At 40.9% G+C, this 246,683-nt stretch overlaps 1 protein-coding gene, 2 long non-coding RNA genes and 1 other non-coding gene across 12 annotated transcripts; 3 read left to right on the plus strand and 1 right to left on the minus strand.

Moving 5' to 3' along the window:
• The first annotated feature begins 67,813 nt into the window (after positions 1-67,813).
• On the plus strand, positions 67,814-67,920 carry LOC131229972 (small nucleolar RNA R71). Its single transcript, XR_009163705.1, has one exon. It is a non-coding gene; the product is annotated as a small nucleolar RNA R71 (small nucleolar RNA).
• Positions 67,921-96,347: 28,427 nt separating this feature from the next.
• LOC131229906 (CSC1-like protein HYP1) lies at positions 96,348-220,217 on the minus strand. 9 transcript variants are annotated; one of them, XM_058225988.1, is made up of 12 exons: positions 220,026-220,212; positions 219,852-219,934; positions 218,075-218,486; positions 200,067-200,222; positions 183,969-184,032; positions 183,257-183,466; positions 175,831-176,019; positions 164,154-164,452; positions 159,930-160,206; positions 149,129-149,404; positions 111,610-111,843; positions 96,348-96,778 (listed from the first exon to the last, which is right to left on the minus strand). In XM_058225988.1, exons 3-12 carry the CDS (start codon positions 218,353-218,355, stop codon positions 96,617-96,619), a joined length of 2,148 nt encoding a protein of 715 aa, XP_058081971.1. In that variant the 5' UTR covers positions 218,356-218,486; positions 219,852-219,934; positions 220,026-220,212; the 3' UTR covers positions 96,348-96,616. The 9 variants fall into 9 exon arrangements, 8 of the variants coding, with proteins under 8 accessions (XP_058081971.1, XP_058081970.1, XP_058081975.1 ...); XM_058225987.1 differs by having other exon boundaries at positions 219,852-220,212; XR_009163647.1 differs by lacking the exon at positions 96,348-96,778 and adding an exon at positions 148,406-148,508 and having other exon boundaries at positions 111,719-111,843; positions 219,852-220,217.
• On the plus strand, positions 187,479-215,002 carry LOC131229909 (uncharacterized). The gene is made up of 3 exons (XR_009163649.1): positions 187,479-187,818; positions 214,434-214,564; positions 214,672-215,002. It is a non-coding gene; the product is annotated as an uncharacterized LOC131229909 (long non-coding RNA).
• On the plus strand, positions 206,760-210,579 carry LOC131229908 (uncharacterized). The gene is made up of 2 exons (XR_009163648.1): positions 206,760-206,937; positions 209,855-210,579. It is a non-coding gene; the product is annotated as an uncharacterized LOC131229908 (long non-coding RNA).
• Positions 220,218-246,683: the final 26,466 nt, after the last annotated feature.

Here is a 246,683-nt window from a genome sequence, read left to right on the forward strand (position 1 = left end):
AAATTGCATCATTTCAGCCACTATCTAGATCTAGATGCATGATCTAGACTTGTCTTTCCATGCTTAATATTTCAGGGCATATGAATAGAGTGAGTTATCAGGCAATTTTTCTTTTCTTTCACTATCCATTTTGTGATAGGATTTTTTACTGTGGTAGATTTAGTTTTCTTGTTTAACTCCGCCACTTGATTCAATAACTCCTTCATTTTGTCATTCATTCTAGGTGGTGATGGATGTGTATTTCTTTTATCCATATTCCTAGGTGAACTCCTGACATCTTGTATTTTTCTAGTTGGTTTGAATTTACCAAAATAATTTTGACCAGAATTCTGTTGTGTCCTCCTAGGTGTCAAGCATTCAAACTTATAATGACCCGAATCACCACATAAATGACAGACTGAAGTAGTTCTTATGTTACTTCCTGAAGCAGCAGATTTTTCAGCCATTGGTGCTGCATTTCAATTTTTGTTTTAAATTTATCATATCCTAAGCCACCCTTGTCATTTCCTTGTCTGAATCCCCCGATCCTCCCCCATCAAATTCCGTCAACCCTTGACCTGTAATCGACATTTGCACATGACCCTAAGTCGCATATTGTGATTCAGTGTCGACTCAACCTGAGACTTATACCATTGTGATCGCACCATTGCCGTGGTTTCAATGCCGTGTCTTGTGCACCATTGCGATACCCGGGCCAGGAGATGTGGGCCTACGTTTATCTCGAAGAAATGCTACACAATTGCAATCCCGAGAAGAGAATATCTACAACCTATCCCATCAATCAAAATACACAGCCCATCAAGTTAAGTAGTTATCCCATCCCCAAAGTCAACTCTCTCTCTCTCCACCCATCCCTTCCTTACACCCATCACCCATCACTTCTCTTTCTCATTTTCTCACTCTTTCCAAGCAACTCCTAAGAGAGAGCCAACGTCAAAGCCTTCCATGAGAGGAACCAAGTGTGCCCCACTCCCTACCCTTAAATCCCTCATCCTAGCCCTTCAATCCTCATCATCTTCCATCAAAGAGAGAGCCAAGGAGTTTGGCATTCCATCAGACCAAGAAGATCGAATGGTGGGTGTTCTTATAGGCCTAGATTTTATTTTTGATGATGGACCAAGTGGGGTCTATCGATTGATGGTACGGATCTCACTTTGGACCTTAGGTGTGGCTGATGGCCCACCATGATTTGTACATTCATCCCATGATGGGGCCATTCTCAACGGACCCCGTCATGATGTTGATTTTCCTAGTTTGATATAGATCATCTAAACCTTACATTTTGGTGGAGAAGGGATCTCCACCGTTGATTTTGAGTGGTGGGCCCACATGTATTAGGACCCACTTGATGTATGTTGTAAAGCATGGTAAGGGAGCTTATAGTGGCAGAGCTCCCTCCACCACACAATTCTCTCTCTCTCTCTCTCTCTCTCTCTCTCTCTCTCTCTCTCTCTCTTCCATATTTTTCGACCCACCTGATGGTGTGTGATGAATCCAGACCGTCTAGTAGCCACTCGGGTCTGTTTGGATGGGAAAAACAAATATCAGTTTGATCCCGAGCTCGGGTGGGCCACATTGACGTGGACCCCACCTGATCTACGCATTTTATTCACACCATCCACATGTATAAGGACCCCACCTGCAGCATATGTCCATCATGCATCCAGGTAGGGACGGTGGAACCCACCTTAAGTATGTATTTCATACACACACCATCCACCGTCCAGTCTCTGGACGGTGAAATCATTACGTAAATCATGTTGCATTCACACTGTCCATCCTTTTTGCTTGAAGTGAGCCCCCACCTAGATATATGTTGCATCTCCACCATTCATCCCGTTTCCTAGCTCATTTTAGATGTTGAGCCAAAAAAAATGGAGCCAATCCAAATCTCTGGTAGTTCGCACCATCAAAAATATTATTTTAATAAATGATAAATTGTTAGGGCCCGCTGTGATGTTTCTGTGTGTCAAAACATACCCAATATTGGGCTTAGTGGACTTGTCCCGAGCCCAAGAACCCAATAGGCAGACTGGATCACCCTGATGTGGGCCCCACCTATAAAAATTCACAGAATAATCAAAATAAAAAAAAATTAAAAATAAATAATAATAATAATAATAATAATAATAATATACAGCTCTAGACCCTATTGCTGCCAGCAACCTACTGCTTAAGATGGGCAGGATTAGTGGGCCCCACCTTAGGCCCCATCATGATGCATGTGGAGCATCCACACCATGCATTTGATGGGTCCCCTTTAGTCATGGGGATACCCAAAAAACCAGCCGTACATGGGACTCAGGTGGTCCACACCATGAAGCAGCAGAGATTGAACGGCTACCATTGGAATCAATTGAGCCCACCGTAGTTGTAGCATGCGAGGTCCCGACATGATGCCTATTTACCTCCAACCTGTTGATAGGGTCACACCGACCTGAGTTAGGGACCACACAATATCAGTTTGATCCAAAATATAGTGGGACCCAATGTGATGTGTGCTGGATCCACAACGTCCAACTACTAGATCGTCCCGTAGGGCTAGGGGCACTACCGGGCTGACCGCCCAGCAGGTGGCCCACCTAGCTGTATGGGTTGTTTATCCCTGTTGTCCATTCATTGTGGGGCCCATGAGTGGTGTGTGAGGCCCTGCACATATGATATAGGTGTAATATCTAGGCCATTCATTCACTGGACGTCCAGCAGCCTAACATGTTGGGTGGGCTGGACGTCTAGCAAGAGGCCCATTGGTGCGGCCTGTGGATGCCGCCCACTCGATGTATATGAGGACCATTGGTATGGCCCATGTGATGTGGCCCACTTGATGTATATGAGGCCCATTGGAGCTTCCCTGGATGCGGCCCACTCGATGTGTATAAGGCCCATTAGTGCAGCCCATGTGATGTGGCCTACTTAATGCACACAAGGCCCATGCAATACGGCCCATTGTGACGTATATTAGGCCTGTGTGAGTAGACCATTGTGAGGTATATTAGGCCCGTGTGAGTGGCCCATTATGAGGTATATTAGGCCCGTGTGAGCGGCCCATTATGATGTGTATTAAGCCCATGAGATGCGGCCCATTGTGATGTCTAAGGCCCATGTGATGTGGGCCATTGTGATGTATTTGAGGCCTAGATATTATGCCCAATGTAGTGTATAAGGCCCATATGGTGAGGCCCGATGTAATGTATATATGGCCCTTGAGTGAGGCCCATTGTGATATATGTTAAGCCCTTCAGTGTGGACATGGGCCCACTATATGTTTAGCCCTATGAGGGCCACTCCTTTAGAGCAATGTTAGTTGAATGTCTACATTAATGGGCAATGATGGATAAATGTCCATATTGTGACCTTCCCTTTAACCTCGTTAGGCCGATTATCGATGTTGATTATGAGTATGTGATAGATACATGCCCATACGCATCATCTGCATGCTTGATATGAGATATGGTAGATCATTGCATATACCATTGGGCAGGTTGTTATGGAACTCCCTGATAAACGGAGTTGCCCCACGTGAGCGCGCTGTATGCGCAGGTTTGATGCATGATTGGATGGTATGACTCATACATCTTGCATTTTGTAATATAACTACTGTATGCCCTAGGGATATTAGGGCTGTAGCCTTCACAAGCATATCGTGGATGGCCAGATGGGATACCGAAAATCTTTTTCTACATGGAGTGCCATTGATATCCCTAGGTGAAAGTCCCTAAACCTCTGTGGCCAAGAGATGCTCTAACGTCTAGACCAAGTGAATACATGAGCGCCAGAGTGCTGAATACTAGTAGGCCTCATCTCCCATTATGTCGTGATCGGTTAGAAGGGGATGTGACTTTACCCGCCTGAGGGTAGGGGGCATACTTAGGCTGAGTTTGACCAGCTCGTAAATGGATCCACTATCGATGTTCCGGGTAGATATTAGCTGACTACTAGCCAGGTAGATAGTGAGGTCTCTTCGACTTGCATGGTTGTGCATCTAGTGGGCGACGATCGCGTGTAGAGTGTACTAAACCCCGGTAATGATTCCAAAGATGTATAATACTAATACGTGGACTTATTGAGCAGGAGTTGCATACTCAACATTTTACTCATTCATTCATTCATTCACTATTCACTCGGGCTGGTGGTGCGCAACTAATTATTATGTGTACCTTCGCAATGGCAAGTATTTCGGTTGGGGCACATGACCAACCTGAGATCAGGAGTTTACCACATTAAGTCTGACTATCCAAATTTAGGTATGGGACTGGTTTGGATAGAAGTCCCTTGTGATGGACCCCATAGCCTGCGATACTACTTACTATCATCCCGACTTCACACTCCAGCTTGGTCATTCCATTCGCACCCATATTGCATTACATCCGGAGCATATGGCATTTTGGGTTGTTATGTTTCTGCATTTATATGGCCTATATGAGGTTGACGGTATTCGTGGACTCGTTAGGATTTACATGTTACCTTGTATCCTCAGTATATGATATTGGTTTATTATGTTTTTACATCACATAGCCTGGATAAGGTTGATGGTATTTATGGATTTACCGGCATGTTACCGCATTGCTCTGATATTGCACATTTGACACTTACCTTGCGCACACACTTTCACCACCCTTTAAGCTTTCTATAAGCTTATGCGTAATAAATGCATGCAGGTGGCGTTAAGTCGCAGCAGCGTTGAGCTTAGAGCATGCAGTCGTCTTCTGGAGCTTTGATTTACGATATATGTATTTCCCGTTTAGCACTGTATTCAAATATTTATATTAGTGGATATGTGATAATGGTGTTGCCTTTGTGATTTGGGTAAAGTTGTGGTTATGCTTATTACGAATTAAATGTATATTGGAAAACCCTCCTTGTAAGATCCCATGATCAGAATTTGGCGTATGGGCATTAGGAGTCAAGAATGGGGTACTACAAAGGTTGTCGACACCGGATTCGGTGATTAAAAATTTTGTGAGCCCGGTTTTCGAGTTTAGAGCGTGACAGTATGTGTTTTATCCCCACCGCCCATCTAATCAGATGGTGGGCCACGCACGTGTGGACCCACCTGATATATTTTATCCACCTTATCCAATGGATAGGGCCCACTTACTACGCGTATATGAGGCCCATGCAATACAGCCCACTTGATGTAATGCGGCCCATGAGATGTGGCCCAATGCAATGTATTTTAGGCCCATTGTAATGCATATGCAGGCTGACTATGAGGCTCGTTGTGATGCACATACGGCACGTATATGAGGCCCGATGTGATGTATTTGCGGCCCATGAGATGCGGCTTATTGTGATGTATTTGTGGCCCATGAGATGTGGCCCATTGTGATGCATATGCGGCCCAAGTATGGGGCCCATTGTGATGCACATATGGCATGTATAAGGGGCCCATTGTGAGGTATTTGAGACCCATGGACTGTGGCCCATTGTGATATATTTCAGGCCCATGTGATGAGGCCTAACGTAATGTATGTGGGGCCCAATTGTGTTGTGTAAAGCCCAATCATGATGTATGTGTTATCATCACACCATTCATCCATTTCTCTAAGGCCATAGGTCCCATTGCCTTGAGAGGCCCACCCTGATTTATGGATTATATGCCCACTATAGGCTGCCTTATGAAGCCTATCATGATGTATGTGTTACATACATGATGTCCATCCATTTCCCCAATTCATATAAGGGTCGTGGGCCCAATAAAGAGTTAGATTCTAATCCCAAGTGGACCACACACTAGGAGATAATAGTGGTTAAAAGTCCACCATTGAAATCCTCCCTAGGGCCCGTTGTTAAGCCCATTACCTTGGGAACTGTTTCGAACAAGAAACAAATGCGTTCAATTTGGGGGAATTATCTTATTCGAGCATAATAAAGAGAATAGATATAAAACAATCATCATATTATTAATGCTGAGTTCTTTTACATCTCTTAATATCCCTTGATTCCAAGATAGATCATTTAAAATACATAAATTGAAATTAACAAAATCTAAATGTCAAATCTCGAATTCAGCAACATTTCGACAGTCGTTCAGTCATCTCCTTAGGAGGAATGTTGTGTTAATTAACTTTCTCCTTTTTGAGCTTGTCCTTTATATAAAGGAAAGCATGGAGCAGTGAAGATCAGACATGATGATTTTAGCAGCATCTTGACCCCTTTTATAACTGGCCACATAGTGACCTGGTTGTCCACGCAACCGTCCCCTTCTTTACTCCTCACCTTCGGTCTTCTCTCAGAGCTCTACAACTCTTCCAGAATTCTTCTCCTGTGTCAAATGAGAGGGGGAGTGGGGTATTTATAGACCTTCACACATGTCAATCCTCGATCTTTATGCCATGAGGCCCACTTTGCATCAGATCTGACGGTTCATCAAAATTGTCATCTACCCTGGATTGCACAACCCGCGCAACAGTGAAATTGGTTACACGATCCACCCAATGATGTAAACATTTACGCAATCTACGCAATGATGTAAATAGTTGCGAGATCCACGCAATGGATGAAGTCCTTCGCGCAGTCCAAATAACACATTAGGTTAACTGTGCGACCCACGCAATGACTACTAGTTGCGCGACCCACGCAACTGCCAATCAAAGTACTTTGATCTTCTTCTTTCTCATTTCTTCATTCCATGTCTACTTTCTGATCTTCAATATTTCTTCATGATTTTTATGCTCAATAGATGCCCCCTTGATCCGTTCTTTGTTCCCTTGAATCAAAGAATTAGGATCAACCTTCTCAAATATCTGTATTCCTTAAGGTCATTGTGCGACCGGCGCAACGGGCGCTCGAGTTTAGTACTTAACCCCATCTTCTATAAATAGTCAGTCAGGTTTTATTTCTTCACTTTCTAACTTTGTAGCCAAACTCCATTTCTTTGGTTCTTCCCCGCGCAATCAACACTTGTCGCACAACCCACACAACAATTTCTCGTTCACGAAAAGTTTCGAATCGTTACGCTGCCCGCGCAACATAGAACCCATTGCACGACCCGCACAACTGCTACTTAGGCAAATTTCCAGACTTAGCCAACTTTCCAAATTTCTTCATTTCAACATGGCCCGCACAAAAAGAACCTATGTCCTTGTCAATCCTCCCTCCGATCAACCTTCCCATCAGGAATTACCAAATTCTGAACCCTTTCAAACCACAACATCTCAAGCCGTAGAATCCCCATCATCTCTAGCTCAACCCTCATGCAAACGACTCAAAACAATCACTACATGCCCTGCCTATATAAACAGTAATCCCCACCTTCGACTTCACTCAACGCATTGAGACACTACCATCTCCCATCCATAGAGCCATCGCGATGGGCGATCTTGAAAGACCCCCAAAACATGGTCATGAATACGACTAGGAAGAATGGCTAAAGATGACGGCACATCATCAGACGATCAGCCAAAAGTCGCCCGCTAGAGAAGATACTCCTCCCCCCTCTAGACCAAAGAAGAACTGCCGAAACAAGGCTCAGGAGTTTCAAGAGAAAATCAAAGAACACAATAGGAAGAAACTCCATAATTCTTGGGTATCGATCCGTGCAATTCAGGGTGTCATAAAGTTTGACAACCCCTATAAGCAGGGCATCGTAGTGATTTTAGTCAGTATCCATCTCCACCACTCCATGTTGATTTGTGAACCTAAGGATCATCTGACGGCAGAAAGATTAGCTTACACAGAGTCTTTGTCGTTCAGGGAACCAAGATTATTGGAAGGTATCTTGCAGCTGCCGAAACCAAGACAGCAGATTGGTAACATCCATTCTGTGATTTTCCTTGTTCCTTCCTACAACCTTCATAGTCTATATCCAACCTGCTTTTATGAAACTCTTCAACAACATTTCAGCTATCGTCGCCTCATCTGGAGCCTAAAGGAATTCAAAACAAGAGGTCTTCTGACTCCTTGCAATTATTATTCTTAATGGGCCACTGCAATTCTAGCAAAACATGCAGGGACTTTGTCGAAGATCAACATTTTCACCGCAATTGAAGCAACATCGTATCCCTTTTACAAAGAATCTTCCATTTTGAAGGCTTTCCTCAACTATTGGTGCCCTTCTACCAATTCTTTCCATCTCCCAGAAGGCGAAATGAGCATTACGCTCTGGGACATTCACAGGATCACCGATTTGCCGATAACTAAAAGATTCTTTAATGAATTCATCCTCACCAATGAGGATCTTGCCTTCCTCTCTTCGCCTGACCGTATCCCCTCTATCTCAGAATCAACTGCCGAACTTTTTAGGGAAATGTCTAAATTTCTAAACATTCACAAGATTCAGCCTGTGCAATGGCTGGCTCACTTCAGCAGAGCTCTTCGGTAATTTTCCTTCTTCTTCAATTAATGCCTCTATTACACCTTTATATATAGTCTCAATTTCATTTGCTTATCTCTTTTTCTTTCAGGTTTAATGGCAACCATTTACGAGAGCTTGAACATCTTCGGAAGGGTATACAAGATCGTGCTGAGTATTCCGTTTACGGGGAGCTTGCGGCGTTCATCGCTTACTGGATAAGCATAGTGGTCTTCCTAAGTTCTAAGTCAGCAGATGCCATCCGCCAAGGTCTTCCCAAGTTCGTTGTTTGTAGTAGTGGATGTCATGGCCAAGGGAGTCAAATTTTCTCTTGCTCCTCCCACTCTATTCTCAATCTACAGAGGTTTTGGAGAGATTACTTCTCATGTAAAAAGCCTTTCTGTCAGTTCTGCCTCAACTTATATGCCATGGCATTACTTTCTTGGCTGGCTTGGTGTCTATTTCCTGTAATCTTTCGAAGTACCGGAAAAGGCTTATGTCCATCCTTCTCAAGTCCCTCTATTTTTTTCAAAAGGGATCTTACGACTGGGCAAAAGACATCATCTCTTCTGATGCTAAGATAAATTACTTCCATTTCAGTCTGGTTCGTTACATTGTAGACACAGAGAAATCAGACGCAGAATCGCTCACTACAGGAGAAAGGGCATTTTTCCTATCAATTAGATCATATAGTCTCCCATCGAGGGAAGGAACAGAGTTCTGGCGAGAACCATACTATCTTAGCCGATTTGCCCATTAATTCGGCTTCGATCAGGCAGTTCCAGAAGATTGTGGGCTTATTACTCAAAGAATGCGGAGCTACGGCACTGGCCATTTAATTGGGCAATGTTTTGGAAGCAGCTATTAGGCCGAGCCAATTCTCCTTTCATTATTCTGGGCTGTGATCACACTCCTAGGGCTTCATATAACCATATGATATGGTGGGTGCACCAATCATACTTAGTAAGAAAAGGTCTGCCAATGACTAAGCCCATATGGCTTCCACCTCCCAGGCTCAAGGGTCGCACCATTGAAGAGGGAGTTGGTTTCATAGCGGAGACCAGTCATGCCCCTTTTGCTGGTCACCACTATGTTAAGATATCTGTGGATGAACCTATTCGTGAGAGGAGCCCTGAAAGTGACCTGGTTTATCAATTAGCGTGTGCGTTAAGTTAGTTAGACAGAAGAGCCCCATAGGAAGATTGATCAAGCAACTGCCTCAACTAGATGTGTGCCCAAACTCGTCACAGGTAAATCTTGAGCCTCACATCCCATGTCCCAAAATTGGTTAGAACACCCTAATGGATTATGGTTAGAAAACTCTTTCCAAACTCAGAAAAATCTCTAATTTTTCTGCCTTTGTCGATTTATTGACAAGTGGTTTGATGAAATCGAACCTTATTGTTGATGTCCTTGAAGCTCACTCGATATTATCAAAATGAGGACATAAGATGTCCAGCAACCACAAAGATATCTAAACGGAGTTATTGATGTATCGAAGAGGGTTCAATATCATCGAAATTTGAATCTCAAGTCCATCAAGTAGACTCGATAAAATTGATATCAGGTCTGTTGTGTCCAAAGTTCTGCTAAGGCAAATCATGTAATCTTTAATATATCGAAGAGCCTCATTCAAATCTCGATGGTATCGGAAGCCCTTCGATGATATCGGATTGGGACACATTTACATCCAATAAGTTTTTCAGGATATTTTTCTAGGATCGAGGGTCACTTAATAAAATCGATATTCAAATATCGATCATATAGAGGCATGGTCGATGTCATCGTAAGTGGACAGAAACTGTCGAGCAAGATTATAGGAAAATTTCTTGGAATTATCGATGAGTAGACAGTGCCCTCGATATCATCGATATTCAAATTCTGATGATATCGAGTAATGCTCGATCATATCTGTTTCTTGAAAAATCTTCAAAGACAAGTCTCTCACATTTTCAAATGTCAAGGAATCGAACCTCGTGTCGATGAAATTGAAGTTGAAATCCGATAACATCGACGCATGTTTGATTTCCTCGACCAGCTGGCAAAAGGTTTCAAAAGCATTTGACATTTGAGTTCTTGTCATCGAGCGGTCAGTCGATGCTATCGAGAGTATACGCTCAATGATATCGAGCCCACTCGATGATATTGAACTCAGTAAAGAATATGACCGTTTGATATCCATTGAAACCTTTTGCCTATTTAATGAGAGCTTACCCTTGGTTGTTGGACAAAGAAAATAGAGAGTGTAAGACCCGTATCTTAGTCCATACTGTTCCGTCGACTCCCACGATCCTTCTCCTCGAATCTGGCAATCCGTGACCTATAATCGACGTTTGCGCACGACCCTAAGTCATATCCCGTAGATTTGAGTCGGCTTAATTTGAGACTTGTACCATTGTGACCGCACTGTCGCTGCGGTTCCGATGCCACGTCTCGCGCACTGATCCGATACCCTGGCTAAGAGATGTGAGCCGGCGTTTATTTCGAAGAAAACGCCGCACGTTTGCAATCCCAAGAGAATCTCTACAACATGTCCCATCAATCAATCAATCAATCCATCAATCAATCATCTCATGTCAAGTACAAAGCACCCATGCTTTCTTTCTCCACAAGTCAAGCAACCACCAAGTCAACTCTCTCTCACCCTCTCTTACACACCCATACATGTCACCTCACCTATCACTCCATCAACCATCGCCTCTCCTTACAACCCTCTCTCTCTCTCTCTCTCTCTCTCTCTCTCTCTCTCTCTCTCTCTCTCTCTCTCTCTCTCTCTCTTTCTCTTCACATTTTCCAAGCAACACTAAGAGAGAAAAATGTGGACGTCCAAGCTTTTCTAAGGTGAGAAAGTGAGTGTGTGTGGCCCACTTCCCATTCCAAAACCCATCATCCTAGCCATTCAAATCTCATCTTCCACCATCAAAGTGAGACACAAGGAGGTTGGCTTTCCAACGGACCGAGAAGATCAAACGGTGGGTGCTCCTATAGGCTAGTTTTCATATTTTTATGATGGGCCAAGCGAGGCCTACCGATCAATGGTGTGGATCTCACTTTGGACCCTAGGTGTGGCCGATGGCCCACCTTGATTCTCATGATCATTCCATGATGGGGCCATTCTCCATGGACCCCATCATGATGTTTATTTTCCTTGCATGGATAGGGTCATCTAGACCTTTCATTTTGGTGGAGAAAGGATCTCCATCGTTGATTTTGATCGGTGGGCCCATATGTAATGGGACCCACTTGATGTACGTTGTAAATCACGGAAGGGAGGGCCCATAGTGCCGGGGTCCCTCCATCACTTGATCTCTCTCTTTCTCTCCCTCTTTCCCCTTGTTGTTGGCCCCTTGATGTATGCATTTTATCGAAGACATCCACCTTCGTGGGACCCACTTAATGGACATGTAGGATCTACACCGTTCAAACCATGCGTGTCCTACCTTAGGGAGATGGGAAAACACAAATATCCGATTTATCTAGTGGGCCACGTCCCTATGGGACCCACCTTAATTGCGTGCAAACTGTCCAGCGTCCAGGGACGCTGGACGTTTACAAATGAAGTGTGAACGGGCAGTGTTGTGTACTCACAGCAAACAGTTTATGTTTTTTTTAGTTTTTTTTTAAAAGACTTTTGGGTGGGCCACTCATACAGGTTCCACATTGATATATGAGTTCAATCCACACCGTCCATCCTATTTAACAACTCATTTTAGGCGTTGACCAAAAAGATGATGCTGATCCGAGGTCCTAGCGGGCCATAGCATAGCAAATGGTGGTTTTCACCGTTAAAACTCACCCCGATGCTTCGGTACACTAAAACATACTGGATATTGGGCTCCTTTGGACGGTACCGGGCCATGCAATCTAGTGGGTGAGCTGGATCCTCACGATGTGTGCAAAAGGGTTTTCAAAAAAAAAATAATAAGAAGCAAGGCAGCAGCGCTTGCTGCTGCCGCTGACACCACCAGAGGACGCGCAGGCATCCTGCGCCGTGGGCGAAGGGGTAGGGACCCACTACCTTAGCCATGGGCCCCACCATGATGTTTGTTCATCATCCACCCCGTTCATTTGGCGGGACCCTCCCTGACATGAGCCTCCTCCAAAGATCAGGCCGATCTGACGCTCAGGTGGCCTACACTGTAGGAAACAGTGGGAGTTTGAACGTCTGCCATTGAAACCCTTGTTAGGTTACAGAGGTTTTGAATCAATATGAAATTTGTTTTTACTCTTCATCCGGGTCTGTGTGACCACGTCAACGGGTTGGACGGTGAATAAGCATTATGGTGGGCCCCACGTGGTACCCACAGTGATGTATGCATTTTATTCACACCGTCCACTGCTGTGGATGGTGGAACCCACCTAGATGTATGTGTTTTATCAATGCCGTCCAGCTGCTGGATGGCAGGGGGACCCCACCATGTGGTATATGTTTCATCCATGCCGTCCATCTATAAGGGATCCACCCCACGTGTGGGCTGCACTTGTAATATATATATGTGTGTGTGTGTGTGTATATATGTATATATATATATATATTATATTGTATATATTATATATATCATTTATATATTATATTATATAATGTATACATGATGGTGGGCCTTTATGGCACCCACCATGATGCTTGTGTTGCATCCAAGTTGTCCAACCATTTTGAAAGCTCATTTTGCAGGCTTGAGACTAAAAATAAGACAGATCTATAGTTCAAGTGGACCCCACCTTAGTATATGTATGGGACCCATCTTGATTTATTTGTGGCCGCCCATTGAGGCCCACCTTGGTATATGTATGGGGCCCATTTTGATTTATTTATGGCCGTCCATTGAGGCCCACCTTGGTATATGTATGGGGCCCATTTTGATTTATTTATGGCCGTCCATTGAGGCCCACCTTGGTATGTGTATGAGGCCCATCTTGATTTATTTGTGGCCGTCCATTGAGGCCCATATGATATGCATATGGCCTATGTGATTAGGCCCATTTTGACGTATTCTAAGGCCCATCTTGATGTAGTTATGGCCCATCCATTGGGGCCCACCTTTGATATGTATGAGACCCATCTGTGAGGCCCACCTTTGATATGTTTATGGCCCGTTGTTGAGGCCCACTTGATGTATATGAGGCCCATATGATGTGGCCCATTTGATGTATTTGGAGCCCATGGGTTGAGGCCCATTGTGATGTATTAGGGTCCATGGGTTAAGGCCCATTGTAATGTATTAAGGCCCATGGGTTGAGGCCCATTTGATGTATTTAAGGCCCATGGGTTGAGGCCCAATGGGATGTATACAAGCTCTATTGCATTGTGTGATTCCACCATGGGTTATGTAATGACATTTATGGCGGGCCATGCCTTGAGAGCAATGTTGTTTTGACGTCCACATTGTAAGAATAATGTTAGTTAAATGTCTGCATTATAACTCTCCCTAGGGCCCATTTATAGGCTCATACTTGTTGTGTGTAGGCCATCAAGGCCCATCTTCGTTGTGAGGATAGTTCATCACCATATAAAATGCTTAGTATAACTCCATGATTCATGCCCATACGCATCATATGTATGCCTGATATGAGGAATGTTTGATCATAGCATACGCCATTGGGCAGACTATTTACGGGACTCCTTATGAGACGGAGTGCCCACATTATCGCGCCATATACGCAAGATTACTGCATGACTGGATAGTGTGACTCATGCATCTCACATATATGTGACTTGATCATTGTAGGCCCTAGCGACATCAAGGCTGTGGCCTCCACAGACATATCATGGATGGTCAGATGGGACATCGGAAATGCTTGGTTATAGCACTATGGGCACGTAGGATGTCCTTGTGTGAAAATCTCAGAACCTCCTTGGTACCAGGAGATGCTCCAACGTCTAGACTGAGCTGAATTTGAGTGTCGGTATCTATACCATGAGGTCGTGTCTCCCAATGTTTCGTGGTCAGTTGGAAGGGGGTGTGGCCTTATCTGCCCAAGTGAGGGGGCTATAAGTTAGGCTGAGTATGACTAGCTTATAAATGGGTCTGCTATCAACAAGTTGGGCCCGATATTGGCAGGCAGATAGTGAGGTCTCTTCCACTCACTGGGTTGTGCAACTAGGGAGGAGGCAGTCGGAGTGGAGTGTAATAGACCCCGGTGATTTTCCCAGAGAGCAACCGTACTGATATGTGGACTTATTGAGCCAGAATTACATATCCATCCATTCATTCACTCACTATCCACTCGGGCTGGTGGTGTGTAAGTATTTGTCACGTGTACCTTCGCATGGCCAGGATTTCTGTTGGGCGTGCGACTAACCTGAGATCAGGAGTTTACCAAATTAAGTCGGACTATCCAAATTTAGGTATGGGACTGGTTTGGATAGAAGTCCCTTGTAGTGAACCCTGTAGCCTGTGATACTACGTACTATCATCCCGACTTCACATTCTAACATGGCCATTTCATTCGCACCGCATATTACATTACATCCGCAGTACTTAACACTTTGGGTTACTATGTTTTTGCATAAGGTTGATGGTGTTCGTGGCTCGTCCAAATTTACATATTGCATTGCATCCTCAGCATTTGTTATTGTCTTATTATGTTTTGTATCGCATAGCCTTGGTATGACTGATAGCATTCATGGACTTACCAGTATATTTTCGCTTACTTTGATATCGTATGATTCATGTCTTGTTAGTATTTCCGCTTCTTCCGATGATGTATGATTTATGGACTTTATGGTATACTTGGCACTTATCTTTTGCACACACTTTCACCACCCTCTAAGCTTTTGTAAGCTTATGCACGATAGATACGTGTAGGTGGCGTTAGGTTGTAGCAGCGTTGAGCTTGGAGCGTGCAGCTGTCCTCTGGAGCTTTGATTTCGATATATATGTATTTCCCTTTCTGCATTGTATTCAAATGATTATATTAGTGGATATGTGATGATGATGTTGCCTTTATGATTTGGGTATACTTGTGGTTATGCTTCTTATGAGACAAATGTACATTGGAAAATCCTCCTTGTAGGATGCCAGGATCGGAACCTGGCGTATGTACACTGGGGGCCAAGAATGGGGTACTACGGAGGCTGTCGGCACCGGGTTTGGCGATCGGGATTCCTATGAATCCGATTTCTGGGTTAGGGGTGTGACAGAGAGTGCTTTTGTGTTTAACCCTAGATCATATACCCTAAGCCTTTTTCTCTCATGGGAGTTCATCCTTCAATCTACCGTCATCATTATCATTCAATAGAGTAGATTGGAGAATGAACTTCCACATTCAAGGATCCTGCAGCTACTACCTTAATGGCAAATTATTAAGCTTGGATGCCTTGAATATATAGATGATTGGAATTGCTCTATCTCCCTTATAGGAAAACATTTAATATTGTAGAATTCCATTATAACCTTGAACCAACCCGTCGCCATGTATTGGTACATCTTCTGAGTTGCGGTTCAAGGAAGCAGAAGATTCTTCATCATCAAAGGAGGAGATCTTCAACAACGTGCTAAAAGGGGCTCATCTACTTATCTGTAAGTCATTAGAGTCCAGAGGACCCTTGTGATCATTCCTTTTGTAGGATTGGGTCTAAGGTGTTTCTCACCCCTTGCAAGTCCTCGTAGGAGGCCTCTGGCAGGAGTGTACGTGGGGGTGCTTTGTGTTGACCCTTGCTCTATGGAGAGCATAAACACTTAGGTCCTTGTGAAGGTCCTTGGCCAGTGTTGCCTAAAAGTTGGGTGCTATGTGTTGACCCTTGCTCATGGGAGCATAAACAGTGTCGTGTAGACACGTTGTGTCAGCCTAAGTGTAGGTTGTACTGGTTAGAGGTGAACCTGATTTAAAACCTCCAGTTTGAGGTGAACCTGTTGTGAAACTTCCATTAATGAGATCCGGTACACTCAAGGGTTGAGTGTGTCTACCCAAAGTGGAACAGACAAGTAGTCGAACCACTATAAAAATGACTGTGTTTGAGATTGCTATTGTCTATGTTTGCTTGTGTTGAATGCCATAAATACTTTCATACTTGATTATCTGATATCACACCTCACACATACACAATCACATCTATCATAAACTGATTTACATATTGTTTATCTGTCAAACAGTTTTATGATTGGAACCTCTACTAGGCTTGAAAGCAAGTAGAGTAACTTTGTAATAATCCTGTTGCATGCTTGTTTTTAGGATTAGAGTGATAGGTTTTTAAATAATCATAAAATATTTTTTAAAAAAAAATTCTATTCACCCCCACTCCCCCTCCCCCTTTAGGACATATTAGCATATTCCTACTTCAACTAAAGCAGTCATTACCACAATTTCAAGCCCGACAACACTCTCGAAGGATAGATAGCCTATGGTGACATTCGTGAATTTGAACAAATTCCTCTCCATCATCCACGAAGAAAAGAAGCTATAGAAGATACTTCCCCTCTGCCAGGGAATATCGCCAATCCTCAAGATCAGCCAACTTCTTCTACCCATCTTCAACAACAGCCAACTTCTTCTCCTGCCCCAGGACCGTCTCTACTCAACAATAGCCGACTTCTTCTCCAATGCGCACGCTCAAGCTTCTCCCCAAGAAGGGACCACTGCTACTACTTCTCCGGTTTTAGCTACCACAGATCCTAAACCAGAGAGCCATCAGTCTCTTCCTTCTAAAGGGAAACAAGTTGTTGTTGAAGAGTCCAGTGAAGGAGATTCGGATCGTGAAAACTCGACTTCTTTGTCTGGACATACTATTTCTCCTGTTGTACCAATGGCTTCACCGAAATTCTCGATTCCTCTACAAGCAGTGGCACGCGAAATTGCTTTTCTGGTGGTGTCAACTGATTTACCAACTCCCACCACTATCGATTCTAGAACTGAAGCTAGGGTTCCATCTTTTGCTGAGATGGTTGAACCTGACCTTTCTCTCACTAGGGAGACACAACTGCTTTCTGTTTCAGTACCAGTAGAAGGTATATCCTTTTCCTTGTTTACACTTTCTATATTGCCTGCTCATATAGTTTTACTATAACTTTATATTCCTTATTTCTTAATAGGGAACTTACCTCAAAGTGGTGCAGCAAGTTCTAGCTCTATTGGGACTTCATCAAATGTGTTGTCCTTTGAGAAGGTTTCTACATACAAATTGGCATTGATCAGGAATTCCATATTAGCTATCGTTGAGATGTTTAAAGATCCTGATCAATGATCAGATCTGGCTGTCGCTTTAGACATCCTGGACAGTGCTGCATGGATGGCTAAAGTCGATGTTTCTTCTATACGTGATGCTTTTCTAAGATTCCACAATTTGATAACTGTTCTATCATCAGCTGAAACTGCAATTATCCCTCCTAAAATTTTGGAGTACAGGAACTAGCTTACGTACTTTAAGGAGAAAGTTTCTCAGATTGCTCCCATTGTCTCTCACCATGATCAAGAACAATTATCTTTAGAGAGAAACTGAAAACGTTTGCTGATAACAGGACAGCTATTCAAGATCGTATTACTCTTTTGAAGCAAGAAATCGCCCAGTTGGAGAAGCAAAAAGCCTGGAGGAAGATCTGAACATTGAAAGAGTAGAAGAAAAGATACAGTGTAGCCTTCATTCTGTGGACTCTGAAAGATCTAAATTGGCTAAGAATGAGGAACTAATTGCCTCTTTGGAAGAGAAGCTAGCTAGTATCCTAGATCCTACTAGAATTATTTCGAATGTCAGACTGGAACATGCAGTTGCTCAAGTTAATCTTCAAGGAAATTTGCAACACTACTTAGCAGCATTTGGTGTTATAGGAGAACTATGATATGTATAACTTTGATATTTTCTCTTTGTGCTACTATAAATGCTTTCAGAATTGCAAGTTATATAAATATCTCATGATATTCTTGATAATGATGCTCTTGTCTTATTTACATGATGTTTTGATTGATGCGTTATGATTGATGCATTATGATTCTCTTTTTTTCACCCTCTTATGACTTGTTAGTAAGGGATTTCCTATATGATTCCTATCTTAATTGGTGATGCTACATTTTAGTTTAGTCAGATAATCACACACAGTTTAAGATCTTAAGTAGTGGAGCCCGTGCAGTTTTTTAGATTCTTGAGTAGTGGAGTCGGGTCTCATGTGATGGTCTCTATAACTCTTAGGAGTTCACTGGACTTCTCACAGCCTGGTGAGTTCACAAATCACGATCCATCAGAGGGGCCCAGTGAAGCTACCGGGGCCGTGAACTTGGTTGGATTTACGCACAGGGTTGGCCGCAGTAACTCTCTAGAGTTCACAGGGCTCACAAGGCGACCTTTGGGGTACCAAATCTAGGGCCGCCAGTCCATCAATGAGTAGGTTTAAGCCCTTCCTCATGAGTTAATACTAAAATCAAGCCAGAGATCTAGGGGGTCTTACACATGGTTGGCCTATCTATAGACATGGCCAAAGAGCTCACACTGTAACCTGCATTTTCTTCGTCTGCAAGATCGGACCCATTCATGGGAGGGCATTTTCCTCTGTTCCCCATGACGCTGTTGGAAAGCTATATAAACGGCATTGCTCTCATGCTGACTGGCCGTTGAGGACTTTTTGGCCTTTTAGGCTTTTAGTGACTGGCTCTATCCACTGCCCACATGGGTATGCATATGATGGCCTTCACGGGCTTTTTACAGCACTGGCTTCTCATTGCTGCACGAATGGCAATAATGATGGGTCTTATGCATAGTTAGCCATATAAGCTTGGCTAGGTTGCCTTAAAAGGTAATAGGCGGCCATCGTTGTCGCGAGGATGATAGACATCTCTGACTAAGATTGATATGTCACCACTTTTGCTAATATCTTCAATGGTATTCATATGTGTTGTTCATAATATATCAGTTTGGTGACAATACCAATTTTAACAGAATTTTATAAAGCTCGCTTGATGATGACGATGGTCACTTTCTTTTCGCAAGACTTATTAGTACATAGTCTTGATGTGCTTATAAATTTCTTCCTTATTCATTCATCTGATAGTACATCTTGCTTATCCTTGGCCCCCTTTTGATACAGAATCATTATTCTAATAATATTCTAAATCAAGATCGGTAGTATCTTTAGGGACGATATCTTTTGATGAAGCAAGCATTGATCGGTATACTAATACCTCGTCCATCTTAGTCTATGACTCTATATGCTCCATTGGAGTATACTTCTTTTATTATATACAGCCCGTCCCATTTAGGCTTGAATTTGCCCCCTGTTTGATGGCTAACCACTATAGGTTTTTTCAACATCAATACCATATCTCATTTTTTGAAAGAGCGATACTTGACTCATTTATCAAAGGCAGCCGATATCCTTACTTAATATGATTACAATCGTTGTTGGGCTGCCAGACGTTTCTCATCAAGCAAATCTAGTTCTTTTAGACTTATTTTTACATTTTCATCATCTGTAACAGACTGATGTACTGCCACTCTGAGTGACGCTACTTGTATTTCAATCGGGATCACTGCTTCTACACCATAGACTAGCGAATATGGTGTTACTCATGTCGTTGTCCAATGAGTAGTTTTGTATGCCCACAATCCTTCTTGCAACCTTTCATCCCAATCATGCTTGTTTTGTTGTCACTATTTTCTTCAATATCTTGACTATTGTTTTATTACCTCTGCTAATCCATTGGCTGGTGGATAGTAAGGTATTGAAAATGAATGATGAATGTTGAATTTCTTACATAGCTTCTCCATGCCTCTGTTTTTAAATGGAGTGCCATTATCTATAACAATTTTCTTTGGAATATCATGGTGGTATATTATTGCATGCCGGATGAAATTAACCACATCTTTCTCTTTAACACTTCGCAGTACAATTGCTTCTACCCACTTGGAGAAATAATCTGTCGCTGTTAAGATATACTGCTTTCCTTTGGACGAAAGAGAATTTATAGGACCAATGACATCAAGTCCCCAGGCAAAGATGGGCCAAGAGGCGACTGACTAATGCAAGTCCTCTGGAGGAATATGTGTAACATCTCCATAAATTTGACATTCATGACATTGCTTCGATAATCTATTGCGTCTTTGAACATAGTAGGCCAATAATACCCCATTCGATGTATTCGATAGAACAAATTTTGGCTAGCTTGATGTGCTCCGCATTCTCCAGAGTGTGCCTCTCGTAACATTCGGTCTGCTTCTTCTTTATCTAAGCAATGTAGCAACATTTCATTGTAAGATTTTCTATACAGCACTTCGCTGCATATGATGAATCTGCTTGACCTTTGCATGATTTGCTATCTCTGCGCTGGATCTTCTAGCAAGATATTATATTTGAGATAATCTATGAAAGGCTGACGCCAGTCTTCTGTCGTTACCTCTAAACATGAAATAGGAAGTGTTTCAACAACTTTATCAATGACCTCTGAAGATGGTAAAAATCTTCTTTCTTCTATAGTTACTTGGGGAGGGCTTCGATTTGGACAGGACAGAGCCGCCACCAAGCTGGCCAAAGCATTTGCTCTCATGTTTTCAGATCGTGATATGTGCTTGATTTCGACATGACAGAACTGCTCTAACAACTGCTGTGCTTTTCGGCAGTATGGAAAAAGTTCTTGCTTTCTTATTTCAAATTCAGTCGTCAATTGATTTATAATCAATTTAGAATCTCTAAAGATATGCAGCATTGTTATCTTCATTTCTTGAGTCATTTCCATTCCAATGATGAGGGCTTTGTATTTGACCTCATTGTTTGTGCATGTAGTTCCCAATGTGAAGGAGTAAGGCAACAAATCACCTTGAGGAGTAATGAATATCACTCCTGCCCCTGCTCCTGATGCTCGAGATGCACCGTCAAAATACATCTGCTATGGGCTTTGTGACTCAGCTAACATAATTTGTTCATCTGGAAAATCATCACTGATGGTTTCATATTCTGCTATAGGGTGCGCTGCAAGGAAGTCTCCACTACTTGTCCTTTTACTGCTTTTGCCGACTCATACGTAATAGTATATTCTGAAAGTAACAACATCCATTTGGCCAATCTCCCAGACAACATCGGTGTGATCATCAAAAAATTTATCGGATCTGCTCTTGAAATCAAAGTTATGTCATAGGAGAGACAATAATGTCACAATTTTTGTACCACAAATATTAGTACAAGACATTCTCTCTTGATTAGAGAGTAGTTGTATTCTGCACCCATTAGAGTTCTACTTAAATAATAAAGAGCGGCCTCTTTCCCGAATTCATTCACCTGTGCTAACAAAGCTCCTAAAGAATTCTCGGTTGCAGATATATACAGGATCAGCGGCTTGCCTTATATTAAGGTTGTCAATACTGGCAGCTATCTTAGCAATTCTTTTATTGAGTCAAACGCATTCTGACAAGCTTGGTCCCATACAAACTCTATACCCTTCTTCATCAGATGGGAAAATTGTTGATATCTCCCTGCCAGATTTGAAATGAATTGACGAATGTACGCTAGCTTTCCTTACAAACTTTTCAATTCTTTTAATGTCTTCAGTGGTGGCATATTTTGAATGGCTTTAAATTTTCCTGGATCAATCTCAATGCCTCTATGTCAGACAATAAAACTGAGAAATTTACTTAAAGACACCCCAAATGCACATTTAGCTAGATTCATCTTTAGCTGTTTCTTTCTGAGTCGAAGAAAAACCGATGCTAAGTGTTCACGATGCTCCTGATGATCTCCTGACCTTACTACCAAGTCATCGACATAACACTCAACATGCTTGTGTATCATGTCTTGAAAAATATTCTGCATCGCCCTCTGATATGTCACCCCGGCATTTTTGAGACCAAATGGCATAACTTTATAACAAAAAATCCCCAGTGAAGTTCTAAATGTTGTTGCTTCTTCATCTTCAGGTGTCATTCTAATCTGATTATACCCTACATAGTCGTCCATAAAGGACATGATAGCATACTGAGTCATACTATCAATCAACAGTTCGGTTATTGGTAAAGGAAAATCATCTTTCGGACAGGCTTTATTCAGATCCCTGAAGTCAACGCATAATCTAACTTGTCCATTTTTCATCTTCACGGGGACAATGTTCGATATCCACTTTAGATATTTGACCTCCCTGATAAACCCAACTTTTATCAACTTATTTACTTCTTCTTCTATCACGGGAACCAAGTCCGGATGAAATCGCCTTTGCGCTTGCTTAACCGGTCTTTTCTCTTTAGAAATATTTAATCGGCGCCTTGCTATGAAAGGCTCCAAACCTGGCATCTCTGCATATGTCTAAGAGAAAATGTCTTTATTTTCTTTGAGAAGTTGGACATATTTCTTAGACTCATGTTCAGAAAGACCGGCGCTAACGAATGTGGCTCTTCCTCTGTACCCAGGTTTATCTCTCACAAACTGTCTATCGTTGGCTACCCCCTGTCTTCCATTTTCTTTGGAGCCCTTTCAGGATGTTCGAATATTTTAGGATCCTCTTCCAATAACTACTCGGTTGTAGCCATATTCACCGATGACTCTACCCCCAATCCTTGAATTTTCCTTCACTTTTCCTGATCGACCCCAATAAGAATTTGAATTCTTTTCCCATGATTCAAGCCAGTGGGTTCTTCATAATCAAAATTCGTGTTTCTCATGATTTTCTTACTTGTCGGGCTATATTTTTTGAGATCATGCGGTGTCAACCTACCGCAGTACACATTATTCTTAGTCTCTTCTTCTGCCTTCGCTTCCACTGAGGCGTAAAAGTCTATTGGTTCTGGGTATTTTGCACTAGCCCTGACCTAAAATATTCTGAGAGCGGCCAAAAATGGCTTATTTCTTTTAACATACGGCAATGGCACTGTATAATTAGACTACAAAATTTTCTGTTATTCAAGTGACAACAAGGTAAGTGGTGGTTGCCCCGGTTGTCTCAGATGCTTCGGCACAAAATAGAATTTCTTTGCAGTCCCGGATGAGTCTCCCTTTTATGTTTCTCCTTTCATCACTTTTACTTGAATGTCCTTTAGGACTTTGCTTTCATCATTCTTTCTTTCTTCTTTAACAAACCCTTTATAATAACTAGCATCTACAAAGAAGGACTTGGCCTCTGTATAGGGCTTCACATCGGCCATTACTTTATATTGTATCCCACCTTTACAGTATTTGAAGCATTGATGTAGAGTAGAAGGTACAATGTTGTATTGATATATCCATGGCCTTCCTAAAAGAAGATTGTATGACGTCACTGGATTTATAACATGGCATGCGACATCGGTAGTCAACTCTCCCATCTCCAACGTCACTGTAATTTTACCAAGTGCACGCTGCCCATCTTGATTGAAGCCATGTATCATCATTCCACTAGGGCATAGATCAGAACGACAATAACCCAGTTTACTCAACATCGAGAGTGGTAAGAGGTTCACCATAGAGCCATTATCTATCATAATCCATTTAACCTTCTTTCCACGGATATGGCTTTTCATCATTAGCATCCTATTATGCTCTGCATCGTAGATCAAATCATCATCAGAGAAGGAAATGATTGGCAGGCAGTTCTCTTGCTCATTGTACTCTTCGTGTTCCATCTCTGGCAATAAGGTTTCTCAGACATCATGATTAGACGACACTTGAACCAAGCTCTCCCGAAATTCTTCTGACAATTTAAGCGTATCGTAGATGCTTAATCGAGCCGATATACCCTTCAAATGACTCACTACATCATAAGTCACTCTTGTCATTTCATTCTTTTTTTATTCTCAACATCGTTGCTTTGCCTTTCGACGACTTCCTTTCTTGTAACTCCTGCTTTCTGCTTCATGGGGCTTGTTATCTTCTTCCCCGATATTGAAATCTCCCTAAGTCCCATTGTTAGGCCCATTCTCATCTCCTCTTATTGGGCTTACCCCAAACTGTTGGGCCCCCATTTGATAATAATGCTTTCCACGATACCCTGTAGGACCACCCAAGCCTTGGAGCCCATCCTTTGTTCGTACCAAGCCTTCCATAGGGAATGTGGCCCACCTAGATACATATGTTTGTCCAAGCTTAGTAAACCAAACTCGAGGCCCACTTAGATGATGAGCATGACCATTTATAGGGTTACATTGTCCTGGATGTGTGGATCCTACCAAGGCCCGCCTTGTATTTGTATCGAGCCCTCATAGGAAAGCTCGGTTGTTCATGATAAAGAGAGTGAGGAAGCCCACTTGTTGTACATAGATTCACCCTATTAACTCACCTTGTGGTACACCCACTTGACTCACCTCATGAGACATATTTTTCCTATATCCAGTTGCTAGGACCTCAGTGTCACGTATATATCATCCACACAGTCCATTTACTTCTTTGGGATAAGTGTGAGGTTTATCCTTGACGTTGGTACACCATCACCTCTTGCGTAAATGGAATAATATGTGGTACCAAATTTAGTATATCCACCATATAAAGCCTATCTCGATGTATAGGTAAGATCCGTCGTCCTTCTATTGGACCCCGTCTTAGAATATATGATATATTAGTACCTTGGTAGGCTAATGTTAGTATAATGTGGGACAGGCTGCATGGACTCCTATAGTTGTAGAAAGAGCATGTTGTTTAGTTTATACTTTTGGTATGTGACATGCCGGTGAAGGTCGATTGTGAATTATTGTTGTCTGCCTTATCAGATAATCATGCCCATGTACTTTATTACATTATGATACGTGTCCATACGCATCATATGTATGCTTATGTGTCATTGGGCTAGTTCATTATGAGACTCCTTGTGAGATGGAGTGGTCCCACATGAGCGTGTTGTACGTGCAGGTTTGATGCATGACTGGATAATATGATTCATGCATCTCGCATTTTTTTATGATATGATCACTGTACGCCCTAGCAACATCAGGGTCATGGCCTCCATAGGTATAACGTGGATGGCCAGTTAGGACACCGAAAATATTTGGTTCTAGCATATGAGCATCTAATATGTCCATGGGTGAAAGTCCCTAAACCCCTAGGTACCAGGGACACTCCAACGTCTAGATTGAGTGGATGTAGGAGCGCCGAGTGCTGAATACCAGGAGGTTGCGCTTCCCACTGTCTCATGGTCAGTTGGAAGGGGGTGTGGCCTTACCCACTTGAAGGGTAGGCAATGTTAGGATGGGTCTGACCAGCTCATAAATGAGTCCGCTATCGACGAGCCGAGTTGATATTGGTAGGCGGATAGTGAGGTCTCTTTCACTTACCTAGTTATGCGCTTGATGGGGCGGCAGGTGGCATAGAGTGTACTAAACTCTGATGATGATCCTAGAGAAGTGCGGTACTAATATATGGACTTACTGAGCAGAAGTTGCATACTTAGTATTTTACTCATTCATTCATTCATTTACTATTCACTCGGGCTGGTGGTGCACAACTAATTTGTTATGTGTAGCCTCGCAATGGCCATGATTTTGGTTGGGTACGCGACTAACCTGAGATCAGGAGTTTACCACATTGTATTTACCTATCCAAATCAGGTATGAGCTAGTTTGGATAGAAGTCCCTTGTGATAGATGCCACAGCTTGCGATACTATGTACTACAATCCTGACTTCACACCTTAGCTTGGTCATTTCATTCGCACAGCATATTACATTGCATCCTCAGCATATAGCATTTAGTTTACTATGCTTCTGTATTGTATATCCTCAATAAGGTTAATGGTATTATGGACTCGCCAGGATCTGCATATTACATTACATCTGCGACATATGGCATTTGGGTTGTTATGTTTCTACATTTATATGGCCTAGATGAGGCTGATGGTAATTGTGGTCCATCAGGAATTGTATATTACATTGCATCCTCGGCATCTGATATTTGGTTCTCCATGACTCCGCATTTACATAACCGATCTGCATTGCATACTTTGATATTGTATAACTTATGGATTTGCCAGTATTTTCGCTTACTCTGATATTTGTGTGCTTGGCACTTATCTTACGCACACACTTACACCACCCTCTAAGCTTTCTATAAGCTTATGCATGATCGTTGCGTGCAGGTGATGTTAGTTTGTAGTAGCTTTTGAGGCATAAGCATGTGGCCAAGCTTTGTGGAGATTTTATTATATACATGTATTTCCTTTCAGCATTGTAATCAACTATTTATATTAATGGATATGTGATGATGATGTTGCTCTTGTGATTTGGGTACACTTGTGGTTATGCACCTTTACAAAAAAATCTATGCTAAAAAAATCCTCCTTGTAGGATCCCAAGATCGAAATCTGGTGTATGGGCACTGGGAGTGGAGAATGGGATACTATGAAGGCTATCGGCGCCGGATTCAGCGATCGGGAATTCTGTGAGCCCAGTTTTTTAGTTTAGGGTGTGACACGTTGAAGAACATCTTCATGTGTACTTGTGATCCATTCGGGACTACGAAATTTGCCAATCTTTATTATGCTTTAAGTATAAGCACTAAAAATCTTCCACTTTGTTAATTTTGTGACAAAACACAATCATACATGACTCATAATATAACATTACAACTTCTCACAAACTCATCATACAAAATATGATGTGGTTCAAAGATCATTTGTACACCACCTGTAGTATCATATCTTGAAGTTCTTACTTGATTCTCCCCCTTACAATATGCATCAGTAGCTCCCCCAGAGTACTTAATTAAGAAGAAATATATATATATATATATATATATATATATATATATATATATATATATATATATATATATATATATTAATGCAAACAAATATAATCTCAAATCATATCATAATCTCTCATAATTCTCTCTCCCTTTTTGTTAGAAGTTGACAAAGGAAGAAAGAAATCAAAAGATGCATAATAGGAGACATAAATAACAAAGATAATGTCATAAATAATAAGATCATCCAAATGTATCAAGACAATTTCCAAGTAATCTAAAGATAAATCCAAGTAAGAGTGCAACAAATACACAAAGTTATTACAGACTATAATGGATAAATCATTTTGATTTAGAGGAGGATGGTGCAGGCATCTCAGGATCATTAATCCTCAAACTCCTATTGAACCGATGAAAGTACTTTTTAATGTACTTCATGTGTTGTTTTGGAGTTTGATGGAGAAAGTCCTGGGATACTTGTAAAGCATCCACCTTCTTCTCTAAACTTATCAGAGAATTGAGAAGGTTGAAAATCAGAATCATTCGTGTCTCCTGACTCATCCAAATCAACAAAGATGTTGTCCATGCTGACATCACCTATAGGATCTTCTGCATGATCGCCTTGCTGCTTAGGCCTCAAATCTAACTTCATTATGTTCAAGTTTGCATTACCAAAGGGAAGTTCGGATTCCAATGCTTCGATTGCTGGAATTTGAACATTAAAGTGAAAAGTAAGGGAAGTCATGAGGAATGCACAAGGAATATAACCATGACGAGGATGGAGGTAATATTGAATAATTAGGAAGGAAATCAAAGATGGAAGACAAATACGAATACTGGATGCAACAGCATGTATAACACGCATCATGAAGGGAGTGAGATCTATCTTATTCCCTACCCTGGGATAAACATTAGATGTGAAGATGCGATGAAGAACGTGGTATTTTAGAAGTAAATTATAAGTGCGAAGAGAGTTACCGAACCACCATTGGGCGTCAAAACCATATAACACCCAGGTAAGAGATTTTCTTTCCGTATTATTCATATCTTCAAAAAGAGTAGGAATTGGTACCCCATCATCCTCTATCTCAATATCCATAACGAATGATGTGATGGAGGGTGTTATAGTGATAGTTTCTTTGATAAATTGAATAGAAAATGTTAAGTTATTGGAAGAAACCTCATTAATGGATGTGTACATCCCTTGTGCAATAGACCGGTAAGTCGCCCCACCCCATTTCAAAATTTTCTCCCATCTTACCTCGAAGAGAAGTTTACCTAGACTGTATTAAGTGATGTGATCAACATTAACTGATAGCTCAATAATGATACTCAGAGCAGAAATCCCATATATTCTTTGGATCATCCTCTGGCATGCGAATGGTCTGCACAACCTAAGGAGGAAAGTGGGAAGAGGTACCGGATTGAGGTCTACGAACGGTGTGCTTACTCCAATATTCCATGGAAGAAAATGACCAAAAATAGAAAAATTGGGTGATGAGTTTGAATAGATCAGATTTTTGGAGCAAACCCACCAAAATGAAGGTTCTAGATTCAAAGAAATTAAAAGATTCACAAATAAAGCACAAATAAGAACTTAAATCTAGAAGGAAATAGTAAATAAACCACTTACAAGGAAACTAGGGTGATGGGTTGGCTGAAGAAAGCATCGGCTAGCCGAGGAAGAAGAAGTGGAAATAATGGGTTTTGGAAATTTTCTCCCCTTTAACCCATTCCATGCACAATTCGGCTAGCCTGAGCATGTGCCCGGCTAGCCGAATTTGTCGATCAGCAATGGGTTGGCCGAACAACCCAATTTTTTTTTACAATTTTTCAATGTTTCTTATATCCAAATAAAAATGAGAATAATAAAAAATAATTGTAATAAAGAAATACTAATTAAAGACAACATAATTAATTAATGCAACATAATCCAATGTCATGTTTTAAATTAGAGAATCTGACACTGTCTAGGGGTTTTGTCAGAATATCTACAAGTTGTTTCTTAGTGTGAATGTATTCAAGCATAACAGTCTTGTCTTCAACTAATTCTCGAATATAGTGGTATCATATGTCAATGTGTTTTGTGCGAGAATGTTGAATAGGATTTTTAGAAATGTTTATTGCATTGGTATTATCATAATATAGATTCGTAGTGTCTTAATCAATACCATAATCTGGTAACATGCGTTTCATCCACAGAAGTTGTGTGCAAGCATTCCCTACCACAATGTATTCAGCTTTTGTGGTGGATAACGATACTAAATTTTGCTTCTTGCTCATCTAATAAATAAGGTAGTTTTCAATATAAAAACTTTCACCACTTATAGATTTTCTATCATCAATATTACCTGCCCAATCAGCATCAGTGTATCCAGCAATTTGTAAAGATGTATCATGTAGATCCCATAATCTTAAGTTAGCAGTACTTGCAACATATCTAATAATACTTTTAATAGCAGATAAATGAGATTATTTATGGTTAGATTGACATCTAGCACATATCCCAACACTAAAGGAAATATCAGGTCTACTGGTTGTTAAGTACAACAAACTACCAACCATGCTATGGTAAAGATGAGAATCAATACTTTTACCTAATTCATCTTTAGACAATTTAGTGTTGTAGCCATGGGTGATTAAATTTTTTTACCATTCTCAAAGCCAAATTTCTTCACTAGATTCATAGCATATTTGGTTTGAGAGATAAATATCCCGTCTTTAACCTGTTTCATTTGGAGGCTAAGGAAATAATTTAGCTTACCAACCATACTTATTTCAAATTCTAATTTCATTAAATCTACAAACTTAGAAGAGAGGTCAGTATAAGTTGATCTATAAATAATATCATCTACATATATTTGTACAATCAACATATATTCATTACATTTTTTAATAAATAAGGTTTTATCAACACTCCCCATTTTAAAATTTTGACTAAGTAGAAATTTAGTTAAATTTTCACACCATGCTCTTGGGGCTTGTTTTAAACCATACAAAACCTTTTTTTAAAATGGTATACATTATTAGGAAGTTTGGCATCTTTAAAGCCCTTAGGTTATTCAATATATACTTCCTCGTTTAAGTCACCATTTAAGAAGACACTCTTGACATCCTTTTGGTATATTTTGAAATTTTTATAAATTGCAATGAAAATAAATAATCTGATAGATTTAAGATGAGCGACTGGTGGAAAGGTCTCATTATATTCAATCCCTTCAATTTGAGTGTAACCTTGTGCAACCAATCGTGCCTTATTTCTTATAATATTACCTAATTCATCCGATTTATTTTTAAAAATTCATTATGTTCCAATCACATGTTTATCAGAAGGTCTAGGCACCAGATACCAAACATCATTTCTAATAAACTAATTTAATTCATCTTGCATAGCCAAAATCCAACTTTCATCTGCTAGGACTTCTTTCACATTAGTTGGTTCTATTTGGGTAGTGAAGCAAACATGATTATATAAGGTTTCCAATTGTCTTCTAGTTTGAACACTAGTGTGATGGTTACCAAGTATTTGATTAGTCGGATGATCCTTGACTAATCTAATCTCAGTTAAATATGATTTTGATGATGGTTCAAATTGACTGATAACAGTAATTTCATCATCTTGATCAAGTTTAGGTGTGATAGTTTGATCATCGATAACAACATTTATGGATTCTTGTATCACCCCAGTTCTTTTATTTATGACACGATATGATCTGCTGTTTAGAGGGTATCCTAAAAATATATCCTCATTACTTTTAGCTTTAAATTTTCCTAATTGTTCCTGATCTCATAAAATGAAGTACTTACTTCCGAAAGTATGAAAATATTTCATAGAAGATTTTCTATCAAACTATACTTCATAAGCTATTTTATTATTACCTGCTCTTATATAAACATGGTTAATATTATAGCAAGTGGTATTAACAGCTTAAGCCCATAGATTTTTAGCTAATTTTAAATTATTTAGCATAACACTAGCCATTTCTTGAATAACTCTATTTTTCCTCTCAGCAACTTTATTTTGTTGTTGGGTTTTAGGAGCAGAAAATTCATGTAATATCCATGGGCATTATGGTACTTCTCAAAATTGTTATTCTCAAATTCAGTGCAATGGTCACTTCTTATTTTAATTATAGAAAGTTCTTTTTTAATCTGGATGTGTTTAATTAACTTTTTGACTTCGTCAAAAGCACCCGACTTTTATCTTAAGAAGGCTACCCATGAATATCTAGTGTAGTCATCTACTACAACTAGAAAGTATTTCTTTCCACCTCTACTTTTGTTTGAGTTGGTCCAACTAAGTCCATATGGAGTAGTTAAAGAGGTCTTGTGGGCCAAGGAGTTCACCTTTTTATGACTACTCCTAATTTGTTTACTTACCTGACAGGCACCACATACTTTATTTTCTACCTTTTTCAATTTGGGTAGACCACCTAGATGATCTCTCTTGCTCAATTTACATAAGTCTTAATAATTTACATGTTCAAGAAGTTGATGCCAAAGTTCAGTATTGTTTGTTTGGACCATGTAACAAGAGTGTTTTGTAGAACAGGAGTCATCAATGATATAACAATTTTCAGAGGTACTTTGACCATTTAATATTATATGACCTTGATTGTTAATTATCTCACATTTGTGATTAGAAAATTTTACATTATGATTGTTATCATAAATTTGAGATATGCACAGCAAATTATGTTTTAATCCTTCAACATATAGCACATCTTTAAAGATAGGTAGGTTGGGAAGTTTTATGTTACCTCTTTTGATGATTTTGCAGTTGCTACCATCTCCAAATGTAACTGAACCTCCATCGATTTGGTTGATGTCTAATAAAATCACCTTATCACCTGTCATGTATCTGGAATATCCACTATCCAGGTACCATCTCGAATGACTATTTGCTTTGAAAGCTATGTGGATGATAAGACATTTATCTTTTGAAACCCATTTCATTATAGTTTTGGGTTTAAGAGGATCTCTTACTATTCGCTCTGTTTGGGAGTAAGAGTTTTTTCTGTTTCTATTTACTTTGTTATTTCTAGAGTTGGATTTCAAAAGCTCTTTAAGCAAGTCCACTACCTTATCTACTAGAGGAGGATTATTATTTCTCCTTTAATATTTATGGTAGTTGGCATTAGTTTTTGGATTATAAGTTTTTTGAAACAATTTTTCATTCTTCTTTAGTACTTCCTTTATAATTTCTTCTTTAGACTTTGAAGATTCTCCTCTTACAAATATGGGAGCAAAATTTTTAGATTTTTCTATGCAACTTTTGATATATCCCAAGCCAGATTTGTCACCACTTAGCCGAGATGCAGTTAATAAATTTTCAAGTCTCTGGTCACCTTGGGTGTATATCCAAGTATCTTTTGAAGTCTTAAGTGAAGCAACTTCTAATTTTAAATTCTCATTTTCAGTTTCAAGATTTTAAATTTTGAAAATTTACAAGCTTAAATCTACTTTTGTTTTCTCAAAACAATCAGAAGAATGAGAATTTTCCAAAACTAATTTTTCAAGATCTAGTTGAAGTTTAGCAAAGTTTTCTTTTTAAATTTTCAGTTTAGCCGCAATCTTACAACTTTTTTTCTATAGGGCATTATAAGCAATTTGAAGATCTTCTTCATTTTCTGTAACACCCCACATCTTCAGTACACGAGTGTTACTATTAAACCTTGCTAAAATACCAAGAAGTCAGAATTTTCAAGTAAATCTAACTTAAACCTAAACAAGAAACAGAACATTAATACCAGAGTCTCTTAGGAAAAGAGCATACACGTTAGGGGTGTTCAACAAACTAAGAAAATGGGGCCTGGACACACCTATGACCCTAGGATTTCTTTTAAACTGTTGACACTCAAACCTGGGGCAATCTAACCCTCAGATCAGTGGGAATCCACAAGGAGACAATACAATCACATCAGACGGGCCACCCGAATAAGGATAGTCCTGATTTTGGGGCCGGCCCCTCAGATGGGACCACCAAGGAGGATGAACGGTGTGGATTGCAAGATCCCATCACAATGGGGTCCACGTCAGCGTGAACATGCACCACAGGCTAGTGTACCCGATGTACACCAGACTGTCAAGGCAGTCAAAAGCTTGTTGACCCGATTGAATTTTTTTAAAAAAAAAGAGTAGAATTTTCTGTTATGGCGCGTGGTACGAACGACGTCCGTTTGGATGAGTAGTGGACCACCCTATGGCCACTATCGGGGAAATCTGGACCATCCAATGGGTGAGAAAACCTAAAACAATGGGACCTACATCATCCAAATTATCCCATGTATATGTGTAAGGCTCATATCTTAGTCCATATTTTAAGGCCCGTATCCTAGTCTGTACCGTTCCTTAGACTTCCGCGATCCTCTCTGTAGAATTCTGGCAACTTGAACCTGCAATCGGCATTTACGCGCGACCCTAAGTCGGATCCTGTAAATCTAAGTTGACTCGAACCGAAACTTATACTATTACGACTGCGCCATCACCGCGGTTCTAACATCGTGACTTGCACACCGATGCGATACCTAGGCTAGGAGTTGTGGGCCCACGTTTATTTCGAAGAAACGTCTCTCATTGGGAATCCTGAGAGAATCTCTACCCAAACATCACATCAATCAATCAAGTACTAGTCAAGTACATAACCCATCACTCCACCGATCACAACCCATACCTAACCCATCTCTCTCTTACCAACAAGGCATGGCACCTATCCCTTTCTCATCCAAAAGTCAACTCTCACCTATCCCTCTCTTATACACACCCATCCCTCTCTCCTTACATCTCCTCTCTCTCTCATTTTCTACACCATTTTTCCAAGCAACAAGAGAGCAACATCCAAGCTCTAACTAAGAGTGTGGCCCACTTCCTACCCCCCAAATCTCTCATCCTAGCATTTCAATCTCCATCATCTTCTATCAAAGTTGAAGCCAAGGAGCTTAGCATTCTAAGGAGACAAGAAGGAGATTCAACGGTGGGTGATCTTGGGAATTCCACCCTTGATTTCTATTTGAGGGCCCACTTGTCGTGGGACCCATTTGATGTATGAGTTGTAAATCGAGAGGAGCTCATAGTGGCGGACCTCCTCCCTCACACACACGCCTCTCTCTTTCTTTCTCTCTTTATTGCTCTCTCTCTCCTTTTTTTCCTGTTGCAGCCCACCTTGATGAATGGATTAGATCCACACCGTCCGATCACGAGGCCCACCTTGCTGCTACCCATTTCTAGGCAACCCTAGATGAAGGAAATCTCAAATATCATACTGATCAAAGCCTTGGAGGGCCACCACGTGGGACCCACCTGATGAATATCCAGGTCGTCTGTCCAACCCCCTTAGACATGAGGCCACCTTGATGTAGTGGTTCATCTAGGTCGTCCATTCGCTAGAAGTCCAGCAGGCCTGGACAACCAGGAAAATACAAATATCTGCTTGATTCAATACAAATGGTGGGCCACACGTGTGGAACCACCTAATATATGTTTTTCATCCATACCGTCCACCGTCCAACCAAGGACGGTGGAGTCCACATGATGTATGGGTCTCATCCTCATGGTCCAGATGGCAGGATGGTGGGACCCCATCTTTGATGTATGTGTGGTGTGTCTGCACCGTCCAGATGACTAGACGGTGGGACTCCACCTTAATGTATGTATTATGCGGCCAAGCCATCCATCTGATGGGGCCTACTGTGGTGTATGTGCCTGTACACCCTATCCACACGTGGATAGTGGGACCCACCATAATGTGTATTATTCAAATCGTCCGTCCATGTGTGGACCCCACCACAATGTATGGGTTTTATCAACCACACTATCCACTGTCTAGACGGTGGGACCCACCTGGCATGTGTGGAGTCCTCACTGTCCAGTAGATGGGACGATGGGACCCAACTCATATATGTATTATATATCCAACCGTCCATCTATGTGGGACACCACCTGATGTATGTGTTTACATCCACACCGTCTATTTATTGGATGAGTGGGGCCCACCTTGAGGTATATGATGTATATCCACACCATCCATTTGCTGGATGGGTGGGGCCCACCTTGTGATGTGTTGTATATTCACACCGCCCATCCACGTGGCCTACCATGATGTATGTATTATATCCACACCGTCCAGCTTGTTGGATGGTGGGCCCTGACATGATGTACGTGTTTTAATCAGCACCGTCTAGCCCGTGGGCCCCGCAATGATGTACATGTTTTAATCAACGTCGTCCAGCCCGTGGGCCCCGCAATGATGTATGCATTGTATATCCACCAAATGGTGGGGCCCATTTGGAATGTATAGGGCCCACCCCAATGTGATGTATATAAGGCCCATATGATGAGGCCCAATGTGGTGTATATGTGGCCCATGATGAGGCCCGATGTGATGTATATATGGCCCATGTGTGAGGCCCAAAGTGATCTATATGTGGCCTATGATGAGGCCAATGTGATGTATATGTTGCCCATATGTGAGGCACAATGAGATGTATATGTGGCCCATGATGAGACCCGATGTGATCATGTATATGTGGCCCATGTGTGAGGCCCATTTTGATGTATATGTGAACCATGATGAGGCCCGATGTGATGTATATGTGGCTCATGTGATGAGGCCCGATGCAATGTATATGTGGCCCATATGATGAGGCCCATTATGATGTATATTAGGCCCTTGAGTGAAGCCATGGGCCCCACTATACATTTGGCTCTATGTGGGCCATTCCTTAGGAGCAATATTGGTTAAATGTTTACATTGATGGGCAATGATGGTTAAATGTCTACATTATGACATTCCCTTAGGCCTTTATTAGGCCCATTCTCATCCTTCTCTTAGTGGGTTGACCCTAATCATTGGGCCCCATTGATATTTACATGATCCATCTATTCTCATTGGGCTAACCCAAGATGTTGGGCCCCCATTAGTTGCTAGTAGAATTATTTTAATCTTGGAGTCCACCTAGGACTTATTGGGCCCCCTAGGGCATCTAGTGGGCTATGTGATAGTATGGTGAAGGAAGCCCATTCCGGATCCATAGGATATAGGTAGGCCACCTAGGCCCAACCTTGATATGAGGAGAGTTCATCATAGACGGAGGGATCTGTGCTACCAGATTTGGTATATCCATAATTGAGGACTGATCTTCATGTTATGGATCTACTATCTATCCATGGACCCCACATCGTATATAGGCCAATTATCGACACCGATTATAAGTATGCTTGCATAGCATCATGATACATGCCCATACACATCATTTGCATGCTTGTTATGAGATGTGGTTGACCATAGCATATGTCGTTGGGCAAGTTACTTATGAGACTCCCTGATAGGTGGAATTGTCCTACATGAGTGCACGGTACGCGCAGGATTGATGCATGACTGGATTGTGTGACTCATGCATCTTACATGGTGTGTTATGATTGTTGTATGCCCTAGCGACATCAAAGTTGTAGCCTTTGCAGGTATAGCACGGATGGCGGGATTGGATACCGAAAATACTTGTTAAAGCATGAGGGCGCGATAGATGTCCCAAGATGAAAGTCTCCAAACCCTTATGGTACCATGGAGGATGCTCCAATGCCTAGATCGAGTGGATGTATGAGTACATGAAGGTCAAATACCAGAAGGCGGCGTCTCTCACTATGTCGTGGTCAGTTGAAAGGGGGTGTGACCTTGCCCACCCAGAGAGAAGGGGGTTATTACTAAGTTGAGTATGAATAGCTCGTAAATGGGTCCGCTACCGACGTGTCGGGTAGATATTGGCAGACTGCTAGTCAGGCGGGTAGTGAGGTTTCTTTCGGTTGTATGGTTGTACTTCCAATGTGGGGCAGTAATCTGGTGTATAGTGTACTAGACCCAAGTGATTATCCAGAGAGAACTGTATTGATATATAATGCTCCAGAGATGAGCTGGATTGATATGTGGATTTGTATGCTTGAGACACATCTTACACATGACATTGGCTATGAAGGCCTTACATCATATGGCCTTGGTGTGGCCGATAGCATTCATGCGTTACATCAAATGGCCTTGGTGTGGCCGATAGCATTCATGCCTTCATCACATAGCCTTGGTACAGCTAATAGCATTCATGGACTTACTAGCATGTTTCCTCATTACTCTGATATTGCATACTAGCATTGATATCTTACACACATACTTTCACCACCCTCTAAGCTTTTTATAAGCTTATGCATAGTCGTTGCATGTAGGTGATGCTAGGATGTAGCTGAGCAGCAGCAAGATTGTGCAGCTGAGTTTCTAGAGCCTTTCATTATCCATTGTATTTCCCTTTATGCATTGTACTTAAAAGATTTTGATCATAATGGATTTTGTGATATTGTTCTTGTTATTGTTCGTGGGCTATGCTTATGGTTATGCTTATTATGAAACAAATTCATGCTGAAAATCCTCCTTGTAGGATCTTAAGATCAGAACTTGGTATACGGGTGCTAAGAGCCAAGAATGGGGTACTACAGATACTGTCGACAACGGATCCTACCCGTTGAATTCCAGCAACCCGTAACCTGTAGACATCGTTTACGTGCGACCTTAAGTCGCATCCCTTAGATCTGACTCGACTTGACCCGAGACTTGTACCATTGTGTCTGCGTCATTGCCGTTCTGATGCGATACATAGGCGAGAAGTTGTGGGCCCGCATTTATTTTGAGGAAAACACCACGCATTTATAAATCCTGAGAGAATCTTTACCCAATCCATCACATCAATCAATCAATCACAAGTCAAGTACATCCCATCACAACCCATACTGTCATGCCTCAGACTCGGTAATTAGACTTACAAGGAACCCGATAGCCAATTTTGGCCGCAACAGCCTCCGTAGTACCCCATTCTCGACTCCTGAGGCAGGTTCCGATCCTGGGATCCTATAAGGAGGATTTTCATAATAGTATAACTATTTCCAATACAAGCATACCCAAGATCACAGCAAGTATATCTGAGAATAACAAGGTACACATCACAAAATCCACTAAGAATTTGAACTTTTACAAGCTTTCATAAGGTCCAAAGGGACATACATAAGATAATAGAAAAATGAGAGAAAGGTCAACAACACTGGAGTCCTTAAGCTCAACTCTACTCCAAGCTCTACTACTACGACACCTACTTAGGATCACCTGCAGGCATCAATCGTGCATAAGCTTATGGAAGCTTAGAGGGTGGTGAAAGTGTGTATGTGTGTGTGTGTGACAATGGTGCATAGAAGAATAGAAGGAGGTACAAGAAGGGAAACATGCTCAATCACAATATCACTAGCCTTACCAAGGCTTATCATGAATACGATGTATTGAGTACTGGGCACCATACCAAGGCAATGAATGAAAGGGGCTTATGTAGCCAATGCGAATGCGATACAAAGTAATGCCAGTGTTCCTAACCAATCCACATATCAAGTATATTTCCAATCATAAGGAAATCACCTGGGTCCATTACACTGCGGAATGACTGCCGCTCTACAGACCTGCACAGTCAAATGATCATAAGAGACCTCACTACCTGCTTGTGGACAGCCAATCACCAACAAGACTCGACGGCAGCGGACCCATTTCACGAGCTGGTCAGATTCGGCCTAATAATGCCCTCCCTCATAGGTGGATAAGGCCACATCCCTACCCAACCGACTACACGACAATGGGAGTCGCAACCTAACAGTATAAGGCCCTCATGCGCTCATAGTTTTCACTCGGTCACGGCATTGGGGCAGTCCCTTGGTACCATGGAAGTTTTGAGAATTTCACCCATGAGCATCCTATGCACCCAGTATGCTTAAGTATCATTTCCGGTGTCCACACATCCATCCATCCTTGAATATCCCTATGGAGACGAAGCCCTGATAAAGCAAGGGCAGTATCATCATGAAATGCAATGCCAATGCATGAGTCACACATATAGATCATGTACAAGCTTCAAGCACTAAATGTGCATAAGGGGAGAAACTCCATCCTTCTAAGACTACCATACAATGCAATCAATTCATACAAATGATGCATATGGGTCATAATGATGGAAGTGCGCTACCTGTAAAATACATTCCTCCTTCCTAAGGAGAGACAGGGTCTGTATATATAGATAGATACTCTAAGGAGAAGTGAAATCCTCTAGTGGGGGCCGAACACTTTGGGGTGACCCACAAGCTAAGGGAGTCATAAAGTCTTAATGGAGGAATAGTCCTAATCTAGTCCAAGGTGAGCCTTCAACCACCTATAAGGGCCCTATGGGCCTACCTTAGGGCCACCAATGAGGACATCTAACCTCAATTGGGTCTCAAAAGGTAGCCCGCTACGCATATAAAGTAAGGTCTAAGGCTCAAGCAATGCATGGCCTAATGGGCTATACATAAAGCCCAACTCATAGGCAATATGGTGGGCCCTCAAGTAAGGTTTGAGCCCAACCATAAAGGTCATGAACCCACATATTGTGGTGGGCCTCATGGGTAGCCCAATAATTCAACCATGTGGGTTGGGCCTCACTTCTTAGCCCAAGTACATGGTTAGTTTGGTAGGCAGCCAAGGGCCCATCTACTTGCATATTATAGCCCATAAACCCATCACAATGGGTAGGAGTGTATAGGCCCAAAGGTCAATGGGCCTACTTGGAAGGTTCTAGTCCAAAAGCCTAAGGAACTAGTCAATTAACCACATACCATGATCCAATAAAAGCCCAACTTGGGTGGGCCTCAGATGAGCACTAATTACACCCAAAAATACTGAAGGAAAGAGGGAAGATAACTAATTAAATCACCCTCAAATCTGGTGGCCATGCTGCCCCAAAAACAACATTTATGGGCAGCAACATTGGGCCCATTACTGAATTTCCAGCCCACCCGCCTTCTGGGTTTGTTGGATTTCAGCAAATAATTTAATTTATAGTATATTTAATTTCTGATGGCCCACACACATCACTGTGGGTCCCACCAGATGAGAAGGGGAAATGTACAACACATATATCCAGCGGGCCATGCCGTCGGAAAGCAGGCCCATCAGCCCAAGCAAAGACGTCACAAGGGTGGGATGTCCAAGGCTATGGATGGCCTGGACCATACACTAAAGTGGGCTCCTCACATCCCAAGTGGGCCCCACACATGGGACGTCCACATAGGGTGGACCAAACACATATGGGCCCCACAAAATGGGAGGACGGCATGGAGGAACAACATACATCATGGTGGGCTTGACCATGGGCGGTCAGCCCATGATGGGCGTCCACCAGCTGGACGTCCATCATGGCCCGCTGGTCCAGCTACATAGGCCCACAATCTAGGCCCCATGGCCCTTTGGAACATCATGAGATGGGCCCCACAAACATGCATAAAGGCTCCAATGGGCTGGGCCCAATAAATTCCACATTTGCAAAGAAGGCAGCAAGGTTAGAAAAATTTCTGCAACATACATGTTGCTGTCTTGAATTTGGGCCATCCAAATGGGTGGGTTCTGGACCTCCAAAATTCTTGAAATTTGGACCCAAGGTCCCTCATCAAGCCTACAATAAGGTGGAACCTAGAAAGATGGCCCACCATCAGTAAAAGTATTTTTAAAATTTAGTTTTTAAGGGACTATGCTGTTGGACTGCACAGCAGAAATTTCTGGCAGTCCACTATGTTGGCCCACCCTTTTGGATGCCCAAATGGGGTCCATTGGGGCTGAAATTTGGTATGGTTGTAGGTGGGTCATACAGCTACAATAATCACATATTAATTCATATCAATATTCCCACAAATTACCAGAAATCAGGCCCCAAGGTGGCCCAAAAATCTGTCCAGACAGTTTCTGGACAGCAACAATACATTGAAAAAAAATAATTTTAAACAGTAATTAAAATGGGATTTAATCCCAAGAAATTAGAGGATGGACCACATTAGTGGGCCCCACAAATATTCAACCCATCTCACCATCCAAAATACTTTTGCATGTGCCCAATTAGTTGGATTTTGGGGCACATGTCATAGGGTGGGATGCCATGGGCGTCCTCCCTTGTTTGGGTGGTTGGATTTTTGTTAGCCCACAAGGTAGGCTACACACCATGATTAGGGATGAAAATAAGGGAAAAGAAGAGAAAGAAGGGCAATCCGGTCATAGGAAAGGGTCTGCCACTATTTAGCACTCTCAAGAGTAATTCAACCACACATCATACATCAATATACATCTACAATATGAATCTCACACATGCATGGCAGAAAAAATGGATGGTGGGGATGCCATTCCCACCATGATCCTAAGGTCCAGATGGCCTCATCATGCAATGAAATCAAAGGATCCACCATGATGGAGTCTATATAGGAAAGCCCCATGGATGGGACATGCATGCATAGGGTGGGCCATTTGGCCACACCTATGGGGACGTGTGGGATCTCTACCATTGATTGGTGAGTCCTACACTCCCCTCATGAAGAAAAGAAGGGATCTACACTATAAAAATCAGATTTACACCATAAAGAAGCACCCACCTCTTAGATCTTCAAGCTTCTTCCATCACTAAGAACCTCAAGCTCTAAGGGTTATGATTTTATGGCTAAGATGGGTTTATGATGGTGAGATGGAGGGGAAATGGGGAAGAAAATGGGCTGGAAAAGAGGGGAGAAGGGGCTAGATGTCCCAAGCTAGGAAGGAGGAAAGAAGAGAAAATGAGAAAGAAGAGAGAGAGGAGGAGTTGTAGGGAGGTAATGATGGGTTTGTAAGGTGTTGGGAAGAAAAATCATAATGAGTTTTCTTGTTTAGAGGATGGAATGATGACTTTATGGAAGAAATCTCATCATGGGTAGCTAGGCCTAGGTAGGCTAGTAGCTAGGTAGGGTAGCTTTATGGGAGAGAGTGCACATAAGGTGGGCCCCATGGGAAAATGTGCACACCCTACAAGTGGGGTCCACAATCATGATCAAAGCTCAAGAATGCTCAGGTCAATATCACGAGATGCACATGTCAGAATCATGAATGAGACCCGGCATTGGAACCGCGGTGACGATGCGGATGCAATGACATAGATCTAACGTGTGGCCCACCTCCTACCCCCTCATCTCTCATCCTAGCCCTTCAATCTTCATCATCCTCCATCAAAGTTGAAGCCAAGGAGCTTAACATTCCAAGGAGCCAAGGAGCTTAGCATTCGATTGGTGTTTTTGTAGGATTAGATTTGTATTTTGATGATGAGCCAAGTGAGGCCTACCGATTGATGGTATGGATCTCACATTGGACCTTAGGTGTGGCTGATGGCCCACCATGATTTATATGATCATCCTATGAAGGGGCCATTCTCCATGGACCCCATTATGATGTTTATTTTTCCCATTTATGGAAACGTTATCTAGACCTCGCATCTTTTGGTGGGAAGGGATCTCCACTGTTAATTTTTATGATTTAGGGCCCATATGATTTGGGACCCATTTTGATGTATGTATTGTATTTACATGACCCACCTAGGGAGGGCTCATAGTGGCGGAGCCCCTCCCCTCCATCGCCATCTCTCTCTATCTCTCTCTTTCTTTCCCATCTAGTGGCCCACCTTGATGCATGATATTATCCACGTCGTCCATCATCTGGACGGTGGAAATCCCACCCTGATGTATGATCCATATTGTCCAGTGATCAGGCCTGGACGGAGGTAAATACAAATAGCAGCTTGATCCAAACCTCGATAGCCCACACTGACGTGGCACCACCACGATGAACGTGTTTCATATCCAAGTCATTCGTCTAAGGCCTAGACGTTAGCAGCAAACAATAAATATATATATATATATAATATTATATGTGATGGGCCGCACGTGGGACCCACCTGCTGTGAAGTGGATTAGCTAGAGTACCTTACAGCAGATATATAGTTGTTGTATTGATGTCAGCAAGTTCTATGGGTCTGATCATGAGGTATGTGTTATATCCAAACCGTCCGCGCACCGTCCAGATGCATGGACGATGGGGCCTACCCTAATACATGGGACTAACCTGGTGCACCGTCTGTGGGATACCACTGTGATTTATGTATTCGCACCATCCAGCATGCTGGACGGTGGGAACCCACTTGATGTATGTGTTTTGCGAGCCACGCCGTCCATTTTTCAGACATGGGACCCACCCACACGTTTTGCATGTATGGGGGTGGGGCCCACCTTAAGGTATACATTGTATATACAGGCCATCAATCTGTTGGGTTCACCTGCAGCGTGTAGGGCCCACCTGATGTGTATGAGGCCCATTTTGATGTATTTCAGGCCCATTGTGATGTATTTAAGGCCCAGATATGAGGCTCATTGTGATGTATTTGAGGCCCAGATATGAGGCCCATTATGATGTACTTGTGGCCCAGATATGAGGCCCATTGTGACGTATTTGGGGCCCAGATATGAGGCCCAAATGTGTTGTATATGTGGCCCATGAGTGAGGCCCATTACGATGTATATGTGGCCCATGAGTGAGGCCCAATGTGATGTATATGTGGCCCATGAGTGAAGCCCAATGTGATGTATATATGGCCCATGAGTGAGGCCCAATGTGATATATATGTGGCCCATGAGTGAGGCCCATTGTGATGTATATATGGCCCATTTGGTGAGGCCCATTATGATGTATGAGAGGCCCATATGATGAGGCCCAATATAATGTACGAGTGGCCTATGTGATGAGGCTCGATGCGATCTATATTGGCCCACATGATAAGGCCCAATATGATATATATTAGGCCCTTGAGTGAGGCCAAGGGCTGCACTATACGTTTGGCTCTATGTGGGTCACTCCTTGGGAGCAATGTTGGTTAAATGTCTACATTATGACCTTCCCTTAGGCCTTTGTTAGGCCTATTCTCATCCTTCTCTAAGTGGGTTGACCCTAATCATTGGGCCCCATTGATATTTGCATGATCCATCTATTCTCATTGGGCTAACCCAAGATGTTAGGCCCTCATTAGTTGTTAGAAGAATTATTTTAATCTTGGAGTCCATCTGGGAATTATTTGGGCCCCCTAGGGCATCTAACGGGCTATTTGATAGTATGGTGAATGAAGCCCATTCTGAATCCTTAGAATATAGGTAGGCCACCTAGGTCCAACCTTGATATGAGGAGAGTTCATCATCACCATTGATGGTGGGGTCTGTGTTGTCAGGTTTGGTATATCCACTGTTGAGGACTGACCCTATGTTCTGGATCCGCTGACCATTTATGGACCCCGTCTTTTATATAGCCCGATCATCCATACCGTTTACAAGTATGCTTAGCATAACATCATGATACATGCCCATACACATCATCTACATGCTTGTTATGAGAGGTGGTTGACCATTGCATATGTCATTGGGCAGATTCTTTATAGGACTCCCTGATAGGCGGAGTTGTCCCATATGATCGCACGGTACGCGCAAATTGATGCATGACTGAATTGTGTGACTCATGCATCTTGCATTATGTATTATGATTGTTATACACCCTAGCAACATCAGGGTTGTAGCCTCCGCAGGTATAGTGCGGATGGCAGGATTGGATACCGAAAATACTTGCTAAAGCACAGGGGCGCTATAGATGTCCTAAGGTGAAAGTCCCCAAACTCTTATGGTACCATAGAGGATGCTCCAATGCCTAGACCAAGTGGATATATGAGTGTATGAGGGCCGAATACCTAGAGGATGCGTCTCTCACTGTGTCATGGTCGGTTGAAAGAGGGTGTGACCTTACCCGCCCAGGTAGAAGAGGGTTATTACTAGGTTGAGTATGACCAGCTCGTAAATGGGTCCGCTACCGATGTTCCGGGTAGATATTGGCAGACTACTAGTCAGGTGGGCAGTAAGGATTCTTTCGCTTGCATGGTTGTGCGTCTAGTGTGGGGCGACAATCTGGTGTATAGTGTACTAGACCCCGGTGATTATCCAAAGAGAACTGTACTGATATATGATGCTCCAGAGATGAGCTAGATTGATATGTGGATTGGTATGCTTGAGCTGCATCTTGCACATGACATTAGCTATGTAGGCCTTGCATCGTATAGCCTTGGTGTGACTAATAGCATTCATGCCTTGCATCACAAAGCCTTGGTACGGCTGATAGCATCCATGGACTTATTAACATATTTTCGCATTACTCTGATAATGCATACTTACATTGTTACCTTGCGCACACACTTTCACCACCCTCTAAGCTTTCTACAAGCTTATGCACGATTGATGCGTACGGGTGATGGTAGGACATATCTAAGTAGGAGCAGGAGCGTGCCGCAGAGCTTCTGGAGTTTCTATCATTATTATCTTTGTATTTCCCTTCACACGCATTGTTCTTAAAATTTTTTATCATAGTGGATTTGTGATGATGTTGTTGGTTGTTGTTTTTGGGTTATGCTTATGGTTATGCTTCTTACGAGATAAATGTACTTTGAAAATCCTCCTTGTAGGATCCCAAGAATGAAACCTGGTATATAGGTGCCAGGAGCCAAGAATGGGGTCCTATGGAGGCTGTCGGCGCCAGATTAGGTGATTGAGAATTTTGTGAGGCCGGTTCTCAAGTCTAGGGAGTGACAGACTAAGAGAGTCAACCAAATTCTTGAGGATATGCTTTGTGCTTGCGTGATCAACTTCTCGGGTAGCTGGGATGAGCATTTGCGCCTGACTCAGTTCGCATATAATAACAGCTATCGGGCGATTATTGGTATAGCTCCCTTAGAGGCCTTATATGGCTGGCCATGTAGATCTCCTGGCTATTGGGCCAAGGTTGGAGAGCATTGTTCCTAGGCCCCAAGCTTGTGCAGTAGACATCAGAGGTTATCGACATCATCAGGTAGAGGATGCGCATAGCTCAGAGCCGGCAGAAGAGTTTTGCTGATCGCCGGCGTCATCCCTTGAAGTTCACTGTTGGGGACAGAGTGTATCTCAAGGTCTTGCCCATAAAGGGCGTGGTTCAATTTGGAGTGAAGGGCAAGCTTGCCCTGAGTTTATTAGACCTATCGAGATCACTGGGCGCATTGGTGTTGTGGCCTATAGGCTCACCTTACCTTTTTAGCTGTCTGACATCCACGACGTTTTTCATGTTTCGTTGCTGCGGAAGTGTAGATTAAACACCATTCCCATGATAGATTGGCAGTCACTTGAGGTCCGTGAGGATGCTTCCTACATTGAGTAGCAAGTTCGCATCCTTGATCAGAAGGAGCTGGTCCTCCAGACCAAGGTCATTCCCTTGGTGAAGGTGTACTGGGGTCATCATAGTGCTGATGAGGTGTCTTGGGAGCGCGAAGTTAAGATTAGAGAGCGTTATCCCCATCTTTTTGTAGATTGATTATACTTTGTATTGTATTGATTGATATATCTATATATGCGATGTCATGTTTTCTCTTCCTTCTTATTTTGTTCTTCGTGATAGTAAATTTCAAGGATGAAATTTTTATTAGGAGGGAAAATCTGAAAGGCTCGTATCCTAATCCATACCATTCCTTAAACCCCCGCGATCCTCCCCATCGAATTCCAGCAACTTACAACCTATAAACAGCATTTGTGTGCGACCCTAAGTCACATCCTGTATATCTGAATTGACTCGACCCGAGACTTATACCACTGCGACCTCATTGTCGCCATGGTTCCAACGCCGCGTCTTGCACTCTAATGCGATACCTAAGCCAGGAGTTGTGGACCCATGTTTATTTCAGAAAAACGCCGCGCATTTGTGAATCCCAAGAGAATCTCTACCCAAATCATCACATTAATCAATCAATCACAAGTCAAGTACATCCCATCACAACCTATACCTAGCCCATCCCTCTCTTATCTAAAAGTCAACCCTCATGTCACTCACACCCTCACTCACCCATCCCTTTTCATCCCATCACATTCTCTCTCTCCCTCTCATTCTCTCTACCATTTTCCAAGCAACCTAAGGAGTGGACGTCCAAGCTTCCCAAGGAGACCCAAAGTGTGGCCCACCTCCTACCCCCTCATCCCTCATCCTAGCTATTCAATCTTCATCATCCTTCATCAAAGTTGAAGCCAAGAAGCTTATCATTCCAAGGAGCCAAGAAGATTAGCAATCGGTAAGTGTTTTTGTAGGATTAGATTTGTATTTTGATAATGGGCTAAGTGGGGCCTACCAATTGATGGTATGGATCTCACTTTGGACCCTAAGTGTGGCTAATGGCCCACCATGATTCATATGATCATTCCAAAATGGGGCCATTCTCCATGGACCCCATCATGATGTTTATTTTTCCCATTTATGGAAATGTCATCTAGACCTTGCATCTTTTAGTGGGAAGGGATCTCCATCGTTGATTTTTATGATTTAGAGCCCATATGATTTGGGACCCATTTTGATGTATGAATTGTATTTACATGACCCACCTAGGGAGGGCTCATGTGGCGGAGCCCCTCCCCTCCATCCCCGTCTCTCTCTATCTCTCTCTCTCTTTCCTTCCCATCTAGTGGCCCACCTTAATGCATTATATTATCCATGTTGTCCATCTGGATGGTGGAAATCCCACCCTGATGTATGATCCATGTTGTCCAGTGATTAGGCCTGGACGGAGGTAAATACAAATAGCAGCTTAATCCAAACTTTGATGGCCCATGCTGACGCGGCACCACCACGATGAACGTGTTTCATATCCAAGCCATCCGTCTAAGGCCTGGATGTTAGCGGCAAACAATATATATATATATATAATATTATATGTGGTGGGCCGCACGTGGGACCCACCTGCGGTGATGTGGATTGGCTGGAGTACCTTATAGTAGTTGTATAGTTGTTGTATTGAAATCAGCAAGTTCTGTGGGTCTGATCATGAGGTATGTGTTATATCCAAACCGTCCACGCACCATCTAGATGCGTGGACGGTGGTGCCTACCCTAATACGTGGGACCAACCTGGTGCACCGTCTGTGGGACACCACCGTGATTTATGTATTCACACTGTCCAGCACACTGGACAGTGGGAACCCACTTAATGCATGTGTTTTAACCAGCAACGTCATCCATTTTTTGGACATGGGACCCACCCACACGTGCTGTACGTGTGAGGGTGGGACCCACCTTGAGGTATGCGTTGTATATACAGGCCGTCCATCTGTTGGGTTCATCTGCAGCGTGCAGGGCTCACCTGATGAATATGAGGCCCTTATGATAAGGCCCATTGTGATGTATTTGAAGCCCATTGTATCAGGCCCATTGTGATGTATTTGAGGCCCAGATATGAGGCCTAATGTGATGTATATGTGGCCCATGAGTGAGGCCCAATGTGATGTATATGTGGCCCTTGAGTGAGGCCCAATGTGATGTATATGTGGTCCATGAGTAAGGCCCAATGTAATGTATCTGTAGCCCATGAGTGAGGCCCATTGTGATGTATATGTGGCCCATTTGGTAAGGCCCATTATGATGTATGAGAGGCCCATATGATGAGGCCCAATGTAATGTACGAGAGGCCCATGTGATGAGGCCCAATGCGGTGTATATGTGGCCCATATGATGAGGCCTAATATGAAGTATATTAGGCCCTTGAGTGAGGCCATGGGCTCCACTATACATTTGGCTCTATGTGGGTCACTCCTTGGGAGCAATGTTGGTTAAATGTCCACATTAATGGGCAATGACGGTTAAATGTCCACATTGTGACCTTCCCTTAGGCCTTTATTAGGCTCATTCTCATCCTTCTCTAAGTGGGTTGACCCTAATCATTGGGCGTCATTGATATTTGCATGATCCATCTATTCTCATTGGGCTAAGCCAAGATGTTGAGCCCCTATTAGTTGCTAGAAGAATTATTTTAATCTTGGAGTCCATCTAGGACTTTTTTAGTCCCCCTAGGGCATCTAGCAGGCTATGTGATAGTATGGTGAAGGAAATCCGTTTCGGATCCTTAAGATATAGGTAGGCCACCTAGGCCCAACCTTGATATAGGGAGAGTTCATCATCACCATTGATGGAGGGATCCGTGTTGTCACGTTTAATATATCCACTGTTGAGGACTGACCCTCATGTTATGGATCCGCTATCCATCTATGGACCCCCTGTGTATATAGGCTGATTATCGATACCGATTACGAGTATGCTTAGCATTACATCATGATACATGCCCATATGCATCATCTGCATGCTTGTTATGAGAAGTGTTGACCATTGCATATGCCATTGGGCAGATTGTTTATGGGACTCCCTGATAGGTGGAGTTGTCCCTCACGAGTGCATGGTATGCGAAGGAATGATGCATGACTAGATTGTGTGACTCATGCATCTTGTAATGTGTGTTATGATTGTTATATGCCCTAGCAACATCAAGGTTGTACCCTTTGCAGGTATAGACCAGATGGTAAGATTGGATACTGAAAATACTTGTTAAAGCACGGGGACGCTATAGATGTCCTAGGGTGAAAGTCCCCGAACCCTTATGGTACCAGGAGGATGCTCCAATGCATAGATCGAGTGGATGTATGAACGCATAAGGGCCAAATATCAGGAGGTCGTGTCTCTTACTGTGTCGTGGTTGGTTGAAAGGGGGTGTAATCTTACCCGCCCAGATAGAAAGTGGTTATTACTAGGTTGAGTATGACCAGCTCGTAAATGGGTCTGTTACCGACGTGTTGGGTAAATATTGGTAGACTGCTAGTCAGGAAGGTAGAGAGGTCTCTTCTGCTTTCATGGTTATGCGTCCAGTGTGGGGCAGCAATCTGGTGTATAATGTACTAGACCCCGGTGATTGATGTTTTATTTAAACCAACCTGATTTAAATGATTTTAAACTCGTAAGTATACGAATCAGATGTAGATATGGTACGTATTACGAGATCGTTCCCACGAGGACTAGTTGTCACAATTCAAAATTAAAGACTCTTCTTAATTAATCCAACAAATATTTAAGATAGTAATTGAGTAAACTAAAGAAAAATCAATGGAAAAATAACCGAGAGTAATAAGGAAAATTCAATCAAGGAGAAGACTAGGACTTTCAAATCCACCTCTAATTATCATAAACCTTGTTCTACCTGTTGATTCACCCTAATTCAAATTGATATCAAAATAAATAAAGCGCACTCTATGTCCTTGGTCGGGCACACAGAATGTATAATTCCTTAAAGCATATGGATCATATCTTTCCATCCATGGTCAGGCATGGAGAGATATAGATTCCTGTTTCTTCCCCTATAAGAAACCTGTTCATGGTCAGACACAAGTACTTAGAATAATATTCCAAACAACATCCATAACTAGACTTTGGTTGAGCTCTTAGAATGGAGAAGTACGGAAATTCCAGTCAAGTACACTAGAGAAAGAAACAAATCAATCAAGTTAAGATTAAATCAACAAACAAGGATCATTCAAGTTGGAGGCTTCATCTCAGCCCTAGCTAAGGAATTTAGCTATCCATGTGATCAATTAGAAAATAAGAAAAATAACATTGATGAAATGAAAACATTCTTCTCTCCTCTTTCTTCTCTTTTCTTCTCTTTTTCTTCTCTTTTCTTCTCTTTCTCTTCTCTGGATCTGTTCCCTGGCTCTCCTCTCCCCCTTGTCTACGTTTTGCATCTCTTTTTATAGCTGCTGGAGTGGCTGGAATGGAGAAAATCGAGTTTGGAAAGCTGTCGTATGCGCAGCGAAAGCCCTTTTCGCAGCAAACTTCTGTACCTGCATAAAATCAACGTCTCCTGGGACATTTTTGGCTGGTCTATACGATGGACGGATCAAATCTTCCATCTGATCAAAGATGGTGGGCCACAACCACCCGGAAGTCCGCTTTTCGCGGACGTGCGTAAGCCTTCGCACGTCCAGTGCTGTGATGCTCGATGGGCCCCACATAAGCATTTTCAGGGAAACCCAAGTCGTCCACTGGATGCATGACGAATCTTTGGTCAGATATGGATGGTTTTAAACATCCATTGACGCGACCCATTGAAGGAATTACAATAAAATCAATTTTGAACGTCACAGGACAGTCCACTTGTGGCCTCTGTATCTCACACGTGTGCACGTATGGGCACAAAATGTAAACATGATTTTGTAGTTATCAAATCCCTCCACACGATGAACGGCTTGGATCAGACATACGTGCTATCGATGGGGCCCACAGCGGTCCGTAAAAACGGACTTTCCGTCCGTTACACGGTGCCAGAAACGGAAACTTCCGTTTTTGAAAAGAAGTCGGGTTAGCGCTGCTGACCGACGTGGGTTCGTTCGGTGCACGGACAATGCACATGTGCATTATGCACATGTCACACAAGGTGGGGTCTACTATAATATTTCTTTCAAAATCTAATCCGACCATCTGTTTTGTCTCCTCATATAATGGGTTGAGACTAAATTTGATGCATATCCAGAGACCAGGTGGGCCTAAAATTAGAGATTAATGGGCTGATGTGTCCGCCCACTTCTCGAGATATCCAATAGTTGAAATTTAATATGTACGGTTTATTTATGGCCTTCAGGCCATGTATGGAGTTTCGAGCCAATTAGATGGCGGGAACCATGTGATCTTGCATTCTGCACCAATTTCGGGCCTCTTTAACTTGAACGGCTTGATCTCATCAGTGATTATCTAGAGAGAACTGTACTGATATATGATGCTCCAGAGATGAGCTAGATTGATGTGTGATTGGTATGCTTAAGCTGCATCTTGCACATGACATTGGCTATGTAAGCCTTGCATTGATGGCCTTGGTATGATCGATAGCATTCATGCCTTGCATCATATGGCCTTGGTGTGGCTGATAGCATTCATGCCTTGAATTGCATAGCCTTGGTACAGCTGATAGCATCCATGGACTTACTAGCATGTTTTCGCATTACTCTGATATTGCATACTTGCATTGCTACCATGCGCACACACTTTCACCACTCTCTAAGCTTTCTATAAGCTTATACTCGATTGATGCATGCAAGTGACGCCATGACATAGGTGAGTAGGAGCAGGAGCGTGCCGCAGTGCTTCTGGAGTTTCTATCATTATTATCTTTATATTTCCCTTTATGCACATTGTACTTAAAGTTTTTGATCATAATGGATTTGTGATGATGTTGTTGGTTCTTGTTTGTGGGTTATGGTTATGCTTCTTACGAGATAAATGTACGTTGGAAATCTTCCTTATAGGATCCCAAGATCGGAACTTGGCATATGGGTGCCAGGAGCCGAGAATGGGGTACTACGTAGGCTGTCGGCACTGGATTCGACGATTGGAAATTTTGTGAGCCCAGTTCCCAAGTCTGGGGCATGACAATATGTGCATGAGCACATGCTTTGGGCAGTCTCAGATGGGCAGCAGTGTTGTCCAAAAAAGTCAAGCATTTGCCGAGCTTCCCACATACGCAATTCGCGTGGGATTAAAGACCTAAGATCCTAGCTGTTCTTCCCAACACAAATCCCAGCCCTGCGTCCAGCACAAGAAATAGGCGGGCAACCTTCTGTCGGGAAGAAAGGTTGTCAAGAGGCTTCCTATTAAGGAAAGCTTGCTGGCTTGATCCAAACCCTCTGCCAAGCCACGAGGAGAAATCTCCACCACTCCCTTTAGAGCGGCAATGGCTCGAAAGCAAGGAATGTATCTTCTCGCGAGAAATTCATTGGAGGCGGAAGAACTCGCAAGATGAGTGAAACGCCGATGATTGCCAAGAAAAGTGGGCCCCGTAGTGATCAAAGGCTCCATCTAGTCTGATCAAACAGACCAAATCACGCTAATACACCATAGGCATAAATCCACTATTTCAGGCCACATCATCTTCTCTGTCCAACCCAATGACCCAGCATCATGGCGTGGGCCCCACTGGATGTAAAAAGATACTTTTTTCGTGGCCCAGGGCAGCAAGAACCTATCCCCGGTGATGGATGGGTCCCATGCATACGAAATCAAAGAGAAGCACGTGCAAACCGCAGTTTGATCTTGACAGTTGGATGGGCAGTCCCAACACGCCTCTTAGCCTATAAATCTGGGGCTTCTGCCTCGGGATCCTCACCCAAGTCATTGAGAAAGAGAGAAAGGGAGAGAAAGAAAGAGAGGAAGAGAGAAAGAGATAAGGGGAGATCGAGCGAGTGTAGGCTCGAGTGGTAGACTTGGCACCGCACTGCACCAACTCAACCCGACCAGTTAGGATCCAGTTGGGTCAGTACAGGCTAGGGAACTCCCACCATAAGAGAGCCAGAGAGAGGAAGATAGGGAGAGTGAGTAACGAGGGATGTATGCAAGCTCGGTGCCGCACTGTGTCGACCGAGTATGTTCGGACTAAGTCGAACCAGTGCATACCAGTAGCATCTCGGTAGTGGGTGAGAGAAAATAAGGAAGAAGAGAGAGGGAGGAAGGGAGACTGTCACTCCAGGTTGAGCGGGTTGTAGCTATCACCACTGTTGCCAGCGTCATCAACTGACCCGAGCCATTGCAAACGGTGCGTGTCGCTATATCGACCCAGATGGCACTGAGATTAGTCCAGGTAACACCCAACTAACCCACTAAGGCAAACGTCCTTCTGTCTCCACCCAATAGCGCACCTCGAGGGGGCCAGCCACGTCTATTGGAGCCAGATCTGGCCAACTCCGTGGGTTGTGAGAGAAGCTACACCCGAGATCTCGATCGAAAATTCGACTATCGCGGGTTAAGCTCCATACGACATGATGGGGTCAGCACAGCTAGTGCAACCCAAATCTGGGAGCTCATCTTGAGTTAAGCGAAGCCAAACTCGGTTGCCTGAGATCTAGGCAGACTCAGCAGACCACGAGAACTGATCTATATCGACGAACACCCCTCTAAGGCAGCCCACTCCATGCTATAGTTCGGAAGAACATTTTAGACGAGTTCGCTCGTCCCCAGCACATTGGCCCTTCACCAGTTCACTGAGTTTTTCAGGATGGAGTGGACAACAATGGGCCCAAATTCAAGATGGACGCCAATGCATGGATGAGCCAGACCTCCAGCAATAAGTTCTGGGCCGAGCCAGACTTCCAACTATGGGTCAGATCCCAATTAGAGCCCAACCACAAAGACGAGCTGGGTATTGGGCCAAGTATAGCCCTAAAACTGGGTCGTGGTTTGGACCAGGCCCAGCCACATTTTGGGGGTGAACAAGCTGGGCCAGGCCAGTCTGCCAGCTGCATCCTTAGGACGCAGGCCGCTGGGCCAAATTATGAAGGGCTTAGGCCCAATTTTCATTAGTTGGGTGAGTCCCGATGGTCCTCAGCTATTTGTGGTGGCCAAGAAGCATGGTGGGCCATTCAATGATGATGATGAAGGTGACGTCCACATGGGACGTATGGAAACAGGCCTCACCATCATTTTTTGAAAGGGAACCCGAGATTAAATCAAGCCTGGGTAGCTAGGAGTTTCAAAATCATCCATCAAATTCGATTAAAAATCTCTTGTTGGGAACGGCCTGAGGTGTTCAATCAGGGGACATTGAATCATGTGTTGATCGCTAAAAGGAAGGACTACGTAAGGGAATCCAACTCGAAAGGTGATGACTTTTCCCCTTGGGCTTTCCATCTTCAAGATAGCCCAAGTATAGCTCCATTCAAATCACGATTGCTAGTGTAGAAACTTGGTCATTTGTATCAAACTTTAAATTCACATTAGTCATTTTTACATTGCTCTATGATTGGGAAATCTACAACTTATGTTCACATGAAGTAAATACTAAACTCTATATGATAGACTCCTAGTTTTAATTATCGACCTCATATATCATGTTCACATGTGATCTACACTTTAAGTTCCACTTTAACTGTAGATTATGCCTCGATTTCATAGTCCTTTATGGTAATTTATATTTATCTACATAATTTTACTTGTTATGTTATACCCACACACCTCTACATGTCATTGGTTTGCTTGTAAGGCGCTCATAGAACCCAAGTATCTACACATAAGAGGGGAGATCCCCACCTGTATGTGAGAGTCCACAATTAGGGTGTAACAAGACTAGTTATGTTAAAAATAGACCCTCAACTTAGAGGCTATTTTAGTGGTGGAATATTTAATGGGATTTACCATCCATAGAATGCTCTCATCTATATGGTCTTGGGATTAATTATTAATCAACCTGATTTCTCATGGCCTACCATCCCGATTTAGCATTTAAGAGTACATCCTTTTACCGCATCGTATTATCATTAGTCCAAGATTTGGTATTTTCCCTTGCAGCTCGAAAATTCATACTCGTCCAACCATGCGGTGGTAAACTCTCCTTATATCAAAAATTTACTAGCTACTTACTGATGGGTTCTATTAAACATTCTAAGGTGGAAGACCTCATGAGCAGGGGATGGTGGTCATGGGACACTATGCCCAAGCTGTCGGCCTATGCTGGGTGACGAGCCCCCCGTAGTGACCATTGAGTTACTTAAATTGGCTAGTTGTAATCGGGATAATAATGGTTTGGCTAATCATGCATTCATAGCATACTGGCGATGACGGATGGCTAATTATGGATGCTTTAGATAGCATGTTCCCTTAGGCTTTGTGGGATATCGTTTCGCTAGCTCCTAGACCATCGACTATCGACCTACGTACGTGATATACGATGGCTTGGTCATTATGCTATTCATGACGTACACATGTGATGTGTTGCGCTGATGACCAGTCATATGCATGGGTGACGAGCCCAAGTCCGACTGGATGAGCATCCCTAGGTTGATGAACATTCATGCATCCTTGCACTTTAAATAAGATTGCATCTCGTTTATTTTGAATTTCTTAATGTTTTCCTTAAACTATGCTTGTTAAGGCGACGGTGTGTAATCTTGAGGGGAATTCACACTAAGTTGGCCACTCATCCATCAAATATTCGACCATATAGAGTATGCAGGTATAGATGGAGGAAAGTGCAGTGCAGGCCCTGGGGGCACAGCAGTTGGCTCTGAAGTTGGATACTACGAGGCAGAGCCGTGATAAGAAGCGGCTGAATATTTTGGGCTTAATCAGTAGATGCAATATTTTCTTTATGGTTTGTTTTGGTTACCTTGGAACTTATGAATTTTCTAATTAAGGTCTCCAACTGGGTGGACCAAAATCTTAACATTCAGGTTTTATGATATTATCCATGCTTGGTTATGCTATCGTACTCTGATTTTGGTATTTTGCTAGTTACCTTGTCTATTAACACCTAGGTTTTAGGAACGAGTCTTGTATTCGGGTTCTAAAACCAAGGCGTTACAAGTTGGTATCAGAGTGGAGTCTGAGATAGCCAGACTGTGGGATCAATATTCAAAATTCATAAAGAATTGACTTAGATGAAATTTAGAAATTTTTCCTAAAGAATAGTTAGGATGATCAAACATAGAGACAACATACTTAAGTTCCCTTAGAAGTTATGAGAACAACCATTCTAAGTCCCTTAGAAAATTTCTGGATAACATTAGGACTTAAGGATGAATGTAGGTTCCCTTAAAAGGCATTAGGATTAGCCGTTTGAACTTAGAAACAGAAAGTTTAGTTCCCTTGAAGATGCTCACCATGACATGTTTGAGTCAAGTGGGAAACATGATAATGGGGCTTTAATCTCTAAATCACTCCACCCGTCATTAGTCCATTATCGCACTTTCCCGTTACCTCGAGAACTAAACTGTAAAATTCTAGCCTCGCAAGGAATCATGTCACCTATACTATGGTCGCAGTGGGCTCACACCAACGACATACAAGCCCTCCCACCAATAGAACGCTAGCGGGAACGGAGTCCCATATACACGCCAGGTCTGCCACTTGGAGTAGCGAACCCAGACTTGGAGTCTAAGGCCAGAGGGGACTCTCCTCCTCCCGAGGTTATTCCATCAGGGATGCCTTCACGATATTTCAAGTAAAAGACGTCGTCTGCTGATGCATCTGCAGACACACAGACAAGGGCCACAGCTTTCGCAGCCTTTGGGCAAATGGCGGCAGCCATGTAACAGCAGCAAGTTGTATTCATGGGGCAGTAGCAAGATGTGCACGCGCTTATGATGGAGACCCTACGAGATAGGAATCGTAGGGCGACATCAGGAGATGGAGATGTCTGAGGCACGACATTTTCGAGCGATTCCAAAGGCTCCGGCCGCTAACGGTCGAAGGAGCACCCGACCCGGTGAAGACAAAACACTGGATAGCCAGGATCACCAAGATGATGAAGCCGCTGGAGTGTTCAAACACTCAGATGGTAAATCTAGCCACGTACCTATTGGAGGGGGAGGCGGAGAATTGGTGGCAGAGCTTATAGCGGGGCGTTCCGCCTACATTTGCATGGACATGGGTCGGGTTCAAGATGAAGTTCCTAGAGAAGTATTTCCCTCGATTGTGCAAAAATAAGAAAATAGCCAAGTTTTTAAAGCTGGAGCAGGGCAACATGATTGTTGCCCAGTATGAGGCACAATTTGATGAGCTCTCCCGATTTGTACGCAAGGACCTAGAGGATACGGAGTACAAGCTGCAAAAGTTCAAGGAAGGGCTTAAGTCGGGAATTCAGTCAAGACTGTGCATGTGGGATTTCGAGGACTTTACAGAAATGGTGGATAAGGCCATGCAAGTTAAGGAATTCGAACACACTATGAGAACACACCCCCTAGCTAGGGATGTCTCGGGTAGGCCAAGGGGAGGTTCAGGATACTACCTGTAGGAGCCCCATCCATGCCTCTTAACAAGGGCTGCGATTACTATCACAGAGAGGGACACATCACTCAGAACTGTTACAAGAGAATGTGGGACAAGGGCATCCCACAACCAGCGAATTGCCCCCAGCCGAACCAAGCAGCAGCTAGAGCGGCACCTAGGCTACAGCCGCCTAGACCAGGACCTCCAGCTCAGTGGAGGATTCCCCCCTCCCCCCCACTCGTTGGTATGCAGTTGCCGCTACAGAGGCTGAAGAGGACCCTCTCCAGATGATCCATGGTACAGCTCACATCAACAGTACCCCTGTACTCCTCTTATTTAATTCTGGCGCAACTTTATCTTTTATAGATTATACTATTACAACTAGGCTAGAATTGAACACGACCCGAATGCATGCCCCCTAGTCATAGTATCCCCTATGGGTAAATTTGTTGAAATAAACAAGGTATGCAAAGCATGTTCCCTAAGCCTCGCAAGCCACGAGGTCGTTGTAGACCTGATCATTATGCCTATAAAACGATTTGACGTCATCCTTGGTATGGATTGGCTTTCTCAAGTTTGAGCACTAATGGACAGCCATGGAAAAATAGTCACCGTATCCATTCCTGGGTAGGCCTCCTTTACAGTGGAGGGGAGAAATAGGCACAGTACGTTCGAGAGCTTGTAGGCCCTAGACGAACCAGAATCAGTCGAGACCACCATCGACCTGATCCCAGTAGTGCAGGATTTCTTTGAGGTATTTCAAGAAATACCATGGCTGCCCCCTAGATGAGTAGTAGATTTCTGCGTAGATCTCGAACCAGGGACTGCTCCTATATCATTGCCCCCGTTTCGAATGCCCCCTTGTGAAATGGAAGAACTAAGGAGCCAGATAGACTAATTAATGATTGAAGGCTTCATTCATCCCAGCGTCTCCTCGTGGGGAGCACCGGTCCTCTTCATAAAGAAGAATGATGGGTCGATGCGTCTTTGTATAGATTACAGGAGACTGAATGAAGTAACGACAAAGAATAGATACCCTCTGCGACGCATTGACGACTTGTTTGATCAGCTCAATGGTGTCAAATACTTCTCTAAGATTAATCTGCGATCGAGGTATCATCAGTTGAGAATCAGGGATGAGGATATCCTTAAAAGGGCATTCGGGACTCGCTATGGGCACTATGAATTCTTGGTAATGTCCTTCGGCCTCACCAATGCTCCGGCAGTATTTATGGACTTGATGAACTAGGTCTTCATGACGTACCTGGACCAGTTCGTAATCGTTTTCATTGACGACATCTTGGTTTATTCCAAAAGCCAAGAAGAGCACGAACAACACCTGCACATGGTCCTGAGTACTCTAAAGGAGAATCAGCCATATGCTACGTTAACCAAATGCGAGTTTTAGGAAGAGGAAGTGAAGTTTCGGGGGCACATAATGAAAGCAGAAGGCATAGCAGTCGATACCGCTAAGGTGGAGGCAATATCCAAGTGGGAACAGCCCACCATGGTCACTGAGGTTCGAAGCTTCTTGGGCATGGCAGGGTACTATAGACGCTTCATCAAGGAATTCTCAAAAATCACGCGACCACTCACCCAACTAACAAAGAAGAATGCTTGATTCACGTGGGATGAGAACACAGAAGTGGCCTTCCGAGGGTTGAAGATAAGATTAACGTCTACACTCATGCTCACTCTTCCACAGGAAGGAGAGAAGTTCATAGTGTATAGGATGCATCAAAGATGGGGCTAGGATGTGTGTTGATGCAGAATGACAGAGTGATCGCTTATGCTTCGAGATCGCTTATGCTTCGAGACAGCTGAAGAAGCATGAGGAGAATTACCTGACGCATGACCTAGAATTGGCAGCAGTGGTCTTCGCCTTTAAAATATGGAGGCATTCTCTATAAGGAGAAATTTCAGTTATTTTGTGACCACAAGAGTTTGAAATATATATTCACACAGAAGGACTTGAATATGCACCAGCGTCTGTGGATGAAGACACTAAAGGATTTCCACTTCGACATTTCTTACCATCCTGGTAAAGCAAACTCCGTGGTCGATGTTCTGAGGCGAAAGAAGAAGTATGAGCTGATAGCCACCCTGACGATCAAGGAATGGGAAATGATGGAGTTTGTCCAGGACTTCGATATCCAGCTCACGCTCAATGAACTAGAAGCTTATGTGGCCCTTTTTACTGTAAAGCCAACCTTAGTCCATCAGATAATCGCTGCACAAGGCCAGGACAAATGGCTTGGCAAGATGAAGGAAATGTGTAAAAATGAAGAAATGCCTGACTGGAGGGTTGGAAGCGACGGAAGTCTCCGATATCAGGGATGTGTGTGCGTACCTGACAATACAGACCTGAGGAGAGAGGTGATGATAGAAGCGCATCATTCCATATTGGCCAGACACCCAAGGAGTACGAAGATGTACAATAACGTGAAGAGGTAATATTGGTGGAGCAACATGAAGAGAGACATAGTAGGCTTTGTAGCAAGATGTATGGTATGCCAAAAGATAAAAGCTGAGCATCGTAAGCCTGCAGGCCTCCTTCAGCAATTACCGCTAGCAGAATGGAAGTGGGACAGTATCTCTATGGACTTTATATCCAGCTTCCTATAACTCAAAGAAAACATGACTCGATATGGGTCATCGTGGATAGGTTGACAAAATCCACATGATTCCTTCCTATTCGTGTGATGGATTCGACTGACAATCTAGTAAGGTTGTACATTCGGGAAGTCATGCGGTCCTACACGGTTCCTCAAGAAATCATATCAAACCGAGACTCCTGGTTTACTTCCACTTTTTGTAAGAGGTTACAGGAAGAGCTAGGCATAAAGGTCAAGTTCAGTACGACCTTTCATCCCAGACAGACGAACAGACAAAGAGGGTAAATCAGATCCTGGAAGATATGCTGAGAGCATGTGTTATTGACCTCAAGTGGAACTGGGACGATCATTTGGCTCTTGTCGTGTTTGCCTACAATAACAGTTTTCAGTCCAGCATAGGCATGGCTCCTTATGAAGACCTTTATGGTTGCCCCTGCCGAGCTCCATAGTGTTGGGTAGAAGTAGGAGAAAGGAGCTTACTAGGACCTGAGCTTGTCCAGGTTACCACTTAGGTGATCGATGTTATCCGGAAGCGACTGTGCACTGCCCAGAGCAGGCAGAAGAGCTATGTAGATAATCGTCGTTGTGACTTGGAGTTTGTGATAGGTGACCACGTATTCCTAAAGGTTTCACCTATGAAGGCTTGATAAGGTTTGGACAAAAGGGGAAGTTGGCACATCGTTTCATTGTGCCATTTGTTCACAACCCCAAGTGTAGCGTCACGATGTAGTAATAATCTCGGTGAGACCGAGGTCGAATCTATAGGTACTAATCTCGTACGTTTCTGAAAGTAACTAGAAATAAAACTAGAAGAAGATGTTTATCTAAATCCGAATTGGTTGAGAGAATAATTGTGAATTATTTAACTAAAACTTATAAATTTTAAGGTGGGAAACTAGGGTTTCCAAGGATCCACTTGTAGAGATCACAAAGATCATGCTTGATTCAAAGACACAACTGGAATCAGAGTCCCATCTTATCTAATTGGAAGATATCTCAGTAAAACCAAATCTGAACTTCCTTTGACCTAATCCTCAATGGATGAAAGGTATTAGAACTAGAAGTGATTCCATCACAAAACCATGCCCAGGAGACAAGGCAAACAACAGGATTTACCAATCCCACAACCAATCATAAGAGAATCATGAAGATTAGAAGGATTCCATCACCCAACCATGCCCCTGGGACGAAGGTGAACAATAAGATTTCCTAATTTTACAATCTCAATACATGAAAAGAACATACTCAAAGCTATCGCAGATCTATTGTAATTCGAGTCACAACAAACCATTAAAAACTGAAAGTATTCCTAATAATCAAAGTAGAATCAAAGATAATTCAAATTAAACATAAATTAAAGTAATAGAAAGCATCTCATCATGCTACAAGCTTCACCTCTTAGGCCAAGCTAAAAGGTTTAGCCAACCATAGACATGATTGAACTAGAATCTCTTAATAAAAGCATAAAAATAACTAAGGAAAGGGAAGAAAAAAATCTTGGCGACAGCTACTCCACGCATTTTCTCCACTCCACAAACCCTATATGATGTTTAGGGATGACCTAGGGACCCCTATTTATAGTTTTAGGCCTTATACTTTCGCACCGAGTGAAAATTTCTGAAAACCGTCTCAAATTTACGCAGTCCGCGCAAAAATTGCATAACACTGGACTAGTCGTGGGATGTCCTTGACCAATCGAGGGTCTCCTTCGACTGGTCAAGCAATATGGGGATTTTCAAATTTTACACACTGGAGTTCGAGTCGAGCCACCTTCGACCGGTCGAGCAGAGTCCAAGACTAGTAGAGCGTACGCAGGACTAGACGAGGATCTCCGAATTTCACTTTAAAACTCTGATTTTCTTCATTCTTGACTTAGTTTTCTTGGATCTTTAGTATGTGCCTTCTTCATTCTTGGTTTTATCATATCCATTCTTGACTTTGGTGATTCTTGAGCGTTAATTCCATGCTTTTAACATCCTTTTCAATCCAAGCTCTTGAATTCACCTTGCAACACAAACATGATTAAAATAGAACAATAAGCATTATCATGTTCATAAAACCAAGTAATAAATGGGGTCCAATATGCAATATTTGACCCTCAACACAATCCCCAACCAGCATTTTGCTAGTCCCAAGCAAAGTATGCAAAAAATGAACCTTAATGCGCAATGTTCAAACCCTTTTCAGAAAATGATCTTTTGTGTAATCCAGTATGAATGAGTAGACTCAAGATAAGAAATTGAGATTTTGAAAATCTAGAGTTGAATCACATAAGCAACCAATCAAATAAGTCATTTATCCATTAGGTCGGAGCATAGTTCGCATATCAAGTTTTTCAAGTGCTTAGTGAAAATACTATCTTTTCATAATGTTAGCCATGCTCACCACTTCAAAATTGGTTGAAAACCCTAGTAATGATTCTGAACTTATCCCCTTTTCCTCTTTTTTTTTCATTTTTTGATTTTATATCGACGGTCATTTGTATTCATTCAGTCTTCTTTAGACATTACATCCTTTTTAAAGACTTTTTTCATTCCCCTCAAAGATGTTGTCATTCTTCATTCTTTATGACCTCTTTGTCGATCTCCTATTTTTTAAACTGGTTCTTTTTCTTCTTTTAAGGTGGATAAAATTCTCTAGACTCAGTTCCGAATATCTTTCAATGATCATCATATTAACAATCAGGAAATCTAGTACCATTCATAGAAAATAATTTGAATAACTAGTATTTGAACTTACTCTTAATCAATTGAATGTAAGAACCATAAGTGATAGGTTACTTAGTTACTCCATCTCCAACAATTCAAAATTCGATTTCTATCCTATCATCATACTCAAAACAGTCTTAAATACACAACTTATCGCTTTCCAAATAGATAAACATTGAAAATTTTTCAAAAATTTTACAAATTTTGCTCAAAACTGAGAAAACACTGATTAGGTTACCTAATCTCCCATCCCCAACCTAAAATCTACATTGTCCTCAATGTAAAAGAAATAAGCATGATTTACAAAAGAGACAACATAATTGAAGTGATGGAAAGATAGTACCTGATTAAGGAATTTTGAAGGTTTTTCCAAAAGATCTCAGCGTGAAGGTTGGTTAGCACAAAAGTTAAACCAGCAAAAAGCAAACTATCCTAAACATCATAAAGCCGACTATCCTAGACATAACATGAAAGCAGTAAACCTAACTATACCTCCATCAGACTAGGAGATCAATCCTGGTATACAGGATCAGTCAGAGGTATGGACATGTCCTCTGAATCGAATTTCTCCACAAATGGCTTTAGATGATGTCCATTCACTTTGAATTCTTTTCCATTGTTCGAATCTTATATCTCGATGGCCCTATGAGGATAGACATTAGTAACAGTGAAAGGACCATCGAATTTTGCCCGGAAAGAGATGTAACCGAGAATTATACAAGAAGACTTTCTGACCTGGTGTGAATAATTTCTAAAGAATGTGTTGCTCATGAAACACCTCCATCCTGTCCTTGTAAATTCTCGAGTTCTCATACGTATCATTCTGAATTTCTTTAAGTTCATTCAATTGAAGTTCGTGTAGCAAGCCATTGTTGTCCAGATTAAAATTCAGATTTTTAATCGCCCAGTAGGCCCTATGTTCCAACTCCACAGGCAAGTGGCAAGTCTTCACTTAGACAAGTCTAAAGGGAGACAATCCAATAAGGGTCTTAAATGCGGTACGGTAAGCCCATAAAGCATCGGTCAATCGGATTAACCAATCCTTTCGTTCAGGGTAAACCGTTTTCTCCAAAATGTGTTTAATTTTTCTATTGAAAATCTCAGCTTGTCCACTTGTTTGTGGGTGGTATGGAGTGCTCACCTTGTGAGAGATGCTATATTTCTTCATTAAGTTCGCGAATGGCCTATTATAAAAATGTAAGCCTCCATCATTAATGATGGCCTGAGGCATTCTGAACCAGGAAGGATGTTCTCTTTTAAGAATTTAATGACCGTTTGATGGTCATTGTTCCGACATGGAATCGCTTTGACCCATTTAGTGACATAGTCTACAGCTAGCAAAATGTATAAATTCCTAAAGGATTGGAGAAATGGTCCCATGAAATCGATGCCCCAATAATCAAATGCTTCTATGATAAGAATGGGGTTCAAAGGCATCATATTCCGATGGGACAATGCTCCCAATTTCTGACAACACTCACAAGCTTTGCAAAAGTCATGAGTGTCCCTAAACATAGTGGGTTAGTAAAAGCCACACTACAGAATCTTGGTCGTGGTCTTTTTAGTAGAAAAATAATCACCACAGGCCTGAGAATGACAGAAGGAGATGACACTTTGGTGTTCATTATCTGGCACACATCTCCTTAAGATTTAGTCTGCCCAATATTTAAACAAATATGGATCATTCCAGAAGAACTTACGAACCTTGATGAAGAATTTTTTCTTATCTTGTGCGGTCCAATGTGTCAACGTGAAACCTATGGCAAGATAATTAGCAATATCAGCAAATCAAGGTGAATGGGAGACTTTGAACAATTGTTCGTCAGGGAACATGTTATTTATATGTGTCGTCTCAAGGGAATCAAAGAGATCAAGGTGAGAAAGATGGTCAACCACTACATTCTCTACTCCCTTTTTATCTTTTATTTTTAAATCAAATTCTTAAAGTAAGAGGATCCATTTAATCAGGTAGGGCTTAGCATCATTCTTAGAAAGAAGATACTTGAGTGCCGCATGATTTGTGTAAATTATAATCTTGAATCTGATTAAGTAGGACCTAAATTTGTCCAAAGTGAACATTACGACTAAGAGTTCCTTTTCCGAGGTCGAGTAGTTCACCTAGGCAGGATTTAGAGTTCTATTTATATAATGAATAATGTAGGGCTTTTTTCTTTTCTCTAGCCTAAAACCACCCCAAGAGCATAGTTAGACACATCGCACATAAGTTCAAAAGGAAGGCTCCAGTCGGGTGGCTACATGATAGGTGCAGTGGTTAACATGTCATTAAGCTTAGTAAAAGCTTCCTAGCATTGCTCAGTCCACTCATAAGGTGTATCCTTTTGAAGTAGATTACATAAAGGATGAGAGAGGTGAACCTTCTGTAAAAATCGGCATGTCATAGGAAAGATCGCACGTCTTGTATGTTCTTGGGTAGAGGTAGGTTAGAGATAAGATCAATTTTAGCCTTATCTACCTTGATTCCCTTGAACGAGATGATGTGTCCAAGGATAATTCCCTTACGAACCATGAAATGGTACTTCTCCCAATTCAGTACCAAGTTCTTTTCCTCACATTGCTGCAACACATTTTTCAAATTTTCCAAACATTCACTGAAGGATGGACCAAAGAACAAGAAGTCGTCCATGAAGACCTCTAAATATTACCCCACTATATCAGAAAAATACTGAACATACATTGCTAAAAAGTGGCAGGGGCATTACATAGCCTGAATGGCATCCTTTGGTATGCAAAGGTGCCATAAGGACATGTAAATGTAGTCTTTTCCTGGTCTTTAAAGGCTATCTCGATCTGATTGTAGCCCAAATAATCGTCAAGGAAGCAATAGTAAGAGTGTCCTACTAGCCTTTCCAAAATTTTATCGATAAAGGGCAAAGGAAAGTGGTCCTTCCTTGTGATGGTATTCAATTTCCTGTAGTCAATGCACATTCTTCCAACTAGTAGTGATCCTTGTTGGCACAAGTTCATTATTAGCATTGGCTACGATGGCAATTCCAAACTTCTTGGGAACCACCTAAGTTAGACTTACCCATTAGCTATCGGATATTGGGTATATGATACCCACATCCAATAGCTTAAGAACCTCGGCCTTAATTACTTCCTTTGTGTTTAGATTTAGTCTACATTGTGGTTGTCGTGAGGTCTTCGTATTATCCTCTAGATGAATATGGTGAGTACAAATCAAAGGGTCAATTCCCTCAAGATCTGCAATCGACCATCCAAGGGCTCCCTTATGCTCAATGAGAGTAGAAATGAGTATACTCTCTTGTTCTTGCTTAAGGTGGGAAGAAATCATCACCAGGTATGTCTCATCTTGACCTAAGTGAACATATTTCAAATCAGAGGGCAAAGGTTTTAGGTCAAGCTTCAATACCTTGAGGTTAGACGGTAGAGGCACTACATCAGTTTGGGACAATTCTTCAAATTGTGGCTTCCACTGGTTAACTTCAAGTACTGGCATGGTATCAAGCATGGCCCCCGTTTCCCTAATCATGTCATCATCAAAATCATGGGAGTGGGCCAAGCACGTCTCTAGCGGGTCAGAGGATAAGTTCAGAAGTGTTCTATCTTTCACGAAAAAGTCAATCATGTTAATATCATGGAAATCGTCATCATCCTCTAACTATCTGCCCGAATTGAAAAATATATTTAATTTCAATGTCATATTTTCAAAAGACATACTCATGATTCCATTCCTTCAATTAATGATTACATTTGATGTGGCAAGGAATGGGCGACCAAGAATGAAGGGAATTTGAGTGCTCATATCTATGATGGGTAGAGTATCTAGGATGATAAAATCTACCGGGTAATGAAATCTGTCAACCTAGACCAACACATCCTCAATCATCCCTCTCAGTACACGAACTGAACGATCTGCAAGTTGTAATGTGGTTCGGGTGGGTTTCAATTCACCCAAACTTAGTTGTTCATAAACTGAGTAAGGAATAAGATTTACGCTTGCTCCTAAGTCAAGAAGTGAGTGCTCAATCTGATTGTTCCCAATTACACAAGTGATGGTTGGGCTACCGGGATCTTTGTATTTTAATGGCACATCTTGCTTTAGGATGGCACTCACTAATTTAGCATATGAAGGTATTTATTTTATGACATCAAGTAGAGGAATATTGACCTTCACTTGTTTCAACACCTCTAGAATGTCCTGAGAGTTAGAGAGAGATTTTGGTGTAACCAACCGTTGGAGGAATGGAACAATCAGCTTGCCTTCAAGTTCCGGTTCTAATTCTTGTGGAGCAATGCTAGGTCTATCATTATTGTCCTCTTTCAGGTCCTTAGGCTTTTCAGCCCTTACCGGAATAGATTTGTCAATTATCTTCCCACTCCTAAGAGTGGTGATAGACTTAGCTTGCTCCATTTGATTTGAAGAGTTTGGATCACTTATTTCATATTGCGGTTTAAGATTGGGGAAAGGTTGGGCTGGAAGAATCCATTTTTCTCCAATTAAATTTTTTATCTCACACCCTTGTATGGCCTTTGAAAGGTCTTGAAGGGTTTGCAATATTCCCTGAGTGATAAGCTCTTGATTTTGAATATGTTTCCAGACCAGATCCTCCTGAGGATTCCCTTGATTTGAGAATTGGTTAGGGATTCCTTGAGAATTAGCAGTTTGTCCATTCCTCTAACTAAAGTTCGGATGATTTCTCCAACTAGGATTGTATGTGTTAGAGATGGGTCCACTGAATGGTCTTTGGTAACTATTTACGGCATTAGATTACTCATTTAGTACCTCTTGAAAAGCATATATTGTTGGGCAGTTTTCAGTTGTGTGAACGTTACAAGCACAAATACCGCAAACAGTTTCCTTACCCTTATCCTTCTTAAGTTCCATGGCCTCGACCTTCCTTGTGAGACTAGCCACTTTAACATTTATATCATCATCCTCTTTCAGCAAGTATATCCCACCTCTCCCTTACTTGAGTAGGCTTAGATGTGGTGCTAGGTTTTGGGTGATGTCCCATGATTGTGTGGTTTCAGGAAGTTTGTCAAAGTAATACCACGCCTCATCGACATTCTTATTCATGAATTCCCCATTGCACATTGTCTCGACAAATTGGCACATGGAAGATGTCAGTCCATCATGAAAAAAAAAGTTATTATGCGCCACGTTTCAAAACCATGTTGTGGGCATGAACTGACGAGATCCTTGAACCGCTCCCAACATTGGAAGAATGTTTCATCTTCCTTTTGGGCAAAGTTCATGATCGACTTCCTGATGGTGTTCGTCTTATGGTATGGAAAGAATTTTTTTATAAACTCCATCATGTCATTCCATGTGCCAATAGATTGCGGACGTAGTGAGTGCAGCCACGTCTTAGCTTTCTCTTTTAAGGAGAAAGGAAAGAGTTTCAGCCTGACCGTGTCCTCAGACACATTAGGAAAGTATAAAGTGGCTATAATCTCATCAAATTCTTGCAAGTGTAGATATGGACTTTCATATTCAAGTCCAAGGAACTTTGGAAGGAGTTGGATACTCCAAGCTCGATGTCCATGTTTCCCATGTTTCCTGAAAAAACCATGCATGAGGGCATACTCACCCCCACTAGTTGTAGATAATCTCGTAAAGTACGAGGCGGGGGTGCTTGATGCACCTCGTTGTCATCCTGAACTTCCTCAACCCTAGGTTGAGGTTGTCTTCCCAGTTAATTGACTAGTTGATTAGCAGCCATAACCTCAATTAACTCTGAGGATCTCGGGTGGTGTTTAATCCTGTGATGGATAGATAACCCTTCAGCCAATCCTCCTTCACTCAAAAGATGTTGAGTGTTGTCACGGACCCACTTGGGCATGAAACACTCTCAACCCTCAATTTCAGATTCTAACCTAAACCTAAAAGAAAGAAGGGAAATAGAAATCTATAAAATAGAAAGAGAGAGGGAGTTAGAAAGAAGTTACCAAAATAGAAGTTCATAAATTAAGAACCTGTAAAACAAAAAAAAACAAAAAAAAATCAAGTCAGTTTCTACAAATAAAAATTCTAAAATTAGAATGTTTCTAAAAATAATAATAAGAAAGCAACCTAATTTCTAAAAAGAAAAGTTTCTAAAAATAGAAAAAAGAAAGTTTCTAAAAAGGAAAAACTTCTAAAAACAGAAAATAGAATGTTTCTAAAAAGAGAAAAGGGAACTTTCTAAACCTAGAATTAAAAAGTAGATCTAAAAAAGTTGATAAAATAATTCGGAAAAGCCTAATCCTAAAAATAGAAACTAGAAAAACCCTAATCTTAACCTAATTCCAAAATTAGTTAATCTTAGAAAAATGCAACTGTTAGTCCCCGGCAACAATGCTAAAAACCTGTTCACAACCCCAAGTGTAGCATCACGATGTAGTAATAATCTCGGTGAGACCGAGGTCGAATCTACAAGTACTAATCTCGTACATTTCTGAAACTAACTAAAAATAAAACTAGAAGAAGATGTTTATCTAAATCCGAATTGATTGAGAGAATAATTGTGAATTATTTAACTAAAACTTGTAAATTTTAAGGTGGGAAACTAGGGTTTCCAAGGATCCACTTATAGAGATCACAGAGATCTGTACTTGATTTAAAGACACAACTGGAATCAAAGTCCCATCTTATCCAAATGGAAGATATCTCAGTAAAACCAAATCTGAACTTCCTTTGACCTAATCCTCAATGGATGAAAGGTATGAGAACTGGAAGTGATTCTATCACAAAACCATGCCCAGGAGACAAGGCAAATAACAGGATTTACCAATCCCACAACCAATCATAAGAGAATTATGAAGATTAGAAGGATTCCATCACCCAACCATGCCCATGGGATGATGGTGAACAACAGGATTTCCTAATTTCACAATCTCAATACATGAAAAGAACATACTCAAAGCTATCGCAGATCTATTGCAATTCGAGTCACAACAAACCATTAAAAACTGAAAGTATTCCTTATAATCAAACTAGAATTAAAGATAGTTTAACTTAAACATAAATCAAAGTAATAGAAAGCATCCCATCACACTACAAACTTCACCTCTTAGCCCTAGCTAAGAGGTTTAGCCAACCATAGACATAATTGAACTAGAATCTCTTAATAAAAGCATAAAAACAACTAAGAAAATGGAAGAAAAAAATCTTGGCGATGGCTTCTCCACATTTTTGGTCCACTCCACAAACCCTAGATGATGCTTAGGGATGCCCTAGGGACCCCTATTTATAGTTTTAAACCTTAGACTTTCGCACCGAGTGGGAATTTTCAGAAACCATCTCAAATTTACGCAGTCCACGCAAAAATTGCGTAACGTTCAATCGGCTGTGAGATGTCCTTGACCGGTCGAGGGTCTCCTTCGACTGGTCGAGCAAGACAGGGATTTTGAAATTTTACACGCTGGAGTTCGAGTCGAGCCACCTTCAACTGGTCGAGCCTCTGTAAGTGTTATGTTTTCTAACTCCTATGATTGGCAAATTTTGTAGTGCCAAAACCTCTTGGAATTTGTGTCTTGTGTAGTTCATCTGCATATTCAAGATCATGCATCTCATGTACAAGAACAAAGGTTTTTACCTCAAGAACTTCAAATTCAAGCATCACAAGTATAAAAGATATACAAGTTCAAGAACTACATCAACTGATAAATTAAGCTTTAAAGCTTCATCTATGTTAAGACAAAGTACTCTGCTTTGGAACTCAAAGCTCAAAGTGAAATACAAGTCATATACTTCAACTTCAAGATTCTAAGTACCTTAAGCTCAAGCTTCAAAGTGTTTCAAATTTGAGCTTCAAAGTGTTACAAGTTCAAGCTTCAACATACTTCAAGATGTCAAGCTTCATGTACTTAAAGATCATCTATCAACCGAAGCAAATGATGATTCAATGTTTAAACATCGCTTATAAGGTATGAATGACCCTAGATTAACCATAGGTTATGTCATTTTGATTGCATACTTTAATTGGGTCACTACATAAGTGTATAGACTGTTTTCTCGACTAGTCTTAACCTATGTTAGACTAGTCCTAGTACTGGCTCGATGAGTCTAAGAAATTCCTCAACTAGTCCAAGGTTTGTTACTAATTTTCAGGATTTTCAGTTATAGCCTCGACCAGTCCTGGAGACTGCTCAACCAGTCAAGTGAATAGTGCTTGACCAGTCGAGTAGGTTCGACTCAGAGTCCCACAACCAAATTAAGTCCCACACGACCAGTCGTGGGCATGGCTCGACCAGTCGTGGAGGCCACTCAACCGATCGTGCAGGCCATTCGAACAGTTGTGGAATGGCTTTATCTTATCGTGCCCGATTTTTCAAAAGTTTATTGGTCCTTCGACCAGTCACTTATAAATAGAGCACAATTTTTAGAGTTTTTCATTAAATTCAAGCAAAATCAAGATACCACTCTAAGAGATAAGTTAATGATATTCTTAAGTTATTTAGTGCTCATTTAATATTCTCTTTAAATAGCTTTTTTTTTGCATTTGATTTTGTATTCTACATTCCAATCTTATTTGAAGAAGGGATTGAAGTTTTCCCATTTCTTGGAATCAAAATCAGATCAAGCTAACCCAAAGTGATTTAATATAAAAATCATTTTGAACTTAGAACCTTTTCATAAGTGAGTGTGAACATTGAACATTTACATTGAACTTCTACTCTGAATTGGTTCTACCAGGCTGCATCAAAGGAGAATATCCATATAAGTATTTTATATTTCTGTAAATCTATTCTTTTGGTTTCTTTAAGATTGTGCCAGGAAAAATCTTTCTTTTTATTTATTTGTCTGAGGTGATCCGGAAAACTCAGAGTGTGGGGTTTTTGAATTGTGTAAGCCCACTTGAAAGACACGATTGTGAAGGTTTTAGGTGAACCTTGAAAAACTTATTTCATAGTGAATGCCAATATCCACTGTGTGAGGATATTGAGAGTGGCGTAGTTATGTGGCTGTTTTTCTAAACAGTTGGTGTACACACAAGCGAACCACTATAATTTCTGGCCTTGTGGTGAATGATTGATTGTGGCATTGTGTGGATGCTGTAATTTCATTTTTAAGCTTTTGTGGAGAATGTTGTAATCTTTTTATTCAAGTGTGGGAATGTTGTAATAGCTTAGTTATTTTCTTTGCTATTTTATTCCTTATTCCTCTATATCGGTTTGAGATTTTGATACACAGACCGTTCTAGGAATCAAGTTATCCTACCATAAACCATTGGTTTTTTGTGTAAGGTTGTCCTTAGAACAACATCTGTATCAACCTCTCAATACTTGTACGTTTGAGGTTATTATTCATTTCTGCATTATGAGATTATTTAAGTGTCATCTTTATTTATATCTGTTTAAATTCTGCATTTAATTTTTTAATTTGGCATCCCCCCCCCCCCCCTTCTAGGACTCGTAGCTCGTCCTTTTCAACCTCGACTGGTTGAGCAGAGTCCGGGACTGGTCGAGTGTATGTAGGGCTGGTTGAGTCGTAGCTAGGACTAATCGAGGATTTTCGAGTTTCACTTCAAAACTCTGATTTTCTTCATTCTTGACTTGGTTTTCTTGGATCTTTAGTATATGCATTCTTCATTCTTAGTTTTATCATATCCATTCTTGACTTTGGTGATTCTTGAGCATTAATTTCATGCTTTTAACATCCTTTTCAATCCAAGCTCTTGAATTCACCTTGCAACATAAACATAATTAAAATAGAACATTAAGCATTATCATGTTCATAAAACCAAGTAATAAATGGGGTTCAATATGCAATATTTGACCCTCAACACCATTCGAGATCTTGGATCGTGTGGGAGCTTAGCTTACCACTTGTCACTGCCTACTGTGCTGGCTAACATCCACAACGTCTTCCACATGTCTATGCTGAAGAAATACACGCCCGATGAGTCGCATATCGTCAGCTGGGAATAGCTTGAACTTACAAACAACGCTTCTTACACAGAGGAGCCTATCCACATCCTGGATCGCAAGGAGCAGGTCCTGCGAATAAAGACTATACTGCTAGTCAAGGTTCTCTGGTCGCATCACAGAGAAGAAGCTGTAACTTGGGAGCGAGAAGCAAAAGTTAAGGAGAAATACCCTCACCTATTCAACAACACGTTGCAGGTAATTTCGAGGACGATTTTTTTTAAAGGGGGGTAGTCTATAACACCCCACATCCTCAGTACATGAGTGCTACTATTAAACCTTGCTAAAATACCAAGAAGTCAGAATTTTCAAGTAAATCTAACTTAAGCCCAGACAAGAAATAGACCATCAACACCAGAATCTCTTAGGAAAAGAGCGTACATGTTAGGGGTGTTCAACAGACTAAGAAAATGAGGCCTGGACATGCCTGTGACCATAGGACTCCTTTTAAACTGTTGACACTCAAACCTGGGGCAATCCGACCCTCAGATTAGTGGGAATCCACAAGGGGACATTAAAATCAGATCTGATGGGCCACCCGAATAAGGATCATCCTAATTTTTAGCCTGGCCCCTCAGATGGGACCACCAAGGAGGATGAACGACGTGGATTACAAGATCCCATCACAATGGGGTCCACGTCAGCGTGAACGTGCACCACAGGCCAATGTACCCGACGTGCCAGGGCAGTCAAAAGCTTGCTGACCCGATAGAATTCAAAAAAAAAAGGAGTGGAATTTTCTGTTGTGGCACATGGTACGAATGTCGTCCTTTTGGACGAGTAGTGGGCCACCCTAGGGCCACCATCCAGGAAATCTAGACCGTCCAATGGGTGAGAAAACCCAAGACAATGGGACCTACATCATCTGAATTATCCCATGCATATGTGCATGAGCACATGATGTGGGCAGTCTCGGACGGGCAACAGTGTTGTCCAAAAAAATCAAGCGTTTGTAGAGCTTCCCACATAGGCGATCCGCATGGGATTAAAGACCTACGATCCTAGCTGTTCTTCCCAACGTAGATCCCAGCCCTGCGTCTAGAAAAGGGCGGGCAACCTTCTGTCGGGAAGAAAGGCTGTCGAGAGGCTTCCTATTAAGGAAAGCTTGCTGGCTTGATCCAAACCCTCTACCAAGCCACGAGAAGAAATCCCAACCACTCCCTTTAGGGCAGCAACGTCTCAAAAGCAAGGAATGTATCTTCTTGCGAGAAATTCATTGGAGGCGAAAGAACTCGTGAGATGAGTGAAACGCCGATGATTACTGGGAAAAGTGGGCCCCACCTCTTAGCCTATAAATCTAGGGCGTCCGCCTTGGGATCCTCACCAAGTTGTTGAGAAAGAAAGGGAGAGAAAGAAAGAGAGGAAGAGAGAAAGAGATAAGGGGAGATCGAGCAAGTGCAGGCTCGAGTAGTAGACTTGGCACTGCACTGCACCAACTCAATAGACATAGAAACGTGTTTGGTTGGAAATGGTAATACTTGTTGTATTTTGTTTTAAAATAACATTAAAATTTGAATTTTCAAATTTTCGGTAATTTCCCTCCAATTTTGAAAAGTTGTAGTATTTTTGTGTTGTGGGTTTTGTCCCACATCGGATTTGAAAAGGTAAACTATCTTGTTTATAAGATAGTCTTTTTGCCTAGGGCTTGAGCCCCTTTCAGGGGGCATGTGAATTTGGTCCTGTGGGGGGGCTATGCCAATAGCTCTAATCTATGCCATTGACCACACACGCGCGCGCGCGCCGAGCCGAGCCGAGCTGAGCCGAGCCGTGCCGTGCCGTGCCGTGCCGAGCCGAGTCCGAGTCCGAGTCCGAGTCCGAGTCCGAGTCCGTGTGCGCAGGCGTGCGCGCGCGCGCGTCGCGACGGGACGGACGGGCCGTGGCGCGGCGTGGCGCGGCGCGGGTGCAAAGTGCGGGCGTACGGGTGCGATGTGTGTGTACTCGCGTGGGTGTGTGTATGGATACTCGCAGGATGTATGTGCGGGAGTGTACTTGCACTTGCACCTTTTCGTTTTAAACCAAGAGAGATGCGTCCCGTCCGGCTGGTCGCCTCTGTTGGGTTTAAACCCAACGGACCTAACCTTTTGAAATGGGTGCTTATGCACCACTTGAGTCTATATAAAGACTACCGATTCCAATTTTAATATACGAAAAATTCTTCTCTTCTCTTATAAAACGCTCTCGATATTCGGTTTTAAGCAATTTTCTTCGAGTTCATCGAGTCAACTCGATATTTTGGATTAAACCGCAAGTGGTTCGAGCCCGTGTACAGTGAGTGCACCGGGACCGGTCATAGTCGTTGTATCCTGGAGGTCGATTGCTCTGGAAACCTGTTGCACTTGGGACGCTGTCCAAGGAGAGCAAATTCGATTTCAAGCCGAGTGACTCAGTCACGCCTCGACTCATTCAATAAGTTCTTCTTTCTCAAAAATTTTTTTTTTTTGGTTCTCGATTTTTAATAGTCTATTTAATTCAACTAAATATTCCAACAATCTTGAAATCGAATTTTGTTGAATTACATAGACTATGGCTACAGTAACAGTAAATGCTTCTACTGAGTTAGCCAAAATCGAACCGTTCGCTGGACAATCATTTAAACGGTGGAAACAGAAATTGATGTTCGCTCTGACCACCCTGAAAGTTTCATACATTTTATCTGAATCATTTACTATAGATCCAGCAAATCAAACTGAAGTAACAGATGAAAATAATTGTAAAAATTATATTCTAAACTCTTTATCCAACGAACTATATGACGTGTATGCTTCTTACGTGTCTGCTAAAGACATATGGACTGCTTTGGAAAAGAAATACATATTAGAAGATGCAGGCGCTAAGAAACATGCAATTGCTAATTTCCTTCATTATGAAATGACAGACGATATACCTGTCACAAATCAGATTCATGATTTTCAAAGTCTAGTTCATGAACTATCGACAGAAGGAATTAAGTTGGATGAAGTGTTTCTGTCAGGAGCACTAATAGAAAAGTTACCGCCCTCCTGGAAAGAATATAAGAATAGAATGAAACATAAAAAGAACGGTGTTTCTTTGGAAACCACTATCGTACACATACGAATAGAGGAGACCAATAGAATCAGGGACCAAAAAGAAAATAAAAATGAGATAGATTTAAAAGCAAATCTTGTAAAATCTAGTTGGGAAAATAATAAGAAAAATGGAAAATGTCATAACTGCGGCAAACCTAGACATTACGTAAATGAATACAGGCTTAAAAAGAAGAATACAAACAATTAATTCAAGAAAAAGAGAAATTGTTACAAATGTGGAAAGCCTGAGCATCATGTTAAAACCTGCAGGCTTAAGAAAAATAAAGATAAGCCGCAGGCTAATCTTACAGAAACAGGCAATGAGTCTGACATGATAGTAGCTGTGGTGTCAGAAGTCTTCCTTGTAAACAACTTGGAGTGGGTACTAGACACTGGTGCAACTAGGCACGTGTGCAAGGATCGTAGCATGTTTACCTCCTACCAAGTATCAGGAGATGATGAACAGGTGTTCATGGGTAATGCTAGAACGTCTCCAGTTGTAGGGAAAGGGAAAGTACTTCTGAAACTCACTTCTGGAAAGACTCTAATGTTGAATGATGTCCTACATGTGCCCGACATTAGAAGAAACTTGGTCTCTGGTTCACTCCTCAATAAGGCTGGTGTTAAGTTAGTATTTGATTCAGATAAGCTTGTAATGACTAAGAATGGAACTTTTGTTGGTAAGGGGTACTGTAGCGATGGTTTATTCATTATAAATGTATCCAATGATAATAATAAGAAGACATTCAGTTCTGTTTATATCGTTGAACCTTGTTATCTATGGCATAGTAGATTAGGTCATGTGAATATAACATCTTTAAAGAAAATGAAAAGATTAGGTTTATTACCTAATATATCTAATGAAGAATTTGACAAATGTGAAACATGTGTCGAATCAAAATTCATTAGAAAACCCTTTAAACAAATAGAAAGATCATCTGTTCTATTAGAGTTAATACACAGTGACTTAGGTGATTTTAGAAATCACATGTCTAGAGGTGGAAAAAGATATTACATAACTTTTGTAGATGATTACTCTAGGTTCACTAGAGTCTATCTATTAAGAAACAAAGATGAAGCTTTAGATGCTTTTTCTAAATACAAACTTGAAGTTGAAAATCAGTTAAATATAAAAATTAAAAGACTTAGAACAGATAGAGGAGGTGAATATGAATCTTCTCAATTTAGAGAATTATGTGAAAAGAATGGAATAGTTCACGAAACTACAGCTCCTTATACACCAGAACAAAATGGAATAGCAGAACGTAAGAATAGAACTCTAAAAGAGATGATGAATGCTATGTTAAATAGTTCAGGCTTACCCTCAAATATGTGGGGAGAAGCAATTCTATCTGCTTGTTATATTCTAAATAGGATTCCTTCTAAATCTTCTGAACAAACACCATATGAACTATGGAAGAATCATGTTCCTAGTTACAAATATATTAAAGTGTGGGGGTGTCTTGCTAAAGTAGGATTACCTGAAACTAAGAAAAGAAAGTTAGGTCCTAAAACGACTGACTGTGTATTTATAGGTTACACACAAAATAGTGCGGCCTATAGGTTTCTAGTTTTAAAAACTAAGGATAATATTTTAGATCCTAATACAATTATAGAAGCTAGGGATGCAGAGTTCTTTGAGAACATATTCCCTATGAAATCTAAATCTATAGGAATAGAGGAAGTCAATGAATCAGATATTGCATCTACTAGTAAAAATGCATACGAGAAAGTAGTAGAAGAGATACAACCAAGAAAAAGTACTAGGGTTAGAAGAGAAACTAACATAGGAGATGGTTTTTTTTTACTTTCTTAGTAGAAGATGATCCTACAACCTATATAGAAGCAATTAACTCTCCAGATGCAACCTTTTGGAAGGAAGCAATAAATGATGAGTTAGAATCTATTATATCTAATAACACTTGGAAAATTGTAGACCTACCACCTGGAAATAAACCAATAGGTTGTAAATGGGTGTTTAGAAAGAAACTAAAACCAGATGGGACTATTGATAAGTTTAAGGCTAGGTTGGTAGTGAAAGGCTTTAAACAAAAAGAAGGAATAGATTACTTTGATACATACTCTCCTATAACTAGAATTACAACTATTAGGGTCTTAATAGCGATAGCCTCCATATATAAACTGGTGGTACACCAGATGGACGTTAAGACAACTTTTCTAAATGGAGACTTAGAAGAAGAAATATATATGGAACAACTTAAGGGTTATAAGATATTAGGAAAAGAAAATAAAGTATGTAGACTAATTAAATCATTATATGGTTTAAAACAGGCTCCTAAACAATGGCATGAAAAATTTGATGGTGTTTTAAAATCAAATGGTTATTATATAAATGATGTAGATAGATGTGTATATAGTAAAATTTCTGAAAATGATTATGTTATTATATGCCTTTATGTTGATGACATGCTTATTTTTGGAACTAATATTAAATTAGTTAATACAACTAAGAAATTCTTGTCATCTAAGTTTGACATGAAAGACTTAGGAGAGGCTAGTGTAATCTTGGGTATTGAAGTAACCAGAAAAAATGGTGTTATTATATTATCTCAATCTCATTACATTGAGAAGATATTGAGAAAGTTTAACCATTTTGACTGTTTACCTGTCAGTACTCCTTATGATTATAGTGTGACTCTCATGAAGAATACAGAAAATAGTGTGTCTCAATTGGAGTATTCCAGAATAATTGGTAGCCTTATGTATCTAACAAACTGCACTAGACCAGACATAGCTTTTGCAGTAGGAAGGCTAAGTAGATATACACATAATCCTGGAAAAGAGCATTGGAATGCTTTGTCTAGGATTTTGAGATACCTAAAAGGCAGTATAGCCTATGGTTTACATTATAATGGTTTTCCTGCTGTATTAGAAGGATATAGTGATGCTAACTGGATCAGTGATTCAGATGAGACAAAATCCACGAGTGGATATGTCTTCACTTTAGGTGGAGGAGCAGTCTCTTGGAAGTCTACCAAGCAGACATGTATCGCTCGGTCTACTATGGAATCCGAGTTTATTGCCTTAGAAAAGGCTGGAACAGAAGCCGAGTGGCTTAGAAATCTCTTAGCTGATATACCATTGTGGCCAAAGCCTGTATCGGCCGTATCTATTCATTGTGACTGTCAAGCAGCTATAGCGAAAGCAAAGAGTAAAATATATAATGGAAAGAGCAGGCATATTAGACTCAGACACAACATAGTGAAACATATGTTGCGTGATGGAGTCATATCTATTGACTTTGTGAGGTCAGAAAAGAATCTAGCAGATCCTCTGACTAAAGGACTATCTAAAAGGTTAGTCAATGATACATCGAAGGGAATGGGGCTGAGCCTAATATATGAGCTGCCAGTGTCGGCAACCCAACCTATACAAGTGGAGATCCCATGAGATAGGTTCAATGGGTAAACAACAAGACACGAGGTAGACGATTGCACTGAGTTGTATGAGCCCCTTCTATGGTGTACAGTGCGAGCAGCAACGTAGAAGGATGAGTTGTTAGAACTCTTAATGAATCCATAGCCATATATTTGGTGGTGTATACAGTTGCTGCATACACTTGATGGAATTCACCTATATGGGTGTGGAGGTGGAGGCCACTTCCTATGAGAATTTAGGCAAATTCTCTAGAGCACTCATGAAATCCAGGTAATGGTGTATGGCCGAAACGCACCGAACCGCAGAATCACTTGCAGAGGAAGAGTTGTGTGAGTGACATGTACTTGCGATCTACATTAAAAGGATTCAGGTTCAAGACTATGGTGTCACCTGATTCCTGTAGACCTGTCTTGCTTACTCTAATGTCGGTTCAAGTCTATGGTGACACCGGCACCATTGCACAACTATTACGCTTTAATCCGAAAGATTTTATTTTAAAACATGTGGAGGATTGTTGTATTTTATTTTAAAATAGCATTAAAATTTGAATTTTCAAATTTTCGGTAATTTTCCTCTAATTTTGAAAAGTTGTAGTACTTTTGAGTTGTGGATTTTATCCCACATCGGATTTGAAAAGGTAAACTATCTTGTATATAAGATAGTCTTTTTGCCTAGGGCTTGAGCCCCTTTCAGGGTGCATGTGAATTTGGTCCTGTGGGGGGGCTATGCCAATAGCTCTAATCTATGCCATTAACCACACACGCGCGCGCGCGCCGAGCCGAGCCGAGCCTAATCTATGCCATTAACCACACACGCGCGCGCGCGCCGAGCCGAGCCGAGCCGTGCCGTGCCGAGCCGAGTCTGAGTCCGTGTGCGCGTGCGCGACGCGACGCGACGGGACGGGCTGGGCATGGGCGCGGGTGCAGGTGCGGGTGCGATGTGTGTGTACTCGCGTGGGTGTGTGTATGGATACTCGCAGGACTGTATGTGCGGGAGTGTACTCGCATTTGCGCCTTTTTGTTTTAAACCAGAGAGATGCGTCCCTTCCGGTTGGTTGCCTCTGTTGGGTTTAAACCCAACGGACCTAACCTTTTGAAAAAGGTGCTTATGCACCACTTCGGAGTCTATATAAAGACAACCGATTCCAGTTTCATATATACGAAAAATTCTTCTCTTATAAAACGCTCTCTGATATTCGGTTTTAAGCAATTTTCTACTGAGTTCATCGCTGAGTCAATTCAGCACTTTCGGATTAAACTGCAAGTGGTTCGAGCCCGTGTACAGTGAGTGCACCGCTGGGACCGGGTCATAGTCGTTGTATCCTGGAGGTCGATTGCTCTGGAAACCTGTTGCACTTGGGACGCTGTCCAAGGGGAGCAAATTCGATTTCAAGCCGAGTGACTCAGTCACGCCTCGACTCATTCAATAAGTTCTTCTTTCTCAAAAAAATTTTTTTTTTTTTGTTCTCGATTTTTAATAGTCTTTTTTATTCAACTAAATAGGCCAAGGAACTCCCACCGTAAGAGAGCTAGAGAGAGGAAGATAGGGAGAGTGAGTAACGAGGGATGGATGCGAGCTGGGTGCCGCACTGTGTCAATCGGGTCTGTTTGGACTAAGTCTAACTAGTGGAGACCAATAGCATCTCGGTAGGGGGTGAGAGAAAACGAGGAAGAAGAGAGAGGCAGGAAGGGTGACTCTCGCTCCAGGTTGACCGGGTTGGAGCTACCACCGTTGTTGCCAGCGTCATCGACTGACCCAAGCCATTGCAAATGGTGCGTGTCACCATGTCGACCCAGCTAGCACCAAGATCAGTCCAGGTAACACCCAGACTAACCCACTAAGGCAAACCTCCTTCCGTCTCCTCCCAACAACGCACCCTGAGGGGGCCAGCCACGTCTGTTGGAGCCGGTTCCGGCCAATTTCACGGGTTGTGACAAAAGCTACACCCGAGATCTTGGTCGAAAATCTGACCATTGTGGGCCTAGCTACACACGGCATGGTGGGGTCAGCACAGCTGGTGCAACCCAAATCTGGGAGCTCATCTCGAGCTGGATGAAGCCAGACTCGGTTGCCTAAGATCTGGGCTGACTCAGCAGACTACAAGAGCTGAACCAGATCGACGTACAACCCTCTGAAGTAGCCCACTCCATGCTACAGTTCGGACGAATAGTCTGAATAAGTTTGCTTGTCCACAGCACGCTGGCCCTTCACCAATTCACTGAGTTTTTCAGGGTGGGCTGGAAAACAATGGGCCCAAATTCAAGCTGGACGCCAATGCATGGACGAGCCAGACCTCCAGTAATGAGTTCTGGGCTGAGCCAGACTTCCAACTATGGGTTGGATCCCAACTGGAACCCAACCACAAAGACGAGCTGGGTATTAGGCCAAGTACAGCCCCAAAACTGGGCCGTGGTTTGGACCAGGCCCAGCCACATTTTGGGGGCAAACAAGCTAGGCCAGGCCAGTTAGGCAGTTGCAACCTTGGGCCATAGGCTGCTGAGCCGAATTATGACAGGCCTGGGCCCAGTTTTCATTAGTTGGGCGAGTCCCGATGGTCTTGTAACGCCCCGAATCTTCAGGACCCAAGTATATGACTCGTTTTCCAAAAATTCGAGTGTTAACCTTAAAGGATGGTCAAATTCGAGTATATATATATATATATATATATATATATATTTCCAATCTATCAGAGTAAGCAGATGAGTGTAGAATGGACAAGTAAGCATAAAAGAAAAAAATTTAATTACATTTAGAATATACAAGAGGTTGCCCATAATGACTCATACAAACTAATGTCTCAACATTAACAATTTCAAGATTTTCACACATAAGAAATAATAGAAAGCAAATAAATGTAAGCCGCATGACCACGCAGCTCCTCATAGCAATACGGTCGTGTATCCATGGCACCTGCACAGCTCTTCATCAAGTCTGAACATATACATCATCTGGGCTACTTGTTTTACCTGTACGGTTGTATATTTGATGGATGAGTGGCTAGCTCAGTGTGAATTCCTCTCAAGATTATACATCACTGCATTAGGTAAGCATAGTTATAAAACAACAAGACAATCAAAATAATACATGATGCAGTCTTTTTAAATGCATGGATGCGTGAATGCACATCACCTGGGGATGCACATCCAGTCGAACTTGGGCTCATCATCCATGCAAATCATCGACCTGGGAAAATCATCCAGTCAGACAGTGGTCGATAGTCGGTGATCTGGGAGCTAGCAAAATGATACCCCGAAGATCCTAAGGGCACGTGCTACAACATCCAGAATAGTCACATGTCATCGCCAACATGCTATGGATGCATGATTAGCCAAACCGTTATTAGTCCAGTTACAATCAGCCAATTTAGGTAAGCTCAAAGTCACTACGGGGAGCTCAGAGCCCAGCGTAGGCCGACAGCTCGGGCATAGTGTCCCATTACCACCATCCCCAGCTCATGAGACTACCACCTTAGGATGTTTAATGGAAAACCGTTGACTAGTGGTCAATCATATTACAACATATGGGGCTTACCATTGCATGGTTGTACAGTATAAAACATCGAGCCCATATAAGGCAAATACCAAAAGAAATCCACATAGGGTGATATCGAAACAAGCCACATAGATAGATATCAAAATAAGCCACAAAGGGCGAGTATCAAAACCACACGATAAAAGACCATCCTTGAAAACCGTTGGACACAACAACCCTGGATGGTAGGCCCACATCAATGATTACTTTAAATCATCATTCAATAACCACTAAGCCGAAGGTCCATTACTATCACAACCAGTTGAGTTACATCCCAAGTATGGGTGTACACATATAGGTGGGGGTTTTTTCACTGGTGTACCAGTTTAAGTTCCATAAGCAATCCATAAATAATCCAAAAGCATGAATAAATATGCAGGATAAACATTAAGCATATAATATAACAATTTAATTCCAACAATTAACACATGTGACCATGAAATGGATATATTAATTATAAGTTAAAATAAAAACTATAACTTAAGCTAATGGGAAAATGGAAAGCTCGAGGGGAAGAATTATCACCTTATACTTTGAATCGCCTACTAGTATCACAAAGTGCTTGCGCCTTTAGGATTGAATCCTAACACAATTCACGAACTTGTACCATTAGATCCAAGTTCTATGTACTACCTAGGTTTAAGATCATGGCTTAGGGTTTTGAATTTACTTACCTTAGGGTTTTTAATGTAGACTTATGGTTTTATCGTAGAGCTTAGTTGTAATCTTAACTTTACGGTTTGAATTGTAGTTGATGTGTAATAGCTTAAGAATGTTGATTTAATAATTATAAAATATTTACTAACATTAGTGTTATAAATATTAGTTAATAATTATTATGATGACAATTAATACTATGATATATTATTTATGATAAAAACAATACATTAGCATTTAATGATGATATCATTTTAATTTCTTGTATGTAATAACTTTCATTAGAATAGATAATTTACTAATGGTCATGCATCCTACTATTTAATAATCCTAATAATGATGGAAATGGTAACGATGTTAATTTAATAATTAAAAAATAATTGTTAACATTAGTGTTACAATTAATATTAGTTAATGTAGCAAAAAAATCATCATGGTGACACTAATGACTATCCAAAATGAATATTTAAGAATGATAGATAAGATACTACTATTTAATAATTGCGTTTTGTTTATAATAACTTGTTTAGCATAATGATCCACTAATAGCTAATCTTTGCTAATATTAATAGTCCTAATAATAACAACGGTAATACTTGATAATAGTGCATCGAAACAAAACTAGAATGGGAGAAAATGTTGACTCACCTTGTTGACTCGAATCGAGTCGAGTTGACTTGGCTCAACATAAGCACCTATCTTGCTCTCCCTCACACTCCTTCTCCCTTTCTTCCTGCCGGAAAGTCCAGCCATACCAGGACTGGACCTAGCCAATGGGTCAGCAGGCTAACCCAGCGAGTTGACTCGGTTTGAAACCGAGTTAACCCGGATCTCCCTTTCTCTTTCTAGTTTCACCTCTATTCTTTCTTCTCCTTTTCTTTCTTTTCGTCTCTCTTTCTCTTCCTCCATTTCTTTCCTTCCTCTCCACCCAACACCATGCACCAGCAGGCCCCTTTGGACCGAACCCATGCCCAACTCGGTCCAACGAGTTAGACTCACCAGTGGGGTCGGGCCGGCCTGATTTGAGTTGGTGCAGCCGTGCACCTCCCCTTTCTATCCATTCTTCCTCCGTTGGAGATTCAGCAGCAGTAGCTGGATGCCCAGCTTAGCTTGATCCAATCTCTGCTCGGTTCGAGTCAGCAAGGAGGCAGCCGCATGCTTCATCTGCCTCATCTTTCTTTCCTCTTCCTCCATTTCCCTTTTCTTTCTTCCTTCTTGCCTCTCTCTCTCTCTCTCTCTCTCTCTCTCTCTCTCTCTCTCTCTCTCCTTTGACCATGGCCAGCAGGTACCCCAAATCTGATCGAAAATCGCCTCAGCTTGCTGCATCTCGGCAAGTGCAGCTCCACTCCGATCGGGGAAGATGACACCCATTAATGGTGTATTTGAAAACGGAGCTTCTCCCTCACATCTGCTTCCTTCAGACGATACCCATGGGTCCTAGAAAGCTTCCAGATAAGGTTTATCAAAGCTTAGAGAGAATTTGGGCGGTGGCTTCTAATGGAGAAGGGAAAACGGCTGGCACTCTCTCACCTTCTCTTTATGAATAGGAAACCTAGCATGGAGGGCTAGGATTACTTTGAAATGGATGGTCGGGATGGAAGGATTTTCTCCCACACGGATCATGCCAGCTGGCCTGCCAAAACATTTCCGTTTTCAAAATGTTGTGCTTATAGGGTTAGTTTGCGCCGGGAATAATGTGCTTAAATACGTGATGAAACCCGTGAAGTTCGTGGTTTTAGTTGAGCCCACGGTGCTAACACGATGGACAGTTTGGATTTCCCATATGAACAGTGTAGGTGGGCTGTTGATCACAAACACGGACGTACGTCCGTCCCCTGTTTGCAAAACAGAAAGAGAGAGAGAGAAATCTCTATGTTTTAAGAATTGCGAGTTAAACCTGCTTGACCAACGTTCTCGGCTCGGTGGACAGCGAGAGCACTCTTCTAGTGCATGCTCGAGGTGGCTGTGGGGCCCACAGAGATGTTTAGATGAGGTTCACTCCGTTCACTAGGTTCATTTACTTACATAAGGTTATGATCTCAAGAATGGGGCTGACCTAACTCTTAAGTGGGCCATACACCTAAACTTCTACTCCCAACGATGGGTTTCTGTCATTCTAATGGTCAAATTGTTCCCAATTTGAATGTCAGCGGCTAAAATGGTCCTCGAAACTTATCAGATGACTGGGTTTACATGTTGTAGGGACATGGTGGTGGAAACCACTGTAATTTCGATTTCATCATCCACCGCATGTAGACAAGTTTCTTTTCTATCTTGTTGTTTAAAATAGATGGGGTCCACTTGTGATGATCTTCCGGAAGATCCACTCCATTCACCATCTTTGGCACGCCGTGCTAACCCATGGTCCGAAATTTGAAGTAGATCTAAACTTCAAGTGGGCCACACGATCTGCTAATGCATTAAATGGTATTTACCGTTAAAACTTCATTTGTAACTCTCGTCAATAGTGTCATGCATGTGGTGTTACCATATTTACAATTCTACCCCTTTTCTTTTTCAAAACTTCTGTCATTCGTAACTTATGAGTTTACTGTCCAAATATGATGAAATTTGACAAGTGATCTTTATTTTTTACGCTCTATCCGTTGCCCAAATTTGAGCTCTAATCTCTTAAGGATGACTAAGATTTTCCTTTAATAGCTAATATATTTCAAAATTCTAAAATAATATTTGTACTCCTCTGATTGACAAGTTACCGAGCAGTTTAGGCCTAAACCTTAAGATCTTCATGATGATCAGTTTATTCTCATATTCGGATGACCCATTTGGCAGATCCAATTAGGATGGGTGGTCAGATGACTTGTTAAAAATATGAAAACTTGATGGTATGCACTCCGGCCATGTATATGAGTTGATGTACGGCTAGTTTCGTAAACGGATGGACATAAAATAAGTTTCTTGAGTGATTAGGGGTAGGGCTTATATAACGTTAGATTCGAGTGACTTTCTTATACGTGAAAGTTTCTCTGATTCTGATTCCAATGATGAGTTAAGCATATTCATATGGTGTGAATAAGATGGATAGATCAAAATCTTGATCTGATAAGTGTACGAATGGATGTAGAGGTCAAGTAGCTGATTTACTATGATCTAAGGGCTGAAATTTGACATGTATAGTTAATTTATGATAATTAGGCCTGGTATAAAATTTTACATGAAACGGATCATGGGAACTATGTGATCTAGAATTCAGGGGTCTAGGTTAATGGCATTTTCGTAATTATTGTTGATCTAGGATTTTTGTGAAATCTAATGGTTCTATGTGGTTCTATGCCCATTTCTAAACAATCCTTACAAAAGAACTTACATTCAAATCATTATGGATAAAGATTTATTCACCGATTTAGTCAATGGAAGGTATGTATATCAGACCACATGATCAGCGGTCAGATGACTTGATTTATGGATGAAGATCATTCTTAATCAGTCAGATTCACGTTAGAGAATGGATGTAGATTTAGGTTAGCTAGTAGGTTAAATTTATAGTAACACTCGTGGACTTGCAATACTCGGTATTGAAAAGTTCGGGGTGTTACAGGTCCCCACCTATTTATTGTGGCCAAGAAGCATGGTGGGTCATTTAATGATGATGATGAAGGTGACGTGCATGTGGGAAGTATGGAAATGGACCTCACCATCATTATGTGAAAGGGAACCGTAGATTAAATCAAGCCTGGGTAGCTAGGAGTTTCAAAATCATCCATCAAATTTGATTAATAAGCTCTTGTTGGGAACGGCCCCAGGTGTTCAATCAGGGGACATTGAATTGTGGGTTGATCGCTAAAAGGAGGGACTATATAAGGGAATCCAACTCGAAAGGTGATGACCTTTCCCCTTAGGCTTTCTATCTCCAAGATAGCCTAAGTATAGGTCCATTCAAATCATGATTACTAGTGTAGAACCTTGGTCATTTGTATCAAACTTTTAATTCACATTAGTCGTTTTTACATTGCTCTATGATTGGTAAATCTACAACCTATGTTCACATGAAGTAAATACTAAGCTCTATATGATAGACTCCTAGTTTTAATTGTCAACCTCATATATCATGTTCACATGTGATCTACACTTTAAGTTCCGCTTTCACTGTAGATTATGCCTCGATTTCAGTCCTTCATGGTAATTTGTATTTATCTACACAATTTTACTTGTTATGTTATACCCACACACCTCTACATGTCATTGGTTTGCTTGTAAGGCGCTCATAGAACCCAAGTCTCTACACATAAGAGGGGAGATCCTCACCTATATGTGAGAGTCCATAATTAGGGTGTAACAAGACTGATATTATTAAAAATAGACCCTCAACTTGGAGGCTATTTTAGTGGTGGAATATTTAATGGGATTTACCATCCATGGGATGCTCTCATCTATATGGTCTTGGGATGAATTATTTATCGACCTGATTTCTCGTGGCCCCCATCCCAATTTAGCATTTAAGAGTACATCATTTTACCACATCGAATTATCGTCAGTCCAAGAGTTGGTATTTGCCCTTGCGGCTCGACAATTCATACCCGTCCAACCATGCGGTGGTAAACTCTCCTTGTATCAAAAATTTACTGGCCACTTGCTGATGGGTTCTATTAAACATCTTAAGGTGGAAGACCTCATGAGCCAGGGATGGTGGTCATAGGACACTAGCCTGAGCTGTTGACCTACGCTGGGTGACGAGCCCCCTGTTGTGATCATTGAGTTACTTAAATTGGTTGGTTGTAATCGGGATAATAATGGTTTGGCTAATCATGCATTCATAGCATACTGGCGATGACCGATGGCTAATTTTGGATGCTTTAGATAACACGTGCCCTTAGGCTTAGTAGGGTATATAGTTTCGCTAGCTCGCAGACCATCGACTATCGACCTATGTATGTGATGTATGATGGCTTGGTCATTATGTTGTTCGTGATGTATGCACGTGATGTGTTGCACTGATGACCAGTCATATGCATGGGTGACGAGCCCAAGTCGATGAACATTCATGCATCCATGCGCTTTAAATAAGATCGCATCCTGTTTGTTTTGAATGTCTTAATGTTTTCCTTAAACTATGCTTGCTAAGGCAGCGGTGTGTAATCTTGAGGAGAATTCACACTGAGTTGGCCACTCATCTATCGAATATTCAACTGTACAGAGTATGCAGGTATAGATTGAGGAGAGTGCAGTGCAGGCCCTGAGGGCGCAACAGTTGGCTCTGAAGATGGATACGACAAGGAGCCGCAACAAGAAGTGGCTAAATATTTTAGGCTTAATCAATAGATACAATATTTTCTTTATAGTTCATTTTGGTTACCTTAGAACTTATGAATTCTGTAATGAAGGTCTCCAATTGGGTGGACCAAAATCTTGACATTCAGGTTTTATGATATTATCCACACTTGGTTATGCTATCGTACTTTGATTTTGGTATTTTGCTAGTTACCTTATCTATTAACATGCAAGTTTTAGGAATGAGTCTTTCATTCGAGTTCTGAAAACTGGGGCGTTACATTTTCAGAATCACTTCTAGGGGTTTCATAGTCAGAAGTTTCACATTCATTTGAGGAAGTGACTCTAGCTATGGTCATGAAAGCCTTTTGATCTTTCTCAATTTCTTGGTCAGATTCGTCAGTTTCTGAATTAGATTTAGATTTTGATGATTCATCCCAAGTGGCAATCATGCCTTTACTTCTAGATTTTTTTCTTCTTAAGACATTTTGAAGCTAGATGCCCATATTTAGAACAGTTGAAGCATTGGGTGTCTTTAGATTTTGATTTCCAAAAAATTGGATTTCATTTTCTTTTGTCAATCGGTTTTTGAAAATCTAATCTATTTTTATTTTTTAAAATTCTATAAAACTTTTTTGCCAACATTGCCTTATCATTCTCATTCTCTTCATTATCAAAATTTACATTTGTATCTTTGGATTTAGATTTAGAGAATTTAAAAGTTATGGACGTATGTTTAGGAGCTTTGAAATTCAACTTGTAGGTTTGTAAAGATCCAACTAATTCCTCAACTTTTATAACATCGGTATCTCTCAATTTCAATATAGTAGTGACTTTGGAATTGAACCTGTCAAGAAGTGATTGTAGTATTTTAACACAAACCTTGCTTTCAGAGACTTTTCTCCAAGACCCCACATCAAATTAACAATGTCATTTAGTTTCGTATAGAAGTTCATGAATAAGTCACTTTCTTCAATACGAATTTCCTCAAACTTAGTTGTGAGGATTTGAATCTTAGACTTTTTGACAATGTTAGTCCCTTCATGTGTCATTTCGAGAATATCCCATGCTTGTTTTGTTGTACCACGAGAAATGATTCTTTTGAATTATCTAGTTATAGAGCACAAGTAATTGCATTCAAGGCTTTTGCATTAGCGCTGCTTTCACTTTTCTGAACCGTAGTCCAAAGAGTACAAGTAGTTTATTTTATGAACGTGGTTCCATCCTCAACCAATACTTCCATTGCTGGAGGGGTCCATTTAGTTAAAGTGGCTTTCCACACACTTTCATCAATAGATTTTAGAAAAATAATCATTTTGAGTTATCAAAGGGAGGTGGCATGATAATGGATAGACTATTGAAATTTGACATTCTAATAGATTTGGATATTGCTTTAGGAGGTTAATCCCAAAAAGAGCAACCTTGCTTTGATACCACTTGAAAGGTCGAGCTATAGATGTCCTAGAGGGGGGTGAATAAGACAATATAAAATATTTCAATATAATACGGAATAACAAAACAAAAACTTTCAATTACTTAGAGTATTGAAATTTTGATTCCAAATAGTTCGTAAGACAACCTTCACCTAAAAGATTTAGGTAGGACAACCTTATTTCACGACGTCTTTGAGATCAAAATAACAAACTTAGCAAGAAACCATTAACACAAGAAATGCATAAAAAGAATTAAACATTCACCACAATGCATAAAGGACTTATAGTAGTTCGGTGCTTAAACCCACACCTACTCAACTCCCAAAATTACAACCTTCGTAATTTTGGCTTTCACTATTTCAAGGATTTCATAAGGTCACCTTAACAACCTTATACAGTTCTTATGATTTTTACGGGCTATCACGATAAAACCTACTTTGTAATTTTCATGAGCACACCACAAAACATCCTACGGAGATTTTCGGGCTACCTAAAAAGTCAAAATTAAATAAAAGTAAATACAATACTTATTTTCAATTAGCGAGTCGAAAACGTAATTGTAGCTTGATTGCAACGATCTTCTTTCTTGGGATATTGATGAAACCGTATGTGTTCAACCCAAAAAGAATATAGAGACCTAATGTATTTTCAATATTATAAACAAAGACCCTAATAACTGTAAATTATATTATTTGAATCTCAAGTAGAGGTCAATTACTTAATTTAAATATGATTAAAGATACCTTGAGAGAGAGAATAAAATAAGCTAAACAAATATTAGAATAACTGCACAACTAGCTTAAGGAAGGCCTGACTTTCTCTTTGATTTTGAGAAAATCTTTCACGATTTTTCGTATATTAAATGAATGATAGAATGACTTTTTTTATAGCTAAAGGATTTGAAATTTTGGCTGGCTCAATTTTAGGCTCGACTGGCCGAATTCCAATGGCTTGCGGATTTCTTGGGGTAAGATCTTTCAAAAATTCAGCTGGTCTAAGCTAAAATTCGGTTAGCCGAATACAGGGTTCGACTAGTCAAATCTCCTTGAGATTTGAAAATCTAATGTTGCTGAAAACTTGACCAAATACTTTGGGCTGGCCGAACTTGAAGCGAAAAATCTTTATCTTGTTGTATACTTGCCCGAAATATGTTGGGTTAGCTAAAGATAGTTAGGCTGGTCGAACAGGAGTTGAGCTGGCCTAACTTTATTGTATTTTACTTAGAATAATGTTTATTATGATACCATGTGAAGTACATCTAACTTAAGGTCAATCTAAGGTTATACCGTCTGATGGTTGACACATACAAATGCTTCAAACTTTGAACCAAGCCAACACAATACCTACGATGATGAGACTTCCTTGAGATGCTGATATGGTCTTTACGTAATCTTTATGAGTCGTCGAAGAACATCTTCATATGTGATTGTGATCCATTCGGGACTACGAAATTTGACAATCTTTACTGTGTTTTAAGTATAAGCACTAACAGTTTACATGAGTACTATGAGACCCACCATGTGGTGTATATGTGTGAGCCTTGAAGCCCACTGTACTGTATGTGTGTGTGTGTCGTGGAACCCACGATATTGTGGAGCCTACCATGGACTTGTGCATATGCAGTTGTAATCAGGTCAGTCGTGCATTGTGTAGGGCCCACTATCTTTGACAATGGATCCTACCATATTGTTTGTGCATACTAGCCTTAAATGGGTTGGCCACATGAAGTTTTAGGAACCATTTTTGGGCAAAAGGGCCCACCATGAGACGCTATGAGTGCGAGCCCACTACATTAGATAATTGGGCCCACCATAATTATGTGACTGTGTAACCCAGTGCCGTGCCCACATGGTATGTGTTTTATACATGCTGTCCAGCAATGTAACCCACTATTAGGCCCTCTTTGATGTGTGCATTCCACCCACACTACCCATCCATCGTGCCAGCTCATCTTAAGGCATGGGCCCACCATGATCATGTCGTCCATCTGTTATGAACATATCATTTAGGACATGGACCTAAAAAGGGGGCATATACAATGCTCAAGTGGGCCACACCCCGAGTGCAGCATTGATAATGATGCCCACAGTTGAAACCATCTCGAGCCCACCTTAAGGTTTATTTACTATCTAACCCGTTTGTGGGATCGTGTTTTAGTGGCCTACAAAGGAACGGGGCCTATTGTGAGTTGTGTCAGCCTTCCAACCCATTGATACAGTCGCATAGGCCTAGATGAATGGGAAGCACACGTATGCACTTGATCTAGAGCTTTGTGGCCCACTAGGACGTAAGGCTCACCTTATGCTTATACAAGGCCCACCGTACGAGACCCGCAAGCCATGAAACCATGTGGAATTAAGTTGTAAGCTTGGCCACCCAATTATGTGATCATATAGTGCATATATCCACTAAACTATGTGAAATCATGATACATGTGTGGCCTTCTAATCATGTAGATTGGTGATCCTTGTGTAGCCACTTAATCATAATAACTTGTGATAATGGTGCGGCCATCTAAATACATTATCATTTGAATTATGTAGACTAGCTAATCTTGTAAAACTGCAATGTATGTGTAGCTACTCAATTATGTGATCAAGTTATATATGAATAGCCAATTAATCAAACCCAGCCAAGAAGTGGGTATAATTGTTTAAACTTGTGGTCTTATAGCATACGTATGGTCACTTACCTATGAAAAATTATGGTAATTTGTGCCCACTTAATGCTGTGAAACTTGTATACCCACCTTGTGCTTATACATAGCCAACCGTACGAGGCTTGTAAACCATAAACACATGCCTAGAGTAGTGATTATGATTTGACAGTGGAACAGAAGAATGATGCATAGATTAGTAGCTTAACCTTGTGACTCGGGCGCATGCTAACTAAAGGCTAAATGGGTCTACCCGAATTTAGTCAACGGCGCTTAGAAAAAATGCTTGCATATGTGGCAAACAAACCTATTTGATTTATATGATACACACTAGATGGTGTGCACCGTAACCCATGTTCAAGCACGCTCCTAAGGAAGTATTAGATAGACGAAATGTGCACAAGCAGCAAACTCATATAAACTATTGTTCGGGTATATGTACTTAGCACATTTGACTTAAACGATGTACACTAATATGGTGCACAATAGCCTTATTCAAGCACTATAATGAAGTCTCGTTGTATTTTGCCAATATACCCTTATGTTAGAGGGGTCTAACATGGCATGGTAAGTATCTTGTAGAAGATTTAATGTACAGATATATACATTCGTAGTTGCTTAAATAATAATATTCTGAAGTGATGCTATTAGAATTATGTTGTGATTTCTCAAGTAGACACTATATATTAGAATATGCCAGACCTTAATCTTGAATGTAGACTAGCTTGGGTATAATAACTATTGAATTATGTGATCATCGAATGTAATTATGTGCTAGGTAAAAAAGCACGAACTTGTATGATTGTGCATACTTTGTATAATTGCAGTAGAGCTACCTGAGTACACTTATGTTTCACAATTGCTTTTTGATATACTAGACATGCATACATATGTATCATGGTTGATTAGATGCATGGCATATGTATGGAGTATGTTGTATAGCATATGCATGGCTTTATGATTATGGATCATAGGATGGTCATATACATCGATCGATGGGCCATAGTATTTGAGATGTGGACTATATATCGCCATGGTTATTGTGATGTAGATTCTATATGGACCTATGGGCCATGATTGTTAATAGTATTATGTGGGCTGAAGTGCCACAATTTATACTGGATGGTATATGGAGGATGATAACCTTGGTTTATTGAGAGCATGGTGCACACATACATATCATGAGGTGCACATTACATTGTTGGATCTGTATTATGCGTGACATGCACATGGATTAAGGATGCTTTATCATACATGGTATTATATGATGGATATGGTTAAATACTATAGTTGCATTCATGATTTATGAACACTGAAAATATTATTTAATATAGGGGATTAATACACTAAGCCACATGGGTGAAATTTCCTAAACCTTATTGGTACCATCCGATGCCTCATCGTCAGGCCAAACATACACATGGGTCATGATGTGTTTGACTCTCTTTATCGACGTTGGGTGGGAAGAGGTCTAACCAGCCCGTCATGAGTGGATATGTGAAATGGGTTTAGGCTGACCTTGTGAGGTGAAGTGCAATAAGGTCCACTACTAGCTGTCAGGTGGATTAGTTTATCGGTCATGACACATTTGGCCCCACCAACGAGGCGAGTATACGAGGCCATACACAATTGTGGGTTTGGGTATCGACTCCAGTGCTTTTCATATGGTAATTGTACTAATGTGTTGGATTTATGGAGGGATGTGTTGGATACTTGGCCTCAGAGACATGGCATACATAATTGCATTGGCATTCATTGCATTGCATTATGTTCGTTAGCATTATGTGGCAATGCATTATATTGCACTGCATATAGGTACATTGCACACCCCAACGTTGGTAAGTTTCATGACATGGCATGGGCACATTAGACACGAGATGTACTCAATGGCTTTGTAGCTCACGCTTTCTTTATTCTTATTTTTTCAGGGCAAGCCAAACAACCAGAGTAGCTTAGCATGGACTTTACATGGTGCACGTGTATTATGGATTTGGAACTTGTTTATTCAATGTAATTGCAAATTATTCGTAATGGAATAAAAGCTTGCAAGTTACTTTCTTATCTCATTGATATCATAGTTGTGGGAAACATTATTAACTGTAATAAATAAATAAATATCAAGGGCACGGACTCCATTTTCGAGGCATGACATCATGCCCGTTCATGCCGATTCTCCGCAATTCCATCGGTTTTCACATTCTACGTGCTCTACGTTGCGTCAGAGTGCTAGTACCTGATAAGGCTTGTGCACATCCCTAGTGCAGGTGATATGCCATCGGAATTCTTGAATGGCAACACCGGATAATGCCCATGCATGGCCTTGGTCCAAGGAGAAATGCTAACAAAATCTCCGCCTCAAACCATCATGAAAGTGACTGGACACAATTGTAAGACAGTGCGGCATGTAATCACGATCAGATAGACCTGTTTATGAATACGGCCAAGCCGAACCATGGCTGTTTAAGGATTTAACAAGCCTGGTGAATGTCATTAAGGCTTCCCCCGGCTCCCGAGGGCACTCATGAGGCTTCTAACTCGCTTCCCCGGGCTTTGAGATCGTCGGCATGTACCGAGTCTCACCACCCTCAGACCAAATAGCGTGCCTCTTTTGGGCCACATGAGAGACTCGACCACTCTACAAGGAACCTTCGGTATTGAAGGCGTCATCTTAAAGCAATGTTCTGGACTTCACAAGGATATTGTCCCGGACCACTCGGTCGATTCTCGTCTCCTTTAAGGCCCCACAAGTAATACTCACTCATCATCATGCATGTCATGCTATCTCATGCACCTGGGGACGACTCCTTTATACATTTACCAAGGTTGATAGGACAGGTAACCCTAAAAGTCCATGATCATTATACACATCCATGCCGATCAGGTCACCTTAGCATTAGCTGACCTGTGCACGTGTCACCCTAGCAAAGCTCGAAATATTAGAATGTAACGTTTTATAATTTACCCGTAAAATAAGAGGATAAATTACAACCCCAAAGAACCAAGTCAGTCCACTAGTAACATGAGCAACAATACCGTTAAAATAAAAATAAAAATGCATAGTTGAAATAAATTGGCAACAGTTCTCTACGACTGCCCAACTTTTAGTAACATCATGGCCCACTTAAAGAGTAGAACATCCTGTTTATTGGATGAGAACATGTACACAGTTGGACCGGCTCATTGGATTGCTTGGATATTGATCCCGTTTGCTACCTGATCTGTACGTCATGATGCACGCAATCTATCCGCTCCATTTATTCATTCATTCGTATTGGTGAAGTAATGGAATCCATTTGGATGATATATTTCCTTATCCAAGGAGACTCGAAATCATTATGCGAAATAGCTGGTAACATCTTTTATGGGCTCTCCTTTTAGAAAGGCGAACATATCTACTGTAGAGAAAATGTTGCTGCTGATCATTTAGCAATATCCACCAGTGTTAAAAGTGTTTGGGTGGACAGTCTCCGCCACATTCTTATAAATATCCTGGCTTTAGACAACCTCATGTACATCTACATTCGATGTTTTAATCAAATGATCTTTTCACAATCAGCAAATAAATAGAGCGTGGATGCCACGAATATAAGTTCCAGCGTCGACTGGATTTCCATTCCCAAAATGGAAAATGGATCTAATGTGAATTAAAATGAATGTCTGAAAATTTCTTCTTTACTTTTCTTTTCTTTTCTTTTTTCAACCAATGGAAATATCATTTTACTAGCAGCAGCAGGTAATTTCATACAGCTGAGACTAGTATTTTAACAATTGATGAATGGTGGTGCTCATGGTGGTTGCTGCTTGAAAAATACAGTCCTCCAGAAGAAGAATAAAGTATGCTTTTCATCAAGGAAGCAAGAATTTTCATTTAATAAAACGTGGCAGAAATTTCAGCTTGCTTGGCCATAATCACAGAAATGTCAACAACACAATCCCAAACATATTTATCAAACATCCATTTTTCTTGTTCTGGTAGCAGCCATCTCGGTTTGCATAACTTTTCTAAAGACTTCTATTTGTTTGATCACAAACCGTCACGTGGAAGTTTCCACACAGAACATAGTATGGTGAAATAGCAAAGCACGATGTGAGGCATCACCATCCAAATTTCAAACTTGAGCTGGACCAAGAAGGGGAGAGATATGCCTGTCAGCGTTGTCAGAGTAACTGAGGGGTCGCATACAAGGATCAGAATAGGCATTGACCAGTTTATCAAAGAATTCGCCCATAGCAGGGTCACTATGATCTTCTCGGTCTTTCTTGATCAGACTCTACAAAACAGCAGAGCGTTAGAAATGTTCAACTCACAGATCCATGCATCCTTTGATAATGGGTGAACTGACAGAATTAGCAGTATGCAGGACATCGATGTCAAAAGAATCAGATAAGGTGATCTGAAGGATGCATGTGTCACAAAGACAAGGTCAATGTGTATAATGATTTTGTAAACAACAAGTCACACAAGCATTCTACTCATGGTGCTGCTTTCTTGCTGTGGAATCTTGGGATGCCTATGTGCTCCATTAGGAAGGAGAGGAACTAGGAGCAGATAGGATATGATGGTAACAATTAACAGTGGAGGAAAGTATGGGGAGTGGTGCATGGCAGCAAGGATTATCAGGAGTGTGAGGAATGCTATGAAATGGGTCCTGACCAAAGTATTAGAAAATGGTTACTAATGGCCATAGAGGTGGTGCCTGTTATGCAGTACAGGACCGTAATATGCCCAATTTGAAAAAAAAAGGGGGGGGGGGGGGGGGGGGGGGGTGCATAATGGGCCATTAACGGCCTTAACAGCCATTATGTAATAATGATAACAGTGGTACACGATACAGGGCCCTAATGACAGATTTGGAAAAAATGGCTCATGATGAGCCCATAACGGCCTCAATGACCATTAAGTGCATGTAATGGTAATGGGCTGATCTTGGGCCACAATGGACCAAAAGGAAAGGGGGGGGGGGGGGGAGTGTGGCGCATTAACGGCCTTAACAGCCATTATGTAATAATGATAACAGTGGTACCAGTCACACGATACAGGGCCCTAATGACAGATTTGGAAAAAAAAAAAAAATGGCTGATAATGGGCCCATAACGGCCTCAATGACCATGACGGGCATGTAATGGGCTGATCTTGGGCCGCAATGGACCAATACGGGTCCAATACATTTTTTCCTTTAAAAGAAAACAAAAATCAACTGTTGCAGGGCCCTAAAGGCTGTTACATCCCATATCGTCATAACTGCCATAAGGTTGGCCGTTACAGCAACCATCACCATTATTGAATACCTTGGTCCTGATCCTTGCAAAACAGCTTAAAGTTTGTAAAATCGTCATCTCTAGACTTAAGAGGGTATGACCATCTAGTACTAGAGCAATTATTGATTAAAAACGTAAAACATCTGAATATGAAAAAAAATATATATCAATATGCCAAAAAGTATGCTGACGAATCCTTTCCAGTGATAGTTATAGTTCCTGTAGTTGAGTTCAGGGTCAGCTTATGCCTGTTGAAAGGAAGTTATGGTGTATGCTCGGAGGAATGACAAGGATAAGCATGTTAGGGATTCTTACTAACATGCCCGATAAGCCCTCATCCTTGCTTTTGTTATTAGTTGTTTGGGGCATGTTAGGGATTCTTGCTAACATGCTCTCTCTCTCTCTCTCTCATGTTTTACACTCCCATTGCCATGTTGAACTGCGTGTTCCCCTTTTGATTATTGCCAACTTACTCTCTCTCTCATGTTTTACACTCCCATTGCCATGTTGAACTGTGTGTTCCCCTTTTGATTATTGCCAACTTATTAGCCCTTACATTAGTTTGACAAAGAATGTTCTTTTCAAGGGAGATCCTTAAGCAAAATTAGTTTGACAAGTCCTAGCTTAAGGACTTGTAAGGAGAATGGGTACTGTGAAGGTTTAAAAAAAAAAAAAAAAAAGATGCCACCTTAGGTTTAACAGTCTCCTTGTCCTAAATTCGGTACTGCAATCTTTCAAATTGGTTTTCTAAGTTTTTTTATTTTTTGGAAAGGTGAATACACTCACAGTCTCACACTCTTGCACCCACACACACACCACATGGGTTCTCGAACCCATGACCTAAGAGTAGAATCAAACAGTGTGATGCAGACATCAGAGTGTACCAGCGTCGCCGTAGGAGAGCCCCAGGCCTTGGCCCAACCCAGACCACACTTTATTTGGGTGATCACTACTTGGGCCTGGCCCGTTGGCCACTTTAAAGACCCCATGTGCATAGGATGTGCATCATGAAGGCCTCAGACTGGGAGGATGCACATGGGCTGCATTATTTGGAGTGCCAAGATAGTTTTTGAGAGTTTTTGTTGAGATCCGACCGTTGGATTGCGTCCACCATGTGATCAAGTCCTTTTTCAGTTTTTAGTGTCTATTTATGTTTTGTTATTTTTCTGCACATTTTAGTTGGTTTGGATTTCTTAGTGGGCCCCTACTTTGCTAGATTTTAAAAAGGGGCATGTTGGTCATTTTACTTTTAGATATAAAAACTCTATTTAAGGGGGGGAAACGTCCAAACTTAGGGGGAATAAAGAGTATACATTTGTTGTATAAAGAGAAGCCTTTCTTTCTTCCATGTGACTTGGAAGAACCTTCCATGAGACTTGGAGCAAGGTGGTGAGATTCCATCTTTTTGTGGGCGTGTGACTCGCTCACGTGTTTAGCTTCTGCAAGGTATGGTCTTTCCATCTCCTTCTACTCCTTTTAAAAAACCTCTTTGATCCTATCTAGCATAAATCCTTCAATCCATTGCGCCCAAAACCTCAACACCCTATGTCCCTGCCTCCCACATAAAACCTACCCTAGACCCTCTCCCAATTTCCTCCCCACAACCCTCAATTCCCAAGTTACAAATTTATCCCACCCCATAACCCACGTGATCTTCATCTCCTCTAAACATAGTTTATGTGGTGAATGAGTATAGTAAATTATATGTGTGTATGAATCCGCCCATGAGTATTTTGTTGATATTCTGTGCTAAGGGGTTGTTCTAACAACCTTGACATCCTGTGATTTAATCTTTATATGATTTTGTGCATTTGGGGATGATTTCTAATGAAATGACATGAATTTTTGCTTGCTGAAATTACTGTTTGATGAACTGTTCTGCTGAAATTATTGTTTAGTGGGCTTGGCCCATAACCCACAGGTCCTAGGATTTGTATGCCTTGAATTGTCCTTTGACTAATCTCCCGTGAAACATGACATCCATACATGTATCCTACATCATTTTTGGTATCAAAGTGAAGGTTTAGCATAGAGCATTTGTGAGTCCCATATGAAGTTAGGGCCTTTTGTGTGCATGCATATAGGTTGAGATTGCACCTCATATAGTGTTTAGGCCACACCATTAGGATAGTAAATCTGAACTAGAGTCTAGGGTTACATTGGGTACAGCCCGTGCCCCATCGAATCAATTTTCGTGTCAGTCCTAGAATTAGTTTCTTCCTTTTGAGTGAGTCCTTACATTAAAGTTGTCTTAGTTGTGTCGCGGTATGGCAACCGCAAGTAATAGTCGTGATCCTGACCCGTTATCTCAACAGATCCTAGCACAACTACAAGTCATCACGTCTAGGCTAGATGGTCTTGAAACAGCCGTTGAGGAGCAGCGCACAGCAACAGAATCCAATAAGCGGCGCCTTGCTGACCTTGAGGATCCTGGTGACGAGCATGAGTCTCAGGCTGAGGTATTGGAGCGTGGTGCTAAGAGGGATCCCACAACCCCAGTAGAGCCAGCTAGGGCTCCCATAGCATGTCCTACCCCTCAGAGAGAGCCTGTTAGGGATTATGTGAGGGGGCATGGCCCAGTAGTTGGCCGTGCATGGGTGCGTCCTCAGCCACCCCGGTTTGAGTACCATGACCGACATGATTTTGAACACCGTGTCATGAGAGGTGTGAAAGTCAATGCGCCGAGCTTTGATGGTCAATTGGACCCCAAAGTCTTTGTCGACTGGTTGGCAGACATGGACCACTTTTTCGAATGGCATGACATGCCTGACGACCGTCGAGTGTGGTTCGCCAAGATGAATCTTGTTAGTCAGGCTAAGTCTTTTTAGCTGAACTATGAGCGCTGAATTGAGAGGTCTAGGCAACCTCCCATCACAATATGGGCCAAGATAAAAGAGGCCCTGAGAGAGAAGTATCTTCCCCTGTCATACCAACAGAAGCTCATGGATCAGTGGCAGTCCCTTCGCCAGGGGAACATGTCAGCCACAGATTATACTGCTAAATTTGATGAGCATATGTTGTGGTGTGACATCCAGGAGGACCCCATTGCGACACTCTCCAGATTTAGGATGGGGTTCCGACTTGATCTTCAGCACGAGCTGCTCACTCGCAATGTTGGCACCTTGGATCATGCATACCAATTGGTGCCTGAGTTAGAGCGGTATGTAGCACTCCAGCATTCTTGACGTATGGATAATCGAGATCCTAGTTCTAGGGCTCCATCTCAGGGTATGAGACCTAATTATGGGACTTAGTCCAAACCATCCTCCTCTAGTCGACCCAATCCTAGAGATTTCAAGGGTAAGGCCATTGAGGGATCTAGCTTAAGAGGAGGTGAGCCTACAGAATGCTACTAGTGCAGTAAAACGGGTCATTTCACACATGAGTGTCCCCAAAAAGGTGCGAGGAAAGGCCCTCCTGATTGAAGATTATAATAATCAGGGCGACTATGAAGAAGAAGAGTATCGCCCTGATGTTGGTGCTAGTGATGAAGACAATGAGGAGACTATTCCACTTGCTATAGTCAAACATATCCTAACTCAAGCTAAAGACCAGGATGACTGACGTCGTTCTACTATTTTCCATACTTACGCCAAAAGTGGGGAAAAGAATTGCAAAGTCATTGTCAACAGTGGAAGTTGTGCAAATGTGGTCTCCGCTAGCACCTTAGATCGTTTGGGCCTGAAGCCCACTCCCCACCCTCAACCCTATAAAGTCTCTTGGGTTGACGACTCTTCCATGCCAGTGTCTCAGTGTTGTCTAGTGCCTTTGGAGTTTGGATCCTATAAAGACACTGTGTTGTGATGTTTTGCCCATGGATGTGGGACGCATCATCTTGGGTCGGCCTTGGCTCTTTGATAAGGATGTCACGATATATGGTCGTTCAAATGCGTGTACATTCTTACACGAAGGCAGAAAAATTATTATGAAGCCTCTGCCTCCCAAGAACACCCAGGCTAAAAGGGGAGACATCAAGAAGGGTGATGGAAAAGAAGTAAGGAAATCCTAAACTAAGTCTCTTCACATTATTAATGCGAAAGAATTTGAGAAAGAGGCTATAGAGAGTTTGGAGGTGTATACCCTAGTGGCAAGAGAGGTTACACTAGAGGTTAGGGCAGAGATCCCACCTAGGGTGAGTCCAGTTTTAGAGGAGTTTAGTGATGTATTTCCTGAGGACTTACCAGATGAACTTCCACCCATGAGGTACATCCAGCATGTCATTGACTTAGTTCCTGGGTCTACTCTCCCGAACCTTCCTCACTACCGAATGAACCTGACCGAGCATGCCGAGTTGAAGAGGCAAGTCGATGAGTTGTTAAGAAAAGGGTTCATTCGAGAGAGTTTGAGTCCATGTGCTGTGCCTGCACTCCTCACACCCAAGAAGGATGGCACGTGGCGCATGTGCGTGGACAGCCGAGCAATTAACAAGATCACAGTCAAGTATTGGTTTCCTATACCGAGGGTTGATGATATGCTCGACATGATCGCCGGTGCCACGATTTTCTCGAAGATTGACATTAGGAGTGGGTATCACTAGATTCGCATTCGCCTAGGTGATGAATGGAAGACAGCCTTCAAGACGAAGGATGTGCTGTACGAATGGTTGGTCATGCCCTTTGGGTTGACTAATGCCCCAAGTACTTTCATGCGAGTTATGAACCAGGTGTTGAGGCCCTTCATGGGCAAGTACCTGGTGGTTTATTTTGACGATATTCTCATTTATAGTACCACTAAGGAACAACATCTCCACCATTTGAGGCAGGTCAGTGAGATCCTTAGGACGGAGCAATTATAATTTATATGCGAACCTGAAAAAGTGTGCTTTTATGTCAAATTGAGTTATCTTCATAAGGTTCATAGTGTCGTCCGAGGGTATGCGTGCGGATCCTGAAAAGGTTTAGGCCATAGTGAGTTGGCCAGAACCACGGAACATTTATGAGGTGCGTAGCTTCCACGGCTTAGCTACCTTTTATCGTCAGTTCATTAAAGGCTTTAGTTCCATTATGGCTCCCATTACCGATTGCATCAAAAAAGGGGAGTTCCAGTGGACCAATGCAGCCTCTAAGGCCTTTAAAGACATAAAGGGCAAGATGGTTGAGGCCCCTATCATGCGACTTCTAGATTTTTCTAAAGTCTTTGAAGTGACATGTGACGCCTTAGGTGTGAGAATAGGGGGAGTACTAAGTCAGGAGGGACACCCAGTTGCCTATTTCAGTGAGAAACTAAATGAGGCAAAACAGAAATACTCCACCTATGACAAGGAATTTTATGCGGTGGTGCAGTCATTGAGGCATTGGTGCCACTATTTACTCCCGCATGAGTTCGTCTTGTTCTCTGATCACGAGGTCTTGCGATATTTAGGCTCTCAGAAGAAGTTGAACCCTAGGCATGCTAAATGGGTCGAATTTCTTCAAGAGTACATGTTTGTTCTCAAGCACAAGGCCGAAGTCGAGGACAAACCCGCGGATGCCCTTGGTCGTAGGGTTGTGACTCTTCATGCTTTGAGAGTAGAGGTTACGGGTTTTGAGCGGTTAAAAGACGAATATCCTATGTCCGGACTTTGGAGAGAGATATGTGTCACTTCTAGAGGATCCCACGAGGACAGACAATGAGTTTGTCATTCATGATTATTACCTGTTTCGTGGAGATCGGCTCTACATTCCTCGCACGTCCCTACGGGATTTCCTGATATGGGAGCTACATGCAGGTAGTGTAGCTGGCCATTTTGGAAGGGATAAAACGATAACCCTTGTTGAGGACCGATTTTACTGGCCAAGTCTCAAGCGAGATGTGGCTAGAATTGTAGGGCAATGTTGTACATGTCAGCTGGCAAAGCAAAAGAAACAGAACATAGGATTGTATACTCCTTTGCCTGTGCCATATGCCCCTTGGGACGATCTTAGTATGGATTTCATGTTAGGGCTTCACAAGACTATCAAGAAGCACGATTCCATATTTGTTGTGGTGGACCGTTTTTCCAAAATGGCCCACTTCATTGCGTACTCCAAGACGTCGGATGCCTCACACATTGCTCAGATCTTCTTTGATAAGGTTGTTCAATTGCATGGTTTGCCAAAAACCATAGTGTCTGACCGAGATGTCAAGTTTGTGAGCTATTTTTGGAAGACACTGTGGCATATTATGGGAACTCGTTTGCAGTTTTCTTCGACATACCATCCTCAGACTAATGGCCAAACTAAGGTGGTGAATAGGAGCCTAGGCAATTTGTTGAGATGTCTGGTTGGTGATCATATTAGGACTTGGGACGCAGTCTTGCCAACTGTAGAGTTCGCATATAATAGTTCAGTAAATAGGTCTACGGGTAAGAGTCCGTTTGAGATTGTTCTTGGTTATAAGCCTAGGAGACCTATAGATTTGATTCCCATATCTATGTCACGTCGTCCTTCTGAGTTTGCTGAGTCGTTCCCACATTACATGCATGATTTACACAAGAAGATTAGACAAAGGATTAATTCAAGTAATATAAATTATAAACTTCAATCAGACATGCACCGTCGATTTAGGGAATTTCAAGTGGGTGATGAGATCATGGTCCGTATTAGGCCAGAGCGGATACCACATGGTGCCGTTAAGAAATTACATACCCGCAGCATAAGACCATATAAAATTTTAAACCGTATGGGTCCCAATGCGTATGTTCTCGAGCTTCCACCTACATTGAATATCAGCTCTACATTCAATGTGGAAGATCTCATGCCATTTAGAGGCCCACCTCATGATCCACACCTTAAGCCTCCCAACGATCAGTCCCCTGACCCATGGCCTATACCTGAGCCCTCCTCTCAGCCTGCACCCCCCATACCATCTGTACACATGAGAGAGCAGATCGAGGACATTCTAGATGAGCAGATAGTGTCTACCCGCCACGGTAGATTCCAAAAGTTTCTCGTCAAGTGGAAGGATCGACCTACATCAGACTGCACGTGGATTATAGCGGCTTGACCCCGATCTACTAGAGTGTTACTGGAGTTTTGTCTCACCAGCGGCGAGACTTTCTTAGCCGAGGAGAGTTGATGCGGACATCAAAGTGTACCAGCTTTGCTGTAGGAGAGCCCCGGGCCCTGGCCCAACCCAGCCCACACTTTATTTGGGTGATCACTACTTGGGCCTGGCCCGTGGGCCACTTTGAAGACCCCATGTGCATAGGATGTGCATCATGAAGGCCCCAGACTGGGAGGATGCAAATGGGTTGCATTATTTGGAGTGCTAGGATAGTTTTTGAAAGTTTTTGTTGAAATCCGACTGTTGGATCGCGTCCGATCACATGTTGGCCCACCATGTGATCAAGTCCTTTTTCAGTTTTTAGTGTCCATTTATTGTTTTGTTATTTTTCTACATATTTTGGTTGGTTTGGATTTCCTAGTGGGCCCCTACTTTGCTAGATTTTAAAAAGGGGCAGGTTGGTCATTTTACTTTTAAATATAAAAACTCTATTTAAGGGGAGGAAACGTCCAAACCTAGGGGGAATAAAGAGTACATGTTTGTTTTCTAAAAAGAAGCCTTTCTTTCTTCCATGCGACTTGGAAGAACCCTCCATGAGACTTGGAGCAAGGTGGTGAGATTCCATCTTTTTGTAGGCGTGTGACTTGCTCATGTGTTTATCTTCTGCAAGGTATGGTCTTTCCATCTCCTTCTACTCCTTTTAAAAAACCTCTTTGATCCTATCTAGCCTAAATCCTTTAATCCATTGCGCCCAAAACCTCAACACCATATGTCCCTGTCTCCCACATAAAACCAACCCTAGATCCTCTCCCAATTTCCTTCCCACAACCCTCAATTCCCAAGTTACAGATTTATCCCACCCCATAACCCACGTGATCTTCATCTCCTCTAAACATAGTTTATGTGGTGAATGAGTATGGTAAATTCTATGTGTATATGAATCTGCCCATGAGTATTTTGTTGATATTCTGTGCTAAGGGGTTGTTCTAACAACCTTGACATCCTACGATTTAATCTTTATATGATTGTGTGCATGTGAGGATGATTTCTAATGAAATGACATAAATTTTTGCTTGCTGAAATTACTGTTTAGTGGGCTTAGCCCATAACCTACTGGACCTAGGATCTATATGCTTTGAATTGTCCTTTGACTAATCTCCTGTGAAACATGACATTCAGGCATGTATCCTACATCACAGTGTCTACCACTGAGCCATGAGTAGAGACCCCAAATTGGTTTTCTAAGTGATATCCATATTTATGAAAGTGTTGCTAGATCTACCACTATAATAACCACATACATTGACAATTTATTTTCTCAGGAATCAGTGATGCTCAGATTTGAAAGGTCAAATCCTTATTCGTTGGAGCCTTTAATACCAAGGATTTGAGGCCTTTAAAGTACTTCCTTGGGATCAAAGAGTAAAGATTCAAGCGCACCATATTTATTTCCAAAAGTATGTCCTTGATCTCATGATGGTTATGGTGATGGGCCAGATGAGTGGACCAAGAGGATCTAATGGTATCTACACAATTTCGATGGACCTTGAAGGGCCAAATTTGGGTACACCATAGACTATGACCTTTTTTTAACAAGGTTATAATAGTGATTAACGCTATCCATGCAGTTTTGCAAGTGCGCACAATGATTTAGATCTTTTGTGGGATGAGAACGAGGTGAAAAACTAATGTCTTAGTCCATATGTTGGCGGGCCCACAAATGGCAATAAGATGCTCATTACCCAGCCCAACAAACCCTTCTCCAATAGGTTTGATGAAAACCATCACCCACCCCTATTCACCTCTCTCATTTCTGGTAACCATTGCTGCTAAAACTATAAAATAGCCGATAGTACTAGCTATGTGCAGCCAGGGGAAAATGGCAACCAACTATCCATTGCATCAATTGTGTGCAGTGGCGGCCATGGTTATGCAATTGCCTATGGTGACAGCAATGGTTAGTGGTGGTTGTAAGACAAAAGGGGAAGAAAAGAGGCAAGGGTAGGGGTTAACACGCTGCTGGCCATGCCTACGATTGTCAGCCATGGCTAACGACTATGGGTTGCGGCCAACGGTTGTCACCCATGGCCGCCATTGCTACCATCAAAAGAAAGAAGGAAAAAAAAAAAAAAAAAAAAGAGCGGGAGAGAGGAGAGGGATTTTGGAGCCTGTTTATCACGGTGTTACAGTGACAACATTGCTGACTTTGCTAGCCATGGCCATTGGCCATGGCAGTGATGTTGCCACAACTCCATTATCGACAGCAGACAACCTCCAAAAAAAGAAGCTAAAGGGAAAAGAAAAAGGTAAGGGGTCTCTTCTTCAGGTGCTTGGGGTTGTGGCCATGGTTTCCATGGCTGCTTCGGTGGTGGTGAGGTCGACTGACTGTTGTTGCTAAGTTGTTGCAGTGATTTTTATTTTATTATATTTTTTTGGTGGTGCCTTCAATGACACTGAAAATCCTTCCTTTTTTCTCTTTTCACATCAGTAGGACCAATAATTTTAGTTCTAGAGAGGATCAGTTAACTTGATCCAATATTTGGCGTTGATCCTCCAAAATCAAATGGACCCATAGGATACCACTTTTAAATCGACAAGATGGTTGGGCCCACTGGTTCCAATGGTACCTACATGATTTGAATGGAAGTTTATAAAGCTGAAGATCTGCCAAATCACTATGCTAATGAAACATAGCTTATCAACCTAATGCAAGACATGAAATTCAAGTATGATATGCAAGATTTTCAGGCTTTAGATCTCACTAGTTCATAAACAATTACGCAAAATTCCACATCCCACACAAAAGTTCAAACACTTAATTGAGGGGAATCTTATGCGGATCTAGGCCTACACATGCTAGGGCCGGATCAATCAAAATTATAGGCCAAACAATAATCAAAGGAAGGTAAATTCATCCACACATGCATAGAAATAATTTCCCCAATCCAAGGGAATCAGAAATTTCAATTCAGGGAACCCTAAGGTTGAAGAAAGGGCATAAAATTGGGGATTTGAATAATTTAGGGTTAGGTTTAAGGATTTTAGGTGAAAAAGGAGTGAAAGAGAGAAGAGAGACAAACCAGAGAAGTACCGCACGTGTGGACAGCAACAATGGCCCATACGCACGTGCATGTGATCCCGTCTGCATGTGTGTGGGGCCCACTATTCAAGAAAAGGTCAGCTTGGCCTTGCTCGGCCAGGGGTGGACTCCAAAACCCCTAAATTTCAGCTCGATCCGATGCATGGTTTGTGGGTGGTGCTCCGCCGAAGTTTCAACTCTCCTGCAGGGCCAAATTCTGAAAATCTGCCATAGAAAAAAACGGCTGCAATAGAGGATGGATTTGAAGCGTAGATGATTGTAGGAGGAGAAATATGGATGGAAGAAGGTGGGGCGAATCGGGATAGGTGTGGCTTCACACCACGGTAGTCAGCCCTTTGAGGAATGGAGGGTTTCACACCCAATTGAATCTCCACAACTCGAAAATTTAGAGCAGAAAAATACGAAAATTTTATTAATCTTCAATGAATAAAAAAGACTACAAGGGGGTGCTTATTTATAATAAAACCCTATACCTCAAAACTCGCGCCATGTGCGCAACTAATCAAATCAATCTAAACCGACGAAGTAATCAAAAATAACAACTAATCAAATCAATCTAAACCGTCCATGATACTCCTAATAACAATAATAAGCAAAACTCAAAGTACTAGATTAATTAGAATAGTGGGCCATGATCATGAGAACCCATGGTGGGATTTACATGACAATCGGGTCCACTCTAATGAACCAAAATGCAGTTCTCTAACTAGGAGGCCCTCCCTGGACGTCGTCATCGATCCAGATCGATGGTGGGGCCCTCCTCCTTGCGTACGTGCGTAAGGGAGGCGTGCGTGTTTGCGTGATGTCCCCATCACCACCCCTACAATTCATTGTTAGGATCACCACAATATATGATTAAGGGCTTAAATTCTAAGATTGAGCATCATAGATGATTGCAGCTCCCTCGTTTCCTCATTGTTCTCTCCAATGATTTAGAATCAGCACCTTTCTCAACTTAAAGAGTTCTTGAGGAACAAAAGTGGATCCCATCTCTATCCCTCTCAGTTGTTTCTATCTGAAGGAAGGATGTGTATCCGAAGAAAAATGGACATCCACCCATGGATAGTCTTGAGGGAAAATCGTGTGGGACCCACCCAGAGGTTGCCCACAAGAGGGCCCCACATTCCTATTTCCAACATATGCGATATGCCACTCCAGCAGTACAACACCCATTCACAGCTATCTAGCTATGCCTATGGTTATGAGTACACAGATTGATAGTGGTTTCATTATTTGACAAATGTCTCCAAAATATGTATATGGGTATGGAGGTGGCCATCTTATAGTTGCACAAAGTGTAAAGTGAAATTGAAACAGATTTAGGTGTCAGAGAGGGCAAGTGTCTATTTCAAAATGTTACTAGTATAATGGACTAGGAAGCAGTAGCAAGAGCACAATTCGAAGCAGGAGCTGCACATGATTACAAGGATTGTGCAACTAAGGTGCATCCAGACAACAGTCAACCAATGCCTGCAGTAGCAACCTTCATAGTTATGACAATTGTTGAATATCCATCAACAACCATACCAGCGCACATTGATGAGGATAGTACCATCTATATCTTCGAGCATACATGGCCTAGTATCATAACCTCATGAGCTAGGCATACTAATGATGTGGAGCAGCAATATTATGGCTACCTGGTATGTCTAGGGACAATGACTTCAAGCTAGCCCATAATTTTGTGCAGATCTAAGACCAGGTTTTTTTTTTTTTTTTTTGAATGGTTTGTGTTTTATCAATTGTATTGTATGAGATTTGAATGATATGAAATTATTTTGGATTTTATTGCATCATCCATGGCCACCAGAGCATAGTTTTGCCCCCTATACAATGTGAAACTATTATGCATTTTTATTTTATTTTTGGAAATGTTTTGGGTTCTAAGTGATTAATCATGTTTCTTTTAACATATACTGAATTTTCACTAAAATATTCTACCAATATTCCTAAATTTTCTCGAATATTTACCTCATACAATTATACACTACACAACACTTGTGATCGTTGCCGATGTTACCACAATATTTCCATCCCATAGGTACAATACGTGGTGCCATACTGATGCTCCAAACATTGCATGGGCCAGTCTTCACACATACCACATGTGCCATTTATTAGGGTTTTATGAATGCCAGAAGCATAAAATCTTTTCTAAAATATTTTTTCCTATGAATTGCATCTAATTCCATCTAGATAATAATAAATTTCCAAAAAGAAACGTGCCTGAGGGTCGAGATTGTTAAAGTCAGTAAGTGTGTGGACCATACAATCATACAGTCCACCTAGGTAGTTGAAATCCAGAACATACACTTGTATGGTTCATCTTCTCTCTTTTCTCTAGCTCAGAGGGAGTTGGATCATCTCTGTATGTTTTTAAACCAATTACAAGTTTCTAGAATCAAACTGAGAATCTCTTTCACATAATTTGTGTTCTTGCTTCCAAAATATGGTTCAAGCAACTTATCAATTGTGGAATTCTAACAACCCTAAAAAGTTCAAACATGAACTGTATAAATCATGACTAGAATAATACGAGCATGGATTCTAAATAAAATTTTCTTTGAAACATAATCTAGGATGCAACTTTTTCGATGTACCAATTCAGAACAGAAAAGGTTCATGAAATCTTAAAACAGTTAAGGAGGGAGGCAACTAATCAATGCAAATCATTAACTCCAAAAGTATGCATATATCTCCAAAATGGCCTGTATCTTCTGATATCTGGAACAAGAAATATGGAAATTAAACAAACAAAAGAACCAAATCTCAAACAAGAATCGATCGAGTAAAGGTGAGAAATAGACAACAGGAACTCTCTACATCTTAATAATCAAAAACCAAAAGTTAAACCCAAAAGGATTTTCATTATACCTAAATGACAATAGTAGAACAAAGTACAAAGCTAGACAAAAGAATAGAAAGGAAGAATGCCCTACAAAATAATGAATAACCATGCTATAAAGATAACTTAATCAACTTTTCTTTATGATAATGAATACAGAAATAGAATGCAAGGAAATGAACATCACGTGGGTTGATTAAACAAATAAGTAGAACGATGATGATGTAAATGGGTGAAAGTAATTATTTATCAAATAGCCGCCTATGATAAAGGTTTCATAAGAATCATGATCACAGGATTCATATGATTAAGTGGACAATATAGCATTATATAAGAACATCCAATAGATAGAAAATGGACTATTTGGTTTAGGACAAATTTGTGTCCCAACTAGTAGCCTGGGATAACCGTACATGTTCATGGTTTGTTAACAACCTTATGCATGGGAACCAATGCACATTTGGACAAGTAGTCATGGATATGTGACCATTAGACCATGGATTAAGTGTCTCTGGTGGAGAGGTGGGAGTACTCATCAATGGCACTTTTCAGTTTCGATGCAAATGAGGATCATATTTACCCGTACACATTCATGACATATTTCCATGTGCCACATGTGCAACCTTCCAAATTCAAGCACCCCACATGTGCATATGTGCAAGCACAAAAAAAGTGGCACAAGTGCCAATGTTAACAAATGTGCAGATGCACATGTGCAAGTGTACCACCAACCAAAATTTTAATTTCCCCACATGTGCCACAATCTGTCCATGCCATGATCCATGGTGTTTGAAAAACAAGGGATGGAACAAGTAGCCAGCAACATATCCATGGCCAACTAGGCTTGACAACAAGCCATGGATTGGTAGTTGTGACAAAACTTTCCTAAATCCAAAAATGAGAGCATGTACATGTACACTGATGATGGCAAATACCTCAGCAGAGTAAGCATGGAAAATTGGTAGGAAGCATTTCCGACAGTACTCGTTGAACAAAAGGGTGAGCACTGGAAGAGGCAATGTCAAACTCGATGCAAGAGGAAGCTTCTTCAGCCCAAAAATTCCAATAGCAATTGTTTGCATCAGTATCAAAGTAAATATTGTTGAATTATGCACAATCGGCCAAAATTTTCCACCAGTTTCAAACTTGGGCAAATACACATTTAATAGCTGCATGGCAGATTTCCAAAGGTTAGTAGAGGTATGTAATAGAAATTGGTCTTAAGAAATTGGACAGGCAAACCTAAGAATCTTTCAAGTAAACAGTACAAAGCAACATCATGACTAAAAAATACAAAGGTTGGAAGTCTTTTTATTGTTCAAAGATAGCAATGCAGTTACTAGGGAACAAGCCAAATCTAATGTGAAACCAGGCCAGATTACAAAAGATGCAGTAGCTTATGTTACCATCACAAACTGAACATAAAGCCAAATATGATGAGTTCTCCTCGTCCAAATCATAGTTACTACTGTTTGATATTGAAACGAAACACCTAACATTTGACCAGGTGGCATTACTTCCAAGTTCCAACACAATTTGCATAAAAACACAGGCAAAATAACCAACTGGGCCAATAAACAATTAATGACCAGTGTTCGAAATATCGGTATCGCACTATGTATCGCACCCGTGGGATACAGATACGTATCGGTTATCGCATTTGTACTGCATAATTTATCGCACTTTTTGGGAAACATGGGGAAATATTGGGAAAATGGTTGAATTTTTTAATGAACCTTTGGGGATTGTTAAAAAAGCCTTTAATACACACTTTTAAATCATAACATCTCAAAAAAAAAAAAAAAAAAAGGTGCACATAATTAGTTTCCTTTGTATAGGGTCCTAAGCTATGCAATGTTTAACTGAACTAATAGAACTATATTTAAATTGGATGCATGATATTTATAAATATATCATAGTCATGTATGAAAACACAACCAATTCATTGAAAAACAAAAGAAGAACTGAAGAAGTAAAATTTGAGAAATATACATATCAATGATGGGGACTAGTTGTGGTCTAGACCCACAGAGTTGTGCGGTGGCTCGTAATCATCATCTCCATCTCTACGAGGCTGGGCATAGTACTGCTGCTCCACAAATCGACAATATTGTGCCCAGGTCATATGTAACGCCCTAAAAATCGGGGGTCGAGCATAGACTCAACTCCCGAGTTCCAATGCATCACTTATGCAACATAGATAATGATGATTTAATGTTGTCCGTGTTAGTGCATTAAAGATGAATGGGATTAAGCCAAAACAGCATATCACACTCCAGAGACGAATAAATTTACGCAAGCGGAAGACTGTGATTGATAAATATAACGTATAAGTTGTTGTAGATCTCCAGAGTGTGAAAATGTCACCAGGTTAACCATATACATGTATACTCCCAAAGTGATCAAAATGAATATACAAGTGTGTCCCAAAATACAGAACAACAGTGCAAGGGCATCTAGTCAGTGTCCCTGTAGCCCCGGCGATCAGGACACGGCTCACATGAACCCGCCCGATAACTGCATGTAGGAGAACGCCTCCTCGTCATCCTCGAAGTCTGGCTCCGCCTCGTAGGCATCGCCATCACCTGCAGCTAAGACAGAGTCTGGTTGGTGTTTAAAACACCGTCCCGGAACGTGGGAGTGAGTGATCAACTCAGTGGAACTATAAAGCAAAGGTTAACATGTTATCAATTCAATCAAGCAGTAATGATAAAGCAGTACAGCAAACATGTCCTAGATACTCTTGTTAATGCAAGAATGATATGCGATAATGATGCATGCCCTCGCCTGCACTCCCTCAGCGTCTTCATCTTACGGCGCGCATGGCAACCACCCGAAAGTGCTCTTCTTCACTTGCAATGCGGTGCATGCTCATGTTAGCCAATACTTAATTAGATTTATTCATACAACAGTTTTGGGAAGCTAAGGTACCTCCCTTGTATCATTTCCCAAACAATGATCCATTCTAGGGTCGTCAGTCCTAGCTAGTCTCATACGATGTTGCGGTTCTAGGTCGCTACAAAGGGCTCGTCACCTGATTAGTGTAGGCCTAGTTTATACTCTAGTTGCTACAGAAAGACTCATCGCCTCAATGCAGTCTCAGAGTATGCTCGAGGTCACTACAAAGGGCTCGTCACCTGATCAGTATAGACCGACAGCTCAAATACAGTGTCCCATACCACCGTATTCGGCTCACGAGGCGGTGTTGCTCACTGGTCACTATGGGGAGGCTCGTCGCCCCAGCGTAGGCCGACAGCTCGACCACGGTGTCCCATACCACCATGTCCGGCTCATGAGTCTTAGCGGATCGAGGTACTAAGGTTAACGGGGTTTCCACTGGTGAGTTTGGTACCTTAGGTTCAAGCAATAGCGTCCATACATGGTGAACATACATCGGATCAATCGGGTTACTTGACGAGCTCGACTGGTACGAGCGTACGTCGAGATGATCGACATGAAGTGCGTAAGCACTCCGTGTGGCCTAACCACTGTCGACAAACTCCGTATACTCGGATTCCTCGAACACATCTGTTGTGGCGAAGCTAACTTAGCCACTCGTTTGGGAACTGTTACTGATAGCCTGGACTACGTAGTAGTCCCAAACGCATGTAAATATAACAGGATAACACATGTGGTAGGTATATCAAAGTTAAACAATTAATTCAAGTAACGTAACCAATTGAACATTTCACAAAATACAAGGTAAACATACTTTGCACAAATGCATTTCATGCTAAATCACACAAATTTAATCTAAGTTACATGAAGGGATATATACACATAGCTAAGGTAGTTGAGAATCTCACCTCAACACCTATATAACATACACTTTACTAAATATTTACTCATCCAGACATTTTCATAAACACTTAGACTACACACATCAACATACATGATGTATGTTGATCACAACATGTATTAGGGCAAATCCTTTCACTAAGGAGTTGTCACGAATACAACACGCATATATCCACGTCGGATAATCATGGCAAGCAAGGATTCAAATTCCATACTCAATCATTTCCACAAACACTTAGACTTCACACTTCAACCTACACGTTACAACTCATTTATAAGCTATATTAGGGCAAATCCTTTCATAAGGAGTTGTCACGAATTCAACAATCACATGTTCACGGTGAGTAATCATGGCAAGCACAAAACCAAATTCCCGACATATCCCATCATTTCAACCTACACATGGAATAGCCTATATTCAACATAGTTCATATATAACCGTAAAGCGAGGAAAACAGCGTATTTAACATGTGAAACGGCAACCCAGTCGGTTATAAATCATTAACCGACATTGAAAGCCTTGAAAACCATAACCTATACGTTTATAGTCTGCACCTTTCGCCGGTAAACTCGTAACGGATTCAGTTTGAACACTCCGCCTTCGTCTACGGCACAACGGCAACCTATAGTATGAAATAAGTTAGCTATTTCATCACATACCCTATCTGAATCCCTAAAACAGATTAGGGTTAGGATTTCTTACCCGAAAACAGAATAAGAATCGCCAGAATAGCGATACGATAGTGGTAGCTAAGCACATGGAACGGCGAGATCGAGTCCCGAGAACAATCTCCCACACTCTCTCTCTCTCTTTCCTTCTCTTTTCTCTCTCTCTCTTCTCTCTCTAGGGTTTGCAAATTCGTATGTGAAGGGAGAGAGAGGGTTTAAGGCCCTTATATAGGCTCAAACGTGAGCTCAATGGCCCCAGGGCCATGGTATACTTATGTTATAGCCAAAACCCATCTGTTTCGGCTCAACGGAGCACTTCTGATGGCCCATTTTCTGCATGCGGTCGGACTTAAGCTTCCTAACATTAGATCTAGGTCAGGCAAAGTTTTCGTCCGATCGGATTTACAAATCGACCGCAGCGGACCAGTTTCAATTCAACGGTCGCCAGTACTCGATCAGGGCCACAAGTGCACTGACATGGGTTGAAAATTTTTCCTGATCCGAGGGTGTAATTGGGTCAGATTCTGACGGTCTAAATCCTTAGATTTGGCCCACAAGTGAGACGACTCAATTCACTTAAGTTTCAGTTCTCTTTCTAAAGGTATTCGCGTTTCTCACACACTTTGCTCCGAGCTCAAGTTGTGCGTTTCTGGATACTATTAGGACTTGATTTCTGAGGTGGTAGTCAAGTCCAGCAAGGCGGTCATAACCGTATGGTTTCGTCATAATCGGACTTTCGACGCGCGGTCCAAGTCCGATACGGAGTTTCGGTGTGCTCCCGAGAGCAACTGGGATTAGAGATTGATCCTAAGTTTTACGGTAATGTAGCGGTAATGATTCTGCACGTTTTGGGTCTTGCAGATCATATTTAAAGTGATTAGTGTTAATTTCACAGGTACTCCAGTTTAGCACTAGCTAATTCTCGCCTAATTTCTAAAGGATTTGGTCATGAGTGATTTCTGCCTGAGGTGAAACTCGGGTCTTTGTACGAATTTTTCCAAGACGTTACATCATAGTAGGGTAGTACCAGTTAAGATACTCCCTGACAAATAAATATTAGCTTGATCCAAAGCTTTTATGGCTCCCAAAACGTTTTTAATGGTCAACGTTCATTCAACATTGTTTCCTGTAATGTGGTCCACTTTATATTTCGATATACCTCATTTTGTCTCTCATAACATAAAATGCTCTATAAAAATTGATGGACAGCATGGATGAAACACATACATCATGGTGGGGCCCACAGAGCACCAACCACCAGCCATTGGCTGGTGGTAGAGGGAGTAGTCGATCCGTTTCCTCCGCGCAGAAACTGATTGCGCACTGAGTAAACTTTGTGGGGCTGACCCTCATCCATGCATGTTATCCACTCCATCCATCCATTTTAACAGATAATTTGAGGGCTTTAGCACAAAAATGAAGTCTATCAAAATCTCAAGTGGACCACACCAACGAAAACAGTGTGAATTGAATTTCTACTATTGAAAGGTTCTTGGGGGCCACAGAAGTTTTAGATCAAGATGATATTTGTGTTTTCCATTCATCCATGTCCGATTGATCTTATTAACAGGTTGGATGACAAATAAACATCACTGTGGGCCTTAGAAAGGTTTCAATGGTGGAAATTAATAGTTCCATTGTGTCCTGTAGCATGGTCCACTTGAGTTGTGGATATGGTTCAATTTTGGGCTCAACACCTAAAATGATCAGTAAAAATGGATGGACTACCACGTGCAATCACGGTGGGCCCAACAGAGTTTACTTAGTACGATAAGAGCGTACCGAGTAACTCAGTACGCAATCCGATCTGTATGATCGGTCGGCCCGTCATTGACAGGGCATAAGCGACGTCACCAAGTTATGTGGGTCCCAGCATGATGTATTTTTTGTATCCACACTATCCATACATTTGAAGAGATCATTTTATGGCATGAGCCTGCCAAAAAATGGGTCAAATCCAGAGCTCGAGTGGACCCCACCATAGAAAACAATGGAGAGAGTGACGCCCACCATTACAAACTTATTGAGGGCCACAAGAGTTTTTTATCAAGATGATATGTGCCTAAATATTTGTGGCATGCCCTAAGATAATATTTCCAAATGAATGGACGGTGTGGATACGACACATACATTACTGTGGGACCCGCAGAACTTGGTGATGTCACTTAAGTAAATTAGTAACTCACTACGCTTATCATACTGATTAAGCTCTGTGAGGTCCACCAAGAGTTATGTATTTTATCCGATCCGTCCATCCATTTTACCAGATAATTTCAGGGCTTTAGCCCAAAAATAAAGCATATACAATGTTCAAATGGGCCACACCGTAGAAAATAGTTGAATTGAACATCTACCGTTGAAAATTTCTTGAGGGCCACAGAAGTCTTGGATGATTGGATCAAGCGTATATTTGTATTTTCCCTTCGTCCACGTCTGTATGATCTTATTAACGGTTTGGATGACCAATAAACATCACTGCAGGGTTGAGAAAGGTTTCAACGGTGGAAATCAGTATCACCACTATTTCCTGTGGTATGATCTTAGATTTTCCTAAAGTTTGGGATCAACCCCTTAAATTAGATGGGAAAACGGATGGACGGCGTGGATAGACCACATACATTAAAGGTGGGCCCAAGTGAGTTTACTGAGTACGATAAGAGCGTACTGAGTAACGCACCACGCAATTCGATCCCATTTTCACCCCATCCGCGCCCCTCTCCTTCACTTTCCCTCTCCTTCGTGAATGCAAGGGTTCCGGAGTGACGTTCGCGGCGATGATTCTCGTTCCGGAGGAAGGGGATTCCTCAATCCGGCCTAATTTCTCGTCGAAATCTCCGAGAAATCAGCGAAGAAATAGAGAAATTAAAGAAAATTGCGAGACAAATCATCGAAAGAGAGAAATCGTACTTGCCTATCGAATGGCCCACCTCTAATCACCAATCTTCGCGAGTACTCTCTGATTTCTCCTTTTTTTTTCCTAATTCATTTTTTTTTTAATTCTCCACATATACGCATCAACTTTTTATGGTTGGATGTGGATTGTTGGCCACAGTGAGACCCATGAGTCCCCTGCAATCAACCCGTGAGCATCTGATATCGACAATACATCGTACGATATCGAGATATATCGTGCGATATCTGGATTTTGGGATTTTTTTTTTGTATCTTCCGGGGGTTATCATGTGGGTTCCGTCTCGCTGGGGGGCGATAACGATAATATCGGCCGATAGTATTGATATTTCGAACACTGCTAATGACAAGTATATAATTAGGTCAGCCTACGTAATGATTATCAAACTATGGATTCTATGCATTTCACAAGCACATAATTTTATATTTACAAAAATTTAATAATTTCTATTTAAGATAGGCAATCAATGTTGCAACATTAGCTGTGATTTAATGAATGAAAAGCAAGAAATTTTGAGAGAGAGAGAGAGAGAGAGAGAGAGAGAGAAGAATTCTCACTACAAGAGAGTCAATCCATTTTATAGATAGATGTCATTGATTACATCTATTTAAGAGTACATAAAGAATACAACATGATACAAAGAGATTTAGTATAGGTATGATACTCTGTTGGAGCACAAAAACACGTCCTCATCTAATATTGCTCAAGCTAGTGTGCATGTCAATCATGCTCAACTTGATTGTAATACGCTATAGTTTAGCTTACAAAAGTGACTTGGTGAATACATCTGCCAACTATTCAGTGGATCTGATATATGGGGTTGTAATTTCTTTCACGTCAATCTTTTTTTTTTTTTTTTGACAACATTGTCCCAGCCCCTTTTTAAGATGAGACTATTCCTTGTAGATGCAAGTAATCACCCGCAACCTTGCGGATGCACACAACCACCCACAACACAAAGTGTCCCCTCCCCTCTTTCACATCAATCTTCACCTTGATAAAGTGACAGTTGACTTCAATGTGTTTGGTTCGTTCATGGAAAATGTGATTCATAGATGTGGATGGCTACTTGAATAACACATCTCATTTCAAGTTAAATTGGATAGGGGAATTGCCATTCAGTGTCTTGAATTAGTCTGTTAACAGTGAAGTTTGCACCTATCTCAAGATCCTGAATCGGCTGGTTCCCAAAACAGTAAAAAAGGGTAGTATCACGTAGCCACGGATCATTCCAGAACTGAGTCGAGAGACCATTTCCCACAAGAAATCATGTGTGGTTTTTTGCAATGTCAGAATACTTTTCCAAGCCCAAGAAGCATTCATGGGAATTTGCATGCACTAAATAGAGTTTGAGCCATTGTAGTTAGCGTAGACCCATTTGACCCAGAGGTTAACCTCCTCACAAATAATTTTCCAAAGTTGCTTGAGAAGACAGGCTTTGCCAGAAACTTCCAATGGAATAACACCAAGCCCACCTTCATTTTTTGGCTTACCAATTTGATCCCAACTAATAGAATGAATGCCTGAAAAGCTCCATAAGAAATTCCTAATGTGCCTTTCGATGATGCCATAGCAAGTTTTGGTCAGGAGGAAGGCATGGGACCAAAAAATGTGGAAGCTTAAGAGGGTCGGTCTTATTAACTCGAGCATGCCAACAAAAGATAGGAGGGAGGCTTTCCACCCACTAAGGAGGAATTCCCTAATATGAAGCTTGGAAAAGAAGAGAGGAACTCCAAGATACCTAATAGGAAGCTCGCCTTATCCCATATTGAGAATGCCTTTAATCGTGTCTTTACATTGACAGGACCTAAAGATTAATAAGACACTCTTATGAACAGCCCCGAGCTTTCCGAAAATTTTATAAAGAAATTCCTGAGATTGTGTTGTTATCAGGTTTGCACTAGCGAATATCATAAGGTCATCAGAAAGGGAGATGGGAGATAGACAAAGATCCAACAATGAAAGGCGTTCCAATCATTCAATTACTACATCATTTGTTAAGGATAGCGGAAAACATCTCCATAACAATGTGATGACGACATGGACGGTATAATGTTGATGCATCGGGCTGATTTACTTCCAATGAGTTTTGGCAAGGATTCAAGCATGGAAAGGGGCCTAAATATCTTCCATAATGAGCTAAACCCATAGACCCATCAATGGACCACGCATTAGGGTACCCTGGTGCACTTTCAGGTCCACAAAAGTGTCTTTTGGTGGCATTTTTATTAATTTATGATTTTTACTTTATTTTTGACCGAATTTTAATTTATTTTTGATTTGCTTATGCCTTACTTAGATAGGGGTATTTAGTCTTTTCCCTTTAAAATAAAAATGTAGGGTTGAGATTATAACATCCATCCCATAGTTATGCTTTGATGTAAGGCCCAGATTATTTCTAGGGCTCTTCTTTTGTTCCCTTTCATATAAAACTCAATAACAAAAATTGTCTAACAACTTCTAGGTCATTTTCTTATCCTTTTTACAAACCTTGGGCTTGGGTTTGTGCAGTTGCATATTTGCACGCATGGGGCATATGATCCTGGCCATAAAAATTGGTGAGAGCTTTAATTATTCGTTGGTTTTTATATATTTTTCCCTTTCGTTGGTAGTAGAAGAATCTCTATTTTGGATTGGGTGCGTTTTGGGCATGATTTGATCCTAAGGTTTGATACAACAACGTGTGGCTGCCGATTTTCATCCGTTAGCTGCATTGGACTTGGTATCGGAGACTGCGTTTCCGCCATTATTTCATTCTTGAGTGAGCTTCTTCTTTTACGATGATGTCGCGTAGAGGTAGAGGTCGTAGTGCACGAAGGATGGACGAGGAAGACGTAGATCCAGTAGAAGAGAGATTAGCCATGTTACAGAGGTAAATGCAAACCATTTCCCAACAACTCGCTATGCTATTAACGAAGAATGAACCATCGGTTGAAGAAAACGATGATAACTAGTCTTGTGGAAGTGATATTAACCCGTTCCATCGTGAAGCTCCATTTGTTGAGCCACGAAGAGCAGGAATAAGGGATTATTATGATTTAAGTGGGGAGTTGGAAGTGTAGGTAAAAGATCCTGAATATCATGGTAGCACGCGCGGGGAGGAGCTTTTAGATTGGATTGATGCTGTGGAGAGGATCTTTGATTACAAAGAGTGGACGAAGCAAAAAATGTGAAAATAATCACCATCAAGTTGAAAGGTAGAGCTTTAGCATGGTGGAAACAAGTTAAGGCTACTCAAGAAAGGCGAGGAAAGTCCAAGGTGAAAACATGGGGGAAGATGAAGTCTTTCATGAAGGAGGCCTTTCTACCATTGACTACAATCTCTTTTTCAGCAATTACAACATATTCGACAAGGGAACATGATTCTAGAGGAGTACGCATAAGAGTTCCATAATTTGGTGGCCCGAAATTATTTATCCAAGACTGAAGAGCAGCTGGTAACTCGTTTTATGAATGGGTTGTCGCCCACTATTGCAGATCAGTTGGGGATTCAGCCAATGTTTACTATTTTAGAAGCATGCAGGCAAGCCACCTTAGTTGAAAAGAGGACCAAAGCCAGGTATGGTCGAATGGAAGCGTCTAATCGATCTCCTAGTGTTTTGGGTAGCAATAATAAGCTTGTAGCAGATTCGAGTCAAGCCAAGAATGTCACTCCAGCGTCTAGGTCACAAGATTTGAACAACGAGGTAGCAGTACAATCAAGTCAGAAAAATATCCGATGTTATAAATGCAATGGAATTGGGCATATTTCCTCCAAATGTAGGTAACGACAAGTCAATTTGGCCGGTAGCTGCAAAGCAGTTATGGAAGAACAATCAGTTGACGATGAAGGGAAGACCATAGAGGGAACGCATAGTGCGGATTATGATACTAACGATGGAGACAAGGGAATAGATGGTGATGTCCTAGAAACGTTGGTGATAAAAAAGACTTTTCTAACACTGAAGTCGCCTATGGAAGATGATTGGTTGTGAACTAACATCTTCTAAATGAGTTGCACAGTGAATGACAAAGTCTATGGCATGATCGTTGATGGTGGTAGCGGTGAAAATGTCATTTTTGAGGAGGTAGTAGAAAAGCTCTAGTTAAGAACCGAAAGGCATCCAGTTTCATATAAACTTGCTTGGTTTAAGCAAGGTAGTGAGGTAAAGGTTTTTCGTCACTGTTTGGTTTCTTTCACAATTGGTAAAACCTATCATGACAATGTGTGGTGCGACGTAGTCCTAGGGATGGATGCGCGCCATATATTATTAGGCCGGCCATGGAAATACGACCGGAAAACCATTCACAATGGCTGGAAAAATACATACACCTTCATTAAAGATAGTAAAAAAAAAAAAATAGTATTGAAACCCATGAGAGAGGGGGCAGCAAAACCTACAACCACAAGAGATGTCAGCCTTCTGTCCCATGCAAGGTTTGCGGCACATAGACGACAACGGAAGGTGATTTTCAAACAGGGAGATCTAGTGTGGGTCCACATATTGAAAGAAAGGTTCACGAGGGACTTACAACAAGTTAAAGCAGAAAAAAAATTTGCTTGTGCAAGATCATAAAGCGGATTAACGACAACGCCTATCACATTGACCTGCCACCTGGAGTGAACACTTCTAATGGGTTCATGTTTGTGATCTTACAACATACAAGGTAGTGGAGTGTGGATCAGACTTGAGGTTGATTCCTTTCCAACCCGGGGAGGATGATGATGACATGGATGACATAATGTTGATGGATTGACTTGGTTTACTTGTCGATTAGTTTTGACATGGATTCGAGCATAGAAAGGGACACAAATATCTTCCATAATGGACCAAACCCGTAGACATATGATGAACCACACATTATGGTACCCTGCTGCACTTTCAAGTCGACAAAAGTGTCTTTTGGTGGCATTTTTAATAAGTAACGATTTTTAGTTTTGCTTTGCTTATGTCTCACTTAAGTAGATAGAGGTAGTTTAGTCTTTTCCCTTTAAAATAAAATTGTAGGGTTGAGATTATAACATCCAACCCATAATTATGCTTTGATGTAAGGCCCAGATTAGTTATAGGGTTTTTCTTTTGTTCCCTTTCATATCAAACTCAATAACAAAAAGTGTTCAGCAGCTTTTGGAACATTTTTCTTATCTTTTCTACAAGCCTTAGGCTAGGGTTTGTGCAGTTGCATATTTGCACAAGTGGGGTGTATGATCCAGGCCATCAAAATTGGTGAGAGCTTCAATTATTCGCTGGTTTTTGCATATTTTCCCTTTCGTTGGTAGTAGAAGAATATCTATCTTGGATTGGGTGTGTTTTGGGCACGATTTGGTCCTAGTGTTTGATACGACTACGTGTGGTTGCCAATTTTCATCCTTTAGCTACATCATAATGGCAAACAGAAAAGGCGAGAGAGGGCCTCCTTGTCTAAGGCCTCTGTTGCTTTTAAAGAAACCAGTCACCTCTTCATTGACAATAATCGAGGAGGAAGGGGTGATGCAGGAATGAATCCAACTGATCTAGATATCTGGAAAATTAAGGATATGAAGACCTTCAATGAGAAAATCCCAATTAATAGAATCAAATGCCTTTTTGAGGTCAACCTTAATGCACATTCTAGGCGCCCCTCCATTTAAATGAATTCCTCTAATCAAGTCATGACCGAGCAAGACGTTATTGAAAATGTTACAGCCAGGAATGAAGACAGATTGGGCATGGTTGACAATCAAGGGCATAACCACCTTCATTCTATTGACCAAAATCCTGGAGATGATTTTAAAATTTTCATTGGTGAGTGAGATTGGTCTTAGATCATTTGGGGACTCGCAATTTTCTGATTTAGGAACCAAGGTGATGAGAGTTTCGTTTAGTTGCTTAAAAAAATTTAAGATATAAAAAATCATAACAGCTACACAAATACTTTCCCAATAATATGCCAGCAGACTTCGTAAAGGTAAGCATTGAACCCATCAGGTCCAGGGGCCTTATTCGAATTAGCCATTTTTTATGGCATTCTCAATTTCCAAAATAGTTATAGGTTTAATGAGATCATCACACTGGCCTGAGAGAGCTTGATCACACTGGGCCTGAGAGAGCTTTGCAATGTTATCTAAGAGCCCCAAATTGACCCTAGAGCAATCAGCCTGATTACCAATGAGAATGCTTTTGAAGTGATCAACCATTATGCTCTGTATCTCATCCGGGTTCTTAGCGAAGACACCATCTTTATCCTTCATTTTTCAAAATTTGGATGAGGCTTGCTTTAGAAGCATAGAAGAATTTGGAATTAGCATCACTAAGGTTCAGTTTGGTCTGTCTCACCCTTTGCCTCAACATAGACAGCTCCAAAGATTGAAGATTATCGAGTTTATCTTTAGTTGCACGCTCAGCTTCAATATTGGTGGTAGAGGGATTGGATTGAATGGACAATTGAATAGTTTCGAGTTCCATTTTTAGCTTTTTGAAGCTGGTTACCCAACTTGGGTTTGTTAGCAATCCAGTTTTGAATGGCCAACTTTAAAAGTTTGAGCTTAGTGGCAACAATAAACATGGGAGTCCCGTCAATGTGAGTTTCCCAAGTTCTGGCTACTACATGGAAAAACCCATACAACTTACACCAATAATTGAAGAAACGAGAAGGCAATTTATAACCCCTGGTTGAAGGAGAAATGTTTAAAATCATGGGGGCATGGTCTGAGAGGCCTGGGCTAAGGTAGGAGGCTTTATACTCACCAAAGGAGGAAATGAAGGTATGATTAGCAAGAAGCTTATCAAGCCTACATTTTATCCTTTGGGGCGTAACAATAGAGTTAGACCAGGAGAAGATATTACCCGAGATAGCTAGGTCATCTAGGCCGAAAGGAGCAAGGCGGTTATTAAACTCTTCAATATGCTTAAGGTTTGGATCTACTCCACATTTTTCTTGGATAAATCGATGCAATTGAAATCACCTGCCAGGGGCCATGGGTCCTACAATCCGACACCAATCTAGGAGATACTCGACCATAAGAGTTGTCTTTGAATTGCTGAGTTAGAGGCATAAATTCCTGAAAAGAACATCTGACTAGAAGTATCCTTATATTTGACAAGACAATGCATGATTTGGTCTGTCTTTTAAAGAACCAAGAGTTTAATAGAAGGATTCCAAGCGACAATGATTATATAGTTCAAACATAGGTCTACATTTGAATCAAAATTCCATGTTCTAGGAAGAAAAGAATTACAGACAACAAAAAGATTAGGCTTTCTAATGTGGGTCTCTACTATAAATATCATAGAAAGGCAAAGAGTGTGGATCTAGTCTCAAACTTCCTTTTGCATTTAGGGGCAGTTAAGGCCCCTAACATTCCAAGTTAGGATCTTCACTGGGTAACAATGTTGGTTTGCAAGGACTGAGGCGAGGAGGAATGATCACTCCTAGAGGCCGCCACCACCCACCTAGTGATTTCAGCTACTTGTGAAGTATCTAATTCCATGTTACCATCTAAGTTTAATAGGACACTGAAATTATTATGAGTGACACTCCCAGACGATTGTGGGCTAAGTGATCTTGCTCCTGCACAGATTCTAGGGGAGCGATGTTTTTTTCCATTCTACCATCAAAAGCTCAGATATGCGGCAAGGACAGCACCTCCCGGGTTACTATGTACCACCAAGTTTTCCTTAAGAGGGTTCATGGAACTTTTGGACCCAAACTTGCTTTGACGTATTTCCATTTAAGCTGGATAGTTTTAAAGGAAGAGTAGTTCTTTACTGGCCTCCTGATGCAAGACATGAAATTCAAGTATGACGTGCAAGATTTTCAAGCTTTACATCACACTAATTCAGAAACAGTTACACAAAGTTCCACACCCCACACAAAAGTTCAAGCACTCAACCAAGGGGAATCTTATGCGAATCCAGGCCTACACATGTTAGGGCTGGATCAATCAAAATTATAGGGCCAAACAATAATCAAAGGAGGGTAAATTCATCCGCACATGCACATAAATAATTTCTCAACCCAAGGGATTCACAGATTTCAATTTGGGGAACCCTAAGGTTGAAGAAAGGGTATAAAATCGGGGACTTGAATAATTTAAGGATAGGGTTAGGGATTTTGGGTGAACTATGAGTGAGAGAGAGGAGAGAGACGAACCAGAAAAGCACCGCACGCATGGACAACAGTGATGGCCCAGACGCACATGCGTGTGATCCCGCCCGCACGTGTGTGGGGTCCAAGAACCTAAATTCCCCCTCCTTGGGGTTGGTCGACTAGGGGTGGGCTACAAAACCCCCGAATCTCGGCCTGATCTGATGCACGGTCTATGCGTGGTACTCCGCCGAAGTTTCAGCCCCCCTGCAGGGCCAGATTCTAAAAATCTGTTGTAGAGAGAAAAACGTCTGCAATAAAGGGTGGATTTGAAGCGTAGATGACTGTAGGAAGAGGTGAATATGTAAGGTAAAAGATGGGACGATTTGGGATAGGTGTGGCTTCGCACCACGGTAGTCGGCCCTTCCAGGAAGGGAGGGTTTCACACCCAATTGGATTTCCACAACTCAGAAATTTAAAGCAGAAAAAAAAACGCAGAAATTTTATTAATCTTCAATGAGGAAAAAAGACTACAAGGGGTGCCTATTTATAATAAAATCTTATTTCCCAAAACTCGCACCATGTACGCAACCTATTACTTAGAGCGGAAGTAATCACAAATAACAACCAATCAAAGTAATCTAAACGGTCCACGATGTTCTTAATAACAGTAATAACCAAAACTCAAAGTACTAGATCGTTTGGAATAGTGGGCCACGATCATAAGAACCCTTGGTGGGATTCACATGACAATTGGGTCCACTACAAGGAACCAAAACGCAGTCCACTAACTAGAAGGCCCTCCTTGGACGTCGTCATCGATCCAAATCGATGGTGGAGCCCTCCTCCTCCTTGCGTACGTGCGTAGGGGGGGCGTGCGTGTGCGCGTGATGTCCCCATCCACTCTCTCCGGCTGCGAAGATTTCCCCACTGGCAAAACAAAACTCCTAAACTGCTCCAAGATGTCAAGATCAAGTCTCTGAAGCTCTTCTTCCGTGAGCCACGTACTGTCTGAAGCTAGGCGTGACTTCCACTTAACCAAATACTTCTAAAACCCGCCATTCGACGTTGATACTATTTGATGGTCTAAAATATCCTCTATCTCCTCTTCGGGTGTGGGAATGGTAGGTATGGGAGGTAGAGGCTGGGTAGAAGGGTCGGGAAGATGCCATGGATCAAGGGGCAGGTCTGGGGAATCAGGATGGTTGGGTGATGGGCCAGACAATGTATCAGTGGTCCCCTAAAAAGCAACTAGATCCTCCACATTGAATGTGGAACTAATTCCCATAGAAGGTGGAAGATCTACCACATACGCATTGAGACCGTTTCGTTTTATAATTTTGAATGGTCCAACTCGAGCATAATGCGAACCATCACGAAGTCCCCTACATTGAATTCTTTGAAACGTTTATGCTGGTCTATAGAAAATTTGTAATGTCCAGTACTAATAGTGATCTTTCGCCTGATTTCTTGATGCAATAAATGAATATGATGCGCAAAAGACTCTGCAGACTTTGATGGCCTATGAGACAGTGACATAGGGACAAGATCAATAGGCTTCCTAGGCTTATAACCAGTAACGACTTTAAAAGGACTTAGACCTGTGGACCTATTAACAGAACTATTAAACGCAAACTCGGCTACAGGTAGTATGGTGTAACACGTCCTGGTGTGCTCCCCCTCTAAACATCTGAGCAAACTTCCTAACTCTTATTAACCACCTCAGTCTGACCATCGGTCTGAGGGTGGTAGGCAGAGAAAATTGGAGCCTAGTATTCATCGTGTGTCATAGTGTCTTTCAAAAGTAATTCATGAATCGCACGTCACGGTCAAATACTATAGTTTTTGGTAACCATTCAGTCTGACAACCTCACAAAAAAACAATTTGGCAACATGAGATGCATCGGAGGTCTTCGAACAAGGGATGAAGTGGGCCAATTTAGAAAAACGATCCACGACGACAAATATGGAATCATGTTTCCAAATACTTTGGGGAGTCCAAGCACGAAGTCTATACTGATGTCTTGCCACGAGGCGAATGAAACTGGCAAAGGTGTGTATAGTCCCATGTTCTGCTTTTTTTGCTTTGCCAACAGACAAATATGACACTGCCCTAAAATTTTGGCCACGTCTCGCTTGAGGCTTGGTCAATAGAACCTATTCTCCATTAGGGCAATGGTCTTGTCTCGACCAAAATGACCCACGACCCCTCATGAATGTAACTCCCAAACAAGAAAATCGCGGAAAGAGGTGCGAAGTATGCACAAGCAGTCACTCCTAAACAAATATCCGTCTAAAATCAAGTATTCACAGCTAGCTCCTGACGGACTCCCTAACAACGATGCGTACACAATTCCAAAATTTGGACACTCAGAATAATCTTTTTTTATGCGCACGAGGCCCGTGACTTCGTCACTCATGGAATTGAGTAACTCGACTCGACGACTCAACGCATCGGCAGGCTTATTCTCTACACCGACCTTGTGCTTAAGCACAAAAGTGTACTCTTGAAGGAATTGCACCCACTTGGAGTGCCTAGGGTTTAATTTCTTTTGAGAGTTCATATATCTCAAGACCTCGTGATCTGAGAACAAGACGAATTCTTGCAGCAATAGGTAATGACGCCAATGGCGCAATGATTGCACTACCGCATAGAAATCTTTGTCATAGGTGAATATTTTTGTTTCGCCTCATTCAGTTTCTCACTAAAAAAGGCGACAGGGTGCCCTTCCTGACTAAGTACTCGTATGCCGACTCCTGACGCGTCACATGCGACTTTAAAAACTTTCGAAAACTCCAAAAGTCGCATGACTGGAGCCTCGGTCATCCTGACCTTTATCTCCTTGAAGACCTTCGAGGCTGCCTTCGTCCATTAAAACTCTCCCTTTTTTATGCAGTCCGTGATGGGAGCCATAATGGAGCTGAAGCATCGAATGAACCGTCTATAGAAGGTGGCTAAGCCGTGAAAGCTGTGCACCTCGTGAATATTGTGGGATTCAGGCCAATTGACAATGGCCTTGACCTTCTCGAGATCTGTCGATACGCCCTCAGCTGACACAACAAAACCTAAAAAGATAACACGAGAAAAAAACGCACACTTCTTTAGATTGGCGTACAATTTCTCGGCTCTAAAGATCCCGCAAACCTGCCTCAAATGGATGAGGTTTTGCTCCTTGGTCATGCTATAAATCCAGATATCATCAAAGTATACAACTAAGAACTTCCCCATGAAGGGCCTCAACACTTGGGTCATCACACGCATGAAAGTGCTTTAGGCGTTAGTCAGCCCAAAAGGCATAACTAGCCACTTATATAACCCGTCCTTCGTCTTGAAAGCCGTTTTCCACTCATCACCAGGGCGTACACGGATTTGGTGATAACCACTTTTGAGGTCAATTTTCGAGAAGATAGTAGCATTGGCCATCATATCCAACATGTCATCAAGACGCGGTATGGGAAACCGATACTTGACTGTGATTTTGTTGATGGCCCTATTATCAACACACATCCTCCTTACGCCATCCTTCTTAGGTGTAAGAAGGGCGAGCATGGCGCAGGCGCACGGGCTCATGCTCTCTCGAATGAAACCCTTTTCAAGGAGCTCATCAATCTGTCTCTTCAACTCTGCATGCTCCTTTGGGTTCATTCTGTAATGAGGGAGGTTTGATAGAGTCGCCCCAGGGACTAAATCAATGGCATGCTGTATATCCGTCATAGGGGAAAGCTCATTCGGTAGATCATCAAGAAAGACATCACGAAACTCATGCACTACCTGAATGGCCACAGTGGATAACTCTACACTAACCTCTGGTACACTTTCCCTAGCCACAAGGGCGTACACTATCGAGTCCGACTTAGTCTCTCGCTCAAAATCCTTGGCATTTATAATATGGAGAGGCTTAGACTTGGAGGACTTCGATTCCTTCAATTCTTTTGAGCCACTCACACCACTCTGTGTGGTGGACTCTTTTCCAGTCGTGTTCTTGGGTGGCGGTGGATTTAGCTTGACCTTCTTTTCCAGTCGTGTTCTCTCGCTCAAACCAGAATGTACACACATTTGAACGACCAAATATGGTAACATCCATGTCATAGAGCCAAGGTCTACCCAGAATGATATGGCCAACATCCATGGGAACAACATCACACCAAAGTGTCTTTATATGATCCAAACTGAATAGGAACAAGACCGGTGCAAGACTCGAATGGAAGTTTCATCAACCCAGGACACTCTATAAGGTTGAGGATGGGCTTCAAGCTTCAAGCCGAAATGGCTCATAGTGCTAGTCGATGCCACGTTGGCACAACTACCACTATCCACGATCATCTTACAGCTCTTTTCCCCACATTTTGCATATGTATAGAAGATCGTGTTATGGCGCCAATCATCAATGTTCTTGGCTTGAGCAAAGGTTCAACGCACAACTGCGAGGGTTGCAAACTCTTGTGCTCCCTCTTCCTCATCACTAGGGGTTTCTATTGACTCATATTCTTCCTCTTCGCTGTCACTCTCTGGGGGGCACTACTTTTACTTGCCCATCAATAAGGAGCACCTTGGTGCCCTCTCTCGTGCCACACTGGTGGACAAACTGACCAAACCCTTGACACCTAAAACACCTAGTTGCTCCACCCCTACACGAGCTAGACCCGATAACTTCTTTACCCTTATCCTCCTTGAGCCTGTACTGAGAATTACTAGAAGGTTTGTTTTGGTATCCAGTGTTAAGCTTAGCCCTAGAGGCGTTGGCCTTAGCGCCAGAGTCACAAAACTCAAACCGCCTTCCCACAGATGCTTTGAGGTATTGCTCAACCTCCAATACTACTTGATACAACTGTTCAATAGTGTTTATGTCTTTGGCGAGCAATTCTCTCCTAATGTCAAAACGGAGGCCCATTTTAAATCGAGCAAGAGTGAGTACGGGATCCTCATCAACTTCACAACGGGTCAAGTACTCTTCGAACTTCTCAATGTATTCCTCCGCACTTATGGAACCTTGTCGAAGAAACTGCCATTCCTCAATCAACCGTAAACGATAAGAGAAAGGGAGGTACTTCTCCTTAAGAGCTTCTTTCATTTCTCTCCAATGGACTATTGGGGGCTCCCTCGTCCTCTCTTTCTTTCGCTCGACAATAGCCCAAAACCTCTTTGCTTGGCCCACAAGCTTCATCTTGGCGAATCGGACCCGACAAGCATCCGACATGTCATTCCGCTCAAAATAGTGGTTCATATCCGCCAACCAATCTAGAAAAGCTTTAGGGTCCAAGTGGCCATCAAACGAAGGGGCATCTACTCTAACTCCCTTGAGGAGTTGCGCATATGAGTCATATTGATCATGATGTCCCTCACGGGGTGGGTGCACGGGTGCGTGCCCATGACCAATTCCTTGGCCACTTCCATTCCTTGGCCTAACCTCCTGATCACCTGCCTGAGATTGGGCATCTTCCCCAATGGTGGGGTATATCCAGGCTGAGGTCTTTAATTGGGTAACACGCACATTAAGCTGCTCAAAACATTAGTCCATATGTTGTTCCAAGCGCCTACCCAAAGACTCAAACTGCTAGGTCAGTTTGTTCATTGACTCTTGCAATTGCTCCATGTTTAGTGTATGGTGCAAGCCAAAACCACGACCCGTACGTGTGGGCATACAACTACTAACTCAACTTAAGGACTTTCTAATATGAATATATGCACCTAGATGGGACTAAATGCTCCTATAGGACTCTATATGGGGGAATCGACACAATAGTACTTAATTTCCAACAACCTATCTGCCTAAAGAACCCGTCAACAAAATATCCAACAAAGAGATTTGGGAATTTTCTGATAGCAGAAAATTCAGAAATGTGAATTACTTTCTGATAACAGAAATTTCAGCAACTTTATTAGGAATTATGGACCTCTAAACAGCTCTATATGATGAGACTTGATGCATAATGGACATAAACAAACTAAACCCTAAACATGTAATGCATTCCCCTACAAGAACCCTAAACTCTGATACCAAATTTAATGCAAGACATGAAATTCAAGTATGATGTGCAAGATTTTCAGGCTTTAGATCACACTAGTTTAGAAACAGTTACACAAAATTCCACATCCCACACAAAAGTTCAAGCACTCAACCAAGGGGAATCTTATGCAGAGCAAGGCCTACACATGCTAGGGCAGGATCAATCAAATTTATAGACCAAACAATAATCAAAGGAGGGTAAATTCATCCGCACATGCACAAATATAATTCTCAAACCAAGGGATTCACAGATTTCAATTCGAGGAACCCTAAGGTTGAAGAAAGGGCATAAAATCGGGGATTTGAATAATTTAGGGTTAGGGTTAGGGATTTTGGGTGAAAGATGAGTGAGAGAGAGGAGGGAGATGAACCAGAGAAACACCGCACGCGTGGATAGCAGCGATGGCCTAGACACACGAGCGTGTGACCCCGCTCGCACGTGTGTGGGGTCCACGAACCCAAATTCCCCCCTTGGGGCTGGTCAGCCATGGGTGGGCTACAAAACCCCAGAATCTCAGCCTGATTCGATGCACGGTCTGTGTGTGGAGCTCCGCCAAAGTTTCAGCCCCCCTGCACGGCCAGATTTCGAAGATCTGCGGTAGAGAGAAAAACGGCTACAATAGAGGGTGGATTTGAAGCGTAGATGACTATAGGAAGAGGTGAAAATGGAAGGTAGGAGATGGGGTGATTTGGGATAAGTGTGGCTTCGCACTGTAGTTAGCCCTTCGAGGAAGGGAGGGTTACACACCCAATTGGATTTCCATAACTCAGAAATCTATAGCAGGAAAAAAAAAAAACGCAGAAATTTTATTAATCTTCAATGAGAAAAGAGACTACAAGGGGTGCCTATTTATAATAAAATCCTATACCCCAAAACTTACGCCATGTGTGCAACCTATTACTTAGAGACGAAGTAATCACAAATACAACTAATCAAAGTAATCTAAGCCGTCCACGATGTTCTTAATAACACTAATAACCAAAACTCAAAGTACTAGATCGTTTGGAATGGTGGCCCACGATCATGAGAACCCCTGGTGGGATTCACATGATGATCGGGGCCACTCCAAGGAACCAAAACGCAGTCCTCTAACTAGGAGGCCCTCTCTGGATGTCGTCATCAATCCAGATCGATGGTGGAGCCCTCCTCCTCCTTGCATACGTGCGAGCATGCATGGCGCGTGATGTCCCCATCACCTCCTTTATGAAGGTCAACTTAGGGCAAGCTTTCTCGGAGTGGTTAAAAGTTTCACATTCCTTGCAAGCAGAGGGCTTCCACACATACTCAACCGGCTGAACAATAGTTCTACCATTGCATTTTATATTCATCGAGTCAAGTAAGATGGAATGAACCCTAATCTCAATGCAAACCCAAGCAAAAGACTGCATACCCGAAGCCGTGGGTTTGTCCATGAATAGTGGGGTAGCTATCGAGCTTGCCACTTTACTAAGGAATTGTGGCATTCTATAAATGAAGTTGAAGTTATTAGGCAATTTGATCCATAGTGGGATGGAGTCGTGGTCTTTTTTTCTTTTTTCTTTTTTAATTTTTAGCAGTGAAACTATGGATGACCACCTCCTTAGCATAAGCGGATGATCACTCACAAACCAGGGAACTTTTATAAGGATTGCCTGACTCTCGTCATAGCTTCGGAATTTGAACATGTATAAGCCATTTTCGAGACTTGATATTTCAAGGCCACTTTTAAATTTCCAACTCCGTTCTAATGCAACTTTCACTACTGGTAAATAGGGCCTTTTCCCAATGTAAGTATCCCACACGTGTGTTGTTCCATAGTTTCTCTCAATCACTCACTTCCTCATCCTTCACAGGAATGGTAAAGTGATCCTGAGGGTCAAGAACAAGAAAATTTAAGTTTAAAGAAGGGTTTGGGTCCGACCGAAACAGGTTGGCCCAACCGTTATGTCATGCAGGATTGCTAATCATAGCTATGATTTGTGCTGTTTGGGGATATGTAGAGGCTCCCTGGGTTGAGAGCCGCGTGCTTGTTCCCACAGCCCCTACATTAACATGTTGTTGGTTCAATATGGGTTGGATCATTGCCACTGCTGCATTGAGCTTGCTATGGCCTAGAGATGGATTTGTGAAATGGGCCCTGTTAGAAGGCATGCTATCTAATTGAACAGGCCCACAGGCTATCTGGATGCTTGAGATTGCATGGGAGCAACCAGCTATCTGGACAACTGAGAATGCCTGGAAGCAATTAGAGCTCACATGTGGCCCACCAACTGGTCCAGTGTGCATTGGGCCCACAACATTCCCGCAGCTAATCGCAGGGCCTGACCCAGTCAACCCCACTGGTCAGTGTCGAGCAAAAGACCCATTGCGGGAGCCCTATTTCCCACAACGGTCGAAAATACGACCATTGCAGGCGTCAAACAGGTTAACCTCTGATCGTGGGTCCAGATGTGGTTTCCGATTCCGAGCATGATTCCAGCAAGGTAGATGACACCACTGCACACACTACAGGCAATGAAGTCGGCAATGGAGCAATAAGCAGTGGTGGGAAAGCTCTGTGGTCTCCAATCAAGGGCGAGGGAGCAGCAGCTTCACAACTGCCGACTGCTGGTCGGATCTAAGCCTGATTTCTGATGACAGGGGGGGGGGGGGGGGGGAGGAATGCCGGCATCATCTGGACGAAGGACATGCCGTCCAGCAGAGGCAACTGCAAGGTGGTTGGCATTGCTTCCAGCGTTCCTGGAATCCAAATCTCTTGCAGTTGTCAATCCACCATTATTTCGGGGAGGAGAAGGTTGGTTACCATCAACAACATCAGTTCCGCCATAGTTCCCGGCAAGGGAGTTATGAGCAACAAGCTTTTCATTAAGCTTTTCTCTTATTGCATGCCTAAGCTCAGCTGAATTTTCCGAAGGTAGCAGAGTAGCTTGCTGTCGGATAATGATGTTGCCAATCATCCTGATCTGTGTATCATGGTCTAAGCTTCTGAACAGGACCATGTCAATGACAAAATCATCAGGATCTATGGGTGTGGGCTATTATTTTTCTTCTTCCTGTCAGATGGCTGCTTTTGCAGCATCAAGAATTTGCTTCGGGATGTATGAAACGTCAGCTCGATTTCTCAAGGTGTGCACCGCATACCTGATTTTTTTTCATCTTGTTTGGTACAAAGCATGTAAGAGTTGTGATCAGGGATTGCTACGGCCACACCAGGAGATGATCGCCGATTTCTTGTTGATGCTCGTCGGTGGTTTGCCATTGCGACATTCGGAAGAAAGAATGGTCATGGGGTTATGGGAGAAATGGTCGTGGGATGAACAAGCAAGGGGTGTGGAAGAGCGAACGGAAAAAGAGAGAGTAGGGAAAAGAAGAGAAAGTCAGGGAAAAAAGAGAGTAGGGAAAAGAAGAGATAGGGAAAAAGAGAGAGTAGGGAAAAAGAGAAAGAAAGGGTATAAGTTTTTTGACCCCTCACACAACTGGTTAATGGTTAGTGTAAATGTGACCTTCTTTGAGAGCACGTCATTCCTTTCACCTTCTCCCAATAAAGAAGAGAATCTCTACTTAGGAGGAGACCTCTCTCCCATTCTGTCAGATTTGCTCAATGACCCTCAATCGAGTGGTCCTTGTCTTATATAGAAATCATTTTCCCTACTCACAATATATCCCTTAATTACAGCATAACAGCAACCTCTATATCCCCTAATTACAGCCCTTAATTACAGCATAATAGCAGCATCTATATCCCCTAATTACAACCCTTAATTACAGCATAACAGCAGCATCTATATCCCCTAATTACAGCATCTATATCCCCTAATTACAGCCCTTAATTACAGCATAACAGCAGCATCTATATCCCCTAATTACAGCCCTTAATTACAGCAATATATGGTACAACAATATATGATAGGTTTGTTGTCTATCCTACTAACGTCCCCCCTCAAATTGATGTTGGTCGATCAAGAAGCATCAATTTGCCAACAAGAAATTGATGACGTAGTCGTGTCATAGCTTTGGTGAAGACGTCCGCTATCTGAAGATTGCTTGAGACATGTGGAAGAGAGATAACACGAGTATCAACAGCTTCCCGAATAGAATGGCAGTCCACCTCGATATGTTTGGTACTCTCGTGATAGACGGGATTGGTAGCGATCTGAATAGCACTCGTATTATCAGCATGAAGAGGAGTGGGAGTAGACTGAGGAAAACCTATTTCAGCAAGTAAGCCACGGAGCCACATAATCTCCGAGCAGGCTGCCGACATGGCACGGTACTCGGACTTGGTCGAAGATTTGGAAACACGGTCCTGTTTCTTACTCTTCCAAGAGATAAATGAATCACCAAGAAACATACACCACTCGGTGACAGACCGGCGAGTATTAGGACATCCTACCCAATCAGCATCACTAAAGCCACAAGGCGAAGAGGAGTACCAGTAGAGAAGAACAAGCCACGGTGAGAGGAACCCCGGAGATATCGAATAATTTGGCGGACTGCGGCAAGATGAAGGTGGTGAGGAGACTGCAGAAATTGACTGACTTGCTAGAGAGCAAAGGAGATGTCAGGCCGTATAATAGTGAGATAATTGAGACTACCAACTAACTGTCGAAATACCATGGGATCAGGAAGGAGATCCCCCTCCTCACGTCGATACTTGACATTCACTTCCAAAGGGGTATCCACTAAAGAGGAGTCCTGCCAACCAGACAAGGAAATCAAGTCCTCCGTATATTTATGTTGATGCAAGAAAACCCCAGAGCAATCGGACTGAACCTCCAAACCGAGGAAATACCAGAAAGGACCAAGATCTTTCATATGGAATGAATCATGAAGATGTTGCTTGAGTTGATCAATGAGGGCAGAATCAGTCCCAGTGATGACAATGTCGTCAACATAAACTAGAAGAAGAACGATACCAACAGAAGTCGTTCGAAGAAACAACGAAGAATCATACTGGCTTTGGATGAAAGAAAATCGAAGTAAGGTAGCCCGGAACTTATCAAACCAAGCCCGGGGAGCCTGTTTCAAACCATACAGAGAGCACTTCAGCTTACACACATTCGACGTTGATGACAAGCAGAGGCCAGGAGGAGGTGTCATGTAAACATCTTCCTGTAAATCACCGTGAAGAAATGCGTTCTTCACATCTATCTGGCTAAGGGACCATCCCTGAGAGGCTGCGATGGCAATAATAGTACGCACAGTTGTCATTTTAGCGACAGAAGCAAAGGTCTCCTCATAGTCAACCCCATACTCCTGGCGGTTAGCAAGGGCAACCAAACGAGCCTTATAACAGTCCACAGACCCATCAGGCCGAAGTTTCATAGAAAAAAAACCCACTTACACCCAATTAGCTTGACATGAGAAAGACAAGGGACCATGTACCAAGTCTGATTTTCTTGAAGAGCTTGAAGTTCTTCCTGCATAGCCTTTCTCCAACACTCATGTTTATCATCTTGTGAGTAGGAATTAGGAATCGACACAGTTGATAAGGTAGCCGTGAAGGAGGTATGAGGGAAACCATACCTATCCGGTTGATGAGAAGTACGGCCAGATCGTCGAGGAGGGTGCAAAACAGGATCAGGTGGCAGATCAAACTCAGGAAGGGGTAGAGTTGGTCGACGACGTTCATACACAAAACCAGGCTTAAAGCGTTCAGGAGGGCACATCAAATCATCAAAGTGAGGAAGAACAGAAACTGCAAGAGATGATGTAATAGAACTAGGAAAGAAATATTAATGCTCAAAGAAAACGACATTACGAGATATATGAAATTTACTGGAACAAGCATCATAGCACACAAACCCTTTTTGAGATAAGTTAAATCCCATAAAGACACATTTCACAGATTGCGCAGAGAGTTTGTGACGTTGATGTGGAAGTAGATGCACAAAACAGACACAGCAAAAAGTGTGTAAGTCAAGAAAGCTAGGGTGTTGTTTATGCAGACAATAAAATGGAGAGTCGAAATTTAGCACTTTAGAAGGCAACCTATTAATCAAGTATACTGCTGCAACTAAAGCTTGAACCCAAAATTTAGGAGGAACAAAACATGCAAGAAACAAGGTCTTAGCAACATCTAACAAATGTCGATTTTTGCGCTCAACCATGCCATTCTGTTGAGGCGTATAAGGACACGAGCGGTGAGAAACAATTCCTTTGTGACGAAGAAACTCAAGAAATTCATGAGACATTCTCCACCAGAATCAGATCGTAAAGTCTTAATGCTAGTGGTAAATTGATTCTCAACATATGCTAGAAACGATTTGAAAACGGCAAAGACTTCAGACTTATAGCGCAGAAAATATACCCAAGTATGCCGACTATGGTCATCTATGAATGTCACAAAATATTTATAATGAGCATGAGAAATGACAGGAGTAATGCCCCATACATCACTATGAACAAGGTCAAAGCAATTCTTTGCCCTACTCCCGAAAAAAGGGAAGGGAAGAATCTTACCTACTCCCAGAAAAAGGGAAGGGAAGAATCTTACTTTTTCCGATTTTACACGTAGAACAATCAAAAGACAAAGCATGAGGCAAAGAAGAATCTTTTTTTTTCCCAACGAACCAGAATTCAGCAAATGAGATAAAACAACATTGTTTGGATGGCCTAAACGTTTGTGCCATACTTCACAATTATTGGAGACAGTAGTACAAGCCAAAGAAATGATACTAGGAATGGAAAAGTATAATGGAAACAGTCTCCCAACTTTAGGCCCCTTCGCTATTGTCCTCCCCGACACCGGATCCTGCACATGACAACCATCACGAGAAAACTGAACATTGTAATTATCATCCACTAATTGTCCAACCGAGATAAGACTCGTAGAAAGCCCAGGTGATACAAAAATATTAGCAAATGATGGTGCGATATCACCAACCCCAGTAATCGGTAAACGATGGCCATTAGCAACTTGAATATTAGAAGAACCAGTGTACTTACGAACATTGCTAAGCATATCAGGAGAACTGGTCATGTGATTGGATGCAGCGGAGTCAACAAGCCAAGATTGAGAGGGTATAGTACGTATAGTACCCTTACCTTGCAGCCCTAAAGCGGAAAATGAAGATATCCTCATCCTTTTATTCCTCCAACACCAGTCAATACGTCCTCTGAATGAGCCAGTGTCACCTGCTTGGACCAGTCCCTAATTCACTCCACTCACCATCTCCTTTGTAAGGATCTCTTATAGCACCGCCACCACCTACAGACCTATGCATCCTAGTTGCTCTTCATAAAGGTGTTCACACTTGAACCCTTCCACCAAATCTCTAACTTTGTTTCATACCATCACCTGCTTCCAGTTCCATCCTCCCGTACCTTTGCCATGTCCCTGTTGCAAGTGCTTGTTCGACATCTCATCATGAGGCATTAACTCAACCTAAGTGGTGAAGAGCTATGGAAGAAGAAATAGCTACTATGCACTAGACTGATACTTAAAACCTTATCCCTTTAGATCCTGGTAAATGTTCAGTCAGTTGTCACTTGGTTTTCTCCATCATATACTTGCCTGACAACTCGATTGAACATCTAAAAGCACAATTGGTGGCAAAAGGATATACTTAAACATCGAGCTTGGACTATAAAGACACATTTTCTCTTGTTGCTTAATTGAACTCTATTCGAATGTTGATTTTTTGTGGCAGCAAATAAGTCTTGGCCATTATACCAACTGGACGTCAAAAATGTTTTTCTGAACAGTGAGCTAACTAAAGAAGTTTACATGGAGAAAACTCAAGGGTTCGTTGCTCGGGGGGAAATGGGAAGTGTGTAAACTCCATAAGGTCATTTATGGTCTAAAACAATTTCTCAAGACATGGAAGTTCGCAAAATTTAACAAGGTGCTAATCAACTTTGGCTTCATAGATGTCGTGTCTGTCACTCAATATTTGTGAAGCATAGTAACAGAGTGATGGTCACAATTATGGTTTACATGGATGATATCATCATCACAGGAGTGATTATGTTGGCATATCAAAAACCAAGGCTTCTATCCAGAAAAAATTCCAAACAAAGGACCTTAGCCATCTCCATTACTTTCTTAGAATAGAAGCGACTCAATTAGCATCAAGAATCAGTTCATCTCGGCGGAGGTATGTGTTAAAATTATTGAAAGTGACTTGAATGTTAGGGTGCAAACCAAGTGACATGCCAATGGAGCCCGATAGTATAGTATTCGATAATCAAGGAGAACTATTTAGTGATCCAAAAAATACAGAAGACTTGTGAGGAAACTCATGTACCTCATTGTTACTAGACCTGATATATCATTTATTATTGGAATCATAAGCCAGTTCATGCATCAGCCATGTATATAGAACTGAGAAGCAGGTTTAGGACTAATTTATTGATCTCATGGACATCTTCGGGTCGAATCATATGCTGACGTAGTCACGCAAACTAGGCAAGTTCAGTAACTAATAGGAAATCTACTTCCGACCATTACACCTATGTTAGAGACAACCTGGTAATCTGGAAAAACAAGAAAACAAAGCATGGTTTCTAGCAGAGGTGGAATATAGAGCTATGGGCCATGCAATAAGTGAGCTAATATGGGTTTGATCTCTTCTCCGGGAACCGTGATTATTTTATGGAGGGACAACATAGTTCAGGACTAGGTTTAATAATTTCTACACTGTAACACCCTGTACTTTCGCGTACTTGGGTGTTGCCATTTAACCGTAGGAAGTATTTAGGTGTGTGGGAACACATAATATAGATATCATCATCCGTTAATTCACAAAGAGACTATCTTTGAAACCCATGAACAATTCTAGAAAATTTCGTTAGTCACAACTCTCATCGATTCAAGTCAAAGATTATTCTGAGAGCCCATTGAAGCTTCAGAAGAATCCTACTCACCAACCACTTTATAAAATAAGAAAATATAAAGAATACCGGTAATCCAATATCTACATCGTAGTATGCTCATATACCTAGCCAGATCACAATCCAACCATTAAACTTGACTAATGCATTTCACATCTATACCGGGACGTGTCAAGGAATCATGTGGACAATCAAATCATATTCAAGACGAATCTAAACCACCCGAGTTAGATCAGCGAGTCGTGGATGTCTCGTAGTAATCCAAACTGTCACCCTAGTAGACCATTAGACTTTAAAACACCTAAGTTGGGACCCAAACCATTACATCCACCCTTCACGATACCTAGAACCCGCAACCTAATGATACACCACTTGACTTCGCACTCATAATGAAGTCTAGGATATCCAGACCATTGATGTCCAGATTGGGAAAGGATCTGACCATTAAATAGTTAGTAGTTGTTAGTCAGACTCACAAAAGCGAGAAGTATGACCCACCTGAACTATGGATCTACTCCATCCCTTAGCTAGAGACTCGACTTGAGGTGGGAGATCTATTGGTCGGGATGGATCAGACTCGGAAATCAATCTAAATAGCAAAGTAGTGGAAATCATAAATTGATTATGAAATCACTCGATATGGCCCACTAAAGCCTTGGATCTGCCCCATCCTTCGTCAGATGCCCCAATGAGACAACCAAAACCTAATAGACGGTGTGGATTTGCACTGATCACCACATGGACCCCACTTTTAAATCACGCACGTACATTGAACCATGTGCACCGGCTGTGCATGGGAACTGATTTTGGGTCAAACAAAGTTTGACCCAATGGAAAATATGGAAAATCAGATTTTCACCCGACTTCCCGCCGCACACACATTTCAAACTCAACCGTCAGTCTGTCATCACATCTGGGCCTCCATCAGAAACCATCTTGAAGATCCACGACATCCATCTTCTATATATGGTCCCACCGACCTAAACCACGTCCGAACCTCACGTTGTGAAGCTTGTACGTGTACACAAAACGCGCCTCAAACAGTGCAGCGTTGGAACAACACACAGCTGGAAGGAATCCGTCTCAGCACTGCGTACCTGGCAAATCCATTCGCCCAACAGCTCTAAAGGATACAGCTAACCCTAGACGTGGTAGCCAAGTCACCGTCAGTTTCCGGAAATGGCTTCGCCCTACGAAAGGCGGAAAGAATATTTCCAGTTCAGGAGTGGGCGAAATCTCGACCATTCTCCACCTTCTAGAAGGATCGCTCGAGCAATCCTGGACGTCGGCCTTAGGGCTCTTTGAAAATCTCATAAAGAAGCCGAGATTTCGGCGAGTCGCCGCAATAATTCGAGCCGGCTCCTCTTTAACGAAGTATTGTAATCAACAGCCCATTCATCACCGTGTGATGGGCCCCACAAGTCTCCTGGGCACAATCCAACCCATTTAAACGCCTCTGATCATGAGATAAGCCGATAGTCACAAAACTGCCATGGCCGATGGGTCATCTTCTTAAACTTGACCGTTGAGGTGGCATTTCGAAAGGAGGATCCTTTCTTCAATCAGAGACGTTTATCGCGTGGCCCACCCCACCAAATGTACTTCATGGACGAATCTAGGGGCCCAGTCACGCAATCAGTGGAATGGGAGGACCCTGATGATGGGTTTTCTCGACCACTTTGTGTTAACAGTGCACTAATCCCAGGGATCAGCTGTGGAAGGACCTAGAAATAGAAATGGCTATAAATAACCGAGTTTTAGGGCGAATCCCGAGGCAGGATAAGAAAAGGAAAAGAGAGAGTTTGTGAGAGTGTGGGGTGCCACATCTGGTGCGCTGGGTCGTAACTCGATCTGAGTTGCTGCATGTTCGGGTGAGTCCGAATCCACTCCCATTCAACAGAAGAAGAGAATCAAAAAGAGAAGAAAAGAAGAGGAGAAAGAGAAGAGGAAAGAGGAAGGGATGCTTGCATTCAGGCCGCACCGAGCTACCGCACCAGGGAAAGAGGAAGGGATGGCTTCTTGGCGGCCTTCTTTGCTTCTTGTTGGCCCATTGTTGGCTCCGATCTCCACAGGGCTGCTGTCTTCTGGTTTCAAGGTGGCCCCTTGCCGTAAGCGTTCTCTTCTTCTCTAACCTATCTGGTCCCCAAAGCTGCAACAACATCTTATTTTGGTGATTTTCGGCCAATAAGCCTGTGTAACTGTATCTACACAGTGTTTTCCAAAATTATGGCAGCTAGGCTTAGCCTCTCTCCCTAAAATTACTTTTGGCGAACAAGGGGCTTTCATTGGCGATCGTTCCATTGCAGAAAATGTGGCTCTTGCCTAGGAAATGGTCAGGGAACTAAACAGAAAGGTTCGCGGAAGCAACATAGTGCTAAAGCTCAACCTTGAGAAGGCTTAAGACCGAGTTGATTGGAATTTTTTGAAGAGTGTGTTGAAGTGTTTCGGGTTCAGCGATGCTTGCATTGCCTTGTTGGAATCATGCTGGAATAACAATTGGTTTTTTGTTCTTATTAATGGTGAGGCTTCGAGCTACTTCAACTCCTCACGAGGGCTAAGACAAGGTGATCCAATCACCCCAGGGCTATTTGTTATTGCTGCTAAAGTTCTAAGTCGAGGTTTTAAGGCACTAGTGGAGTCAGGTGCTTTCCATCCATTCAATCTTCGTAGAGGCTGTCCAACTATTTCCCACCTCCTTTTTTCGAATGACACGCTCTTGTTTCTCAATGGGAGTCGCTCCTCCCTTCAGGCTGTAAAGAATTTCCTACAATACTCCCAAGACTCGTCAGGCCAAAAAATTAACAACAGGAAGAGTTCCTTCCTTTGTTCCGATAAGCTCTCAATTAGCAGAATTAGAAGCATCGAGTGCTTCTTAGGGATTTCCAAGTCCACGATGTGTAACCGCTATCTGGGAGTGCCGATTATAAGAGGTAGAGCTAAGGCTTCTGATTTTCAATTTCTGCTTGAGAAGGTCCTTAATCGCATCAGTGGGTGGAAGAATCGACACCTATCTCAGGGTGGGCGAGCCACCCTGATCAGGCACGTCCTGGGTAGTATTCTTATCCATGTGCTAGCAGCTTCACAGGTTTTGCTGCAACTGATTCGGGCCCTTGAGATGAAATTTGTTGATTTCTTCTGGGGTTGGGCTGAGGGCAATAAAAAGCTTCATTGGATTAGCTGGAAAAGAATCTCTAAGCCGATGCAGGAAGGAGGGCTAGGGATCAGATCCCCAAGTGAGGTGATGGAGGCGTTCAGAATGAAGCCTGGCTGGGCTGTCAAGTTTGGTAATAGTGATTCTCTATAGGTATCTCTCATAAAGGCGAGATATTGCAAAGATATCAGTCCTGGCAATGGTGTTAGCGTGGCAGCTGCCCCCTCTTCGCTGTGGAAGAAAGTCAAGGCTACATTCCATCTCCTCAACGAGAAGACCCAATGGTCAGTGGGGCGTGGGTACTGCAGCCTTTGGGAATCCAACTAGACTGGCCTTGGGGCCCTGTCGAGTTTTGTTATCCAGCCTATTCTAAACTCTCTTCTCCAATTGAAAGTGAGAGACTTTATTAGTGCCTCCGGCCCTTTTCCCCCATCCTCTATTTTTGCATTCCTCCCTCAGGAAGTGGTGGACGTTATCTTCCAGGGTGGCTTTACAACCTCCGAAGATATGGACAGCTACTTCTGGCCTTTGGATCCGGCTACTATCTTCTCCGTCAAATCTGCCTGGAGCTTGTGGATATTGGTTGGGCCTTAGCGGTTCTGGTCGAGCAAAGTTTGGCATAGCAAAATGCCTCCAAAGATCATTATATTCGTTTGGAGATTACTCCAAGGTGCCATTCCTCTAGATGCAAGAATCCAGGATAAAGGTATTCCATTAGCCTCAAAATGCGTGTTGTGAGGGATCCCTAGATCGCCGCCCAAATGTCGAATCTCTGGCCCATCTGTTCAGCGCTTTTGCAGAACATATTTGGGTTCACTATGGCAGAATATTCCGTATCCCCTCCCTCCGAGCTCTTTCAATTGAAGCCAAAATGAACCAATGGTGGCTCTCTTCTCCTTCAGGCGGATGCCTCTCTTCCCTCCGTAACCTCGTCCCAAGCTTGGTGCTTTGGGAGATCTGGAAAGCTAGAAACGAGGCTACATTCGATGGAAAATGTATGTCTCCTACAACAGCTATTTCTCGTGTGGGCTGGTGGCTTCAATAGTTAGGGAAGAAACTGAAAATCCCCACGGCTACTAAGCAGTCTGCGGTCTTGATTTTGCGTAATTTTAGGATTGGCCCTTCGGTCCAGCCACACCCCTCCTTGAATCTAGTCAAGTGGTGCTCCCCTCCCACTGGCTGGGTAAAGCTTAATACAGACGAATCCTCGCGGGGCAATCCAAGCCCCTCTGGTGGTGGAGGAATTTGCAGATCTGAGAATGGGGCTTTTCTGTTTGCTTATGCAATGGGGTATGGTGTAGGTTCGAGCAACTTGGCTGAATTCAGAGCGGTGTGGGATGGGCTGATCCACTGCTTATCTCAGGGCCTGTCGATGATAGTAGTGGAATCTAATTCAAGGTTGATAGTGGACATCCTCAACCACTCTTCCAACCCTTCCTGGATTTGGAAAAATTGGAGCACTAGAATCTCTAACTTGAAGAAATATGGGCAGCTGCTATTCCGGCACGTTCTTAGAGAGGGTAACACTCCAGCAGATGGTTTGGCGAAACTAGGGAGTGAATCCCAATCTTCTTCCTATTTCTCCCACGCCTCGTTGCTTCCGCCGTCGATTTGCAGGCTGGTTTTCTTAGATAAGGTTGGCCTAGGTTCTATCAGAAAATCCTAGGCCAACTCACTTTAGTTTTCGTTTTCTCTTTCTATTGCTTGTGCTCCCCCCCTTTTTTTGTTTCTTGTCTAGTGGGGACCTGCTCAGTTGTGCAGCTGTTGTATAGCTTTTTACATGGAATATAATAAAAAAAAAATTAAAAATAAATAAATAAATAAAATTATGCAACCAACCTATATCATCTAATATTAAATCTACACAATGAGTCGTGCATAAACTCCAAAATAGATGGCACTGCTTCTCCATAAGGAGGCAACCGGTAGCTACATATGAGGTTACATTGTCTATGATAACTTGAACAACATATTCATCTCCTATTTCCTCAACTACATTATCTAAAAATTTATATAAGCAGTCTGTTGTATGAGAATGGGCCAATACATCCACAGACTTCAAGAACATGGTGTCAATTGGACAATTAACAAAAGCATTAAGGACTGTCCGACCAGATCTATCGGTTCATCCATCAACCACTAATGTACATCCATACATTTTCCAAGCCTCCTTGTATTTGGCTATAAAGCCACTAGTAAAATCAATCTTGATTTTGGGGCAAGTTTCCTTCATTTCATAATATAAAGGGAGCTTAAGTTCAAGCCCAAATTGACCTTTGTTTCAACCATAACTTTGAAGCTCTTCAATTTAATGGTGTTAAAAGTAACATCGGCTTGGTATAACCACTTAGAAATGTACTGAATTGTTGTTTCCTCTCTTTACACTTATATCGTCTTTCAAGTAATTTTTTAGTGTCCCCTTTGATCAACCACATCCTCAGGATGTTATCTGCACCATATATCCATTAGCTCATACCCACAAGATCTTTTGGGTGCCAATGGTCTAAATCACCCTGTGGACAAAGGTGTGGTATCATCGACATTAACATCTACACCAATATCCTAATAAGCTTCACACTCCACGAATTCTTCCCTAAGTACATAATTGCCATGCCTTTTTCAAGCATGTTTGTCCGTGTAACATTGGGACACTCTCTTGCATTTGATCCGTGGTGTGCATAGTGTTGCTTGTGTCAGACAATGCCCCCAGCACTTACAAGCCCACAAAATGCTCACACACTATACGATTTTTTGGTTGCACTACACTAATGCCCATACTTCTAACCCAGGTCATTAGACTTCGATTTCAAAGAAGAGGATTTGGAAGAAGAAAAGATGGGAGATAAAGATTAGAGAAAGTCTAGTTTGCTCTCAAGTTCTCAAGTCTAATCTAATAGAAGGGAGGAAGAAAGAGAGAGAGAGAGAGAGAGAGAGAGAGAGAGAGAGTAGTTTCTAATCACTTATAGTTACTCATACCACTAGTTAGTGCTAGACTGTAGTTGTAGAGGGAGAGAGAGAGAGAGAGAGACTAGTTTCTAGTCACTTATAGTTACTAGTACCACTAGTTAGTGCTAGATTATAGCTGTAGAGGGAGAGAGGAGAGAGTGTTGAATCTAGATCTTGATCTTGAATTTTAAATCTTGAATGTTGCCTTTGTCCCCCTTGTAGTTGTAGGAGACTTGAAGAGTTGGTATTAAGGTAGAGTAGTTGATATACTCTCGAGTGTTGAACTCTTGATTCTTGAATTTGATTCTTAAACTTGAAAAATTGTAGGGCAAAAAAAAAAATTATAAACAATTAACACAATCAAACTTGAAAAAGATTAGCAATATATTGAGTGTAAGACTTTTTCGAAAACTTCATATTTAAGTACAGGAGTAAGAGTCGAAGGGAGAGAGAGAGAGAGAAAGAGAGAGAGAGAGAGAGGGAGGGAGGGAAGGAAGAAGTAAAGTGTGTACGACTAAGAGTCTAGGAGGGTGAAAGAGAATGAGAGGATGAGAAAGAGAGAATGAGAGAGAGAGAGAGAGAGAGAGAGAGAGAGATTAAGAGAGAGAATGAGTGAATCATTTGATCTTTTATTCTTCTCTTCTTGAACTTAGGCTTGGAAGTCCTTGGGTTGCAACAGGCAACTTGGAAGAGAGAATCAGATTCTGGAAAGAAAGAATGAGTCTCTTGAGTCTTCTCTTCTTGATCTTTTGCTTCTTCAAACTTGGAAATTGATACTTGCTAGTGTATGTTAATGTAGTATGAATGAGACTATGAGAGAGATCAACACTAGTTAAGAGATCAGAGTGAGGGAGAAAGAGCATAAGAATAGTGCAAATTTGGTCTGGTGGTGGGGGTGTAGGAGTGCCTAGGTATAGGCAAAAAGGCGGGAAAACGAAAAAATAAAAAATAAAAATCAGTAGTAAAAAACCTGACAATTTTACATGACCAGTTTCACATATGCAATCGCATAATCAATTATACAACCGCATATGATAACACTGGGAAGGATGTATCAGTTGCACCAAGAAATTGCAAATATGGGTCAGGGGGAGATGTGTATCGAAGAAAAATGTCCTTTGGGAAGAAAGAAAAAATCCTTTCAGTAAAGGAAATTCCTTTGCCTAAGATAAAGAATTGCGGGGCCATGACACTATGTTGATGGTAAAAGACACCTTAAGAAGATGAGAGAAAGGGAAAAGTAAACAGGAAGAGCATGCTTTTCATCATTAATTATTCAACAGTGAGAAGGAACCAAATATGTAAGATAAGGTGTCTCATGCCAATAACGGTGAGAAAGAACCAATGCCTTTAATATAAAGACTAAAACTTAAAAGGTGGCACTCACAAATAATGCCATGATACTCCTATAAAGGGGACACAGTTATCTGCATGAAGAGTAAGTCCCTTTTATATGCAAACTCCTAGTAATGGGGGAGCCTTGTACGGCCCTAATGAGAAACCACAATAAAACTCACTTGATTAACAACAAGAGCATGTTGGAAGATAGGTGTTTGAAGCAACTTTTTATCAGTAATACAATTTTATTAGAAAAAGAAAGCCCCAAAAATGAAGCTACAAGCAAAGCAAAAAGAACCCCAAGCTTTATAGTGGAAATCCTGACCAATCCCTGAAGAAATCCTTACAAGCATTTCTTCAAGACTATTGTACAAGACCTACAAAGACGTCTAACGCTATCAATAACCTAGCCAAGTGAATCGATTTTATAGCTTCAAGGATCTAATGTTCCTTTCTTTCCAGATGACCTAAAATAAATAGAAAACAGACATTAATACAAACTTCCCATTTCCAACACTTTGGGATTTGACAGAGAATAAATAATGATATTAGCTCAAAAATGAGCCAAGGAGAACGTATCTACCAACGTCTGTGAAACACCAGAATGGTGTCTTCCTTTGGCGGCCCTTTAACTAAAACCGGAAACATTCTTTACCTAAAAATAGGAATATAAAGAAAAAGTGGGACAGTTCTGGTTACAAAGTCTGTCATGAAGTGATAAAATCACATTGTATTTAAGAAACATGAAACACGTATAAAAATTACCACTCACCTGGTTACGATAGACAATGTAACCAAGAGCATAATATGCCAAGACGAAAGGTATAATTAACGGTGCTAATAAGAAATATGTAATGCCAAGAAGCCCAAATAAGAGAGTTCTAGGAATTTCCTTGTGGTAAGGAAAAGAAGGCACGTCAAATTCATCACTTCTGCTTTTTGAGCAACACCCTCCTATAAGCTCACAAATGAGAGGGATTGCGCGAGCAATTTCTGATGCCACACTAGTCCATCCAGATGACAAAACATAGGTAATGAAGAACGAAGCCTGAATCCCAAAATGCACAATGTTCTCTTAATAATGGAAAAACAAAAATGCTTAGAAAGGGTCACATGAATAAATTCTAATATTCATTTCTAAGCTTGTCCATTTAACATTCTAATAATTATTACAGTAAAATACGAGGGATCCAGATTGTCATTAACAAGAAATGATTCGTAGCAACTCGTAAAGGCACACGAATAAGAGATTTAAGGAATCACAAACTATCATGGCTAGCCTTGAAATTAGAAAATAACACTCAGTTTTAGTATGTTCATTTCCTAGCTAAACAATTTGATGTATTTCCATGATTGTAGCCTCATGCATCATAATCTATATTTCCATAGAGAGGAAAAATGCAATATGATCTTGGAAATCATGCCACAACCCAGAAATGTGTCACAATCATTAGAAAAAAGAGGAGAGTGAAAATCACAAACCAGTTGTTTACTTCACTTTCACAGCCACAACAGCCATAACATGCTTGACAATCTAGTATCCACAATCATCTATGAAAAATTAGAAGACGCAATTCTTTAGCCATGTGCTCTTCATTGTACATTTACCAAAGGCAAAGAGAGATAATTTGACCCTTGCACCCATTGTTTTATGAAACCTCAATAACAAACCAGATTAATGGTATTAAACAACAATGGATGATGAGTTTCAAACAAAATGTGGTTTGGTTCTAATCCACAAACCAATGTTCGAAATATCAGTATCGTGCAATGTATCGCACCCTTGGGATACAGATACGTATCAGTTATCACACGGAATATATCATTTGTATCACTTAATTTATCGCACTTTTTGGGAAACATGGGGAAACATTGGGAAAATGGTTGAATTTTTCAATGAAACTTCAGGGATTAATTTTTTTTTTTTTTTTTTAAAAGACCTTAATACACACTTTTAAATCATAAAATCTCAATAAAGAAGTGCACATAATAGGTTTCCTTTGTATAGGGTCCTAAGATATGCGTTGTCTGATTGAACTAAGACAACTATATTCAAATATGATGCATAACGGACAACGAATATGCCCTAAAAAAATGAACGGATAAAGTGGATTTCTCACAAACATCATGGTGGGCCCCACCACGAGCCCCACAAGACCATGAGGCAGATTCAAATCTCATGTAGACCACACCACGAGAAACAATGGTTCTTGAACGCCCACCATTAAAAACTGCTCAGGGCCGCAACGAGGGTGGACACTAACTATGGGCCCCACCATGATGTATGGATTGTATCCATACCATCCATCCATTTTAAGAGATCATTTTAGAGCATGAGCCAGAGAACGATGTGTGTGGCACCCTAATTGTGGCCCCACCCATCATGTATGTGTTGTATGCACACCGTCCATCCATTTGGAGAGAGACCATTTTAGGGCCTGAGCCAAAGAATGAGGCTGACCCAATACTCAAGTCAACCCTACCACAGAAAACAGTGGGGACAATGACACCCACCATTAAAACTTTAAACCACTTATGTGGGGTCCACCATGATGTTTATTTGAGATCCAAACTGTTCGTAAGTTCATGCAGATATGGGCGAAGGGAACACACAAATATCAGATTGATCGAAAACTTGTGGCCCTAACAAAGTTTTTAATGGTAGGCGTTCAATCCCCATTGTTGTGTGGTGGGGTCCACTTGAGCTTTGGATCTGACACATTGTTTGTCTCATGATCTAAAATTATCTCTCCAATGGATGGACAGAATGGATAGACAATACATACATCAATGTGGGCCCCACCTTAAGGGTCGCACCGTCTTGAGTGCAGCCAATCGCATGGAATCCACACTCCATACAGGCGCGGATTAGGTGTTACGCAGGTAACAGCTTAGTGGGTGTTTCCCTTACTGTAGGGCCCACCATGATGATATGTTGTATATCCACTCCGTCCTTTCATTTTTTCAACTCGTTTTTAGGACGTTGTCCCAAACATTAAGTACATCCAAATTTTAGGTGGACCACACCACATGAACAGTGATGATTGAATGTTCACCATTAAAAACATATGAAGGCCCACTTTAAGTAGATCTGTAATGTTTATTTGTCATCCAACCCATTGAGAAGGTCAACCAGAAGTGGATGAAGGGAATATACAAAGATGAGCTTAACCCAAAACTTTCGTGGCCTATAAAATGCTTTTAATGGTCATTCACCACTTTTTCTAGTGTGGTCCACCTGAGATTGGGATTTGCTGAAGTTTTGGCATAACGTCCTTAAATGAAATGAAAATCCGGATGGACGGCTTGGATAAAACATATACGTCAAGGTGGACCCTACAGAACCCATTTGTAAACAAAGTGAATTAGTTGTTGTACCACACACCATTGACCTCACTGGTGCATGTACACATGAGAGATGGAAAGAGGATCAAAGCTCTGTGGGGCCCATCATGATGTATTTATTAAATCTACACCAACCATCCATTTGGCGAGATCATTTTAGGACATGTGACAAAAAATGAGTCATATCCAAAGCTCAAGTGGACCACATCACAAATAGCAGTGGGACAATGATTCCCACCGTTAAAACATTCGTAGGGCCCACTGTAATGTTTTTTTCCATCTAATTTGTTCATAAGGCCACACAAACATGGACGAAGAGAAAAAACAAATATCAAATTGATCGAAAACTTCTACGACCCCAAGAAGGTTTCAATGGTAGACGTTCAATCTCCCACTACCTTCTATGGTGTGGTCCACTTGATCTCTGGATCTATCTTATTTTTGGGCTCAACCCTTGGAACGATCTTGTAAAATGGACGAATGGTTTGGATATAACATGTATCTCATGGTGGGGCCCACAGAACTCGTCAACTCACTAGCCAGGTCACTAGTGTGCGGTACACCATCCAATCCACTTCCATAAATGGCATCGGAAGCCATATTCGCAACACGAAAGGGTTCCGGTCCTCCCAGAACCCTAAATCCCAAATCCCCACGATTTTGGAAGATGTTTGGCCAAAATCTCCATTTCACAAAAAATCTCTCCCCTATTCAACGAAAAAATAGGAAAATCGAGGTTTTTTCGCACTTACGGCGCACTGCTACCTCTCGATCGAGTGGCCCACCAAATTCAGCTTCCAATCACACACGCATCTTCTGCAAGTACCGAAATCCCTTCTTACATGGATTTCCCTCTTTTTTGGGGATTTTTTTTTCCAATTTTTCGATAATATTGCAAACCCAACATTCCAACCTTTTATCATCAAAATTCTCCTCGAATGGTTGTTGGCTCTGTAATGTGCAATAGTATTGCTAATATTGGGGATTTCACAAAAAATTGTGCGATATATTGCACGATACAAAGAATTCTGTTTTTTTTTTAATTATTTCAAGGACTTCTGGGTTTTGTTTCGCTGACCAGCGATAACAATATTATCGGCCGATATTATCGATATTGCGAACACTGCCACAAACAAACACTTCTTGAAAAGAGATCCCTAACGGCCTTCCGACAAAGTAGACGGGTAGCAAGGTGTACCAAAACAGTTACGATACAAGTGTATCAACCATTTCATATCGGTAATAGCCATGACCCTTACGCAATACAAGGTTGAAACAGGGCAGGGAAGAAAATTTTGAATCGTAACAGCCGTAATGGCCATTACCCCATAACAAAAATTTCATGGGGAAAAAAACTGAAATAAAATACGGTCGAGGAGTTCATATACCTATACCAGCCCAAGGCTCACCCAAAGTAGCTGAGCTGATACTACTTGGCATGGGCGAACAAGGATCGAACCCTCATCACTGGCAACCCAACTTCCAATAAAAATTGGGAGAATAAGTGGTTCTGGGAATCTGGAGAATGGGAGGCGCCTGCTACTGAATTGGCCCAGCTGCGAGCTTGGGTCCCAACCAAATTTTCCACCCCAGGTCAGATATCGTTGAGGCGTTGAACTTATGATTTTTCTTCGTATATTTGTAGTTAAATCCACTAACCACTGATTACTTGTGCAAGCTTTCCCAAGACCCCGCCCCTTCTTTCCGACCTGCAACTCAGGCAGGTGAACAAGGCAAAGGCGATGATACACACCAGCAAGAGGAACAGGCAAAGGCGATGATACACACCAGCAAGAGAAACAGGCTGGCAAATGAGAAGTTGCAGAAGCTCGTTTATTACCACTACAATATGAAGTTAAGAGAGGCAGTTGCGGGTGGACCTAGACATGGAGGAAAATCTGGACCCGCTCGACCTGTTGTCTATAGATACCATGGCACAGATAGGTTATGATGATAAGGGCCCACTTTATGAGTAGGTTGAATCAACTGATTTAGATTATGCAGAGGGAGGCCCTGCTCCACAGGTAGCTGAGGAAGCAGTCTCTTAGTATCGATGTCGATCAGGTAGGAAACCAACATAAGGTGGATACAGACTCCTTTGATCCTTTGGTGAGGAGTTCAGCATGATCCGATAAGGGTGAGGAAAAATCTTCACGGCCCCCTCCCCATCATCAAGTCGTAGTAAATGATGATGATGAAACTGAACCCCCACTCGACATTAGTCCCAGGGACAACGACGACAACGATGGTGATGAGGGAGGGGATGGAGGCACCGACACTAGCATAGGTGGTACTAGTGGGGGTGGGGTGGCAGTGGTGGGGAGTACACAACGGCTTAGAGCCAACGATCCGTTAGCCAGTTCACTGAGGAGTGGAGCTTTGACCATGCCACTTAGGATGAGGACCATAGATCTCGTCCACCATCCAGGGTGAGAGCATCAAAGCCCACATATATGTTCGAGCATCGTTCGAAGAAAGCCGAACGCACTGCGGCTGATGCTCTCACATGCAGCTTGTCATCTATGGACATAAATTCAGATCATGGGAGCTCCACCTCCGACCCACCTTATGCTCATGAGGGGTATCACGGGTATGTCCTGAAGTTTCACTGGAAAATTCCACCATTTTCTCCATGTTTCCCCCTTTTTCTTTGCATTTCTGGTTATCGGCGATATTATTAACGATATTATGTCTTTATCTCCGGCCAACGAAACTTGTAGCGATACCGACAACTCGAACACTGATTTTATGTTCAGATAAAGCTAAGAAACATCAGGTAGAGACAGAGACAGACATTCTATGGACAAGCCTCGTCAATAAGGAACTTCAGGCACAAACACTCACCAATGTCAACCTCACCTAAACATTCTGTCCTCCCCTTTACGAAAATCATGTGCCATGCACATGGTTATACTAGGTGGTCATAGTGTGATGCAGTGTACAACGCTATGGAGCAGACCCGACATGCCATTGGCAACATAGTGTGGTACTCATCCCTAGCCCTCTAAGGACTAAGGCACCACACCACCTTAAGGCTAGACTCTCTTACGGCCTAGTTCTCTACACTATGGCACAAACCTAACAATTTATGCCCGGCGTAGAGGGCCTTGTCACTATCTGGAAATGCTAGAGGGTAGCTCTCCCTTTATCTCTGACATATTAAGCACACGGTACTGCTGGACAAACCACTCGTGTGCACTAAAGCCACCGCGAGCTCCCTGATTAAAGATCAGGACAATCTAAAAACGAATGACCATATATTAGGACTAATAATGGCATCCTATAGAAGGGATAGCTTCCTCTAGTTTTACCTTTTAATCAAGGGTTTTCCCTAGGGATGTAAATTTAATTTGTTCTTAGCCACTAATGTAAGCCACTTAACAGACATATTTCTTAGGTGTACAACATGCATACCATGCTTATTTCACGAATGGAGCTACAAACACTCCCAAAACTCCACAGCTGATGAGCTCAAGGACTCTGTTGACATTCGCTATCTAATGCCTTGCTAGATACATGGCCATTGGATGACTCGTTGGCTACATGAGTATCTAACGTTATCGCCTCTCCAGACAAGTCCATAACACCCTCTGACTATATGAGATGCATGACTCTCAACAGCTATAGGAGATGCCTGACCCTAACGGATTTAGAAATGATATGATGTTCTCAGTCAAACCCGATTATCAGTGTTGTCATGTGCGATCGCACATTCAAATATGCGATCGCATATTCGAACATCCAACTGGAAATCGAATATGAAACAGTGGCATATGCGATTTCCACAAATATGTGATCGCATATACACCATATGCGAGAATATGCGATCGCATATTCACCAACGGTCAGAAATTTGACCATTTTCTGACCGTCGGGGATTTTTTTTATTTAAAAAAAAAAAAAAACTGTATTTTTTGTCTATAAAAGGGGATTCAAAACACTCCTATATGCACTCAAAGTTCAAACTCTCTCTCTCTCTCTCTCTCTCTCTCTCTCTCTCTCTCTCTCTCTCTCTCTCTATTTTCTACTCTCTTAGACTCTCTCTTATATAATTCCAAGCCCCAAGCTCCATCATATTTCTTTCAAGTTTAAAGTTTCAATCAAGTGACAAGGATCCAAGAATCAAGAAAGTAAAGCAAGCAAGGATTCAAGATTATCAAAATTGAACTCTTTCTAATTTTTTACAAGTTCTAAAGATCATCATCATAATCATAATCACACACCCACCACTCTCTCTTTCTATCTCTCTTTCTTAAAGTTTCTTTACATTCAAGAGTCAAGAGACTCAACTTACATTACAAGTTGCAAGTGTAATTTGTTATAGTTTGAGTTTCTTCCAAGTTCTAACTTTTTTTTTTAGTTTGTTACTTTGTTACTTACAAGTTACAACACAACTTACAAGTTACGAGATACTTACAACTTACAAGCTCAAGTTACAAGTTACAAGTGTACAATATTCTAGACCCAAGACTCAAGGCAAAAGTGAAGATAAGAAGTGAAGAATTTGTGTTTTTGTAAATTGGTAATTGACTAATTGTGTGTAAATCTCTCTCCCCTCTCTTTTACTACAAGTGCATAACTCTCTCTCTCTTTATGCTTTTCTTTTCCCTCTCCCTTTCTACTACTAGTGTAAGTGTAAGTATAACTCTCTCTTTCTCTCTCTCTCCCTTTCTCTTTCTCTCTCTCTTTCTCATTTTCTTTTCCCTCTCCTTTTCTACTACTAGTGTAAGTGTAATAGTGTATCTCTCTTAGTCTCTTTCTCTCTCTCTCTCCTTTTCTTTTCCCCCTCCCTTTTTAGTTTCTTCTATTACTACTAGTGTAAGTGTGTAAGTGTAAATCTCTCTCTCTCTCTCTCTCTCTCTCTCTCTCTCTCTCTCTCTCTCTCTCTCTCTCATCTCTTTGGTCTCTTTACTCTTTAGTCCATACTTTAGTTTTTAGTTTACTTTTTACTTTTTACTACTAGCAAGTAGCAACTTACAATCAATACACACACCACCAACATAATGTCTTCTTCCCAATCCTCTTCTTTGAAACCCAAGTCGAATGACCCGAGTTGGAAGTATGGGCACCATTGGATGTTGATGAAGTATTAGTACATACAGATGATGAAGAAACAGAAGAAGAAGAAGTGTACGTGGAAGAAGGAGATGACTCGGATGATGATGGTGATGATGATGATGGTGGTGGTGATCAAATGCCATAATGGAAAATAGATCAATGTATATAGTATATGATTAGATCAATAATAAATAACTTCTTCATTTTGTTTACTTACCAAGTGTGTTGATGTTGATTGTTGACTGTACTGTTGAATGTTGATATTTTTAACTATATTGTAGAATGTTGATGAATGATAACTTAATATTTAATTCATTGTTTAATTGGTTTTATTTTACTTAAATGTATTGCAAGGGCATATAAATTTATTTATCTATTAACTTAGGAAAGTTCCCCTTACTTTCTTATATTTTATTCTTAATTTCTCCCTATTTTTTTTATTTTTTTTTAAGTTTTCGAAAAAATTTAAAATATATGTGTGTGCGATCGCATATGCACACAGGCATATGCAATCGCACACGATCACATATGCGATTTGACAACATTGTCGATTATACACCAGGACACAGACCTATAGAGCTTTTATGCCCGGCGTAGAGGACCCTATCACTATCTAACAAACGCTATAGGGCGGTTCTCCCTTTGCAAATTAATCTCACGGCATTGCTAAACCAACCGCTCGTGTATGGTAAGGCCACTACGAGCTCCCTAATCAAGGATCCAAACACTCTTAAAGACGAAGGCCGTGAATTAGTACTAATAACATCATCCTGAAGAAGGTAGCTTCCTTTGGTTTCACCTTTTTATAGAGGGTTTTCTCCAAGGATGTAATTATGGGCCTAGCCAGCCCACAACTTGTAATGTAATTTGTTCCCAGATGCTAATATAAGCCACAGCATGGCATATTCCTTAGATGCACAACATGCATGCCCTAGTTATCTTCACAAATGGAGTTACAAACACTCCAACTCCATAGTTCAAGACCCCAAGGGCTCTACGAACATCAGATATCCGATGCCCCTCTTCGGACATCGGCTATCTAATGCCCCGTAGGCTACATAGCCATCTGATGCCTAGCTAGTTATAGTGCTATCTAACGTTATTGCCTCTCTAGACAAGTTTGTGACGCCCCCTGGCTGTATGAGACACATGACGCCGAACGACTATACAAGACGCCTGATGACCAACAGCTATACAAAATATTATGACGCTCACAGTCGACCCTGATTATAGGCCAAGGCACAGACCTACTGCAGCATCCATACCCCGTGCAAAGGGTCGTGTCACTATCTAATAGATGCTAGAGGGCAGTTCTCCCTTTACCAGGCTCCGGCATATTAAACCCACTGCACTACTTGACCAACCACTCGTGTGCACTAAAGCCACCACGAGCTCTATGATCGAGGATCCAGACACCCCAAAGATGAGGGACCATAGATCAGGACTAATAATGCCATCATGTAGAAGGGACGGCTTTATCTGATTTTACCTTTTAATCAAGGGCATTCCCTAGGGATGTAACTAAGGGCCTATGCCAGACCACAACCTAGAATATAATATGTTCCCAAACACTAATGTAAGCTGCTTAGCATGGCATATTTCTTGAATGCGTAGCACACATACACTAGTTATCTTCACGAATGGAGTTATAAACACTCAAGCTCAAGAGCTCAAGGGCTCTGCGGACATCAGCTATCTGATGCCTCATCGGCTACATTGCCATATGACACCCCGTTGGCTACACAACGCTAACGTCATTGCCTCTCCAAACAAGTATGTGACGCCCTTTGACTATAGGAGGCGCCTGTTGCCCAACGACTATACGATAAGCCTAACACTCAACGTCTACACAAACTACTATAACACCTTCAATCAACCCCGATTAACAAATACACATTTTGTTATGAACATAAAGAACCAAACATATTAAGGTCGAATGTCATTTCATGTGTGAGGTCTCTAGTGGTGAAATTTCTATGGTGCATGTCGTCTCAAGTCTCAACATCAACTTGCCTCCCTCCCTCCCTCTCAATGACAAGGAAGCAACAAAGGGAATGCGTATCTGATGCGCAATCCGAAGCAAGAATAACACCTACTTAGAAGGATCCCGCTACTCATGTCTATGTAACAGTTGCAAGCCTAGATGTTGCATTTTTTGTTCATGTGGTAAGCCCGTTTGTATATATTCCCACCACTGTTCACTAGGCTAGTTATGCATATGGTTTGTTATTTAAGGGGCATCTTTCCAGAGTTCTCCTCTATTCCAATGGCTGGCTGATTCTCACAGCTTACTCAAATCCTAGCAGGTCAGGGATTCTATTGATAGGTGATCCACAATTAGATTCCGAGTATTTCTGACTCCCTCATTGCAAGAAATAATCAGTCTCCAAGCCTTTTGTTGAAGCTGTGTATAGAGCTTTAAGCCTTTAACTCATACTCCATCCAAGATTGTTTGGCTCTAATAGCATCTATCAGATATGGGAGTACATCTTAAAGATCCTACTCTTATTTATTGGGACAATCAAAGTACTATTCATATCGTTAATAATATGTTTACCATGAACAAACCAAGAATCTTGAAATAGATTGTCACTTTGCTCTACAACGTCTTCAGAATAGTGCTCTTCACCTTTGATCAGTCTCCTCTAACAATCTTCTCACCAAGTCTTCTTCTACAGAAAGACTGACGCAACCTTTGGGCATTCTCTCAATGCTCCTTTTCAAAGCATTGTGAGCTTGAGGGAGTGTGAGTCTTGAGAAGATTTGCTCATGCAGTGTACCATTCTAATCTTGTTATCTATCTTCAAAGGTGTACCGTAGGACTACCATATTAGAGATAAAGATGGATTGAGTTCAATTACAATATACCTAAAAATAGGTATAGAATTGGTATATAGAATTTTGTATAAGAAGGGACGGAAGGTTTCTCATATCAACAAGATATTTTTCCAGCTTCTGTCTCTTCCATCTCTACTTCTCTTTAAATCTTTTCTTTACAATCTGTTATTGGGTGAATTTCTCTGCTTCCATCTCTAGATACTGATTGTAACCTGTGCAAGTCATCAACTTTTTTTCAACTCCAGGAATTTGCAAAACTAAAAAGGAAAAACACTTCACAACTTTAGCTAGAGAATGCTAAGGTCCAAAAGAAATATGGAATGAGTTCTTACCTGTGCTGGAACAGCAGCAGCTAGCCTCGAAGGAATATTCTTGAGATCAAGGAATAATTTTAATTGACTTATAACTGATCCAGATAGCACATTTGCAAAGAAAACGTTCCATATAGTAAACCAAAGTACTTTACTGCTGGCACTTCTCTCTATCTGACTGTGTGATATATATCCTTGCATGGAGGAAAAGAGCTTCATAATTGGAGAGACGAAGGATAAAAACATCTGAAGAATGAGACTGGGAAGATATCCTGTGACAACTTGGCTTACAAATGTTCTGCATAGTTGATTCACATGGTTTAGCCTTTTATATGGAAATTCATTTCACATGTACAAAGACAAGAATGGTACATGAACATTAAAAGCTTTATATGTCACAAACTGAAACCAATAGAACTTTAAGGTTGTTACATTGGAAATGGGACCACACTATATATTCATCCTTTTATCAAAGATATACAACCTTTATTTCTTTCTTCTTCTTATTTTTTCCCCAGACTGTTGTAAGGCAACTAGATGGTGGTTCTTGTATCCATACCATTAAATGGTTGGCAATATTTACAAAACAACTACAATAGCATAAAGGAAATGGTTCGTCAATTATTTTTTTATTTTCTTAGAGTATACATGAACAACATTTATCATGTTGTCCAAGTCGTATTCAGTTATTTCGCATCATAAGAAAACAATCACAATGACTGAAGTGTATCAAGTATAAGACAAGAACACCTTTACGAGATTTGAGTACAAGTTCCAGACTAACCAAATACAAGACAATAAACAATGGCCCTGAGACTGGATAAGAATGCATAGAAAGTACCAACCTAAGTATATAAGGATCTTAAACAAGTGAACTGAAGCAAGAAAAAGCTCTGGCCACACAGCATGAGGGAAAAAAAAAATGTTATTGATGAACCAAGGGATAAAAAAATGCACCCCTTGCTGCCAAAGCCTAGATTTCTAAGAGGGAACCCATGAACAAACTCCTCCAAAGGCAGCCAGAGAAGCACCAAATGTGCATACCATAACAATGAAAAGCTTCCAATCTTAGGAAGAACAATCATTCATTTGCACAGCCGTAAAGTTGTCCTCTTCGTGTTATATCTTTTATATGCCAAACAAACCTTAACAAGCCAAGAGTTTTTTTTTTTTTTTTTTTTTTAAAAAAGGAAAGAAAGAAAATCGGGTCCATCAAAACCTAACTTTAATCCTACCCACCAATGTTGTCATATGCAGTTTGGGCCAAGTGCATCGCATGTGTCATTCTGGCATATGCGATTTAGGGGTACGCGTATATGTGATGGCTTATGTGGTTATGCCATCACATATCCCAACGTTAATCAACAATCAAGTTTTCAAGTTTCAAGTTTCAACACACCCAGATCCATAGCTCAACTGGCAGACTGAGTGGAGATACCTCGTTTCAACACTTGAGGTCTTGGTATCGATCCCTAGTGAGGGTGGCTAACATGGAATGTGTGTACTGCCATGGGTGTGTACTAACAAGCTAACCCAAAAAAAAAAAGTTTCGAGTTTCAACAATCAACTTATCAAAAAAATTTCCATGTTTGTAGTTTTTAATAGTTAATTCTCTTAGTGTACCTTATTGATTGTTTTGTTATATATAATATAACTTTAACTTATAGATGATCTAATAGTCAAACTACAATGAACTAGGTTATAGAAATAAAAATAAATAAATAAATAACCAATCCAATCGCTTGTAGTAAGTAGACATAAGATTTCTTAATATTTTAGAATTATAACGATTTTTTTTCCATTTTTTTGCAAAAAAAAAAAAAAAAAAAGAGCCATCTGCTTGAGCGATCGCCTATGCGATTTAAAATTTTTACCAAAATTTTGGCATAACCTTTATCATGAATCTTCCAGCTATGTTTTCAGGCCCAAAATGATGCACTCTAGCAAAACTTGCAGATAGCATTATAGATCTCAAAAATAATAATAATAACAGTAATAAAAGTTAAAAGGAAATGAACTGCTCTCAACAGATATTGAGATTTGAATAGGAGAAGATTAGGAAGAAATTTCAGAATTTGAATAGGACAATTGATGAAGATTAAATCTGAGAATTTCCATCTTGAGGGTAGAATTTCGAACCTCAAAAATGATCTAATAACATGTCATGCAAAAGAATATGATTTCAGGGGTAGTAACTGTCCCTATACAACCCATATACATTTCATGCTTAGGATATTAGTATTAAGAATATAAAATATGCATAGTGGTAAAAGGTATATTACAAAAGAGGTCTCAAGTCCAACTGGTTGGATCACAATGTCAGTCAACTCAGCGGATAACTTGCGAACTCTTAAGTGCATATGACATCCAACCCTTCCAATGAGTTGACCCCACAATTAGGATTACCTAGTGCAGAAATCAGCCCAATCTACCTATCAGGTAAGCCATACCATAGAAAACAATTTCCATAAATTGATAAATTGCAATACATTAGTGCCATCCACTTGATGAATGTACATAGCTGATTTTTTGCATAAGGAGAGTTGCATGAAGGGGCCAACCTGTTGGACAGATTGGATGTCACACATGAAAGGTTGGAAGTAATCCACTGGGTGGACCATAACTTACAGTCCAACCAGTCAGACTTGAGACCTCACTACGACATACTTGTAAGCTATGGTCTAACCAATGTTTTAAATATTGACGATATCGGCCGATACATCCCACGATATATCTTGTATCCCACTTGTGCGATACAAAATGCACATGTAGTTCCGATATATCCCACATGTTCGATCCGGTGCACATTTTCAATTTCTGATCCCTTTTTTTTTTTGTTGAAATTATGTTAAATCATTGTCAAATGGTTATAAATCCATTGGTTCTTGTTTTCCATGTTTTTTTCAAAATTTTCCTTCTACCAGCTATCAATTGAGACTAATTTCGAAGTGTTAAGGAGTATTTGATGAAATGATCATCACATACACTCTAATTCAAAATTTGAGTGTAGGTGGTCCGATTTGGCGAAAATTGGGGGAAATTCGAAATTTCCCCAATTTCTTCCAAATTGCTTGCAATCTTGCACTCCAAACATGAAATCAAGCATGTATGAGGGCTGATCTGCTCATTTGTTAAGTCTTTGTCAATTTTTGGAAAATTAAAAATCATTTTTAATTAAAATTTATTAATATATTTTTTTTTGAAATTTCCCTTCAACCAGTTGGTCAATTGAGACTAATTTCTAAGTATTTAAGAGTGTTTGATGAAACAATCATCACATATACTCTAAATGTTATGTATTCAATTTGAATATAGTTGCATTAGTTTACTTAATCAACGCATAGCTTAGGACCCTATACAAAGGAAACCTATTATGAGCACTTCTTTTTTGAGATGTTATGATTTAAAAGTGTGTATTAAGGTCTTTTTTAATAAATCTCTGAAGTTTCATGGAAAAATTCAACCATTTTCCCAATGTTTCCCCATGTTTCCCGAAAAGTGCGATAAATTACCCGATACAAACGATATAATCCCGTGTGATAACCGATACGTATTTGTATCCCAAGGATGTGATACATAACGCGATACTGATATTTCAAACACTGGGTCTAACCATATCTTTTTTGAATGAGATTCGAGCGTTTTGAATTCTTTATTATTTTCTCAAGCTACTCATTCTCATATCCATATCCATGCCATGGATTTCAGGAAATGTCGACCTGTACTCCACACTCCTATAGTTGTGTTTTGTCCATATCAATATCTGGGCATCATACACTCCCTCTCTAATTGGATTTATAAAACATCGTTTGCAACAATCCCAGAAAACTCAGATATTATTCAGACTTGAAGAAGCCCTGCTTTTACTCAGAACACAATAACAACTTCAGAAACTCTCACTGGCTTTGGTAAAAGCTAAATGTAACCCATCAGACAACCATGGCAACACAACACCAACTTCTACCAAGATACTGAGAGAAAAAAAGTAAAGTTTACCAGAATTGTGTGGATAAAATTTTGAAACCTACGACTCTTTTTTCTACTATGCTACATCTAGCAGTTTAATACTGTCACTATCATAAATAGTGAGAAACATGTTACCAGTGATTAAAAGGAAAACAATTAAAAATAAAAAATAAAAATAAATGAAGCACCAGCAATGTAGCAATGAACAAACTGCTTCAACAGTTTCAAGAACAATTATGTAACAGTTTCAAGAACAATTATGTAACAGTAACTACTTACATGGACAATACACGTTTCAAGAAAGGCAGCAAGATCTCCAACTGATCCAAATTTGCTAGTCCTTGCACAAAGACAACTGGGATGAGGAAGATAACTGTGAGGAAAATAGACGCTACGATAACAAGCAGCTTGGAGATCCAAATTCGCAGAAATGTTGAAGAAAGAAAAGGCCAGTAAACATCATTAGGCTCAGGAGCTTGCTCTGTGATCCATTGCATGGGATTGATGGCTTGTTGGATGTGAACAGCAATTGCAGCACCATAACGTGACTTGAAGGAAACAAAGGCAGCTGGAACTTCCTATTACATTGCCGAGACAAAAAGTAACAGAGGGGTAAAACAGCAAAATACAGCAATCTCAAAAAAAAAAAAAAAAAACTAGGCCAAAATATGCTCATCATCTTCATTTTACGGAATCATTAAATGAAGTTAACATTATATGATGAAACCCAATGTCATCAAAATCATGTGATTTATGATTTAGATCAAATCATACAATTTTCTTTTCTGAATCATAGCCCATGTTTGATTTTATTTTATTTTTTCTGAACTGCATGTTTTTATTTCTTGAATATTGAACTTATCTTAGTATCCAAAATAAATAAATAAATAAAAAGATTTACTGAATTTATATTTTTATGTCTTAACATTTCAGAAACCTCTTTGAAGACCTAAAAGCCCTAATACAGTGCTTTTGTTTATGTGTAAGCTTCTTTGAGGAGGGGGAGGGGGGGTTCAGTGCTTCATTGTAATTAACTGGTTGATTGCAATCAACAGCCGAAGTAGTAGACTATCAGATAGAACTTGATTGTAATCAACCTATGTAATATTCAATTACATTGAGCCTATGGGAGTTTTGTGCTCTCATTGCCAGTCCCAAGCACAGATATAGGAGGGTTGCATGAAGCTGGCAGCTGGGGTCAAACTTATGCCATAACTTTCAACATGAATCCGAATGGAATAGGAAGTCGTTGCACCAATTCATGATATTCTGCATCCAAATTAGACTGATTAATGATGAAATTAATAAAATTTCATCATATTTGGTACAACCAAAACGCAGCCTAAAGAAATAGGAAAGGGCAATGATTAATTATAAAGGTAAAGAAAGAGCAATGAAATTGATTTAATATTGTTACTTATATTAATTTACTAAAAGCAATGAAAAGATTTAAGTAATTTTTATTGAAAATTGGAATTTGTAACCAATCATTGAAAACATTGACTTTCATGTTGTAGTGAAAAATAACTTGTAAGGTGAGTTATGTAGCATATAGCATAGTCTATGTAGCATGTGGGATACACAAATCATCATGTAGCATAGGCTACACGCAACTTAAGCTATTTTCATGAGCTACATAGCATTAAGGCTAAGCAACGCTACGTAAGCTATACACTACGTAAGCTATACACTACATAGAGTAGCCATTTAAAACATTGATTGTGGGGTACATACAATGTTTTAAATATCGACGATATCGACTGATATATCCCACGATATATCTTGTATCCCACCTATGCAATACGAAACACAAGTAGTGCCGATATATCCCGGATGTTCGATCCTGTGAGCATTTTCAATTTCCGATCCCTTTTTTTGTTGAAATTATGTTAAATTAGTGTCAAATGGTTATAAATCCATTGGTTCTTCATGTTTTGCATGAAAAATCATGGAGTTGGAGCTTTGATTTTGATATCCATTGGTTATTCATGTTCTCCATTTTTTTTTTTCGAAATTTTCCTTCAACCAACTATCAATTGAGACTAATTTCGAAGTATTTACAAGTATTTGATGAAATGATCATCACATACACTCTAATTTCAAAATTTGAGTATAGGTGGTCCGTTTTGGTGAAAATTAGGAAAAATTCAAAATTTCCCCAATTTCTCTCAAACCGCTTGCAAAGTTGCACTCCAAACATGCAATCAAGCATGTATGAGGGTTGATCTACTGATTTGTCAAGTCCTTGTCAATTTTCGGAAAATTAAAATTAATTTTTTATTAAAAATTAACAAAAAAAGTTTTTTTTTTTCGAAATTTCCCTTCAAACAACTGTCAATTGAGACTAATTTCGAAGTATTTAGGAGTGTTTGATGGAATGATCATCACATACACTCTAAATGTTATGCATTCAATTTGAATATTGTTGCATTAGTTCAGATAGACAATGCATAACTTAGGGCCCTATACATAGGAAACCTATTATGTGCACTTCTTTTTTGAGATGTTATGATTTAGAAGTGTGTATTAAGATCTTTTTTAACAATCCCTGAAGTTTCAATGAAAAATTCAAGCATTTTCCCAATGTTTCCCCATGTTTTCCAAAAAGCGCGATAAATTACTCGATACAAACGATATATCCCGTGCGATAACCGATATGTATCTATATACCAAGGATGCGATACGTAATGCGATACCAATATTTTGAACAATGGGTGTGTGTGTGTGTGTGTGTGTGTGTATTATTTTTTTTCTTATTATTTATCACATTTTTCCTATTTTTAAATTAAAAAATGAAAGTATCATATAGCTTACACTAGACCCTATAGAGGGCTAAACGCTACCACTACTTAAAAAACTGGGTAAGCGATAGAGATATGTCAGAGAGGGCACTACCTAGTATCATCAGCTCATGAGTTAGGTACAATACTATCATTATGTGGAGCAACGTTATTACAGCTACTCCAATGGGGATAGGGACGACAACTTCCAACCACCTCATAACTCCATGTGATATGCGTCTAAGGTGTACTTTTGCTTGTTTTTAGCTTTTGGATTTTTGATGGGGACATCATGCACACGCCCCCTCTACACATGTATTCGAGGAGGAGGCGGGCCCCACTTTCAATTTGGATCGACGACGACATCTTTAGAGGGCCTCATAATTAGGAGCTGCGTTATGGAGCATTGGAGTGGACCCGATCATCACATAAATTCTACCATCAGATCTCATGATCGTGGCCCACTACTTTAGATTATCTAGGATTTTGTGTTTTGACTATTTTTGTTATTAGAAACATCATGAACGACTTTGATTGCTTAGGTTAGTTATTTTATTTGTTTTAGCTTTAGTATTAGTGCGCGCACATGGCACAAGGGTAATTTTGTCTTTTTTGGGTTTAGGATTTTCTTATAAATAAAGCAATCTCATGTAGGTATTCTTATTGATATTTTATGAATAAAATAATTTTTGCATCTCTCTCTCTCTCTCTCTCTCTCTCTCTCTCTCTCTCTCTCTTTGGGTTGAAGAATCGAATTGGGCGCGAAGCCCTCCCTTCCTCGAAGGCTAACTATTGTGGTGCGAAGTCACATCCGCTCCAAATCATCTCCACCTTCTTACGCACCACATCCATCACCCTCTACACCCCTTCCACCTTTACATTAACCCACTTTCGTATCCAAGTTTTCTCCTACAGCAGTGCACAAACATATTTTCAGATTCTGGCTCATCTGAGGGGCTACAACTTCGGCAGAGTACTATGCACACACTTTGCGACGGATCAACGTGAAACTTGGTATGGAGGCAACCCATCCCTGGCCGATCCCAACCTAGAAGTCGGTTTCCGACTTTGTGGGTCCCACACACGTGCGGACGACCTGTCACGCACGTGCGTCCAAGCCCATTGCGGTCCAACGCTTGTGGCTCATCCCAGGTTCTTTTTTTTCCTTTATTTCCTTCTCTTTTAATTAAAAAAACCCCTCAATCCAAATCCCTCACCCTAAAGAGTCCCAAATCCCAATTATCCCCAATTTCCAAACCCTAGATTTTCCTCAAATTGAAACATAGTAAATCTTTTGAATTGGGAACAATCCTTTGTAGGAATGGATGATTCTTACATTCCTTTGGGCTTGTTTGGCTTATAATTTTATATGATCCAGCCCTAAAGTTGTGTAGGCTTGGACCTCCATCGATTCCCCTTTTTGAATGTTTGATAGTATGTAGGATGTGGAATTTTGTGACGGTTTAATATTGGTATAATCACAAGCTTGATCTCTTGGACTCCATATTTAATTTCATATACTGCATCAAATTTGGTATCAAAGCACAAGGTTGTCATAGGGGAATACAATGCATCACTCGGGGTTAGTTCATTTTTTTTAATGCACCACACCCATTCATTTAGAGTTGTTTAGAGGTCCATAATTCATGATATAGGCTGCTGAAATTTCTGTTATCAGAAAGTTAGCAATTCACATTGCTGAATTTTCTATTATCCATTTATGTTGACAACCATATTGCTGGATTTTTGTAAAGTCGCGGAATTTCGTTCATATAGCGTCCTATAGGTTCATCTAATGTCATTAGAGTGCATATAGTGGAGTCTAGGCGCATATAGTTGCATCTTAGGACCCCTTGAATTGTGTAGTGCATGCCCACACGTACTGACGCGGCTTTGGTCTGCACCCCATCATGAACACCGAGCAACTTACCGAGTCACTCAGGAGAATAAACTAAAAGTTGGACGTCATAGATACAAGCATCAAAGCATCTTTGCAACAGGTTAATAATCGTTTGAACCAATTAGATGCACGCGCCCATCAAGTTGAAACCTCCACCCAAGCAAACACCACCATTGGTGAAGATACCCAATCTCAGGCAGGTGGTCAGGAGGATAGACAAGGGAATGGGAGTGGCTAAGGAAATAGTCGTGGGCGCGCACCCGTGCACCCACCCCACGAGGGGCATCGTGATCATTATGACCCAGATGCGCAACTCCTCAAGGGAGTTAGGGTAGAGGCCCCTACATTTAATGGCTACTAAAACCCTAAAGCTTTTTTAGATTGGTTGGCAGATATAAACCACTATTTTGAGTGGTACGACATGTCGAATGCTCGTCGAGTCCGATTTCTAAGATGAAGCTTGTCGGCTAAGCAAAGAGGTTTTGGACTACCGTGGAACGAAAGAAAGCAAGGTTGAGGGAACCCTCAATAGTCCATTAGGAATAAATGAAAGAAATTCTAAAAGAGAAGTCCCTTTCTCTTATCACTTGAGGTTGGTTGAAGATTGGCAATCTCTTCGACAGGGTTCCATGAGTGTGGCTGAATACATTGAGAAGTTCGAAGAGTACTTAACCCGGTGTGAGGTTGAGGAGGATCCTGTACTCACTCTTGCTTGATTTAAAACGGGCCTCCGTTCTGACATTAGAAGAGAATTGCTCGCCAAATACATAGATACTCTTGAATAGATGTATCAAGTGGTATTGGAGGTTGAGCAATACTTCAAGGCATCTGTGGGAAAGCGGTTTGAGTCCTGTAATTCTGGCGCTAATGCCAACCCTTCTAGGGCTAAGCCTAGCACTTGATATCAATACAAGCCTTCCAATAGTTCTCAGTCTAAGCCCAAGGATGATAAGGGTAAAGAAGTTGTTGGGTCTCGCTCACGTAGAGGCGATGCGACTAGGTGTTTTAGATGTCAAGGGTTTGGTCACTTTGCCCACCAGTGTGGCACGAAAGAGGGCACTAAGGTGTTCCTAACTAATGGACAAGTAGAAGTAGTGCCCTTAGAAAGTGACGGTGAGGAAGAAGAATATGAGCCAGCGGAGATCCTTAGTGATGAGGAAGAGGGAACGCAAGAGATTGCGACACTTGCAATCTTTCGTTGTGCCTTTGCACAAGCAAAGAATACCGATGATTGACGTCGCAACACGATCTTCTATACCTACACAAAATATGGTGATAAGAGTTGCAAGATGATCGTAGATAGTAGTAGTTGTGCCAATGTGGCATCAACTAGCACTGTGAGCCGTTTGGACTTAAAAGCTTGAAGCCCATCCTCAACCCTATAGAGTGTCTTGGGTTTATGAGACTTTCATTCTAGTCTCGCACCGTTGTCTTGTTCCTATTCAGTTTGGATTATATAAAGACACTCTAGTGTGATGTTGTTCCCATGGATATTGGCCACATCATTTTGGGTAGGCCCTGGCTCTATGACAGGGATGTCACCATATTTGGTCGTTCGAATGTGTGTACATTCTGGTTTGAGGGCAAAAAAGTCAAGCTAAATCATATCCCACCCAAGAACACGACTGGAAAGGAGTCCACCACAGAGTGGTGCAAGCGGCTTGAAGGAAGTGAAGGAATTGAAGTCCAAGTCTAAGCCTCTCCATATTCTAAATGCCAAAGACTTTGAACAAGAGACTGAGTCGGATTCGATGGTGTACGCCCTTGTGGCTAGGGAGAGTGCACCAAAGGCTAGTGTAGAGTTACCCACTGAAGTCATACTGGTAGTGGATGAGTTTCGTGATATCTTTCCTGATGATCTATCAGATGAGCTTCCCCCTATGAGGGATATCCAGCACGTCATTGATTTAATCCCTGGGGCGACTCTACCAAACCTCCCTTATTATAGAATGAACTTAAAGGAGCATACAATGTTGAAAAGGCAGATTGATGAGCTCCTAAAAAAAGGTTTCATTCGAGAGAGCATGAGCCCGTGTGTCATGCCCTCCCTTCTTACACCTAAGAAGGATGGCACATGGAGGATGTGTTGATATTAGGGTCATCAACAAAATCACAATCAAGTATCGGTTTCCCATACCGCGTCTTGATGACATATTGGATATGATGGCCAACGCTACTATCTTCTCAAAAATTAATCTCAAAAGTGGTTATCACCAACTCCGGATACGCCTTGGCGACGAGTGGAAGACGGCCTTCAAGACGAGGGATGGGCTATACAAGTGGCTAGTCATGCCTTTTGGGCTGACTAATGCCCCGAGTACCTTCATGCGTGTGATGACCCAAGTGTTAAGGCCCTGCATGGGGAAGTTCCTAGTCGTCTACTTTGATGATATCCTGATTTATAGTATGACCAAGGAACAACACCTCAACCATTTGAGGCAAGTTTGTGGGATCCTTAGAGCCGAAAAATTGTACACCAACCTAAAGAAGTGTGCATTTATGTCTAGCAGTGTTATCTTCTTAGGTTTTGTTGTGTTATCTGAGAGTGTGTCGGTGAATCCCGAGAAAGTCAAGGCCATTATCAATTGGCCTGAACCCCGCAATATTCATGAAGTGCGCAGCTTTCCCAACTTGGCCACCTTCTATAAGCGGTTCATTCAAGGCTTCAGTTCCATTATGGTTCCCGTCATAGATTGCATTAAATAAAAAATAAAAAAATAAAAAATAAATAAAAAGGAGTTTCAATGGACGAAGGCAACCTCAAAGGCCTTCAAGGAGATAAAGGCCAAGATGACCAAGGCTCCAGTCACGCGACTTCCAGATTTTTCAAAAGTTTTTGAGGTCGCATGCGACGTGTCAGGAGTTGGCATAGGAGTACTTAGTCAGGAAGGGCACTCTGTCACCTTTTTCAATGAGAAACTGAATGAGACGAAGCAAAAATACTCCACCTATGACAAAGAATTCTATGCGGTAGCGCAGTCGTTGCGCCACTGGCATCATTATCTATTGCCGCAAGAATTCGTCTTGTTCTCAAATCACGAGGCCTTGAGATATCTGAACTCTCAAAAGAAATTAAACCGTAGGCACGCCAAGTGGGTCCAGTTCCTTCAAGAGTACACTTTTGTGCTTAAGCACAAGACCGGTGTAAAGAATAAGTCTGCCGACACGTTGAGTCGTCGAGTCGCGTTACGCAATTCCATGAATGTCGAAGTCACAGGGCTCGAGCGTGTCAGAGAAGATTATTTTGAGTGCTCAGATTTTAGAGTTGTCTACGCATCATTGTTAGAGAGTCCGTCAGGAGCTAGCAGTGAGTATTTGATATTGGATAGATATTTGTTTAGTAGTAACCGTTTGTGCATACTTCGCACCTCCCTCCGCGATTTTCTTGTCCGGGAGTTACATTCAGGAGGGATTCCAGGTCATTTTGGTTGAGACAAGACCATTGCCCTAGTAGAGGATAGATTCTATTGACCAAGCCTAAAGCGAGACGTGACCAAAATTATAGGGCAGTGTCGTACTTGTTAACTAGCAAAGCAGAAAAAGCAGAATATGAGGCTATACACACCTTTGCCAGTTCCATTTGCCCAATGGCAGGACATCAGTATGGACTTTATGCTTGGGCTCCCAAAGACCATTCGAAAACACAATTCCATATTTGTTGTCGTGGATTGTTTTTCTAAAATGGCCCACTTCATCCCTTGTTCGAAGACTTTTGACACATCCCATGTTGCCAAATTGTTCTTCAGTGAAGTTGTCAAACTTCAAGGGTTACCTAAAACTGTAGTGTCTAACCGTGACGTGTGCTTCATAAGTTATTTTTGGAAGACACTCTGGCATATGATGAGTACTAGGCTCTCATTTTCTTCTGCCTACCACCCTCAGATTGATGGTCAAACTAAGGTGGTCAATAGGAGCCTAGGAAATTTGCTCAGGTGTTTAGTGGAGGAGCACACCAGGACATGGGACACTGCACTACCTATCGATGAGTTTGCATTTAATAGTTCTGTCAATAGATCTATAGGTTTAAGTCCTTTTGAAGTCGTTACTGGTTATAAACCTAGAAAGCCTATTGATCTTGTCTCTATGTCCCTATCCTATAGGCCATCAGAGTCTGCAGTGTCCTTTGCACATCATATTCATTCATTACATCAAGAAATCAAGCGAAAGATCAATACTAGTAATGAACAATACAAATTTTCTGCAGACCAACATAAACGATTCAATGAATTCAATGTAGGGGACTCTGTGATGGTCCGCATTAGGCCAGAGCGGTATCCTAAGGGAGCCATTCAGAAATTACAAGCGCGTAGCTCTGGACCATTCAAAATTATAAAACGAAACGGTCCCAATGCGTATGTGGTAGATCTTCCACCTTCCATGGGAATTAGTTTCACGTTCAATGTGGAGGATCTAGTTGCATTTCAAGGCACAACTGATGCATTGTCCAGCCTTTCACCTAACCATCCCGATTCTCCAGACCTTTCCCTTAACCCATGGCATCTTCCCGACCCATCTTCCCAGTCCCTACCTCCTATACCTACCCTACCCACATCCAAAGAGGAGATAGAGGATATTCTAGACCATCAGATTGTATCGACGCTGGACGGCGGTTTTCAAAAGTTCCTTATCAAGTGGAAGTCACACCAACTTCAGACAGTACATGGCTCACTAAGGAGCTTCAAAGACTTAATCCAGACATCTTGGAGCTGTTCAGGAGCTTTGTTTCGCCAGTGGTGAAACCTTCGCAACCGGGGAGAGTTAATGGGGACATCATGCGCACACCCCCTCTACGCACGTATTCGAGGAGGAGGCGGGCCCCACTTTCAATTTAGATCGACGGTGACATCTTTGGATGGCCTCATAATTAGGGGTTGCGTTATGGAGCATTAGAGTGGACCCGATCATTACATAGATTCTACCATCGGATCTCATGATCGCGGCCCACTACTTTAGATGATCTAGGATTTTGAGTTTTGACTATTTTTGTTATTAGAAACATCATGAATAGCTTTGATTGCTTAGGTTAGTTATTTTATTTGCTTTAGTTTTAGTATTAGTGCGCACATGGCGCAAGAGTAATTGTCTTTTTTGGGTATAGGGTTTTCTTATAAATAAAACAATCCCATGTAGGTATTCTTATTTATATTTTATGAATAAAATAATTCATGTGTTTCTTCCTCTCTTTGGGTTGAAGAATCGAATTGGGTGCGAAGCCCTTCCTTCATCAAAGGGCTAACTACCGTGGTGCGAAGCCACATCCGCTCCAAATCATCTCCACCTTACGCACCACATCCATCACCCTCTACACCCCTTCCACCTTTAGATTCACCTACTTTCGTATCCAAGTTTTCTCCTACAGCAGTGCACAAACAGATTTTCAGATTCTGGCTCATCTGAAGGGCTGAAACTTCGACGGAGTACTACGCACACACCTTGCGACGGATCTACTTGAAACTTAGTATGGAGGCAGCCCATCCCTGGGCAATCCTAGCCTAAAAGTCGGTTTCCGACTTTGTGGGCCCCACACACGTGCGGACGACCTGTCACGCACGTGTGTCCAAGCCCATCTGTGGTCCAGCGCGCGTGGCTCATCCCAGGTTCTTTTTTTCCTTTATATCCTTCTCTTTTGACTAAAAAAAACCCCTTAATCCAAATACATAACCCTGAAGAGTCCCAAATCTCAATTATCCCCAATTTTCGAACCCTAGATTTTCTCCCAAATTGAAACTTAGTGAATCTCTTGAGTTAGGAACAATCCTTTGCAAGAATGGATGATTCTTACACTCCTTTGGGCTTGTTTAGCTTATAATTTTATTTGATCTAGCCTTAAAGTTGTGTAGGCTTGGACCCCCATAGATTCCCCTTTTTGAATGTTTGATAGTATGTAGGGTGTGGAATTTTGTGACAGTTTAATATTGGTATAATCACAAGCTTGATATCTTGCACTCCATATTTAATTTCATATCCTGCATCAATTTTTTTAAAAACTTGTATTATATGAGATTTTAATGATAAGAACTCATTCTTGATATAATTGAATCACTTTTGTCTAGTTTGGGTCCTCATATACTAGAAAATTATTGTGCATAGATTTTTTATTTTATTTTTTTTTTTTTTTTGTGTTTTGGGTTCTAAGTGTGTGCTGAAGTTTCATTGAAAAATTCCATCATTTTCCCAATGTTTCCTTCAAATTACGGTACATTCCCTAATACAAGCGATGTTTCCCGCCTAATACCAATGTGTCTGTATCCCAAGGATGTGATAGATGGTGTGATACTATGATACTAATACTTAAAACATTGGTTAGGATATTTGTGTATTTATGGGTGTGTACATTGTATTTTCCTGCTTTGCAGTAAAACGTTATCTTTGTTGTCTTAGGCAGTGTTTTAAATATTGATGATATTGGCCGATATATCCCACAATATATCTTGTATCCCACCAGTGCCATAACCCACATGTTCGATCTGGTGAGCATTTTCGAATTTTGATCCTTTTATTTTCTATAAATCATGTTAAATTAGTGTCAAATTGTTGCAACATGATTTTTCATGTTTTGCATGAAAAATCATGGATTGAGAGCTTCGATTTTGAGATTTGGAGGAGATAGCCGAGTTGAGGAAATTTTAAATAAATAAATAAATAAATCGAAATTTCCCAATTTTTAGCAAATCATTTGCAATCTTTGTGTCCATACATCAAATCAAACATGTATGTAACCTAATGTAGTGATTCTTCTTTTGCTTTTGAATGTATTGCTTGTGTTTCCACACGTCTTCTTACATTTATAAATTATATGAATAGACATTGAACATACTTGCATCAATTCAGTTAGACAATGCATAGATTAGGACGCTATATAAAGAAAACCTATTATGTGTACCTGTTTTTTGTAATGCTTTGATTTATAAGTGTGTATTAATGTCTTTTAAAACAATCACCGAAGTTTCATTGAAAAATTCAACAAATTTCCCAATGTTTCCCCATGTTTCCAACAACAGCGATACATTACAGGATACAACCATTATATCCCATGCGATAACCGATACGTATCCGTATCCCAAGAATGCAATATGTAACGCAATACCGATATTTCAAACATTGGTCTTAGGATTTTATTAATAAAAACCTTGAGTAAAGAGAACCTAACAAGCTCTAATCATTTTCTTCTTTCACATCTCTTTCTTCACTTTGCCCCAACCTGAGCAATATATCCAACACACAACCACCATACACATGAAATTGGGCTCATAAGTAAAGGAAAGCAGAACATTACCTCCCCTATCAATGAAACATCTGATTGTTGTATTCTAACATTCTCTTCCAAATCTTGTAACCTCTTCTCAGTGTGATCTACAGCATCAACCTTTCGTCCAAAAAGTCCCAGGAAACCATTACGTTGAAATTTTTGCCCAGGTCTTGATTTTAAATGCGTAAGTTTTTTATACAGCTTCTCTGCATCACTCTGAAAAGAATGTCAACTTGAATGTAAATATCAACATGGAATAAGATACAAAAGCACTTGAAAATCTATTTGAAATATGAAATGAAAACTAAACCTGAATTTTAATTTACATCTTTCAACAATAAAATCTGTATGATCTACCATCTACTTTGCAATCTAGTGGCCATTTGGGTTGAAAGAACCCAGACCTTCAAGGACTTTCCTTCGGTAAAGATTCAAATACAAAAAAGTCGGCCGTTTGGTTCTCTGAAATGTTCCTGAGAGCAGGCACAACAACAAGAGAAGTTTCACTTTCGACGATTGATTCCATTTCTTTTCCGTGAAATGAAGCCGATAGGGATGATCGGTTGCATTTCAGCCCCGTACTGTCACATGCAAGCAGGCCCTAAAGATACTAAGAAGATCATCGTTCTATTTGATTTAATCAGTTTCTTTCCAAAGGGTCGGGCTTACATGAACCAAAGCAATTTGGTGGTAAAGCCTTTCTTCTTTGCTTGGAGTATATCCACAGATGACATGATCAATGCGGGAAATCTAGATTTTTAAATCAATAAATAAATAAAAGTTTTGGAGTGTAGTAGGTAAAACATTACTGGCGGTGACTTGACAGGTATAAACTTGTAACTCTCTCATGATTGATGGTAGATTAATGACTACAAACACAGTTGAATAGTATAAAAATTGAACTGACAAGTATCAAAATGATGAAAATCTTATAGAATAGGTTTTACTTTTTCTTTTTTCTTTTCAACAATAGATTTTGTCAGAGGAAGAGAAAAGATTACAGAAGAGGAAGGGAATCCCCCTCATAGGACATGGGAGGGAAGATCCCCATCAAGCCAACTCATCATCCTATATTATTAATATCCCTACCAACATGAGTGAAGGACACTGAGATCTTCTCCTACATCTCCCTTATTTCCTCAACCCAATGTGAAAACCACCAGGGATATGCATTGGTGTATGTAGCCAGTTTAGTAACGTTTGTAATGCTGCCTTCAATAACAGCAGGGGGAGCTTGCCAGTGTTCTAACTCTTTCATTCCCTGCCAGAGCTCAGCTCAGCCTCGATGGACTACCTAAGCCTGATAGGACATGCAAAGACTAGGCAAGTCCCTCCAAGGTCATATCCAGTAATTGCCCAAATCCTAGCTGTGCAAGATTACCCTTGGAGCTCCCGTCTAGCTTCAAATTTCCCCAGGCAGAGCCTTACGACTCTTCAACCACACAAAAATGTTGGGTACTTTTGGCTTCGGATCTCCAGCACATTCACATGATCTCCTAGCTAGCCATCCTAGAGGCTTTGGAATATTTGTTCCGAAGTGCTTTAAACGCCAATTAGCTTCACACAAGAATACATATGTTTTACATGCCTTTCTGTAGACAAGTTGCACACTGCATGTATTTACACATCGCATGCTTTTAAGGAAAAAAGATTCCATGTGGAAATAATGAAGTGCATGTGTAATAATGTAGAAAATAGTGCAATGTAAATTAATATTTTTGTGAAAACTTTAGCTATAATTCAATATATCCCACACGTCATAAACCACATATAATATTTTTCAAAAACAAATTATCCAAGATTCAAACAAGCTCAATCCCATCACTTCAACAAGCTAGAGTGTCCCTCAAATCTAATCAAACGATGAATGCATGCAAGCCATCACTTCAACAAGCTAGAGTGTCCCTCAAATCTAATCAAACAATGAATGCATGCAAGCCTTCTGTTGTGATTTTCGAAAGACAATCGTAAAAACTTTTAGAACCTAGTTTTTAATCATGTAGGATCAATTCCCTTCTTTTTCGAAAGGTTAGGATCAATTCCCATATAGATATAGACGAATTTGAAACCCTAATTTGGATGGATCAGATCATACCTTAGTGACGTGAGATTTTTTATATAATGAATCGATGTTGTTCCTTCTCAAATTGACAAGGCTTCCCCTTATCTATCCCCAATCAAAGAAAAGAACCAGACCCTCTAATTATGTACGCTACAGGACTATAGAAAGGGTTAGAAGAAGAAGAGTCATTGATTAGTTGGGCCACCAAAAAGAAGGGAAGGGATAAGAGAAGCTCAGCTGCCCTCCCTCCCTGACTAGACTCTCTCTATGGGATGTCCACCATGGGGGAGAGAGAGAGAGAGAGAGAGAGAGAGAGAGAGAGAGAGAGAGAGATGGGACGTTTTGGGCTTGATTCTATTCCCCTTCAGAATATGATCTATTTGTAAAAGGTGCATTAGGGTTCTCTTCCCCTAGAGCACTAATGGATAGTCACATACTGTTCCATAACCACGCCATGATTTGAGACTTCTCCTAAACCCACTCATCATATTTGTTATCGTTGGGCTTTGGTAAGGTCAGGTATTTTAACTTCCCTTCAGCCATCAAGAAGACTTGCACAGACTTAGACCAATGAAGATATTTTTTCCATTCGACTTTGTAAAGGTCATTTGAGCCCTAAGAATGTTAAATGAACTAATAAAACCAAATTTGTTCTCAATTTTTGTCTCCATCAAATCAATGTCAAAAGGATTGGATGCACACCACTCATTGAAATCGGATGAAAGGCTTCTACACTTGAAAGTTTCAACCACTCAAGCCAACATGAACAACACGGTTCACGAGACGCACCAATCAGCCTATCACATCACAATAGGCCAATCACCCAAATTTAACATGTCTTCACGACACAAGGATGACAACCATCACTCACGTCTTCACACACAAGCCATCAACAAGCCCAGCACACACACACACACACACACACACACACACACACACACACACACACACACAAAAATGCCATCAACAAGCCCAGCACACAAATAAAATAGAAGTCCCAGACTGTTAAAGAGCTCTTGGCACATGAGAAAAAGAAAACCAAAAAAGAACGAGGAGAAAAGAATTCTAACTTCTAGGAGGGGAAGACTCTAGCCTAATCAAATGAAGAGAACCTAAATTCTTATACGCATTCATACACACATGTACACAATTAAGCACACATGCACGCACATATTCACACATGCACTCACAGATTCACACGTATAGACCCTGCATTTTGTAGTGATTACCTGTGTACATTCATAAACGTATTGTACACTCAATCATGCATGCACACATACATGTATACATGCATACACACATACATGACACATCCATCCAGGCCATTACACAATCTAGATCTACTCGCATGTTCACAGCCTATTTACATGTTTGAAGCCCCACTCACATGGCCCATTTCCTGATACGACACACGACCAAATTGTAGGCCCATCTAAACACCAAGTCATGGCCAGATCTAGGTAGTAAATCACGGCCATTAAATGGTCCCATAACCCTACATTTGAAACCAATTCGACATCCACTAAACAGCTCATTCACGGCCCACCGATGGGCAAAGACTTATTTATACTCTCCTTGGCCAGCATGTGGACCACTTCATTGGCTCTAGGCCTGTTCGCATTACTCCAAACCCATTCACATTCACACAGTCCATGCGCGGCCATTCCCACAGCCTGTGATCACATACATACATGTCTAACCATCCATCAGTTCATTTGTTCATCCAACCATCAATTCACCCATACGTTTAATACATTGTCCATCAATATGTTTAATGTATCCATCCATCAATCGATGCATGAATAAATACACACACATACATACATGTCTAACCATCCAACCATCCATCCATCCATCCATTATGTTCAGTGTATCCATCCATCCATCCACCCACGCACGCATATCTACACATACCCATACATACATGTTTAACCATCCAACCATCCAACTATCCATCCATCCATCCATAAATACGCACACATGTACTCACAGTTCACACCCATGCGCAGGTGCAGGCGCATGCGAGCACCTGCACACATGTTCACCCTCTCACAAATGTGTGTCACTCACACACACACACACACACACACACACACATACACCCTAAATCACTCCCTCGCAGACCCTTTACCATAACAAACCCCACTCTCTCTCTCACTCTGCATAATCACTCCCCCTAAATCCCTCTCCCACTCTTTAAAATCCCACACGCCCGCTCCCTTTTGCACTCCCATTCACCCCGAGAGAGAGAGAGAGAGAGACCCCTTTTGCACATGGGTAAGTGCATCTTTAACAAGTCTCCTTTTTTCTTATGATTTCTTTCTTTTAAATCAATGCATTGTGTTGTATAGAAATTTTACAATCTAGTTTTATTTTTTTCGAGAAATTATACAATCTGAATCTTTTTTTATATACAGAAATTGAACAAATCTGTTCGTGATTTTGTGCACAGAAATTGTGCAAATCTGGCCGTGTTTGTGTACTGAAATTGTGCAAATCTTTTCGTGATTTTGTGCACAGAAATTGTGTAAATCTGACCATATATTTGGTGCACGAAATATGTGCAAATCTCACCACGGTGCATCAAAACCATGCAAATCTGACCATTCTTCTGTGCATCAAAACTATCCAAATCTGACCATTTTTCTTTGCATCAAAACCATGCAAATCTGACTGTTTATTGGCGAACGAATCTGTGGAAATCTGACCATTTATCCGTGCATAAAAATCATGCAAATCTGACCTTTTATCTGTGCAAATCTGACCATATATTGAAGCACAAAATCTGTGCAAATCGGACCGTATGTTGGGGCACAAAATGGTGTAGATTTTATGGTGTAATTGTGCCTAGAAACTGTACAGATCTAACACTGTATTTGTGCATAGAAATTGAGCAATCTGAACTGAGTATTTGTGCATAGAAAATATGCAATTTGAACCTATATAAACTGTGTTATATTGTACCAAAATTTAAATTTTTATGCACATGTTTACATCTTGTGAATTCTCAAATATCTCTTATTTTACATACTTGTGATTCCTTAAATTTTGATAAAATAATCATGGCATTTTGAATTGATCTTGAAACATGATTCTAGTTTTGGTTTTTAACAATTATAACCGCAAATTGATCGCAGGATATTTTAGAAATGATGATTTAAGATCAATCATTTTATAAGGATGTGTTGAAAATGGTGATTTGATATAAATAATTTGTGTTGGAAATTATGGAAATTATGAGCTATTGGAATGCCAGAAAATAGGTGAGGCGATTGAGTCCCCTGGTTGAAACTCCCTAAAGCCAAATATGTGAGGCGATAGAGACCATTGGGTTGGGAGTCCCATAAGCCCAACTGGTATCATTTGGAACCTCCATTGATCAAGGACAAGTGGGTGAGCACATCGGAGTGTAACAGACCACTTATGCAAGCTAGGTGGAGTAGTAGTCTAACCAACTAACATACAAATCGGTCACCCATTGATCGAGGCCAGGTGGGTGAGCATACCCAATGCAACAGACCACTTATGCAGGCCAAGTGGGTGAGAGTATTGTCCAACTAGTGTAAAATGGCCCTGATGTTCAAAGTTTAACTATACTGATTATTGTGGCTATCTTTCATGTAAATTGCATCTATTCATTCATGTTGTTCTATAAACAAAAAGCATTAAGTTTTAACACCATTAGACTTTATCAGTCATGCATAGGATTTTCTAGTGATTTTGTTAAACTTAGTTTACCCGCATTGGACATGCTTAATTTCAAAAACTTGTGATGAGATATACTCACTAAGCTTTTGAGAATATCCAAGTTGTGGTTGTTGACTTTCAAGAATTGGACCTCATTAGAGTAATTAAGGATTGGATTGCTTGTTGATATCGTTTATAAATTTAGTTCCTTAGAATTTTTCATTTTGTATATGTAATAAATTTGAACTATGATGATTGTATTTAAATTTGGTTATGACATTTAACTATGGAATAGAGTTTCATAGTATTTCCCTTTAATAAAATATTAGTTGAATGCTATTTGATGATCATTTCATTGAATTCAACACATATGACATCCGGCCCATTAGGCCTGTGCATTGTATAGCCTTGGCATGACTGATGGCAGTCATGAACGAGGCAGTATGGCCTTCCATTATTTCCGCTCACTCTAATACACATATACTTGTCATATGCATTGTGCATGCACACACACACTCGACTGGGCTTCGTATAGAAGCTCATGCCCTCTTGTTTATGTTTCATGGCACGACAAGGCGGAGTAGTATTGAGGCTGGAAAGTGTGTCTAATCTTTTGGAGTTTTGTTATACCTTGTATTTCCCTTTCTAGAATTGTACAAATCAGACTTTTAGTGGATATGTGATGATGTTGTTGTTTTGGTGCACTTGTGGTTATGCTCCTTTACAAATATATATATATATATATATATATATATCACTCGGAAAATCCTCCTTATGGGATCTCACTTTCGAAACATGGCATATAGGCACTAGGCGTCATAATCGGGGTACTACGGAGGCTGTTATCACCAAATTTGGAGCCCAGAAATTTGGTGACCCCGACCACCGAGTTTGGTACACTACGGGGCGTGACAATAGCGAGTAAGGAATTAAACCCGTTAAAATTCAAACTACAACAAAATGAGTATAGGATGGAACATCCAACCCTTTGCACATGTTTTTGACTTCTTTCATCTTAGAAAATCCTATTTGAACTACAACCCTCAAAGGCTCTTTGGCCCAGTGATTGATTTGAACTTATTTCCTAAGTTGAACACCTTTTCTTTAGCTTTATAGTACTTTCTTCCATAACTTGCAAACAAAGAATATGAAGAAATAAACTCCATAAGAAAATTAAATCAATAACTTGGGAGCCTAGTAAACAAATCGTTGTCCAGAAACTACCAAAACTCATTCAAAATTTAAATTACTTCTCAACTAACGCTTGTATGTTGATGCATGGAGGGTACCAGAAAAGGAGCCCAAATAGAACTGGACTAACCCTAGCATCCCATGTGTGGGGTATGCACAATGTCATCATGACATCACAGCATCATGGACCATTCAGCCCTTTCCTTCTCTCACTAGTGGAAGTAGTCCCCATGGCAATGGGCCACTATGCAAGCCAAATTGCACAATGTACCTAATAGTAACACTAAATAAAAGCTCTTCTGTATGATTATAATAACTGGACCTGAATTTGCTGAAATCATAATCATTCATGTTAGGGTATCTATGAAGCAAGGCATCATCAAATGACAGGTAGAAATTAAGTGAATACCAGAATAAGCAAGATTATACTACGAGAATCCAAAACCGCTATTCAAGAGAATCTAATAATACAAAAAACTATAGAAAGTAAACAACTGCACAAAAAATTCTTACAATGAGACCTTGGAGTTTGCTTGTTCGACGAACCACCGAGTGCGACAGGTAGGTAGAAGAATGATATTCTGTAAAAAAGCTCTCGACTTGGTTACTAAAGCTGCTCCCAGAAGTCACAGGGATACCACGAACTAGAACGCTGAAATCATGTGACTGTGGTCTTGATGCATAAAAGGATGCAAGCCTCTTAGAAGAAATATAATTATATTCCTGCAGAGAGAATATTACTCAATGTCTATCTAGAATTTCCATTCCTACCATCTTGAAAGCCTTCACTCATACTCACATAAATGGGCACTTGTGGAAAAGAAATATCCCATGATCAACACCACTGAAACAACTATTTAATGAAACCATTGAAATTGGATCCACAACCAAAATATTTATCCTCCGGCCCATCGCTTTATTACATAAAGATAGCCACGTTGATAGCAAAAACATTATGATGCAAATAGCATTCGTTACTCTGTCAATTAAATATACAGCTTTAATCAAATAACAAATGGACCAAACAGGAACCCAGCTACAAGCAAAAGAACAAAAAGACCAAACAGGAACCCAGCTTCAAGCAAAAGAACAGATGGACCAAACAGGAACTCATAGATATAGTTGAACACAAACCAAGTGAACTAGGAAGTAGATAAATCCTCTAAATGAACACAACCTCAAGACCAACATAAGATAAAAGTGCTTACAAAATGAAATAACTTACATAATAAAGAAGAAAGCAAACAACGCCAGTGATAAGATAAGCAGAGCAGAAGTGAACCCATAACCTGCCAGAAAGACACAAATTGATGACAATAGGTTCTTTGCTATAATTATTAGCTAACCCATATATATAAGGAAACAAGAATTCTGACAAATATCTGAGAACACATCAACTGCCCAACTGACATTCATATTGGTAGCAAATTCATATGGACAGCAAGCATTAAAAGGAAGTTTTACCCAGGAATTTTTGTGCAAAGAGGTGAAATTCTCAACAACAACGACAACAAAAATCGACCCGAACATTTGAACCCATGTCAAAAAAGATAGACACCAAGACAGTGCAGTGCTGGCACCGTTGTCTTTCCACACTGCGCTGTGACTATGAGGAGGTTGGGTCAGTGAAATATAAATTAACAAGAACAAACATATCTTGAAGAACGCAGTGTAAATAGCAGAGTGCAATGCACAAAAGTTTTCTAGAATAACATAAAAAGACAGTACTTTTATCATATTGAAGGTAAGCATTGAATAGAATATTTTTTTTACTCAATGATCCTATGAGGACATGTTTGGATATCACTAATTCCATGGAAATCAATGGAAATAGAAGAGCTTTTCCATTGATGTGACAATTTGAGATGTTTGGATAGCAAAGAAAAGGCGAGATTCCACAAAAGTACTCATTGCACTTTTCCATAGTTTGGATTATCTGGCACAAGAAACTAGGTAACCGTGGTTTCACAAACAATGTTGTCATGTGCGATCGCACATTCGCATATGCGATCGCATATGTGCACACACTCAGCTCGAAATTTCATATGCGACAGTGGCATATGCGATTTCCGCACATATGCGATCGCATATGCCACATATGCGAGAATATGCGATGTATGCAATCACATATTCGCCAACGGTCAGAAATCTGACCGCTTTCTAACCATTGAGCATTAAAAAATAATAATAATAATAATAATAAATCGGTATTTTTAGTTTATAAAAGGGCATTCAAAACAATCCTACATGCACTCAAAAGTTCAAACTCTCTCTCTCTCTATCTATCTCTATTTTCTACTCTCTTACACTCTCTCTTACATAATTCCAAGGCCCAAGCTCCATCCATATTTCTTTTAAGTTTGAAGTTTCAACTTTCAATCAAGGGACAAGGATTCAAGATTCAAGAAAGTAAAGCAAGCAAGATTCAAGATCATCGAAATTGAACTCTCTTTCTAGTTTCATCCAAGTTCTAAATATCATAATCATATTCACACACCCATCACTCTCTCTTTCTATCTCTCTTTCTTAAAGTTTCTTTACATTTAAGAGTCAAGAGACTCAACTTACAAGTTGCAAGTTAGTTTGTTATAGTTTGAGTTTCTTCCAAGTTCTAAGTTCTAACATTTTTTTTTAGTTTGTTACTTACAAGTTACAACACAATTACAAGTTACAAGTTATTACAAGTTAGTTACAACTCACAAGAGTACAATACAAGTCTACAACATTCTCTCAAGACTCAAGAGTCAAAACTCAAGACTCAAGTCAAAAGTGAAGACAAGAAGTGACGAAATTGTGTTTTTGTAAATTTGTAATTGTGTGTAAATCTCTCTCCCCTCTTTTACTACAAGTGTGTAACTCTCTCTCTCTCTTTCTCCTTTTCTTTTCCTTCTCCCTTTCTACTACTAGTGTAAGTATAAGTGTAACTCTCTCTCTCTCTCTCTCTCTCTCTCTCTCTCTCTCTCTCTCTCTCTCTCTCTCTCTCTACTACTACTACTACTACTAGTAGTGTAAATGTAATAGTGTATCTCTCTCTTAGTCTCTTTCTCTCTCTCTCTCTCTTTTCCCTTTTCTTTTCCCTCTCCCTTTCTAGTTTATACTACTACTAGTGTGTGTAAGTGTAACTCTCTCTCTCTCTCTCTCTCTCTCTCTCTCTCTCTCTCTCTCTCTCTCTCTCTCTCTCTCTCTCGTCTTTACTCTTTAGTCTTTACTTTACTTTAGTTTATACTTCTTAATTTTAGTACTAGTTTACAACTTACAATCAATACACACACACCAACATAATGTCTTCTTCCCAATCTTCCTCTTTGAAACCCAAGTCGAATGACCTGGGTTGGAAGTATGGGCACTATCGTAGTGCTTCGGATAAGACTCACATAGTATGTGAGTTATGTAGGTATGTGGGTTCCAGTGGCATTGCGCGGCACAAGTAACACCTTGCACATTTACCAGGGTCAAATGCAAAAGCATGCTACAAAATTACTCCAGAAATCTGAAGGGAGATCATGCAGTATATGGATAAACAATCAAGAAAGAGATGCGATAGTGCCCTACGTCACGAGGAATATATGGAACAAGACGCATATGAAGATATAAACGTAGTTAATGCAGATGAAGCTAGTCTCACTCCACCTACTTCGACAGGCCGGTTTAGACCACAACCATAACCAACGGTCTCGAAAAGAGCCCGAGGGCATGGGCCCATGGATAGATGGTGTAGACCACACCCTGAGGATGTGGTCGACCAAAGGGGTCGGGGCAAAGGGCCGGCTCAAACAACTTTAGAAAACCAGTATAAACAAAAAGATAGAAAAACCATTATTCAATATATTGTTAAGTGGTTTTACCAAACCGACATTGCTTTCAACGTCGTTAAATCGAGAAGCTTCAAAGTTATGGTTGAGGCTATAGGTCAATTTGGACTAGGGCTTAAACTTCCTTCATATCATGAAATGAATGAGACATGCCTGAAAACCGAAGTTAATTATACACGATCCTTTATAACTGAATATAAGGAATCGTGGAAAACATATGGGTGTTCACTCATAGCCGATGGATGGACCGATAGATCCAGTTAGTCTCTCATTAACTTTTTGATAAATTGTCCAGCTGGGACAATGTTCTTGAAGTCCGTGGATGCATTAAGTCATTCACATACTGGAGAATACTTGTTTAGCTTACTAGATAATGTAGTTGAGGAAATAGGTGAGGAATACGTTATACAAGTAATTACAAACAACGCAGCCTCATATGTAATGACCGGTCGTCTTCTTATGGAGAAGAGGCATCATTTATTTTGGACCCCCTGTGCGGCCTATTGTGTTGATCTTATGTTAGAAGATATAGGTAGGTTATTTATAAATGTGATTGCAAGAGCTAGAAGAATCACAGTCTTTATGTACAAACACACCCTTCTTCCAGTCGAATGAGAAAACACATTGGGGGTAACTTGTTACGTCTAGCAATCACGAGTCACCCGTTTCGTTACAGCCTTTTTAATACTACAAAGATTACATGCAAAAAAAAAAAAAATCAGAACTTAAAAGCTTTGAAGTGTCGGCCGATTTTACAAGTGAGCTTTGATCAAAGAAGGCTGAAGGGAAATAGGTTCAACAAACAATCCTTTCAAAAAGTTCTTGGACATAAGTGGTAAAGGCGCTAAAAGCATCTGAGCCCTTAGTCACTATGTTGCGATTAGTGGATGGGGATGAGAAGCCTGCAATGGGTTACATATATGATGCGATGGAGAAGGTGAGAAATAATATCATGGACCGTTTTAACTATAGAGACCATGATTACAAGCCAATTATAGATATTATAGATAGAAGATAGGACAGCCAAATGTCATCTCTATTGTATTTGGCTGCTTACATCCTTAACCCAGCCTGTTTATTCACTTCTGTTGATCCAGCAAAAGCACTTACTATGCATATGGTTGGATTTATTGATGTGTTGAAAAGAACGATTCTAGATAGAAAAGAACAGGATAAGATCTCAACTTTACTGGACTTTTATACAAAGTGAGGGCATATTCTCAAGGAATATCGTCATCAGGCATCGGACAATGAAATTACCCAGTAAGTACTATGAATGTCAGTCTTACAAATAGTTTTTTTACAATGTAATCTACAAAGTGACTCTAACCTACTTAAACTGTTTTTCTCAACTGATTGGTGGGCTGCCTATGGAGTGGACCCGAATAGGAATGATCTAGCTCCAAAGAAGCTGGCTATGAGGATTCTTAGACTCACATGTTTTGCCAGTGGTTGTGAGCGCAACTGGAACACGTTCAAGGCAGCAAGTTTAGTAATTGTAAACTTCAATTTTTTAGTGTAAGGCGCAAGCTAAATTAATTAGCTAAATAACTAATACCAAATGCGCTTTCTTTCATGCAGATTCATACCAAGAAAAGGAATCGCCTTGAGCAAAAAAAGCTCAATACTTGGTTTTCGTCTAATACAATAAAAAATTGTGAGAACAATTCCAAACTATGAAAGAGAAGCCTGGTTTCTTTGACCATATCTGCTTAAATGAGTTGAATGCAGATAACGAGTAGTTCGTAGAGACGGAAGACCCGGTATTTGCTATAGAGAACCTGACATGGGCGCAAGTTGAAGATGTCATATACGAATCGGCACTTGGAGAAGGTACCACTCGATGGCGAATGATGGGGGGAAGCCGGAGGGCGAGTAGTAGCAGTCGACCCGTTGAAGAGATTGAGGAGATAGAGAGAGGAGATGATAATGGTCAAGCTTAAGATCCACCATTGGATGTTGATGAAATATTAGTACATACAGATGATGAAGAAACAGAAAAAGAAGAAGTGTATGTGGAAGAAAGAGATGACTCGGATGATGATAGTAATGATGACGATGGTGGTGGTGATCAAATGCCACAATGGCAAATAGATCAATATATATAGTATATGATTAGATCAATAATAAATAAATAGTTTCTTCATTTTGTTTACTTACTAAGTGTGTTGATGTTGATTGTTGACTATACTGTTCAATGTTGATATTTGTTAACTATATTGTAGAATGTTGATGACTTAATATTTAATTCATTGTTTAATTGGTTTTATTTTACTTAAATGTATTGCAAGGGCATATAAAATTATTTATTTATTAACTTAGGAAAGTTCCCCCTACTTTCTTATATTTTATTCATTTTTTTTCTTATTTTTCCCCTATTTTTTTGATTTTTTAAAATTTTTCGAAAAAAAATTAAATATCCGACCGCATATGCGTTCTGACAACATTGTTCACAAATATGAGATTTCCACTTATTATTCAACAAGACCATTAAAAATGGAATCCATGTTTCAATATTGTTCTCTTCTTTAATTGAAAAAGATAACGGGGCTTTATTAAAATGAAATGACCACCCAAGCAAAGCGCTAAGGCAGGAATTACAACCCAAGCAAGGCTGACAAGAAACAAATGTCCAAATCTTTTACACCACACACAACTAACAATATCTAACCTCACTTTCCTAATAATTACATCCACAGGAAGACTTCCATTGTGAAAGCAACAATTGTTCCTCTCCCCCCCAAATTGCCCAAATCACAGCCATGAGAGTTGATTTCCATGTCATCTTCCCCACATTCCCTATTCCTCCTTTGTGGCAAGTAAAGAGGAGGTCGATGGTGGACTTAAGCCCCCATTGTGTCATGAAGTGGGGGACACATTCCTTAAAACTGAGGTTAATTAACTAGAGGCTTTATTGCCGAATATAAGGAGGATTGGAAAATATATGATATACATTAATGGTTAGTGGATGGACCGATAAGATCCAGTCAGACACTCGTTAACTTTCTCATTAATTGTCTAACTAGGACTATGTTCTTCCGTGGATTCATTGGCTCCCCATATGGCAAACTACATATTTGAATTGTTAAATAGTGTGGTTGAGAAAATAAAAGAAGAATATGTTGTCCAATTTATCACAAACAATGCAGCCTCCTATGTAGACAACTTGACGTCGATCGCCTCCCTATGGCGAGGCAACGCCATCTATTTTAGAGTCCATGTGCAGCTCATTGTGTAGATTTAATCTTAAAAGATATAGGTAGATTGCATATTAAAGTTTTTGCTAAGGTTTGATGAATCACCGTTTTTATGTATAAACATCCCCTTCTACTCCACATGACAAAACGCATCGATTGTAATTTGTTGTCTAGCCTTCACTTGATTTGCAGCAGTATTTTTAACGATACAAAATATGTATGCAAAAAATCTGAACCTATAAGCTTTTATAGTGTCGACCAATTGGAATAACAGCCCCTGGTCTAACAAGGCCAAAGGGAGGTTAGTCGAACAAACTATCCTCTCTGAATCATTTTGGATACATCCTAAAGGAATTGAAATCTTCAGAACACTTAGTACACGTCTTAGGATTGGAGAACGGTGATGAGAAGCCAGCAATGAGATACATATACGATGTGATGGAGAGGGCTAAACCTAAAATTATGGAACATTTTAATTATAAAGAACGTGATTATAGGCCTGTGTTAGATGCAATAGATAAAAGATGGGGCACTGAAATGTCATCTCCTTTGTATTCGGCTGCCTACATCCTTAATTCTGTCGTATTCTTCACTTCCACCAATTGGAGTGAGACAAAAGCATATGGTAGGATTTCTTGATGTTTTGGAAAGAATGGTTCCAAACAGAGATGAATAGGATATGCTATCCGGACTGTTGTTCTACTTGAAGAGCGCGGGGATTTTCTTGAAGTGCTAGTTAATCAACACCATAGTCATAGAAATTTACTCACTCACTATAATGTAGAATATTTTTTAACAAAAAGTAATAGTGTAATACAACTCTTAACTTACGCTCAACTATTATTTAAACAGTTGATTGGTGGTTAATGTACATAGTGGACTCAAACAAGAAGGATCTAGCATTGAAGAAATTGGCCATGAAAATTCTCGACCTAACATGCTCTACAAGCGGTTGCGAGCGCAACTGGAGACTATTCGAGTCGGTAAGTAAGATTTTGGATCACTTTTCAAATGTTGGACTTAGAAGTTAGATTTAGAAGTATATATCTATTTCACTTTTAATTCAAATGTTATATAGATTCTTAACAAAAAAAAAAAAAGGATTCGTCTTGAATGAAAGAAACTAAATGACCCAGTCCTCATCCAATACAACCAAAAGTTATGGGAACAATTCCAAGCTAAGAGGGAAAAGCCTAATTTCTATTATCCCATCTTCCTAGATAATATGGAGGCAAACAATGAGTGGCTTATAGAGATAGAGGACACAATGTTCGAAGGCGAGGATCTAACAAGGGCCCCCAAGTATAGGATGCAGCATTTGGATCAATGCCTGAAGAAAGTTCTTCAAGTCAAGACAGAGAAGACGAGCGAATCTAGTACTAGTCAAGGCCAAGAAGAAGATGAGATTCGGGAGATAGAAGAAGAAGATCGAGATCAACCATTGGTTGTACATGAAGAATTCATGAAAACTAATGACGAATAAACAGAAGAAAAGTATATGTCGAGGAAAGAGGTGGTGGTGGTGGTGGTGGTGGCGGCGGATGGTGGAGATGTGCCATAGTGGATTAGGGATCAATGTGCATAAGTTTTAACTTATTTTGAATTTTTAGTTTTCATTTTTGAGTTTGTAGTTTGCATTTTGTACTTTATAACCTTGTACAATGTAATTTTATATCATGTCATCAATAAAATTCCTACGTATCTTTTTTCACGTTTTTTTCAAAGTAGTTAACTTAGTTACTTGTTAGATTTAATGTAAACATGTAATGAATATTAGAAAATATGAAAATATCAACGAAGATACACTTCCAAAAACTTGTGTATTTTACATTCTTTTCATATTTTTTTGTTATTTTTCTATTTTTTCATTTCTTTTTCTTTTCTTTTCTTTTTTTTTTCTTTTTTTTTTTTGTATTTTTCTTATCCTCTAGAAGAAGAAGAAGAAAAAGAAAAAGAAAAAAAAAAGAGGTCAAAGAAGTTGTGCGATCGCATAAGCAATCAGCCCCCCCTAAGCCACTTAGGATTGCAAATGTGATTTGACAACATTAGCTAGAACATAGAAGAATTAACCTACAGGCCTGAGATCGCTTCGAAGCAGCATGCTATCTTTTGCAAATTAGCCATTGCTCCTACCTCTACATCACATAATAGAAAAGATCTGCAAATTGAAGTTGAGAGATCTAAGCACCATCGTTTGTCACCTTGAAACCCTCAATGAGGCCCACCTCTTGCCCTTTATCTAGCATCTTGCTGAGGGCCTCCACTACCACCAAAAATAAGAACAAGGATGGAAGATCGCCCTACCTAAAATCCCAAGAGGCCTTAAAAAACCCTTAGGAGATGCATTGACTAGCTTGGAGAAGGACACCGACCAAACACATTCTTGCATCCACTCTCGCCATTTCCACCCAAACCTTTTCTTAAACAGCATGAAATCCATAAATTTCCAATCAACGTGACCATAAGCCTTTTCTATATATTATTTGCAAACCACACCTTTCCTTGTCTTGAATCGACAGACACACTCATGGGCCATGAGAGCAATGACCAAGATTTGTCTATTCGCCACAAAGGCACCTCGATTTTCAAATATGACATTAGAGAAGCCCAGAATCTAGTGGTTAGAACCTCAGCCAAAATTTTGTAAGGGCTTCCAACTAGGCTTATGGGCCTAAAGTCCTTCAAACGTTGTACTCCTTCCTTTTTTTCAAAATGAGGGCAATAAATAACGCCCTCGACTCCTATGACAGTCGCCCCTCTCGAAGAACTCCCAAATAAAATTGAGGACAACCCTTTTCACAACATTCCAAAAAGTCTAAAACGGGCTATAGGAAAGTCGTCCAACCTTGGCGCTTTATCTCGGCCCAAAGCGTCCACTATTGCTTTCATTTTCTCTTCACTGATCGATTTCTTAAGCATCTCTGAGTTCGCAAAGTAAATTTGATTAAGGGGCAAGTTGTCCAACGAGGGGCGACTGATAGGACATTCTTGAAGAACCTACAATAGCTTCGCTAAGCTGCTCCTTCCCTTCAATTCTTTTGCCATTTTCAACCATGCTAACAATCCTATTGTTTCTAGCCCTTACATTGGCAATGTTGTGGAAACATTTTGTGCCTTTTGTCCCCTTCCTTAAGCCACATAACCCTCTACCATTGCCTCCATTTGATTTCTTACTTCAAGAATATTAAAGTAATCCAACAATAATTTGACTCAATTAGACTTTTCAGCCGCAAGGCCTTAGATAAAGATCCCCCCCTTCCTTGATTTCCAGGGCTTGAATTTCCTCAAGGATATAATCGGTTTCGGCCTCCCTTTTCCTAAGAAACTCCCATTTACTAACTTGCCTTTTAACAACTTTAACTTCCGACACAAAAATGAAACCAACATAGCCTTTGCACTTGGAAAGATTCCCACCATTTCTTCATAAGATTCACAAAACCATCCACTTCTAGCCAAAGCAGCTCAAACCTAAAGGGCTTAAGGCCCAAATTCTCCTCATCTAGGTCCAGTAAAACGGGGCAATGGTCAAAAACAGGTCTAGGCAAACCCCGAAGATGAACTAACGAGAAGATTTTCATCCAATCTGAGAACACGAAGGACCTATCCGGACGTAAGAGTATCCCATTATCATGACCATTAGTCCATGTGAACTTAGCTCCCCCCATTGGTAGGTCCACTCGTTCATTGCAAGCAACCGACTCCAAGAATTCCTTTATGCTACAAGACAAGTAACCACCATTAGATTTCTTGTGGTTAAACCTAATCATATTGAAAATTTGAAATTGCCACCTAAACACCACGGCAAACTCGAACAGATGTCAACTCTTCCCACTTAACCAACCTAAGCTCCACCGGACAAGGGCCACACACAATAGAGAGCAGCCACCTCCTTCAAAACAACCGAGACAGAGAATGATCCACACAATCTTCTCTTGTCCAAATCTCAGAGTTCCAAGCCACTATGAGACTCCCCACAATACCTAAAGCATATGAAGCAACCCGGTATTTGTCCTTGATTCCCCAAATTGAATCCAGAACCTAACTGTTCGCAGATTGGAGCTTTGACTCTTTCAGTGCTATCACCCAATGTTTTTCGTATCGTTATCGCTAGTGTTCGAAATATCGGTATCACGTTACGTATCGCACCTTTGGGATACAAATACGTATCGGTTATCACATGGGATATATCGGTTGTATCGCGTAATGTATCATTGTTGTTGGAAACATGGGGAAATTGGTCAAACTTTTCAATGAAACTTTAGTGATTGTTAAAAAAGGCATCAATACACACTTACAAATTCAAAACATTACTACAAAAAAAAAAAAAAAAAAAAAGCCAAGTGCATATAATAGGTTTTCTTTGTATGGGGTCCTACTCTATGCGTCGTCTAACTGAATTGATGCAAGTATATTAAAAGTATGTTCATATAATTTATAAATGTAATAAGACGTGTGGAAAAACAAGTAATACATTCAAAGGAAAAAGAAGAATCACTAGATCATGTTACATTCATGTTTGATTTTATGTTTGGATAGATAGATTGCAACCAATTTGCGAGAAATTGAGAAATTTTGTTTTTTTTTTTTTTCAATTTTTCGCAACTTAGCCCATCTCCTCCAAATCTCAAATTTTAAAGCGCTCCCAATCCATGATTTTTCACACAAAACATGAAAAATCATGAATTTGTAACAATTTGACATTGATTTAACATGATTTATATATATATATATAAGGATTGAAAATCAAAAATTCTCACCAGATCAAACATGTGGGATATATCCCACTACGTGTGTGTTTCGTATTGCACAAGTGGGAAATAAGCTATATCATAGGATATATCGGCCGACATCGCCGATACTTAAAACATTGGTTATCGCATAATATATCACACCCTTGGTATACAAATACATATCGGTTATCGCATGGGATATATCGATTGTGTCGCTGTTATTGAGAAATATGGGGAAACATTAGAAAATTGGTCGAATTTATCAATGAAACTTCAACGATTGTTAAAAAAGACATCAATACACACTTAAAAATCAAAACAACTCAAAAACAATTGCACATAATTCCTTTGTATCGGGTCCTAATCTATATGTTGTCTGACTGAATTGATACAAGTATAAAGTTTATTCATGTAATTTATCAAATGTAAGAAGGCATGTATGGAAACACAAGCAATACATTCCAAAGCAAAGGAAGAAGTCGACAACTAGAAATATACATGTGAATAATGTGTGTGCTTGTAGCTTGAACCCACATAGAGTTGTGCAATAACTCAAAATCATCATCTCCATCTCAACGGGGTTGCGCATAGTATTGTTGCTCCACAAACCAACAATACTAAGCCTAGGTTGTAGAATGATACCAATAAAGATGCTCTCCAACATAACGTTGGTACTCATCCTCTCCGATTTGAGCAAATTGACCCATCTTCCCCCAAATCCCAAAATTAGAGTGCATGTGATGATGATTGCATCAAACACTCCTAAATACTCTAAAATTGAGGCTAATTGACCACTGATCAAAGTAGAATTTTGAAAAAAAAAAGGTTATTTTTTAACATTTTTAATTAAAAAATTTTTGAAATTTTGCCAAATTGCCAGGAATCACCAGATTAGGTCACATTCATATTTGATTTTGTGTTTGGACACAATTTGTAACTGATTTGCGACAAATTGGGAAATTTCAATTTTTCCCAATATTTTGTAACTTGGCCCATCTCCCCCAAATCTCAAAATTGAAGCTCCAAATCCATGATTTTTCATACAAAACATGAAGAATAGTGGATTTGTAATAATTTAACATGATTTACAGCCAAAAAAAAAAAAAAAAGGATCAAAAATTAAAACTACTCACTAGATCGAATAGGTGGGATAATCGGCACTAACTGTGCATTTCGTATCGCACGAGTGGGATACGGTTACCAGATATATCATGGGATATAGCGGCCAATATCGTCAATATTGAAAATATTGTTATCACCTATGCCTTGGCTTTTCTACACGTCCCCCGACATTCCAACTTAGAACCTTCATTGGGAAACGCCCATTAGCTCTCTACCCTTTAGAGATTTTTGGGTTTTCTTAAGAGTAAGGTACCTTTTTTATTGCCTTTTTGACAAATTAGAGAAAGGCAATGACATCCTCACTTGAATCACCATAGGTGACCCTCACCAAGCACCTCCTTCACCCATTTCAGACCTTTAGACTCAAAATATTCCTTACCTTCTTCCTTGACTAAGTGATCCTCCATCTGCCCTAGGTCGTCAACGAGGGACAGCAACAGCAACTCTATAGGCCCATAGGTTGCTTGAATGGGGGTAATATGCAACATCTGTTCACCTTCCTGGTTGTTGAGGTCCAAGCTAGCGTCTCTCCAGCCCCCATACTCTGACACTTCGACCAAAGGGAGTGACAACAACACCAAGTCTTCAGAAGGATTTTCATCCATCAACATTGCTGCTAGAGAGGAGAGCTCCTTAATATTAAGAAGTCTTCGTTTCCTTCAATAGAGCCTGAAGAGAAGCTGATAACCAAGTGGGGTGACCACGGGCTTTTAGGAAATTTGCTTTCAAAGTCCCCTAGAAGGGATGGAAGCAATTGAAAGTCGAGAGAAATCTCCCTTTTGTCTATAAGGGGGGAGCGTAAGTCTCATATGACTAAATTCACACATATAGGAGAAAAATAAGCTTTAAAACAAGTAGAAGAGGGGGCATGTGTGACCTTAGCCTCTAGGGACCCACCTGGGACACATGTCCATTCCCCCGCTGCCTCCAGCCCCATCTATACATCTCACGTCAAACGAGGGATGCTTACATTAAATCATCATGTCATGAGCCCGTTTGCTAGTCACACTTCCTCGAGACATGGCAACAACCACAAGATCAGGATGCCACATATCGCCAAGACTCCTACATCCTCCAAAGAGAGCCAACTAATCAAGATATCCTCCTATCCACCTATCTTGGAGATTGACGTTCAGATGTCGAACCTAATGCCTCTAACACCCAAACGCCACCTCAACTACTGCCACTGCACAACTACTAACATCCATGCACACGTTAAAAAGTCAATAAAAGGGTAACCCCAGATGGTGATTCTATCAACGCCGCTACACATCCGTCGACCTCCCCGTCACGCGTCGCACTGAAGATTGACACTCGTCCTTCAAACGAGACATCTACCATCTGTGTAATATCACATGCAACCTTGCCATGTATCTCCTAGAGAAGCCTCCTCTCGCTGCCCTCGATCTAACAACCAATTCGGTTCTCGCACGTCGACGCCTTCCAATAGGTGTTGCACTGGACCATCATGGTGGTGCTCCTTCACCTTCACCCAGATTGGCCTCTAATCCCCCTCTACTACTAAACTTCATCCCATCTCCTCGGCTCTCCCCATTTAACATCTCCTTCTACCCAAATTGACAGACATTGGTCACCAATGACCATCGGAACTGAGGTTAACTCCAGCTTAGCTCTTCTTTTTACACAAATCCTCACTGCATTGAGCTCCTCCCCATTCTCAATTGTCAAATCGATTGCTACCACTTCTACCAAACAAGATCCAAGCACAATGAAGATATCCACAAACCACATTTTCAAAGGAACTCTCTAGAACAGGTACCAAACTTCCTCCTTGCCAAAAAACGAACTTTCCAACCATTTTCAAACTAAAAGCATAGGTCCGTCATTGAAGAGAATAGTTGTCATGACCAACCTATCGAAGTTGATATCAATTGTGAAAGAAATCCAGACCTCATCTCCCCCAATGGCTTCAATCAGAGTATCCTTTGCATCCACATTGCAACAAGCTTCCAACTGCTTCCAAATCACTTCCAGCGAAGCTCCAGGCCAAGTTCTCGCAATGATGGAAACTTGCAAGACAAGCCAAGCATTCTCGATAACTCGGGGATACACCTTCACTTTCGGACATGACCTTGACACCTCTTTCCACACCCATTTCTCTTCTTCCAGCTACTTCTATTATGCAAAAGCCTCTTTGCGACCTAACTCTGATCGCTCCGACACTATCTAATGAGAGGCTTTGCCTATGACGACATCCCTAAACGATCTGGTCTGAAAGCCTCCCCCTGTTGCCTCACCACCCCTACCTTACCAAAGACGGCCATGGCTTCCTTACCAGCACTAGTTGTGGCTTCCTTTAATTTGATCCTTTCTTCTCCACCCTTCTGGTTGTCCTTCTTGATGACAGCTTCGTTAATTGTTTTCAACATGTATCTGGCCTTTTTAACTGAAATCTTCTTCCCTCCAAAGACTTTGCCATGAATGGAGGTCACCACCTAAGAAACTCCCTCCATCGAACTCATCCGAACAAAAGCAAAGCCACAAATGTCTGAGGAGTTCTACACCCTGGGATGATGACCTCCTTCACCTCACCAGCACTTTCGAACACTCAAGAGAAGTTGAGAGACAACTAGTCCTCTGAGAGGTTCTCCACAAACAAAGGAACTCCGACAGAGGCTCAGTCGTTGCACAGGTCTTACCTCTCTGATGGACTATCCTTTCTTCCCAACTAGAATCCACCCTTCGCCAAAATCCCTATCATGCTCCTCCCCCTTTGGATGCTTCTGATACCTCTCATTACCCTTCCCGCTTCCCTTGTAACCCTAATCCTCACTCCCTCTCCCCTCTCCCCCTTTCCTCAGCTCCTTTGTGACCTCCCCCTCCCGAACCTTCCATCTCTCACCATCAATCTTCCCCTCCCCCTCCCAAACATTCTACTGCTCACCCCCTAATCCTGTAGCACCTCGAAACCCCTCGATCTGTCACCCTGGAACCTTGAACCTCCACCCTCACCTCCTCACATCTCAATCCGGCAAGCTCCCTCTCCTTCCCTTGACCTCAACTTGACGACCTACCTTGGACAAACGGATCTAGATTTGAAGCCAAATGTCCTATCTGGAGGCGACACAGCTCACCCCCCTCGATCTTCCAAGAGGAGACCCACGGCTAAGTGTCAAGGTTTAGGCTCCTATGTCGTCTCCCCCTTCGAAACTTTGTCATCGATTTGATCTACTCTCGCCTCGAACAATGCTTTCACGTCTCCCTCCTTGCAACTTCTAAGCAACCATCTAGCTTGAAGTACGGTGTCTCAAATGTGCCAATATGTCTTGTGCCATACGTAACACCTTACAACTTCTAAGCAGCTCACATGTACCAAGTGTGCAACAATTCAGCTGCAAGCACCCACATGTGCCACATATGTCATATGTGCCACTATTCATATTCAAGCATCTCACATGTGCCACGTGTGCTAACCTAGAACATGCTAGTAATGGCCTAGAATTAATTTTTCTCAAGAAAAAATTGTCCTGCCAAACAACAAACTTGAGATTAGATTCCAAATAAGGTTCCTAGAAATCTGGTGGTTGAAGCCTACATGGACACGATACACCCGTATCAGCCGATATGATACCATTTTTTGGATCTATGGGCTACATGAATCCTATTTGCCATTCCACTCTATCATGGGCCATAACTTCAGTTAGACCATAGGTCTACCTCCCACCAACATCTTTTTGGGCCTTCCTCTTGCCCTTTTACTTTTAGAGCCCTCAACTTGTACCAACTTACTTCTCCTAACTGGCACAAGTTCATGGTTTTTGTTGCACATGACCAAACCATCTAAGTCTACTTTCCCTCATCTTATTACCTATTGGTGCTACTTCTAAGTTCCCTCAACTACATTCATTTCTAATTCTATCCATCCTCACATTGCCGCTCATTCATCTCAACAACCTCATTTCAGCCACACCCATCCTATGAACATGTTGTTCCTTAACCGCCCAACATTCTATTCCATAAAGCATGGCTGGTCTTATAGCTATCCTATAAAATTTCCCTTTTAGTTTTAAGTGTTACACGACGATCACATAAAACTCCAGAGGCGCATTTCCATAGCTTCCACCCAGCTTGATTTCTACAGCAACATCCTTCTCAATCTCTCCACTCTCACGATTTTTTTTTCTTTTTCCTTTTGAGAATTGACAACTTTTTTTGAGAAAGTCCACTCTTACGATTATCGACCCAAGATACCAGAAGCGGTCATTTTGGGAATCTTCTTGGGGACTACATCTTTATGATGTATAAGATTAAGAATAAAAATGAGAGAGAGAGAGAGAGAGAGAGTAAATATTGTAGAATGTTTTTATCAAAACTTTACATCTGGTCTCAGCTTCGACAAGTATAATCCTAATAATGGTGACTGCAACTTAAAACATATAAGATTAAGAATTAAAATTCCCGCCCCCCCAAAAAAAAAAAAAGAGTGAAAGCAAGAAGTCACCATTTTGAGCCATCCTTCACATTTGAAATGCTAAATAGGTCCACAGACTTGTTTGGAAGTTCGGAGAAGTCAATATCATTTAGTTCGTTCCCCAAGTAATTTACTGGAAGAAGAATGCAAATCCCTATGATGCCAGCAACAGAAAAAACTCTCAAACTGCATAAAAGAAGTCGGATTAAACAATGATGAACTTGTGAGAATCAGAATGATAACGAGGAAAAATAAAGAAAATCATGAACCCTCAATAAACGCAAGAATGTTGTTGAAAGGAAAACATAAAATATCTAATGCAATTAGACCTAGGTGAGCAGACTAAGAAAATAAACATAATAAAATTAGTGTTTCCAATTTAAAATTTAAAATAAAATAAAATAAAATAAAATAAAATAAAAAATCATAAGGAAAGACATAAGAACAAGAGAAGTTATCTCACAACTAATTCAAAAATAGTATGAAGATTCCTTTCGAAGCACTAATCCACAAGTGGCAAGGGTAGACACATGTGAACATACTTCTTTTATGGACGAATGTGAAGTTTTATACACATGAAGCCATAATGATGGGGGACATCACACGCACATGCACACACACGCCGCCCCTCTACATATGTACACGAGGAGGAGGGCCCCACCATCGATCCGTATCGATGACGACATCCAAGGAGGGCCACCTAGTTAGAAAGCGGGGTTTTGGTTCATTGGAGTGGGCCCGATAATCAAGTAAAGCCCATCATGGGATCTCATGATCGGGGCCCGCTAGTCGGATTAAGTTCATATTTTAGGTTTTGATTATTTATGTTATTTAGAATATCATGAATGTTTTAGATTTCTTTAGTTGGTTTTTATTTGGATTTACTTCATTGCCAAGTATAGGTTGCGCACATGGCGCAAGTTTTGGGGTATAGGGTTTTCCTATAAATAGGCACCCCTTGTAGTTCTTTTGATTCATTGAAGTTGAATAAAAAATTCATGCGTGTTTCTTCTGCTCTCTGAGTTTTTGAGTTGTGGAAAAAATTCAAGTGGGTGCGAAAGCCCTCCCTTTTCGAAGAACTAACTGCCGTGGTGCGAACCCACATCTATCCCAATCCACCCCCATCTCATATCATCCATATTTCTCCCATTCTACGATCATCCTCGCATCAAATCCGTCTGTTTTGCAGCCGTTCATCTCCCTACAGCTAGTTTTCAGAATCTGGCCCTGCAGGAGGGTCGAAACTTCGACAGAACACTGCGCCCCGACTGCAGGTCGAATCGCAACAAGAATTGGAGGGTTTGTAGTCCCCCCCCTGGCCGACCAGAGCCTAGAAGGCTGTTTTGGGATTCGAGCCCCCAGCGCACGTGTGGCTAGCCTCCTGCACACTGTGACAGGTCCGAGCCGCAGTCCGCACGCAGGAGTTGTCGTTTAGTTCAAGTTTTCTTCCTATTTTCCCCTTTCACACTAGTTTTTCATAACCTTAACCCTAGATTGCATTATCCCTAACTTATTTGCCCCTTTTCTCACCCTAGGGTTCCTTGAATTGAAATTGGGGAATCCCTTGGATTAGGGACTGATTGTTGTGCATGTGTGGCTGAATTCTATTTCCCTTTGAGCATCGTTTGGTCCATAATTTTATTGATCCAGTCATAACCTGTGTAGGCCTGGACCCGTGTAGATTCCCTTTTACTTGAATGTTTGAGCTTTTGTGTGGGATGTGGAATTGTTATGTGATTGTTCTGAATTAGTATGATCTAAGTCTGAAATCTTGCATATCATATTTAAATTTCATGTCCTGCATCACATAACCACTGGGGTAAGGCCCCACTTATCATAGATCTTGAAGAACTATAATACTAAAATAGATCTGAATTTAAATGGTGCTGAATATTATACATCTTTCATGCAAATTGGGCAAAAAATTCCACCAGATACAATGAAATAGGCAAATAGAAAGAGCCAAGGTATTCAAAAACAGTTAACAGTAATGGTTCAGGCCACTACATGTTATGGGGTCATAATGGCCGGTTCCAAAAAAATAAGACTGTAAAAGTCCCATAATGGCCTGTTACAGTCCAGCATAATAGCCCAAGGCCATTACGCATATATAAGCCCCCTTTTAGGGGCTCTTTAGGAATTTTTCCCATTTCTCCTTCACTTTTTTATATTTTTTTTAATTCTTGGGACTATTTTTAGCTCATTAATTACGAGATTCATGCAAAGATAAAAACACAAGATTTAAGCGATTTTCGAAGAATCGAAGATCCATGGCCAATTTTAGGCAAGAAAGGAAAAATATGTAAAACTACTTTTTTCCTACCACAAATTTATTGATTCAACATTATATTGCTATCAATTAAATCTTGTTAGATTTGTGTTCAAATTAGCCATGTTCATATGGTTCTTCAATGTTTTTTGTACTTTTACGTTTCATATAATTCCCAGTCATTTTCAAAAAATATATTTTTTTTGTAAAATATTTCAAGTGTAGATTATTCAGATACATGTATTGAGTTTAGATCTATGCATGATGCATTAAATCAGTTTTTTCCATCTCGTTTTCTGTTTTTGGGTTTTTCTTGTAATTTTAGGTTTTTTTTTAATTTATAGTGTCAAAATTTTTTTCCTCAAATTTCTCGAGGAAAATGATGTCAAATGGTTAGGGATATGCATTAGTGGGATGGATCTCGTAGATTGCATGAATTTCAGCCCATTTTGGGTGCTTTTGAGTGCTCCCAAATTGGCTCAACAATATTTATCCAATTTTAATTTTAATTTTTTCCACAAATCTCTCAAGGGAAATGGTGTCAAATAGTTAGGGATGTGCATTAGTGGAAAGATTTTGACAAATTGCATGAATTTGAGCCATTTTAGGGGCATTTGAGTGGTACGAAACTGGCCCAACACTATTCATCCGACTTTAAAAAAAATTATTTTTCCCTCAAACTTCTAGCGGAATGGTTAGTGGATCAGCTCCATCAATTGCATGAATTTCAGATCATTTTAGGGCATCAACTAGTCCTAAATTGCCCCACAACTATTCATCCAAATTCAACTTTTAATTTCTTCCCCAAATTTATTGTGCGAAATGGTGTCAAATGGTTAGGAATAGGTATTAGTGGGATGAGTTCCATATTTGCATGAATTTCAAGCCTGTTTTGAGGGCATTCGAGTGGTCCTAAATCGGCCCAACACTATTCATCAGCATTCAAATTTCAATTTAGGATTTTTATTTATTTAAGATGTTTTAACATTATACGTTTGTCTTTTAACAGGAGCTCAGGGCTTTAGGAGTAATTTGGACTTCGGGTTAACGACTTGAGTCACTTGACGGCCACAGCCAACAGGTTGGTTGGATACATGGAGAGTTTATTGGTAATCTAATACTTAATTAGTTGGAGTTGTAACTTGTGACTTGTGAGTAGAAACAATGGCGGCCTAATAAGAAAATAAAAATATTGGATGGCAACACTAAGACAATAGGTGGGAATAGTCATATGCTATAAAATGCAGTTATCATGGTAAATTAATAATTGGAGGAATTATTGGGTAAGTCACGCAATGCCCAAGCATACTAAAAGAGATAAGGGAGATGATGTAGCATAATTTGAAAGATATTACAAGGAAAAAAAAAAAAAACTATTGTACAGAAGATGAAGAAGGATGCTCTCAATGTAACCTAAGCAGAAATTTTTAGGCCTGAATATTTGGGTGGGAGTGGTGACGATAATGTTGAGTCTATTGAGGATAATGATACAAAGGTGACAACGTCAAGGAGATAGCCGCGCCATTCATAAAGAATGCTGGCAAATGTTTGGAGGAAGGGGGCTAGTTCATAAAGTAAGAGAGCAATGGGACTAGGGCTGGAACTGTAACTGGGACTGGAGGAAGGGTGGAGGTGGTACTTGTGGTATTTTTGGTGGGCGTGCCTTCATCCGACGACAACCTTCATATGCTCCTTCAGTTGCTAAAGGAGGTAGAGCTCGTGCTGACTTAGATGTAGATGTGGAGCTATAGAAACCTTCATGTGATCCCAATTTATTTAAAAAAAATAGACAACAAAGCAAAAGAGGCTAAAATAAATGTTGGGAAAAACTGTGGTTGAGAAGCTTGGTAGGACAATAGCCAAGTGATTCATACATGGCAACAAAGCTCCAAATGTTGCAAACTCTTCATATTTGGTAAGTGGTAATAGATGCAAGAGCAAAGGCAAGCAAAGGAGTTCATGCACTACAATTTGGGAGATTATGAAGAAATGGATAAATACGAAATACACAAATGTAAGGGCGTACGTGATACTTTAACACAGATACGGCAAAGTAGAGGATGCAGCATCATGTGCGATGGTGGGACAAGCCCAACCAAACAAAACATTATAAACTTTATGTTGTATTATCATTTGGAAATACTGTTCTAAATGCTATTTATGCATCCAAGGAAACGAAAAATGCAATTTATATTTTCAATCTTATATGGTAGAAGAAATTGGGGGGGTTTAGAAAAAAAAAATTATGGAGGAAACGTTCATTTTGGTCACCATGTGTCGCATTGCATCAACCTCATACTGGAAGATATTGGAAACAATAAAATTTATGCAAAATTGGTTGAAAAGGTGAGGCAAGTCACCCATGGATATGAATATCAATATCGTATTGGCCGATACGGCCATATCGTATCCGTATCGACATAAGATGATACGCGATACGGGGTTGTATCGGCCTAATACAAAAAAATTGACCTGTATCGACCCGTATCGGCTTGTATCGGCCGTATACGGGGTTTTATTTTTTTCCACTCATGTCTCCTCTTCCTTTTTTCATTTAAACCACGGAAGAAGCTTAAAAACTCATTTAAGGCTAGATCTTGACCTATTTTGGGATGAAAACAAATGATTTAAATGGGATTCAACAAATCGAAGCGAAGTGGACAATTGTGGAAAAAAATCGGAAAGAAGGGTAAACCATAACTTTTTTTATATTTTCATCTTCTTTTTGTTGTATTTCAATGTAATGGGACCTAGTTCACCAAATCATGCCTGATTTGCATTCAATTAGGGCCCATTGAGTTAACTTTCAACAAGTCAAATCGGCATATATCATTCTCATTAAAGAATGGTCCGATACACTATGGAATACATGGTCAAAACATTTTTAAAAATTGATAGATTATCTCAGTTTTTCCTTTTTTTTTCTTTTTTCTTTTTTGCTTTAAAAAATTCATGACCGATACATGCCAATATGGCCCTGATAGCGATACACGACGCCATATCATATTATTTTTCCACCAAGCCAATGCGCCGACCAATACCGACATTCAGAACCATGAAGTCACCACATTCATTTATAATCATAACCAAGTAATCGACGTAATGAAGTTCACAAAAAGGGAGAAAGTGACCGAGTCCTACAGCGATTCAATTTACTACAAATTTTATTGCCCTAGAAAGTTTATACAAGCATAGGGAAGAGTTGAGCAAGATGTTTTCTTCTGAGGAGTGGCTCAAAAGCATGGGCAAAAGACATTAGGGACACTTCTTTTTTTAGAGATAATAATGATTTTATTAAAATGGCTCATAAAGAATGAGCAAAGAATACAGCTTCAAACAACAATCAAGCCCAACACTATAAATAAATAGAGATTTTTCTAATAACCTCCTCAGCTCCCACCTGAACATTTCTATAAAAAAATCCATTTCTCGATCCCCAAATTACCCAAAACACCGCCATAATAAGCAATCTCCAAACTGTTTGTTTTTTCGGATTTCCCTACGTCTCCTCCATGCCAAGCCCAAAGAAGACTTTCCGCCATCATCGGCATCACCCAGACCATCTAGAACATTAAGAGGAAGTGACTCCACACCTTTTCGGTGAAGGGACAATCGATAAAGAGTTGGTTGATCGGCTCCTCATTAGCCATGCACATGAAACATATATTAGGAAGAATCATTGCCAGTGTTGTCATGTGCGATCGCACATTCGCATATGCGCACATGTGCACTGATCGCATATGCGACAGTGGCATATGTGATCACTACACATATGCGATCGCATATGCCACATGTGCCATAATATGCGATCACATATGCGATGTATGCGATCGCATAGTTGCTAACGGTCAGAAATCTGACCGTTTTCTAACTGTTGGAAATTTAAAAAAATAAAATAAAATAAAATAATAATAATAATAAATCCTGATTTTTTTCTATAAAAATGGATTCTAAGCACTCCTACATGCACTCAAAGCTCAAACTCTCTCTCTCTCTATCTATATTTTGCTCTCTTGTGTCCCGTATCGGTATCAGTTGGCGTAACAGTGTCCTCCAAAACCGATACGGATACAGGGGCGTAATGGCCCGTAACGGCGCAAAAAAAAAAAATTTGCCAAAAAAATATGAAAAAATATGGATTAAATCCAGAATATTCTAAGCATTCCAAATATGCATTCATTTATAAATTGGAACATGTTTATGGTGGTGTAACGGTCCACTCTTTGGTGAGAAGTTGTATCGGACTGTCTGATGAATTTATGAACCAGATAACCTGAATTTGACTACAAAATTCATATATTTAATTTTCTAACTACCTACTATCAATCATAGATATATTAGAATGAATGTAAAATGAAAATATCTTACATTAGGTGTTTGCAATTATTTTTGAGGAATTTCTCGAACACACCTGTGCAGTGTGCACGTGACTGTGATAGTGTGATTCCTGTCTATGACCTGTCATCCTCAAGTCAAGAATATTATAAAAAAAAAATAATTAGTAGTGTCTGATATACTCCCCTGCAACTTGATTAAGGATTACTTGATTGGTTGTCAGGGGAGCTATTTTAAATACAAGTTCGGCAGTGTCAAGTGTGTGCATGGCTTCTTGCAATAATACAGTTGTGAGCTGTCTGTTGCAAATACTTACCTTAATACAAATATATACTCACAATCACAAGTCACCACCAAAATGAAAATCTGCTTTTTTGTGGTTGCTCGACCTCCACATCATCGTCATCGTCACCATCAGGCTGAGGCTGTCCAATAGGTATAGGTGTTGCATATCCATAATATCTAGTGCCAGAAGGAAATACTAGATCAATGAAACTAGAGGATAACTGATCCTGACTAGGCAACAACTCTAACTCGGAGTAAGGATATCCACCAGTGCCCGTCGAATAGCCATACTGGTGCCCATACTCAGGCTGTTGAGAATCTTGAGATTGAGAGTGCGTCTGCTGTGATGAATAACTTGGATTTGGATCTCGATATCTATAATCATATGGATATTGATCGAGAGGGCTACTCCAACATGAATGTGATGGAACAGGCTCAGTATAACCATCATAATTCAATTGACCATAAGAATATCCATCATATTAACCAAGACCATGAGCCTGCTGATGTTCCAGACCTCCCGGACCCGGTGCACCACTAGATGTACCCACCTCCTGCTGGCTGTATCGTGACTCGGTACACTCATAAGTCCGACCTCGTGTACCACCTTGTCGATGTTCATCGATATCATGATCTGTAGACGGCTGTATAGGGCGCTCCAGAAGTGCCAGCACCAGGGGCAGGGGGGTCATCGTCATCATCCGACACGATCACGCTACCACTGCTCGTGCTCTTTTGTTGATCTTGAGCCGTATCCGTACGTGGCATAAACGCTGCCCCTCTTACTGGGTCCAACACATCTGCACGACTCTCTTGTTGCGCTCTGCGTATTTCTGGGTCATCAATTTCCAATTCTTCACTATCCTCTTCAATTTGCTTTTCCCTTATTTCCAACCAAGGTAGAAGTGGGTCATCCTCATCATAAATATTGTCCAAGTTTATTGGACAGTAGTGTCCGTCATCAGCAGTTGTAATGCTCCTATGATGTCGTCACATTCTTAGTTTTATATTGTAGTGCATGAAGACAAGTCTATTTAATGTTCTAGTCTGCAATCTATTCCTATTCTTTGAATGAATAAGCGCAAAACAACTCCAATTCCTTTCGCAACTAGAGGAAGATGTTGTCTGGCTCAAAACTTTTACTGCAATTTTTTGGAGAGCCTTCGTACTCTCTCCGAAATTAATCCACCATTCGGCCGGTTGCAATCTAGATACTGCATGCTGTGCAAGAGCATCTCCAAAGCTACCAAGGCGATCTCCAACTGTATCTAATTCATTCAATGCCTTTATTTGCAGATCTAAGTCAGGCTCTAATCTCTTTATCACATTTTTTAGCCCAACACGAACTTCATCATCCGCAACAAATGATTGGGCATATCTATACCTAGGATTTAGGTAATAACCTGCTGCATGAAGATCGTGATGGAGTTGTTTTGAACATCTCTTGTCGATCATCTTCCAATAAGTCTCCCAACTTCTACAATCACGTTGAATTGCAAACTTTGCCTTATCCATGGCATCATATAGGAAGCCCATGGTAGGTGCTTCATCGGATTCAACAAGATGGAGTACCCTCATTAGTGGCTCCATCACCTTTAGGATCGCCTTAACCTTCTTCCAATATTTGTTGTCCAGTATGGTGTTCGCAACTTCGACCGGTGTCCCTGATGTCTTCTTCCCATGTTTTGTGTTGAGCCATTCTCGGGAAGCGAACATCTCACTCAACTCTTCCCTATGCTGCAATAAACTCTCTAATGCTATAAAGTTTGTTGCGAATCTAGTCGCCCCAGGCCTCAACAACTCTCGTCCTTTCGTGAACTTTCTCATTATTGCAACTACTTGATTATGGTTGTAAATAAACGTCGTCACTTCCCTTGCCCTTTCGACCATTTCCTTAACATTCTTCTTCTTCCCAATATCTTCCAATATAAGATCAATACAATGGGCAGCACATGGTGACCAAAAAAGATGTTTTCTCTTATCCATCAACATATGTCCTGCAAGCTTATATGTTGCTTCATTATCTGTCACAATCTGCACTATATTCTCCTCTCCAATCTCGTCCACAACTTTATCCATTAGTCCATTAATATAAGTAGAATTTTTTGTTGCCTCTGAGGCATCAATTGACTTGTGGTATATAGTTCCTAAGTGGCAGTATACCATGAAGTTGATCATGTTGCGTCTGGTTGGGCCAGTCCAACCATCACACATGATTGTGCATCCTCTGGCTTGCTATACAGGTTTAAAGGTAGCCACGTATGCTTTCACATCAGCAAACTCTGCATCTGTCCATTTCCCCCTAATCTCCTTAGCCGTGAGAGCTTTTATTCCTTCACCTGCTTCTGCTGTTGCATCAATTACCACCTGCCAATATGGAGAATTGGCTGCGTTGGGAGGTATGTTGGCATGTATAAATAACTTTGCTGCTGCTCTACCTAATTTCTCAACGGAAGTTCTACTCCACATTTGTTTTATCTTCTTTTGTCTAGTTGATTCTTTCCTAAATAGGATTGGATCAATAGAGGGTCTCCTAGGCTCATTTACTTCTTCATCCAAACGTATAGGGGCATCACGTGAAGATGCCTCACGTCAGCTCCCGAATATACGTTGTAATCCATCTGACCTACCCCCACCCCCACCTACAGAAGCAGTTGCACTTCCAGTTGCACTCCCACTCCCACTCCCACTGCCCCCCCCTGTATCACGCACTGACCCATGCATGCCAAACATGCGGCGACGTTCTTCCTCTTCACGAGCTAGACGCAAGCTCTCTCTCCTAGCTATAGTAAATTCTCGATCTGAATCTTCGTCAGAATCAATAATATCTTGATCACGAATGCCCATATATTCAGGACCAAACACTTCCTGTCGAGCTGCATCCAAAATATCTTTCTTCTTTTGTACAGCAGCACGTTTACCCTTCGAGTCATCCAGACTAGCTTGCATTAAAAGCATTATCTCATTCGGTACTCTACTACATGGCGCAACTTGACCCTTTCGATGTGCCAAATGTTGTTTGAGACGGGTAATTCCACCAGTCACTAGTCTATCACAATGCTTGCACTTCATTTGGTGCCTAGTACCACCAACCCTCTCACAATGTTGCCATCCAATATCATCACTTACTTGTTGTTGGCCAGACCCAGACATTTCTTTAGGTTTAGGTAGATACTAGATAATTAGATATGAGTATGAGTGTATGACCTATGTTAATAAAGATAATTTTATATTCTAACTAAACCCTAAGAAGCTCCAAGGCAAAACTTGTCCAATATAAGCAAATAAAAACATAAAGTCACTAATTCGAAAATAGAAAAAAAATTATAAAATGACACCCCAAATCTGTAAAATACACATTAACATGTTCTACTATGATTAACACATCATATGGCATGATTAAAACAGTAAAACAATCGTTAAAAAATTATTTTTCGAATTAAAAAAAAAAAGCCATAATTAATGCGTAAATAGAAAAAAATATTAAAAAATTATAAAATGGCACCCCAAATCTGTAAAATGCACATTAACATGTTCTACTATGATTAACGCATCATATGGCATGATTAAAACAGCAAAACAACCATTAAAAATTGATTTTTCGAATTTAAAAAAATGGCCAAAATTCATGCGTAAATAGAAAAAAATATAAAATATATATAAAATCGCACCCAAAATCTGTAAAATGCACATTAACATATTCTACTATGATTAACACATCATATGGCATTATTAAAACAGCAATACAACCATTAAAAATTGATTTTTCGAATTTAAAAAAAAAAGGTCAAAATTCATGCGTAAATAGAAAAAAATATTTTTAAAATATAAAATGGCACCCCAAATCTATAAAATGTACATTAACATGTTCTACTATGATTAACACATCATATGACATGATTAAAACAGCAAAACAATCATTAAAAATTGATTTTTTGAATTTTAAAAAAAAGGGGCAAAATTCATGCGTAAATAGAAAAAAATATTTAAAAAATATAAAATGGTACCCCAAATCTGTAAAATGCACATTAACATGTTCTACTATGACTAACACATCATATGGCATGATTAAAACAGCAAAACAATCATTAAAAATTGATTTTTTGAATTTTAAAAAAAAGGGGCAAAATTCATGCGTAAATAGAAAAAAATATTTAAAAAATATAAAATGGCACCCCAAATCTGTAAAATGCACATTAACATGTTCTAATATGATTAACACATCATATGGCATGATTAAAACAACAAAACAACCATTAAAAATTGATTTTTCGAATTTAAAAAAAAAAGGGTCAAAATTCATGCGTAAATAGAAAAAAATATTAAAAAATATTAAATGGCACCCTAAATCTGTAAAATGCATATTAACATGTTCTACTATGATTAACACATCATATGAGATGATTAAAACAGCAAAACATATTAAAAAAATATAAATACCTATTTTTGACAAATTTCTGAAAAATGGCCCACCAAGCTTTGATTCAACAAAATCCGCAATATAATGTGTTTTTTCCTCAAATATCCAGCCAAGGTTGGTCGAAATTAGTAGTAGAAAGAGTGAAAAACAGTTTGGAAGCAAGAAGTTTTAAAAAAACAGCAAAAACGGACCTTAAAATGCAAAAAAAAATGTTACCGTTTTCTGACCGGTACGGCTAGCCGTTACGGGCCAGTAACGGCCGTTACGCCCGTAACGGGCCCGTATCGGCCGATTCGGGCACAAAAAATCGTAACGGCCGATACGGCCCCGAAACGGGTAACGGTTCCCACCATTACCGTTACGTATCGGCTAATACGGCCGATACGTAACCGATTTGGCACACCCTTACACTCTCTTACACAATTCCAAGCCTCAAGCTCCACTCCTCCATCCACATTTCTTTCAAGAATCGAGATTGAAATTGAAATTTCAATCAAGGGACAAGTACATACATCCACAAGGATTCAAGAATCAAGATTCAAGAGACATTACAAGACAATCAAGCTCTCCATCCATTGAATTGAACTCTCTTTCTAGTTTCTAATTTTTCCAAGTTATAAATATTCACACAACACACCCACCACTCTCTCTTTTTAGTTTCTAATCTATTATCTATCTCTCTTTCTATCTCATTCTCTCTTAAAGTTTCATAATATCCAAGTTCTAAGTTTTCTAACATTTTTTTTTTTAGTTTGTTTATTACTTTGTTACAAGTTACAAGTTACAAGTTAGTGTTGTGTTAGTGACGTGGTGTTACAACTTACAACAACACAACTTTACAAGTCTACATTCTACATAATTCTAAAATCAAGATCAAGACTCAAGTCAAGGGTCAAGGACTCAAGGCAAAGGTGAAGACAAGACAACTTAGACAAAAAGTGAAGATTGAAGAATCTGGAACCTCTTTTTAAATTTGTAATTGTAATTTTGTCTGTGTAAATCTCTCTCCCCCCTCTTTTCTACAAATCTACAAGTGTAACTCAACTCTCTCTCTCTCTCTCTCTCTCTCTCTCTCTCTCTCTCTCTCTCCCAAGTCCCATCTCTTTAGTCTCTTTACTCTTAATCTCTTACTTTACTTTAGTTTTTACTTTTTAGTTTACTATCTCGTTACTTTTTAGTACTAGGCTACTAGCAATCAATACACACACCACCAATATAATGTCTTCTTCCCAATCTTCCTCTTTGAAACCTAAATCGAATAACCCAGGTTGGAAGTATGGGCACTACCGTAGTATTACGGAAAAGACTCACATAGTATGTGAGTTATGTGGGTATGTGAGTTCCGGTGGCATTGCAAGGCACAAGCAACACCTTGCACATTTACCGGGGTCAAATGCAAAAGCATGCGACAAAACTACTCCAGAAATCCGAATGGAGATCATGGAGTATATGAAAAAGCAATCAAGAAAGAGATGCGATGGTGCCCTACGTCAGGAGGAATATTTGGAACAATATGCATATGAAAACATAAACGTAGTTAATATAGATGAAGCTAGTCCCACTCCCCCTACTTCGACAGGTCGATCTAGACCACAAGTACAACCAACGATCTCGAAAAGAGCCCGAGGGCATGGGCCCATGGATAGATGGTGTAGACCACACCATGAGGATGTGATTGACCAAAGGGGTAGAGGCAAAGGACCGGCTCAAACAACTTTAGAGAACCAGTATAAACAAAAAGATAGGAAAACCACTATTCAATATATTGCCAAGTGGTTTTACCAAACCGGCATTGCTTTCAACACCGTTAAATCGAGAAGCTTCAAAGTAATGGTTAAGGCTATAGGTCAATTTGGACCTGGGCTTAAACCTCCTTCATATCATTAAATGAGGGAGACATGCCTGAAAACTGAAGTTGAATATACACGATCCTTCATAACTGAATATAAGGAATCGTGGAAAACATATGGGTGTTCACTAATGGCCGATGGATGGACCGATAGATCCGGTCGGTCTCTCATTAACTTTTTGGTAAATTGTCCAGCTGGGACAATGTTCTTGAAGTCCATGGATGCATCGGGCCATTCACACACAGGAGAATATTTGTTTAGCTTACTAGATAATATAGTTGAAGAAATAGGTGAAGAATATGTTACACAAGTAATTACAGACAACACAGTCTCGTATGTAATGGTCGGTCGTCTTCTTATGGAGAAGAGGCGACGCTTATTTTGGACCCCCTGTGCGGCCCATTGTATTGATCTTATCTTAGAAGATATATGTAGATTATTTATAAATGTGATTACAAGGGCTAGAAGAATCACGGTCTTTATGTACAAACACGCCCTTCTCCTCAGTCGAATGAGAAAACACATTGGGGGTAACTTGCTACGTTCAGCAGTCACCCGTTTTGCTACAGTCTTTTTAACACTACAAAAATTACATGCAAAAAAATCAGAACTTAGAAGCTTTGTAGTGTCGGCCGATTTTACAAGTGGGCCTTGGTCAAAGAAGACTGAAGGGAAACAGGTTCAACAAACAATCATTTCTCAAAGTTTTTGGACAAAGTGGTAAAGGTGCTAAAAGCATCCGAGCCCTTGGTCACTATGTTGCGATTGGTGGACGGAGATGAGAAGCCTGCAATGGGCTACATATATGATGCGATGGAGAGGGCGAAAAATAAGATCATGGACCATTTTAACTATAGAGACCGTAATTACAAGCCAATTTTAGATTATTATAGATAAAAGATGGGGCACTAACTGTCATCTCTATTGTATTTAACTGCTTATATCCTTAACCCAGCCTGTTTATTCGCTTTCATTGATCCAGCAAAAACACTAACTATACATATGGCTGGATTTATTGATGTCTTGGAAAGAATAATTCCAGATAAAGGAAAACAGGACAAGATCTCAATTTTATTTGACTTCTACACAAAAAGTGAGGGGATATTCTCAAGGGATATCGTAATAAAGCATCGGACAATGAAATTACCCAGTAAGTACTACTATGAATGTCAGTCTTAGTGTCTTACAAATAGTTTTTCTACAAAGTGTCTCTAACCTACTTAAACTGTTTTTCTTAGCTGACTGGTAGGCTACCTATGGAGTGAACCCGAACAGGAAGGATCCAGCTCTAAAGAAGTTGGCTATGAGGATTCTTGGACTCACGTGTTCTGCCAGTGGTTGCGAGCGTAATTGGAGCACGTTCGAAGTGGTAAATTTAGACTGTTTAGTAATTGTAAACTTCATTTTCTTAGTGTAAGGCCTAAGCTAAATTAATTACCTAAATAGCTAATGCCAAATGCACTTTCTTTCTTGCAGATTCATGCCAAGAAAAGGAATCGCCTTGAGCAAAAAAAGCTCAACGACTTGGTTTTCATTCAATACAATCAAAAATCGCGAGAACAATTCCAAACTAGGAAAGAAAAGCCCGATTTCTTTGACCCTATCTGCTTAGATGAGTTGGATGCAGATAACGAGTGGCTCGTAGAGACGGAGGACCCAGTATTTGCTAGAGAGGACCTGACATGGGCACAAGTTGAAGATACCGCATACGGATCGACACCTGGTGAAGGTAGTATCACTCGAAGGCGAAGGATAGGGGGGAGCCGGGGAGCGAGTAGTAACTGTCAACCCGTTGAAGAGATTGAGGAGATGGAACAAGGAAATGGTGATAGTGATGATCAAGTTGAAGATCATTCACCATTGGATGTTGATGAAGTATTCGTACATATAGATGATGAAGAAACGGAAGAAGAAGAAGTGTGTGTGGAAGAAGGAGATGACTCGAATGAAGATATGGTGGTGGACCTGGTGGTGATATTCCACAATGGCAACTAGATCAATGTATATAGTATATGATTAGATGAATAATAAATAAATAATTTCTTCATTTTGTTTACTAAGTGTGTTGATGTTGATTGTTGATGTATATGTAGTGTTGAATGTTGAAAGTTGATATTTCATATTTGTTAAATGTTAACTACATTGTAGAATGTAGAATTGTTGATGAATGATGACTTAATATTTAATTCATTATGTAATTGGTTTTATTTTACTTAAATTAAATGTATTTCAAGGGCCAATGACATATAATGATTTATTCATTTTTTTCTTAATTTATCCCTATTTTTCTGATTTTTTTTTTAATTTTTTGAAAAATGTTTTAAAAAAAAAAGCGACCGCATATGCGATTGTGCCATCACATATGCTATTTAGCAACATTGATCATTGCCCTCTGCAACTTATCTATAGTAAGGATTCTCTTACGACACACCAACCATACGAAAACCGCCACTCAAGGAGGGACACTAGTTGAGATTGTGGAGAACATAAGAAACAATAAATATTGGAAGAAAATCTGAAACATCCTAAAGGTAATGGAACCACTGATGAGAGTCATTTCATCTTGTAAAATCCGATAAGATACCTACCATGGGCTTACTCTATGAAGCCATAGATCAAGTGAAGTTTGCTATTCGTCGCGATTGTGACAACTACAAAAATTACTAAAAGATAATTAAGAAACGCTAGACGAATCAGTTCACCACAACGTTCATGCAGCAGGTAATAATATAGAAACAATGCACAGTAACTATTACTTGTCTCATGCGTGTTCATTTGAACTTATAAGTTATTTTCATGATATAATCATTAAAATCCTTTATTGTTTTCATTATTGCAATGTAGGCTACCATCTACATCTGAGATTCCAGTATAAATGCATCATTTGTTAAGAATGTAGAAGTTCTTATTAGACTGGAAATTGTAATAAAGATATTAGAGCCTTAGACAAGGGCATTAAATAAAGCTGAAATAGGAGCTCTATCATCTTCATATTTTCTTCCATTTCATTCCAACCAGATTTCCAATGTTATGAGGCTCAAAACTACCGAAACCACCCACCCAAGCTATAAGAAGATTTGGAGACTCTCTAGAACATCTTGATTTCTCTAACCCAAACCAAACCACCCCCCCCCCCCCCTTGAGTTTTCTTTAATAAAATTATCATTATTTCTCAAGGGGGAAAAAAAGGAGTCAGTAGAGAACCAAGCATAGTTCGCAAACCCAGACTCAGACTCATATTCAGACCGTAACCAGGTTGGGTTGACTCAGGACTCAGTGGTTCAACCAGGCGTCAAGAAATTAATATTTTATTTTATTATTTATTACAGAAAATATATAAATAATAATGGTCAACATCAGATACCGACAACTGAAGAAAAGTGAGCAATAAAATCCTCATATTGGTAAGATTTTTGAAATATAGGCCATCCATGATGAGGCCCACTAGATGGACCATTTGGACTGACACTTCACCATGCCATACTAGAGACAGATGTCATACCATACTCTTGTTCTCCCACCTCCATCACATCAACTATCATCTATAGGACTTGTATGTTAGTTTGCACCATTTAAAAAATGGTGCAGCTCTTCAAACATGCACATGGCACAGTTGTAAGGGAATCCAAGCCATCCAAATCATGACCCTAATGAAGCATAACCAAACGATTACAGTGACAATACCATCTGATTTTTCACTCTGACTTTAGATCATTCACTAATTTTCTCTTAACCATCAATTTGATAACCATTAGTCAGATGGATAGGATTGCTTATAATTATAGAAAGATGTTCAGTCCACATGGCATCCCCTATTTGCATGGTCTGGATAGCTCTACATCACTGCCACTGCCACATGTGAGGAGGATGAGTCAGAACTATTTTTAAATGGTGCAAAACTAGCATTCTAGTGACTCGATTACAGCAACCCATAACAGCCATCACAGTGATTAGACAGTTGTACTCTGTATCAGGAGGGGGTGTAAACATAACGTGGACCCAGTGTTTAGTTCTTGCAGCAACGCTTCATTTTCCAACTCACTGATAGCCATCGACTCAAACGAGTCATGGGTTCACATTTGGAATTGGTGAGTCATCCCGAGTCCATCGAAGCCGAGTGCAGCTCAACCCAGTCACCCAGTTGGTGACCAGGCCAAGTGGACTCGCCCTAGTCTTGAGCCAACCCACAGGCTTGGCAAACTATGGCACAAAGTTTCTTCTAGAATGTATTAGAATCCACTCTAGGCTTCTATCAGTTTTGAGGGTTTTAACTCTTTCTTTCTGTGTCATTTTCCAGTCCTATTTCTTTTAGTAAGGCAATAGGGTTGCTGTCTTAGAGAACGCCCATGGCAAGACTCAATCCTGCACTGTGCCACATCAGGAGAGTGGTACACTACCAGCTGGGATATTGAGCTGGTTGTCACAGGAAGTCCTAGTTAACCTTGAATATATGTAAAACCAGCCTAAAGAAAATGTCTGTGCATCCCTGTGCGTAGTCCCAACCATCTAGAAGGTCATCCCACTATGAAAATAGAATCCCTCAAAATCATGTTGGTCCAATCATCAAGTGGGCACCACGTGACTTTGGAGGTTTTTTTCTTCTTTGTGGTTGTACATTTTTTTAATAGTATGGTGGCCCACCTAATGAATGGATCAGTCTGATTTCTAAGGTGTCCCATTTTCAAGGCAATGAGATGATGTCGACTAGGTGGATGCCAAATACAGATCACATTAGGCCCAACATTGCACATAAAGCGCTGTAAGCTGGCACCCATCAACAATGTTTTTGTATAACAATTACCAATTCAAACCAACTACCTTTTCGAGTGCATGGATTTCAATTGGTTGAGCATCTCATTGTCAAAAGAATAAGGATTACCTAAAGATGAAAATGCGCATGTACACCACAGCATCCAAGCCTGAAGCCGACAAGAGTTCCTCTTCTGATAATTGCCATGCAGTTCTCACCCATCCAGTTGAGGGCAACAGCCTCTCTAGGTCGAAATGGCTTTCTTGTCGAGACTTTCCCTCAGCAACTAAGCGCGGGGCATATACTTCGATATTTCCAGGTTGCTTCCTCAATATAGAATATAGTGTGAAATATAGAATGCAGAGGCCGAAATTGATGCCCAGTGACGTTAATAGAGCAGAGACAATCATTACTTGAAACGAAGTCGAAAACCTCAAATTATTGCACACGCTATTTTCCCTTTGCCACAATCAATTCAACTGCACATGCTCGATCAGGACACTCATGGGCGGCCCATTTCTAAATCCTAACAATTGAGAACCTAAAAAGGAAAAGCATCGCATTTGTGACATGAGAGAATTGAATTGCATAAAAACACAACAGAAGGCTGTCTATAATGGGATTTTTACGAACAATTCACCAGGATTTTGAATTTTACAAAATAATTATGGGAGGAACGAAAATTCCCGGGGTGATGCTTTTGGGAGAAGTTACATTAATGCCCTCATTTACTTTTATTCTTTTGAAAAGTTGTGAATCACGGATTGTGGGGCCCATTTGGCTTGGGTCTGACATCCAACTTGTCCAACAGGTGCACCATAACATGATTAGCAGGTGATCCAAAAATCTGGTTGATCCAATCATATGGTAGGCCAAATCATAAGAAAAACTAATGCACGCCTCTCAAAAAGATCCAAATCAGTGTATACCCCATCTAATGATTTGAACAGCTAGATTTTTGGTTCATGTGATCAACACAATGGGGAGAGCGGCTTAGGTGACTCGGTTAACAGGTTAGGGCATTGCCCTGACCATGGGGCCTGCCTTGATGTATGTGTTGTATATATACACCGTCCATCAGTTTTTTCCAGCTTATTTTAGGGCATGGTCTAAAAAATGAAGCGGATCAAAATCTCAAGTGGACTACACAATAGGGATTGAAGACCTAGGAAGTTTTTAATGGGGGGCTTTCAGTGACCACGGTTTCCTGTGGTGTGGTCCACTTGAGATTTGGATCTGCTTCGTTTTTTGGATCATGCCGTAAAATGAGCTGGAAAAACTGATGGATGGCATAGATATACAACACATACATCTATGTGGGCACCATAGTCAAGGCAACACCCACTAATGTGTTACCCAGGTGACACCTAATCCACTCCCATATGTCATATGTTAGGCGGGTTAGGTGTTATACAAATTAAAAATTAAAAAATTTTAACAAGGGCATTTTTTGTAATTTCACCCCTCACGAAGCATCATCCTCAAATTTGGCCGAAATTTGGCATTATTTCATAAAATGCAAATTTCTGATTAATTTTGTGGTAAAATCCCTTGCATTCAGCATCAAATAACTTTTAGGAAAAGAAAGGTGAAAACTGCCAACCTTTTAAAAATCAAGAAAAGAAAAAAGAAAAACAGAGCGAATCAAATTTAAGGACCCAAAAAAAAAAAAAAAAAAAAAAAAAAGATAAGAGAAGTAAAAGTCATTGTGCTGAATCCAAAAAAAAATTGGATTCAGCACAATGACTTTTACTTCTCTTTTCGGTTCTTCTTTTTTTCTTTTTCTTTTTTTTTTTTTTTATTTTTTTGCGGCAGTAAAGGGGTTCAATACCAGGAAATTATCATATATAAAATAAAATGAGTTCTGGAGATAATGGAAGTACTTTTCAAGTGGAAAAGGACTTACTCCGACTTCAGCTAAGAACGGCAGCCTGTAGAAATCCCTTTTCCTTCTCCTTATTTAGTGTAGCTATGCTCCAAAGGAAACAGCTAGCGAGACAAGATAAACCAAACCAAACAATCAAATTCGAAGCATGAAGACTATCTGTTGGGGGATTATCAACAGCACTCCTTTTCATACCAAGATAAAAGCTCGCATGGCCCCGCCAGACGATTTTTAACTTTTTTTAGAGATTGCCCCCCATCAGAAGTTTCGCGGCGAAATACACATACTTCTTTTCTGTTCTTCGTCCTTCTCCTGTGGACGCGAATCAAGGCTGGCGTTCTTATTACACGTGAAATGCGTCCCCCGAGCACGCGCGGGGCGCGGGTGTTTTTTTTTATTCTTTTTTCTCTCTCTCTCTTGGCGGGGAATTTTACAAAAAGCTAGGTAACCATATCACTCAATATCTACCGTGTTGACCACGTTGTATAAGATTTGTTAACAAAAGCTCGGGTCGACGGTGCAAGCAAAGGATCGTCGACACCACCGACATGTATATGTAAAATTCACCTTAATCCCTTTGTGTCACCGCATATTACAACCAAAGGCTCCATCTATTGTTGAGGTAGATGCATGATTAAAACAATGTAGAGCACAATCTCACGCTCCAAACTATTTCCTTTGGTGTGACTTACCTGAATTATAGATGGGCTTGGTGTTTGGGCATTAAGTGTGTGGTGTATAATGGTTAGAGTGGATTTCATATTATTATTGTTGACGTTGAAATTTGGTCGTCCTTACTAGACCGTCGTGCACATGCAAGACCAAATGGCGATGGGGGCCCTAGTTGTAGCCGAGGACCCTCCGATGCCTAAGTCAGAATAAGCACTTTGGGTCTAGTCGGATTATAGTTTTTGTGCATACATTTCACCATAAGCAGGGTTCTTATTTATATCCTTTTGAAGCCTCTCCTGTATATGATAATGATTTTACCATGTATGTGCGTATCTCACTAGGGATCTTCGCTTAACTATATGGCTCTATCATTAGCATGATTCTCGACAAAAATTTTAGGGAGGTAATCATTTCCATATATGGAGGAGATATCTCCCAGTGGTCGGTATATGAGGAAGTCGTGGTCGACAGCTGATACTGAGCTCTAATTCGTTTTAGACGAGGTCCCGCGGACCAAGCTAAATTGTCGATTGTGGTCAGGGCCGACCTTCGAGGTTGAGGCCTTTAATCAGGGTCAAGTCGGTACTTGTAGTTGTTGCTTGGTTCAGCATTCGTATGGACTCGACCACTGACTAATTGATTGTTTAGTCACCTAAATTCGGTCACGCATTTGATTACTTATCATGTGCACGGCACGTGATGGCATTCTTCTGAAATCCTATCATACATTCTTACCATAATCTTTTGACCGTTAACCTTAAACACGTGTGATCCACATAAACCTGACCGAAATCGGATCCAGATGAATAGGGCATGAACACTGCCCCCCTCGTCGCTATCTTTTCGAAGAAAATGGCTGCAACGTTTAAGTATTGGGATTAAATATTCGCATGTGTCGCCATTATCAATCATTTCGATATCGAACAGCGGATATATTTTGAACAAACATGTGTCTCCAAAAAGAGTCGTTCTACTATGAAGAGGTGTGTTCCCTAATTAATGCTTCCTCTAAACTCCTTATATATAAACAAAGCTTTGCCTTTCCATTTTATACAATTCCTCATCCCTTTCTTCCTTTATTCTATTTTCTTTCTCTTAGACCATGGCTTCTTATTCGTCTGAACCTACTTTCGACCAAAAAAGATATCATGTCTGTGATGGATCTTTTTTCAGATCATTGTCTGACCAATACAATTTTCAAATCTTCGATTCACGAAGACGCTTACGGTCTCGACCCTTCGTTTTCTCAAGACATTTCGGCTGAATCATTACAACCTCTCGATCCATTCTTCTCAATTTGCCCAGGAAGCAATACACTGATCCAATCCAGAAACATACCTGATATAGCGAATGCGTTTAAGATACCGAGGTTATGCCTGAAACTTCTTCCTGGATGGGAAGATTGGTTCAACAGAGTATCTGCCCAATACGAAAATCTGTGGAAAGAAATTGGTATACTCGAATGTATCAAGCTTTCCCTTTATGAATATTTCCTTGACATCCCTCTTCTTTTAGCATTAACCTCGTTTTGGAGCACTTCTACCAATACCTTTATGTTTGGTTGTGGGCCGATGTAACGTCTCAGAAAAATCTATACAAAGACCTGAGTACCACCTCAAGTAGAAATCACAAAGGACCAAATCCTTTAAAAATTAGACGAGAATTAACTAAGTGCTAAACTAAGTTACCTGTGAAATTAGCACTAATCACTTTAAATACGATCTGTAAGACCCAAAACGAGTAAAACCGTTAACGCCACATTACCTTAAAACTTAGGATCCATCTCAAAACCCAGTTGCTCTTAGGAGCATGTAACGCCCTAAAAATCGAGGGTCGAGCAGGTACCCAACACCCCAGTTCCAACGCATCACTTATGCAACATAGATAATGATAATTTAGTGTTGTCCATGTTAGTGCATAAAACATGAATGAGATTAAGCTAAATGAGTAAATCATACTCTAGGGACAGTTGAATTTACGCAAGCGGAAGACTGTGATCAGTGTATAAAACATATAAATCATTATAGGTCCCCAAAGTATGAGCGCATTGCCAGGTCAAATAGTTACAAGCATTGTTTAAAAATACAAAATATCAAAAGTGATGGTCCACTACAAATATAAGCCCTGAAGCCCCGTCGATCAAAACGGTCTATAGAAACCAGCCTATATACTGCATATATGAGAATGCCTCCTCATCATCCTCAAACTCCGGCTTCGCCTCATAGGCTGCACCATCATCTGAAACTACAACAAGGTCTGGTTGGTGTTTAAAACACCATCCTGTAATGTGGGAGTGAGTGATCAATTCAGTGGAACAATAAAGCAAAGGTTAACATGTTATCAATTCAGTCAAGCAGTAATGATAACGCAATACAACAATCAGGTCCTAAGTACTCTTGTTAATACAAGAATGATATGAAATAATGATGCATGCCCTCGCCTGCGCTCCCTCAGCGACTTCATCTCACGATCGCGTATGAAACACTTCCTCAGTACTTGACTTGCTACACCAAACGCACATGTAATGCGGTGCATGAGCATGATTACCAAGTTCTTATTAGTCCTTTTCATACAGCAGGATTGGGAAGCTAAGGTACCTCTCTTATATCAATTCTCAAACAATGATCCATTCTAGGGTCGTCAGTCCTAGCAAATCTCATATGATGTTGCAGCTCTAGGTTACTACAAAGGGCTCGTCACCTGATCAATGTAGGCCTAGTTTGTACTCTGGTTGCTACGGAAAGACTCGTTGCCTCAACGCAATCTCAGAGTACACTCGAGGTCACTACCACCCACATCCTACCAACTGGCAGTCTATTTTAGAAGGCTCATCACCAACCCGACTGGGGACCACAGCTAGGCTGCGCAAGGGTAGGCCGATAGCTCGAATATAGTGTCTCATACCACCGTATTCGGCTCACGAGTTTGGGTTGCTCACTGGTCACTACGGGGAGGCTCGTCACCCCAACGTAAGCCGATAGCTCGACCACGGTGTCCCATACCACCATGCCCAGCTCATGAGCCGATAGCTCGACCGCGGAGTTTTCCACTGGTGAGTTTGGTACCTTAGATTCAAGCAGTAGTGTCTATACATGGTGAACATACATCGAGTTAATCAGGTTACTTAACGAGCTCGACTGGTACAAGCGCACGTTAACTTGATCGACATGGAGTGCGTAAGCATTCCGCGTGGCCTAACCACTGCCGTTAAACGACGTACGACTCGGATTCATTGAACATATCCATTGTGGCTAAATCAATTCAGTCACCCATCGTAAACCATTACCGATTGCCTGAACTACATCGTAGCCCCAATCACACTTCAAATACAATAGGCATTCATATGTGCTAGTCAAAACAGTATGTAGCAACAAATTCAAATATAAATCTCATATAAGCATTTAAACGAGCACCTGGAGTACATGTTAACATACATAGACATTCATTCATAAAACACGTAGTAGTAAGATAGGTTATATAAAGGGAATTGTAACTATAGATAACGGAATTGAGAATCATATCTCAATACCCTAATTAAAGACATTTCAACAAGCATTTTCTCATTCAGGCATTTTAACAAACACTTAGACTACACATATTACATACTTGAAATAAATTAGTTAAAACATATATCGTAGCAAATCCTTCCATATAGGAATTGCCACACATACAACCATCATGTAGCCTCAAACATAAATCATGACAAACACAAATTATAATTCCATACTCATTCAAACATTTCAACAAACACTTGGAATGCATTAAAATCAACATAGTTTACATATATGTGTAATATACAGGAAACATTGTATCTAAGCATATGAGATAGCAATCAAGTCAGTGATAAATCATATGCGGTCCAGGTCCAATACGAAGTTTCAAGGTGCTCTCGAGAGCAATTGGGTTTTGAGATGGATCCTAAGTTTTAAGATAATGTAGCGTTAATGATTTTATACATTTTGAGTCTTACATTTCACATTTAAAGTGATTTGAGGTAATTCTATTGATTGTTCAGTTTAACACTTAACTAAATCGGTCCTAATTACGATAGAATAAGGTCCTAGGGCAGTTCTACGTCCATTTTTGGTACTTTTAGTTAGTATATTATTTTAATTATTTTTCTAATATTTTATCATCAAGTCCACTTCATCCCTACCAAATTTCATTAGATTTTATGTTGTAAAAAAATTCTAAAAATTCCAGAAGCAGCAGCTGTCCAAACTAATGATTTTCAGACAGTTGCCCCAACGACCTATATTTAACTATATTAATTATTTTATTATATTTTTACTTATTTTTATATTAAACTAGACTTATCAAGATTCAATCTGAATTTTGAATCACCTAAATCAGAGTTATAACGAGGGAGATATGACTTTTCGAAGTTGGACGAAAAGTGCAGAAAATGGGGCAGAAAACGGGCCACCCGACCCGCTGCGGCCGGCCAGGCCCGCTGGCCAGTGAGGCCTGTGGAACCGGCGAGGTCCTCCCCGGTCTCTGGACCTTTCAGTGAGGGGTCACTGGTGGGGGGAGGTCCTCCCCCCCAGGGGTGCCGGAAACATGCGGGGCCCACTTAGGATCCCCCCGATTTGCATCATTTGCCCCCCGAGTCCGTTTGATGCATTTTCGGGTCCCCTTTGCAATCTGGAATGAGTTGTTTAACATGTGATATATGATTTTGGGGTTGGAGAAGCTGATCTATCCAAATAACCTATGTATTTCGTGATATTTCAAAAGGTTAAGGGTCAAAAACCTATTTTATTTATTTAATTACTATTTATAGTAAATTTTAGTTTAAGTATTGTTCTTCATCACCTAAACTTTAAGATTCAAATCTAATATAATAATACTTAGAAATATTTAAAGAATAAGGTAGTGAATGGTGAGATTTTGAAGGAAATGGGTTAAAAGGGATTTGACGCTTTGGGTGTTATGATCGATCCATTGCCCAAGGATGTCTATTTCCAAGTTGGTAAAAATCTGGGATGTTACAGAGCACTTTAAAACTCTATATCGGAATTGGACCGCGCGTCGAAGGTCCGATTATCCCAAAATTATACGATTATGACCGCATTGTTGGACTTGATTACCACCTCGGAAATCAAGTCCAGATAGTATCCTGAAATGCACAACCTGAGCCCGGAGCGAAGTGTGTGAGAAACGCGAATATCTTTAGGAAATGAACTGAAACTTAAGTGATTTGAGTCGTTTCACTTGCAGGCCAAATCTAAGGATTCAGACCGTCGGAATTTGACCCAATTACACCCTCGGATTAGGAAAAATTTCCAACATAGGTCAGTGTACTTGTGACCCTGATTCCCTCGCGGTCGATCCATCGATCTGATCGGGCCGAGATCTTAGCCTGATCTAGATCCAACATCAGGAAGCTTAAGTCCGACCGCATGTGGAAAAGGGGCCTTCAGAACAGTTCCGTTGGACCGAAACGGCTAGTCTTTGGTTATAACCTAAGTATACCATGGCCCTGGGGCCATTCCCATCTGTTCTTAACCTATATAAGGGCCTTAAACCCTCTCTCTCTCATTCCATATGAATTCGAAACCCTAGGTGAGAGAAGAGAAAAGAAAGAGAAGGAAAGAGAGAGAAAGTGTGAGGGAAATTAGGGTTTGCTGCAGAGATTCTCCCCTGCCACTCTATGTATCGTATCATCACTACTGTATCGCTACACTAGCGATTCTGGTTCTGTTTTCGGGTAAGAAATATCAACCTTAACCTATTTTAGGGTTTCAAGTAGAGTAAAGGATGAAATAGCTAATCTATTTCATACTGTAGGTTGCAGTTGTGCCGTAGACGACGAGTTACAGAACGAATTGAGTTCGTTACGTGTTTACTGGTGTAATGTGCGGACTATAAATGTTTAGGTTATTGTTTTCAAGGCTTTCAATGTTAGCACATGTCTGACTTGATTGCTATCACCTATGCTAGATATGATATTTTCCGTAAACTACACATATATGTAAACTATGTTGGTTTTAAATGCATTCCATGTGTTTGTTGAAATGTCTGAATGCATGTGGAATTATGATTCGTGTTTGATATGATTGTCGTTGAAGAATACATGATTGCTGTTGATATGGCAACTCCTATGTAGAAGGATTTGCTATGATATGCGTCTTAAACTAATTAAGTGCATGTGTGTATGTGTAGTCTAAGTGTTTGATAAAATGCATGAATGAGAAAATGCTTATTTAAATGTATGTATGGAGGGTGTGGAGATAGGATTTTCAATCCCCTTAACTATGGATATAGTACCCTTTCTATAACCTATCTTACTATTATGTGTTGTATAAATGAAATATTTGTGTATGATAATATGTGTAGTATGTGTGTGATTAAATTGCTCAAGTAAGATTTGTATATGATTTTAGTTGGCACATACGGTTTTGGACTGGTACATATAAATGCCTAATGTACATGAAATGTGTTTGGGGCTACGACGTAGTCTAGGCGATTGGTAATGATTTCCGAATTAGTGGCCGAGGTTGTTTCGCCACACTAGACGCATTTGAGGAATCCGAGTCGTACACTGCTCGTCAACAGTGGTTAGACCACGCGGAGTGCTTAAGCGCTCCATGTCGATCGGCTCAACGTATGCTCGTACCAGTCGAGCTTGTCAAGTAACCTGATTGGCCCGATGAATGTTCACCATGTATGGATGCTACTGCTTGAATCTAAGGTACCAAACTCACCAGTGGAAAACCCGTTTAACCTTGGTACCTCGATCCGCTGAGACTCATGATCCAAGCATAGTGATATGGGATACCGTGGTCGTGCTGTCGGCCTACGCTGGGGCGACGAGCTTCCCGGTAGTGACCAGTGAGCAACCTAAACTTGTAAGCCAAATACGGTGGTATGAGACACTGTATTCCAGCTGTCGGCCTATGATCAGGTGACGAGCCCGCAGTGACCATTAGTGTACGCTAGAAACTACGTTGAGATGACGAGCCTTTCCTTAGTAAACTAGAGTATAAACCAGGCCCACGCTGAGGTGACGAGCCTCTCCGTAGCAGCCTGAAAACTGCCTATCGTATGTGACTGCTAGGATTAATGACCCTAGATGGATCAATGTTTGGGTATATGATATAAAGGGAGGTGCCTTAGCTTCCCAATCCTGCTGTATGAAAAGGTCTAATAAGAACTCGGTAATTATGCTCATGCACCGCATTGCATGTGCCTTTGGCGTTGGTGTTGAGCATAGAGGAAGGGGTGCATGCCGCGACAGTAAGAGGAAGATTGCAGAGGGAGTGCAGGCGAAAGCATGCATTATTAATACATATCATTTTTGCATTAACCAGAGTACTTAGGGATGCTTGATTGCATTGCTTTATCATTACTGCTTGATTGAATTGATACCATGTTAACCTTTACCTTATAGCTCCGCTGAGTTAATCACTCACTCCCACATTCTGGGATGGTGTTTTAAACACCAACCAGACTCTGTCTTAGCTGCAGGTAATGCCGATGCTTATGAGGCGGAGCCGGACTATTACGATGATGAAGAGTTCTCCTATATGCAACTTTCCGGTGGGTCTATGTAGACCTAGAGTTGCGCTGACAGGGCTACAGGGTTTTGGATAGAGAATATTACACTTTCTGATTTTTGCATATTCTGAATTAAACTTGTAATTATTTAACTTAGTGACATTCATACTCTGAGGGCTTGCTATTACTTTTGTACAGTTTATATACACATCACAGTCTTCCGCTAGCGTACTTTAATTGCCTCTAGAGTATGATATGCTATTTTGGTATAATCTCATTCATGTTTAAGGCACTAATATGGACAACATTTAATCATCATTATCTATGTTGCATAAGTGATGCGTTAGAACTCGGAAGTTGAGTTTATGCTCGACCTCCGATTTTCAGGGCGTTACAAGTTGGTATCAGAGCATGATTTGGATTAAACTGGACCTGCGTTATAGTCACACGACGCCTACTGACATAGTTTGACTTAGAAGGGTGTGATAAAATATAGAAATGGTTATAGGATTTCCAGTTTCATTGGTCGTTGGATTCTACCAAAACTGACAATCGTAGTTCACCCCGTAGGCACCTTTGATCATGTAAAATGATCCTAATCTCCCTCTAGTCCATCAATTGATGAGTATGGACGTCAATTCAGTCAATCCCACGCATAAAACATGCCAAAAGTATGAATAGTCACAAGTTGGAGTGCAAACATGCACCGAACGAGTGCGGGGGGCCATGTACCAACTTTCGGTGGGATCCGAGGTAGGTCCCGCGCATTTTCGGTACCCCGGGGGTGGACACTGGCCCTGTGCAGAGGCACCGCCGGCGTCACAGACCCCCGGCGAAGCCTCCGTAAGATCGGCGGGGCCCTGCCCTGACACAGTGCCCGGGCGGAGCCTCCGCCCGTCCGGTGGGGCCCTCCACACATGTGTGGGACCCCTCTCCCCTCTCTAAAACCCCATTTTAGGGTGTTTTTACAACATTCCAACCCCCCTCCACTCCATATTCTCTCCCAAATCTCTCAAATCTTTCTTCCTTTCTAACCCTTTGACTAAACCCATCTTCAAGCTTCAAATCCTCTTCCTTTATCATCACTACCTCCCCATTTCTCTTTCCAAGTGATTCAAACCCCACTACCTCTTTCAATCTCCTCTCAAATCTTCTTCTATACTGTTAGAACACCCCTTTTCCCGCATTTTTTTACCCCATCTTCCATTCCCTTCCCAATTGAGTACACCAACCCACTGGTGTGTCTCAAAGCTCCAAAACCTACCAACCCATCCTATTTTCCATGGCTTTTTTTGAAGCGGTCACCGCCATCTTCTCCATCTCTACGCTCTTACCTCTCATGATGAGGAAAAGAGTGGCCTTGGATGAGGCCGGGCCAAGCCGACCACAACGTCCTACGAGGAGGACGGGCGCTGACGCAAGTACTAGTGTCGAGCAAGAACGGAGGTCCAAGCAGGACCTCGATCCTCGGATTCCGTTGGAGAGATCTCTATTACCGAACATCGGTCTCGGTAAGTTCCCCAATCGCAAGGTCATGTTTGAAGCACACATCGATGAAAAGATGTTTGGGACGTACCCAGTCATCGACTTTCTTGTGGAAAATGGGTGGGGGCCCATATTTGAGGGAAAGGAACCTGCAAGCGTAAAAACTGTGCGCACTTTCTATGCCATCATTTGGAATTCGATGTATAAGCCCCTCCAGTTTACCATTCCTCTGGGTATGCAGGAGATTACGATTGGTGCATGCTAGCGAGAAGAATTGCACTAGTAAGCGGGAGAAGTGACTCCGCACGTGAATACTCTGTGGCCAGCCCGAGCACTGGAGGCGGGGAACTGGCCTTGCTTCAACTAAGATGACAAATGACTTCCATCTGCTCCACAACATATGCACGTATAACATGTATCCCCGATCAAGTAACCGCACCGAGTGCACATGGTTCATGGTGGACTTCTTATTTCAAGTTGGAAAGGGAGACAAAGTATGTCTGCCCACTCTCGTCCTGACACAGATAATCAAGGCGGCAAGGTCCAATAGGGAAAGCACTGCGTTGCCATTCGACTGACTAATTTGCAAGATCGCCCACCACTACAGCTTCTGACTTCACATGGATGATGTCGCCCCAATCTATATTATCAATGTAGGCACGCTTGACTACATGGGGATTGGTGAAAGGCAATGCCGAGCCCGCCTTGGGGAGCAGAGTGACGATACAGAATAGGAGAGTGTTGATGTCGAAGGGGAAAGTGAGGATATCGAGGAGAGCGAGGGTGAGGAAGAAAGTGGCAATGAAGAAGGGAGTAGTGAGGATGGCAATGGGGATGACAGTAGTGGTGAGGAGGAAGGGTAAGAGGAAGAAGAAGTGGAGGCCCAAGGCCCTGATGTGGCCTCTCCTCCTGCTACACATGAGCATGACAATGATCAGGCTACATCAGAAGCCCGTTGGGCTCGAATCAAGGAGGGCCAAGCCGCCCTTCAACGAGAGGTCGGTCAGGTCCGGGCCGAACTTGGAGAGACCCGAGCCAAGCTTGAAGAGAACGAGGCCTTCATGAAATGGAATTTCAAGAAGGTGTCTCACAGCCTGAGGGCTATCCTGTGCTGTGTACAGGACAAGGGTATACCTCCACCATCGCCAGATTCTGACGACTAGTCGTATATATAGTCATCTTCTAGTTTGTTTTGTGGTTTGTTTGCTTGTTTCTATGTATAGCCTCAATAGGCTTAGTAGTGTGGTAGTTTGGTAGTATGTTTTAGCATTTGAAGCCTTGGTTGTATTATCTCACATGCATCTTCTATCATGATTCATGTAATACTATATCTCATGTATTGTGACAAATTTTGATAAATGAAATGCATGAGGCTTCTTGAATTTGAATGCGTGTGATGTGTGGATGTGTGTATGATCATGTGGTGAATCTGACATGGGTTGCATTCGAGACAGCAGTTGCAGCACCGTTGGCTTTTGAAGTCACGGCACATGTTCAAGGTACACCAGTCTTCTTGTTGGTATACACCGGGTCCACTATCTCTATTATATCATGCGCAGCAGTCAAGCGACTAGGGTTGGAAACTAGTCCTATGGTTGGGATGAGAATCCTTACCGCCACAGGGACTTTCTCGGATGCTACCAGGATGTGTAAGGGTTATTCAATAGACTTAGGGAGCAGAATAGTGCACATTGACCTGATTGTCTCTCTGTTGCACCATTATGACGTCATTCTTAGTATGAATTGGCTCACGGAGGTGAAGGCAGAGATCGACTGCGATACTAGAGTGGTGACAGCCCATGGACCAGAGGGCACGACCTTTACATTCCCAGTGCAGGTTAGTTGCCCTATTGCATTAGTTGTTATGCTTCATTACTAGAGGACATTAATGGTCCAGCACTTGAGGACACCCCTGTAGTTTAAGAATTCTTAGACAAATTCATAAAGATACTTGGATTACCCCCTCAGCGCGAGATTGATTTTACCATCGATCTAGTACCTAGTGCGACACATATATCTCTTCTGACTTATCGCATGCCTCCATGTGAGATGGAGGAGTTGAGGAAACAGATCGACGATCTGTTGGATATAGGCTTCATACGACCTAGCGTGTCTCCGTGGGGAGCACCTGCATTGTTTGTGAAGAAGAAAGATGGATCTCTGCGGTTGTGTATTAATTACCGCAGACTGAACCAAGTGATGGTGAAGAACAAGTATCCTCTGCCCAGGATAGATGATCTGTTCGATCAGTTGAGAGGGGCACAATATTTTTTGAAGATCGATTTATAGTCAGGGTATCATCAATTGCGCGTCAGAGATGAGGATGTGCACAAAACAGCATTCAAGACCAACTTTAGGCATTACGAGTTCCTAGTGATGTCGTTTGGACTCACGAATATACTGGCTGTGTTCATGGACCTGATGAATAGGGTGTTTCGGCCGTATCTATATTGATTCGTCATCGTATTTATAGATGACATCCTGATATACTCCACGAGTCGGAAGGAGCACGAGGAGCACCTGCGAGCAGTCTTCGATACGCTCAGAAAGAACCAGTTGTTTGCACAGTACAAGAAGTGAGACTTCTGGAAAAAAGAAGTCAAATTCCTGGGACATGTGGTGTCTAAGGAAGGGATAGCTGTAGACCTTGCTAAGGTAGCCGCAGTTCAGGACTGGGAGCAGCCTGGTTCGGCTAACCGTGCGGGTTGTGCCCAGAGCGGACAATATCATACAGTGTGGGCATGGGCTGTTACAGTTGACTCGGAAGGATCTCAAGTTTGCCTGGAATGAGAAGGCAGAAGCAAATTTTTGAGAATTAAAGGACAAGTTGACGTCCGCCCCTGTGCTAGTATTGTCAGAGCAAGGGGTCAAGTATACAATATACACTGACGCTTCTCGTGTTGGTTTGGGTGGTGTTTTGATGCAGAAAGACAGGGTTATTGCCTATCTATCCCGACAGTTGAGGAAACACGAGGAAAACTACCCTACGTATGACTTAGAGTTAGCGGCTGTCATCTTGACATTACCTCTACGAAGAGGAGTTCGAGCTCTTTTGCACCATGAGAGCCTCAGATACATATTCACGCAGAGGTGCTTGAATATGAGACAACGGCGGTGGATGGAAACCTTGAAAGACTTCAAGTTCGAGGTCTCCACTATCCTGGCAAGGCCAACCTTGTGGCAGACACGTTGAGCCGCAAGAAGACGATAACATTTGTGGCTTCGCTGATGATAGAGGAATGGGATATGCTAGAGTTTGTGCGAGACTTTGAGCAGAAACTTATGGTAGAAGAGCCGTTCGAGAGCATCACACCTATTCAGGTTCAACCACTTATTGATGACAGGATCATCGCGGCTCAAACAGACGACGAACTATTGGCAAAGATGAGAGATCTGCTTAGTGATGATGTAGAATTAGAATGGAAAGTTGGTATGGATGGGAGTTTACGTTATCATGGCCACCTATGCGTCCCAAACCTTCATGACCTAAGGAAGGAAGTTCTCGAGGCTGCTCACAATTCGAGGATGGCAATGCATCCTGGCAGTACGAATATGTACCACATGAAGCGTTCGTACTGGTGGGACAACATGAAGGCCCACATAGCAGAGTATGTATCATGCTGTCTCACATGCCAGCAGGTCAAGGCTGAACACCGCCGACCTCCTGGACTACTTTAGCCCATGCCCATACCTGAATGGAAATGGGATTTCATCTCTATGGATTTTATCTCAAGGCTGTCGAAGACGAGGAAGGGACATGAGTCCATCTGGATGATCGTAGACCGGTTGAAAAAATCAGCAGACTCAACAGACGAGTTGGCCAGGTTGTACATCAAGGAGATTGTGCGTCTATATGGAGTTCCTTTGGAGATTGTGTCAGACTGAGATACGTGATTCACATCTATCTTCTGGACTCGTATCCAGGAAGTAATGGGTGTGAAATTAAAGTTCAATGCCGTGTTCCACCCACAGACTAACCGGTAGACTGAACGGGTAAACCAGGTGTTGGAGGACATGTTGCGAGCTTGTGTACTAGATTTCAAGGACAGTTAGGATGACTGCCTTCCTTATGCAGAGTTCGCGTATAACAACAGTTTTCAGGCGAGCATCGGTATGGCTCCCTATGAGGCCTTGTATGGGCGCCCCTGTTGGGCACCGCATTGCTGGGCAGAGGTTGGCGAGAAGAGGCTGATTGGCCAAGAGTTAGTTCAGGTGACTTCAGAAAAGATCGACATTATCAGGCGTCGACTTCTGTCAGCACAAAGCAGACAGAAGAGCTACGCTGATATGAGGCGGCAGCAGCTAAAGTTCAAGGTTGGGGACCATGTGTTCTTGAAGATTTCCCTAATGAAGGGAGTCCTTCGGTTTGGAAAGAAGGGGAAGCTCACTCCTAGATTCATTGGCCCATTTCAGATCCTAGACCAAGTGGGTGTGGTGGCATACCGCCTTGCTTTGCCCACACCACTTGTAGGAGTGTACAATGTATTTCATGTATTTATGCTGAAGAAATACGTTCTTGATCCTTCCCACATTATCAAGTGAGAGCAGGTGCAGTTGAGTGAGGATGCTACTTATATACTGCGACCGACGTATATTCTGGATAGGAAGGAGCAGGTGTTGCGCAGTAAGGTGATTCCACTTGTGAAGGTTCTGTGGACACACCACACTGAAGAGGAGGCTACTTGAGAAACAGAAGCTGAAATCTGAAAGAACTACCCTCAGATTCTCGAGGTGTACGAAAAGGTACTAATTTCGAGGATGAAATTTTTTCTTAAGGGGGGTAAATTGTAACGTCTTAAAAATATTCGTACCAAGACCCGTGTACCACCTTAGGTAGAAATCACAAAGGACCAAATCCTTTAAAAATTAGATGAGAATTAACTAAGTGCCAAACTAGGTTACCTGTGAAATTAGTACTAATCACTTTAAATACGATCTATAAGACCCAAAACGAGTCAAATCATTAATGCTATATTACATTAAAACTTAGGATCCATCTCAAAACCCAGTTGCTCTTGGGAGGACTTTGAAACTCCGTATCGGACCTAGACCACACGTCGAAGGTCCAATTACCCTAAAATTATACGGTTATGATCACATTGTTGGACTTGACTACCACTTCAGAAGTCAAATCCAGATAGTATCCTGAAACGCATAACTTGAGCCTAGAGCGAAGTATGTGAGAAACACGAATATCTTTAGGAAATGAACTGAAACTTAAGTGATTTGAGTCATTTCACTTGCAGGGCAAATCTAAGGATTCAGACCGTTGGAATCTGACCCAATTACACCCTCAGATCAGGAAAAATTTCCAACACAGGTCAGTGTACTTGTGACCCTGGTCGAGTATCGGTGACTGTTGAACTGAAACTGGTCCCCTGTAGTCGATCCACTAATCTGATTGGGCCGAGATCTTAGCCTGACCTAGATCTAACATCAGGAAGCTTAAGTCCGACCGCATGTGGAAAAGGGGCATCCAGAACAGTTTTGTTGGACCGAAACGGCCAGTCTTTGGCTATAACCTAAGTATACCATGGCCCTGGGGCCATTCCCATCTTTTCTGGGCCTATATAAGGGCCTTAAACCCTCTCTCTCTCTCATTCCATATGAATTCGAAACCCTAGGTGAGAGAAGAGAAAAGAAAGAGAAGGAAAGATAGAGAAAGTGTGAGGGAAAGCTAGGGTTTGCTGCAGAGATTCTCCCCTGCCGCTCTACGTATCATATCACCGCTACTGTATCGCTACACTAGCGATTCTGGTTCCATTTTCAGGTAAGAAATCCCAACCCTAACCTATTTTAGGGTTTCAAGTAGAGTAATGGATGAAATAGCGAATCTATTTCATACTGTAGGTTGCAGTTGTGCCGTAGACGACGAGTTGGAGAACGAACTGAGTTCGTTACATGTCTACCGGCGTAAGGTGCGGACTATAAACGTTTAGGTTATGGTTTTCAAGGCTTTCAATGTCAGCAATGATTTATGTCTGACTTGATTGCTATCACCTATGTTAGATACGATATTTTTCATAAACTACACATATATGTAAACTATGTTGGTTTTAAATGCATTCCATGTGTTTGTTGAAATGTCTGAATGCATGTGGAATTATGATTCGTGTTTGATATGATTGTTGTTAGAGAATACATGATTGCTTTTGATATGGCAACCCCTATGTAGAAGGATTTGCTATGATATGTGTTTTAAACTAATTAAGTGCATGTGTGTAATATGTGTAGTCTAAGTGTTTGATAAAATGTCTGAATGAGAAAATGCTTGTTTAAATGTATGTATGGAGGGTGTTGAGATAGGATTCTCAATCCCCTTAACTATGGATATAGTACCCTTTCTATAACATATCTTACTATTATGTGCTGTATGAATGAAATGTCCGTGTATGATAATATGTGTAGTATGTGTGTGATTAAAATGCTCAAGTAAGAGTTGTATCTGATTTTGGTTGGCACATGCAGTTTTGGACTGGTACATATGAATGCTTAATATACATGAAATGTGTTTGGGGCTACGACGTAGTCCATGTGATTGGTAATGATTTCCGAGTTAGTGGCCGAGGTTGTTTCACCACACTAGACACGTTTGAGGAATCTGAGTCGTACGCTGCTAGTCGACCGTGGTTAGGCCATGCGGAGTACTTACGCGCTCCATGTCGATCGGCTCGACGTATGCTCATACCAATCGAGCTTGTCAAGTAACCCGATTGGCTCGATGAATGTTCACCATGTATGGACGCTACTGCTTGAATCTAAGGTACCAAACTCACCAGTGGAAAACCTGTTTAACCTTGGTGCCTCGATCCATTGAGACTCATGAGCCCGGCATGGTGGTATGGGATACCGTGGTCATGCTGTTGGCCTACGCTGGGGCGACGAGCCTCCCCGTAGTGACCAGTGAGCAACCCAAACTCGTGAGCCGAATACGGTGGTATGAGACACTCTATTCGAGTTGTCGGCCTATGATCAGGTGACGAGCCCGTAGTGACCTCGAGTGTACGCTAGAAACTACGTTGAGGTGACGAGCCTTTCCACAGTAAACTAGAGTATAAACCAGGCCTACGTTGAGGTGACGAGCCTCTCCATAGCAGCCTGGAAACTGCCTATCATATATGACTGCTAGGATTGACGACCCTAGATGGATTAATGTTTGGGTATATGATATAAATGGAGGTGCCTTATCTTCCCAATCCTGCTGTATGAAAAGGTCTAATAAGAACTCGGTAATCATGCTCATGCACCACATTACATGTGCCTTTGGCACTGGTGTTGAGCATAGAGGAAGGGGTGCATGCAGCGACGGTAAGAGGGAGTGCAGACGAGGGCATGCATCATTAATACATATCATTTTTGCATTAACCAGAGTACATAGGGATGATTGGTTGTATTGCTTTATCATTACTGCTTGATTGAATTGATAACATGTTAACCTTTGCCGTATAGCTCCACTGAGTTGATCACTCAGTCCTACGTTCTGGGACGGTGTGTTAAACACCAACTAGACTTTGTCTTAGTTGCAGGTGATGGCGATGCTTATGAGGCAGAGCCGGACTATTACGATGATGAGGAGGAGTTCTCCTATATGCAACTCTCCGGCGGGTCTATGTAGACCTGGATTTGCGCTGACGGGGCTATAGGGTTTTGGATAAAGAACATTACACTATATGATTTTAGCATACTTTGAATTAAACTTGTAATTATTTAACCTAGTGACATTCATACTCTGAGGGCTTACTATTACTTTTGTACATTTTGTATACACTTCATAGTCTTCCACTAGCATACTTTAATTACCTCTGGAGTATGATATGTTATTTTAGTATAATCCCATTCATGTTTAAGGTACTAATATGGACAACATTTAATCATCATTATCTATGTTGCATAAGTGATGCGTTGGAACTCGAAAATTGAGTTTATGCTCGACCCTCGATTTTCAGGGCGTTACAGCCGTTGAGTATTTTAATCAAGGACATCTTTCATCTTACCGAACTTACCCCTTTTCGGTATGCCCTACCACGCGAAGGTCAAAGCCGGGCCGCGCAACAATTTTCCTAACAAGAACCTAAAGGGTATACAAATTTCATGAACTCTAACCATAAACTCACAGGACCAGTCGAAGAACTCAAGCATCTTACTTTCCTTCTTTTTTGGATCTGTTGTCATATACTATGTGTCAATGCTCAATAAGTTACAACCAAGTACGTAGCTTTCGCCGAATACCTAGTCTAAGGTCTATGAGTAGCTTTGGCGTCGTTCGTTCTTAGCCATTTATATAGGGGTCTCTATAAAGTTAACTCAAGAGGATTATATTCAGCTAGGGGCTCTATATGGCTTGTATAGATGTGGTTTGTTGCGTATTTTCAGCCACAACTCTTTGGTCGAGAACACATCGATCGATCATTCTCCTCATATGGCAACCGAATCCTACATATCCCTATAGAAGTTACTACTGTTGTTGAGTATTTGCAAGAATTCTTCTCTCTTGATCTTCCTGACAACAGTCTATCCTTCATGCCCTTCTCAGAGAAAAACACTTATAGACCAGAATGGCTTTCCAGACAATTCGATCCTACTGACGAATACACGGTAGGTTAGCTTCATCATGCTTGGAATTGCTTTGTTATCGGTCGAGATCTGGATTTTAAAAACATAATTGAGAAAGGAAAGAATGCGAAAGCAGGAATTGAATAGTATCATCATTCTTTGTTTGCTCAGCAATTGGGCTTCTTTCAGAACATCCCTTGCCCTCTCACTCACATAACTAATAATCAACCTCCTTTTGGTTATGTGATAATCACTGACCAAGAGTTTTTCGTATCTCTTAACTTATCTTATCACAAAGAAGCAATCATTCTTCAGATGTCGGTGTATCTAGAACACCCAACAGTGCTGGATAACTTTATACCATGGTGGAAGCATCAATACGCCAAGCTCTTAAGCGGTCGAAGTACCGAAGAACTCTCACATCAGTTCTACTTTCATCTAGGCTTAACAAAGAATAGGAATAGGGCTCTTCCTGCCGTCCCTACTGTCACTACTAAAAGGATGACGATAGTGAAGACCAGGTGACATGGTGGTTTCTACATCTGTAGCCGAACCTCCTTACCTAGATGTTCCTCAAACCACCCAAGAACATTTTAACATCTTGGCAGCTGCTCGGCCACAACAGATGGCCCTAAGGAAAATTTTCGATTTGGGATGTATCAATCCTCCTCCAAAATTTCCTACCCTTTCTTTTCAACAGATAACTCCTTCCAGACCTTCTCCAGCGATAAAACCTCGATCACTATCAAGATCTAAAAAATCATTGGACACTTCTTTTGCCAAAATTGTAGTGGCCTTTGAGAAATATTTTAAAATAAAGTACCAGCATGGCTAATTATTCCTATGAAATGGCCGAGGGCATAAAACGATATGAGGAGGCTCATTTCAGTAAATGTTGGAACAATTGGGTCCAAGATAAAGATTGGTTGAATAATCCTAACCTTCCGACATGAGGAGGCTCATTTCAATAAATGCTGGAACAATTGGGTCTCAAGACTTATCGTCCTCAACTTCCACCATTTCCCACTGTTGCTCAGCCATTAGCAAATATAATAAGAAATCCTGAGACTGTCAAAGGTCTACCAATTAGATAAGCAGTTCGATCTGACTTAAGTGGAGATCGTTTGCTTATGCCTTTTCTTAGACTAATGTTCTTACTCATGAGTTCATCTCCTTTATTTGATTCTTTTTAGTAACTCGAGAAATACCTAAGGAGATGTCAGTGATAGTCCAGAAATAGAGTATACAGCTAATATCGGTAGTCCCATTGACTGCAATTATGCCATCAATCTTAGAAACGATGGCCCTAATGGCTACAGTCATGATTACTCCAATGATGCTCAACAATCCCACTCTGATGTCTGCAACGGTAACGCTCCTAGATTCAGAGATGGCGACTAGTACATAAGATACTTTGCTTGGAGTCGACACTACTTTTGATAATTCGCCACAGATTCTTTCTCTGTTTACGTCAGACACACGATAAAAAGTTCTTATTTCTCTTATTCAACCTTTCAAGCTGGATGCGGTTCCATCACTTACTTCACTGCCCATAATGGTAGGAGAGATTCTAACTCCAACTGAGCCTATTGCGGTCAAAATAATAGAAGTTTTTGATCGATAGACCGAAACTGAAAAAGTTGTAACCGTGGAAGAAGTGACGATCGATTCTCCTGCAAAGGTAGTTGACCAAGTTTTCGCTAAAGTTTCAGAACAACCGCTAGTCAATGCTGATAAGCAACTTGATTTTGTTCTGGTCGACACACCTAATAGACCGATCAAGGGGGAAATGACTGATATAATTCCTCCTTTGCCTTCTTCATTGATTGCTCATGAGATCGATACTCCAGCTCCCATCATCCCTTCTTCTGTTGATGTTATCATCTCCCTTCTCGAGAAAGTCGTTGCTAGAGAAACACCCACAACAACATCTCCTCTTCAACATGATAGTCTCCAGAGTCTTCAAATTGAATTCCATAGCCTCCTTCGAAATGGACTAGCTGAAACCATTGATTATGAATTAATAACCAAGATCGGACAGTTAGTTGATTTAGCATGCGTGATATCTCGCTCAGACCCATCTCCAATGCCAAACTGTCGCCTCTCTTGAAGCTTCAAGGAATACTTGACATGTATTGTCAAGCCAAGGCAACTGTTGTCGATCTTTAGACCAAAAGACTAGTGGCTGATCTTGAAAAGGCAAGAACACAAGAAATTATTCAAGAACTCGTTGCCAAAAATGTTGTGCGGAAGCCACTGAGATAGACATTGGGAGCTTAGAAGCCAAGATTATGACATTAGAGATCGAGCTAATCACGTTGCAGAAACATGCGGCTGACAAAACAGAATACGACAAGATGCTCGAGGAGATTTCTAAATTAGTTCTTGCAGCACGCTTTTAAATAGAAGACGTTGGCCGATTATCTCGATCATTGACAAAAGAAGAAGCATCATTATGGGTTGCCAAAAGATGACTAGAGATGGCCAAAGCATTCTTATAAAATCTCTTAACCTCTGACTTGTAATTTTCTCTTGTGAATGAACGAATGTTGAGCTTTTTGCAGCTTAACTGCTTTGAGTAATCGAAATAGACATGTCTTCCTCTATCCCTGAATGTCATGCTTTAACTGCCCACATTCCGCACGAACTGTGATGTTCGAACCCCTAATATCACACCACTTATAGATAGTGGCCTCATATGACTTGCTATTAAACGATATTGACCTTCTAAACTAACCACTATCCTATTTGATTTGGCTTTAGGCAATGGCTAACGAGACACCTCCCCTTATCGGTAGTGCTAATTCCTTTATTCAAGAGATCTTGAAGGGAGGGTTGAAAGATTTATCCTTCTCTTTCCTATCATCTGACGTGAGAAAGTTCATTACTGACGCTTCGTGTTCGCTCGGCTATAATCCTTTGGCCGAATTAAACGATCGGTTGAAGAACTACTCCGGAAACTGAAGCGACTAACCACCATGGTGGATCATTGCGAAAAATCTTTCTACCACCATAATATAAATAATGCCATCTCCAGCAGCAAGAAGCGATCATAAAAGATTCAGCCGCAATGAGTGGCAACTATGAACGAGCTTAGTACCACAAAAAATGTTGTGTTCAGGCTCATCAGTTCAATCGATCGATGCTCCGACTCTTACAATCGTATTGATCTGGCATAACATATGAGCTTCAAGAACAAGGCAATGCCTTTTATGCCAAAGATACAATCGATTCATCAGATTTGGAATTTATAGACGAACAGATTAGTATATATCGAGCTTAGTCAGCGATGAGTTATACTGCATAGAGGGTGGCCAAATCCAAGGTTTATACGATTGCTGCTCGCGTTGATCAATTGCTTCATTTCTTGCCACCCCTCATCAAAGAAGGTGACCGTTGGGGGCCTACCAAGGAAAAAGATGAAGAAGAAATGCAAGCCCTTTTGAAACAATTCAAAAGTCTAAAGATGTAGTTTAATTAGTTTTTGTTGCTTCTGAGTTTCCATATTTCTTATGTAACAATGCGGTTGATGACCGCCAATGCAATGAAACAAACCTTTCAAACCTTCGACCAATGCTTATCGTTCTTGCACTTCGTATTCTGAACATGCGTAAATATAGGATAGATGACTTATCCATACATTCCCTTGGCTTTTGTGTAATAATATGGCTATCAATACTTAACCATTCTCTCACATATCCACCACATCTCCTCTTGCAGTGATACATCACGTCAAGCAAAATCAACTCTCACCATTTTTCAATGTACTGCAATAACTATATTTAAATCTCAAAAAACTCAATCGGTATCTTTCCTTTAAGCACATTAACCCTTCTTCACCTCATCCTACCTATAAATTGAGGACTCTACACTCCTACTGCTTACAACCCAACAATCTCCCTTGCTCATCTTTGATTGAGATGAACCTCCTATCTCTAATTCCAGATTCATAAAACCTTTCCTCAATACTAGATCTCACCCAGACCTATGTGCTTTTTCTCCTTCCTTCTCCTGAAAGATGCTGACCGTATAATGAGAGATTGATCGGCACAGGTGATTATGGAAATTTTTCATTTAACCTAAAGATTGGGAGATGATGCTTTGACAATCAAGCGTCGACCATTTTGTCATCCCTTTTCTTTCACCGGGTTAAAGGATTTCAACAGCTCATCAAGGAATGGCTTGACAGAATGTAGCGGAGATCTCTCATGGACGTGACTCTTTTAATGAGGGCCATGGTCATGTGAGGCTTTCTGTAAATAAGAAAAATTGATGGCTCGGTTTAGGTCCACAAGCTGCACCCAGACCGAGCTTATCTAATCCTTAAAAGGGATGGCATCATTAACCAGATTCCTAGTTATCTTTTGGCCGAAAATTTCAATCTCTAGTGAGATTGATCATATAATGGCCAGAAGGACTCCGAGAATCGGCCACCTAGGGGCCTACCACTTATGTCAAGAAATGTCTTAGCAGAACATAATACGTAGGGTCCCTGGTAGGACTACTTCAGGGGAAACATCCCCTAGCATGGAAAGAGGGTTGGTACACAACCGATCGGAACGTGCGGTCATGACCTTGACCATTTTTTTGCCACGACTTATCCCCTCCATTTTCTCGTGACCTTGTGTTGAGTGTCAAATATTTCATATTTTCCCCTATTTATATCTCGGTTTTATGCACATGATACTGCTTAATGGTATATTTTATACACGTTTATGTTGCAAGGTGAATCTGAGAGCTTGGATTGAAAAGAATGTTAGAAGCATGAATTTGATGCTCAAGAATCACCAAAGCAAAGGATGGATCTTAGGAGACCAAGATTGAAGAATTCACATGCCAAAGATCCAAGGAAACCAAGTGATTCTCGACTAGCTTATGCCATGCTTCGACCAGTCTAAGCTCTGCCTTGACTAGTTGAAGAAACTTCACCTCGAACTCCAGCAATATTATCTTTTAAATTTACGATCCTTGACTCGTCGAAGATTGCCTTCGACTCGTTGAAGGTTACACAGATTTTGGGTGGATTGCATAAATTTGAGGCGGTTTCCAGATTTTTCCAAGTTAGTTCGCAAGGAGGCGTTTCACAACTATAAATAAGAGTTCCTATGCATCTTTTAGGGTTTAACAAGTGGAACAAAAGCATGAAGAGCATCCGTCAAGAATTTTTCTTCTTCTTCCTTAGTTGTTTTTATGCTTTTCTTAAGAGATTTTAGTTTAATCATGCCTATGGTTGGCTAAACCTCTTTGTTAGGGCTAAGAGGTGAAGCTTGTAGCATGATTGGGATGTTTGCTTTGCTCTGATTCATGTTTTTATTGAACCTTATGGATTATAGTTCTTTATTAAGGAATATTTTTAGTTTTTAATAGTTTATTTTAACAAATTACAATAGATCTGCATTTGTTTTGAATATCTTCTTTTCCTAATTTGAGATTATGAAATTAGTAAGTCCTGTTGTTCACCATTGTCCCTTAGGCATGGTTAGGTGATGGAATCCTTCCTAATCTTTACAATTCTCCTATGATTAGTTGTGGGATTAGTATACCTGTTGTTTGCCATTGTCTCCTGGGCATGGTTGGGTGATGGAATCATTTCCAATCCTCACAACTCTCATATGTTAAGACTAGGTTCATGAGAAGTTCAGAGATTTGACCGTCTCTTCTTTCTCTAACTAGATAAGATAGGACTTCGATTCCAGTTGGATCTCTTGAATCATCCAAGGTGGCCTCCGAATAGCTATAAGTGGATCCTTGGCACCCTAGTTCCCACCTTTAAATTCATAAGTTTCAATTACATTATTCACAATTACTCTTTTCAATTATTCAAATTTAGATTTACATGTTCTTCTAGTTCTAGTTACTTTCAGAAACGTATAAGTTAGTCCTTGTGGCTTCGACCTTGGTCTCACCGAGATTATTACTACATTGCAACCCTACACTTGGGGTTGTTAACACTTGACAATTTCTTTTCCACGACAGAAATTAGTCCATTCTCGATGTCATCGAAGGCTATTTGATGAATCAAAAGTTGCATAAAATTTACAATTTTTCATTTGTTCTTGCAACTTGTTTTTCCATTTTCTAATCTACTAGAGATGTTTTCCTAGTTGATTTTAAGACATATTAAAACATTTTTAAGGGGATTATTACCTGAGGTGTTTTGGTCATGGGATGGGAGGTTTAGTTTACCTTTGAGTCTTCAGTTTGTAGTCTTTCATGTAGGGTTAATTGGACTCTATTACTCAATCGTCACGTTAATTGACAAACAAGGGTAGTTTCAGGAATCATAACTCCAGAGGCAAGACCTCTTCATGTTCTAGGTAAGCATAAATGGACTGACCCCTTTGCTAGTACGAGGCGATATCCTATAGGCCCATAAGGCCTCAAATAGCTTTAGGTGTCATTCCCCTGGGTTACCTCGTATTATTTTTCTCAGAATATTTTTAATCACTTAGTTACTGGCTTTGGCTTGACCATTAGCCTGAGCATAATATGGAGTCGAATGGAGAATTTTTATCCCATATCGCTCGACCATAGCCTTCATCTCCTTGACCGTAAATGTTGCTCCTCTATCCATGGTAATTGATTCCGGAACACCAAATCGATGAATTGTGTTAGTTTCTATAAAATTGATAATGTCCTCTTGACTGACATTACACATAGGTTTCATTTCGACCCATTTGGTAAAATAGTCGGTTGCTATGATAATAAACAAATCCATCTTAGTTGAAGGTGGATAGATCTGTCCAATTAAGTCAATCGCCCATCCCCGAAATGGCCAAGGCTTTATAATCAGATGTAATTTGGCCACATGTACATGTTGAATCGACCCATTCCTTTGATAAGCTTCATAGCTTTTAGCATATCGAATACAATCGGCCATCATTTCAGGCCAAAAGTATCCATAACATCTGAACATAAGTTTTATCTTCCTTCCTACTTGGTGGGCTCCACAAACACCTTTATGAACCCCTTCCATGATGGTCATTACTTCATTCTTTGATAAACATTGGACTAGAACTCCATCAGGCCCTTTGCAATACAATTCGTTGTCGATCATGACATAATTTATGGCTTATCTTCTTGTATTTCTGTCAGTCCTAGTTCGAGGGCTCTGCAAATAACCCATAAGAGGGGCTCTCTAATCATCTTCTTCTACATCGATTAGACAGACCTTTGCTATTCTTCCCCTTTGAAAAACTAAGGGCAATGATCTTTTTTGGACTATGATCAACCCCTCGGCCAATCCCTTCCAAATTTCTAACCATGCTGCCTATTGTGCAATTTCATTGGCATATATATTGTAATGTCAAGTAACATGCCTTAATTGGACATCATCGAACTGCTCTAATAGTTGGATGGCCACTGCATAATACTGTAACAATGAAGGACTAGTGCACTTGAAAGAACCAACCATCTGGTTTATCACCAGTTGAGAATCCCAGATGATCATCACAACTTTTACTCACAATTCTAATAATATTTCTAGGCCGATTATCATAGCCTCATACTCAATCTAATTATTAGTGCACTCGAATTCTAACTGAAATGTGAATTCTTGTTGATTCCTGTTAGGAGCAATCAACATTATTCCAACCCTTGATGTCTCGTGGTTCCTTGATGTATCAAAGATTAGTTTCCAAGGTTCAACTTGCACAACACATACATCCATATTACCAAGAGGGATATTCTCCTCTACGTTTGACGGATGGCTAGCCAAGAATTTTGCTATGGCCCTACCTTTCACTACTTTCTGTGGTATATAATGCAAATCAAATTCGGACAATGGCAATATCCATTTACCAATTTGGCAGATTTAAATTAGGCCGATTTAACATGTATTTGATTAGAGCAGTGATTGATATTACATTAGCCCTGTTGGCCAAAAAATAATGTCTTAACTTAGTAACTGCGAAGTATAAAGACAAACATAATTTTTCCATAGCCGAATATTGAGTCGCTATAGTGAGTAACACTCGGCTTAGATAGTAAATTGCTTTTTCTTTTCATGAATCGTCTTCTTATGCTAAAAGGGCTTCGATCAACCCTGCAGAAGTAGCTATATATAGCATAAGAAGCCGACCTTTGATAGGAGGCATCAACATGGGTGACTTCGTCAAATACTCCTTAATGAGGTTGAAAGCCAGTTGATATTTTTCTTCTCATAAAAACTTGGCCCCCTGCTTTAATTTCAATAATGGAGAGAAGATGTTAGTCTTACCGGCACAGTTAGATATAAATCGTTGTAAGAAATTAAGTTGGCCTAAAATTTTTTATAACTCGGCCTTGTTCCTTAGTGGCTTTGTATCGATCATGGCTTGAGCTTTATTTTGATCGATCTTGATTCCTCTTTAATGTACGAGGAATCCTAAAAAATTATCAACCGACACCCCAAAGGCACATTTCATTAGGTTCATTTTTAGTCTACGGGCTCACATTCGCTCGAAGGATATACACAAATGGGCCAAATGATCTTCTACATCGACCGACTTAACTATTATGCCATCAATGTAAACCTCCATAAACTAGACAATCATATCATGAAATATAGCGTTTATCGCTCTTTGATATGTTGCTCTAGCATTTTTCAAATCGAAAGGCATGACTACCCAACAATAAGTACTTAAGGGTCTTGGGCACCTAAAT

The sequence above is a fragment of the Magnolia sinica genome, chromosome 16 (assembly GCF_029962835.1).
Source record: "Magnolia sinica isolate HGM2019 chromosome 16, MsV1, whole genome shotgun sequence".
NCBI classification, from domain to species: Eukaryota; Viridiplantae; Streptophyta; class Magnoliopsida; order Magnoliales; family Magnoliaceae; genus Magnolia; species Magnolia sinica.

What these genes read in the sequence shown, in the direction of transcription:
- LOC131229906 (XM_058225988.1), bottom strand. Translation starts at nt 218,355, where the DNA reads ATGATTGTCTCTGCTCTATTAACGTCACTGGGCATCAATTTCGGCCTC. An exon ending in GTGAAGGATGGCTCAAAATG is followed by an intron (nt 184,033 to 200,066) that starts GTGACTTCTTGC and finishes TCTTTCTGGCAG; the next exon opens with GTTATGGGTTCACTTCTGCT. An exon ending in ACATTGTCTATCGTAACCAG is followed by an intron (nt 111,844 to 149,128) that starts GTGAGTGGTAAT and finishes TCTGCCATGCAG; the next exon opens with CTATTAAATGTGTATTTGCC.